This window comes from Mesoplodon bidens (assembly GCF_964165515.1).
Source record: "Mesoplodon bidens genome assembly, chromosome: 7".
Classification (NCBI taxonomy): Eukaryota; Metazoa; Chordata; class Mammalia; order Artiodactyla; family Ziphiidae; genus Mesoplodon; species Mesoplodon bidens.
This window is the reverse complement of record NC_138164.1, coordinates 47,318,766-47,582,004: the sequence shown is the minus strand read 5'-3', so window position 1 is coordinate 47,582,004 and position 263,239 is coordinate 47,318,766. Positions and strand designations below refer to the sequence as shown.

At 38.9% G+C, this 263,239-nt stretch overlaps 4 protein-coding genes across 12 annotated transcripts; 2 read left to right on the top strand and 2 right to left on the bottom strand.

Annotated features, from left to right (window-relative positions):
- Positions 1-27,698: 27,698 nt before the first annotated feature.
- RPS13 (ribosomal protein S13) lies at positions 27,699-30,712 on the bottom strand. Its single transcript, XM_081239228.1, has 6 exons — positions 30,610-30,712; positions 30,419-30,467; positions 29,938-30,016; positions 28,834-29,003; positions 28,409-28,509; positions 27,699-27,778 (listed from the first exon to the last, which is right to left on the bottom strand). The coding sequence occupies exons 1-6, from the start codon at positions 30,630-30,632 to the stop codon at positions 27,745-27,747; spliced, it is 456 nt and encodes a 151-aa protein (XP_081095354.1). The 5' UTR covers positions 30,633-30,712; the 3' UTR covers positions 27,699-27,744.
- A 6,425-nt stretch (positions 30,713-37,137) lies between these two features.
- Positions 37,138-215,071, bottom strand: PIK3C2A (phosphatidylinositol-4-phosphate 3-kinase catalytic subunit type 2 alpha). 4 transcript variants are annotated; one of them, XM_081240458.1, is made up of 34 exons: positions 214,969-215,071; positions 212,435-212,516; positions 119,078-120,217; positions 101,161-101,264; positions 95,554-95,711; positions 93,947-94,067; positions 93,183-93,294; positions 91,745-91,824; positions 91,549-91,612; positions 84,414-84,557; positions 82,756-82,804; positions 82,465-82,675; positions 80,116-80,238; positions 78,859-79,026; positions 72,818-72,929; positions 72,311-72,456; positions 70,528-70,716; positions 69,973-70,066; positions 69,398-69,492; positions 68,860-69,040; positions 65,154-65,258; positions 61,021-61,113; positions 59,621-59,750; positions 56,747-56,883; positions 55,111-55,280; positions 54,163-54,319; positions 53,370-53,479; positions 51,720-51,927; positions 50,402-50,526; positions 49,374-49,491; positions 49,206-49,278; positions 48,762-48,871; positions 48,549-48,674; positions 37,138-40,276 (listed from the first exon to the last, which is right to left on the bottom strand). In XM_081240458.1, the coding sequence occupies exons 3-34, from the start codon at positions 120,149-120,151 to the stop codon at positions 40,094-40,096; spliced, it is 5,070 nt and encodes a 1,689-aa protein (XP_081096584.1). In that variant the 5' UTR covers positions 120,152-120,217; positions 212,435-212,516; positions 214,969-215,071; the 3' UTR covers positions 37,138-40,093. The 4 variants fall into 4 exon arrangements, with proteins under 4 accessions (XP_081096584.1, XP_081096585.1, XP_081096583.1 ...); XM_081240459.1 differs by lacking the exons at positions 212,435-212,516; positions 214,969-215,071 and adding an exon at positions 149,151-149,393; XM_081240457.1 differs by lacking the exons at positions 212,435-212,516; positions 214,969-215,071 and adding an exon at positions 148,944-149,048.
- LOC308619969 (phosphatidylethanolamine-binding protein 1-like) lies at positions 101,691-102,867 on the top strand (the record flags this gene model as incomplete). Its single annotated transcript, XM_081239302.1, has 2 exons — positions 101,691-102,183; positions 102,402-102,867. 2 exons carry the CDS (start codon positions 101,691-101,693, stop codon positions 102,587-102,589), a joined length of 681 nt encoding a protein of 226 aa, XP_081095428.1. The 3' UTR covers positions 102,590-102,867.
- On the top strand, positions 148,472-260,494 carry NUCB2 (nucleobindin 2). 6 transcript variants are annotated; one of them, XM_081240462.1, is made up of 16 exons: positions 148,472-148,775; positions 190,040-190,180; positions 208,687-208,808; positions 220,208-220,360; positions 231,688-231,831; positions 232,436-232,543; positions 237,624-237,750; positions 244,348-244,451; positions 245,277-245,462; positions 245,659-245,749; positions 246,343-246,401; positions 246,499-246,591; positions 247,775-247,864; positions 258,994-259,164; positions 259,446-259,527; positions 259,953-260,065. In XM_081240462.1, the coding sequence occupies exons 5-16, from the start codon at positions 231,688-231,690 to the stop codon at positions 259,958-259,960; spliced, it is 1,263 nt and encodes a 420-aa protein (XP_081096588.1). In that variant the 5' UTR covers positions 148,472-148,775; positions 190,040-190,180; positions 208,687-208,808; positions 220,208-220,360; the 3' UTR covers positions 259,961-260,065. The 6 variants fall into 6 exon arrangements, with proteins under 6 accessions (XP_081096588.1, XP_081096589.1, XP_081096590.1 ...); XM_081240463.1 differs by lacking the exons at positions 208,687-208,808; positions 259,953-260,065 and adding an exon at positions 260,127-260,494; XM_081240464.1 differs by lacking the exon at positions 208,687-208,808 and having other exon boundaries at positions 190,113-190,180.
- Positions 260,495-263,239: the final 2,745 nt, after the last annotated feature.

Sequence of the window (263,239 nt, the reverse complement as noted above, 5' to 3'; positions counted from 1 at the left end):
ATAAAATTCATATGGGGACTTCCCTGGTGGTCCAGCAGTAAAGAATCTGCCTTCCAATGCAAGGGACATGGACTCGATCCCTGATTGGGGAATTAAGATCCCACATGCCACGGGGCAACTAAGCCCACACACCACAACTACTGAGCTCGCGCACCTCAGTGAGAGAGCCCACATGCCGCAAACTACAGAGCCCATGCTCTCTGGAGCCCGTGCACCACAACTACAGAGCCCGTGCACCCTGGAGCCCGCACGCCACAACTAGAGAGAGAAAACCCACACGCCACAACTAGAGAGAAGCCCAAGTGCTGCAACGAAGAGACTGGGCGTGCCGCAACAAAAGATCCTGCATGATGCAACTAAGACCCGATGCAGCCAAAAAAAATAATAATAATAAAATAAAATTCATATGGTGCCAAAAAAGACCCTGACTAGCCGAAGTCATCCTGAGAAAGAAGAACAAAGCTAGAGGCATCACACTTTCTGATTTCAAACTATACTACAAAGCTACAGTAATCAAAACAGTATGGTACTGGCATAAAAATAGATATGTAAACCAGTGGAACAGAATAGAGAGCCCAGAAATAAACCCTCACATAAGCTATCAACTGATAGTTGACAAGGGAGCCAAGAATACTCAATGGGGAAAGGATAGTCTCTTCAATAAATGGGAAAACTGGATGGTCACACCCAGAAAAATGTAATTGGACCCCTATCTTACACCACTCACAAAAATTAACTCAAATGGATTAAAGACTTAAACATAAGACCTGAAAACATAAAACTAGAAGAGAACATAGGAAAAAAGCTCCTTGACACTGGTCTTGGCAATGATTTTTTAGATATGACACCAAATCCTTAAGCAACAGAAGCAAAAATAAATGAGACTACATTAAACTAAAAGCTTCTGCAAAGAAACAGTCAACAGAGTGAAAAGGCAACCTACAGAATGGAAGAAAATATTTGCAAATCATACATCTGGTAAAGGGTTAATATCCAAAATATGTAAGGAACTCCTACAACTCGGTAACTAAAAACAATCCAATTAAAAATGGGCAGAGGGGGGCTTCCCTGGTGGTGCAGCGGTTAAGAATCCGCCTGCCAATGCAGGGGACATGGGTTTGAGCCCTGGGCTGGGAAGATCCCACATACTGCGGAGCAGCTCAGCCCGTGTGCCACAACAACTGAGCCTGCGCTCTAGAGCCCACGAGCCACAACTACTGAGCCCGCATGCCACAACTACTGAAGCCTGTGTGCCTAGAGCCCATGCTCCGCAACAAGAAGCCACCGCAATGAGAAGCCTGTGCACCACAACAAAGTGTAGCCCCCACTTGCCCCAACTAGAGAAAGCCCGTGTGCAGCAACGAAGACCCAATGCAGCCAAAAATTAAAAAAAAAAAATGGGCAGAGTGGGACTTCCCTGGTGGTCCAGTGATTAAGACTCCCCGCTTCCACTGCAGGAGGCACGGGTTTGATCCCTGGTCAGGGAACTAAGATCCCACATGCTGCGGGGCAACGAAGCCCACGCGCCACAACTATAGAAGGCTGCACACCTCAATGAAAGATCCTGCATGCCGCAATGAAGATACCATGTGCCGCAATGTTTTTAAATATTTAAAAAACAAAAAAAAAGCCCCTAGAGCTCAGTTGGGATTTCAAATCTCAGTAGGAAGGGCCTGCCAGCAAGGTATCTTCATCTCCAAGGTGATTTCTGACTCTGATGTACACTGAGCAGGACTTCAGAAAGGGGACCAAGTCCTAGATGTGAACAATGTAGATTTCCAAGATATCAAGCACAGCAAGGCTATTGAGATCCTGAAGACAGCTGGCGAAATCATGCATGTCTGCTTTTTTTCTGTACAATTATCAACATCAAAAAGAGATGACCGTGAATTAGAGCACTGCAGCCCACAGCCCTCCACATGAATCCGCTAGGACAAGCTGGCGAGTCCCCTGCACAGCCACTGGGGAAACTGTACTCTTAGCCCCTCCCTGGCCCAGTAGAGTGGAGAGGATGGGGAGACAGACCACACACTGAGCCAGCCAGCCAACTGCATTACCCAAACTGTGCTGTGCTTTTAATTGCCTAGTTTTCTAGGTGACCTTCATTACCTGAAAGGAAAAAGATGATGGTGTCTAGGTACAACCTAGCCTGTAGAGAACCCTGCTAGAAAAGGCAACTGACATTTATTGAATACCATGTGCTAGGCAATTACATATGTCATATTTTCATTAGATTACAGAAATCAGTAGAAAAAAGAATCTTGGGGGCCTTCTATCTAATCTGCCTGGCCATCTCATCCCATTCTTATACTACTAGTTTCATACACTTTGGAGACTCCAGTGGGACCTTGCTTTCTTCCCCTTACTCCTCCTATCCTCTCCCCCCAAAATTAAAATGCAACGTTGAGAGGAAAATATATACGTATATTTATGGATAATATAGTTCATCAAGAGATCCAATAAGAGATACCATGAAATTATCTCAATAAATGCCAAAAGATGTATTTGAGAAAACCATCACTCATTTTAAAAATTATGTTAGAATCTAAAATGAAAAATAGTGACAATATCAAATGCTGGTGAGTGTGCAGAGAAGTTGTCTCTCTCACACATTGCTAGTGGGAATGTGAAATGGTACAGCCATTCTGGAAAACAGTTTGGCAGTTTCTTAAAAAAGTTAACATTCACTTACTGTATTTCCCAGCATTCCCACTCCTGGACATTCCAGAGAAATGAAACATGTTCACATAAAAACTTATACATGATTGTTCATAGCAGCTTTTTGTAATAGCCCCAAACTGGAAACAAACAAAATGTCCTATAGTAGCTGAATGGTTTTAAAAACTGTGGCACATCTATACCATGGAATACACTTGGTAATAAAAAGGAACAGACTGTTGATATATACAACAACTTGAGTGGATCTCAAGGAATTATGCTGAGTGAAAAAAGCCAATCTGAAAAGGTCACATTATATGATTCTGTAACATTCTCAAATTTTAAAAATTACAGAGATGGAGAACTCATCAGTGGTTGCAAGGGGTGAGGGATGATGATGGGAAGGGGAAAGATGGCTAAAAGAGTGGCATGAAGGAGATCTTTGTAGTGATGAAATAGATCTGTATCTTGATTGCAATGGTGGTTACACAAATCAGTAAAATGACTACAGAATGATATAGTCTGTATTCTGTAAACTATAGAATGATGTACACATACATTATACCAATGCTAATTTTCTTTTTTTTTTTGGCCGCGCCATGTGGGCATGCAGGATCTTAGTTCCCCGACCAGGGATCGAGCCCACACCCCCTGCAGTGGAAGAGGGGAGTCTTAACCACCAGACCGCCAGGGAAGTCCCTGTACCAATGCTAATTTTCTAATTTTGATATGATATTGTCCTGTAGTTATGTAAGATGTAACCATTGGTGAAATGGGTGGAGGGTAAATAGGGACCTCTTTACTGTCTTTGCAAACTTCTGTTTGCAATCTATAATTATCTCAAAATAAAAAGTTTAAGAAATGTATTAGAAAATTAAAAATAACCAGATGTTTCTTTTGAGAGTATATCTCTCAGACATACATTCTTTAACAATGAAACATTTAAAAATATTCTCATTAAAATAAACATTTTTTAAAAAAAGAACAAGCATATCTATAGTGATGCTATTATTTAAGGTTGTTTTAGAAGTTCTTGCCAATACAATCAGACCTGAAACCGAAATAAAGGACTTAAGTATTGGGAAGGAAATAAAATTATCTTCATTTGCAGACAATAAAAATATGGCATAATGCCTTAAAATATGGAGAACAACCCTAAACTCTTAGAATTAATAAGGAAACTCAGGACCAAGATAATATCACAAAATTAATAGTTTAATAATCAGTTGAACTCTTTCCCCCATAATAATAGCAGCAAAAATATAAACAATTTAGGAATAACCCTGATGAAAAAATATATACAAAACATATGTGTAAAACCTATATGATGAAAACCACAAAGCTTTACTGAGAGATAGTCAATGTCATAACAACTTGGTTTCAAATTTAAACCTGCAAATGTAAAAACAATAATAAAAGCAATGCATGCATTCTAATCATTTTTGTAAGATTTAGAAATTCTTGCAATTACTAGTAATATTATCCAATGAATTACTAGCAAAAATGTTTATATTATCTAGCTCTGCATCACCCCAAACAGCCAGTGGCCATGGGAATTATGGCTAGCCTACATTGTCTGAATTGATATGTACTCTAAATATAAAATATAGAGCAGATTTTGAAGATTTAGTATAAAAAATGTAAAATACCTCATTCATAATTGTTTATAACGATTACATGTTAATATAATATTTTAGATACATTAAGTTATGTAAAATATATTATTAAAATAGTGGTTACTACCAAATTCAAAGCTACATATATTGGCTCACCTTTGCGGCTTGCATTATATTTCAATTGGACAGCTACTGCTGTTCGAGCATTTTCCTTTTTTTTCTTCCAGCTTTATTGAAATATAATTGACATACAGCACTGTATAAGTTTAAGGTGTACAGCATAATGATTTGACTTACATACATCATGAAGTAACTATCACAATAAGTTTAGTGAACATCCATCATCTCATAGATACACAAAATAAAATAGAAAAAAGTATTTCCCTTTGTGATGAGAACTCTTAGGTTTTACTCCCAACTTTCATATATAACATACAGCAGTGTTTATTATCTTTATCATGTTGTACATTACATCCCTAGTACTTATTTACCTTATAACTGGAAGTTTGTACCTTTTTTTTTTCTGGCTGTGCCACGTGGCTTACAGGATCCTAGTTCCCAGACCAGCAAGCCAACTCGGGCCCTCGGCAGTGAAAGCATGGAGTGCTAACCACTGGAAATCTGTACCTTTTTTTTTTTCGGTACGCGGGCCTCTCACTGTTGTGGCCTCTCTCGTTGCGGAGCACAGGCTCCGTACGTGCAAGCTCAGCAGCCATGGCTCACGGGCCCAGCCGCTCTGCGGCATATGGGATCCTCCCGGACCGGGGCACGAACTCGTGTCCCCTGCATCAGCAGGCGGACTCTCAACCACTGCGCCACCAGGGAAGCCCTGGAAGTCTGTTCCTTTTGATCACCTTCATCCAGTTCCCCTTTGTGCCTCTGGTAAACACAAATCTGATCTCTTTTCTATGAGGCTGTTTCTAAAGTATAATTGACCTACAACACTATGTTAGTTCCTGTTATACAGTATAGTGATTCAGTATTTCTATACATTTCAAAATGAATATCACAATAAGTCTAGTTACGGTCTGTCACCATACAAAGATATTACGTAATTATTCACTAGATTCCCCACAATGTACATTTCATACTTGTGACCCATTTATTTTGCAACTGGAAATTTCTACCTGTTTATCTCCCTTATTTCTCTCCTCCCTTGCTCCCCTTCCCTCTGGCAGCCACCTGTTTGTTCTCTGTATTTGTAACTGTTTCTGTTTTGTTATATTTGTTCATTTGTTTTTTAGATTCCACATATAAATGAAATCATATAGGATTTGTCTTTCCCTGTCTGACTTATTTCATTTAACTTAATACCCTAAAGGTCCATCCATTTTGACAATAATGGCAAGATTTCATTCCTTTTTATGACTGAGTAGCATTCCATTGTGTGTGTGTATATATATATGTATGTATCATATATACATATATATATCACATCTTCTTTATCCATTCATCTATTGATGGGGACTTAGGTTGCTTCTCGGCTATTGTAAGTAATGCTACAATGAACATAGGGGTTCATATATCTTTTCTAATTAGTGTTTTCATTGGATAAATGCCCAGGAGTGGTATGTACTTACTGCCATTTTGTTAATTTTGGGGTTGTTTTTGTAGTTCTTTTTTGTTCCTTTTTTCTTCTTTTGCTCCCTTCCCTTGTGATTTGATGACTATCTTTAGTGTTATGTTTGGATTCCTTTCTCTTGTGTTTGTGCATATATCTGTTACAGATTTTTGGTTTGTGGTTACCATGAGGTTTATATATAGCAATCTTTATATATACGTGATTATTTTAAGTTGCTGATCTCTTAAGTTTTAATGCATTTTTACAACTCTGCATTTTTACTCCATTCCCCCTCCATTACCGTTTCTAACATCACATTTTACATCTTTTCGTTTTGTGGATCCCTTAACTACTTATTGCAGACATAGATGAGTCTACTACTTTTGTCTTTTAACCTTCCTCTAGCTTTATACATGGTTGATTACTATCTTTACTGTATATTTGCCTTTACCAATGAGATTTTTCCTTTCATACGTTTCATATTTTTAGTTGTGGCCTTTTCTTTTCTGCTTAGAGAGGTCCCTTTAACATTTCTCATAGAGCTGGTTTCATGGTGCTACACTCTTAGCTTTTGCTTGTCTGTCAAACTTTGTGTGATTTTGTGTGCACCCTTTAAGAGTGGAGTCTCTTTCCAAAGACAGCCTCTTCAATAAGTGGTGCTGGGAAAACTGGACAGCTACATGTAAAAGAATGAAATTAGAACACTCCCTAACACCATATACAAAAAAAAAACTCAAAATGGATTAAAGGCCTAAATTTAAGGCCAGACACTATCAAACTCTTAGAGGAAAACATAGGCAGAACACTCCATGACATAAATCACAGCAAGATCCTTTTTTTTTTTTTTTTTTTTGCGGTATGCTGGCCTCTCACTATTGTGGCCTCTCCCCTTGCGGAGCACAGGCTCCGGATGTGCAGGCCCAGCGGCCATGGCTCACGGGTCCAGCCGCTCCACGGCATGTGGGATCCTCCCGGACCGGGGCACGAACCCGCGTCCCCTGCATCGGCAGGCGGACCCTCAACCACTGCGCCACCAGGGAAGCCCGCAAAATCCTTTTTGACCCACCTCTTAGAGAAATGGAAATAAAAACAAAGATAAACAAATGGGACCTAATGAAACTTCAAAGCTTTTTCACAGCAAAGGAAACCATAAACAAGACGAAAAGACAACCCTCGGAATGGGAGAAAATATTTGCAAATGAAGCAACTGACAAAGAATTAATCTCCAAAATTTACAAGCAGCTCATGCAGCTCAATATCAAAAAAAAAAAAAAAAAAAACCCAATCCAAAAATGGGCAGAAGACCTAAACAGACATTTCTCCGAAGAAGATATACAGATTGCCAACAAACACATGAAGGAATGCTCAACATCATTAATCATTAGAGAAATGCAAATCAAAACCACAATGAGGCATCACCTCACACTGGTCAGAATGGCCATCATCAAAATATCTAGAAACAATAAATGCTGGAGAGGGTGTAGAGAAAAGGGAGCACCCCTTCACCGTTGGTGGAAATGTAAATTGATACAGCCACTATGGAGAACAGTATGGAGGTTCCTTAAAAAACTAAAAATAGAACTACCATATGACCCAGCAATCCACTACTGGGCATATACCCTGAGAAAACCATAATTCAAAAAGAGTCATGTACCACAATGTTCATTGCAGCTCTATTTACAATAGCCAGGACATGGAAGCACCCTAAGTGTCCATCAACAGATGAATGGATAAAGAAGATGTGGCACATATATACAGTGGAATATTAGCCATAAAAAGAAACGAAATTGAGTTATTTGTAGTGAGGTGGATGGACCTAGAGTCTGTCATACAGAGTGAAGTAAGTCAGAAAGAGAAAAACAAATACCGTATGCTAACACATATATATGGAATCTAAAAAAAAAAAAAAGGGTTCTGAATAACCTAGAGTCAGGACGTGAATAAAGACACAGACATAGAGAATGGACTTGAGGACACAGGAGGAATAGTAAGCTGGGACGAAGTGAGAGAGTGGCATGGACATATATACACTACCAAATGTAAAATAGATAGCTAGTGGGAAGCAGCCGCATAGCACAGGGAGTTCAGCTCGGTGCTTTGTGACCACCTAGAGGGATGGGATAGGGAGGCTGGGAGGGAGATGCAAGAGGGAGGAGATATGGGAACATATGTATATGTATAACTGATTCACTTTGTTATAAAGCAGAAACTAACACACCATTGTAAAGCAATTATACTCCAATAAAGATGTTAAAAAAAAAAAAGAGTGGAGTCTCTTTCCTACAGCCCTCTGGCTCTTCTGAAAGCAAGCCCTGCTGGCTTTCAAAGCCAAATGTTCTGGTGTCTTGTCTTCCTGGTGCAAGACCCCCGGTCTGGGGATCCTCATGAGGGGCTCAGACCCCTCACTCCTTAAGGAGAACACGTGCAATTGTAATTATCCTCCTGTTTGGGCGTCGCCCACCTGGGGGTCTTGTCTGTACTGTGTCGCCACCCCTCCTACCCATCTTGTTATGGTTCCTTCTTTATATCTTTGGTTGTAGAAGATCTTTTCTGCTAGACTTCGGGCCTTTCTCATCAATAGTTGCTCTGTAAACAGCTGTAATTTTGCTGTGCACGAGGGAGGAGGTGAGCTCAGGGTCTTCCTACGCTGCCATCTTGGCCACTCCCCCATTTTACCTTTTCCATGTCACGCTTTCATGTACCTATAGACCTTACTACCCATTAGAATTACTTGGAAGCTTTAACAAAATGCCTGTGCCCTATCCCAAGTAATACAATTGGTGTTGGTGGCATTGGTATGACCTTAAATCTCCCCAGGTGATTCTAATATACACCCAAAATAAATAAGCACCACTACTGACCCCAAGCTATCAGGCCCCAGAGAATTCTTTTTCGCATTTTTCATTTTATATAATTAAGAAAAGGCACTCTGCAGGCTAAGAAGTAACATTTGAATGTGAGTGCAAATATGTGGTGCCAGTTCCATTCTGGGTCGATACCTCCTGTGATTGATCAAAACAAGATGTGAATTTTTCCCAATCATTACCTAGTCACGGCAAATGTTTCAGTTTATAAAAACAAAGTAATGAATTTTTTTTAAGTTCTACATGATCCTCGGCTGAGTACAATTACAAATATTTGTGTTGGATGGAATTTAAAACACAGAAGGTTTGTGTGCTTTCTCCCCTTTTCTGATCATAGCATCTCTAGGAGGTGAGCAGAGCAGGAGTTTTTATCCCCATTTCTAAAGGAGGACACAGAGGCCCACAGAGGGCAAGTGGGTCTCCTAAGGTTGTGTGGCTAGTAATGTAAGGTAGCCTAGACTCCAACACACCTCTCTGTATCTGTCCAAGGCCCTTTCCAACCTAATTATCAGGACAAATCACCACCACCCGTGACAAAAGGAGATTTGTCCAGAGGATCTTGCCCTTGATTGGCCCTCGGGAAGGACTTTAGTTTATACTAGACAGTCCTGCTGAAGTACATGGCACTAAGCCATCAACTTAAATGCAAAATAGTTCATGTTCAAAGATGAGTCAAAATATGATTCACTCAACGAAACATGTGCCCAAGAATTTTCAGCTTCCAAGAAACCAATAATGCATTATTCTCCAGTAAAAAGTCTGCTTTACTATCAAGGAGACAGTATGTAGGAGCATGAACTTTGGGGTCTAACAGATCTGCATTTGCCTCCGGGTGGTGCCCCTCACTAAGCTGTGTGAACCTGGGCATCCCACTTCTCTTATTATTGAATGTAATAACTTTCTATTGGCAGTAGACACTGCAAAGTCCTTGAGCTTCTATAGAACATACATCATGGTCCCTCCCCTCAAGAATTCTCAGTATTTCGGAGAAGTGGGTCTTTAAATACCAGAAAACCAGAGCTGCTCTGAAGCTGCTGGGAGAGCACTGCAGGAGCCTGAAGACCCTGGTTCAGGAAAAAATTATATAGATTTATAGAGAAAGATAAAGCAAATGTGGCAAAAGTTTAACAACTGGTGAATCTAGGTATATGGGTATTCATTGTATATTTTGCAACTTTTCTATAGGTTGGAAAATTTTCCAGATAAAAAGGTGACGGTGTAAAAGTTAAAAAAATTAAATATTAAAATATTTAGTAATAAACTAGTGAGAAATATGAAAGTTTATTATGAAGAAAACTCCTAAATATTACTGAGGTTTATAAAGCATGACTTGAATAAATAGGAGAGACACGCCTTGGGTAGGAAGACTCTAAATTGGGGGTGGGGACAGGAATAAGAAGTATTATGGATTGAATTGTGTCTCTGTGCCCCAAAATTCATATGTAGGAGCCCTAATCCCCAATGTGACTGTATTTGGAGATAGGGCCTTTAAAGAAGTAATTAAGGTTAAATGAGGTCATAAGGGTGGGGTCCTAATCCATTAGGACTGGTGTCCTTGTGAGAAGAGGGAGACCAGAGCTCATTCTCTTTACACCCACAGAGGAAAGACATATGAAGACTCATCAAGAAGACAGCTGTCTGCAAGTAAGGAAGAGAGGCCTCACCAGAAACTAACCCTGTTTGCACTTGGATCTGGGACTTACAGCCTCCAGACTTCAGGAAATAAATTTCTGTTGTTTAAGCCACCCAAGCCTGTGGCACTTTGTTAAGGCAGCCCAAGCCCACTAAGAAGTAAAGTGCTTCACCCAGGGCTAAGGTCCCACAGTGAGGAAATAGTGGAGCCTAGATTTGTACCCAGAGCTATCTGGGCCCTCTCTCCATGAAGTGATTGTGTGAGTCAGGTCAGTGCTTCTCAAATGTTAGTGGATATCAAAATTGCCTGGGGCGGAAAATCAGGGATTTTTCCTTACCCTGATTCTAGGGGGTCTAGGTGAAGCCCGAAATTCTGCATTTTAATAAGCGATGTCCCCACCAGGTGATTCTGCTGAAGGTGGTCCCAGACCACATTTTGAGAAATGCTGCTCTAATCTGAGCCTGGAGGTGCAGAAAGATGCAGGAGGGAGCAGATGACCCTCAAGGGACATGCATGTAATATTTCTACAAAGATATGCAAAAAATATTGTTAGCCTCTGAGAAGAAGGCTTATGGGTCTGATATGAGAGTGAAACTTACTTTAAAATTCTTGTTTTGTTTCATATTTTTTAACCTTAAGCATGTGTTGTTTTTCAGTCAGAAAACTAACTTGAGGGACTTCCCTGGTGGCGCAATGGTTGAGAAACCGCCTGCCAATGCAGGGGACATGGGTTCGATCCCTGGTCTGGGAAGATCCCACATGCTGCAGAGCAACTAAGCCCGTGTGCCACAACTACTGAGCCTGCACTCTAGAGCCCACAAGCCACAACTACTGAGCCCACAAGCCACAACTACTGAAGCCCACGCTCCTAGAGCCCGTGCTCTGCAACAAGAGAAGCCACCGCAATGAGAAGCCTGTATACCGCCAACAAAGAGTAGCCGCCCCTGCTCGCTGCAACTAGAGAAAGCCCGCATGCAGTAAAGAAGATCCACCACAGCTAAAAATAAAAAATAAAAAAACAATGGGCTTCCCTGGTGGTGCAGTGGTTGAGAATCCACCTGCCAATGCGGCGGAAATGGGTTCGAGCCCTGGTCCGGGAGGATCCCACATGCCGCAGAGCGACTAAGCCTGTGCGCCACAACTACTGAGCCTGTGCTAAGAGCCCGCGAGCAACAACTACAGAGCCCGTGCGCCACAGCTACTGAAGCCCGCGCACCTGGAGACCGTGCTCCGCAACGAGAAGCCACCGCGATAAGCCCACGCACCACAACGAGGAGTGGCCCCTGCTCACCGCAACTAGAGAAAGCCCGCACACAGCAACGAAGACCCAACGCAGCCAAAAATAAATAAATAAAATAAATTAATTTTTTAAAAACCCCAAAAACTAACTTGAAAAAAGAGATCATGAATTTAAAGAGCTTATTATTAGGGTACTGCCCAACATATAGTAGGTGCTCAATAAGTAAAAATTCCTTTCTTTTTTGTCTTCCACTCAAAACATTTGCTGTTCCTTCACTTCCCTCCCTTGTCCCTTCCAACAGTATCTCCATTTGTGCATTTGATCAATATATATTAATTTAATGCATACTATATGCCAGACATGGGTCTAAGAGTATAGGTGGTTGCATAAAACAGACACAGTCCCTTCCTGCCTGAAAGGAGCATCTAGTCCCCATCCTCACCTCTGGCAATTTTTTTTTTTTTTTTTTTTTTTTGCGGTACGCAGGCCTCTCACTGTTGTGGCCTCTCCCATTTTGGAGCACAGGCTCCGGACGCGCAGGCTCAGCGGCCACGGCTCACGGGCCCAGCCGCTCCGCGGCATGTGGGATCTTCCCGGACCGGGGCACGAACCCGCGTCCCCTGCATCGGCAGGCGGACTCTCAACCACTGCGCCACCAGGGAAGCCCACCTCTGGCAATTTTGACTCCTTAACTCCTGCCTACCTAGCTCTATACAGGCCATCCCTCCACACAAGCCTAAAGTAGCTTTCCCACTCTCTTCCTTCAGAATCTGACCTAAATTCTTCTCCATGGCGCCTCTGGACCCCCAGTGACATTCTCAGCAGAGGGACTCACTGGAGCCTAGGGCCAGCTTCCTGCTGCCCTCTGGTGGGGCTCCCTGGGGCTCACAGTACCTCTAAATTTCTAGGACCCAGGGACTTCCCTGGTGGTGCAGTGTTAAGAATGCCCCTGCCAATGCAGGGGACATGGGTTCGAGCCCTGGTCTGGGAAGATCCCACATGCCGCGGAGCAACTAAGTCTGTGCGCCACAAGCCACAACTACCGAGCTTGCGCTCTAGAGCCCACGAGCCACAACTACTGAAGCCCGCGCACCTAGAGCCCGTGCTCTGCAACAAGAGAAGCCACTGCAATGAGAAGCCCACGCACTGCAATGAAGAGTAGCCCCAGCTCAACGCAACTAAAGAAAGCCCGCATGCAGCAACGAAGACCCAATGCAGCCATAAATAAATAAATTCATTGAAAAATTAAAATTAAAAATATAGTAAATCTCTAGGACCTGCTGTTTCCTAGAACCCATGCTCCGCAAGAAGAGAAGCCACAATGAGAAGCCCGCACACCGCAACGAAGAATAGCCCCCACTCGCCGCAACCAGAGAAAGCCCATGTGCAGCAATGAAGACCCAACGCAGCCAAAAATAAATAGATAAAAAAAATTATTAAAAAATAAATCTCTAGGACCTGCCATCACCCACTGGCATCTGCTTCCCCTTAGGTGGTCAGGCCCCAAGGGATCTGTGTACCCATGACATACTGGCTTTCCCTGGATCCTGTGGCTCAAAGCTGGGATCTGTGTGACCCCAAGTTCGAGCCAGAATGTCCCAAAGGCCACTGTCTTTGGAGCGGCAGTGCTATATGCGAGGGCAGTAGTACTACCCTGCGTGTGTGTGTGTGTGTGTGTGTGTGTGTGTGTGTGTGTGTGTGTGTGTCAGGGTTGGGTGGGGACTTCAGGTGAAATACCTTTAATAGAACTCTTTCATTCTTTCTTTTACTGTTCGTTTTTTATCTTGTGCCACTGGCTGGTTTCCAGAGCACCCGTGCATGGCCTCTGCGTGTGGCCTCCGCTCTCTCACAGCTTGGAGGCTCAGGGTCAGCCTTCCTACCCCGAGCATGAGTGATCCAGGTAACAAGGCCTTTTCTGCCCTAGCTTCAAAAGTCCTAAAGTCACTTTTTTTGAATTCTAATATTTATAAGCAAGTCACAGGCCTGGCAGATTGATAGGGAGGACGATTAGACCCCACCTCTTGAGTGGAGGACAAAAAGAGTTTGATATAGACAATCTCCCACACCCAGGGTGGATCCAGGCACTCCACTTACTGCCCAGCACAGGACAGTGGGCCTGAGCAGAGCCCAGCTAGAAATGGGGTGGAGGTAAGATGGGAGAGAAGGTGGACTCATCTCTCCTCGGACAATTTCACTTGACCATGGCTTCAGGTTCTACTCCTCCCTGAAGATGCTACATCTCCTGCCTAGAGCTTTTTTCTCTGAGCTTCAGACCAGTCTGTCCAACTGCCTGCCTGCTTTCCCTTTCTGTGCCTTGTATCCTTCGGAAAATGGAGATGCTGATGCTCTCTACTCACAGTGACTATCAGAATTAAATGAGATAATACTGATAATGCCCTTAGTGTAATGTCTCGCACGTGTAAGTGCTCAGTGTTACTTATTATTATTTGACCTAATTGGATATCTTATAGACAGTTCAAACTCAACATCTCCAAAACTGAACTCATAATGTACGGCCCACACCTGCCCGCCTCCACCCAGTGTTCCCTGTCTTCATGAATGACTGCCACCCCTGCTTCTGCCCGTGCCAGAGACTGGCAGTCATCTTTCTTTCTTTTTTTTTGCAGTACGCGGGCCTCTCACTGTTGCGGCCTCTCCCGTTGCGGAGCACAGGCTCCGGAGGTGCAGGCTCAGCGGCCACGGCTCACGGGCCCAGCCGCTCCGCGGCATGTGGGATCTTCCCAGACCGGGGCACGAACCCGTGTCCCCTGCATCGGCAGGCGGACTCTCAACCACTGCGCCACCAGGGAAGCCCGGCAGTCATCTTTCATACCTCTCTTTCACTCCCCACATCCAACCCAACGCCAAGTCTTGACAGGTTTATCGTCTAGATGTTTCTCTAACTTCTCCACTCTTCTCCACCTCTACCCTGACACCTTAGTCCGAGCTGCAGTCATCTCTCCTTTGGACTCTGGCCTCCTCTCTGGTCTCCCAAATTCACTAGATCCAGTTCATCTTCCACTCACCCTCATCCATTCTTCACCCAGCGGGCAGCCAGAATATTTAAAAAATGTAAAGCTTATCATGTCACTCGCCCTAATTAAAACCCTTCATCCCTATTGCTCTAAAGAAAAGACCGTCCCTTTCAAAGGCCTACAAAGTCCTGTGGGTCTGGCCCCTGCCTCCCTCCCCCACTCACTGGGCTCCTTCTGCCACAAGGCCTTTGTACGGGCCATTTCCTGTGCCTGGAATGCCCACTGCATCTCCCCACTTCACTCCCCCTTACGTCAGACAACAGCTCAAGAGTCACATCCTCAGAGAAGCCTTCTCTACCCACCTTGGTGAGATTCCTCCACCAGACCACCCGACCACCCATAGGCTCTTGTAGCACCAGACCCATCTCCTTTGTAGAACTTGTTACCATTGCCATCTGCATTTGTATGGTGATCATTTAATTAGTATCTCTCCCCTCCAAAACCCTGTAGGCTCCATGAGGGCAGGGACCGTGTCTAGTTTTGCTCACTACTGTATCTCAAAGCCTAAAATAGCAGCTGACACACAGTTCAATAAACATTTGTTGATTGGATGGATGGATGGATGAGAGAGGAGAGGAGAGGGGCCAGGGCCATTGTAAGCATCTAGAGAATGTTGCTGAATGAAGAAATAAATGGACAGGTTGGGCAGAGTCCAGGAAATGACTCACAGCCGATTTTCCATCCTTCAGGCACGCGCACAGCCAGAAAGGAATGTTATGATGTAAGAAAAAGTGATTTAGTCAGGACTGGAAACACATCTTCCCTGCCCCAGGGCCTCTCTTCTGGAGGTGCTGGAGACTTGAATAGTTTCACCTGCTTCCAGAACTTAGCATGGCATTGCCTGGGCGGGGGGCGGGGGTGGGGGTGGCTTCCAGTCTATCTGGTCCAATCTCCTTCTTTTCTAGTAAGGATCAGCCAGGCAGTGAGACTTGCCAAAGTTCACACAGCACCTCTGGGGGCCAGTGCAGGGATGGAGAAAACAGGGCTCAGGCACCGACAGCCTGGGTTCCATTCTGGCTGTGCTATTCACAGACGCCCTGTCCCAGGCTCTTTCCCCAGTGGTAGAGGGGGACCTAAGTCTTATCACCTGAATGGCTAACTGACCACACCCCCAAATCCCAGTTCAGCTTCCTCTGTGACCCTCCTGCGATACATTCTGGGTGGCATCCCACACCCACCCAAATGACTACTTGACTTTCCTTTCCAGCCCTACCCAATCTTTATCTTGCTTTCAAACGTCAGAGACCTAACCCAGTCAGACAATAATCCTTGCACATGTAGAGCGTGTCACACCCCAAGCTGCTTTGAAAAAATAGGAAGAAATAAGACCTTGTTTCTAAAATCTAGTGTCCAGTCTCTGTGGCCTCATATTGGTCATGTGACCTTGGGCAAGGGATTTTACTTCCATTTTACAAGAGGAAGCTGAGGCAAAAAGAAGTTTAATACTTTCTGTGGTACAGGGTTGCTGTAAAGGTCCAGTGAGATTACAGAGACAAAAGTGTTTGTGATCCATAAGTTCCTGATCCTGAGTTAGAGGTGGTTAGAGCTCGGGGTGACTTGCATGAATAATAGCACTTTAGTTAGTGTAGGGCTTTACAGTTACAAAAGGCAATCAGGCCCTTCGAATCTTTGTGAATTTGTTAATAGATAACTGTGTTCGAGTAGGTTCTCAAGTAATATGCCAGACCCTCTAGGAAATGTATGTGTCCAATGATGAGATTTCAGACACTGCAGTTAAGTTAGCTGGAGAGATTTAGGGCAAGTGGGGGTGGGGGGTGTCTAATGACCCTCAGAGGGTAGGGTACCAAATCAGTCTTCCAAGAAGACCAGTCTGGCCCCAATCTTTGAGCCAAAAGCCATGCTGGAGGGGTGTGAGGGCCAGTGCTGATGGCCCATGCTGAGAGACTCCCAGATCAGTCGAAAGCCCTTTCCCTGGACTAGAAGAGTGGATGCTGGCAGAGCAGGACCCCCAGTGACACAGGACCATCCCATACCTCCAGCACTAGATGGTCTCTGTCCCAAGTCCCCCTTGCATTCCAGACCCAGTACCATGGCATCCCCACAGAGGCACCACAAAGGCAACCCAGAACCTCCAACCTCCAGCCTGTTGGTCAGTCAGTGCCTGAGTGGAGAAGAGCACAGCCTCAAAGCAGCCCTTCTGCCCTTGGATCCCCCAGCCCGGCTCCTCCTCACGCACTGACTGCCAGAAGCAAAGAGGACAGTGCCCTCACAGAGAGAGCATGCTTTGTGCTTTTCCAAGTTCTTCCTCCTCTTCCATCTCCTCCCCCCTCACCACGGCCCTGTGAAGTAGAGCTCCATGTGAGACCCAGAAAGACACATGGGGAACTGCTACCCAGCAGTCAAAACCATACTCCTTTTGAGTGATGAGCTTCCCATCCCTGGAGGAGTTCAAGCAGAAACTGAACAGCCACCTGTAATGATTCCAACCCAAAGGAAAAGTAGGTCCTGTGGACTCTCCTGTTGTGATCTCCCACCTGCTCCTGCCTCTCCAGGTCCTGTCTGTGACCACCCAAGCTCTATGAGCAAACTGCCACTCCCCTGCCCTCCTGGCCTTACAGCAAATAGCTCTATGTCTCCTACGGAATAGTCCAGCAGCTTGGCCTGGACCTGGGCCCTCTGGGAGTTGACCTAACTTCTTTCCTAGACTTTTCAGTCCCTACCACTCAGTTCATCAGCCGAACTAGAATACTCACTGGACCCTCACACTGCACACGCTCCTACCTCATACTTTGCTCGTGCCGTCTCCTCTGCAAAGGAGGCCCTTTGCCTGGACTGCATCCCTCCCCTTTCCCAGAATGGCTTTCAAAATGCAGCTCATCTGCCATCTCCTCTGTGAAGCCCTCCCAAATTCTCTGTGATTTTTCCTTACCACTTTATCTGCACCTCTCTTCTGAAGTTAACTTCAACCTTGTGAGATTTGTATGCTTAATGACTAATGTGCCCTACCTCACACTAGTCTAAAACTTTTTTAAGGTGCAGGATCAGGTGTGAGTCATCTTATTAACATCTGGCATAGCACATGCATGTTGAATGAATTAGTGATGAATCCAGACCCTAAATTTGCTGTTCACCGCTGTCTAGAATGCTTGTCACAAAAGTGCTCAATAAATATTTGTGGAGTGAATGAATTGCGTTTATAACTCAGACCCTGTAGAGACTTTTAAAATGAATTACGTTGGGCATACAAAAAGAATATAACAAAACCCCTTGTACCTATCACCTAGCTTATGAAATAAAACCTGACACAGTTGAAACTCTCCGTGTAGCCCTGCCCAATCTTGCCCACCTCCTTCCCCCAGAGGAATCACTATCTTGATTTGGAGATTTATCATTCCCAAGCTGCTGCTACACGTCACAGCAACAGGTAACAGTGTATGAAGCAGTCTGACTGCAGGTGAGACTGGGAGCTGGGAACAGCACTAGCTTAGACCTGAAAGACAACTCTTATCCTTAGCTTAAGAGAACTCTAATTTCTATTCATAGGGAAGAAAACAAGACAGAGGGAATTCCCTGGCGGTCAGTGATTAGGACTCCGTGCTTTCACTGCAGAGGTTGTGGGTTCACTCCCCGGTCGGGGAATTAAGATCCCGCAAGCCTTGTGGCGCGGCCAAAAAAAAGAAAAAAAGAAAAGAAAATGAGAGAGAAATAATAGTAAAAACTGCTTATACTCACTGAGACTTCTGAAGATTTAAATTTTTGATTTCTCTAATGGATATATTGTCATATATTAGGCATTAGCTAAAATATTACTCAATTTTTTAATTGGTTTGTCTAGAACACAGGTCTTTATTATTTGCACTTCTCTTTAAAAAAAAAAAAAAAAAGAACAAAACCTGACAAAATGGATAAGAGGCATCAGTTGTAGTGATAGGAACACCAGGCATCTGAATGGCCTTAGTTTGAGTTACCTTTTCTGAGCCTCAATTTCCCCATCTTTAAAATGGGGGTAATTTTCTCACATAAATGAATTTATGCCAAACCTCCTTCCAAAAAAATCCAGAATCAACTTTTTGGGAAGTTGTGAAAATCAAAGAAATAACAAATGACAGAGTACTTTTAAATAAGAAGCTGCAGGTATAGGGTACTGTTAACACACACACACGCGCGCACACACACACGCACACACACACCACCCCCACCCCCGGTGGTAGAAAGAGTAATTCTATCTGGACACAATTCCATACTGTCTATATACTATACTGTATAGTGAGCATCCCAATTCAGATCCTTACAAGGATTACTGGACATTTGAGGAAAGCCTTTAACATAAAAGACAAACAAACAAAAAAGGATCTCAAAGAAAACGACAATGTAGAGGCAGAAAAAGTTTATCTGTGAAACAACAGGTTTCTATGAAAAGCAAGTTCAGGGAACAAAGATGAGCTCTGAGCAGTGATGAGCTGGATCTGGCTCATAAGGGCTAACAATACCCAACTGTTACTTTCTGAGGAATTCTGAAAGCTAGCTATGCACAGGGCATCACTCAAAATTAAATTATATAAACTCAAAGGTAAATAAATTATTTTTAAAACAATGTAAGAAATAAAGCTCATCACTTCCTAATTATTTTACATCATTTTATTATCATCTATGGTCTTAAAGTCATTTATGTTTATTGTTTCTGTACAGGCAAAATACTATATAGTTGGTCTACTGCCAAGTATCTCTTCCCAGCTCCATCCCACTGGTAGCTTGAAATTGGCTATCATGGGATTTTTTACATCACAGAATAGGTAAACACTACAAATCAGTGCCCACCCCCCCCAGAGATTTAAACATTCACCAACATACATATATGTAAATATTATATATATATATACACACACGCCCTCCAGCATACATATAACATATACCACTGGCTCTGGGAAATTAAAAATATAAAGGTAGAAATGGAAAAACTTAGTAAGACTGGAAGATAAAGTTGAAACCTCTCATGAAGGAAAAGCGATGGACAATAGTTGGTAAAAGATGAAAAAAATTAGAGCATCAGTCCAGAAATCTAATGTGCAAATGAGTTCCAGAAAAAGAACATAGAAAACAGTGTGGAAGAAATATTAAAGGAGTAATTCCAGAAAATTTCCCAGAACAGCAAGACAATTTTGAAACTGAAATAGCTGAGTACCTTGCAGAACAAATGAAAAAAGATAAAACCAAGGCATTATTGCACATCTCAGAACACTAAGCAATAAAGAGACAATCCTAAAAGCACCAGGTCAAGAAAAGAAAAAAAAAACCCAAAAGAAAAAAAAAAGGTTATAAACAAAGCAGTGGGATACAGAATGACATCTGACTTCTCAACAACAGTTTTTGTTCGTTTTTAGTTTAAAACAATAAGCAGTGCTAAAACTCTTTAGGAAAAATTATTTCCAATCTAGAGTCTACTCCCAGTCAAATTCTATCAGTCAACAATGAGAGTTGAAAAGACTTTTTCCAAGATCTCAAGTTTTTTCATCTCTGGTGTGCATTTATTTAACCAATATTTGAGAACCTACTATGTGCCAGACACTATTTTAAATTCTAGGGATATAGCAGTGAACAAACAAGGTCCTTGCTCTATGGGGCTTTCTTATAATCTGAAAAGATCAACACAGCATGTCAGGTAGTAATCAGTACTCTGAAGAACAGCAGGACTAGGGGGATGGAGTGCTGGGTAGGAGGGAGCTCTTTTAGACAGGGCCTCTGGTTGAGGTTACAGTGAACAGAGACCTCAATGAAGGAGCAAGCCATGCAGATGTCTGGGGGAAGAACCTTCCAGGCAGAGGAATGAACAAGGGCAATGGCCCAGGGAGGAGTGTTTGTGAAACCAGGCCAGTGTGACTGGGAAGGGAGGCAGATGAACACAGAGGCCACACCACAGGGGCCCTTTGAGTTGGATACTTCCCTTTTGTCCCCCCACACCCACGTGCCACCCTGTTCTGCCGCCTGGGAAGCTGATGTTTATGGCCCATATCAACAAGCTCCCTTGACCTCTGGCTTCCTATGAGATTTGGCCAATGGGAGGGACCTGCAAGAAATCAGAGGGCAGGAGTCATCTTTACCCAGATGACCTTCAGCAGCTTGGAGTTTGCCTGTGCACTTCAGCTTGGGGGTGGGTGTCCCTAATGCCTCTCCAGGGTTGCCAGCTCCAGGAAACCGCAGATAGCATGCCTTGTGGCTTCCCTAAACCCCACTGGCACCTCTGTAGAGTTCCTTTAGTACACACTCTCCAAATTCCTCAATTTCAGTGTGACATCCACCCGTTTTCCTGCCAGGATCCTAATACTCCCTTGTAAGGCAAGATAAGGATTTTATTCTTAAGGAGATGGGAAACCACTGGAGGTTTTTAAGCATGCGGGACACCGTGTGACTTAGATTTTAAAAGATCACTCTAGATGGATGCAGTAAACTTCGGTGGGGAGTCACAGGTGGTAAAGAATAGTTAGGAGGAGGCTTTTACAATATTAAGAGAAGGTGACTCAGACTAGGGTGTTTGTAGTAGAGGTGATAAGTGGTCAAATTTGGGGATACGTTGTTAAGATCAAGCCAAGAGGATATGGTGACCAAGTGGATATATGGGTGTAAGAGAAAAAAAGGCAAGGCTGATTCAGGTTTTTGGTCCAAGGATGAAATCAAGTTGCCATTTATTAAGACATAAATGTCTTGGGAGAGAGCAGGTTTGGGCTACAAAAGAGTTCAGTTTGGGAATAAATAAAGTCCACATACGTATTAGAGATCCAAGTGGGGATGCTGAATTAGTGGTTGCATATCTAAGACAGCTGGAGTTCAGAGAAGGTCTGCGCTGGAGATAGGAATTTTCGTGTACTTAACATCAAAGAGAGCATTTAAAGCCAGAAACTCGATGAAATTACCTCGGAGTTGGTATAAACAGGGAAGAAATGAGGTTCAAGGATTGAGCTCTTTCTTCAGGAGCTACCAGAGGATGTTTCACCAAAAGGAAGGCGTAAACCAAGAGGAAGATATATGATATGGAAATAGGGACTCTGACACTGGAGGCAGAAAGAATCCCATATTGATGGCAAAAGGAGACCCCAGAACTATAGGTCTGAAGAGTAATTTACCTGAGTTGGAGCTAGCGGGTGAGTGCCCTGGGAGGGATATCACCAAAAAACGAGAACAAAAGTAAACTTGATTGAACATGTTGAGATTTAAACTATGGTTCAACATTTGGGGATGAATTAGAGATAGGAACACAGAACACTAAGCAGATGGAAGAACAAGTTAATTACTAACATTTTCTGTAAATATATGTATTTACGGGAAATGTTAAGTATAGAATTATACATATTCTATATAAACATTATATGAGACATCCAGATGAAGAGGTATAAACTAAAAATCAAGAAATCATAGTAGGGAGTTCCCTGGTGGCCTAGTGGTTAGGATTCTGGGTTTTCACTACCATGGCCTGGTTCAATCCCTGGTCAGGGAACTGAGATCCTGCAAACCATGCAGCACTGCCACCAAAAAAAAAAAAAAAGAAATCACAGTATAAGAATGGTGCTTACAGCAATCAGAGAAGAAAAGGAAATAAAAGGAATCCAAATTGGAAAAGAAGAAGTAAAGCTGTCACTGTTTGCAGATGACATGATACTATACATAGAGAATCCTAAAGATGCTACCGAAAAACTACTAGAGCTAATCAATGAATTTGGTAAAGTAGCAGGATATAAAATTAATGTACAGAAATCTCTGGCATTCCTGTACACTAATGATGAAAAATCTGAAAATGAAATCAAGAAAACACTCCCATTTACCATTGCAACAAAAAGAATAAAATATCTAGGAATAAACCTACCTAAGGAGACAAAAGACCTGTATGCAGAAAACTATAAGACACTGATGAAAGAAATTAAAGATGATACAAATAGATGGAGAGATATACCATGCTCCTGGATTGGAAGAATCAATATTGTGAAAATGACTCTACTACCCAAAGCAATCTACAGATTCAATGCAATCCCTATCAAACTACCAATGGCATTTTTCACAGAACTAGAACAAAAAATTTCAAAATTTGTTTGGAAAAACAAAAGGCCCCGAATAGCTAAAGCAATCTTGAGAACGAAAAACGGAGCTGGAGGAATCAGGCTCCCTGACTTCAGACTATACTACAAAGCTACAGTAATTAAGACAGTCTGGTACTGGCATAAAAACAGAAAGATAGATCAGTGGATCAGGATAGAAAGCCCAGAGATAAACCCACGCACATATGGCCAACTTATCTTTGATAAAGGAGCCAGGAATGTACAGTGGAGAAAGGACAGCCTCTTCAATAAGTGGTGCTGGGAAAACTGGACAGGGACATGTAAAAGTTTGAGATTAGATCATTCCCTAGCACCATACACAAAAATAAGCTCAAAATGGATTAAAGACTTAAATGTAAGGCCAGAAACTATCAAACTCTTAGAGGAAAACATAGGTAGAACACTCTATGACATAAATCACAGCAAGATCCTTTTGGACCCACCTCCTAGAGAAATGGAAATAAAAACAAAGATAAACAAATGGGACCTAATGAAACTCCAAAGCTTTTGCACAGCAAAGGAAACCATAAACAAGACCAAAAGACAACCCTCAGAATGGGAGAAAATATTTGCAAATGAAGCAACTGACAAAGGATTAATCTCCAAAATTTATAAACAGCTCATGCAGCTCAACAGCAAAAAAACAGACAACCCAATCCAAAAATGGGCAGAAGACTTAAATAGGCATTTCTCCAAAGAAGATATACAGACTGCCAACAAACACATGAAAGAATGCTCAACATCATTAATCATTAGAGAAATGCAAATCAAAACTACAATGAGATATCATCTCACACCAGTCAGAATGGCCATCATCAAGAAATCTAGAAACAATAAATGCTGGAGAGGGTGTGGAGAAAAGGGAACACTCTTGCACTGCTGGTGGGAATGTGAATTGGTACAGCCACTATGGAGAACGGTATGGAGGTTCCTTAAAAAACTAAAAATAGAACTACCATATGACCCAGCAATCCCACTACTGGGCATATACCCTGAGAAAACCATAATTCAAAAAGAGACATGTACCAAAATGTTCATTGCAGCTCTATTCACAATAGCCCGGAGCTGGAAACAACCTAAGTGTCCATCATCGGATGAATGGATAAAGAAGATGTGGCACATATATACAATGGAATATTACTCAGCCATAAAAAGAAACGAAACTGAGCTATTTGTAATGAGGTGGATAGACCTAGAGTCTGTCATACAGAGTGAAGTTAGTCAGAAAGAGAAAGACAAATACCGTATGCTAACACATATATACGGAATTTAAAAAAAAAATGTCATGAAGAACCTAGGGGCAAAACGGGAATAAAGACACAGACCTACTTGAGAATGGACTTGAGGATATGGGGAGGGGGAAGGGTAAGCTGTGACAAAGCGAAAGAGAGGCATGGACATATATACACTACCAAACGTAAGGTAGATAGATAGTGGGAAGCAGCCGCAGAGCACAGGGAGATCAGCTCGGTGCTTTGTGACCGCCTGGAGGGGTGGGATGGGGAGGGTGGGAGGGAGGGAGATGCATGAGGGAAGGGATGTGGGAACAGATGTATATGTATGACTGATTCACTTTGTTATAAAGCAGAAACTAATTAAAAAAAAATGTAAAAAAAAAAAAAAAAATTAAAAAAAAAAAAATGGTGCTTAGAACAATTCCATATACATCCAAAAGAACTGAAAACAAGTACATGCACATAAATGTTCATAACATCACTATTCAAAACAGCCAAAAGTGGAAGCAATCCGAATATCCATCAACTGATGAATGCATAAACGAATTATGGTATATACATACAGTGGGATATTATTCAGCCATAAAAATGAATAACATAGATAAAGGCTACAATGTGAACGAGCTCCCAAAACATCATGCCGAGTGAAAACCAGACATTAAAGGCCATACATAGTATGATTCCATTTATATGAAATATCCAGAATAGGTAAACCCTTAGGAACAGAAAGCAGATTGGTGGTTGCCAGGGGCTGGGGGGAGGGGACAATGAGGCATAACTGCTTTATGAGTACAGTGTTTTATTTTGGGGTGATGAAAATGTTTTGGAACTAGGTAAGGATGGTGGTTGCACAATGTACTAGATGCCACCAAATTGTTCACTTTTAAATGATGAGTTTTATGTAAATTTCACCTCAATTTTTTAAAAAAAACATGTTATTTAAAAATAAGAAGGCATATTACATGTCAAAAAAACAGCTGAGTTGCAGGTGGTTGCCCTAGATTTAGGCTGCAAAACAGAAGGCACTGTTTTTAGTTATAAGCCTCATAAAATAATCACGACTTTTAAAACCAGATATATGCATAACTTCCAGTTAAAAAATAATAAGATGAACACGTGTCACTTGAAGAAAAGATGATTTTTAAATGAAAAGAACAGTTGTTGAAGGAAACCTTCAGATACTAAGAGCTCACATATGGGTAGATCCGGACAAATTATATGCATATGCTGCTTCCAACTCAATCAATATAGATGTTACAAAGAAAAAGCATATGGGAACTTTTCTTTGAAAAGAAAGAATAAATGTCTAAGTCTGGAAGACAGATGAAGACAGACCATACTATATTTAACAAAAGGGAGAAACAGAAAATTTTTTTTTAAATTTAAACAGACTAATCCATTTAAAAAAGAAAAAGATGATGAGGGAAAAACATAAGGGATAGTATCAATAAAGTTCTTAAAACTTCTATAGCAAAAGTACCATAAACAAGATCAAAAGACAGAATAAACTGGGGAAAATATTTGTAACACATGATAAAGGGTTAATAACAATGTCCCAAAGAGAAACTGGAACAGAGCATAAATAGGCAATTCACAAAAAGTAAACATAAGATACTCATTAGTCATCAAAGAGGTAAAGCAGAATATCAGTCTCTCTTAACAAAGATTTATAAACAAAGACAATTTTCAAAGGACGTAAAGAAATGATATTCTCATACGCCTTTTGGGTACTTATCAGTACACTTTTGAAAGGCAGTTTGGGGACTTCGCTGGCAGTCCAGTGGTTACAACTCCGGGCTCCCAATGCAGGGGGCACGGGTTCAATCCTTGGTTGGGGAACTAAGATCCTGCATAAGACTTTAGCAGTCCCAAGCCCTGAAAAAAATGAGTGGAAAACACACACACACACCCCACACCCCTTGCCCATGTGTAATCCAAAATAAAATGTTATTTTAAAAATAGGCAGTTTTACAAAATATAAAATACACACACCGAGAGATCCTATTTCTGGGAATTTATCTCAAGATAACTACTAGGCAAATTAGAGTACAGTCTATGGAATACTAAGTTCCCACAACCCGTAACAAGTAAAAAGATTATGGGATGATATATGCAGTATATCATCATATATGCAGCATGATACGATGATGCCCACGTCCAAAGTGTCGGCGATTATAGTGACCTGGAGAGACTTCTACTGCCACATATGAAGAACATCATGTGATCCTCACAGTAATTTAGAGATTCTTGAGATTTGGCCCCCAAACCACACGGCCTTTGAGTAGCAGGGCTGTTTCTGAAAGCCAGGTTTGAACCCTCTGCCTAAAGGACTGCAGATGGCTTTTACATTAATATATTATTTTTTAAGGTATAAAAAAACCTCCCAGTATGTAGTCCGATTTCGTATGTGCAGTAATTCTGTTGGCTTGATGGCAAAATTATAAATAGGTAAATACTTCTCCTAGTTAAAATAAACCTAGAGATGTTTGGAAACATCAAATGTTCCATGTACTACTGACTAGCTTTTGGTCCAGAACCATCAATACCCAACATTTGCCTAGCTTACCTGGGGTTTGCACAGGATCTTGCTGTTACCTTGTTTTACTTGTTCATCACTCTTGGAGATGTTTGCCTTATTACAGTAAATTTATTTCTTGGTTTATGAGTTACCCACTTTTAAGACCTGAACACAAAAGCACAGGGATTAGAAACTTACATCTAACACTATGTAAGAATTGGGTAAAATGTCCACACCTGTTTCCCATGTTTGTGAGCCCATTAGGATGTGGGGCTGAGTCAGTCTGCACACCCAGCAGAGCAGAGAGAGCTGCATACCCAGCAGAGCTGGGGAGGCAAATATACGCAGTGTCCTGAAGAACAAGGGAAGTGAAGGGGGTGTCTGTGCCCCCAGAGCAGCATCCCACAGGGACATCAATGCTACTTACGTACTGGTCTCTTGAAAACAAGGGACTTTGCCTGAGTGTGATTTCCACCACAACCTTGATTACTGCTTGGGGAAAGCTTACTGCATGGGGAAAGCTTAAGTAAAAAGATTAAACATTTACTCAAATGATAAACACTTAGAAAAAAGGTGGTGCATACACATGGCTTGCTTGAATTTTCTGAGTTCTGAAGGAGTAAACCAGCCAGATGTGCAGCTTCTCATTTACTGGTTTTACAGCCTTGAACACCTCACTCCAGCTGTTCAAGACTTGCCTCTTTCAAACAGGGTTACCCATGTACCTCATTAGGTTTTAAGAATTAATTAAATGAATATTCTGACAACACCAGCTAAGTAAATTTTGTCCTAACCTATCCAAAAGTTGCAAGGCTCAGGGAGCTAAGCTCATCTCATAGTTCTTCCTGTTCCCTGAAGCCCTTCTTCATCTTTAAGCCTCACCCACAGGATTGGGATCAAATATTGCTTCCAAAGTCCCTCCATACTAAAGATGCCCTCCTCTCCAGACGCTTTCATGTGTATTTCTGATATTTCAATGTACATAACATCACAGATCTACCTCAAATACATCAAATGTATCAAAATTACTTAGAAACATTTTTGCCATGACATCAAAACAGTAAGTCACCACCTCCTAGTCTCTTCCAATACCTACCCACTTTGTACACAGAAATCACCATGAAGTTATAAACTGCTCAACTAGTTTGAGCAGTGAAGGGATGTAATGGATAGATGCTATCTTATTTCTCCCTGTGGAATCACCCAGTTCTAATTCTGCTAACACACATCCACATCAAAAACATAAACACATAAACCACTGAATTTTTTTTACGGAAAGAAATACAAAACATGTTTCTAGTTAAACAATGATTTTATTGCTTGAGTACAACAGACAAATTTATGCAACCAGGGCAGAGGCTGTGGATGACTCGCTGAAAAGGAAAAAAAAAAGGAGGGGGCGGGGATGAGAAGAGCTAGATTAATGAAAGTCCTCCATATCCATTCCAAGAATCTCCAAAAACTGAGAGCTATTTCCTAACAGCTAAAATAAACCCCGAATATATAAATACACCAAACAGCTCAGTTCCTGAATCAGTTCATTATGATCAAGCATAATATGAAGATGATCACTTAAACATCCAAAGAACTGGCCAACATAAGGAAAAACCTTTCTGGTGGAAACTCCAAATGTCTGGAAATTAGTCATTATTAGTGAGCAATCTAAGCAAAAATTAAGACAACATAAGCACCCGGGAGCAGAAGTAAGAACTGAAACTTTACCCACAATCTAAAAGCTATTTCAAAGGGCTTGCTTGTGTTCTAAATCAGTGGTCTACAGAATCATGGCCCTTTGTCTTTGTAAATAGTTTCAATGGAGCACAGCCATGTCCACCTGTTTATGTATTGTCTATGGCTGGTTTCTTGCTATAATCAGAGTTGAAAGAGTAGTTAACCATAGGTCCACACTCTAACACATTTACTGTCAGGCCTTTTACTATAATTATTACTATTTAATATCTGGCCAACTCCTGTTCTTGTTAACAAAAGGGGTCAATACTTACTATTTCCAATTGGGGGGGAGGACTCGTTTGGTCTTGTAATATCGAGCCAACCGGTGAATACGGCTCTCAATCAGAATCAGACGGAATTTGGCATCTTTATCCTAAAAATAAAAATTGACAGAATTCAGTAAAACCATTCAAAGCTAAACATTATTTTAACAGTAGAATGTATAGACACCACGTACTTTAATGAGAAGTTACCCAGTGTCCCTTAACAGAACCACAGGCTAGGGTTCATGTGGCTAGATTAAGTCCTTAAGGGAATTTAGGGAGCCAAAGCTCCCCCTGCAAATCTCTTCCGGTGGAACTCTTATTTCAAAGCAAACAGTGTGACTTGTTTGTGCCCTAACCCACCTTGGATAATTCAAATCACATGCATTATATTTTACTGAAATGAATTAGTACAAATAGTCCTCTTCTCTTACCTTTCTGTTTCTCTCGAGATGCTTTCGAACAGCAACAGCTTTCTTAATTAAATGATAGAGATCCTCAGGAAGATCAGGAGCAAGTCCTTTGGACTTAAGAATTCTCAAGATTTTATTGCCTGTCACAAAACGTACTTGTGCAACACCATGTGAGTCTCTCAGGATTACACCTGAAAAGGGAATAATATAAATTCCCACACCAAACATACAAATTGGAGCATGTGACGTCAAGGCTCTGAGATCAAGTCATTTTCCAAGTTTCCCATCTGTAAAACAAGGCTTACTTTTATACATCAGACACCGACGTTAGACTGCGTGCAAAACTCACTCAGACAGCTAAGGAAGGTTTACCCAACACTAAGGAAAACCCTTCTGGTGGAAACTGCGAATGCTGTAAGACCATCATCATAGGGAGCTGTTGGATTACAGGCCACCAAAGGAATCAAGGAGATTCTTCAAAACAGCACCATCTGACTACTTGACAGTCTATTATGTATCTCCTATTGTGTGCAATACCTCCACTAGTCTGTAAACTCCAGAAGACTAAGTTGCCCTTTTTATGATTACTTTATTCTCAGGATCCAGAATCACACAGCAGGCAAACATTCACTGAATGAAGCCATTTGCACAAAGTCACACACAGCTGAGGTTCAAACCACCTCTAACTGTGAGAAAGTGATGAGCTCTCTGAGTAGCCAATCCCAACTCTTCCATTAACACCTGTGTGATTTGGGGCGTGTTACACAGCTGCAATGTGCCTCAGTTTCCTCAGCTTAAAGAAAACTAGTATTTATTTGAAAGTATGGCTGTCAGAATTACACAACGTCAGCATATGTAAAGTGCTTAGAACCATGCACCTAGGAGAGTGCCTAGCCCAAAGAAAACACTCATCAAATTTTGGAGCACATTTTACTCACTTTACCGTCTTCCAAGTAAGAACCTGAGAGTTCAGCAAATGAAGACTAGGCCTCGGTCATCAACAGTAAAGCAAGGAAAACGAGCAAAAGATTTTCAAGCCAGGTGTGAGACATTTACCCCCCGAGTCTTCTTCAGCAGGTTACACGAGGGCAAGCGGAAGGGGCTGCATTAAACAAAAACACTCACCTATTTGCGAGGGAGTCAGGCCCTTCTTGGCCAGTTTGTAGATCTGCTCCTTCACGTCGTCAGACGTCAGCTTCAGCCACTGTTAATGGTAAAGAAAGCGGCTTTAAGACGAGAAACCAGGGATGGAACCGAAACACAGCGGTCCCCTCCAGCTTCAAAACCGCGCTCCTGGGCTTCCCCGGTGGCGCAGTGGTTGGGAGTCCGCCTGCCGATGCAGGGGACACGGGTTCGTGCCCCGGTCCGGGAGGATTCCACATGCCGCGGAGCGGCTAGGCCCTTGAGCCATGGCCGCTGAGCCTGCTCGTCCGGAGCCTGTGCTCCGCAACGGGAGAAGCCGCAACAGTGAGGCCCCCTTACCGCAAACAAACAAACAAAAAAACCGCGCTCCTCATGCACACGTGGTCCCCATCCCCGCGCCGCTTTCCCCAAGCAACGAATGGCACCCCCTCCCGGCCCCTCCCCGATCCCGCGCGCTACTTACGGTGGGGACGCTGCGGCGGTAGGGTAGAGCCGACTGGGACAGGCCCTTCCTGGGGAGAGAAGCAGTCTCGGGGTTAGGATGGCTGCCATAGCAGCCCAGAAGCTAACCCCCTCGACCCGCTGCCCACACTCCCTCTTTCCCCCCCATCCCCGGGCTCAGCCCTAGCAACCCGTTCACAAACCCAAGCTCACCCGGGAGCATGCATGCGACCCATGATGGCGGCGGTGTGGTAGCGAAAAGGAGTGAGAGGGTCGGAGCGCCGTAGGAAGCCGCCCTGCACGCCGGAAGTGACCTCACACGTCCTCGCTTCCTCGCCGGCAGGAGGCGGAGCTGCGCGGCGTGTTTCCCGGCGACCGCCTGACTACATATCCCGAAAAGCACTTCAACGTGGACTACACGTCCCGGCATGCATCGGTGTTTGAGGCGGTGCTAGGCTAGAGAGGGGGAAAAAGAGTCCGCCTCCAGCCTGGGCTGTGGGCTCGTTAGAAGTGCTTTTGCGCCGAGGTGTTTCAGGTTCGGAAGCCGGACTGGGAGTGCGAATGGAACAGATACGGCTGCAGAGGTTGGTAGACTTGGTCCCTGCCCTTAAAGAAGGCCGTTATCTGCGCCCCCACCGCCCAGCGAATTTGGGCGTCAGAAGTTCAGCCCTACACAATTGTTCATCCACTCACCAGTGCCAGGCTTTGCCTTGGCACTGGATACCTCAAAGTCTGTCCCTGCCCTTAAAACATTCACATGGGGGAATTCCCTGGTGGTCCAGTGGTTAGGACACCGCCCCCTCACTGCCAAGGGCCTGGGTTTAGTACCTGGTCGTGGAGCTAAGATCTCACAAGCTGCGCCGCGGAGCCAGAAAAATACATACATACAAAAAATTCGCAGGTACAATACCATGGTGATAAGTGCTACATTGGAAGTAATGGTAGTGGCTGCCTCCTAGCCAAGAGTAACATTTCTTATTTCTAATGCTAATCTTTCAGGGGAGGGGTCACTGACTACAGAGAAGTCAGATCCTGGCCTCTGTGTCATCTCAGTGAGGCCCTCCCTGAGGAAAACCGTTCCCTTTAAAGTAGTTCTTTTCCCTCCCAACACAGTAGCCTATTGATTATCCTCATAACACATAGTCTCTTGTCATTTTCCTTTATTTATTTATTTTTAAAATCCCATACTCCTTCCCTCTGCCTTCGCTATTGGTAACCATGTTTGTTTTCTATGTCTGTGTTTCTGTTTTGTAAATAAGTTCATTTGTACTATTTTTTAGATTCCACATAAAAGTGATACCATGTAATATTTGTCTTTCTGTCTGACTTAGTATGATAATCTCTGGGTCCATCCATGTTGCTGAAATGGCATTTCATTCTTTTTTATGGCTAACATTCGATTGCATATATAGAGATATATAGAGATATAAAAACATCTTTATCCATTCATCTGTTGATGGACACTTAGGTTGCTTCCATGTCTTGGCTACTGTAAATAGTGCCACTATGAACATTAGGATGCATGTATCTTTTCAAATTAGAGCTTTTGTCTTTTCCGGATATATACCCGGGAGTGGGATTGCTGATCATATGGTAACTCTATTTTTAATTTTTTAAGGAACCTCCATCCTGTTTTCCACAGTGGCTGCACCAATTTACATTCCTATCAACAGTGTGGGAGGAATCCCTTTTCTCCGCACCCTCTCCAGCATGTTTTATTTGTAGACTTTTTGATGATGGCTATTCTAACCGATGTGAAGTGATACTTAATAGTTTTAATATGCATTTCTTTAATAATTAGTGGTGTTGAGCATCTTTTCATGTGCCTGTTGGCCATCTGCATGTCTTCTTTGGAGAAATGTCTGTTTAGGTCTTCTGCCCATTTTTTGATTGGACTGTTTGTTTTCGTTAGAGTTGTATGAGCTGTTTGTATATTTTGGAAATTAAGCCCGTGTTGGCTGCATCATTTGCAAATATTTTCTCCCATAGGTTGTCTTTTGATTTGGTTTATGGTTTCCTTTGCTATGCAAGAGCTTATGTTTGATTAGGTCCCATTTGTTTATTTCTATTGCCTTGGGAGACTGACCTAAGAAAACACTGCTATGATTTATGTCAGAGAATGTTTTGCCTATGTTCTCTTCTAGGAGTTTTATGGTGTCATGTCTGATATGTAAGTCTTTAAGCCATTTTGAGTTTTTGTGTACAGTGTGAGGGTGTATTCTAACTTCACTGATTTACATGCAGCTGTCCAGCTTTCCCAACACCACTTGATGAAGAGACTCTTCTCCATTGTATATTCTTCCTCCTTTGTCGAAGATTAATTGACTCTAGGTGTGTGGGTTTATTTCTGGGCTCTCTGTTCTGTTCCATTGATCTGTATGTTTGTTTTTGTGCTTTCATTTTTCCTTTCTAGTTGCTTGTTTGGTTGCCTGCCTCCAATAAATTTGAACTCTTAGATTGTTCATTGCTTTCATCTCCAGCACCAAGAACAGTGCCTAACTATGCAGTCAAAAATATTTTGAAAGAATGAATCTAAAGAAGTAATTTTTTCCTCATGAAGATGTGTAGACTACAAACTTTATTTCAGGAGGCACAGTGGGAAGAGTAAGATTTGGCAATATGAATCTAAAGAAGTAATTTTTTCCTCATGAAGATGTGTAGACTACAAACTTTATTTCAGGAGGCACAGTGGGAAGAGTAAGATTTGGCAATCTAGACCTGGATTACCATACACATCTGTGTGTGATTTGGATCAAATCACTTTCTTAGTTATACATGAGGTTTTTGAGTACTCAAGCACTGCCAGAATGATTTGCCCTCAGCCTGCTAACTTATCACACTTATGTCTTGTAGTAGAATGATTTGAAGGATATCTGTGATACAACCAATACTAGGACTGGATTGTTTTGAGAATACCACTCTGGTTTTAAAAAAAAATCATTAAAAAAAACCAGTTGTTAAAAAGACCATACAACTTTTCTAATAAGGATATAGGAATGTTGACTCAAATATTTATTCATGGTATAGGAATTATAACTATTATTTCAGGGTTTTTTGTTTTAGTCATGTTTAAGCCCTCCACTAGTTTTCAATTCTTGATCTGGCCATGTTTGCATATTCAGTAATAATAAAGATAAAATATGATGTGTATAAATTTTAATTAAATGATATTTACCTTCTATTGCCTTTAAATGTGGCATGCTTTTTGGAGAACTTTTTGTTAATTAAAACCTTCTGATTTTTCAAAGACAAAAAAGGGGAAATTATAATTTCACTATCTAAAAAAAGTCAGTGGTAACACATTTATTAAAGGCAGAGGTTCCATGATCAAATGGTTTCTAAAAATTGATTGTATGAGCTTCTAAACATTTTATTGAGGTAACATTCACACACCATAAAATCCACTATAGTAACCATTTTAAAGTGTATAATCCAGTACCTTTTAGCACATTTACAGTGTTGTGCAACCATCACCACTAATTCCAGGAATTTTCATTAAAAAGCTTTCTGGGCTTCCCTGGTGGCACAGTGGTTAAGAATCCGCCTGCCAATGCAGGGGACGCCAGTTCGAGCCCTGGTCCGGGAAGATCCCACATGCCGCAGAGCAACTAAGCCTGTGCGCCACAACTACTGAGCCTGCACTCTAGAGCCTGCGTGCTACAGCTACTGAAGCCTGCGCACCTACAGCCTGTGCTCTGTAACAAGAGAAGCCACCACAATGAGAAGCCCGCACACCCCAACGAAGAGTAGACCCGGCTTGCTGCAACCAGAGGAGAGCCCGCGCGCAGCAACGAAGACCCAACGCAGCCAAAAAAATAAATTTTTTTAAAAAAGCTTTATATTCTAGACAAATACCATATGATATCGCTTATATGTGGAATCTAAAATATGACACAAATTAACCTATCCATGAAACAGAATCAGGGACACAGAGAATAGACTGGTGGCTGCCAAGGGGGAGGATAGGAGTGGGAGTTTGGGATTAACAGATGCAAACTGGTATATATAAAATGGATAAACAACAAGGTCCTACTGTATAGCACAGGGAACTATAGTCAATATCCTGTGATAAACTATAATGGAAAAGAATATGAAAAAGAATGTATATATATATGTATATGTATAACTGAGTCACTTTGCTGTACAATAATTAACATTGTAATTCAACTATACTTCAATAAAAAATAAATCTAAAAAAAAGCTTTCTGTTCTTTAAGCAATCACTCTTCAGTATCCCGTCCCCCACAGTCCCTGGCAACCACTAATCTGCTTTCTGTCTCCTTGGATTTGCCTATTCTGGACTTTTCATATAAATTAAATCATACAATATTTGGCTTTTTATATGTTGTTCCTTCCATTAGCATGTTTTTAAGGTTCATCCATGTTGTAGTATGTATCAATGCTCCATATCTTTTAATGGCTGAATAATATTTCATCGTAGGGATATACCACATTTTGTTTTATCCATTCATCAGCTGATGGATATTTGGCTTGTTTCTACTATTTGACCACTATGAATAATGCTGCTATGGACATTTGTGCACAAGTATTTGAGTACCTGTTTTCAGTTCTCTTGGAGATTACATACCATATGAATTGCTGGGTCATAGGGGTAACTATGTTTGTATGTATGTATGTAGGTATGTTATTTTTGGCTGCGTTGGGTTTTCGTTGCTGCGCGCGGGCCTTCTCTAGTTGCGGCGAGTGGGGGCTACTCTTCCTTGCAGTGCGTGGGCTTCTCATTGCAGTGACTTCTCTTGTGGCAGAGCACGGGCTCTACACGCACAGGCTTCAGTAATTGTGGCACGTAGGCTCCAGTAGTTGTGGCTCACGGGCTTAGTTGCTCCGCGGCATGTGGGATCTTCCCGGACCAGGGGTCGAACCCCTGTCCCCTGCATGGGCAGGCGGATTCTTAACCACTGCACCACCAGGGAAGCTATGTTTAACTTTTTGAGAACTGCCAGTGTTTTCCACAGCAGCTGGCACCATTTTATATTCCTACCAGCAGTGTATGAGGGCACCAATTTCTCCATATCCTCACACTTAACTTTATAAATTCTAGCTATCCTAGTGGGTGTGAATTGGTATCTCAATGTAGTTTTGTATTTCCCTAATGACTGAGATATTGAGCATCTTTTCATGTGATTGTCGGCCATTCTGGAATAACGTCTGTTCAAAAGTCCTTTGCCCATTTAAAATTTGAGTTTGCTTTCTCTTGAATTTTAAGAGTGCTTTATGTATTCCAGATACCAGGTCCTTATCAGGTATATGTGAATATTCTCTCCCATTCTGTGAGTTGTCTTTTTACTTTATTAATAGTGTCCTTGATGCACAGAAGTTTTTAATTTTGATGAAAACCAATCTATTTTTCTGTTGTTGCTTCTGCTTTTTGTGACATAAGAAAAGAAACCCTGTCTAATTCTAGGTTACAAAGATGTACACCTATGTTTTCTTCTAAGAGTTTTATAATTTTAGTTATGTTTAGGTCTTTGATCCATTTTGAATTAATTTTTGTATATGTTGTAAGAGTCCTACTTCACTTTTTTGCATGTGGTTATCTAATTGTCTCAGCCCCATTTGTTGAAAAAGAACTATTCTTTCCACATTGATCCTGGCAGTCTTGTGTCTTTGCTGGATCATGATTCAAATAAACAGAAAAAAACCCCAAATAGAAGTGAAAAATACAATAACCCAAATTAAAAACTCAATGAATGGGTTAAACAGTTGAAGAGAGAAGTAGTGAATTGGAAAAGAAGTCATAAAAAATTATTCAGAACTGAAGAAAGTTACTGATCCATAGATTTAAGAATCCTAAATAGAAAAAAAAATAAAGATATCTACACCTAGCCTAGGCACATCATCATTAATATAGATCAAACAAGATTAGCCCTAAGGTAATAACTGTTGAAGGTGTGTGACAGGATTCATTCATGGAGTTCATTATACTGTTGTCTAACTTTGTCTAAAATTTGCGTGATAAAGTGTTTCAAAACAGTAAGGGTAAAATACAGTTGTTTTGTTTCTGACACAAACTGAGTTTATCAACCAAAGAAACTGGCTCTAATTAAGTTATTGCTCTTTCATGGTCTCTGGCCCTTTTACATGTTATCTCTAGGATCAGAGAACCACAACCTCACTGGTATCATTCCAGGATGGAGGTATGGTATTAAGAATCTACATTCTCTGTTCTGAAGACAGTATAGTAATAGCCATGCTATAAACATACTTAATATTTAAATAAATTACCAAAGACCAGGGACCATACTCACAGAAGCATTTCACTTCTATGAAATGGTGATGGGGCTCTAACAAAGTGGCAATCCAGACCTTCCAAGAACCACACTTAGAAGTCAGACACTCTATTTGGACATTTTTAGGGGCAGATCACAGGCCAGTTCTGAAATTCAGGATTATCTGAATCTAATAAACTCCTGGGTTGGATGCAAAGAACAGCAACAGTGAGCTCATATCAATGTTTGGAACCAAAAATGTTAATATGTGGATGAGGAAAGAAATCATAGCATGGGGACTTCCCTGGTGGTCCAGTGGTTAAGACTTTACCTTCCAATGTAGGGGGTGTGGGTTTGATCCCTGGTCAGGGAGCCAAGATCCCACATGCCTCGTGGCCAAAAAACCAAAACATAAAACAGAAGCAGTAATGTAACAAATTCCATAAAGACTTTAAAAATGGTCCACATCAAAAAAAAAATCTTAAAAAAAAAGAAATGATAGCAGAGTTCCTTTGTTCCAGAAATATTTTAATACAATTGTAGTACAGTTATGAAGTCACATTCAATCCACTGAATATATTCAAGGTATTAATAAAAATATTATACATCTTTATTAACTACCTTAACATAATTAAAGTATTTGGTTCTTACAGATGAGACTAACTGCCACATTTATTCATATTTGCATTGCTAGTCAAACAGCATGTAAGTAAATCCATGGATTATGGTAGTGGGGCTTGATTCCTTTTTGATCTGAAGTCTAAGTATCAAATTTAATGTTTTCTTTTTTAAATGCCACATGAATCCTAGAAAGAACAGTCAACCAATTTAAGGCAAGATATTGAAACTTTTACACAACATTAATTTGAAAAGATAAAAGAATACTTTATCAAAGATCATACATGCCTTAACATTTAGATACCTACAGATTCTTATAAAGGCAGTAATAAAAACATCAGTGCAAGTTCTACATTGGGTTCCTCAGTAGAGAAAATAATAGATTCTTTGAGTAAACCATTATTTTCAAATCCCAAAACACTGCAAGGGGAAAAAATTCTTTTGGTGTACGACTTAAGCATAACTATTTTTACTCAGTAAAGATAGGTATAAAACACTGTGATTATACATAAAAATTAGTGTCTTGGCTAGTTTGTTTAAACTTTTGTTTCAGATTTACTTTAATGCAAGCTTTAAAAAAATGTTTAAAAAAACATTCAAAATTTTATTGATAGTAAGTAGTGCAAGAGGCGCCTCTGTCATTTTTTGTTTGTTTTTGGTAAGGGCTGAAGATTAGCGTTCACAAAGAAATAACTTATATTTAAAATATACTTAACGTATGTGTGTTTTTTTAATGACCAAAGAAGGCACATAATGAGTTAAATTAAGAGAAAGATTACCACTTGTTTTGAACTCTGGTTAACTATACAGAGTGTATAATATATATTTTTGGATTAAAAATCCATATTTCTTGTAATTGAAAAGTGACATCACATTTTCTAGCTCTACTATTTGTATAAAAGACACTGCTATAACAGATTGCAAACAGGCAGTATACACTGAGTCCAGGTAACAGTGACCTTTTACCAAGACAGTACTTTTTTTTCTTTTCTTTTCTTTCTTTCTTTTTCTTTTAATAGTGGCTAAGTGACAATTCATGGAATGGAATTAGGTCTTAAAAACAAGTGAAAATGTCTACTACTTCTTCACATTTGCAAAGCTACTTACACACTTTAAGGAAATGTTAACTGTATGTGGAAAAAGCAAATAAACAGCGGTGTTTTGATCTGCCTTTTAATTAACTTATTAAATAGACAACACATTTTAATATAAAAAAAGACATTCATATATCATATGGGGTTTCCTACAAGTGGACCATTAGTGTTAGGCACCAAAAATTTCAAGTTTTTTTTTTAACCTGTCCCACTGATACATTCTCAACGCTTCTTTGTCTGCTCTGCAGGTATCACCATTTACATTAAACATTTGCACAGTTTATAAAAATTCTGTTCTGGGCAACTGAATCGGAGATTGTCCTTCCTTTCTTGGTATTTTTCATTGAATGTTTTGTCAGTTATCCCACAGCAACTTGATTGCTACAGTCTCTTACCACTTAAAAGTGAATTCCTATTCTAGCCATGAGAATTAATATTATATATACCTATTTATCCAAACTAAACACAAAATTATGTGTGAAGTTGAATAACTAATAAAAGTGAACCCTGTTCTTAATGGTTACTATAGAATGATTTCAATCATGTCCCTTATGATTCTAAATCTCATTATATTAAGGAAAGTAATTCATGCAAATGTAAAATGTTTACAAAGGTAAGTAAGACAGTGTACAAGACGAACTGTGCCATAAAGGTCTACATTAAAATTTAGTCTGGACCCTAGAGTTCTTGTCCTGGGCCTCTTGTGAAGAGTCTGCCCTACTCATGGAGTTCTTCTACCGAACAGGAATGGACACTTGAGGGAATATTTTCTCTCGTTTAATGAGGGGGTGGAGTATAGATATATGGAGGTAAAATTACCAAACTTCAGTTCACCCTCCTGGGAATAAATGTAGAATTATAATGGAATGATGGAATATAGTGTACATCTACGTTGATGAATCTCATTCAGTTACTGGGCAACGAAAACATAAAACAAATGGCTGATGTTTAAATAACTAATAAGTCACACATCTGAAGTACAGAAAATGATCTATCTGTGGGAAAAGCATTAGTAAATTTACATAATTTCTTGTCTTTAGTAAAAAGGGAGTGAAAACTACTTACTATTAAGTCAGGAAAAAACTCAGAATGAAGTGCCAGAGAAGCATATGAAGTTAAGGCACCATTATTTACAACTTCAGTGATTGGCACTTATTCTGAAAAAGGTTTTAAAGACATGAATAATAAAAAGCAATGTTATTTTCCCCTACTTCTATAAACTACTTAGTAGTTCTTAACATAACTATTTATTATTTGTGCTTTGCTTTTCAGCCCTGTGAATAGCAGCTGCATTTTATGGTAACATCCTGCACCTTTCCTCTCCTTTGGTGTTTGTGAACATACACAGTGGTAAAGGCTGTAAAAGGTGCAAAACAGGAAAACAAACATGCTATGTCTGTGTAAGAAACAATGCAAAATAGATGGTTGAACTGACAATACTATCAGACCACACTAAACCTATTACTCTGAATTACTCAAGAAAGGATTAACTCCTTCACCAGCTCAAAGTCTTTTTCAGGACTTATTATATATTAAGTTTAGGATTTACAGCATTCTATACAATGACTTTAAAACAGCAATGGAGTCAACAAATTCATAAAAGTTAAGTAACTGTTGGTCCAACAGATGTGTTGAAATGCAGCAAGTACATTTACTTTATAATTTCTGTCCAGTATAAAAATATTATACAAAGTTCACGTGTGTCTGCACATGTTTATAACTATTCTTGCTTCCAAAGCTCAGAAATTCACTAGTTTACAAATAGGTTGCTGCAGTCAGCTGGTACCACTTAACTGTCTCTTTGCTCAAGTTGAAATCTTTCAAAGGCAGGGTTATTCCACCCAAGAAAAAATTCTCCCGCAGAGATTCTGCACTGAGTACACTTAGCTGAAGTTCTCTCTGTCTTAGGGTTTCTTTGCTATATCCATTGTACACAAGCTATAGCAAAGGCAAAAAGAAACAGCAGATTACAAATTATTTATTTGTCCGGTTTCTAGGATTATTTTACGTAAAAACATAAGTGAGATTATTAGTCAAAGAGTGACTACAACTAATGACATTGATTATGACATATCTGGTAGAATATGTCTCATACTTTAGATGCACATTTTGTATTTCAGGAGTCTTGGATTGTATTATCATTCCTCTGAGTGTCTGACAGGAATGCACAAAGCAGAAAATTATTATTAGCTAAAAACTAAAAACATGGTTTTTCTGAAATGGAGGTATGGGGAAGGGAAATTACATGGCAGCCTGCCTTAAGATAATTTAATAGATCATCTTTAAAAGAGAAATGGAAGGAAGAGAATGGAAGTAAAAGAGAGTAGAAGGAAGCAAGTTGGGATAGTATAATTGTAACTATTTTACAAAAAGTGAGGGATTAAAATTTCCTTTTGTTGTCTTTATTCTGTTGGATTTTATATACCATGAAGTGATAATTTCTGATTATCCATAATTCAGTGCAAAATCACCAATTACAAATGTACTTTGTAGCAAATCTGGACTGTTGTAAGGTTATTCTCTTTCAAACTCTGCATGCAACACCATTTTTTTCTTTTCAAGAAAGCCTCACCATAACTTCTGAGCAACATCTCCTTAATCTAGTTCTTACTGTTTGACTAAAAGAACTAAAAAAATGACCACATTTCAGTTTCTTGAAAGTATAACACTAACTAGAAGAAAAGCCTATACTACTTTTTTTTTTAAAATTAAATCAGTTATACATATACATATGTTCCCATATCCCCTCCCTTTTGCGTCTCCCTCCCACCCTCCCTATCCCACCCCTCCAGGCGGTCACAAAGCACCAAGCTGATCTCCCAGTGCTATGCGGCTGCTTCCCACTAGCTATCTACCTTACGTTTGGTAGTGTATATATGTCCATGCCGCTCTTTCACTTTGTCACAGCTTACCCTTCCCCCTCCCCATATCCTCAAGTCCATTCTTTAGTAGGTCTGTGTCTTTATTCCTGTCTTACCCCTATGTTCTTCATGACATTTTTTTTTCTTAAATTCCATATATATGTGTCAGCATCCAGTATTTGTCTTTCTCTTTCTGACTTACTTCACTCTGTATGACAGACTCTAGGTCCATCCACCTCATTACAAATAGCTCAATTTCGTTTCTTTTTATGGCTGAGTAATATTCCATTGTATATATGTGCCACATCTTCTTTACCCATTCATCCGATGATGGACACTTAGGTTGTTTCCATCTCCGGGCTACTGTAAATAGGGCTGCTATGAACATTTTGGTACATGTCTCTTTTTGAATTATGGTTTTCTCAGGGTATATGCCTAGTAGTGGGATTGCTGGGTCATATGGTAGTTCTATTTGTAGTTTTTTAAGGAACCTCCATACCGTTCTCCATAGTGGCTGTACCAATTCACATTCCCACCAGCAGTGCAAGAGTGTTCCCTTTTTTCCACACCCTCTCCAGCATTTATTGTTTCTAGATTTTTTGATGATGGCCATTCTGACTGGTGTGAGATGATATCTCATTGTAGTTTTGATTTGCATTTCTCTAATGAATAAAGATGTTGAGCATCCTTTCATATGTTTGTTGGCAGTCTGTATATCTTCTGTGGAGAAATGTCTATTTAGGTCTTCTGCCCATTTTTGGATTGGGTTGTTTGTTTTTTTGTTATTGAGCTGCCTGAGCTGCTTATAAATTTTGGAGATTAATCCTTTGTCAGTTGCTTCATTTGCAAATATTTTCTCCCATTCTGAGGGTTGTCTTTTGGTCTTATTTATGGTTTCCTTTGCTGTGCAAAAGCTTTTAAGTTTCATTAGGTCCCATGTGTTTATTTTTGTCTTTCTTTCCATTTCTCTAGGAGGTGGGTCAAAAAGGAACTTGCTGTGATTTATGTCATAGAGTGTTCTGCCTATGTTTTCCTCTAAGAGTTTGATAGTGTCTGGCCTTACATTTAGGTCTTTAATCCATTTTGAGCTTATTTTTGTGTATGGTGTTAGGGAGTGATCTAATCTCATACTTTTACATGTCCCTATCCAGTTTTCCCAGCACCACTTATTGAAGAGACTGTCCTTTCTCCACTGTACATTCCTGCCTCCTTTATCAAAGATAAGGTGACCATATGTCCGTGGGTTTATCTCTGGGCTTTCTATCCTGTTCCATTGATCTATCTTTCTGTTTTTGTGCCAGTACCATACTGTCTTGATTACTGTAGCTTTGTAGTATAGTCTGAAGTCAGGGAGCCTGATTCCTCCAGCTCCGTTTTTCGTTCTCAAGATTGCTTTGGCTATTCGGGGTCTTTTGTGTTTCCATACAAATTGTGAAATTTTTTGCTCTAGTTCTGTGAAAAATGCCAGTGGTAGTTTGATAGGGATTGCATTGAATCTGTAGATTGCTTTGGGTAGTAGAGTCATTTTCACAATGTTGATTCTTCCAATCCAAGAACATGGTACATCTCTCCATCTATTTGTATCATCTTTAATTTCTTTCATCAGTGTCTTATAATTTTCTGCATACAGGTCTTTTGTCTCCTTAGGTAGATTTATTCCTAGATATTTTATTCTTTTTGTTGCAATAGTAAATGGGAGTGTTTCCTTGATTTCACTTTCAGATTTTTCATCATTAGTATATAGGAATGCCAGAGATTTCTGTGCATTAATTTTGTATCCTGCAACTTTACCAAATTCATTGATTAGCTCTATTAGCTTTCTGGTAGCATCTTTAGGATTCTCTATGTATAGTATTATGTCATCTGCAAAGAGTGACAGCTTTACTTCTTCTTTTCCGATTTGGATTCCTTTTATTTCCTTTTCTTCTCTGATTGCTGTGGCTAAAACTTCCAAAACTATGTTGAATAAGAGTGGTGATAGTGGGCAACCTTGTCTTGTTCCTGATCTTAGTGGAAATGGTTTCAGCTTTTCACCATTGAGGACGATGCTGGCTGTGGGTTTGTCATATATGGCCTTTATTATGTTGAGGAAAGTTCCCTCTATGCCTACTTTCTGCAGGGTTTTTATCATAAATGGGTGTTGAATTTTGTCGAAAGCTTTCTCTGCATCTATTGAGATGATCATATGGTTTTTCTCCTTCAATTTGTTAATATGGTGTATCACGTTGATTGATTTGCGTATATTGAAGAATCCTTGCATTCCTGGAATAAACCCCACTTGATCATGGTGTATGATCCTTTTAATGTGCTGTTGGATTCTGTTTGCTAGTATTTTGTTGAGGATCTTTGCATCTATGTTCATCAGTGATATTGGCCTGTAGTTTTCCTTCTTTCTGACATCCTTGTCTGGTTTTGGTATCAAGGTGATGGTGGCCTCGTAGAATGAGTTTGGGAGTGTTCCCCCCTCTGCTATATTTTGGAAGAGTTTGAGAAGGATAGGTGTTAGCTCTTCTCTAAATGCTTGATAGAATTCACCTGTGAAGCCATCTGGTCCTGGGCTTTTGTTTGTTGGAAGATTTTTTATCACAGTTTCAATTTCAGTGCTTGTGATTGGTCTGTTCATATTTTCTATTTCTTCCTGATTCAGTCTTGGCAGGTTGTGCATTTCTAAGAATTGGTCCATTTCTTCCAGGTTGTCCATTTTATTGGCATAGAGTTGCTTGTAGTAATCTCTCATGATCTTTTGTATTTCTGCAGTGTCAGTTGTTACTTCTCCTTTTTCATTTCTAATTCTATTGATTTGAGTCTTCTCCCTTTTTTTCTTGATGAGTCTGGCTAATGGTTTATCAATTTTGTTTATCTTCTCAAAGAACCAGCTTTTAGTTTTATTGATCTTTGCTATCATTTCCTTCATTTCTTTTTCATTTATTTCTGATCTGATTTTTATGATTTCTTTCCTTCTGCTAACTTTGGGATGTTTTTGTTCTTCTTTCTCTAATTGCTTTAGGTGCAAGGTTAGCTTGTTTATTCGAGATGTTTCCTGTTTCTTAAGGTAGGATTGTATTGCTATAAACTTCCCTCTTAGAACTGCTTTTGCTGCATCCCATAGGGTTTGGGTCGTCTTGTCTCCATTGTCATTTGTTTCTAGGTATTTTTTAATGTCCTTTTTGATTTCTTCAGTGATCACTTCGTTATTAAGTAGTGTATTGTTTAGCCTCCATGTGTTTGTATTTTTTACAGCTCTTTTCCTGTAATTGATATCTAGTCTCATAGCATTGTGGTCAGAAAAGATACTTGATAGAATTTCAATTTTCTTAAATTTACCAAGGCTTGATTTGTGACCCAAGATATGATCTATCCTGGAGAATGTTCCATGAGCACTTGAGAAAAATGTGTATTCTGTTGTTTTTGGATGGAATGTCCTATAAATATCAATTAAGTCCATCTTGTTTAATGTATCATTTAAAGCTTGTGTTTCCTTATTTATTTTAATTTTGGATGATCTGTCCATTGGTGAAAGTGGGGTGTTAAAGTCCCCTACTATGATTGTGTTACTGTCGATTTCTCCTTTTATGGCTGTTAGTATTTGCCTTATGTATTGAGGTGCTCCTATGTTTGGTGCATAAATATTTACAATTGTTATATCTTCTTCTTGGATCGATCCCTTGATCATTATGTAGGGTCCTTCTTTGTCTCTTCTAGTAGTCTTTATTTTAAAGTCTATTTTGTCTGATATGAGAATTGCTACTCCAGCTTTCTTTTGGTTTCCATTTGCATGGAATATCTTTTTCCATCCCCTTACTTTCAGTCTGTATGTGTCTCTAGGTCTGAAGTGGGTCTCTTGTAGACAGCATATATATGGGTCTTGTTTTTGTATCCATTCAGCCAATCTGTGTCTTTTGGTGGGAGCATTTAGTCCATTTACATTTAAGGTAATTATCGATATGTATGTTCCTATTCCCATTTTCTTAATTGTTTTGGGTTCGTTATTGTAGGTCTTTTCCTTCTGTTGTGTTTCTTGCCTAGAGAAGTTCCTTTAGCATTTGTTGTAAAGCTGGTTTGGTGGTGCTGAACTCTCTCAGCTTTTGCTTGTCTGTAAACGTTTTAATTTCTCCATCAAATCTGAATGAGATCCTTGCTGGGTAGAGTAATCTTGGTTGCAGGTTTTTCTCCTTCATCACTTTAATTATGTCCTGCCACTCCCTTCTGGCTTGTAGAGTTTCTGCTGAGAGATCAGCTGTTAACCTGATGGGGATTCCCTTGTGTGTTATTTGTTGTTTTTCCCTTGCTGCTTTTAATATGATTTCTTTGTGTTTAATTTTTGACAGTTTGATTAATATGTGTCTTGGCGTATTTCTCCTTGGATTTATTCTGTATGGGACTCTCTGTGCCTCCTGGACTTGATTAACTATTTCCTTTCCCATATTAGGGAAGTTTTCAACTATAATCTCTTCAAATATTTTCTCAGTCCCTTTCTTTTTCTCTTCTTCTTCTGGAACCCCTATAATTCGAATGTTGGTGCGTTTAATGTTGTCCCAGAGGTCTCTGAGACTGTCCTCTGTTCTTTTCATTCTTTTTTCTTTATTTTGCTCTGCAGCAGTTATTTCCACTATTTTATCTTCCACCTCACTTATCCGTTCTTCTGCCTCAGTTATTCTGCTATTGATCCCATCTAGAGTATTTTTCATTTCATTTGTTGTGTTTTTAATCGATGCTTGATTCATCTTTAGTTTTTCTAGGTCCTTGTTAACTGTTTCTTGCATTTTGTCTATTCTATTTCCAAGATTTTGGATCTGGGAAATAGAATCTTGGATCATCTTTACCATCATTATTCTGAATTCTTTTTCAGGTAGACTGCCTATTATGTCTTCATTTGTTAGGTCTGGTAGGTTTTTATCTTGCTCCTTCTCCTGCTGTGTGTTTTTCTGTCTTCTCATTTTGCTTATGTTACTGTGTTTGGGGTCTCCTTTTTGCAGGCTGCAGGTTCGTAGTTCCCATTGTTTTTGGTGTCTGTCCCCAGTGGCTAAGGTTGGTTTAGTGGGTTGTGTAGGCTTCCTGGTGCAGGGGACTAGTGCCTGTGTTCTGGTGGATGAGGCTGGATCTTGTCTTTCTGGTGGGCAGGTCCACGTCTGGTGGTGTGTTTTGGGGTGTCTGTGGACTTTTTATGATTTTAGGCCACCTCTCTGCTAATGGGTGGCGTTGTGTTCCTGTCTTGCTAGTTGTTTGGCATAGGGTGTCCAGCACTGTAGCTTGCTGGTCGTTGAGTGAAGCTGGTTGCTGGTGTTGAGATGGAGATCTCTGGAAGATTTTCGCCGTTTGATATTATGTGGAGCTGGGAGGTCTCTTGTGGACCAGTGTCCTGAAGTTGGCTCTCCCACCTCAGAGGCACAGCACTGACTCCTGGCTCCTCAATTTGCGATGATGTGTTGTCTATTCATGTATTCCACAGATGCAGGGTACATCAAGTTGATTGTGGAGCTTTAATCCGCTGCTTCTGAGGCTGCTGGGAGAGGTTTTCCTTTCTCTTCTTTGTTCTCACAGCTCCTGGATCTCAGCTTTGGATTTGGCCCCGCCTCTGCATGTAGGTCGCTGGAGGGCGTCTGTTCTTCGCTCAGACAGGACAGGGCTAAAGGAGCAGCCTCTTCAGGGACTCCGGCTCACTCAGGCCGGGCAGGAGGGAGGGGCACGGAGTGCGGGGCGAGCCCGCAGCGGCAGAGGTCGGTGTGACGCCGCACCAGCCTGAGGCGCGCCGCGCGCTCTCCCAGGGAAGCCGCCCCTGGATCCCGGGACCCCGGCAGTGGCGGGCCGCACAGGATCCCGGAAGGGCGGCGTGGACAGCGACCCGTGCTCGCACACAGGCCTCCCGGCGGCGGCGGCAGCAGCCCCAGCGTCCCACGCCCGTCACTGGGCTCCGCGCCCCCAGTCGTGACTCGCGCCCGTCTGTGGAGCCCCTCCAAGCAGCGCTCTCAATCCCCTCCCCTCGCGCACCAGGAAACCAAGAGGGAAGAAAAAGTCTCTTGCCTCTTCGGCAGCTCCAGAGTTTTCCCGGACTCCCTGCCGGCTAGCTGTGGCACACCAGCCCCCTTCAGGCTGAGTTCTCGCCGCCAGCCCCAGTCCTCTCCCTGCGCTCCGATCGAAGCCCGAGCCTCAGCTTCCAGTGCCGCCTGCCCCGGTGGGCGAGCAGACAAGCCTCTCGGGCTGGTGAGTGCCGCTCGGCACCGATCCTCTGTGCGGGAATCTCTCCGCTTTGCCCTACCCAGGTATGTGGGGAGTTTCTTGCCTTTTGGGAGGTCTGGGGTCTTCTGCCAGCATTCAGTAGGTGTTCTGTAGGAGTTGTTCCACGTGTAGCTGTATTTCTGGTGTATCCGTGGGGAGGAAGGTGATCTCCGCGTCTTACTCTTCCGCCATCTTACCCGGAAGTCCTCTATACTACTTTTTGAGAATAATACCAATTGGTCTTCTCCAAACATTTTATATGCTTTGAAAAAGGGCTGAAAGGGTATTCTGTAGTTTTAAAAAATTTATAACCTTGATGAAACTTCAGAATTATTTGCTTCCAAATCTCTATCCAGACATTTTTGTGTGGATATAATGTTAATGTACACAAATAATGTGGTTATTATCCCAAACTAGTAGTTGACTAAGGGTTAGCGCATTTTAATAGATTAGTAAATTTATAAGTTGACCATGAGTGGCTCAGCAAAGTCCCAGTTCTGCTCCCCACTGTTCAGCTGATGTTTGCTTACTGCTTTCAGTTCAGATCACTCTATTTTACGAGGGTTGTTGACAGACTAAGACAAATTAGAAGGAGGATGATTTTGAAACTACCTCCTATCAAACCAAGGTAAAGGTCCACAAGATGTTTCAACAGAATAAAGAGGAAGGGCATTTGAACTTCAGTTATCTCAAGGGCTGCCACGTAGAAGGAAGAACAGAGCATTTCTGTGTGGTGCCAAGAGGTACAACTGAGACATACAGGTGCAAACTAGAGGGAGTGAAGATCTCAGCTCAGTAAAGAAAATGATCTAAGAGTTGGAGCTGCCCAAAACAAACTGGATGGCCTGGAAGTATTTCAGCACAGATTAGACATCCACTTTTTGAAAGGGTTTCAGCACTAGAAGGGTAGTTGAATAATGGCCCCTAAGATCTTTTTAAAGCCTAAGGATCTATGACCAAAGGTTCAATTCTGCATCATTTTGTTAAATACCATTGGACTGCTAGTGGTTTGCCTTACTAGTACAATAAACAGTTCAGCTACTGATAGCTAAAAAGTTTTAATTTAAAGTGTTTAAAATTAAAAATCTTAAAACAACAAATCTAGGACATTTTTAGAAATGGTTTTAACTTACCATTTCATTGAATGTTGGATTCCTAGTTTTTCGTGAAATTTTGGTTTTACGTTTGGATGTTTTGTGGGTATCTGGAAGTAGGTATGTCTTGACATATGGATTTGGGTCAGCCCCATCTTCAGTAACCTATAAAGAAAAGCATTCCCTTAACAGTAATGTTTCCTACCAAGGTATAGGTTTCCTCTACAATCATCATTATTTGTAATCACTCACAAGATCTTTGATGTGCATCACCATGATGAAAAGAGTGCCATTTCGGTAAGAGACGGATAATTTCACTGCTCCTCCTATTTGGCCTGGAGTAGGACTGAAGGAACCTGCATCTGAAAATATAAATATGTTCATCTTTATTTTATGTTGCTTACAGTGGTTCAAGCTGCAACAAAAGTTTTTGCTCTAATTACAGGACCATCACATGTTGGAGGAAAAAAGGTAAGAACCTGGTAGACCACTGATACACACTTCTTTAGTAATCACACTCCATTAGGAAAATTATGTTTATCCAGAAATCAACTGGCTTAGAAAGAATACCCTCCTCTCATTCGCACTGTTTACAGACAGTAACCCCACTGTCACTCTACCACATCCATCAAGAAGTTACAGACTCGCAGGTCATAGGGAGTCATGAATTATCAATAAAGAGAAAAATATTCTCACCGGCAGACCTAGCTACTCCTTCAGCTTTCTCATCACGAAGTAAAGGGTGGAAAAAGGTACAAACAAGATCACACTAAGGTGGAAGAGGAAAAAAAAAAAGACTCATTAATTTAAATACTATGCAGCACAGAAAAAAATACGTTATTATTTTTCAGTTAGGATAGTCACCTCTGCTACATCCATTGAAGCACTCATCAAACTCTGTAAATAACTGTTTAACTCAATTTTTCTTTTGGCTGCTACATCTTTTATGTGTGTTCTCCCTAGAACCATCCTATTAGGAAAGCTACAAAAGAAAAGAAGGAGTGGAATTTAAATTATTTCATCTGGGAGTATTTATAGAATCAAGTATAATACTTAGAAATATTCTTTTATACACTTAAATACAAAGTGAAGTCTTAATTCACTATAAAGTAATTTTTGGATTTCTTTTCCAAGTACTAGAGATGAAACAGTTCAAGTATATATTATCCTTTTATGATCTTGGTACAAAACGTACATTGCTTTGCTAATATGCATATTTATTACTTATTTCCTACTTATTTCTACTCAAGATTAATCATTCACAAATTTGCAGATCTTATCCTCCAAAATAATCATTATTCAATCAGCCGTAGCTATTATTGATACCAGTAAAATCCACAAATGCCATAGGGTTCAAATCAAGTTCATCTTAACTCTGCTTATTTTGGTGGCAGTGGAAAAATGAGACTGCACATGGAAATAAACTCTGATACCCACTTTGCTGCCTCCTTATTTTCAAAATCTAGTCTTGAGAAGAATGGGAGCAATTCAACACAGGACATCTACTGGTCATTAGCTACCTTAAAAATTGAAGGTTTCCAAAGGGTATCAAATACAGACCTAAACACTAACATTTTGATTAGTGATCAGTGCCTCAGTTTATTGTTTTTCAGAGGAGCTCAATATGGCTGTAACAGATTATTCCTGCAGTGATTTAGAAAGCTAGAAAATCCCATATTTTAAGTTTAAGATCATAATCATTCAAGAAAAACTTAGTTCCTTGTTTATGTCTAGTACTGTGTCAGGCTCTTGTGATACAAAGGAAAATTAGCTACACACGGTCCATAGTACAGTATCTTACACTAACTTAACACAAAGCTTTTGACCTATACGTGATAATAAAGAAATTGTTTCCTATAAAACAAGATTAATGTACAAGGATGAGAACATACCCTGGTAACTTCCAAAGTGGAAAAATAATACTGAGCTTATTGTGAAGTTCCTGAAACTCGTCAAATGTCCGGAACACAAATGATGGCTCAAGCTGTCCTTCCCTCAAAATTCGGACTACGTAAATCTGAAAAGAAATCACACCCCTAACACATTAGATTTATAATATAACCTTTCTTGATAGAAAATTTTCAGCTTGACCATTATATGTACCAAGTGCTTTTCACTTTGCAATATATATGTCACCAATAGGAAACAGCAAATATAAAGTCAAGGTATTTATAGCATATCTAACTACATTCTAAGAGTAAGCTTAACTATTGTCTAAATAAATAAGAACTAGAATGTGAAAGTCATTCTATTTCTAGGGTTAAATATAAATGTCCTTCCAAATTTATAAGTGTAGTGCATTTTCAGTGAAAATATTAGCAAGTTAATTCATTTAGGAGAGCAAATGAGAAGGCAAAACTTAGGGCGACTGGGAGATGGGGGAAAACCTGTCTTACTGGATATTTAAACTATCAATATATTATAAAGTACTTTAAAGAGTAAAATGCTGGTGCACAGAGAGTCAGATATATCTGCAGAAGACCAGAAATAAATTCAGGGATATAAACTTACTATATTTAAAGGTGGCATTATAAATCATTGGGGGTAAAGAATGGACTATTCAGTTAAGTGGTATCCTAAAATACTCAGTAAACATAAAAATTTACTAAGAATAGGTAATCAAAATAGTGAAGTCACTTTTAAAATCTAGCAATTTGTCAAAAATTTAAAGGCTGACGGTGCTGTAAAGTTATACAACAAAAATATTAGCACAAAAATAACAGCAAAAAAGATGATAATGCTATACTATTGGGGGGGAAGCACACTAAAGATCCTATTTTTGTTCAAAAAACCCAACTTTATGTGCATGTTTTATAATCACCCCTGAAGAGTGGAATGAGAACTTAGATTTTTACTTTACATGCTTCTATATTGGTTGAGTTTGTTACACTGAGCAAGGTTTACCTTTGAAATTAAAAACAAATTGAAGATAAGGAAGGAGAAAAGCAAAATAGCACCACCCTTTCAGTCTTCTCTCTGAAAAGAAGAGTATCATTTGTCCTTCATGCTTCTGGAGCAAATTTACCATGAAATAAACACCAAAAAACAATTAGGGATGCTCCAAGTATACTTATTAATTTTTGGACCATCCATGGAAGAAAGAAGTATGAAAAGAACAAATGCTTGAATTTTAGCAGAGTCAGTGAAGGAAGTAGGAAAGGACAAAAATAATGCACGCATGAGTGTCTACAGATACAGAACCAAACTTACGTAATGTTTATCTGGGTTGTACTTCTTATGGTAAGTGAAAACAGAGACTTCTTTGATTCGACCATCTTGTCTAAAGGAGTATGTTTTGGGTGAAAATGAAAGGATGGGCTCATCATTGGAAGGAAGACCAGAAAAACGCAACTGAGCAAGGTTGTGAATGAAGAAGTTAAACTTTGTGGCAATGCTTCCCAAACTTGATTCAATCAGCCTACGAGATAATCAGACAATGTGTTAACATTAAAGTTCATAGAAAACATTCTCAATTATTTTAACAATAAAAGATGAAAAACACTTTTATTCATTTAAAAATATTGAGTAGATTCTCACTCTGTCAAGGAGTGAGAATCAAAAAGAGAGTCAAAAAGTAAAGGTCAGGGAACCTCACATAAAGCTTTTTGCCTTGCTATGGGACTGAATGTTTGTGTCCCTCAAAATTCAAATGTTAAAGCCCCAACCCCACAGGGCCTTTATGGAGTTAGTGTCCTTATAAGAATGACCTTCTTCCTCCTTTTTCTTCTCCTCCCTCCTTCATCTTCAAGCTTGAACCCTCACCAGGAAGCAAATAGGCTGGCACCTTGATCTTGGACTTCCCAGCCTCCAGAACAATGAGAAGACTAATTTCCTTTGTTTAAGTCACCTTGTTTATAGTGTATTGTTATGGCAGGTCAAGCCGACTAATACTTACATGCCTGCTTTATAGTTTTGCCCAGGGGAGCCAACAAATCTCGAAAAACAAAAACAAAACCCATCAATACCTAAATTATCAGGATTAGTTTGGAAGGCTATATAAAACTCAGCTTCCTTCAATTCAATTCAGCCCAGACTCTTGAGACTAGGGAAGTCCAGTCTAGTGTTTTCTGCCTCTTCTCCACTGAGAGGAAGAAGGCAAGAAAAAAAGGAAAGAAAAGAATATGAGCTCATGTGCTCCTCCCTGCTGTGGCGTTTAATGAGGAGGTACCACTAGTCTGTGACCAACCTGGTCACCAGACCTTTAGAACATATTTGCCAGGAAGATCTGCTTCTAAAGTAATAATCACAAGTTCAAACGCCACTCATTGGTACATGTGTTTCAAGTACTACATCATATAACAATTTACTACAGCAGTGATCCAGAGTTCACTGTTTTAAACACTTATGGTATCCATGAAAATTGTTATGACAGAATCCTGAAAAACACATTAGTAGAGAGATCATTTTAGAAAAAAACCTTGTATGTAATACTGTAGAAAATATGTTTTGCAGAAATGATTCATAAATGGGATGTTTAGAATTGAAATCATATACTAAATAAAACTTGAGATCATATTTTGAGAGAAGTAAATTTTTTTTTTTTTTGGCCGTGCCACACGGCTTGCTGGATCTTAGTTCCCCAACCAGGGATTGAACCCAGGCCATGGCAGTGAAAGCGCCGAGTCCTAACCACTGGACTTCCAGGGAATTCCTGAAATAAATGTATTTTTTAAAGTGCCATTGCCGATGCTTCACATTTATTCAGTAAATAAACTTTTGATAAACCTATTTGCTAGTACTGTGAATCACAATTTTTTCCTATAAATCAGAATTTTGATATATAGCATTTGTTTAAACTAAGGAAAACAAATCAAGGTTAAACAGTGTGTGCCTTCTCTAATATACTTAAATATACCTTACCTAGTGAAGAAAATTGTAGCTTCTGCATCTGTAGTTTGGGGTTGAAGTGCATCTCTAACATATTTCAAATCTTGAATACTTGTAAGTTCTGGTAACCCTGAAGGAATCATCTTTAGAAAGGATAAAAGGTTTGTGAGTTAAATTTTTTTAAAGTCTGTTCCTCACCCCTCCCTAAAAGCTGGCCAAGTAATCAGAAATAAAGCAAACAAACCAAAACAATCACAGTTTTAAAGAGTTTGTTAGTGTTTTAGGGACTAAGTGATTCTCTCATAAATAAGAAAAATCTTGGCCAAGGAGATCAACTGTTGCAAGTCATAGCCAGTTTATGGAATAAACGCTGTGAAATCCAGGTCTTTTGTGTAGTCCTCTGTTTCTACATCAACTTCAGTCACAATAATCATAGGGTTTTTTTTGGTTTGTTTTTACTTAATATACAACCAGAAAAGCAAGGAAATCTTAAAAGCACAGCTTAATGAATGTCCAAAATTTGAACACATCCAGATTAAGAGATAAAACATTTACCAGCATCCCAGATGATACTCTCAGGGTCCCTTCCAGTTACTATTACTGCTCACCCCCAGGGTACCCACTCTATCTAGTGACTTATTTTTTTATTTTATATAAATGGTGTCTGGCATATTTCACATGGCAGCAATTTTAAAATATTTTGGTAATAATATGACACTTGAAACTACAATAAATTATATTCCAAAAATCACAAAATATTTTTAGATACTGAAACACAGAAGCATTAATATAAAATTAATTAAATGCTTGTAAAGAACAGAGTTACCAGTGAAAGAAGGTTAAGAAAGAGGTTTGTTTGCTTTCTTATCAAGTTGTAGGCTTGACAGCACAGGTCCACAAACAACTGGAAACGAATGGTGGGCTTTTCACCCCCATTAATGACATACGCCATATCAGAGGTCAGCACAAAAGGAGCCCGATCCCTATTTAAAAAGAAAGTACAAACAAAATATTATTTACAGAAGATATTCAAATAAGTGCTATTGCTATTACATGGCTATTGAACTAAAGCAATCTGAGCCATAGCAGTTTCTAAGTGGGTAACTTAGTGTCAGGCAGTTCTGAATTTGCATAATTCTTAAAAACTCACATTTCCCCAGGAAAGCCATCATATAATCTCATTATTTAGGTAGAATTTATATATATTTCCAAGGTGATATTTATCAATCCACCCACAGCCAGAGATCAAATATTAGTTACAAACAAATATAGAGAAAAAATTTGTACTCGTTGCCATTATATAAATGGGAACATTTCTAATAGGTACCACTAACTAGATAAAATAAAATACACCTCAACTCATTTCAAAGGTTACACACACATACTCATTCTTTCTGCTACATGGTAAAGTCATCTTTTAGAGGCTTTTTCATCCCTAGTTACGCTCAAAGGGAGCTACAAGGCAAAGAACAGCAAGAAAAAAAGCAAAGTTTGGGGCATTAACTTGGTTTTTTTTGAAGTCGATTTTTTAAAATTGTTGATACACAATATTATATGTTACACGTATAATATAGTGATTCACAATTTTTAAAGATTATACTCCATTTATAGTTATAAAACTGGCTATATTCCCTGTGTTGTATATGCTTGTAGCTTATTTTATATGTGTACAAGTATATCCTTGTAGCTTATTTTATATGTAATAGTTGGGGACATTAACTTGTGAAATAGGAAGTGCCTCTATTTTCTTTAGCAATAATAACAATATTAATACCTTTTGAAGCTACCAAACATCTGTGCGTGGCCCAAGAACTTTCCAAAGTCAATGTGAAACATGTGTCCTGTGCTTCGAAGCATTATATTGTCATTGTGTCGATCACAGATACCTAAAACATAGGTGGCTACACAGCATCCAGCACAAGAATAGATAAAATTCTCAGAAGCCTATAATAAAGATACAAAATTATCTTAGGAAAAAGATTATTTTTAAAGGAGGCAGGGTAACAAAGATTAAAGTAATTTATCACTCGTTGAAAACACTATTATAATCCACTTTCTCAATAGCTTGTAAACTGGGTTATGGTAGCAGAAGCCAGTTTTTCAAAAGCAAACACCCTTCTAAAGGTGGTTATTGCCCCTTCTCTCTAGCTTTTGTCTTTCAACAAACAGGTAGAGATCCTGTCAGTCCCTACTTAGGGTACACTCTGCCTTTGAACGTCTTTTAAGCATCATGTTTGTGGAACCCTGCTCTTCACAGGCTCTGCTGCTTACCACAAGTGGAACATTGGGACAAAGATTAATCTAAATAAAGGAATATTTTCCCCCTTTTTTGGCTTGTAGGAATGGCATGTGTAAAGAAAGTAAGCTTATATCTTTAAACATCCAATAATATAATGAATGTGTCTTGTTTTCCATTTAGTGACTCCTTATGTGTCATCTCCAAGTTTCTCAAAGCTGGAAGACCTTCTTTCACTTTAGTCCTGCCTGTCCTGGGGATTAAATTAATAATATAATATCACTAAGAAGGATACTAGTTGCATACAATGACTATTTGTAAAGCAAATACTAAAGCACATGCATCTAGTTTATTCTCAAGATACTACATTTCTGAACGGAACAGTCATATGGCTCTACAGGTCCATGTGATTAATTTTATTCCATAACCCCCTAGAAATCTTTAGTGGTGATGATGATGGTGACGATAACAGCATATGTTTACACAGCACTTATCACAAAACCAGGCATTGCACTAGTCTCTCTCTACACACACACCAGAGTATATGTGTGTGGGTATGTACATATTAAACTCATTTAAAATACCACAACAAAACAATGATGTAAATACTATTATTACTGCTATTTTATGTATGAGAGAAACAAAAACAGAGAGATTATTTGCCCAAGATCACATCATTGTTAAGTGGCAGAGCCAAGATTCAAACCCAGGCAATGAGATTCCACTATGTTATATTTCCTCTTACTTAGCAAAGCACACAGAAGAGCCAAGTGCATGAAAGCCATTCAAAGTATGTTACTTGACAATTATTTTGGGTCAAATAACTTATTCAGAATCACAGAGCCAATATTACTGTAAACAAATATTAGTTTCCTTCCCCAAACCACAAAGAATTAAGAAAAGAGAGAGCTCTTAAATAGTGTAAAAGACCAACAAAGAACAAAATTCCTCTACTTTACTTTCATAGGTCAACAGATAGCATTTGTACGTATCTATCTGTAAATATGATACATTAATGACTTGACATAAACTAGGATCTCATTAAAACTGAGAAAAATACTGTCTTCACAACTTAAACTAAATGACTAGTCACCAGAGCTGGAAAATGAAAGCACTTAAGACCTATGTAACACATTTTTGACAGTAATTTAGAATACAGAGGCTAGCTAATCACCTTTTCATATTCCTCTTCAGAGGGATTGTATTTCCTCAGCCACTCTGCAAGTGGTTTATCTTTAAAGGATCCAGTCACACCATATTCCACTTGGATTTTCCTGAGGGTATCTGAAGCAGGAACTAGCTCCACCATGCCTTTAACAACAAAACATTAGGATATGTGAAAATGTCTCCCCCCCAAATTTATAGCTTTTGATGTTTGACATAAGATACCAGCTAACAATCATCATTTAAAAAAAAAATCAACACTGGCAGCCCATGCTAGAAAATGTGAGAAATCAAAATTATTTTTTATTTTCATAAGTAACCAAGATGTAGGGCTTCCCTGGTGGCGCAGTGGTTGAGAGTCCGCCTGCCGATGCAGGGGACACGGGTTCGTGCCCCGGTCCGGGAAGATCCCACATGCCATGGAGCGGCTAGGCCTGTGAGCCATGGTCGCTGAGCCTGCGCGTCCGGAGCCTGTGCTCCGCAACGGGAGAGGCCACAACAGTGAGAGGCCCGCATACCGCAAAAAAAAAAAAAAAAAAAAAAAAAAAAAAGTACCCAAGATATAAAACTGAATTTGACTATTTCAGACTTTGTACATCCATGTGCTACACACACAAAGAATAAGAATAACCATTTTAATTGCAAACTAGATAATACTGACCTCATCAATAAAGTTACTTACAAGATATATGCTGTCCCATTTTGCACAAAAAACTTTCTGTAGTCATATATTTGGGCAATATAAGAGTATTTCAGAGTACATTAAGCCCTTTCAAAGGGAAGAACAGATGAAGATTGTCTTTGGGATATGTTTGAGTCTCAAGTACATGTTTTGTCTTCCTTACTGAAATGTAAATGCTGTGCTTATGTAGAAAAATCTCAAAAATATGTTTTTAAAGACAAAATCCACATAGAGAACTGTACCTTTTGTTTAAAAGAAAGTATTATGCATGTTGGAATATATACAAAATAGTCTCAGAAAGGGAATTCCCTGGTGGTCCAGTGGTTAGGACTCTGCATTTCCACTGCAGGGGGCACGGGTTCGATCGCTGGTTGGGGAACGAAGATCCCGTGTGCCGTGTGGTGTGGCCAAAAAATTTTTTAAAAAACAAACAAAAAAATAGTCTCAGAAAGCTATGTAAGCAGTTATATTTTGGGAGCAGGCTGCCTAGGAGGTGTGGGAGAAAACTAAGATTTACATTCCAATTTATTCTATTACATGCTATATGGATATTTTACTATGTGCATATATTTTTTATATATTTTAAAAATTAGTTTTATATATTTTAACAAATCAAGGAGATGCACTGTTTTCAAAATAAAAGATACAGACACAGAGACCTGCTTTGAAGAAAGGACTGGAAATAACCAAGAAGGCCAAGTCCTCCAGGCCATCCCAAAAGAAAGCATGCAGGATCAGGCTGTAATCCTAGTAGACTGGTCACACATGGCAGAGCGAACTCATTTGGATCCTTTATGTTGTTTTGGTTACATTATCTGGTTTATAGTTCACAGTGACATCCTTTTTCAGTGAATACCTGCATCTTGATTCTATGAGTATGTTTAATCAAATTTTTAATACACATACAAATTTCTAATTTCATTATCAAACATACACATGTAGAAATTACTGTGTACAAAACAGTGGATAAATGTTCATAAATATACAAAGAACTACTATCCCCTGAGGGAACTTAAAATCAATCCAGAAGAGAAGACGTAATGTCTGGTAAGTATTAAAGACAACTGCTGAGTCTGGAGAAGGGAGGATTACTATAGACTAAGGTGCTTGTTAAAAACTTCACAGAGGGGGCTTCCCTGGTGGCGCAGTGGTTGGGAGTCCGCCTGCCGATGCAGGGGACACGGGTTCGTGCCCCGGTCCGGGAAGATCCCACGTGCCGCGGAGCGGCTGGGCCCGTGAGCCATGGCCGCTGAGTCTGCGCGTCCGGAGCCTGTGCTCCGCGACGGGAGAGGCCACAACAGTGAGAGGCCCGCAAAAAAAAAAACAAAAACCCAACTTCACAGAGGGGCTTCCCTGGTGGCGCAGCGGTTGGGAGTCCGATGCAGGGGACGCGGGTTTGTGCCCTGGTCCGGGAGGATCCCACATGCCGCGGAGCGGCTGGGCCCGTGGGCCGTGGCCGCTGGGCCTGCACATCTGGAGCCTGCGCTCCGTGACGGGAGAGGCCACAGCAGTGAGAGGCCCGCGTACCGGAAAAAAGAAAAAAACAAAAAAAACTTCACAGAGGATGTGATTTTTCCTTTGAAAAGTAAGGACACAGTGAGATAACACGAGTGAAAAGCTTTAGCACAGGGCAAATCACAAAGTAAGCACTCAACCATTAGAAACAACATAAAAAAAGAGGGAGTTGACTGCCTACAAAGTTACATAGGATTCCATAAGAAGAAAGAAGAGTTCAACTATATGAAATAAGTATAGTGACAGAAAAACTAATCCAGTGAAATAGTAGGCTCTTGTTGATGAATGAGGAATCTTGCTTGATAAAGTGACTTTCATCTTATAAAACTTATTGTCATGCAAGCATTTATTAGGGCCACTCATTGAGTTACTATATAAAATCAGCAAGAATTCTTAAACTGATTTGATTTCCCTTTTTTTGGCCATACCACCGCAGCACGCGGAACTTCCCCGATGAGGGACGCATCCTATGCCCCCTGCAGTGGAAGCCTGGAATCTTAACCACTGCACCACCAGGGAAGTTCCTGACTTGATTTCATTTTGACAAGATAAAGTCTGCACATCCTTACCTACGAAAGGAAAAGTGATAAGGCTGAGATCATAGTGTACCAGCACCAGGACCCTTAGAGCAGGTACACTCTGAGCTAAATTCAAGGGAAAAAAATAAGACATAGCTAACATATTTACCTCGATCTCTGCCAGTTGAGAGACATTTGAAAATTACCATCCTCAGATCTAGCCCTTCTTTAAGCCAGATCTTGTCCATAATCTTTATCATTTGTAAAGCTAACATATCTTGCCGAAGATCTTCACCAACCTTGAAATCAAGGAAACAAAATGAAACTTGTACATTTCCAAAAGACTTAATAGATTACATACAATAAAAGGGGGGGTGTGTGGGGAGGAGGGAATAGTGAAAAGAGTAAAGAATAAGATGAACAGAACCACATTTTTATTCTTCTGCAGCATTCTAGAGAAAGTTACTTAACCTCTTCATGTCTCAGTTTCCTGATCTGTACACTTTAAAAGGTTGGGTTTTATGGTATGTGAATTATGTTCAATTTTTTAAAAGGGCAATATGGAAGATCTTTGTGTTGATCGAAATATTTCATATCTTGACTGTATCAATGTCAACATCCTAACTGCAATGCTGTAGAACAGTTTTGCAAGATGTTACCATTGGGGGAAACTGAGTAAAGGGTATACAGGATTTCTGTGTAATTTCTTAAAATGAACTACAGTGAACTGCAAACTTCAATCTACAATGATCTCAAATTAAAAGTTTACTTAAAAAAAAGTTAGCTCTCCCCAAATGAATTCTAACTGGATCACATCAAGTTTTCATTTTCTTTTTAAATTGGATAAAATAAGTTTAAAACACATAATGATGAATACATTTTTGAGACTGGCCAAGAAAATTATGGAAAAAAAGAGGTGATTTACCTTAACAAATATTACAACATCTAAAATTACTGTATTCAAACAGATGATACTGTTTTAGGAAAAGGCAAATACATCAACACAATAAAATGGAATCTAAAACCAGATGTGAGTATATGGGAACTTGCTATATACATATGAAAGGTGGTTCAAGAGAAGCTATCTTGATGAACCTCCACTAAATGAACTCACTGAACTGACACTCTCCATTCTTTCTTAAAAATAATACTAATTGTGATCACAACACACAAAACTTTGACTGGTAATAGATTACTCTAAAGTACTCTACTCCTGCTGCTTCCCACAGGTAAGTTATACGTTTCCAAAAAGAGTGTCCCTCTCATAGTTTTGCAATATTGCCCTGCACGTCTCTAGGGCATACCATTTCACCTCCAGGTGAAAGGCATTACCTAGAGCTATGATGTACTAACACTTAACTAGCATGGCCATATACGGCAGCTCTAGCCCAGAGTTGCATTTATTACCAAATCCATTTGGGAACAGTTTATCTCAGTAATAATTTTTCACATAGTTATTCAATTTAATTAAATTCTAAGTAAACAAAATTACTGTTGCAATTTTGAAAAAGGAATTTGAGAAAAGAATTTTTAAATTACCAAAAAACAAAATCACCTTTCTCTGCTCACCTTAAACATGACGTTAATTTCTTCCCCCATTGGATCAGCATTCACCATTGTGACTTTCAAGGGCACGGCATTAGAACTGAAGAAGGAACATGACTACAAATACAATATGTTAAGCATTAGAATGATAACACTGAAATAAAAACTTAAAAAAAAATTTTTTTTTTGTCCAAGGCATTTCTCCTTTCACTTTTTCCTTTGAATTAGGGCAAATGAAATAACGCACGTGAACTGCTTCTTAGATTATCTGGCAGATAAGAGGTATATAAAGATACTTTTTGAAACTTAAACATAACACACTGTCTAAGCAGAGAAGCGATACCTTAAAAACTTGAGACAAAAACCATTAAAAGTTTGAAATATTATGACACTTCAAAAGTGTTATAATCCTTCAACAAAGCACAAAATTTTGTATACGCTTATCTTTCCTCTAAATGAGTAAGATTTGGAATGAGATCTCTACTTCTATTCATGGTACTAGTATAATAATTAGCCATGGGATCAAATAGTGACACTAAATTGAACAATTTCATTAGCAAAGATCAAGTCTAATATTAAAATTAAACTGGCTAAAAAACTAATTTAAGAGAGCGAGAGCAATTTAAAGGAAACAGCAAACAAAATCCAAGGGGTAAATGTAACCCCCCCACCCCACCTCCAGTGACATAATTATACAGCTCAAGCACCCACTCTTATATTGAGTTGGCCAAAAAGTTCCTTCGGTTTTTAAATGAGGATGAGCTACTTGCTGATCCTTTAATTTTTTTTTTAATTACTTTATTTATTTTGGGCTGTGTTGGGTCTTCGTTTCTGTGCAAGGGCCCCCCTCTAGTTGTGGTAAGCGGGGGCCACTCTTCATCGCGATGCGCGGGCCTCTCACTATCGCGGCCTCTCTTGTTGCGGAGCACAGGCTCCAGATGCGCAGGCTCAGTAGTTGTGGCTCACGGGCCCAGCTGCTCCGCGGCATGTGGGATCTTCCCAGACCAGGGCTCGAACCCGTGTCCCCTGCATTAGCAGGCAGACTCTCAACCACTGCGCCACCAGGGAAGCCCTTCTTCGGTTTTTAAGTAAAGATAAAAGACACATTTTTCATTTTCACCAAGAACTTTTTGAACAACACATTCACCATTTTGTTCCACTACCTTCTGCCATTTTTCAGGCAACTATATAATTCCATCTTCCCAAAACTTTTTATCTTCTTGAGCAAAGAACTGTTCCAGGTGCCTTTTTTTATACAATATTTCTTAATATAAATTTATTTATTTTATTTATTTTATCTTTGGCTGCGTTGGGTCTTCGTTGCTGTGCGCAGGCTTTCTCTACTTGTGGTGAGTGGGGGCTACTCTTTGTTGCAGTGCGCGGGCTTCTCACTGCGGTGGCTTCTCTTGTTGCAGAGCACAGGCTCTAGGCACCGGCTTCAGTAGCTGTGGCACTCGGGCTCAGTAGTTGTGGATTGCGGGCTCTAGAGCACAGGCTCAGTAGTTGTAGCACATGGACTTAGTTGCTCTGTGGCATGTGGGATATTCCCAGACCAGGGCTCGAACCTGTGTCCCCTGTATTGGCAGGCGGATTCTAAACCACTGTGCCACCAGGGAAGCCCCCAGGTGCCTTTTACAGTCTTCCAGGGAATTTAAATTTTTCCCACTCAGAGAATTTTGTAAAGACTGAAATAAATGGAAATCCGAAGGTGCAATGTCTGGTGAATAAGGCGGATGAATCAGAACTTCCCAGCCAAGCTGTAACAGTTTTTGCCTGGTCATCAAAGAAACATGTGGTCTTGCATAATCCTGATGGAAGATTACGCATTTTCTGTTGACTAATTCCGGATGCTTTTCATCGAGTACCACTTTCAGCTGGTCTAATTGGGAGTAGTACTTGTTGGAATTAATCACTTGGTTTTCCAGAAGGAGCTCATAATAGAGGACTCCCTTCCAATCCCACCATATATACAACATCACCTTCTTTGGATGAAGACTGGCCCTTGGTGTGGTTTGTGGTGGTTCATTTTGCTTACCCCACAATCTCTTCCATTCCACATTATTGTACAGTATCCACTTTTCATCTCCTGTCACAATTTGTTTTAAAAAAACAAATTGGGAAATGGGGATTGACATATATACACTAATATGTATAAAACAGATAACTAATAAGAACCTACTGGGCTTCCCTGGTGGCGCAGTGGTTGAGAGTCCGCCTGCCGATGCAGGGAACGCGGGTTCGTGCCCCGGTCTGGGAAGATCCCACATGCCGCGGAGCGGCTGGGCCCGCGAGCCATGGCCGTTGAGCCTGCGCGTCCGGAGCCTGTGCTCCGCAACGGGAGAGGCCACAACAGTGAGAGGCCCACATACTGCAAAAAAAAAAAAAAAAAAAAAAAAAGAACCTACTGTATAAAAATTAATTAATTAATTTAATTAAATTTTTAAAATAGTTCATATAGTAAGGGCTTATTTTTATAAAAACATAGTTCATGTAACTAGAAAAAGCCTGAAAGCGTATAAACCAAAGTGTATCCAGTCATTTTATGTGCATGGTGAGATTATAAATGATTTTTTTGTTAGAAAAAAAAAATGGAACATTTTCATTACGTTTAAGCAGAGAATTGCATGCGGAAATACAGTCAGGGATTTTTTTCGGACTTCCCTGGTGGCACAGTGGTTAAGAATCTGCCTGCCAATGCAGGGAACACAGGTTCGAACCCTGGTCCAGGAAGATCCCACATGCTGCGGAGCAACTAAGCCCGTGCGCCACAACTACTGAGCCTGTGCTCTAGAGCCCACAAGACACAACTACTGAGCCCGTGTGCCACAACTACTGAAGCCCACGTGCCTAGAGCCCGTGCTCCGCAACAAGAGAAGCCACTGCAACGAGAAGCCTGCACACCACAATGAAGAGCAGCCCCTGCTCGCCACAACTAGAGAAAGCCCACGTGCAGCAACGAAGACCCAATGCAGCCAAAAATAAGTAAATAAATAAATGCATCTATTAAAAAAAAGATTTTTTTCGCTTAACTTAGGTGGAATCCAAACATCAAAGCGATGAACATAACCAGGCTGGTGCAAATGATTTTCAACGCTTGATTTGGATATTTTGAGTATGTCGGCTATATCCCACGTGGTATAACGTTGATTGTTCTCAATTAATGTCTTGATTTGATCGCTATCGACTTCAACTGGTCTACCCGACCATGTAGCATCGTCCAGCGAGAATCTCTAGCATGAAACGTTGCAAACCACTTTTGACACATTCTATCAGTCACAGCACCTTCTCCATACACCATATAAATCTTTTTGCATTTCAGTTGTGTTTTTACCTTTCTTGAAATAATAAACCATAATATGCCGAAAATGTTGCTTTTTTCTTCCATCTTCAATATTAAAATGGCTACACAAAACTTCACCAATTTTGATGTTTTTTTTAAATGCTCACTGATATGACAGCTGTCACAATACAATCTAACAAAATTGTTTCACATGAAGTTAAAGACAACTAAGCGCTACTAGAGCCATCGTACGGAAGAAAACCAAATGAACTTTTTGGCCAACCCAGTATTTCAATGAAGAATAGCCGTATGTCAACTTAAAAAAATTAAATGTGAGACTCCTTTATGGATAGTTGTAACCTAGACTTTCAAAATCACAGACACTAATGGATGAATTAATTGGCTGCTTTTGCTGAACTCATGTTAGAGAAAAATCCACTATTTGTATTACTATTAGCCCAATTAAAAATATAGTTACTCAATTTTGATGATTACAACTACTTTTTGATGACTCTAAGGAGTGTAATAAACCTTGGAAGACTCCACCTGGCCATTCACAAGAGAGGAAAAAAACTGCCTACCTGTGACTGGGTACTTTTACCACTGGAATTACAACACATGCAGCTATTACACCATAGCAAAAGATAATTTATTTCAAGTCAGTAAATAATAGTACACTGTTTTTTCTTTCAGGAATGGTGATTAGATAAGAATATACTGAGATAAATATGGATCTTACACAAACATACATCCATAAGTACTTATAACCAACCTATGCAGATTTTATCTGCATTTGCCTTAAGCATACCTGCCCATCTGCCTTCTTCCTACACATTATTTGAAAATGTAATATGAATTTATAAGCATTGTATTTCACCTTAATATTTAATTCTTTTGCCACAAGACTTGGATTGAGAGGGAGACGGCATTTATTTCTTAGAAAAAAGGACTGTACTCGTTCCATACTCCTTTGGAGGACGACCTATGAAAAGAAACCGATACTGTAAGTACATAATGAAAATGAAGACCTATTTATAAGACAACAAAAATATGATATGGACCCAATTTTTTAAATGCCCAATTGTCAAATGGTTAAAAAAGTTGTTGCTAAAGAGAGTTAATTTTTACTATAAAAATAAAAATTATAGCAAAGGCTATAAACATAGGGGGGAATTACATATGGTCATATTTAACATATTAGTTAATACTCACTAACAAATAGAAATTAAGCAATAACGAGACACCAATTTTTATCTAACAGACAAAAAATTTAAGATAACATCCAGTGCTGGCAACAAGGTGGGAAACAGATACTTTCATAATCTACTGGTGGGGAGGGAGGTGTATACAGGTAAGTTTTGTTTTGTCATTGCAATCTAATATAAAATTATTATAACTAAAAATATACATAGCTCTTGATTCAATTATTTCATCTGTGGGAATATCCTACGAAGAAATGCTAGCACTAGTGGGAAGCAGCCGCGTAGCACAGGGAGATCAGCTCGGTGCTTTGTGACCACCTAGAGGGGTGGGATAGGGAGGGTGGGAGGGAGACGCAAGAGGGAGGGGATATGGGGATATATGTATATGTATAGCAGATTCACTTTGTTATACAGCAGAAACTAACACAACAATGTAAAGCAATTATACTCCGATAAAGATGTTTAAAAAAAAAGAAATACTAGCAAAGGGGCAAACACTTATATATTAAAATTCATCACAGAACTGTTTGGGAAAAGAAAAATGTATAAACAACCTACATAGAGGTAATAGTTCATAATTTATGCTAAGATACCTTGTAATACCATGTACTCATTAAGAAACATGAAGTGTAACTATATGTACTTACATGAATTCTCCAACATAAAGTAAAAAAAAAAAAAAGCAATTTACAAAAAAAAATCATTGCTGAAAGAAATTAAAGATCTAAATAAATGGAAAGATATCCCATGTTCATGAACTGTAAGACTTAATATTATTAAGACTGCAACATTTCCCAAATCGATCTACAGATTCAACACAATCTTTATCAAAACTCCAACTGCCATTATTGCAGAAATGGGCAGGCTGATACTAAAATTCACATAGAATTGTAAGGGACTTCCAAACAGCCAAAACAATCTTGAAAAAGTAAAAGTTGGAGGACTCATATTCCTGATTTCAAAACCTACTACAAAGCTATAGTAATGAAAGCAGTATAGCATAAGGAGGGACATACAGATCAATGGAATAGAATTCAGAGTCCAGAAATAAACCCATGTAACTATGGTCAACTGATTTTCAACTAGAGTGCCAAGATCATTCAATAGGAAAGAATAGTCTCTTCAGCAAATGGTGCAGCAACAACTGGATAACCACATGTAAAAGAATGAAGTTGGACCCTTAGCTCATAGAATATTAAAAAAAAAAAAAAAAACTCAAAATGGATCAAAGACTTTTTAAGAGTGAACCTATAAAACTCCTAGAAGAGGGCTTCCCTGGTGGCGCAGTGGTTGAGAGTCCGCCTGCCGATGCAGGGGACACGGGTTCGTGCCCCAGTCCGGGAAGATCCCACATGCCGTGGAGCGGCTGGGCCCAGAGAGCCATGGCAGCTGAGCCTGCGCGTCCGGAACCTGTGCTCCGCAACGGGAGAGGCCACAAGGGTGAGAGGCCCGCGTACCGCAAAACAAAACAAAACAAAAAAACAACAAAAAACTCCTAGAAGAAAACATAGGTGTACCTCATTGTGACCTTCGATTTGACAACAAATTCTTGGATACGCTAGTAAAAGCACAAGCAACAACAACAACAAAATAAGTTAGACCATAAAATGTAAAATTTCTGTGCATCAAAGGACATTATGAAGCAAACAGAAAGATGATACACAGAAATGGAGAAAATATTTGCAAACAGTACATCTGATAGGGGTCTAGTATCTAGAATACATAAAGAACTCTAACAATTCAACAACAAAAAGACAAACCAATTAAAAAGGACTTAGAAATTTCTCCAAAGAAGATATACAAATGGCCAAAAAACACATGAAAATGTGCCCCAAATCATTAGTCATTAGGGAAATGCAAATCAAAACCACCATGAGATACCACTTCACATCCACTAGGATGACTATAGTTTAAAAAAAATGGAAAATAACAAATTTTGGTGGCAATATAGAGAAACTGGAATCCTCATACATTACAAGTATTATACTGGAATTATAAAATGGTGCAGCTACTTTGGGTAATAGTTTCAAAAAACACAGAATTACTATATGATACACTAATTCTACTCCTAGGTAGAGTGAAAACAGATGTTCAAACAAAAACTTATACACAAATATTTATAGCAGCACTATTCATAATGGTCAAATAATAGAAACAAGCCCAATGTCCATCAACTGATGAATGGATAAACAAAATGTGGTATTATCTATACAATGGGACATTGTTCAGCCATAAATACACATGCTAGAATATGGATGACCCTTGAAAGTATTAGGTTAAGTGAAAGAAATCAGACACAAAAGGCCACATGTTGCATGATTCCATTTACATGAAATGTCCAGAATAGGTAAGTCCATAGAGATAGAAAGCAGATTAGTTCTCACCAGGTCCTGGGAGGAGAGGGGAATAAGAAGTAAAGGGTTAGTGGGTGCAGGCTTGCTTTCTGTTGTGATGAAAATGTTCTGGAATTAGACAGTGATGGTGGTTGCACAACACTGTGAATGTACTATCAATAAAAGCCAATGGACTATACACCTTAAAGTGGTTAAAATAATGAAGTCTAGTTAAAAAATAACATACATTTCTATGAAAAATTTTTAACTACAAACATTTGTATATATACGTGTGTTTATGTGTAAAGTCATATAAAATGACCAAGCAGGACATAAAACAAACTGTGAACAAGATACCTACAGGGAGAAAATGAAACTGGAAAAGTCCTAATTTTTTAATCCATAAACTTATTCATTTGGACTTCTTAAACATTAGCATCAATTCATACTTCTATTACCTTTACAATTACAAAAATGTTAAAAAGCAAAATAATGAAAAAGAAACTTAAGAGAACAATTTTGATCAGAAAGGAATTAATAAGCATGGAAATGAAAGGGAACTGAGTTAGGACATAAAATCTTTTCCGACAGGTTTTAAGCAACTTTTGAATTCAATCTGACCAAAACAGCATAAGTGTGTTAGAGTTCTACTGGATGTCTATTGAAAAAGAATTACAACCGGGACTTCCCTGGTGGCGCACAGTGGTTAAGACTCCAGGCTCCCAACGCAGGGGGCCTGGGTTCGATCCCTGCTCAGGGAACTAGATCCCACACCCATGCCGCAACTAAAAGTTCACATACCGCAACTAAGGAGCCCATGTGCTGCAACTAAGGAGCTGGTGAGCTGCAACTAAGAAGCCAGCTTGCCATAACTAAGGAGCCCACGTGCTGCAACTAAGGAGCCCACAAGCCACAACTAAGACCCGGCACAACCAACCAGCCAAATAAATAAATAAATATTAAAAAAAAAAAAAAAAAGAGTAACAACTTGTCAGATGTAAAGATCCTTTAACATCTAAATATTTATGTTCTCTCTATGGGTACATACCTGTCTGGCTGATCCACTAGCCTGCCTTACTTTTTCTGCTACTCCTCCTAAAAGCTGTACAAGTTTTGCCTGCTTCAGCAGTTCTTCTCTGAGTCCTTTTCCTCCTACTGAGAGGAGAGCACCCAAAACATGTTCATATCGGGCACCAAACTGTGCATCATGCAGAGCATCCTTGAGGAGCCTAATACAGCAAAATATTTATGTCAGCCACTTCTGAGAAATAGATTAATGTCTCTCAAAATCAATTTAACAAGTTTAATTTTTGGTATCCAGGAATTAATTTTAAGCTATATAAGCAAGTAAAAACTCAGTCATTATTATAGAGCTCTAACATGCCAAATAATTTTGCAATAGAGGGTTTTGTTATTTTCTGGTTTTATTTCTAAAGATATAAAAATTTAGCTTCTTTATAATAATGACTTCAGTGAAACAGCTGGTATCAACAGCAAATAGTCCGAGCATACAGTTTAGACTTTGAGTGTCATCTGTGTAAATAACAGAGACAGAAATAAAGTACTTAAGAAAATTTAAATCTTACCAATATAAATTGTGTGCTATCTGTATATTTCCCAATGCCCTGGACAGAAGGAAGCGCACTAATGAACTGTTCAAGTAAATTTCATATTTCAAAGCCTACATGCAAAGAAAAATAAGAATCACTAGTGGTCAAACCCATACTACGTTGTTAGGATAAAATTATCAAAAGATAAACTATATAAATCAAGGAAAGATGATACTGATAAAAATGAAACAGATGAATTAACTTAGGTGAAATTAATGAAATCAAGCAGAAAAGTATAGACCTGGGAATAACATTCATTAGCTATGTTTAAAAGGCCAATTAAAAAAAAATCAAAGAAAAGTTCAAGTCTGGTTTGTTCTGAGAATTATAACCCGAGAATTAAAAATCCAGGTACATATATATATAGTTAGTATTCAAGTAGGGCAGCTGATAATAGTGGAAAAAAATTCACACTAAATCCAAATGCAGTACACCTCCCACACAACAAAAGTACTTTTAATCAAAACAGAAAGGGGATCCCTTAGCAAAGTCCCTACTCATACAAACTGGGGAGAGGGTAAGGAGGGTAGGTAACCTTGTAAAAAACTCACCTGCACAAACTGTGGAAGAAGATCTGTTAGCTCATCATCACTAATAGCCTCAATCCAGGTCACAGCTAGGGACCTCACTTCCTGATCAGCAAATCTAGAAGAACACCACAAAATCAAGATTTGACAGCGATTCCTTTCTAATGAAGCTGTTTTTCCTGAAAACACAATCTCAATCTATTCCTGAAAAAGAATACTCAAATAGCTATTCAAAAGCAATGTGTTTCTTCTTTTTTTCTAGGAAGAAAATCTTATTGTCCTATACACAAATCCAATTTTGTGACTGTTTAAAAACCTTATGAAAATTAATTCTGGCCTACATCATAAAAAATATAACAAAGTATTCAAAATTTACAACCTCTCTAGATTAGTTTTAAATATGATATCCCTCTTTAATAACCTCAACACAAAAGATGTGTTTATAGAAATATGCATTTACACATTTATATTGAATCGAACTGCTTTCATGTTAAAACAAAGGGAACTAATCCTGCAACATAATATCTTACTGGAAAAACAATAAAACAGAGCAAATAAATTCAGCCACAGTTAACTTACTTTGAATCAAGAAGCTCCAACGCAGTCAGTGGGTGCAATGGAGGCCACTGCCGAAGCAATGAGTAAGTTTTGGCAAGATTAACCCATTTCCAGTTTGGGGCACTCGCTAGTACTTTAGGAAGACAATTTGGGTGTTTGAGGCAATAATAACGTTTCTCCCACAGAAAGGCTTTATCTTCTTTAGAAAGTCTGAATATGTAACAGAATTAAATCACTTCTCAGTGATATCGTAATGACAGTTATAATCTCGATTAAAAATACAAAGAAGAAATTTATTCCTTTTAGGACAGCCACTTCTTGGTAGAATCATTAATACTAATTTGGAATAGAAAAACGCAATGTACAGCAAACACCACTAATTTACCCTAATTTGGGGGATGGAAAGAAATCATTCTGCCTTGATAAAAGAATCTTAGTTAAGAAAAAGAAGGATAATTCAGCACAATAAAACTTATTGAGCTCTAACCAGATGCCAGGCACTGGAAATCAGAGTTGGATATGCAGAACCTACCCTAAGAGACAGCAAGGATTTCATCATTTTATAAAAGTAAAATCAAATGCCATGCCAAAAACAAATGCTATTACAAAATTTTAGAAGATGAATATACAGCTCATTTGAGGAATATTCAAAATAAAAAGAACTTGTCTTGGAAATTCTAATTTACTGTTAATGACAGATGTTTATGTGAATGAAATATTTCACTATTTCACTACTCATCTATCTACCCTTGTGCATATAATCCATGCACTGAATTGAAATGTATTTATTTCACATGGAATACTAAAAAAAAAATCAAGTATTGCAAAAAGGTACACAATTAAGTTTCTCCTTCCAATTCCCCTCCCAGTGGCAACTGCCTAACCTCGTATATTCTTCCAGAGGTAGTCTATTCATATAGAAGCATACACAAAGGTGTATGTAGATTCTCTTTTTTTCCTATATGTTAATGGTAACACACTATACACACTATCCTGCTACTTATTTTCTTCATTTAATATCTTACATATTAGTACATATAGCTATAACTTCTTTCTTAATAGTTACATAGTACTGTTGGATAAATGTACTGTAATTTAACCCATTAATGAACATTCCCTATCAGTTTTACAATAACCCAAATAAACACTGCAATGAATATTCTTGTCTCCACAAGCAAATATAAAAGGGTTTTCTCTAAAATACACTATAACTAACTGGAAGTGGAATTGTTAGGTCACAGACTATGGACACTGTGACCTTTATAGATTTTGCCAAATTGCTCTCCAAAAGCTTTTAGAGTTCTGCAAACAGTATAATTCCCATTTTCTGTATCCCATCAATACCTTATATAATGAGACATTTTAATTTTCAACAATCTGATGTGTGAAATGATATCTTGTATTAATTTACAATTCCTTGATTATTGAGAGGTTGAACATCTTTTTTCAGATGTTTAAAAGGTACTGTATTTCTTTTCCAAAGAATTACCTATTCATATTCTTGTCTACCACTGTGTTGTCCGTTTTTCTACTTATATGAAAAGGTCCTTCATATATTAAGGATATAGATTATAGTTTCCAATCTATTGTTTGCCTTTTGATTATGTAAAAAAATTGACCTGTACAAATTTCTAAATTGTATGTAGTCATATAGTCTTTTTATACAATTAAAAACAGAAAAAAAAAACTTTCCACATCAGGAACATTGCTAAATCATGCACTAAATTAGGGCATTTAATAAACCATTAACTTGAACTTTACATTGTAAGAGATACCCAGGCAAAACAGAATCAAAGGAGTATACCCAAGTGATGAGTCTCTGTGAAGAATATCAAGAAGTTTCCCTTTTACATCATTTTCCAGTGTTTCTAAGTTGTGTTGCTCTATAATGCTTCTGTCAACTTGAGGAGTGGTATAAATGATATCAAATGTAGGAGAAGGAAAATCAACCTTAAAAATTAACAGAAGTTGATTAAATTATAGCTGAAAAGTCCACATATTTGCTACATTAACTTGTTTTTGATTTTTCTTAGCCATCAGGGTGATCATACCAAATATTAAATTAATGCTTCTGTCCTAGTGATTACCATTACTGGTAATTCTCAATAGCACATGTACTACTTGGGATTGGTATAAGTGCATACTGTTTCTCAGAAATAGGAAATGGTTTATTGACATTTAAATTAAATATAGATCTTAAGATCGAAACAAGATCAATTAGGCTTCTTTAGTAACAACCCAGATCATAGTACACATATACTTTTCATAAAGAATTCAAATTTGAACCTTTCCACGTGTCAGGAAGTATTACCTGTAACACTATTCTTTCCATCACATATCCTTTTTTGGGGACTGTTCCAGGAACAGGATTTGTATGTGATGAAGTCCAAAGATACAGAAGTTTAGTTCCACATGTTAAAAACCTTCATGAATGTAAACAGAAGAATACTGTGGATTTCATTTTAAAAATTACTTCAAAACTCACAACACATGGTAAAGAATTTGAAATGTTAATAATCAAATATTTATTAAGCATCCTCTATATAAAAAGAACATATCAGAAGGAGTCACTCTCCATAGTGTACTTTCACTTCAGTATTTAGGTACTGAAGTATGGGAGTTAGAACAAAACGAGGGAGGATGAAGCAACATTATCTTGGGAGAATCGGGGCTCAGGATAGAAGACAAGATGGGTGAAGTCTCAGAGTCACCTGTCCCCAAAACAACTTCTATAAATAGAAAGGTGAAGGACAGTCTTTGAAGATCATCTACAGAGCAACACATCTCAAGATGGAGGTTTGGATTTCATAACTGCTCCTTGACTTTTACCATAAGAACAAAAACACATGCCAAGAAAACCAGTATCTACTTTGTGTCAAAGCACTAGTTAGTCATTTGAGATGAGAAGTTTCATCTGTTTGTGACCAGGGGTCAGCAAATTTTTCTGTAAACGGCCAGACAGCAAATATTTGGGGCTTTCTGGCTATACAATCTCTGTCAGACTCAACTCTGCTAGTATAGTGCCAAAGCAGCCATGAACAATACATTTCAAAAAATGTGTGCTGTGTTCTAACAAAACTGTACTTACAAAAAACAGGCAGTGGTCCGGAGTATGCTGACCCTTGCCCTAGACTACCAATTTATTGTCTACTGAAATTAAAAACATTTACCAATAAAGATACTGATATATCTGTACACAGAAGAAATTTCTGAAAAATAACATGAGACATAAAAGCAGGAAACTATAAACTTCATCAAACTTTGCTCATTTTATTCAAACAGTAAATATCCTTTCCAAAACTAGACTCCAGTCTTAATGTTTTCTCTAGCAGGTTAACAGCCTTTGAATCTTTGGCACAGGAATTCCCTGGCAGTCCAGTGGTTAGGACTCCACGCTTCCACTGCAGGGGTCTGGGTTCAATTTCGGGGAACTGAGATCCTGCAAGCTGCGCGAGGTGGCCAAAAAAAAAAAAAAAATCTTTGACACATATATTCTATTTTAGAACCACCCTCACCCTCAACTAGATTTTTTGAAGGCAAATTCTGACATTATTTTATCTGCAAATACTTTTATGTATCTCTAAATGATAAACACTTTAATTTAAACATAATTGCAAAAGGAACTTCCCTGGTGGCCCAGTGGCTAAGACTCCGCACTCCCAATGCAGGGGGCCCGGGTTCAATCCCTGGTTAGGGAACTAGATCCCACATGCTGCAACTAAGAGTTCGCATGCTGCAACTAAAGATCCTACATGCCGCAACCAAAAGATACTGCGTGCCGCAACTAAGACCCGGCGCAGCCAAATAAATATTTAAACATAATTACAACAAAATAATTTAAAATAATTACTCAAAGTTATTAGCTATCTAGTCAGCACTCAGATTGCTCTGATTGTCTCTAAAAACATTTTTTTTAACAGTTGGTTTGTTTGAATAAGGATACAAGCAAGATCCAACATGTGCATTGGTTGATATGTCTTTTAAAGTATCTTTTAAATCAAGGGTCAACAAACTCCAGACTGTCACCTTGTTTTGTAAATAAACTTTTATTAAAATAAAGCCACACTCATTCATTTACATATTGCCTATCTATCACTGCTTTTGCCTTTGCTTTTACATCTGTGACAGAGACTACTTGACCTACAAAGCCTCAACTACTTCTATCTGGTCCTCTTAACAGAAAGTTTGCCAACTCTTGTTTTAATCCATACATTCTTCTTTTTTATCCCCCATTATTTGTTGAAGAATCCAGGTCTTCTGTTCTGAGAATTTTCTACATCCTGGATTTTACTGAGTGCATTCCTCTGGTATCATTTAGCATGTCCCTTTATCTCCTATATTTTCTGTAATAGACCTAAAGGTTTGATCTGATTCAGGGTTAGTTATGTGGCAAGAATACTTAATACTTTGTAGGTGGTATTGTATACCACTAGTTCCTGATGCATCAAATAAAGAAGCACACATTGGTATATCTCTCCTTCCGTGATGTGAAGATAATTGGTTTGTTCAAGTGCTATCAGTCTAAATCATCCATTATAAGTTCCAGAAAACTTAATCACAATGGTTTTAAACAAGCATTAATAAATCACTGCTTAAATCAATGTCAACCAAGAATGCTTTTGACCCCAGTGGATATTTGGCAATGTCTGGAGACTTTTTTGTTGGCAACTAGGGGGTACGACTGGCATTTAGTGGGCAGAAGCCAAGGATGCTGCCAAACATCCCACAGGGTACAGGACAGTCTCCCACAGCAAAGAATTACCTGGCCCAAAATGTCAACAGTGCCAAGACTGAGATTTCCTGGACTAAATCTACTATTTCAGGAGGGGCTGCAAAACTGTGATATTCTGTCATTCCTTCTGCATCTATTAGCTGGAATTTTTCTGTAAAAAACTTTCTCACATCAATTGTTTGGTAATCCTGAGACACAACTATAAAGGAACAGCAGCTTAAATGCTTGATTCAGTTTATTTAAAAATAAGTTAAGAACTCATTTATCATTGAGGTTGACTGAAATGCCTATAAATCATTTGGCTTTCATGATAGTAACTTCATCAGGCTGTATGCAGGTTATACCTTAAACATAAATTAATTTTAAAAGAATTTCAAGACCAGGATCTCTGATCACTATACTACAGTACGTTAACAGACTAAATAAATCATTAACACTTTCTCTATATGTATTAATATAAAATCATCTTCCCTCTTAATTTCTGAGCATTTTTTGAATGTTAAATCCTAACATTACCTAGATTGACTACACTACTTGGCAAAGTCTCAAGATTAATGGCATCAGCTCACTGTTTTAAACAGTAGAGTGCTGGATGCAACTATTTAATTGTCTAACAAAAGTCAGGGCTTCCCTGGTGGCACAGTGGTTGGGAGTCCGCCTGCAGATGCAGGGGGGCGCGGGTTCGTGCCCCTGTCCGGGAGGATCCCGCGTGCCGCGGAGCGGCTGGTCTCGTGGGCCGTGGCCGCTGGGCCTGTGCGTCTGGAGCCTGTGCTCTGCGGCGGGAGGGGCCGCAGCAGTGGGAGGCCAGCGTACCGCATAAAAAAAAAAAAGTCAACTGCCCTTCCCCTTACTCTTCGGAATTTTGAAAGAATGTCATTCATCCAACAAAAAACATTTATTAATTGTCAAAAAAAGTGGCAAAAAATGATAGTACTTCTCAAATGAAGTAAAGACTCCTGGTGCTTTCAAGAGCACGAAGGTTTTCAAAACTGACTCATTTATAAAAATTAATGATAATGTAATTACATTTAATTTTCTCACATAACTATTCTCTGACACTAATTTATCAAAGACAATTGAGGACTTCCCTGGTGGAGCCCTGGTTAAGAATCCACCTTCCAACGCAGGGGACACAGGTTCGACCCCTGGTCTGGGAAGATCCCACATGCCACGGAGCAACTAAGCTCGTGTGCCACAACTTCTGAGCCTGTGCTCTAGAGCCCACAAGCCACAACTACTGAGCCCGAGTGCCACAAATACTGAAGCCCACGCTCCTAGAGCCCGTGCTCCGCAACAAGAGAAGCCACCGCAATGAGAAGCCCGTGCACCGTAACGAAGAGCAGCTCCCACTCATCACAACTAGAGAAAGCCTACGCACAGCAACGAAGACCCAATGCAGCCATAAATAAATACATAAATAAATTTATGGGGGGGAAGACAATTGAGAACACAATTCTCCTCCTTTATGTGGCCAATATTCTGTTTTAGAGTAGTCATGGATTATATTTAGCAAAGGGTTCTAAATATACATCATTAATAGCAATTTCTTTTTTTTTAATTTTTTAATTTTTTTTTTTTGCGGTATGTGGGCCTCTCACTGTTGTGGCCTCTCCCGTTGTGGAGCACAGGCTCCGGACGCGCAGGCTCAGCGGCCATGGCCCACGGGCCCAGCCACTCCGCGGCATGTGGGATCTTCCCAGAACGGGGCACGAACCCGTGTCCCCTGCATCGGCAGGCGGACTCTCAACCACTGCGCCACCAGGGAAGCCCTTTTTTTTAAAATTTTTTAATTTTTTGGCTGTGTTGGGTCTTGGTTGCAGTGTGCGGGCTTTCTCTAGTTGTGGCGAGCAGGGGCTACTCTTCGTTGCGGTGCGTGGACTTCTCACTGCAGTGGCTTCTCTTGTGAAACACGGGCTCTAGGCGCACGGGTTTCAGTAGTTGTGGCATGTGGGCTCAGCAGTTGTGGCTTGTGGGCTCTAGAGCGCAGGCTCAGTAGTTGTAACGCATGGGCTTAGCTGCTCTGTGGCATGTGGGATCTTCCTGGACTAGGGCTCAAACCCAGGTCCCCTGCATTGGCAGGTGGATTCTTAACCATTGCGCCACCAGGGAAGTCCTAATAGCAATTTCTTCAACTGCTTTTATCTAGCCTTTGGCAGTTCAGAATTATGTCAGGTGTCAAATAAAATTTGAGCCCAACAAAAGTTATAGAATAAAAAATTCTTAAACTGCCTCCTCACATATAGGGGGAGTGACTATAAGAAAAGAAAAATGTGTGAATAAATGCTGTATTTAAGTACACAAGAAAAGAATATTTCAAAAACAAAACTTATGAAGTCAGTGTTTCAAACACCACATGATTTTTAAAATGATTACTGGAAATTCAAACTGTGTTTGTCATTTAAGAGGAAAAAGGAAGTAGAACTAGATTAGCAGAATTTTTTAACTCTTATTTTTTAATTGTTTTATTGTAGGTTAAATAGATCAGTTATTAAGGCATTTCCCCAAAACTGTCCCGTGGGACACAATGTTTTAAAAGATGTATTCTAGAACAAAAAAAGTACCATGGTATCAAATAAGTCTGAGAATGGTAATATAGGATAATGTTAAGAACATAGATCCTGGGGCCAAACTGCCTATATTCAAATCGCACTTCTGCCACTTACTAGCTAAGTGCCCAAGGGCAAGGCACTTTGATTCTCCCCTCTGTAAAAAGGGATAATAATAATACCTACCTTCATAGGGTTGTTGTGAGGTATATAAGGCTATGTATACAGCACTCAGACTAATACCCAGCATACAGTAAATGCTATGTATTTGTAATTACAGTAATATTATTATTAAACACAGTAGGCTTCTTGACTGCAGAACTTTAGAGATACTTTAATATGCTAATGTCCATTATCATGCTCCAAAATGTTATCACGTGCTATATCAAACATTCCAAACTTATTCAATTAAGTTTTTTTTCATTTAGGAAAACGCTTGATGGTCTCATGGAACATATTATTACTTAAAACATAAATCAAAATAGTCAGCTGAAAGGCCAGCTACATTATCCCAATGGCTATTAGTAGACACAAAGCTCAAAAGGAATTCCTTTAACCCTAAGGATCAATAAATTTTGCATACATGTGGGACTTTTGAAGATTAAAGGCCAGGGGTCCATAGCAGTAAGGGTAGATCAGTCAGGTAAAAGGAATAATATGCAGTTGTAGACTCCCTTAAACTGGAGAAGGATGGGGAAGAGATGCGAAGAGGGAAAGTGGAGTTTGTGGGGTTTTTTAAATATATCAAAGGAACTTGTAAGACCACGAGTATTATGTCATAACATAATGCTTTCCATAAATTACAATTAAAGAATGAAATGGCTGCTGCTTTTCTTCTGGAATAGTGAGTGGCAAACAATTCTTTGAATACCCATGTAGATATGTTCAAACTATAGCAGTACAACTTTGGTTTCCTCTGTGTCTCTGAAATGACCTCCTTTAATCACATCAGAAAAAATGAGGCAACTCATTATCTCATCACGTACGTCATTGTTCCCCACTCCACTCTCTAGCCAATTCTGATGCTGCAGGTGTGTCCACAGTAACTCACCATTACAACTCAGTAACACTTACCGTTTAAAGTCAAAAAGAGGTAAAGAAACTTTGCCCAAAGCTTCTGGCCCCTTTCTCTGCTTATTAGAATCAGGGGAACTTCCACTGCTCTGATTTAAAATTCCAAAAAGAGTAAGGTGAAGAAGTGATTCTAATGGCAATTGTGATATCTGGATGGGAAAAATGATTCTATGGGGGGAAAATGTATTAATAGAAAAAACAAATTAGATTGAATATGAAGTTTAAGGCTTTAACGAGACTGACAATCTTAGGTATTTTATTTGACTCATCAAATAATCTTTAATCCTGAGTAACCTTTACTTAAGCAGTAAGCTTCGATAACAAATACTATAAAAATCTTAAATAAATTTCATTAAAATTTCAAACACATAACATTTCTCTCTTCAAAAATTTGTTAATGCTTTTACTTAAGACTGACAATGTCAATTTCTAGGCAAAATAATAATCTTTTTTATTTCCTTTAGGAAAAGCTAGATGAATGTTTGAGTATTTCTGATTCGAGATTTATGTGTGCACATCATACACAGACAGACATATATGTTTACCAGTGTTTTGTTTTTGTTTTTGTTTTTTTTAAATCTGAAAGGACACATAAGGCCAACAGTGGTCACTCTGAGGAGCGATGAGATGGTTAAGAGTTGAAAATAAAGTGACACTTTTCACCTCACATGCATTTTTGTATTATTTGATTGCTTTGACAGATGTGTGCTATTTTTATAATTAAAAAAATAAAAATAGGAAACCATTAAATAAATGCAGAATAAAAAGTAAAAAGTTCTGCAATTGCCTACTTGTCTAAATAATGAAAGCATTCCCTTAGCTTGAAGACAATATTTTAAAAATATTAACAGTGCAAAATATCATCTTGTACATGGATTTAAGATAATTTAAAAAATCCGTTAACCAAGAACTAGGCTTCCTATATACAGTGTTACAGAATAAATACTGAACTAAAGCAATGTTATAAAAAACCATTTTGTAGAATTATACGTAACTTTAACTTGACAAAGCCTAGGAAGAATTGATGGCACCTTCTGCAATTTAACAATATGAAGATTTAAAAGAATATTTCAGATTTTTAAATGAGAATTTCAGTCCATTCTACAGAATTGTATCTAGAAGAGACTTTAAGATATCAGTAAGAATTTAATGAATTTTAATGGAACTTGTAATTAAAAATGAAAGCTGTGTGCATAAATGGATAAAAGTAAAGAACAGGGCATACTGAAAGAATAAAAAGCCAGAAATTTCACTTACAGTTCATCCCATTTAATAAGATAGAAGAAATTCTTATAAGTGCCAACCTTCTTTGATTGAATAGGTTTAAAAAGATCCTTTCCATTGTAAGTCAGGGAACATATCAAGAAGTATTTTTCATAACTGAGAAAAGAAAAGAGATTAATTTAATTTTTATTTGATAATACAAATTAGTTAACTAATCAAATATGTATCATTAGCCATTCTTACCTAAAAGTGACTATTATCTGAAATAATTTGGTTACCATTCACTTGAATTTATGGAAAAACATCTAAAATTTAACTACTGCAAATCCTACAAAAATAGAGGCATAGCAAAGGGAATACCGAAGGGAACATATATCACTAGGTGCCAGTCTAAAGGAGCCATATTGATACCAGCTGGAGAATTTATCTCAATTTTGCACTCAGTTAGTTATTAGCTTTAGATTTTAGTTAAATGACACTGAATAATTCTTCATTTCTAGGTAAATTCTAGGAAGTAATAGTACAAACATTTATCTCCCCTAGGTGCTATTTTCCTTTGCTAAGGCACTAAAATAGAGTCAGTTTAGCATATTAATGGTGCATGGGCCTGACTTGCACTGAGTCAGTCTTCCTAATCTATTAGGAGTCTTCCATCCAAGGGGACAGATGCTATTGTATTCTTTCACTGGACAGCAATGATTTAGCCCCTAACTGCTACAAGTACAGAGCCGGGTAATATAGTCAGGCAATCTTTTAGGGCAGGAGTTTTAGGTTCAATAAAACTGTATTCTACTAGTACTCTAACTTACTGCTAGGCTTACCCATTAACCATTTTGCTCATACAATCTGTTAATCATTCTAAATATACTGCAAATCTAATCTCACTGGTTCACATAGCTAACTCTTTAATTACTTTTCTCAACCTTCTCCTTTTTTTTTTTGGCCACGCCGCTCAGCTTGCATGATCTTATTTCCCCAACAAGGAATTGAACCCATGCCCTGGGCAATGCAAGCACGGAATCCTAACCACTGTAACCACCAGGGAATTCCCTCAACCTCTTTTTAAATCAGCATTGTATTGGGAGTTCCCTGGTGGGCTAGTGGTTAGGATTCCAAGCTTTCATTGCTGTGGCCCAGGTTCAATCCCTGGTGAGGGAACTGAGATCCCGCAAGCTGTGCGGGGTGGCCAAAAAAAAAAAAAAAAAAAATCAGCATTGTATTAACTTTCTTTCCATCTTAATTATCACTGTGTTGTTTTCTACTGAATATTTGTTCTCTTCATTAGTGTCCCTAAATTTATTTGTGTGTATACATGTTTTTGTATGGAGGATGTGGAGGGTATTATACCTGTAACTATTTAAAAGAATGAAATACGTTTAGAAACCAATAGTATCCATTTAAATGCAAGTTCCAAGAGGGCAAAGATTTTTTGCTGCCTTGTTTACTGCTGAATCCCTAGTACTAAGAACACTGACCACAGATGGTGCTCAGTAAATATTTACTGAATGAATTAATATACCACTTTCAAGTCATTATATTATATATTATCTAATGCTCAGTTTATGTTCTAAAGCAGAATTTATGTTTGGTATCTATAACTAGGCTTTATTTTATAGCTATTATATATATATAGCTATTATAAAACAATTTCATTAAAAATATTCAATTTGGGGGCTTCCCTGGTGGCACAGTGGTTGAGAGTCTGCCTGCCGATGCAGGGGACACGGGTTCGTGCCCCGGTCCAGGAAGTTCCCACATGCCATGGAGCGGCTGGGCCCGTGAGCCATGGCCGCTGAGCCTGCGCGTCCGGAGCCTGTGCTCTGCAACGGGAGAGGCCACAGCAGTGAGAGGCCCGCGTACCGCAAAAAAAAAAAAAAAAAAATTCAATTTGGGCTTTTCAGTTTATACTAGTCTTTTCCAAATAAGTTGAAGGTGGCAAATTTTTGGCACTGACAAAAAAATCAAAAAGGAAAAACCCATATTAAAAATTCAATAGAAGAAATATGCTCTTGCATACTTCAAAGTCTAGCAAAGAGTAAACTTTAAACTACTAAAGAGGGGACAAAAGTGTGCTATAGTCCCATTACCCTGGTTCTAAAGGAAAGGCAGAAATAGGAGTCATAAATTGACTAATTTATTAACTAGCATTTGCCCTTGTAAGTTTAAACATATTTTCCTGCCTTTTCTGTATGTAGTGGGGGTGATACTTTTTATTGGAACAGCATCAAACATCTCTATAATGTTTAGGAAAACCACAAAGGTATCTGGTGGATCACGTATCATCCATTTAAATGCCAAGGTAACAGTGGATGCAGACATTTTTCAAGATTAGATTAGCTTCTAGGTGAAGCTATACATATCTTCTTTTAAATAGTTACTTACTTTGATACCCAGTTACTCGAAATTCCATGTGCAGCAAAAATTGTAAACTGGAGCTGTTCCACTGTGGTCCATGCTTCCTTGATGTTCCTGTTACTGTGGGCACAGTCTACAGAACCCCTACCAGAATTTGCATGGAGTCTGAGAAGATCATAAATTGCTGCAGTTAACTGGTCCATGCTTACTTGAACAGGATTTTCAGGATTCAGTGAGCCTAGGTTTAAAGAAATTGTTAATATAATTCTCTGAAAAAGCAACAATTACTCCTAAAATTTAAGGAACTTCAATACATACCTCTAGTTGAACTCTTGCTAGTGACTCCTCCTCCAGACAGTGAAGTCACCTGCTTACATACATACAAATTAGTGAGAAAATCGCCCATGATGTAATATAAAATGTTTACCTTTTATTTCAATACATTTATTAAATTCTATATCAAAGAAATCCTTCATAGGAGAAATTTCCCAAGTGTCCACAGAATAAAACAATTAAAAAAAGACTGCAAAAAGAAAATGAATATCCCAAATCAAATAAAGAGATGATTTTTAATATGAAGAAAATGCATTTCCATTACTTGCTCTACTATTAGCATGATAAGCATATCCTTAAAGAAACTAAACTCTACTTATTACCATTTAGTGTCTCAAAAAAAGCTCTTATAATTATTTGAATTGAGCTCTCCTTCTACTCTCTGCTCCTTTATCCAGCAAATGAATATAATGAATAGAAGCCTCAGACAACATTAGGACCATGGCAGTTTATCACCTCCAAGAGATTTCAGACATATTTTTTAATTTATAAAAACAAGTACATAATAAGAAAGGAAAAAACAAACAAACAAAACACAAGAGACCCAAATTTCTATATACCATAAGAATAGGCTCTCTGTGAGAATGAATGGATTAAGCTAGCTCCTGAACACTTGTTGAGGAACATGCCATCAGTATAACTTTCCCTTTCTTTAAATTTATCATGTCTTGTGATCCTTCTCTCATTCTTCCAATCAAAGCTATGAACATCCCTCTGAAAACAGTTAATTAAATCCCCGTGGAAACATCATGGGGAGAACTTTTACTAAATGCAACAGTATGATGTCAAGTGAGGGCTCCTAACCTGGTTGCCTCTGAGGCAATTTAAGTCACTATTACTGAGGCTTCTGGGTCTTTCCAATAGGAAGGAGGTATAGTCCAAAGTACTTCCCCGTTGACAATCATGAACACTTCCATCCAGAGGGAGGGAAATGTTAGGTATTACCATCCAGGTCCTTCAAGCGTAGTATTACCTTAAAACCCCAAACCAACTCATTTTTGCCAGAGTTACTCCTCCACACACAAAAAGTTCAGTTGGGCATCCACCTATTCAGTGTCAACTCTCACAAAGTTCTTCAAGGCAGTCCATCTCCTCTTAGGAATTACCCACCTTACCAAGTAAGTGACCAAATCAGCTCAAAAGTAAAAGCCAAAGTTAAAACGGTAACACTTGGGCTTCCCTGATGGTGCAGTGGTTAAGAATCCCCCTGCCAATGCAGGAGACAAGGGTTCAAGCCCTGGTCCGGTTAGATCCCACATGCCACAGAGCAACTAAGCCCGTGCGCCACAACTACTGAGCCTGCGCTCTAGAGCCCACGAGCCACTACTACTGAAGCCTGCGTGCCTAGGGCCCATGCTCTGCAACAAGAGAAACCACCTCAATGAGAAGCCTGCGCACTACAACGAAGAGTAGCCCCCGCTCGCCGCAACTAGAGAAAGCCCGCGCGCAGCAAGGAAGACCTGACGCAGCCAATACGTACATACATATATATACATAAATAAATAAAATTTATTTAAAAAAAACAAAAAAAAACGGTTAACACTTTGTCTAGCAGTAGCAAAAATCTCCCAGTTTAAGTGATAGATGCTCACTTAGGTACATATTTGCGCGTGATAAAATGCTAATTACTAAAAAATACTCACTTCAGCACTTTTACTCCTTGGAAGATTAACTGCTCTCTTCAGCTTCTTTACCGATTCTGTAATGGCAAGAGTCTCCACACCATCTAAAGCACTGCAGATTTTTCTTACAGCTTTAATTACTTGATCTACCACTCTATGCTGGTTCTTTAAAAATAAAAAGTAAAATAAACATAAGCATGTGAAATTTAAAGGATCTATTTCAGAGATGAAGTAAAAAACCAGACATTTTAGATGTGCCTAAGAACAGATATCCTTTACTCTTTTGTGATGAAAAAGAAAAGAAACAAGATAGCTTTTCAATTACATAAGTTACTTTGAAACAGGAAAAAAGCAGGCCTGGTTAATTTTCACTTTGCCTGTACAATTATTCATATGCAAATGCCTTTAATTTCTTATTAGAACCAGAAGCAAAGGCAATAAATCACTAACAAATTATGAAATCACTTTAAAAAGCTAGAGGTCTTTTTAATTTTCATTTGGGAATAATTTCCACATTAAAAACATCAACACTTCTCGCTCTCCTGAAAAAATGTGGTATCAAAAACCAGGTTGTAAAGCAGAAACTAATTTAAAAAAATGCAAACAAAAAAACAAAACCAGGTTGTTCAGAGACTGGTCACAAATTAATAACACTGGGCAACAGTTACTAAAAGTGAGTCAAATTTCAGCATCATGTGCATCTATACAACCATCACTTTCTAAGTCTTGTCTGATGAAAAAACTTCCATGAGGACAATCCCTCCTTACTATTCAACTACAGCTCATTTCACCATGATTCATGAGTATACATGTACAAATATATTATAAAATAATTTACCTGATGAGGATGATTCAAAAATCCTTCTCCACTCCCCCATCATTTTAAAGTACATATCTCATTAAGAAACAAAAACATTCTTATATAATGAATTAATTCATCAAATATTTACACCAAACTTAAATGCCAAGTACTGTTAGAATGGGCTGAAACTCAGTACTGTACCATCCCTTAAACATTTAAAATTTTCCACCTTTGAGGCTTGGCTACCATAAACCAAATGTTCTCTTCATCTTCACATGTAAATGAAACCACCTCATTTTCTCAAATACCCAATTACCTTGCAGTCTTCAGATCCCGAAGGTCCCAATTTTTGCTTACTTGACTTGTATATTTTTGCTCTTCCACCTTCATGCAAAAACCTTTCCAGTTTTGAGGCTCATGCCATTCTCCTATACTATTCTCCATCATTTTTTATGTGCCAGTTATCAATTTATTGTCTATCAGTTCCAAATCCACCCTTCTTTGCTCTACTTTGTGATACTAGAAGTTGACCTTACAAACATTTCTCCTTTGCCAGCTAGCACAATGTTAGGTTTTGTCAATAGAGGGCACTGAAAGGACACTCAAAGGCAATAACAGCAGGAAGGTACTTCTCATCAGGGTTCCAGTCCTCTATTTTTAAATTCAGTATGGAAGCCCAGTGGTCCTCAACAACCCGCTCCAGCTGTACCCTCAAGCCATGCTCCTCCAATCTGACAGCTCTCCCAAATTTCTTTACCATAGGCAACTTGTGTGTTCCTGTGATAGCCATACCCTCTTCAAAGAGGCCAAATTTCAGCCTGGGGCTGAGGGAGAGGCTCTATCATAAGTCCTCAAAGTTCCTTCACTATCCACATTGCTCCTCTACGTAGAATTGATAATTGCGTTTCTTTGCACCTGTTACTTCTAGACCCCTCAGAGCAAGGCTGGCACTTTTTTAAGGCCTGACAGCAAATGTTTTAGGCTCTGTGGGTCAAACAGTGTGTCACAATTCAACTCTGCATGAAAACAGACACAGATAACATAAATGAATGAGTAAGGCTGTGTTCCAATAAAACTTCATTTACAAAAACGGGCCAGATTTGTCATGTGAGCCATAATGTGCCAACTCCTGCTTTAGTCCTCTTTTACCCCTTATGGTAATTACCTTTTACTAATTAACAATTCTTTAAATTTCCCTGTTCAAAAAACTACTATAGTTTCTGTTGCCTGACTTGGCCCCTGACTAACTGATCTGCCTTGCCACTGACATGTGGTCACTTCCCCTACTACATGCCTTATTTTTGCTCTGGACGTTTATCTCTATATTCTATAAGAAGCCTCAGTTACATAAATGTCCATGTTGGGCTTCCGTGGTGGTGCAGTGGTTGGGAGTCCTCCTGCCAATGCAGGGGACATGGGTTCGGGCCCTGGTCTGGGAAGATCCCACATGCCACGGAGCAATTAAGCCGTGAGCCACAACTACTGAGCCCTCGTGCCACAACTACTGAAGCCCGTGCGCCTGGAGCCCGTGCTCTGCAACAGGAGAGGCCACCGCCGTGAGAGGCCCGTGCACGGCAACGAAGAGTGGCCCCCCGCTCGCCGCAACTACAGAGGGCCCACGCGCAGCAACGAAGACCCAACACAGCCAAAAAAAACTGTCCATGTGGAAAATTCACAGCATCTTCAACCCCATAATTGTACCCTATCAGAATCTTAACCACAATACCATATTCTGATCACAATCTCCTTTGCTTCCAGCCCTCACACCCTCATTCTGACCAAACCTGTTCTCTGAGCTCAGAGACTTCCCTGCTTCTTCTACCAGGCAGCTAATTCTTCTAAAGAAAATCTCACAGCCATAAAGATCCAACAGTCTTCAATTTCAGCAGGCATCTGCATGCCATTTAACATTCCTTTTACAAGCCCTTGGTCAGCTCTCTTTCCCATTCCCCTTAGAAGATGAAGCCAACCATTATTCCTTGCCTCAAAACCCCTACTTGCCACCCTAACTTCATTTTAGTGAAATAAATTAACATCTTATCCCTAGAAAACTAAGACCAGGAGGAATCAAAACTTTGCAACTTCCTGACCTCTCCCATAAACCTACCTAAGAGAAATCAAGACATACATCCACACAAAGACTTATACATGAATGTTTATAACAGCATTATTCATAATAATCAAAAACTACAAACATTCAAAATGTCAGTTATTGGGTAACTGGATAAATAAAATGTGGTATATCCATAAAATGGAAGTATTCAGCAATAAAAAAAAAATTGTGGATACATACTACATGGACAGAGCTTAAGAACAGTATGCTATGTAAAAGAAATCACATGTAAAAGATTACATAAGGTATGATTCCATTTATAGGAAATCTCCATTAAAGGCAAATCTACTGAGAGAGGAACCAGATCAGTAGTGGTTTGGGGCTGAGGATGGGAATGGGGAATGACTGGAAAGTAGTACACGGAAACTTTTGGGAGTGATGAAAATATCCTAAAAGTGGACTGTAGTGACAATTATACAACTCTATGCGTTTGCTAAAAGAATCATTGAATTGTACACATCCAATGGGTAAATTTTATAGTATATAAATTATACCTCAATAAAGCTATATAAAATATGGGGAATAAATATGATAGAGAGTCACTACTATTTCTGATAAGATGGTCAGTGAAGAGCTCTCTGATGAGACAACATTTGAGCACAGACGTTAATAAACTGAAAGGGTAAGTCATGCAAGTATCTGGGGAAAGAGCATTAAAAGGAGGGATAAGCCCAAGGGTCCCAGCTGGGAAGCATACCTGCAGATCAGCTAGAACAAAGGAAGAAAGGGGTAGGAAGCCAGATCAGAGAGGTAGTGGGTCAGAATGTGTAGGGCCTTGAAGCAACAATTAGGGATTTGAATTTTACCGACTGAGATGGTAAACAGTATTTTGAACAAAAGAGTGGCATGATTTAATATTTTTAAGGGTTTATAAATTTTATTAATCTTTTCAAAGAACCATCTTTTGGCTTTGATTTTCTCTTATTTTACATTTGCTTTCTGTAATTATATTCATTTTTTAAAATAATTTTTTAATTTTGGAACAATTTTAGATTTACAGAAAAGTTGCAAGAATAGTAAAGAGAGTTCTCACTCAACATTAAAGGAAACTGGGTTAAGTAACTTCTTACATAACCATGTTAAATTTGTCAAAACTAAAACATTAACACTCATTAAATTACTATTACCTAAACTGCAGGCTTTCTTCAGATTTCACCAGTTTTTCCACTAATGTATTTTTCCTCTTCTAAGATACAATCCAGGATACCACGTTGCATTTAGTGATTTATTTTTAAAAGATAATTTCGGTTGCCTATTGAAGACAGGCTATAGAAGGACAGGTAGAAGCTGGAAGACCAGTAAGCAACTGCTGTTAACTACTATAGCTGACTAGGAGTATAGTTTTGGTAGTGATGAAGGGTGGTCACATTCTCAATGTATTTTCGAGGCAGAGCTGACAGGAATGAGACTGCATATGGGATGTGAAATATCTTTTTCTTGAGAAATAAAATATGACTACAAGATTTTGGCCTGAGCAAATGGAAGGACAGAGTTGCCATTTCTTAAGAAGGGGAAGACTGATGAATAGATATGAAGGGTAGCATAAAAATTCAGGTTCATATATCTTAAATTTGAGATGTCAGACGTTCATATAAAAAATATCAAGTAACAGACATTTGAATCTGAAGTGATGATCAACATATGTAGGGTATTTAAGGACATGAGATTAAATGAGATCACCTATAATGTGAATAGAGAGAGAAGAAAAGAGGTCCTAGAACTGAGCACCCTGAGCATTCTAATGTTACAGAGGTCAGGAAGATAAGGCGATCATAAGGAGCTCCAAAGCCACAAGTAACAGTGAAAACAGAGCAGACACTGGAAGTAGGAGAACCAAGAATGTGGTATCCCAGAAGCCATGTGAGTGTTTCAAGAAGGAAGAAACGATCAACTCTATCAAACACAATAGAACAGTTGAGAAAAAGAAAGACTAAGAACTTATTACTGGAATCATGATCATTGAAGTCCTTGATGATCTTAAGTGCAGTTTCAGAGACCCATTGAGAATGGAAGCCTGGTTGGAGTGGGTTCATAAGAGAATGAGAAGAGAGGAAGTGTAAGCAGAAAAAATAGATTAACTTTCAAGTTTTGCTATAAGGAGAATAGAGAAGTAGGATGATTGCTGCAGGGGGATGTGGATTTTTTGTTTTATTTTAAGATGGGAGTATACCCATGTCTCCATCCTTGAACTTTTTTTTTTCTCTACCTGCAGTGGTTTTCTTGGTGATCTCATCCAGTTTTATGGCTGCAAAGTATTTATATTCTGATGATTCCCCAGTTTATTATCTCCAGCCTAGATCTCCTCCATTAAATTCCAGACTCATATCCAACTGCCTACTCAATATCACTACTTGGATGAATAATAGTCATCTCAAACATAATGTTCAAAACTGAGCTCAGATCTTCCCCACAAACCTGTTCTTCTCTCAGTTTTCTACATCTCACTAAAAGCAACTCCAAATTTCCAAATGCTCAGGTAGAAAACCTTGGAATTATGCTTCTCTCTCTCTCTCATGCTCCACATCCAATCTATTGGTAAATCCTCCTAGCATTAACTTCAAAATTATCACAGAATTCAACCCCGTCTCATCACTTCTGGTCCAAGCCATCATTCTCTCTCCTTTGACTAGCAAAAAATCTTCCTCATTGATTTGTTTCCACTCTTGCCCCCTTCCTCACTCTATTCTAGCCTAGCAGACCTTATATATACCAGGCACACTTCTCCCCCAGATAACCAGGTAGCTTCTTCCTCTCCTTCTCCAGTTCTTTACTCAAGTTCATTTTCTCAATGAGGCCTTCTCTGATTACCTTATTTGAAATTGCAACATTACCCTCCTCTATGTTTCTCTAATAGCACTTACCACCTGATATAACATATACCTTGCTAGTTTATTTTATTGTCTGTTTCCTCTAACTAGAATGTAAATTCTCTAAAGGGCAAGGATTACAGTTTCTTTTGTCCCCTGCCACATCCTCAGCACCTACAACAGTGCCTTGAGAGGAGATACTCAGTAATATTTATTGGATAAATCAACATAATTATATATTGATAAAAAGTATAACAGTAGCTAGAAATCTGGAAGTCATCCTACACTATTTCTTCTCCTCTTACATCTCATTACTTATCAAAATCTAACCAATTTTATCTACTAAATATTGTTAATCAGTCCCTCCTCTTTACCTGTACCACACTCACTGTCTTTTACCTGGACTACTATCAAAAACTTTCCAAATAGTGTCCCTGAAACCAATCCTGCCAAGCCTAAATTTAACTTCCACAGTTTGGCCAGAGTGACTTCAGAGCTCAAGACTAAACAAGTCACCCACCCCACCCCACTCCACTTCCTACCCTCTGCTTAAAACACCTTGAATGGCTACAGGAGGGGTCAAGAAACTTTTCCCGTAAAATGAAAATAGTAAATAGTTCAGGCTTTGCAGGACATATGGTCTCTGTCCCAAATACTCAACTTTAGTATTAGAGCACAATTGCAGTCATAGAAAATATGCAAACAAATGGATGTGGCTGTGTCCCCCAAATTTTTCTTTACAAGAATGTAGAGTGGACTGGATATGGCCCCCGATCTGGAGAATAAAGTAAAACTCCTTCACATGAATTATATGCTGGTAATTTATATCTGGCTATCTCCAATTTCATCTTTCAACCTTCACTTCACACTTTGTATTAGAGAAGTGTTTACACTTCCACATATGTATCGCACCTATGTACTTTTGTTCACATGCCCTTCCCAACTAGCTTCTAGCTAACTCATACTGTTTAAGACCTGGCTCTGGCAACATCCCTTCTTAGAGGCCTTCCTTGAACCTTCAAGTTGGGAGAAGTGCCCCTCATCAATCTCTCAAAGGATGCCAACACACACCTCTATTCTACATTTACTATATTGAAATTCTGTTTAAATCTTTCTTCGCTAGTTTTAAGTTCCTGGTAGGTGGGGATTAGGTCATTCATTTTCATAACTCCAGCATTTAGCATATAGCAAGCATTCAATAAATGCTTTTTGAATTGAAGGTTCCTCTTAGTTATAAAGCTCAGGTAACTCAAGCATTACTGAGAATTTTTGTTAATATGTTGGGTCAGAAAACAAGTTATCAAATGTCAACTCCAAGAATATAGTTTAAATAGTCCTTCTAAAATATTTAATCCAATTCCAACATTAGTATTTAAGAGTGTACAGAGAAAAGAATCTTTAAATCATCAAGCCAAAATGTGAATTAAGACTTACTTCAATTTGAAGAGCCAGTTCCACTTGGTTGTGATAAGAATCTAAAAGTTCTTCAACAGGATGTCTGAAATAAAGAACAGTTATTGTGGCTGAAAGATACCATATGCAAAAATGATCATTTTATTCACCAAAATAAGTGCATTCACAACCAAAAGTAATGTTTGAAAACCTGAAATTAATGTTTTAGATGCCACACCTTGTCATGACTTCTTTATAAGGTTTTTCTATTTGATGCAGGTGTTTGTTTAAATCCACAGGTGTTTCATCATCTTCTGCCTAAATAAACATACAGACAAATGTTTACCAAATAATGAAATCCATTCTTTGGTCTTTCTATTGCCAAATTAAATAAGGTTAAGCGTATGATAAATTCTTGAAGTGAAAGTGACTTTTGAGAACCGAGGCCTGTGCTATAGAGAGAGAATGGAGAGCTAAAAGCACTTTTTGTTTGTTTGTTTGTTTTGCAGTACGCAGGCCTCTCACTGTTGTGGCCTCTCCCATTGTGGAGCACAGGCTCCGGACGCGCAGGCTCAGCGGCCATGGCTCACAGGCCTAACTGCTCCGCGGCATGTGGGATCCTCCCGGACCGGGGCACGAACCCATGTCCCCTGCATCAGCAGGCGGACTCTCAACCACTGAGCCACCAGGGAAGCCCTAAAAGCACTTTTAAAGATGGCTGACAGCCAAATGAAGGTGGGGTGGGAACCAGATGAGAAGAGATCACCTGAATTTCTGCATTTTTTATAATGATAATCAAATTTCCTTCTACCTTACCTTCAATAAATAAGGCACTGGTCTCTTCAACCATAACCCTTACTATTCAAAATACTCAAAAAAACATCATGCCTTAAGAAACTGAAAAGAGAAGTTACTAATGATTGCTAAAATGTACTGAGTTTTGTGAAATAGTTTCCACCCAAGTGAAATAAATTCTACCTAACATAGGAGCAAAACCTAGGAAAATAAAGAAAAGAGAAAGTAGAAAACATTGGTATTTTTCCTCCTAAAATTCTACCAAATGAATGATTATCTTTAGAGGTTAATCATCAAGTGTTTATACAGTAATAAAATGGCCTAATTTCTTGCATTCTATTTTGCTTTAACCTCAAAAGAAAGTACTATAGTTTTCATTTTGTGAAAAATAATGTATTTTTCTCAGTTTGGTGCAAAGGTCAACGTGGATCTTTTTCTCCCCAAAACCATATTTAGAATTCAAAATCTTTCTTCTTCCTCATTTCTCCTTGACTGACCCTGATGTTTTCATTGTGTAACTTGTGTAAAACTATTACAAGCCAAACTTTTATAATTCCTCCACTTTGATTTTCAAACATGCCTCCAACTCTGAGTAGTATGCTACCTAAACCAACATGATTGAAAGTCTCCCCCACATCTGCTAAAACTCTCCCCACATCTGCTTTATCCTGTAGGGGATAAAGAGTGCCTCACTCCCAGTCAAACCCAAAACTCTCAGAGCACGTACAAATTGCAAATTGGCTGATTAGCAATTATTTAGAATTATATATTAATCTAAACTAATATTAATCTAAAATTAATATTTAATAATTAATATCTAAATTAATCTAAAATTATTTAGATTCAACCAAATGCAATTCAGTTATAGGGTACACACTTACTGTTCGGGCCAGATTTTGGCACATTGCGCTGAAGGTCAAAAGTTGTAGTTTAATCTCTGTGTCCCATTTTCGACAGTTTTGAATATGTTCATGACTTCCAAGACAATGATTACTGTTAAAATATATCAATTATTCATCAATGTTATTCTCCTCAAACTAGAAATTATACAGGTGAGAGTAAAATGTAAATTGTATCTGCATCAGGAATTGAAGAGAATGGTAAAATACAGAGATTTTTTTAACCAAGTGTGAGCATTTAAATAGAGAAATAATTCTACATGAGAAGAGTTAAAGCAAAAAAGAAAGAAGATGAAGACAAACACGGAAAAAAAACAGGGCCAGAGCATTTCTAGTAGGTTCAGAAAAAGATTCATATAATGATTATTTCAGGCAACTAAAAGGAAATCACAGCTAAACACTGTGTATAAAGTAATACTGCATGCTACAAAAGGAAAATGGAGTCCATAATGATGTAACTATTGCCTCTCTGCAGAAAGAAAAACAACTTTAAATTCACTTGTCAACCAATTGCCCACCATTCTTCCCATCTAAGACTATCAGCTTCTTAAGGGCAAGATGCTCTACTGTCTTAGACAGGATGTCTTAGACAACGTATATCTTAATATAAGTTAACTGATCCAATAAACCAATTCACTAGGACCCAATGTGGTTTTAGATTATAAATTTAACTTGAAAATTTTCTAATTTAATCCATTAAAATGAAATTTCCAAAAATGTTGCTCAATAATTAAATGAACACTTACTTCTGTAGCACTTCCTCTTGACCACAAACTTTAAGAACATAGCTGCCAACATCTACTTGATTCAAGTCATCATGTACCCAGCAAAGGGCTTGCATTATTATGATTTCTACAGTAGAACTCACTGTAAAAGAGTTAGCCATCATTTTCATTTTACACATTCAACTCTAAGTATATACCTATTCAGACTGTATTTCTTATAATCTAAAACAGCACTATATAAGAGAACTATAAGGCAGGTCACATATATAATTTAAAATTTTCTAGTAGCCATGTTGAAGAAAGTAAAAAGAAACAGATGAATCTAATTTCAATAATATATTTTATTTAACCTAATATATCCAAAATATCATTTCAATATATAATTGGTATTTCAAAATTACTAATGGGATATCTTACATTCTCTTTTCAAAGTAAGTCTTTGAAATCCAGTGTGTATTTTACACTTATAGCACATCTCAATCTATATTAGTCATATTTCAAGTAATCAATAGCCACATGTAGCTAGTGGTTATCGTATTAGACAGGACAGATCTAAGCTAAGAAAGCCACCTCTGTTTTACAGACTCCTCCAAAAAGGATGGCACTTAGCAGTGTCTAGCAAGCAATTATTTAAACCAAATCATAAGGAAAAAGAATCACCATTTTAAACATTTGACATTTGCCTGGTAAATTATCCAATGAAGAATAAAAATATAGAAAGTAGGAAGTATTATTCAATTATCATTCTTCACAATAGCTGGATACTAAGATTACAAACCATTAAAAACTAAAGTAACCTATTTCTATACTTAGAGCTTTTATGTTCAACTTAGAAGACAGTGACTACATTCAGAATTCATGAAAATTAACAGCTTGGCAGAAAAGGCCATAAAACCTCTATCTAATACAATAGCTACATTTCTGAACACATTTATATGTATTGTAACAGTTATTATTTAAACACACAAAGCACTTCTACTATAATATGGTTACATTTCTTAAAAGAGATGTACACTATAAATGTGCACATTTATGAAGCACCAAACAACAGGCATTTGATATATTTTTAAATGAATCAGATCTTGATATATCAAGTCAAAATTTGATACAAATCAAAACATTTGCTATCAATGCTTATCCATGCTTATTTCAATCAAGAAGCTTATTGACCTTACTTTCCTTCAATTTTAGTATTAATTCTTACTGCATACGATTCCCCAAACCAAAATTTAAGGTATGTTTAAAAAGAATAAGTCTTCCTTTAGAATATAAAGAATAGGACTATAATTAGCCTTGCTAGCTAATGCTTTTGGGCTTTGGCCAAGAGCCACTGATTAACCAAATTACTTAGCATCTTTCAGAGAAATATGCAGTTATTATAAAAGTAAACTGGTTTTTCTCTAACCAAACCAGAAAACTATCCATATGAACACCAATTTCTGGAAAAGGATAACTAATGCATGTTAAGTATTTTAACACACACACACACACACACACACACACACAGATTTTTAAAGGATACCTAATGATAACAGAGTCAGTTTATTAAAAGAATGATAACATTAACATTTTAAACATTTTCTCCCTAATCAGAGCAAAACAAGATCGTTGGGGAACTATGAACCTACCATCGCATGTAAAGGTAACTGGTAGCTGAAATCCTTCAATTTCAATGGAGACCTTCACGCTAGCATTTTCTCCACATATGTTTCTTTGCACTGTGACTGGACTTAACAAATAGCCTGGATTTGTGCAGTGATTGGTATATGGAAAGCTGGCCTTCAATCTATTCACAAAAAACAAGAAATTAAATTCTTTTTTTGAAAGCTGCATTTGAGAGCCCTGAACAAGGCTTTGCATGCTTATAGCCATTCAATTCTGTGTTATTGTCCAATTCTAGAGCAGCTCAGGAGAAATACAATGAATGGACCCCTGTCAAAACTCCAAAACACCACCATTTGCCTTTTAAATAAACAGAATCCAAGGAAAGAGATTAAGTACTGCCAGGGCAGCTCTGGTAACACTATCAACATCAACAAAACATACACTGGATACACAGCATTAAATGAGGTTCTCTGCTTCAGATTTTTGGCTAAACAGTATAATTTCACTAAATGTACATTTTTAATGAACCATTGACAATACAGGTGATAGCCCTAAATTGTAACTGCCAGAGGGATGAAAAGTTTGTTGTCTTTTTAAAATCTTTTTTTCTGACATCCTTTTTCCTACACACTGTTTTTGGTTGTCAGCATGACAGAAAAACATAGACAATGGGTTTTTACAGTGCTATGAGGCCTTTATTCCCTCAAAGTGATTTCTAAGACTTAGGGAATGGCAAAAAAATTGCCTGTGAAGTATTCTTGGTATTCATAGTAGCAAAATACTTTAAATTTAAATATATAAGCCAGGTGTATGGCTAATCTCCAGATAGCACTTCTATTATCTGAAGACAAAGGAGGATTTGATGCCTTCTTTAAACCTGTGGGCTTCCTTTAACTGACTTTCTTCTGGAAGTTAGAAGACAAATTCCACTTCTCCCATCTGCTTTTCACAGGGCTATAAAGGGAATGAATGCTGGAAGTTTTATCTATTCGCTTCTATAGAGATTAAAATAATCAAGTTATAGGAACAGAATAAAATAGTTTGAGTTGACAATAAGAAAGCTTCTGGAGAGGCAGGCAGCAAGTGTAACTATTTGTGCACTACCACTAGAGTCAGACTTCCCAAGTTTAAATCCTGATTGTACTACTGACTAGCTGTGTAATCTTAGGCAAGTTATTGAATCTCCTTGTTGCTTCAGTTTCCTCTTCTATAAACTGGGGATAATATTACTACTAACCTCATGGGGTTGTGAGAATTATGTGAATTAAGTTTATAAGGACACTCAGAACAGTGTCCAGTACATGGTAAGCTTTATAAGCATCTCGTCAAATAAATGAATAAATGAATAAATCTGGTTTCTGCCCTGTGATCTTAAGTGCCACAAAGGATCCAATATTAAAAAGAAATGTAATTGAAAAAAAAGGTAATATAAAGTAATAAACTTAAATTGATGTTGGAAATGCACCTTTAGATATGGACACATTATCTTCAAATATTTGACTGTTGCCAAGCTTACCCCTCTATAACACAATGACAAGACCTTCACAGGACCCAGCCTAAGATTTTTTATTGTTTCTCACATGCTTGGTATTCTTGTTTCCTATGAAACAAGAAATACCATATGAAATAAGATACTTACAGCAAATCACATAGATAACTAATATATAAAACACTAAAGAACTTTATCTATATCCAAGGAAGCCTTCAATTTTCAGAAATCCTTAAGGATGGTAAAAGGAAAATCAGAAATTCCTGATGACAGTTCAGAAAACAAGAATTTACTGGACAAAAATTCTAGTGATAAAAAGTTACATATAAAAATGAGGGTTTGGGGCTTCCCTGGTGGCACAGTGGTTAAGAATCCACCTGCCAATGCAGGGGACACGGGTTCGAGCCCTGGCCCGGGAAGATCCCACATGCCATGGAGCAACTAAGCCCGTGCGCCACAACTACTGAGCCCGCGTGCCACACAACTACTGAGCCCGCATGCCACACAACTACTGAAGCCCATGCACCCAGAGCCCATGCTCCGCAACAAGAGAAGCCACGGCAATGAGAAGACTGCGCACCACAACAAAGAGTAGCCCCCGCTCACCACAACTAGAGAAAGCCTGCACACAGCAACAAAGACCCAACGCAGCCAAAAATAAATAAAAAATAAAAATAAATAAATTTATTTTTAAAAATGAGGGTTTTTAATTGAATTGACACTACTTTATAAGAAACTTGAGTCAGCGTCGTTTAGAATAAAATTAACTAAATGCAGAGGTGAAAACCTATAGGGAATCCTTGGGATCAAGAAACTTTTGTAGAATATAAATATTAGATTGGAACCATATATGAGGAAAGGAAATTAAAGGCTATTCAGAATGACAAGTGTAAAGTGTAGTTTTTCATCTTACCCTAGGAGACCACAAATGAAGCAGCAAAAATTTCCACTGGTATCTAACATTCCTCTGAGAACTTTCTCTGGACCTATGTAACTAGTAGATACAGCAAGTTTTGTCAATTATGATGAGTGTGAAAGGAAAGAAAAAAAAAGAAATAAAAACAAAAAAAAATGCAGTAATAATTAAATGTCCTAATTCAAAGTATTTTACAGAACTTTAAACTGAAAGTGACCCTTGAGATCACTAGTCCAACTCCCTGATTTCACAGAAGCAAAAAAAACAAGGCCTAGAAGTAGGCTTATCTGTAAACAAATATCGTCCTGACAATCTTACACTAATGTCATAGCTGAATTTAAATAATTAAATTAATCATTTTAGGAGATTTCAAAAAATGAAGCATTGACTAAGAGTATAAATACTTGTTTTTAAAATCTGCACACTGGAAAAAATAGAAAGTGACATTAATTTCTTCAAGACATCAAGACTTCTCCTGACTCCAATCTCCAAGGTCAGAGGGGAATGAAAGAATTTTCTAGAACATGGCTTCAAAAACACCTCTGCCTCTTACTTCTCTGAAACATTTGTTGCAATCCCACTCTAACAGAAATAAATTACAAAAAGAATTCATTCTCTCTAGTTCATCCGAGGTTTTAATTTTACATAAGCCATTTTTGTGTGTGTGTGCGTGCACGCGTGCACACATAAATAAAATGATCATTTTAGCTTAGTGGCAGAGTTTGTGTAAATAACACTAAGATTCAAATGCAGAAAAAAAGGCAGATCACAGAGAGCCTAATTTCTCAACATGCAAAGCTTAAATGCAATAGTCACTCAACACAGTCTAATAGACAAGGCTTGTTTGGAAAGAAAATTTTAAAAACTCGATGAACACATATCAGATTAATACCAAACCATTAAGATAAAATACATATCAGATTAATACCAAACCATTAAGATAAAAGATTATTTCCGAACTGTTAACCACACATACATAATGGTATAATGGAACAAAGGCACAGGTAATTTCTAATACATGCAATTTGCATTCTCAGTCACCTAAATGCCTCTTCTATTTTAAACGTCTACTGAAAAATATGAGTTTTAAAAACACAGTTAAGGGTAACCTTTTCAGGAAAGAAAAAGTGACTCTACTGATATTTTTCTTCTTTTTTTTCCCCTAAGGTATCCTGAAGAAAAGGAATGCTGGTTAAAAGGTGACACACAGGAAGATAGAATTTTAATGAAATGTTACCAATAGTCTAGAAAGTCTAGTTAAATATTAATAAGTCCCATATCATAAAAATGATGAATATACTCGAAAATGATCTGGGAACCCCAAACTCTGCTTTGCTTAAAGCACACTGGGGAAAATACTGGATTCAGAATAAATCTCCCAGTAGTGATCTACTTCTCCTTCTTTTTTAAAAAAATAAATTTGTTTGTTTATTTATTTGTTTGTTTTTGGCTGCGTTGGGTCTTTGTTGTTGCACACGGGCTCTCTCTAGTTGCCGTGAGCGGGGGCTACTCTTCGTTGCGGTGGGTAGGCTTCTCATTGCGGTGGCTTCTCTTGTTGTGGAGCATGGGCTCTAGGTGTGTGGGCTTCAGTAGTTGTGGCATGCAGGCTCAGCAGTTGTGGCTCACAGCTTAGTTGCTCCGTGGCATGTGGGATCTTCCCGGACTAGGGATCGAACCTGTGTTCCCTGCATTGGCAGGCAGATTCTTAACCACTGTGCCACCAAGGAAGTCCCTACTTTTCCTTCTTTTGATAACAGATCTCATCCAGTTGGCCACAATGTTTGTTGTTCCACTCCCTCCTTCCGTGGGATTTTTCTATCTGGTGCTGACTGAAAGGACTCTTTCCTTTCTGCTAACAAGACCATTAGAATATCAAAGTCTAAGCCATCAGTGGCTATATTCCCTGACTTCAAAACTCCATCTGTAGTAGAAGCCAACATGCATGGTGAAAGGGCCCAGGGAGAAAAGGGAGGAAGAAGAGTCCAAAGGGAGTAGGGATCAATTACAGTGTGTGAATTCCTGGATCTTGCTGTCACTGAGCTCTGCCCCATCCTCCCTCTTTCTGCTATACGGGTTTGTGAATCAATACATAACCTTCCTTGATTTATGCTAGTTTAAGATGGGTTTCTTGCACTGAGAACAGAAGTCCTCACTAATACAGTGATATGATGGAAAGAAAACACACCGAACCAGAGGTAATGGAGACCTGGCTCTGTTACAGACTAGCTGAGTAAACTTTGGTAGGTAACTTCTCTGAGTCTCAGTTTCTTCGTGTATGAAGAACACTGGACACATTTAGGATTAAAAGAACATTTTAGAAATGCATTTTTCTAACCTTCAGAAAATATATTTGCTCCTCTAATCTTGCTTGTTATATCATCTCTTAATTCTAAGTAGGACAATATTTTGAATGCTAGAAAGCTTATGGCAAAACTAAGTTTCCCTATAAAGGAAAAAAAGGCAGGGACTTCCCTGGTGGTCCAGTGGTTAAGAATCCACCTGCCAACGCAGGGGATACGGGTTTGATCCCTGGTCCAGGAAGATCTCACATGCCGTGGAGCAACTAAGCCCGCACGCCACAACTACTGAGCCTGTGCGCCTAGAACCCGTGCTCCGCAATAAGAGAAGCCACTGCAGTGAGAAACCCACGCACCTCAACGTGTGCAGCAATGAAGACCCAACACAGCCAAAAAAAAAAAAAAAAAAAAAAAAAAGGCATTTTCTGGGCTTCCCTGGTGGCGCAGTGGTTGAGAGTCCGCCTGCCGATGCAGGGGACATGGGTTCGTGCCCCGGTCCGGGAAGATTCCACATGCCATGGAGCGGCTGGGCCCGTGAGCCATGGCCGCTGAGCCTGTGCATCCGGAGCCTGTGCTCCGCAACAGGAGAGGCCACAACAGTGAGAGGCCCGCGTACCGCAAAAAAAAAAAAAAGGCATTTCCTAATTCTAATGAAACTTCTATGTTTAAGCCATATTCTCCCTCAGTAATAGAGTATCAGAAATCTACTGTCCGACCTCAATTTTTTCTTCTAAATACTCAGAACACTAACAGGTTCAACTGTAGTTTGTGTTAATGTACCAATTAACTGATTGTTTTGACATTTTAGCCACAGGGAGAAAATAGTTAAAACTTAAAAAATTTTAGAATTAGTAGCACTAATCTGGTTAAGATAGATTTTTTTAAATTACTTAATAAAAAATAATCTTTATAAAGAAAAATTCCTTACTTTGTAATGGATTGACAAAAAGCTGCCACTTCCTCATTCTGTACTTCAATTTCTTGTAGAAGAGAACTTTCAGCTGGCAAAGTACTGGTCCCATTTGGGCCTTTCTGTAATGAAAAAGAGTGTTTTTATTTTAAAAGTAAACGATCCCCAAAACACTAAATAGCAATATAGCACAAATACATTTTTATGAAAATATGTACAAAAATATGGAGGTAAAATAAATCATATCAGTAACAAAGTTTTAAAGTATGGATTTCTATCTTTATAAAAGTAATACCAACTAAGCCTTTTAATTTTGGCCAGGCTGCATGTCATGTGGGATCTTACTTCCCTGACCAGGGATTACCCCGCACCCCCTGCATTGGAAGCGCAATCTTTAACCACTGGACCGCCAGGGAAGTCCCAAGCCTTATTTTAAAGTTCAGTGGTTTTACTTGCTCAGAAGTAGAAATAGGGCTGGGAGTCTGGACTACTACCCTGCGCAAGTCCTCCCGCTGCTTTCCCTGCTGTCCACCCCTCTTGGCTCCGTGATGCCCGTGGACCTCAACAAGCGGTCCAGGCCTTTGAGCCTGCAGGAAGTGGATGAGAGGCCGCAGCACCCACTGCAGGTCAAATATGGCGAGGCGGAGGCTGATGAGCTGGGCAAAGTGCTGACACCCACCCAGGTGAAGAACCGGCCCACCAGCATTGCATGGGATGGCCTTCATCCAGGTAAATTGTATACCTTGGTCTTGACAGACCCGGATGCTCCCAGCAGGAAGGACCCCAAATACAGGAAATGGCACCATTTCCTAGTGGTCACCATGAAGGGCAACGACATCAGGAGTGGCACGGTCCTCTCCGATTATGTGGGCTCTGGGCCTCCCAAGGGCACAGGCCTTCACCACTACATCTGGCTGGTTTATGAGCAGGACAGGCCACTAAAGTGTGATGAGCCCATTCTCAGCAACCGATCTGGAGACCACGGTGGCAGATTCAAGGTGGCGAATTTCTGCAAAAAGTATGAGCTCACAGGCTTCCCTGGTGGCGCAGTGGTTGGGAGTCCGCCTGCCAATGCAGGGGACACGGGTTCGTGCCCCGGTCCGGGAAGATCCCACATGCCGTGGAGCAGCTGGGCCCATGAGCCATGGCCGCTGAGCCTGCGCGTCCGGAGCCTGTGCTCCGCAACGGGAGAGGCCACAACAGTGAGAGGCCCACATACAGCAAAAAAAAAAAAAAAAAGTATGAGCTCGGGGCTCCAGGGGCCGGCACGTGTTACCAGGCCGAATGGGATGTCTATGTGCCCAAACTCTACGAGCAGCTGTCTGGGAAGCAGAGGAAAGCCAGGAGATGGACATCGTCCCAGAGTCCCCAAGCAGTGTTTCAGTTTAGTGGTGCATGTAGATTTCTTCCCTTCCCCCTGCCCCGAGGCCTGAGCAGTAAGATTTAGGTTTAGGTTGTCTTTTCCTTCTGCCTGTCCTCTATAATTCTAGGGGGTTTATGTTTTGATCAAATTTTTTTTTTTTTTTTTTTTTTTCTGATACGCGGGCCTCTCACTGCTGTGGCCTCTCCCGCTGTGGAGCACAGGCTCCGGACGCGCAGGCTCAGCGGCCATGGCTCACGGGCCCAGCCGCTCCGCGGCATGTGGGATCCTCCCGGACCGGGGCACGAACCCCCGTCCCCTGCATCAGCAGGCGGACCCCCAACCACTGCGCCACCAGGGAAGCCCTGTTTTGATCAAATTTGAACTCCGTTTTGGTGGGGGATACTTTGGTACTAGGATGGGGTCATCAAAATGTTAATATAGGAATAACAACCCAGACGTTAAAGAGGAAAAAAATTCTGGTAAAAAGACCAGGTCTGCAGTATTAGAACAGAGCATCAAAGAAACTTTAAGGGAGGTTGAAAAAAAGAAAAGATTGATTGCCTCTGCCTTTGTGAGCCCAAGCCCAGGGCTGTGTGTGACGGCATCTTCTGGCATTTGTTTTCAGGGCCCTGTCTCTCACTAAGACAACCAGGGGCCACTAGCCCCCAACGTGATACATCTCAGGCTGGTTATTGGCTGTCAGTGTCCCGCTCTGGCTCCTTTAAAGAGCAATACTGGAAAAAGCAATAAGGAAAGAGTCACTTTGCTGTTAAAGCTTGGCCATCTAGATGAGCTGCGGGGCTGAGTGAGAGGTCATCAGAAATCCGAAAGTCTGTGCGTGTTAAATTGATCACTCGTCGGTGTAAGAAAAGCTGGTCTGGAGTTGCTGAATGTTGTGTTAATTCTGCTATTTGCTTATAGTTGAATAAAAATAAAAACATGTGTAGATGGAAAAAAAAAAGTGGAAATAGGCTGTAGTTTGTATCAGTCAATAAGAATGGAACGCTAAAGACATTTCCATTCAAAATCTTCCAGAAATGAACACTTCAGAAAGTTAACAGCTGAATGAAATTAAAGAACTAGGCTTTGTTTTAAGAAAATGAAGATATCAAGCCCATTTGGGACTCCTCTAATAAACCAGGAATTCTATATATTCAACTTAGGTCTCAAATTCCAAGACAGCATCTGGTTCTTTATGTAAGAGAATGAGTTTTAGGAGTTAGTGGGCATTTTCTATGTTAATAAACTTGTACAAACACCCTGACAGTCCTTCAAAAGTTAAGTTTATGTCTGATCAAAATCTGTGTGCAACATTTAGGAAGATAAATTCACTACCCAAGCACAGCCAAGCAGCAGAGTTCATTTAGAGGTGTTTTGACTTACTACATAAAAATACTTGATTTAGCACAAATTTCAAATGTAAATTTCCTTTAAAATTAAAATGGGAACATTCTCAATTAAAACTTGAGTGAATGAGAACACAGCGTATAAATTTCAAGAGTTGTAATGGATTTCCATAACCATGGCAAACAAGAAGATTTTGTCAGAAAATTTAACTGAAAATTCAGGACAACAATTCCTTTATTAATTTACTGCTTTTATAATGTAGCAGAGCCCTTTCTGCTAGAATGTGATATGTACATGGGGAAGTGGCCAGCCTTGAGTTCTAGAAAAATCGCTACTACAAATAACAGAGCTCATGGGAAAAAGAGAGTTAAGGCAGACTACTCAAAAATCAGTGTAATCGGGCTTCCCTGGTGGCACAGTGGTTGAGAGTCCACCTGCCGATGCAGGGGACACGGGTTCGTGCCCCGGTCTGGGAAGATCCCACATGCCGCAGAGCGGCTGGGCCCGTGAGCCATGGCCGCTGAGCCTGCGCATCTGGAGCCTGCACTCTGCAACGGGAGAGGCCACAACAGTGAGAGGCCTGCGTACCACACACACACAAAAAAAATCAGTGTAATCAAAGCCCTAACTAAAACAATAAGAAGTCTTTACAGAAACACTAGTGCAGTTAAATCTCCACGTGAATTTGCACCTTGAATTATGGTCTTCGATCCTCTGAAGCCTCCTTAAACCCTGGAGCTGCTGCTTCCTAATTTGTTATATGGATTCTGAAGGGCATTTGCTTCTAGCGAAGACCAATTTCAATGAAGTTAAAAATATACCCCAGGATGTAGACTTCTTCACCAAAGTTCTTAATGCAAACAGAAATGTCTTCACAGCTTCTCTCTCTGCACTCACTGCTTCATCAGAATGCTTAACCCTGTGGAATGTGGAACTGTTCTTGTAGCCACCATTTTCACTTCTGCAGGACTTTCAGTGTTTTCCTAATATCTTCTTGTATTACTAAGACATTCCCTTTAATTATGAGTTTGTTCTAGATTGCTTTGAAATGCTAATATGCTGGGAAAGATTATTTTTGAACGAATGCTACCTTCCCATTATACTGACATCAATCCCATATTTACCAATTACAGAAGTTAATGTGTTACAGAAACAAGTATTGTAGCAAATAGACCATACTACCTGAAAAATGGATTTTTATATTTCTAAAGAAATCCTCTGGTTTGCCACTCCAAGTTTGCCACAATCTAATCCAGTAGTATTTCCCAGAACTTCCCAAGTGAATATTATGTCCAAGTTAGCTTGAATCATATCCTGTTCCTATGAAACACAAACTGAGCTATCTTGCCTCTGAATCTTTGTCTTCAATGTCTTCCTCCTAACCTTCCCTCACAACACAAGTCAAACAAAGATCTATTAATTTTTTAAGGCCCAGTGGAATGCCACTTCATCTACAATGTCTTTTATGAATATTCACTATGAAGCATTTCTTCCCTCCTAGCATTTCTAAGTACTTAGTCTGAACCAAACACCATTATCATTACATCCTGTTTTATATTTGTTCTAATGTGAAAGCTCCTTAAAGACAAGAATCAAATTTAACTGAATTTCATATTTTTGTAAAACTTTATATCCAGTTCATAAGGAACCCAACCATTGGTTCAATTTGTTAAATGTTCTGCTCCCTCTAAAAACAAGTTAAAGTTTACTTCCATATAACCAATGAATTTGCCATAGCAATCATAAAACAATGAAAAAATATAAGGCACTATGTAGTTCCTTCAATTGTCTCCTAAAAAGAACAGCAGTAATTTTCATAATTAATATCTGATTCTATAAAATCTTTTTTCTAATTATTATTATTATTAAAAATAATATCTAAATTACAGTGAGATACCACCTCACACTTACTAGGATGGCTACTATTAAAAACAAAAAACAGAAAACAAATGTTGGCAAGGATGTGGAGACACTGGAACCCTTGGGCACTGTTGGTAGTAATGTAAAATGGTGCAGCCACTGTGTAAAATGATGTGGTGGTTTCTCAAACAATTAAAAGTAGAATTACCATATGATCCAGCAATTCTACTTCTGGGTCTATACCCAAAAGAATTGAAAGCAGGTATCAAAGAGATATTTGTACATCCATGTTCATAGCAGCATTATTCACAATAGCTAAAACATGGAAGCGATCCAAGTATAAACCAACAGATGAATGGAAAAGCAAGCAAAATGAGGTATACAGTGGAATATTATTCAGCCTTAAAAAGAAAGAAAATTTTGCAATATGCTACAATATGGATGAATCTTGAGGACATTATGATAAGTGAAATAAGACTGTCACAAAATGACAAATATTATATGATTCCACTTATATGAGGTACTTAGAGTATTCAAAATCATAAAGACAGAAAGTAGAATGGTGGTTTCCAGGAGCCAGGGGGAGGGGAGAATGGAGAGTTACTACTTAATGGGTATAGAGTTTCAGTTTTACAAGATGAAAAGAGTTATGGGGATGGTTGGTGGTGATGGTTGCACAACAATGTGAATATATTTAATACCACTGAACTGTACACCTTAAAATGGTCAATCTGGTAATTTTGTTATATGTATTTTACCACACAAAAATATATCTAGCAATTACTGAGCATTTCTTAAATGTCAGGTTCTGCTGTAAGAAATTTACAGTCATGTATGTGTGTGTGTGTGTGTGTATATATATATATGTATGTATATATTATTTATTTCTCACAAAGCTCTAGTAGGTGGTAACATTACTATTATCCCCATTTTACAGATTAAAAAAATGAGGCACAGAGAAGTTAATGAGGCACACGAGGTCACATGACTAATATAATCAGAGTTAGGATTTCAACCCAGGCAACCTAGCTTACTCACTATGCCATTCTAGTACCTCACAACAAAGTTTCCTGAAAAAAAAACCTTTAAAACACAAGAGAAAAACAGCATTGTGACCTTTGCAGGAGGAATGCTATAAAAAATCCGTATTTTTGTTGACCTAGTAACCATCTTTCCTTCTTTAACTGTTTGTTTTTCATGTTCCACTTATTAATAGATTTTGAATCTCCTTAGTGGCATTTCTAGATGCTTTTTTTTTAATCAAAAAAGTATTTTTTTACAGTGCCTTTCATGTATTAGGTCCTTCCTTTCAAGCAAGTTGTAAGTTTCAATTGATGGTGACAGAAATAGATTATAATAACTAATTATCTAGTCATACATCAAGGTAATAATAGAATCTGGAAAATTAACACAAATGTTCTGCTCACAAAGTAAAAAACAGCTGGGCTGCCAATGATTTCATCTTTACATTAACATTAGCATTTTTTTGTTTTTCTCCACTCTTTCTGGAACCAAAAACAATTTTTTTTAAATTTCACACCTACTCCCTCAACTCTTGCTCCTGATCCCTTCCTCCAACTCCAAACAACTTAAGCATCAAAATTATCTCTTTCCTCCACTGATCTTGCACAAACTTTTATGCAGCACTCACAGCTTTCTATTACATACTGCAGTTATATGCACATATATCATGTCTCCCCCTTCTAACCCGAGTTCTTTTTTTGTTTGTTTGTTTGTTTGTTTTGTTTTGTTTTGCGGTACGCGGGCCTCTCACTGTTGTGGTCTCTCCCATTGCGGAGCACAGGCTCCAGACGCACAGGCCCAGCGGCCATGGCTCACGGGCCCAGCCGCTCCGCGGCATGTGGGATCTTCCCGGACCGGGGCACGAACCCGCGTCCCCTGCATTGGCAGGCGGACTCCCAACCACTGCACCACCAGGGAAGCCCCTAACCCGAGTTCTTTAAGGATGAGGTCTGTGAATGGTTAATATTTGTAGCCCACACATTTTGTCCTCAAATATATTTAAAAAATTTTTTAATAAGAGCCTTTTTAAAAAAAAAATTTAAATATTTATTTATTATTTATTTAAGACTCAGCAAAGCCGGGTCTTAGTTGCAGCATGCAGGATCTTCATTATAGCATGCGGGATCTCTTAGTAGCAGCATGTGGGCTTCTTAGTTGTGGCATGCGGACTTCTTAGTTGCGGCATACAAACTCTTAGTTGTGGCATATATTCAGGATCTAGTTCCCCAACCAGGGCCCCCTGCATTGAAAGTGCAGAGTCTTACCCACTGGACCACCAGGGAAGTCCCCTCAAATATTTTTCAATGAATGAAAGAGGCAAATGATAATAAGAAAAAATCACTAATGTCATTATCCAATATATGAAACAAAGAGGTTTGTGGGGGAAGATACTGAGTTCTCTAGTAAATATTTTGGGTTTGGAAATCCATGTAGATGTTTGGTCATCATCTAGAAATACTCTATTACAAGACTCTATTCCAGAGCTAAAGACAAAGAACTGGGAATCATCCAATTTCTGCACTTTTCTACAGGGAAATTTCTCACTGCTAATTGTTGTCAGCATCCATCAGGATCACTGACAGAGCAATATCCCAACCAAACGGACTTTGGGTCCAAGTTCCATCAACAGGAGACAGTCTCTTTAGGAGGCTGAGGGATACATAAGGGACTGCACCTACTGGACATCAAGCTGGGACATCTCTTTATACACATATGAATGGAGAGAGAGAGATTTATTATAAGAAATTGGCTCATGTGATTATAAAGGATGCCAAGTCTCAAGACCTGCAGTCAACAAACTGGAGACCCAAGAGAGCTGATGGTATAGTTCTAAGTCTGAGTATGGCAGGCTCAAGACCCAGGAAAAGCCAATGTTTCAGTCTGAGTCCAAAGTCAGGGAAAAAACCCCAATGTTCCAACTCAAAGGCAGTCAAGTTGAAGGAATTCTCCTTTTTTGGTGGTAGGGTCAGCCCTTTTGTTCTATTCAAGACTTCAACTGTTAGGGTGAGGCCCACCACTTTAGGGAGAGCAATCTGCCTTTACTCAGTCTACAAATTCAAATATTAATCTCATCCAGAAGCATCATTACAGACATACCCAGAATAACGTTTGACCAAATGTCAGAGCACCCCAGAGCCCAGTCAAACTGACACATAAAATTAATCATCACTGCATCTCAACCATAGACAGCCAAGGAGTCTAGATCAGTAGCTTTCAAACTCTATCTCAGAGCCTCAAGAATAAAGCACTGACCAAGAGAGAACAGATAAGATATACTAAAAACAACCAAAAACAAAACCTTGGGGGAATGCCTATGTTTAGAAACTAGACAAGGAAAACGATTCAAAGATTACAGGAGGAAAACTAGGAAGTAGATTTAACTAGGGCAACAGAAGAGAAGTTTCAAGAAAGGAACGTGGTCAATTGTTGCAAATGAAGCAATAAGGATGGACAGTGAGTATGGTTACTAGGCTGGCAATTAGTATTCATACTACCAGAAACAAGTTTCTGCAATATGATAGGATGTTGAGGGACTGGAAAAGCAGTAAGTACAAATTCCACTTTGAAGAATAATCGTAAAAAATACTTTGGGGAGACAGGAACAAGAAAAGAGGTGAAAGAGTTAAGTTTGGGAAAAGAGAAGGAATATCTCTTCCCTCCAAACCAGAACGAAGAGGCAAATAAATCTGAGGTGGGCAAGTACATACAAAGAATAACCTTGACTTCACTATTTAAAAAAAAAAAAAAAAAAAGGTAATTGGAAGTCCTAGCCAGAGCAATTAGACGAGAAAAAGAAAAGGAATCCAAACTGGAAAAGAAGAAGTAAAATTGTCACTGTTTGCATATGACATATGATACAGAGAAAATCCTAAAGATGCCACCAAAAAACTGTTAGACCTAATAAATGAATTCAGTAGGATACAAAATTAATATATAGAAATCTGTTGTATTTCTATACACTAACAAGAACTGGCAGAAGGAGAAATTAAGAAAACAATCCCATTTACAGTTGTGTCAAAAGTATTATAATAAAATACCTAGGAATAAATCTAACCAATACAGATAAAAGACCTGTACTCAGGAAACTATAAGATACCGATGAAAGAAAGTGAAGATGACACAAGTGGAAATATATACTGTATTCATGGATTGGAAGAATTAATATTGTTAAAATAGCCATAATACCCAAAGCAATCTACAGATTCAATACAATCCTTAACAAAATACCAATGGCAGGACTTCCCTGGCAGTCCAGTGGTTAAGACTCTGAGCTTCCACTGCAGGTGGCACAGATTCGATCCCTGCTCAGGGAACTAAGATCCTGCATGCTGTGCAGCGCAGTCAAAAAAAAAAAAAAAAAAAAAGGCATTCTTCACAGAACTAGAACAAACAATTCTAAAATGTGTATGGAAACACAAAAGACCCCCCCAACAGTCAAAACAATCCTGAGAAAGAAGAACAAAACTGGAGGTATCATGCTCCCAGATTTCAAACTACCCTACAAAGCTACAGTAATCAAAACAGTATGGTACCAGCACAAAAACAGAAACATCAATTAATGGACCAGAACAGACACCCCAGAAATAAACCCACACTTACATGGTGAATTAATCTATGACAAAGGAGGCAAGAATATATAATGGGGAAAAGGATAGCCTCTTCAATAAATGGTGCTGGGAAAACTGCACAGCTACATGAAAAAGGATCAAACTGGACTTTCTGTCACCATATACACAATTAATTTCAAAATGAATTAAAGAATTAAATATAAGACCTGAAACCATAAAACTTCTGGAAGAAATCAGGCAGTATGCTCTTTGACATCAATCTTAGCAATATTTTTTTGAATATGTCTCCTTAGGCAAGGGAAACAAAAGCAAAAATAAATAAATGGTACTACACTAAACTAATAAGCTTTTGTACAGCAAAGGAAACATCAACAAAATGAACAGGTGGTCTACTGAACGGGAGAAGATATTTGTAAAGCATATAGCTGATAAGGGGTTAATATTCAAAATATACAAAGAACTGATACAACTCAATATCAAAATAACAATTTGACTTTAAAAATGGCATTTTTCAAAAGAAGGTATAGTGGCCAACAGACACATGAAAAGATGCTCAACATCACTAATCATCAGGGAAATGCAAATCAAAACCACAATGAAGTATCACCTCACACCTGTCAGAATGGCTATTGTCAAAGAGACAACAAATAACAAGTGCTGGTGAGGATATGGAGAAAAGGGTACCCTAGTGCACGGCTGGCAGGCTGTAAATTGATACAGCCACTATGGAAAACAGTATGGAGGTTACTCAAAAAATTAAAACTAGAACTACCATATGATCCAACAATTCCACTTCTGGGTGTTTTTCTGAAGAAAACAGAAACAGTAATTTGACAAGATACATGCACCCCTATGTTCACTGCAGCATTATTTACAATAGCCAAGATATGGAAGCAACCTAAGTGTCTACTGACAGATGAATGGATAAAGAAGATGTGGTATATATATACAATGGAATATCACTCAACCATTAAAAAAAAGAAAAGAGGGACTTCCCTGGTGGCACAGTGGTTGAGAGTCCGCCTGCCGATGCAGGGGACACGGGTTTGTGCCCTGGTCTGGGAAGATCCCACATGCCGCGGAGCAGCTAGGCCCGTGAGCCATGGCCGTTGAGCCTGCACATCCGGAGCCTGTGCTCCGCAACGGGAGAGGCCACAACAGTGAGAGGCCCGCGTACCACCAAAAAAAAAAAAAAAGGAAAGAAAAGACATCTCACCATTTGGGACAACATGGATGGACCTACAGGTTATAAGTGAAATAAGTCAGACAGAGAAATACCATATGATTTCACTTATATGTGAAACCTAAGAAGCAATACAAACAAATAAATATAACAAAACAGAGACAGGTTCATAGATATAAAGAACAGAGGGGAGGAACTTCCCTGGTGGTCCAGTGGGTAAGACTCCATGCTCCCAGTGCAGGGGGCCCAGGTTCAATCCCTGGTCGGGGAACTAGATCCTGCATGCATGCTGCAACTAACGGTTCATATGCCACAACTAAGAAGTCCACATGCCACAGCTAAGTCCCAGCACAACCTAAATACATAAATATTTTTTTTAAAAAAAGAAGAAGAAAAAGAACAGAGGGGAGGTCAGGGGCGGGGGGTGGGAGTGGGGGAATGAAATAGGTGAAGGAAATTAAGTGGTACAAACTTGCAGTTACTAAATAAATGAGTCATGGGGATAAATGTAAAGCATGAGGAATACTGTCAATAATATTGTAATAACTTTGCATAGTGACAAATGGTAACTAAACTTATCATGGTGATCATTTTGTAATGTACAGAAATGCCAAATCACTAAATTATGTTGTGCACCTGGAACTAACAGTGTTGTAGGTCAATTATAATTCAATTTTTTAAAAAGGTAGTGAGGTCAAGGAGAGGTGGAAAGGGTAAATTAAGGGTTTAAGGAAAGTGATGCAGGTTTGCAATAATTCACAAAAACTTATCAGTGCATACTCTATAAAGCAGTTATAAGAATATGGGAGGGGCTTCCCTGGTGGCGCAGTGGTTGAGAATCTGCCTGCTAATGCAGGGGACACGGGTTCGAGCCCTGGTCTGGGAGGATCCCACATGCTGCGGAGCAATTAGGCCCGTGAGCCACAACTACTGAGCCTGCGCGTCTGGAGCTTGTGCTCCGCAACTAGAGAGGCCGCGATAGAGAGAGGCCCGCACACCACGATGAAGAGTGGCCCCCGCTTGCCGCAACTAGAGAAAGCTCTGGCACAGAAACGAAGACCCAACACAGCCAAAAATAAATAAATAAATAAATTAATTAATTAATTTAAAAAAGAATATGGGAAAGCTTTACACCTAAACAAGTCCCAGGTTCATGCCATCTTACCCCAGAAATTAGATGAAACACCAAGTTTTCAATAAATGTATTTTAAGCATTAAATATAAACACATCAGTTGCTTTTCAGAACAAAGTTGGTTACTTCGTTACCAAAATTTTATAGAGACTTCAGTAATCTACTCAACTAACGTACTATATTCAGCTAGACAATGAAAAAACACATTTTATTCAACTTTACCTCTTCTTTAAAATTAACGTTAGACATTGTGCTAATGGGGATATACATGTTTATAGTGTTAATATAATCAACTTTTAGAAAGAGTCAGTAGCCACAGAACTTTGAAAAACCATTTCTATGAAAATAATTTCATTCATTACTAAAATCTTTGGGATCTATTCAAAGTAGCTAAATTATAGCTATTAACTAAAAGTGTGATTTAAACTTAAATGGCCAGAAGACAGTTTTAAGTACTATGCCTTTTCCTGGTTTTGGAAACAAAAATTTGAACTAAAGTATTTAGATTATTATGAACAAAAGACACTAGAAGGAAATAGGAAGTAAGACTGCTGAGTGAGAAGAAAAATACCCTTCAGAGTTTCTACCACAAAGCATAAAATTCTTACAGGAAATGAATACTTAAGTATGTAAAGTAATTATAAAGAATAGGTGCTGCAATCTTATTTCCCAACAAAAAATATGAACCTCAGGGAAAAGTTTTTAAATAGAGATGAATGGTGTGTGAAAAATTAAAAGTTCCATGCCAATGTTTGTGCCACAGACTTCTTAAATCAGCCTATTATTAGTGTTCTGTTTACCTCCCCCTTTTGGTCTAAATCAAACCAAACTTTATCTTCTTGTACACAAACAAAATGATGAAATTTTAGTGTTAATAAAAGGGCTTAGAACTTTTCTTTGAAAATAAAAATCCTTTTATAGCATTTGTAACAAGTGCACACTAAACCTCTGATTAAAGACCTCCAATAACTATGCATTGACCACCTGAGAGGAACCATTACCAAATGGCTATTTATAAGTTCCTTTATTGATATTTAACTGTATACCTGCCTCTTTGAGTTTTATTCCCCATTAGTCCTTGTTCTACTTTTTGGGACAATGAATTTTAAACCTAAGTTACTAAACTGAATTTCTCAATTCATAAAGAAAAATATAAACAAATAGGATTTGTGTAATTTTAAGCTTTCTATGAAAGGTTATTTTAACTTGTACACCTGTTACCACTTGTCTATTAAAATCTAGCACAACGTACTACTTAATTTGCACAAAGCAACGCACTTAATGTGTTGGAAAACTTAGAACATAACTATTTCACCTTTTTTTTTTTTTACAAGAATACCATGATTTTCAGGTATTCTACTTCCTGAACTGCTTTGAGAACCTATGTCCCAAACAAAACTTTAATAGAAAAAAAGTCAACTTCCTCTTTTACAGGGCAACTTTCCAAACTTTAAATATTATTTCTGGAAGGATCTCAGAAATTATCTAGTCCAACGAACTTTATATCATAGATGAAGAAACTCAGATTCAGAGTGTGAATTAGCTCCAATTAATATTCTCTTCTTCAGGCAAAATATCTCCAATCTTTTCAACAGTTCCTTAAATAGCATAGCTTCTAGATCCTGAACACTGTAGTCTTCTCAAGACACACTCTAGCCTACCACTGGTCCCTTTTAGAATATGGTGCTCAAACATAATTATTACATGGGGTTTTAAAAGAGCAGAGGGGACTTCCCTGGTGGCGCAGTGGTTAAGAATCCGCCTGCCAATGCAGGGGACAAGGGTTCGAGCCCTGGTCTGGGAAGATCCCACATGCCACGGAGCAACTAAGCCCATGTGCCACAACTACTGAAGCCCACATGCCACAACTACTGAGCCTGCGTGCCTAGAGCCCATGCTCTGCAACAAAAGAAACCACCGCAATGAGAAGCCCGTGCACCACAACGAAGAGTAGCCCCCGCTCGCCGCAACTAGAGAAAGCCCGCGCACAGCAACGAAGACCCAACGCAGCCAAAAATAAATAAATTTATTAAAAAATAAAAAATAAATAAAAGAGCAGAGTATAACAGAATGATCAATAACTACATACCTCCTCAGCCATGCCACAGTTAGACTCCTTTAAGGAGCCTAAGCCACCTCAATTCAGACACTGTGCCATTTAGTAAAGCTACTGATGTACACTGTAGTAATCTAGCTCCCATCTCTGATTGATCAGCTGATCAAGTCATGTTATTTTTGCTTACCTGGCTTTGACTCATGTCTCTCGCAACCAATTTGATTACTCCTTGATCCTTCCCCCTGTACTTTAAACAAAATCTAAGAACATGTTTCTTCTAAAACTTGCCTAGAAGCCTGATTCCTAGAGTCTGAGCAAGCAGTAATTCTCTGCAACTCCTATGTGATCTGATTTCCCAGATCTTGTTAGGGGAATTTTTTTCTATCTTTAGGAAACTACCTATCCTCATCAGTCCTGCAAGATGATTTCACCCCAAAGATGAAAGCACCCCAAATAGGGAAAATATCAAGATGATACTGTGACAAATATTAAAAATGAGTAGGAAAAGATGTATGCAGAGAGACAATGAAAGGGATATAAATGAGTATCACAGCCCTGCCCCCACCAAAGGAAAGGGTGGAGAAAACATCAGTTGAACCAGAAGTGACCAGTCTAAACTACAGAGGGCAACAGGGAAAGGAAGCAAGTGTTTTGCAGCAAAAGCACTGGCAATCTATTCTACAGGTTTTAAGTTACAAAGAAATTGAAGAAGAAAATATTAATTAGAGATAAGTCACCCTCTGGATCTAAGTTTCTTCATTCATGAAATAAAGTTGGTTAGACTAGATAACTGTGGTTATCATCTTAAATATCTCTAAAATATGAGTTCATTTAACTAATTACAATACAATTATTACATGAAAAAATTAATAATTCCTTAACTTCTTCACATTTCAGTTTCTTCAACTGTGAAATAGGTATGGGTCACTCTGATCTCATAGGATTCTTAGGAACTCTCTACTACTGTCTCAGTGATTATAAAAAAAAAAAAAAGAGTTGAGTTTGAACATTTACAGCACAGATAAAAAGCATGTAGCTCTTAGGTTCTGAGTCCAGTCTTGGACCATTGATAGCAAGTAATTCTGATCGACCCAGAAACCTCAACTTGTTTAAGATGATAACCAGAGTTCATCTGGAATGGTAATTTCAGCTCATCAGGAATAATCTATTTCCCTTAGTGAATAAATGAATTTCCACTGCTGGGAAAGTCAGAATTAGAGATACAGAGATAATGAAATAAACCAAAGTCATTTATAAATATTTTATTAAATTCAAGATAATCTATGTATTGTGGCTACAATGCATATATTGTAGAGGTGCAAATGCATACCCATGAAGGTGTGATGCAAGGAGCAGGAGGATTATTTGAAAGTGACCTGGATGCTCACTCTGGGTTGCCTGGACAATCAGGGGCTCTGCCTTCTACCAATGGGAGGGCTGAGCCTAAACTCAGCTCCCTTTAGGACCAGGGGCTTCTTTTTCCCTGATAGCAGAGACTGCAATTTTCCCTAGCTCCTAAGATCTCCAGTTACTGGCAGCTGCCCTTCCCAAACTATTTCTGATGCCCCTAATCCAGACTACCTGGTGTCAAAACACCATGCCCTCATGCTAAATCCATAAAAAGGAGATCCACAGTTAGAGAGGGATCTCTCTGTTGGAACAATGACCCAAATGTGAATCCAGCAGTAACCCGGCCTGAACAGGATGGGAGGATCAGAGGGACCAGTGTCTTTCTTTTAAAAAATAAAAATAAATAAGGTAAAGTTCATAGAACATAAAAACTGCCATATTAACCATTTAAAAATGTACAATTTGTTGGCTCACAGTATGTTGATAATGGTATGTGACCGTCACCACTATGGTAAGAACACTGAAATGTTCTAATTCCAGAACACTTTCATCCCCCGCCCCCAAAAAGATCCCTGTACCCATTAAGCAATCATTCCCCATTCCCTCTTTCCTCCAACCTCCTAGCAAACACTAATCTGTTTTCTTTCTCTATGGATTTGCCTTTTCTAGACATATCATATAAATTGAATCATACATGTTTTTTCGTGTCTGGCTTCTTCCACTTACAAGGTTTTCAAGGTTCATCCATGTTGCAGCATATATCAGGGCTTCATTCCTTTGTATGGACGAATAATATTCCATTGTACAGACATACCACTTTTGCTTTTACCCATTCATCAGCCGATGGACATTTTGGGTTGTTTCACTTTTTGGCTATTATGAATAAAGCTGCTATGAACAACCCAATTTTCAAAATGGGCAAATGACAAATAGACATTTCTTCGAAAAAGATACAGAAGTGGCCAATAATCATATGAAAAGATACTCAACACCACTAGTCAACAGAGAAATCCAAATCAAAATCACAATGAGATATCACTTCACATCCATCAGGATGGCTATAATCCAAAAAAATGTCAAATAACAAGTGTTGGCAAGCATGTGAAGAAACTGGAACTCTCTCATACACTGCTGGGGGGAATGTAAAATGATGCAGCCACTATGGAAAAGAGTTTGCTGGTTCCTCAAAAAGCTAAGCATAGAATAACCAGCAGCTCCACTACTAGGTATAAGCCCCCCGCCCACACTTCCTGATTTGGCTTAAAGTTTTCCCTTCTCCTTTCAAATACTTTAGGAAATGACTGTTATTTGTAAATACAAAGACAAAAGCCATGACAAGATGACACAGAATATTAAGAGTAAATAATCTGACATTAGAATAAATATTTATGATTCCAATTTAAACTGTGAAATTAACCTGTGACTTTTAAATTGAAAGGTGTTAAGAAATTCTGTTACTAAATTTGTAAACAGTACTGAAAAGCTTAAGAGACCTTAATAACAGGTATTTCTTAGTGGGGAGCTGTAGTCAAAATACATTTGGAAAACACTGCACTGGTTAAGATTTTTCTGGGTTCTGATCGTGTTATCCAAAGAAATCCTCATCCTTTTTTCTTAACCTTCTCAATATCTGCTTTTTTCTCCCAAGACATCTAAAATGGCTTTTAAGAATCAACAATTCAACATAAATCCATCTAAATCATGCAAAATTTGCTTATCCTCCCCTAAAGGCTAGTTGAATCTCAGTGCCTAAACAGTAGCCAAATGCTGATCTAATTAGCTGAATGATATGATTCACATTAAGGTAAGAATGAGGCTTAAACATTCCTAGAATCCACAGATACCATAAGAGCAAAATACAAACCTTCAGTGGTATACTATACATGGAAAGGAAAAGTCTAAACCCTGCTGCCTCTCTTCTAAGAGAAGACATCCTGTCCCAGCCACCCTTAACTAATTTTTCCAGACAGTAAGACTATATGAACTCAGCAACTATGCTATATAGACTACAGTTCTTTTCTTCACTTATATCAATACAGGTGTTTAAAGAGAGTCCTTTAAATGGCTTTTCTCCCATCTCTCTGGGGCCTTTCTTCCTTCCTTCCTCCCTCCCTCCCTCACTTCCTTCCTTCCCTCCTGCCTCCCTCCCTCCCTTTCTTCTACTCATTCATTCATTCATGGTTAAAAACAACAAAACAATATACATGAGAATTTCTATAATGGGGTTAAAAACCAAAATTCCTTATTTATCCTGAAAAATAAAGGCAATACGGAAAAGAAAGTAGGACCACATGTAATGAATGGACAAGGAGAGACAGATAAAAATTATTTTTAATGCCTATCAGTGAAAGCCAGATCCTTGATTACAGGTTTTCAAAATTCACAATCCTAGAAAAGATAATATTAATAGTAAGCAATTTTTCAATCTGCCTGGGACTTCCCTGGTGGTGCAGTGGTTAAGAATCTGCCTGCCAATGCAGGGGACACGGGTTCGATCCCAGGTCTGGGAAGACCCCACATGCTGCAGAGCAACTACGCCCACAAGCCATAACTACTGAACCCTCGCACCGCAACTACTGAAGCCCGCACGCCCTACAGCCTGCGCGCCACAACTACTGAGCCCATGCGCCAAAATTACTGAAGCCCGTGCACTCTAGGGCCCACGTGCCGCAACTACTGAGCCCATACATTGCAACTACTGAAGCCTGCGTGCCTAGAGCCCATGCTCTGCAACAAGAGAAGCCACCGCAATGAGAAGCCTGTGCACTGTGACAAAGAGTAGTCCCTGCTCACCGCAACTAGAGAAAGCCCACATGCAGCAACGAAGACCCACCACAGCCAAAAAATGGTTGTTTTTAATTTTTAATTAAAAATTTTTTTTTCAATTTGCCTAAACACATTTAATCCTTTACCACACAATCTAACATTCACAGTATACTTAAGAAAACAAGGTTCAACATAAAAAATATTTCTTTTACCAAATAAATTATGTACACAAATATGAATTTTCTGTTACACTAAGTTTGAGAAGTTAGTAAGAAAAGACTGTACCTGAGATATTTGGCCCTGGACTTTTGTAGGCTGAGTTGTTCGAATATTTAAAGACTGGCTTCTTGTTACTGTTGCCCCAGAAAGAGATTTTCCATTCACCTTTCTTTCAAGGTGACAACTTGCTGGTGATCTCTCTTCAAGAAGAACAGCATCCCAAGGATCGTCTGCTAGCAAACCTGGTATATTTTTCTCTTCTTCATGGTCCAATACCTCTACATTGTCCACCTTAGGCTTACTTAGAGGATCCAAGTCTAACCAGTCAAACTTACTGATATCTTCAGACTTTGGAGATACCTGTAGATTGCTGATAGTAGCTTTTGAATTTGTTATCTCCAAATCAGTCCTTGCTTTTCCATTTTTTAAAAATTCTGATGTACTAGCTATTTTGTCAAACAGCTTTGCCATGTCAGGACTGACTACTGGACGATAGATAGGTAAGCTTCCTTGTGGATGAAAGGGTGTGGTGGGTGTCAAAGGATATGAAAAATATGGAGACTGTCCTGGAAGTCTTAAATATATAGGTTCTGTGGATGGAAAACTAGGCATTCTTGGATTGAAGCCATTTTGGAATACAGTCTGTTTACTACTGTAAGTTGACTGGTAAACAGAAGGTAAAGAGTAACTGGAAGGCCCAGATAATCCAGGTGGCCACTGTCCTCTCTGAATAGCAGGTCTAAGATAGAGCTGTGCTGAAAATGAAGGGCTCAGAACAGGAGTAACTGGCAATACAGGTGTTTTTCTAGTCTCGAAACTGTCATCCAGCAATAGTTTCTCAAGTTCAGCTTGGGTAAGCTTTTCTACATCAATATCTACTGCTCTTTTTTGGGTATCTGATTCAGGAAACACCATGAGATCATAATCCTGTTTGCTATAAACTTGTGCTTTTTGTCTGGTGCTGCTTGACCACTCATAGCCTCTCTGGTTATCGGTCACCCGTCTATCCTTTTGCAGTTTTGCTAAAGCCTCTGCTTCCATCTGTAATGCTTCTTCTTTGCCCACATCTTTTGTTCTTGTTGGTTCCAGATGTGAAGATGAACATTGCTTAAACCCATTGTTGTTGGATATCTGAGCCATGTCCACTTAAAAGACCAAACCTCCTCCAATCTATTTTCTTTCTTGTAGCTTCCAAAATAGCAAGACCTGCATGTAAAAATAAATATAACACTCGATTAGATTTTTAAAACACGAATTTGTTTTGTTTGTAACCTACCACATATGATTTAGGATTTAACGCTACCTACAAACATACCACAAAATGAAATGAAATAGGGAAAATCTTGGTGAAGGAACACTTTTTTTTTTTTTTTTTTTTTGTGGTACGCGGGCCTCTCACTGTTGTGGCCTCTCCCGCCGCGGAGCACACGCTCCGGATGCGCAGGCTCAGCGGCCATGGCCCGCGGGCCCAGCCGCTCCGCGGCATATGGGATCCTCCTGGACCGGGGCACGAACCCGTATCCCCTGCATCGGCAGGTGGACTCTCAACCACTGCGCCACCAGGGAGGCCCGAAGGAACACTTTTAAAACACCTTATACACTGTTGGGTTAAGAGAGATGTTTAGACATACATGACTTTATCCCATTCCCTGACCTAACAGGAAAGCTAACACAGTAAATGAACTCAAGAAGCTGTCACTTCAGTTGTCACACCGGCTGCCATTAACCAGTTGCACTTCTGGCAGAATTCTTGGCACAAAATGGCTTAAGTGCTAGTCACAAATTTTCAAGAGTTCAGACACGGTTTACTGTCATGCAAATAGCAAGTCAAAATGGTTTCAATCTCTTACTATTTGTAAAATTGCTCAAAAGCCAATTAGCAATAAAGGTATTCAACACCTAGTAAATAAAATCAAGTAACTATTATTTTATCAAATCATCATATGAAAAATTAAGGGCTTATAATATTCTAGAAATTTTTAAAATGTATACTGTAACATAGATTAGAATAATATGATAAGTGTTAAGGCTATAAGAAACTGTAATACTCCACTCAAAGGTTAAATTATGGCTGAATTTGTCACATAGTTCTGATCACACTTCTATTCTGATTATCTGCAGTTAAATCAATAGTTATGATACTAAAATTTCTCCTTTTCCAATTGCTAAAGTATCTATTCATAAACTAGAAGATAGTTTATTAAACTTTCTCATGATCAGTTAATAAACACTTATACTCCTCTATTTAAAATAAACACTTAATTCAGATCAAGATTACCCTATGAAGCAAAATGACCAATTAAAGGGTTAGTTATCTACTGTGCAACAGAGGGCATATTTCCTGCTTCTAATCAATATGATACAGGGATTAAATGTGGGTTCTGGAGTCACATCACCTTTATTTATGATGCTGTAAGACCCTGGGCAAGTGATAACTTTTCCACATGCCTAGTTTCCTAACTTTTAAAATATGAAAAAGTATCTATTTCATAAATTACAAAGGATTAAAAATGAAACAATGCAACTAAAAGTGTCTATCATTGGCCTTAAGCATAAGCATTAAATAAATGGCATCTACTGTTAATCTCTGATTTGAGATATACCTAGTTTGAATATAAAGCAAGAGAGCTCCTGTTTACATCCTTTTTCTAGTACAGTGCTTATCTACAGTATGTGCTCAATAAATGCTTAATGAAAGTATGTAGGGAAATGTCCAAAGTGAATTCAAATTAACGTAACACAAATGAAAATTCTAAGTGTTGAGGTATACTAAATGAAAAAATTATTAGTGATGAGGACATGAAGAAAAGTAGTCAAGAAAGACATCATCTGCAATTCTTTTATACAACTACAGTTGAATTTCTGAGGCATTTCACTGAAAAGCTATTCCAAATTTTTCCCTTCCCTGGCAGGCTGCAAAACTAGGCATGATGTACACTTAAAGTTTGTACACGTCACTGTATGTAAATGTTTTATGAAAAGAAAAAACTGAATACTGACTTGCTAAATATGCATGAAGTACTTAGAGAAAAGTACTAACGTCTACAATTTATTTTGAAATGCATCAAAAATAAGATAAATTGATAGAGGGATGATACATGGATAAATAATGATAAAGCAGGTATAGGAAAATGTTAATAGTAGAATCTAGGTGGTAGATATGTGGGCATTCGCTTTGAAATTCTTTCAGCTTGGCCTCATGACTGAAAGTTTTCACAATAAAATGTTGGGTGGGGGGGAATGGGTACAAATTCTTCCCATTCCTGTATATACGGCAGCTCTGCAATGCAACTTTGTTGTTCCTCCCATAAAGAGGTGGGGTCTATTTCTCTACTTGATCTCAGCCGGCCTTGTGACCTGCTTTGACCAACAGAATGTGAAAGAATTGACATTGTGAGAGTTCTAAGCCTATCATAAGAGGCCCAACTGCTTCAGCTCTTCCTTCCCTGAGTGCAGCCACTGCCATGTAAATGCTCACATAGGATGAGAGAGCACAAAGAGAAAGAGATCCAGCCAAGAGCCAGCATCAACCACCAAGCATGTGAGTGCAGACACCATCTTAGACCATCTGTCCACAGTTGAGATGACCACAGCCACCTGAGTGACCCAAGGCAAGACCAGCAGAAGAAACCACCCAGCTTGAGTTCAAGACAAACTGCTAACCCACAAAATCATTTTGGAATGGTCTGTTACATAGGAATAGATAACTGATAAACCTTTTCTTCTTACTTTTAGAAAATAAAACTGAAGCCACTTACATATTTAATAGAAATTTTCTGTTTTAACCTCCACAGTTACCACTACTACCTTCCTTCACACATCCTCAGAGAATGAACAGCCTCTTTTCCTTTCTAAGAATGCCCCCTCCACTTATATCCTTAATCCTACTGAATTCCCCTTCTTTATCAATGACTGCCTCCTTTGTATTATCAATTTCTCCTTTATTTGCTTCTGCTCCTCTACCATAAAAATGCTCAAGTTTTCTCCATACTGAGGGTAAAAAATCTGAACACTCCCCTTTAGACTCCAGTAGCTTTCATTTTAATTTTCTCCTTTCACTGCCAAACTTCTTGAATGAGTGACCTAGAAAGTCCTTTCTTTACTTACTCTGCCTTAGAAAAATTCTACTTGTCCTTCAGGGCCCAATTCAAAATACAGTCTCCTGTCTGAGGCTTTACTTAAGCAGCTCCTACCAGAATTTATCTTTTTAGCTCAACTAAAAATTTTTATCTTTACTTTGTATGCTGTTTTTGCATGCTCAGCATCCTTTCTTCTGGTAGTTGAATCTATAACTTTTGGACACCACTTGTCTTTCTTTTGTTTCATCTACTTTGAATTGAGCTGGACCATCCTTACTCTCGCTTGGCCCTACACCAACTCCAGAAAATCCAAGTCTGGCCAGAGTTAACTACAGAATTTCTGGAACTATTTGGAAAAGAAGCTTATCATTGAGGTTGCTAAACTGATAGGATGTAAGCCTGGAGCTGTTTTGGCCATCTTTGCCACCGCTTGAGGAGATATTACCTGAGAATGAACCCAAGCCAGAAGAAAGCAGAGATAAGATAAATTAGATAAATTCTAGATGTTACATTAAACATCTGGATCTAACCCATGTCCAAGGCCAGTCTTTTCATTTATGTAAGCCAATAAATCCCTCTCCTTGCGTAAGCCGGTTTAAAATTACTTTTTTCCGTGATAACCAAAAGTATTTTGATTAACACAGAATCTGTAACCTGTATGTCTACCCAAACAGACTAGAATAAGCTTCTTAAGCAGGGAAGCCTAGTTTCTTCATTTTTCTCTTCCCCACTACATCTAAAAGCACCTTGCTTAATAAATATGGAACTTAATTTAATTAACATGTGTTTTAACAGGAGGGAATGAAGGCTATTGGAGTCTTGGAGAAGGGATTTCAGATGGCACAAGAGTATGGATATATGACGAGAGAAATGAGTCATTTCATTTGTGGTGTTTTTATACATATTGGTGATGTTTTTATACATCACCAATACATTTGCTTGCTCTATCCCTAGTTCCAACTCAAAGTAGTATATGCTAAAGTAAATACAACTCTAAGTAGCCAGTAACAGCTGTCTGTTAGCAGCTAAATACCATATTTTAAAGTTTGGAGCCTTAAAAAAATACCGTATTTTAGTTTCCCAAAAGATTATCATGCATGTATACTCAGATAATAATAAAGGACTTAAACGGTTGTCCAAAAGTAACCCTGTGCCTCAGCTATTTTTCTAAGGCTGCTGCACTGACATGCTCCACTAATTTTTGAAAATAAAACTTCACTTGATGACAAACATTTAGCAGGAAATAACATCCAACATGCTCATTCAAAATGAAATGTTCCATGCTAATGTTCCCCCAATTCAAGCAGGGAAAGACAATATAACTTGTTTTTGAATGATGATTGTATACCATCTGCCAAAAATTTCCCGACATAAAGGAACTCAGTGCAGATCACAAGGCTGTAGCTGCTTTAAAATTCTTCAAAAGAGGTCAATTAAACTATTCAGTTAAACTTTTGGATACCATTTGCAGACCCAAGTGAATTAATTTAAAAGCTCTTGGCTTCTTCTAACATTCATTTACAATTTAAATTTAAATCTCAGACAAAAATAAAACAAGTCAGTCCTGCTACCCATCTAAATGCTTTCTGATCTTAAAATTCAAGAACCTAAGAAAATGGAAAAACAATTATCTGAGTTCAACAATATAAATATTCTCCTTTAAAATGAAAATGAATCTCAAAGAAAAATAAATTATGGTGGTGCCTCCATGGATTGAATATTATGCCACTACTAAAAATAAAATTATGAAGACTGCAGTTAAATGTTTGTTAAAGCTCTAGAAAATATCTACATCTCTCTATCTATACATAGACCTGTGTTTGGAGATATATAGATACTATATGCCAAAAATTGCTTTAAGCAATATTTTAACTAATTTAATCCTCACGAATTCTATTAAGTAGCTACTATTATTATCCCTAGTATACAAACATATAATCTGCCCAAGCTCATAGCAGCTAGCAAGTGGTGAAATTAGGACCCAAATCCAGGCAGTGCTAATTCACTACAATATATTTTTATGTTAACAGTAATGTGGAATCAATAAGTGAATAGACATATCTTATCCTTTATAAATACCAACTTTCTTCCTCAATCCTAGGGTTATTTCTGTCTGCATTAATAAATTTTCTTTTAATTCTATCATGAAGTAGTTAATACTGCTATTTAGCTATAATATGTATCAATTTATCAGTTAATTATCACCAGATGACTAGCAAATTTATAATTTCATTGCAGGCATGAATTCTTATTTTATTTACCCTCTACTCTCAAACTTATACTACAGTTGTTGAATGAATGCATAATGCATCAATGAATAGAGAACTTAAGACACCATTTCTTTTATCAGAGAAACTAAACTCTGAAACAGACTGAAAGAACTCATTTATTAATAATTCAACTAAAACTGAAAAATTGTTTCAGTTTAGAATAAACAAGTTGTTGTTTAGAATAAACACGTGGTGGGACTTCCCTGGTGGTCCAGTGGTTAAGAATCCACCTTCCAGTCCAGGGGACGAGGGTTCGATACCTGGTCCAGGAACTAAGATCCCACATGACACGGAGCAACTAAGCCTGCGTGCTCTAAAGCCCGCTCGCCACAGCTAGAGAGCCCACATGCCGCAACTACTGAGCCCATGCACCACAACTAGAGAGCCCGTGCGCTGCAACTACTGAGCCCACATGCCGCAATGAAAGATCCTGAATGCCGCAACGAAGATCCCATGTGCTGCAACTAAGACCCGACACAGCCAAATAAATAAATAAATAGCAAAAAAAAAAAAAACAAAAAAACAAGTAGTGGGAGAAAATTATCTTGAAAACTAGCAGGGAGAGAGGTGGCAACAGAAAAGTAAAAATAGGAGAGAGGGGTTCCATCTGTGCTTAAAAACAAACAGACAGACAAACTGCGTTAGAAAAGCATATTCTATCTCTAATTGATTCATGGAGGGGGAAAAGAACTCATATGACCAAAAAAATAATAATAATCAAGTACTTTGTTATTAGGCAATATACAAATCTGTCAAAAAGACAAAAAAGAAGAATGTCCAGGTTTTGGATGAGATTAGGTTAGAGTAGCATTGTTCAACAGAAATAGAATGCAAGTCACATATGCAATTTAAAATTTTTTATAGCTACATTAATAGAAACAGATGAAATTAATTTTAATAATAAACTTTGTTTAATCCAATATATCCAAAATATTATAAAGAGGTAATCAATGTAAAAAAATGAATGGGATACTGTACTTTCATTTTTTTATACTAAGTCTTCAAAATCTGGTATATATTTTGCACTAACCACATTTCAACTTAGACTAGCCACACACCAAGCCACAAAGGTGGCTAGTGGACAACACAAGGTTAGACTTTATGAGGAAAGAAACAAAAAGCACGGTGAACAAGCATCATTACTTTCTGGATGCTAAGGAAAAATTTATTTTACCAAAAGTTACCCCTTCCCTCAAGTCAATAACATATCTCAATTGTCCATTAGTTATCTTTCAGGAGAAGAAAATTTTTATTTTTTTATGCCCCATAGATAACATACGACCTTTTAACTAAGGCCTTATCGTCCCTTGTAACTTTTGTATTTTTAAAGTACATAATTTCCAATTAATCTTTTTTAAATATTTATTTATTTGGCTGTGCCAGGTCTTAGCTGCACCATGCAGGATCTTTGTTGCAGTAGGCAGGATCTTCAGTTGTGGCATGCGGGATCTTTTAGTTGTTGCACACGGGACCTTTAGTTGTGGCATGCAAACTCTTAGTTGTGGCATGCGGGATCTAGTTCCCTGACCAGGGATTGAACTTGGGGCCCCTTGCATTGGGAGTGCAGAGTCTTAGCCACTGTACCACCAGGGAAATCCCTCCAATTAATCTTTTTACAATTAGAAAATTGTGAACATTTCATAGAGAAATGTGTTCACAATTGACCACACAGGATAAATTACAAAGAGATTAAATATTAACTGTTAAAAAAAGAATCATAAAACCAAAGAAACAGAGAATTCCTACGTAACACCAGCATAAAAAAGGCTGCTGTAATGTGATTCAAAAACCTAGAAGCCATAAGAGAATTCAAGTACATAAACATTTTAAAAAATAACTTTTGTTTGGCAAACAAGCACCAATGAATTTATTCATTTCCTCAGTAAATATTCATTGGGTGTATATTATGAATCAGGCACTGTTCTAGGTGCTGAAAAGTAAAATGAAAATAACTTGACCATTAAAAATGTCAATGAAAAAACAAACTGGGGAAAGATATTTGCTACTCATATCACAGAGAAAGAACTAATTTTAGTAATATATAACATAAAGCCCATAAAGGAAAACAACCCTATGGAAAGATGGACGAAGAGTTTGAATAAGCAGTTCACAAAAAAGTAAAGACACTTACCTTTACTCATGTTGAGGCAATAGCAATTTAAAAGTTATACTAAACCTAATTTTATACTAAACTGATAATAAACACACAGATAAAGGAAAAAAATATTCATCATACCAAAATTTGCTGGATACATGCAACAGTAGATAAAGGAAAATTTAGAGTTTTAAATGATGCTAGAAAACTGGAAAGGTTGAAAACTTAATGAACTCAGCATCCATCTCATGAAAGTAGAAAAGTAACAGCAACATAAAAGTAGAAGAAAGGGAATAAAGACCACAGAAGAAATTAAGTGGCATAAAAAATATACAACAGGGCTTCCCTGGTGGCGCAGTGGTTGAGAGTCCGCCTGCCGATGCAGGGGACACGGGTTCGTGCCCCAGTCTGGGAAGATCCCACGTGCCGCGGAGCGGCTGAGCCCGTGAGCCATGGCCGTTGAGCCTGCACGTCCAGAGCCTGTGCTCCGCAACGGGAGAGGCCACAACAGTGAGAGGCCCACATACCGCCAAAAAAAAAAAAAATATATATATATATATATATATACATATATATATATATATATATATATATATATATATATATATATACAACAGAGGGATTCCCTGGCAGTCCAGTGGTTAGGACTCCAAGCTTCCACTGCAGGAGGCCCCGAGTTCGGGGAACTAAGATTCTGTAAGCCACGTGGTGCAGCAAAAGAAAACAAACAAACAAACAAACAAACAACAACCCCAAAGCAAAGCAAAAGAAAACAAACCAAAACACCAAAGATATCAAACAGAGATCAACAAAACTGAAAGTTGGTTCTTTTGAAGACACTAAGAAGATATCTTGTGATGCTGATCAAGAAGAAAATAAGACAGGAATAAACAGTATCAAGGGACTTCCCTGGTGGCACAGTGGTTAAGAATCTGCCTGCCAATGCACGGGACACAGGTTCGAGCCCTGGTCCAGGAAGATCCCACATGCCACAGAGCAACTAAGCCCCTGTGCCACAACCTCTGAGCCCGTGTGCCACAACTACTGAAGCTTGTGCGCCTAGAGCACGTGCTCTGCAACAAGAGAAGCCACTGCAATGAGAAGCCTGCACACCACAAAGAAGAGTACTCGCTGCAACTAGAGAAAGCCCACACGCAGCAACAAAGACCCAATGCAGCCGAAAAATAAATAAATAAATAAATAAATATTTTTAAAAAACAATTATCAAGAATAAAAAAGGGGGCCTCCCTGGTGGCGCAGTGGTTGAGAGTCCGCCTGCCGATGCAGGGGATACGGGTTCGTGCCCCGGTCTGGGAGGATCCCATATGCCGCGGAGCGGCTGGGCCCGTGAGCCATGGCCGCTGGCCCTGCGCGTCCGGAGCCTGTGCTCCGCAACGGGAGAGGCCACAACAGTGAGAGGCCCGCATACCGCAAAAAGAAAAAAAAAAAAAAAAAAAAAAAGAATAAAAAAGGGACATCCAACACATGCAGCAGACATTAGAAAGATAACGAGGGTACTATTAAGTTTAAGCAAATAAATTTTAAAATGTAGACAAATTCCTAGAGGATAGTAACTTACTGAAACTGACTCAAATAGAAAATCGAAAGTTGAATAATCTTATAACCATTAAAGAAATTGAATTAGTTGCCAAAAATTTTTTCATCAAAGAAAACTGCAAGGCCAGATGTCTTCACTGGCTTCATACAATAAACAATAACAACCTTTCACAAACCCTTCCAGAGAACAGACAAGAAGGTATGTTCCCCAAACATTTTATAAAATTACTCTAACTTTGGTAACAAAACCAGGCAAGGATGAGACATAATTAAAGAATTAAATTAGGAAAAGCATATATTCACCTCAACAGATATTCTTAGCCAACTATGAACAGAAGGGAAGTTCCTTATTTGATAAGTATCAACAAAAATCACAATTAATTGTAAAACCTGTAAAGCTTTCCCTCTGTCTATGAACAAAAACCAGGATGCCCACCACCATTTTTATTCAACGTTTTATAGACTCCTAGACAGCACAGAAATGCAAGAAAAAGAAATAAGATCTAGGATCACGTAGGAAGAAACAACATTACATACAGATAAAGTAAAAACTCCAAAGGATATGCAGATAATTAACAGAATTACACGCCAGAGTTTAGCAAGATTGCTGGATATGATACAGTAATCAATTGTATTTCCATACACACGCAAGGAATAGTTAGAAAAAGCAGTCTTCAAAAAAGCAATATTTACACTAACACATTCAAACACATGAAATCCACCAACTAATAATACATGTAATAAAAAATTCTGGGGCTTCCCTGGTGGCGCAGTGGTTAGGAGTCCGCCTGCCAATGCAGGAGACACAGGTTCAAGCCCTGGTCCAGGAAGATCCCACATGCCACAGAGCAACTAAGCCCGTGTGCCACAACTACTGAGCCTGTGCTCTAGAGCCTGCGAGCCACAACTACTGAGGCCGCGTGCCACAACTACTGAGCCCGCACTCCTACAGCCCGTGCTCCACAGCAAGAAAAGCCACCGCAATGAGAAGCCCGCACACTGCAACGAAGAGTGGCCCCCGCTCGCCGCAACTAGAGAAAGCCCACGTGCAGCAACGAAGACCCAACGCAGCCAAAAATAAAAATAAACAAAATAAATTTAAAAAAAAAACCACAGTAAGATACCACAACACACATATAACCCTGGGGAAAAAAATTAAATCTTATAATACTAAGTGATAAGAATATGAAACAATGGGAAAATTTAAGTTGGTACAACTGTTTCAGAAAACACAGATCAGGGACTTCCCTGGTTGTCCAGTGATTAAGAATCCGCCTTCCAATTCAGGGGATGCAGGTTTGATCCCTGGTATGGGAACTAAGATTCCCACGTGCCGCGGTGCAATTAAGCATGCTTGTTGCAACTACTGAACCCGTGCGTTCTGGAGCCAGCTTGCCACAACTAGAGAGAATCCCGCATGCCGCGACGAAGAGCCCACATACCACAACTAAGACTTGACACAGCCAAAAATAATAAATAAATAAATATTTTTAAAAAAGAAAGAAAACACGGATCATATATAGAAAAACTGAAGATACCCTTACTTTATGGCCCAGCAATTACATTCCATTTTATATACCCTAGAGAAATTCATGCATATGTGCACAAAATATGTACATAAGAACCTTCAAATAACATTGCACATATTACCCCAAATAGGAAATAACCCTAATCTTCACCTGTCCAAACACGGATGAAGGAGAATACATTGATGGTCTGTTTCTACACACATCACTTCTGACACCAAATGTACGGGTTTTTCCACACTAACAACCAGTTCTCCAACTCTCCCAGACACCAAATGGATGTTCACAATTCAATTCAATTCAGACACTACCCAGAGTTAATGTCAGACTCCACAGGTTTACAGGTGCAGTCCCGCAAGACTGCTCTCACTGCAGATGCCAGTCTCAAGTACTGGATACCCAGGTTACCCACACTTCTGTCCAACTTGGGTTCAAACCAGGGGCTCCCAGGATCCCACCTCAGGTTTGATAATTTGCTAGTAAGGTTTACAGAACACATGAAAACAGCTTACTTACCATTACCAGTTATTATAGAGTAAACAAGTCAGGAACAACCAATGGAAGAAATGTATAGGGCAAAGTTGGGGGTGGGAAACCGCAGTGTGTTCACTAACCTGGAAGCTCCCTGAACCCCATCATTTAAGAGTTTTTACAGAGATTTTATTATATAGGCACGGTTGATTAAAACACTAGTCATTGATTAAAAAGAATGAAATAATGCCATTTGCAGTAACATGGATGGACCTAGAAATGGTCATACTGAGTGAAGTCAGAGAGAGAAAGAGAAATATCACATGATATCCTTATATGTGGAATCTAAAAAGAAATGATACAAATGAACTTATTTGCAAAACAGAAACAGTCTCACTGACCTAGAGAACAAACTTATGGCTACTGGGGGGAAGGGTGGAGGGAAAGTTAGGGAGTTTGGGATCAACTGTATACTCTCCTGTATTTAAAATGGATAACCAACAAGGACCTACTGTATAGCACAGGGAACTCTGCTCAATGTTATGTGGCAGCCTGGATGGGAGAGCAGTTTGGGAGAGAATGGATATATGTATACGTATGGCTGAGTCGCTTTGCTGTGCACTGAAACTATCATAACGTTGTTAATCGGCTATATTCCAAGGACTTCCCTGGTGGTCCAGTGGTTAAGACTCCACGCTCCCAATGCAGGGAGCCCGGGTTCAATCCCCGGTCAGGGAACTAGGATCCCACATGAGGCAACTAAGAGTTCACATACCACAACTATAGATCCTGCATGCCACAACTAAGACAGGGCGCAGCCAAATAAATACTTTTTTAAAATCAGCTATATTCAAATATAAAATAACAAGTTTTTTTAAAAAGAGTTTTTATGGAGATTTTATTACATAGGTATGGCTGATTAAATCACTGGTCATTGATTAGCTCAATCTCTAGCTCCTCTCCCTTCCCCAGAGGTCAGGGGGTAGGGTTTAAAGTTCCAAACCTGCAGTCACACCTTGGTCTTTCTGGCAACCAGCCTTCATCCAGAAACCATCTAGGGATCCCAGACAACAGTCATCTTATTAGCATACAAAAAGACAATGGTCTGGAGATTCCAAAAGTTTTAGGAGTTGCATGACAGGAACCAGGGACAAAGACCAAATGTTTATTTATTATATTGTAGTTCATTCAATGGAATTCTGTACATCAATGCCAATGAACGAATTAGAACCATAAAAAATGGATAAAACTTAGAAACATAATGTTAAGCAAATGGAGAGACAAAAATACATACAACGATTCCATTCACATAAAGTTCAAAAACATGAAAAACTAAACTACATTGTTTAAGAATGCTTACATAACGGTATAACTTCAAAGAAAAGGAAAGTATTATCAAAAGTTAGGATAGTGGTTACTCATGGAGGGAGGAGAGATTTATGACAAGGGAGAAGTACACTGGGGACTTCTGGAATACCAGCAACGTTCTAGTTTCTAACGTTGCGACTGGTTACACAAGTGTTGGTTTTACAATTATTTGTTAAACAATCATATACGATTTATGCACTTTTTTCTGTGTTATTTCACAATAAAAAAGAATCCACTCCCCACATATTTTAAATACATTTTCGTATCTATATTATACATGGTATGTGAAAAATAAAGAACACCTGCATTATGAACAGTATGTGGGGTTTTTTCTTACCCACACGTGGCAAATTATGTGAACACAAGAAGTTCAACTTTTTAGTGATGCCATAAAAAAATACAAGAGCTATACTGTCCTTTGTCATTTGCCAATCTATAGGCTAACTTAAGGCCACTGCTCTAACTCATTAAGGGATATGGGGAAAGCATTAAGACTGTAAAAGAAAACAACAAACTATAAAATACGGTTTTTCAAATTTTCACCATCTGTGAATCACTTAATGGGCACTGCACATAACATGATCAATTTATGTAAAAAAATATACATTGCATTTAAAAACACAAGTAAAACATTTAAAAATGAATAGTAAGATATTCCTATCACTGAGATAGATGACTGCATACTCTCACCATTGTAAGTATACCCAGTTTATTTATTTTGCTTCTTATTTGAATTAAATTAGAAAATCTTAATTCAGTTATAGCTTGTCAGGAAGGCAGCAATGTTTGGTAATGGCTCTATGACAGTGGTCCCCAACCTTTTTGGCACCAGGGACCACTTTCCCGGAAGACAATTTTTCCACGGATGGGGTGGGGCGATGGCGGGGTAGGGAATGGTTCAGGTGGTAATGCGAGTGATGGGGAGCAATGCGGAGCGGCAGATGAAGCTGCCCCCTTACCCACTGCTCACCTCCTGCTGTGCAGCCCAGTTCTTAACAGGCCACGGACCGGTACTAGTCCACGGCCTGGGGGTTGGGGACCCCTGCTCTATGAGATAGTTACGGATATGTACATAAAATCTTAGAGGCATTACCTTCAAATATTTCTGAATTTGAGCATTTCTTCATTGTATTCCTGCTACCATCCTAGACCAACCACCATCTCTTGCCTGGATTAGTGAAATAGCCTCCCAACCTGTCTCCAGCACCCCTCCATCCTGCCCCTTCACACTATTCTCAACACAGCAGCCAGAGTGATACTGAAAAAGATCATCTCACCCCTATGCTCAGAACTTGCAACAGCTCCTATCTCAGAGAAAAGATAAAATCTGTACAATAGTCCACGAGGCACTCTAATATCTGGTCCCCTATTTCTTCTCTCCTATAACTCTCCTCTCTGCTACCTTCACACGAGCCTCCTTGTTCCTCAAATACATCATGTTTCTCACTCAGAGGCTTTGCTCTTCTGTTTTCTCTGACTGGACTGTTCTTCCCCTGGATAGCTGAATGACTCGCTTTCTTGCCTCCTTCAAGTCTTCATTGAGAAGGTAACATAGGAATAAAGTCCTCCCTGATAACCTAGTTATTCACAACTTTCTCTGACTCAATTGCCTATGCACTTTACTTATTTTCTTCTTAGCATGCAGTACCATCCAAAATACTGTGTATTTTACTGATTTATTTTATTGTCTATGTTTCCCCACTAGACTATAAAATTCATGAAGCTGGGATTTATCTGTTGGGTTCACCCTTGTATCCCCAAGCACCTAGAACAGTCCTGGAACAAGGAGGAAGCAGTTCTTCACTGTGAAGTGTCTTCGGTATTCTGTAACATACTCAAGAGTACACAAAAATAGACTCAAAATTAATATTTTAACCTAAGAGATACAACAGATTTTTAATCCACTCTTGTTGCATTCATTTTCATTTAAAGTACTTAGAAATCATCTTAAAATGTGCCAAATAATAAACCATTAATTTCTTTCTCTGAGGGAAGAAAATCATGTGCATATATTTTCAGAACGGTTCTTCAGAGCCACATGTTTTTTATTTTTTATTTATTTACTTTTTTTTTTTTTTTTTTTGCGGTACACGGGCCTCTCACTGTTGTGGCCTCTCCCGTTGCGGAGCACAGGCTCCAGACGCGCAGGCTCAGCAGCCATGGCTCACGGGCCCAGCTGCTCCGAGTCATGTGGGATCTTCCTGGACCGGGGCACGAACCCGTGTCCCCTGCATCGGCAGGCGGACTCTCAACCACTGCGCCACCAGGGAAGCCCCGCATGTTTTTTAGACAGACTGAAACACATTACTATTTTAAGTACTTGTGGGAAATACAGTTCATCTCTACTTGCTAATTTAAAATACTGGCCTTGGGCTCAACAGAGCGAGCGATTTGGCTAGAGATGAACCTTCTTATCTACGCAAAACTAAAGAACTGAATGAAGTCATAAAAGTAGAGACTGAACTGGGATAATGCATAGAGCAAAGAGAGAAAAAAAGAAATCATGAGGGCCACAAATACTTAAACAGGAAACAAAAGGTCAAAGGAAAACAACAGATAAGTATAAAGACTGGTAACAGAAATAAGGAAATAGGATGTCCTAAAATGGAGATGTCACTATTGTCAGAAACTACAGAGATGACACAGGATGAGGACTGAAAAAACTCTAGATTTAAGACCTCACTTGTGATTATTTTAATAACTTTACTGAGATCTAATTAACTTACTATAAATTCATCCACTTAAAGTTTACCATTTAGTTGTTTTTGGTATATTCAGAATTGTGTGACCATCACCACTACCAGATTTCAGAACATTCTCATCACCCACCACAGTAAGTCCACCCATTAGCAGTCACTCCTCATTCCCCACCCCCAGACCCTCATTAGTGATTTAGATAAGTATGGAAAACTGAAAAAGTAAGGAATTAGAAGTAAAAAGGGCATATTCTTTGACAGTAAAAGGAACTAGGTCGACAGGAGGAGGTGTCAGGAATGGCTGTTTAAAATGGGAAAGGATTTCAACATGTGGTAGGTTGAAGAGAAGGATTCAGGGCACAAAGACTGAAAGGCACAAGAGACAGGAGATAAATACTAGCTCATATACTGGGTAGAGTTGAAAAAGAGAATCAGAAGCATAATTGGAAGGGTCTGACTTGGAAAGGAAGAGAAACCTTAGGAGACTAAGGTGATAGAGGTAAGAAACTACTAAGTCAATAACTAAAAATGGAGGACTGGGACGAGCCAATGATGGAAAGCAGATTTACCTTTTTTTTTTTTAATGTAAATTTATTTATTTATTTATTTTTGGCTGTGTTGGGTCTTTGTTGTTGTGCGCGGGCTTTCTCTAGTTGCGGTGAGCGGGGGCTACTCTTCGTTGTGGTGCGTGGGCTCTAGGCATGCAGGCTTCAGTAGTTGTGGCACGTGGGCTCAGTTGTTGTGGCCTGTGGGCTCTAGAGAGCAGGCTCAGTAGTTGTGGCGCACGGGCTTAGTTGCTCCACGACATGTGGGATCTTGCTGGACCAGGGCTCGAACCCGTGTCCCCTGTATTGGCAGGCGGATTCTTTACCATTGCACCACCAGGGAAGCCCAGATTTACTTTTCACTATCTAAACTTTGGTAGTTTTAAATATTTCATCATTTGCAGGCTATTTTAAAACAAAGGTGATAAATATGTAATAGAGGGATTTTCTCTTACTAGGATATACAAAGTGGCAAGAGACTGTCACTCTGATGCCAACAATGAAAAACAAGCTAAATAAGCTAAAATTAAAAAAAAATGGTTTTAAGATATCAGAGAGTAGAGGACATAAAAAAAATAAATTAATTAAATTCCAGAAAGTGATAAACCCTTCACAGGAGAAGCAGTCCCATCACTACTCTCAACCCTGATACAGCAGGAGGAGGAGGAATGCACTGTAGACAGGAATAAGGAGAAATAAGCCAGACTTTTAACAGTCACATGTAGGCTAGCATGACAGATTACAATTCTGAGAAGTGATAGAGGCAAGTCTGAGTGGTCTAAAACACTAGATTAAGAATTACAAGGACCCCCAGACACAGAACAAGTCTGTACCCACCCACCAAATCTTTTCCATGGGTCTTCACTGAAGGCACAGCTAGCACAGTGAAAGCTGGGGACATGGCAGAAGAGCTGAAAGAGATCCCCTGGGAGGTTCGTGGGCCTCCCTGAAGTACAAGGCAGGCACCCCCCGCTAAAAAAGACCGGGGAGGTAAGCAGGGAGAAATCCATCAGAGCACTCCAAGCTTTCAGCTACCAATGGCTCAGGACATAGCAGGAGAGCTGAGAAAAAGCGCTCAAGGCATTCCAGGCCTTTACAGACTGTAAGACAGCTGCCCTCCAGAGGCTGTGGTAATGGAAGCAAGACAGAGATCTCATGAGACACAGAAAGCAGGACTAGAGAACAAAGAAACTTCCCAGCAACCTAAAAAGCTGGCAGCTAGGCTGCAAGACAAATCTCTGGAATCAAGTCAATGCTCAGATCCCAAATCCTGCTAAAGAGAAAGTTATATAGTTCTGCCCCAAAGTATTTCAATGTAGTGGTGAATCAAATCAAATTAAAGCTGCAACAAAGCACAGACCCATTTTACTTATAAATCAAACTTTCTCAATTTAACGGCCTGACAGAATAAAGGGCATTTTGGAGGCAAATATTAAGTAAATAATAAGTAAACTTCAGTATCTACTCTTGTTTTATATAAGTTGTCTGGCATATAATCAAAGATTATAAGACAAACAAGAAAATGTGGCCCATGGTAGAAGAAACAGTCAAAATAAGCAGACACAGAGATGGCACAAATGTTGAAATTGTCAAATAGGAATTTTAAAGTAATTAGCATGAAAATGCTAAATTTAGCACAAAAGGTAGATGATACACATGAAGCAGAGGAGGATTACAGCAGAGTAGTACAAATTATTAAAAAAAGAACCAAAAAGAAACATTAGAAAGGAAAAATATATCAGAAATGAAGAATTAATTAGATGGACTTAACAACAAAGAAAAGACTGGTAAACTCAGAAACAAATCAAAAGAAAAGATTCAAACTAAAAGAGAAAAAAAGAGGGGGAGAGGTAAAATAGCATGCCTGAGTTCTATGGGACAATTTCAAATGGTGTAACATACATGTATTTGGAGTCCCAGGAGAGGATACAGAGACTGAACAGAAGAAATATTTGAAGAGAAAATGGCCACAAACTTTCTATAAGTGAAGAAAGACATCACCAAACAAATCTTAAGTTGCGCGAAGACAAAATGAGATAAAAATATACCAGAGAATTAACCTAGTGGGGTTGCAGAGTAATACAGATTAAACAACTACCTGAAAGAAACGGCTTCAGGTTTTACTAACATTGGTGGAGTTAAGGTCAAATCAATATAATATCTAGGGACTTCCCTGGTGGCACACTGGTTAAGAATCCATCTGCTAATGTGGAGGACACGGGTTGGAGCCCTGGTCCGGGAAGATCCCACATGCCGTGGAGCAACTAAGCCCATGTGCCACAACTAGTGAGCCTGCGCTATAGAGCCCACAAGCCACAACTACTGAAGCCCGTGCGCCTAGAGCCCCTGCTCCACAACGAGAAGCCCACACACTGCAACGAAGAGTAGACCCCACTAGCTACAACTAGAGAAAGCCTGCGCGCAACAATGAAGACCCAACGCAGCCAAAATAAATAAATAAAAATTTTTTAATATACATATAATATCTAGAGAGTCTGTTCCTAAAGAACCAGGGAGGTTTCTATAATAATTTCACTTGTACAATTTAATCATTTTTCTCCAAATTTAGATACGTTAAATGTGCAGAGTTATATTTCTAGGTTTAGGGTTATGCCGCGATAAAACTTCCTTATTTCAACCTAACGTAACTTTACTGTGTGGATTTTTAGTGAAATGTTTTTTGACAAGAATTAAGAATAAGTTAAACCACCAAGCTCAATTATCCAAAATCAAAAATCTTCTCTCAAAAAAATAATAATCCTAAAACCTCCATCTATCAATATGAACTTTTATAATTAAACTTAATATACCTCCAAGGAGGGGAAAACTAGTATATTCAATTATTAGGCGTAATAGGAAGCCAAAGTTGTGTTTTATGCAAAGACATTTACGTGATTTGCATTGTTCAAAGATCTCTATTTGCTCTATGGAAAACACATGTAAGAAAAACAAAAATGGAAACCAGGAGACCAGTTAACAAATAACTGAAATGGTACAGGAAAGAACCAGTAGTCACTTGAATTAGTATGACAGCACTGGAAATGTTAAGTGGCTTGATTTAAACAAGCAAACAAAAAAGATAAGTTTAGACAGTAAATAAAATGTGGGGAAAAAAGTAATGTAATAGAGAATGATTTAGATTGGGGGTAATATTTTTAATAGTAGAATGAGGGAAAAGATGAAATTGGAACCATACCTGGACATAAGAAAAGAGTGAAGTCATGGGAAAAGCTAAGAAAAGAGCCTTCGCAAGGTTCTTTACAAGTTTAAGGATGTATGAGCCGAGCCTGGCTCTTGCATTCTTTAACCTCTATACCACACTTATAATTATGCTTTGCCCAATACTATAAGCAATTAATAAAGGGCTTAATTCTCCCATTTTGACAAAAATCAACAGCTACGCTGTAGTCTAATAAGCACTAGCAGTCATTATACCACCTTCAGCTCGTATGAGCAGCATTCTACACATAAGGGGTTCACAACCAGAGCATTCATCCAGAACCACTTTCTATATCCGCTTATACGTATCACTGTATGTGTCTGGGAATGGGACAAAGGGGGGGATACTGTCACAGCAAGAGGTTCCTGTTCAAAGACATTTTACTGACAAAGCAGTTTTCAATCTAACCCAGAATCCCAACAGTAGCACTGCTTTGTGAAGATAATTACTGAACTTTGGACTACTTTATTGTTCATTCGTTTAACATGAATCATTAAATATACTCTGACCTTACCCCAATTCCAACATGGCAAATAACAGTAAGCTTCTGTGCTGTTATGGTATATGCCTCCATTTCCAACATGGCTTAAGGTAGGAAAAAATAAAACTGGACTGCAACTCAGAATCACCAAATAGGGAATAATAATGAAAAACTGACATGAATACTGCTGGAATTTTTCTCCTAAACTCCATCAATTTCTATGGCTAACAAAATTCTATTTTCACATGACATAAAATGAATGAAATTACTAGTTTTATAGAACAGTGATAACAAAGAGAAGAAAATGAAGTAGCAGCAAGACCCAAGCTCAAATATCAGACCTTCCTCTTATTAACTGTGTATTCCTAAACAATTTACTTAACCTGCCTTTGTCTTAGTTTTCTCATCTGTAAAACACAGATATCTTACAGTGTAGTCAGGGTTAAATAAAATAATATACATATATTCTTAGTATATAACAGGCATAAAAAAATACATGTATTACGGGACTTCTCTGGTGGTGCAGTGGATAAGACTCTGCGCTCCCAATGCAGAGGGCCTGGGTTCGATCCCTGGTAAGGTAACTAGACCCCACACGCATGCCGCAACTAAGAGTTTGCATGCCAAAACTAAGGAGCCCGCATGCCACAACTAAGGAGCTGGCAAACCGCACTAAGGAACCCTGGGGTCGCAACTAAGGACCTCACCTGACACAACTAAGGAGCCCATGTGCTGCAACTAAGGAGCCTGCCTGCTGCAACTAAGACCCCATGCAACCAAATAAATATTAAAAAAGACATGCATTACACCTGTTCAACTATTGGAACAACCATCAGTACGTTCCTACTTGTTTTTTTTGGGGGGGGCTACATTGGGTCTTCATTGTTGCGCGTGGGCTTTCTCTAGTTGCAGCGAGAGGGGGCTACTCTTCCTACGGTGCATGGGCTTCTCACTGTGGTGCCTTCTCTTGTTGCAGAGCACAGGCTCTAGGTGCGCAGGCTTTAGTAGTTGTGGCTCACAGGCTCTAGAGCACAGGCTCAGTAGTTGTGGCGCACGGGCTTAGTTGCTCTGCTGCATGTGGGATCTTCCCAGACCAGGGCTCAAACCTGTGTCCCCTGCAGTGGCAGGCAGATTCTTAACCACTGCGCCACCAGGGAAGTCCCATTTTTTAAAAAATATTTATTTAGTTATTTTTGGCTGTGTGGGATCTTAGTTTCAGCATGCGGGATCTTTCAGTGCGGTGTGCAGGTTCCAGAGTGTGTGGGCTCAGCAGTTGCAGTGCGTGGGCTCAGTTGCCCTGCGGCATGTTGGATCTTAGTTCCCCAACCAGGGATCGAACCCGCATCCCCTGCATTGGAAGGCGGATTCTTAACCATTGGACCACCAGGGAAGTTCCTATTCCTACCAATTAAAAAGGCAGCTTAGGGACTTCCCTGGCAGTCCAGTGGTTAAGACTCTGCGCTTCCACTGCAGGGGGTGCAGGTTAGATCCCTGGTTGGGGAACTAAGATCCCACAAGCCGCATGGCATGGCCATAAAAAAACAGGCAGCTTACTGCCAATAAGCACATAAAAAGATGCTTAACATTATTATTCATTAGGGAAACGCAAATCAAAACCACAATGAGATACCACTTCACGCCTACTAGAATGACTATAATTTTAAAAAAGGGTAGGGACTTCCCTGGTGGCGCAGTGGTTAAGAATCTGCCTGCCAATGCAGTGGACAGGGGTTTGAGCCCTGGTCTGGGAAGATCCCACATGCCGCGGACCAACTAAGCCCGTGCACCACAACTACTGAGCCTGCCACAACTACTGAAGCCCACATGCCTAGAGCCAGTGCTCTGCAACAAGAGAAGCCACCACAGTGAGAAACCCACACACCGCAACAAAGAGTAACCCCCACTTGCCACAACTAGAGGAAGCCTGCGCGCAGCAACGAAGACCCAATGCAGCCAAAAATAAATAAATTGGTTTAATCTTAAATAAATTAATAAATTAAATAATTTTTGGCCATGCCACACAGCTTGTAGGATCTTAGTTCCCCGACCAGGGATTGAACCCGGCCCCTCAGCAGTGAGAGCATGGAGTCCCAACCACTGGACCACCAGGGAATTCCCCACAATTTTTAAAGGTTACATTCCATTTATAGTTATTATAGACTATTGACTATATTCCCTGTATTGTATAATATATCCTTGTAGCTTATTTTATACATAATAGTTTGTACCTCTTAATCCCCTACCCCTATATTGCCCCTCTCCACTTCCCTCTCCCCACTGGTAACCACTAATTTGTTCTCTATATCTGTGAGTCTGTTTCTTTTTTTGTTATATTCATTAGTTTATTGTATTCTTAGATTCCACATTTAAGTGATATCATATAATATTTGTCTTTCTCTGTCTGACTTATTTCACCTAGCATAATATCCTCCAAGTCCACCCATATTTTTGCAAATGGCAAAATGTCCTTTTTTATGGCTGAGTAGTATTCCACTGTGTGTGTGTGTGTGTGTGTGTGTGTGTGTGTGTGTATACACTACATTTCTACCAATTCATCTGTTGATGGACCCTTAGCTTGCTTCCATATCTTGGCAATTAAGTAGAGTTATACAGACAGAAAGTAGATTAGCAATTACCAGGAGCTAGGATGAAGGGGAATGGGTAGTTACTGCTTAATGGGTACAGAGTTTCTGTTTGGAATGATGAAAACTTTTGGAAATAGTGGTGATGGTTGCATAACATTGTACATATAATGTCACTGAATTGTACACTTAAAATTGGTTAAATGACAAATTTTGTTATAAATAATTTACAATAAGTCATTAGAAAGTCATCATGACAGAAACCGTCATACAATTTCCACACAAAAAACTTAATTCTAGAATCTTGTGTTTTTCACAATTAGCAAATATACTTTACACACATAAAAAAAATAATAAGGGAAGCCAGGTCCAGAGTTTATGGGAATTCTCTGTACTATCTTAACAATTTTTTCTGTAGTCTAAAACTGTTCTAAAAATTAGTTTGGTTTCTTTCTTTTAAAGGGTTTATTGAATCTCAAAACATTATGCTAAGTGAAAGAAGCCAGACTTAGAAGCCTATAGGTACCGTACGATGCCAATTTACATGACATTCTTGGAAGGCAAAACTATAGAAATGAAAAAGAAAAATCAGTTGTTGCCAGAGACTGGAGGGTGAGTGGGAGGGAACAATTACAAGGGGCAAAAGGACACTTTCTAAAGAGATTGAATTATTCCATATCTTAATTGTGGTGGTGGCAGTTACACACTGTCACTATTTCTCAAAATTTATAGAGCTGTACACCTAAAACAGATACATTTTACTATAAGTAAATTATATATCAATAAATCTGATTTAAACAAAACAAACAAACAAAAACATGACATGACGCTGTAACTGTTAAGGTTTTTTTTTTTTTTTTGGCTGCGTTGGGTCTTCGTTGTTGTGTGCAGGCTTTCTATAGTTGCAGCGAGCACGGGCTACTCTTCGTTGCAGTGCGTGGGCTTCTCACTGCCGTGGCTTCTCTTGTTGTGGAGCACAGGCTCTAGGCACGTGGGCTTCAATAGTTGCGGCACACTGGCTCAGCAGCTGTGGTGCACGGGCTTAGCTGCTCTGCGGCATATGGGATCTTCCCAGACCAGGGCTCGAACCCGTGTCCCCTGCATTGGCAGGCGGATTCTCAACCACTGTGCCACCAGGGAAGCCCCCATGTCATGTACTTTAATACAGGCAGAATTCCAGTCTGATAAATGTCATCATGAGATCCAGTCAGATGAAACCAGGCTATAGTCTCGAGACAAAGAGCACATTTCCCAACTCAGCGCTATAGTCTAAAAAACTTACAAACTAAACTAAAAAGAAGGGACTTCCCTGGTGGTACAGTGGCTAAGAATCCTCCTGCCAATGCAGGGGACACGGGTTCAAGCCCTGGTCTGGGAAGATCCCACGTGCCACGGAGCAACTAAGCTCGTGCACCACAACTACTGAGCCTGCGTGCCACAACTTGCCACAACTCCTGAAGCCCGCATGCCTAGAGCCCGAGCTCCACAACAAACAGAAGCCACCACAATGAGAAGCTGGAGCACCGCAACCAAGAGTAGTCCCTGCTGGCCGCAACTAGAGAAAGCCCACGCTCAGCAATGAAGACCCAACGCAGCCAAAAATAAATTAAAAAAGAAAAAAAAAAACTAAAAAGAAGAGACAGAACAGTTATAAATTACATTATGAACACATACAAAGTGACTTAATAAATCAATCTGGTTATGGCTACTCATAGCACTATGGTTTTGTTTACAGGTAATTAGGTCTCCTTCAGAGTTTATGGGGGGTGGGGGATACCTGTTTTGCATAATTTCCAAAACTGCAAATAAAACATTTGAAAAAGTGTTTTCCTGTTCCCTAATTAGGCAGGTATTTAAGTGCACATATCTCTCCCATCAACATCCATGTTCTTTTCCCACCTCACCAGAAGGTAAGTACCTCTTACCTTTGATTTCCTTCTATTGTCTCCTCTCATATTCCCCACCCCTTTATCTAGGACTGCCTTTGCTTTTTCCTCATTCCACAGTAGAACTTTAACAATACTTAACGTCTTCCTGCTTCTACTAGTATTTTCCGAAAGTAAACTGCCAATTTCAGTTTTTATAGGAAAATACTTTTAAAAGATGACCTGTTTCAACTAGAATTACCCATATTGCAAATTTTTTAACCAATTTTCCTTTATGAACACTGCCTATTCTTTTCTCATAGTAAAATTCTTACCAAATCCCTACTCATTTCACAACAGGAACTCACATTACTCTACTGCTCATTATAGTCAACAACCTCTCTTTCCGTACTCTTAGCCACGTCTTCCACACTACTCAAGCCACAAGTTCACAGCATGTGCTAAGATTTCCTGAATCATCCAAATAATATAAAAGTTCTGACCACTGGCCTCTAAATTTATATTGCAGATGTCTATTTATTCTCATTTCCTACTTCACCTCTGTCTTGCCTTTCTTTTAAAATAAGCTTTGCAAATCCTTCCTTAAAGCTATACTTTCTCTCTTATCTAAGTTTTTCCCCAAGTTGTTCCCTGTACACTGAAATAATTCTGTCCTTGACACTTCATCACCTTCTTCCTACAGTAACAGTTTAAGATCTAAACCCTCTACTCAAAAATCAAACATCTTGCCTAGTTAACTCATCTATTTTAAATGTAACTATACTATCCCTTACATTTTTTCTTTCCCATTAATAAGTTTTTAATAACTAAACTACTTTCTGCTATAGGTATTGTAGTTGGTCTCTCCAATTTGGAATATAAATTCCTTAAAGGCAGGAAGTACTCATTAATACACACTCCAAAATCTGTTAAGTGCTATGTATCTAAACACTGAAGTACCATAGAAGAGATGCAATGAAAAGAACTCTAGGCTTAGCATTGTAAGACACTGTAAATTCAAGCAATACCTCTAATGTATTATCCTAAACAAGTCACAACTTCACAGGGTCTCATTTTCCTCTTCAAGAAAATGAGAAAAATACCTGCCCCATTTATTTCAGAGAATAAGGTTTGGGGGCGAGGGGAGCATTACTTACTCTATAATCATCAATCAATACAAATGTAAGGATATAATTTATCATTTTTTAAATGTTTTTATTTTATTTTATTTATTTATTTTTGGCTGCATTGGGTCTCTGTTGCTGTGCGCAGGCTTTCTCTAGCTGCGGCGAGTGGGGGCTACTCTTGGTTGCGGTGCTTGGGCTTCTCATTGCGGTGGCTTCTCTTGTTGCAGAGTACGGGCTCTAGGTATGCGGGCTTCAGTAGCTGGGCTTCAGTAGTTGTGGCTCGCGGGCTCTAGAGCACAGGCTCAGTAGTTGTGGTTTATGGGCTTAGCTGCTCCACAGTATATGGGATCTTCCTGGACCAGGGCTTGAACCCGTGTCCCCTGCATTGCCAGGCGGATTCTTAACCACTGTGACCAGGGAAGCTCACTTTATCATTGTCAGTCATAGTTATCATGACTAAAATAAGCCTCTGTTTTTTTTTTTAAACCAAACTCAATGCACAACAAATTAAGTGAATCAGCACTGTACATCATTTATCAATAATGTAACTTTTGTACTATAAGACTAACAGAAAGCCATATGTTTAACAGTAGCGATGTTCATTTTATAGTATCTTAATTCATTCTCAAGGTTAAAAGATAAATACGCTGCTAAACCAATAATAACTGCCTTCTAATCTAATAAAATCAAGAGTGTTTAAAAACCCCATTCACTTTTTTTTTTTTTTTGCGGTACACGGGCTTCTCACTGTTGTGGCCTCTTCCGTTGCGAAGCACAGGCTCCAGACGCGCAGGCTCAGCAGCCATGGCTCACGGGCCCAGCCGCTCCGCGGCATGTGGGATCTTCCCAGACCGGGGCACGAACCCGTGTCCCCTGCATCGGCAGGCGGACTCTCAACCACTGCACCACCAGGGAAGCCCCCCTTTCACTTTTGTACCCAAATAGCTGAATTAAAAATTTTAAGAAATCCAAAATGTAGTTTAAAATTGTACAAATCTCCATTTTTAACTGACTAAAATGTCCGTGTGCACTATCTCACTGTATTTTGAATCCATCACATGTTATAAATAACAGACTGCAGAGACAAGGAGAGATACAAAGTATATATAAAAACACAAAATAAAGATATTTCATAATGTGACTGCACCAGACACAGGGAAAACAAAGTTTCTTCTAGTCCCAACCAAAACCCTATGAACAACCTAAAAGATCTCCTACAGCAACATCATTTTCAGGTATGACTATAATTCCAATCAAAAGAACATCATGTATGACTACTATCAAAATGACTAGAAATTATAAATTACTACATTTATACATTTCTCATAGGAGTTGCTTTTCCTTTTCAAGCAGGAATCCAATACAGAAAAGCAGAATTTTCCTATGCTAGATCTGCATTGTCTAATATGGTATGTACTAACCACAAACACCTATTGAGTGCTTGACAAGTAGCTAGTCCAAAGTAAAATATGTTGTAAGTGTAAAATGTTCACCAGATTTCAAGATTTACCAAGAAAATGTACAGTATCTTACATACGTGGCTCTCACTTAATATTCTACTGGACATCATTGATTTAGATGCAGTCCAACTCTCAAATGAAAAAAACAAGATACCAGAGGTATTAAACAGCTTGGTAGTATCACAGCAGGGTCTGGAAGCCGATAACCTCTATCCTGCCCTCATTAATAAAAGGAATTCACCCTTTGAGACTCAATTTGAGCATCTCTGTCCTCATGAGATGCACTCATTCCCTCTCCATCTCTCAGCCCAGGTGATCACATTCTTTTTAATGTTTTGGATCCACAACCCTTATATGCCCTTATAACCATACTGTTATAATTTGTGTTTGTCTCCCCCAGATGGACTAGAGAACTTACTGGGGACAAGCACTATCTCATTCATTTTTCTATTACTAGAACCACTGCTGTACCAGGCACCTCCATAGGCCCTCTGAAAACAAGATCTTCCATACGGTCAATTCTTAGCCTTACTCAGGTACAACTAACAAATCACATCATGTACTGTGTGAATGAACTGCACTAAAACATTCATCTTTATCATTTACCTGTCTTAAATTATTTTTGGAATACGGCAAGTACAATAAAAACGGATAATTTATATTATCAAAGAAACACAAGTTACAAAGCATTAAAAAAAAAAGTGCTTCACCCTGCTGCTCTGAAAAGTTTGCTCTGATGCTCTGATAAGAACTCTGAACTCTTGGGAAATTCAATACTCTTGGTTAGGTATAAGTTCATTTATTGAATGTGCTTACTAAGTGCAAAAACATTGGGCTAGATAAAGAAGGATTCCTGGACATGGAAACTGATGCAGCAATCTCCAATTAATTGACAATTTTAGAACCATTTACAGAAGAGAAAAACAAAGAATCATATGCTTAACATACAACTAATTACATAAAGTTATAGTTTCTAGAATGCAAGCATGCCAACTTTTACATTCCATGAAATAGAAAAAGTTGTGAAACCTATGGACAAAAACACTATATTGCTTGCCAAGAAAAACTGCAAGCAACATGCATACAAATCACAACAGAGATTTTCATAAGAAAAAATTGTTTTAGAATCTATTAATTTAGGCAAAATTACTTGAAGCAGCTCTATATGTGCTTTGTACCTATGTAAAATCACTCATGAATTAGGTTTGAGTTAAGTAATTCAGTTAAAATGCTTTTCAGTACTCAAAGGCTGTGGTAATATTCAACAAGCAGTTATCTTCGATGGTACAGACCTCAACCAAGGCACTTCGGTCTAATTTGCTACTATGAATAAGAGCATCAGCCCCAGCCCTGGCAGAGTTGCTGAGAGGTGTCTTATGTGGAAACTTAACCACAAGCCAAGGAGGCAAAGGTACAAAGTCTCTCCTGGAATCAGTGTTCCTGGAGCCCCCTACAGCCGTCCCTCTTTTTATACTACGTCTTCACCACTCTTCTAAGAATAGTTTTCTTTTTTCTGCATCTCTTCTAATCTGTGGCTTTGCTGCTCCAGTATGTTACACAATTTTCCCAACAGAACTTTTCTGCCTGACACCCACCTGGAAAGATTTTAGGGTACCTCTTTAACAAGTAATCTTGTTCACAGAGAAAGTCCTCCTTCCTTACAGCCAATTCAACACCCACTGTTCAAAATAAAAATATAATTACAACCTGAACTTCCATCAGGCTAATATAGGGAAAGAACTACCACAGGCTCTCTCTTCCACGTTCTTTATCTCCAGACTTTATTCCTCACTTACTTTTCTCCTTCCTCATTTCCCTCCTCAATCCCTGTTCCCCCCAGAAAAAAATTCCACAGCTGGAGAACCTCGTTCTTAAAGCCAAACCATTTAGTGAGGAAAATAAGCATGCGCTTTTTTCCCTTCAATTATTTATTGTTCCTCCGTCATTCAGGAAGAGTTAAGCAAATATTTTTAATCTGACCGCCCTCCCAGAAAGATGATGCGCTAAATACACACTGAAATAATACTGTCTTCCCCGAAGCAAGTGGATTCGCGACAAAAAAAAAAAAAAAAAAAGGAACCGGGGTGGGGGTGGGGGTGGAGAAAAAGGATCGTTCGCCCCCAAAGCCGGAGATGGGACAAGGAGGAGAAAAGCAGCGGGGGTGGGGGGGTGCGGGTCACAGCTGAGAAGTGCAGCACACACAGTCGCCAGAATCCAACAATTCGACCAGAGGGTAGGACCGGCCATCGCGGCTCCGGCTGGGTCCCGAGAACCAGGGGGTGGCTTCTCCTCCCCCCTTGGGACAAAACTAACTCCCAGGAGCGCCCCCCCTCCGTCCCCGACGACAGGGTCCTGGTGGGACGCAGGCACCTTCGGAGGAGCAGCTGGCAACGGCCTGGATGGAAGCAAGGCCCGGAGGGAGGTAAGTCGATTAGGTCAGCGCCGAGAGTACGGGATGGAGGGTCAGAAGCGGGCACCCGGGGGACTGGGGGCCGCGGCAAGAGACCCTTCCAAGACCCCCGGGGCCCTTCGCCACCTTTGCACAGCAGGGTCGCAGGTTCCGGCCCCCGCCGCACCTACCGCTCCTCACCTCACGCTGCCTGAGCCTCTGCCTCCACCGCAACCCAAGCCTGCACAGCCGCCACGGTCCGAGCCATTTTCCACTCAGCCGCCTCAGCCGCTGCCGAAAGCATCGGCGGACTCTGCGGCCAGCCAAGCAGAGACGTCACTTCCGGCCGGTTAAGCACCGCCTTCCGTGCCCAGGCTTCTTGTGGATTGGCTGGTGTGGACGGCCTACCTGAGGAGTGGGCGGGGCTTGGGCGCGTCGCTTGAGGCTCTAGCTGGGGGAGCGTGGGGGGTGACTCCGGCTCCCCGGCAGGAGTGCCCTGCGGGTTCAGGACGTCTCTCTGTGCAGCTCCAGACCAGTGGAGGGGGTCTCCGGGGACCCCAGTCGGCCCCTCTCAGGCCCGGCGTCCAAAGTCCCCCCCACTCCAACCACCGAACTGTTCTATTGTTCCCGTGCCCTCTCCTGGGACTCTGCACTCGCCTGCATCCGGGCTGCAGCTCCCAGATTCGTGGTTTTGGCCCCAGGCCCGAGGAGATTAGTTTGTGATTGGAGGACTGAAGGGAACAGGCAAGATATAAAATCGTTCACTCCAACCAGCGTTTACCGAGTCCTCACAGTGGATCAGGTGCTGCGGGGTGTGTAATTAGTAGTCCGCCCATCACGTGGATCGTTTAAAGCGCTTTCACATCAGTGTCTCATCTAATTCTCAGGTGAAGGAGATGGCCCAATAACATAGCCAGACGGCTCTTTTCTACATTACAAAATATCTTCACATACAGTCTCCATAATAATACCTTCCTCATGAGAACTGAATGAGATTATGCTTGTAAAGTATTTAGCCCTCAAATGTTAGATTAAAAAAATTACATGACCATGTTAAGCAGATAGGAAAATTAAACCCATTTACAGATGGTGAAGCTGGGGGCATGATTCAAACTCAGTTCTAATTCTAATCCATAGTATTTTTGTCCCTTAAGCAGTAAGAGAACAGCTCCTTCCAGAGGTTCCCAGTCTAATGTGACAGACTAGTATGGGCTGCAATTCTCCGACAGAAAAAAAAAAAAAAAGTGAGAAAGCTGTAAGAGAAGTAAAAACTCACTTCCAACAAATAGTGGAATATAAATCCGATTCTTCTTTCGTCTTTTTTTTTTTTTTTGGAGGGAGGATTTGAAGTGGATGAAGCCCTCTAATCACTGTAATAAACATGCCTATGCCTCCCAGGAAATGAGACTGGCTGGAGTTGCTACTCTATAAAGTCTAGAAGCAACTATATGATTATTCCTTGTGGCTGTGGCTACCAACTCTTGTTCCACCCACCCTTCCTACTCCTAGTTTTCCACCAACTCCCCTCCTCCCCCCATGTACACACACTTCCAGGCAGGCTTTACACACCCTCGAAGAATGTCCCTTAGGAATCTGCTTGGTGCATTGTTCTGCTTTATCTTCTGATCAAAGGAGGAATTTCTAGAATTGGCAGCTCTTTCAGGGGATTAAAAAGGGAGGGGAAAACCAATTGTCTCGGGCTGGTTTCCTAGCTTCTGCCCCAGAATTGAGTGTGCCTTCCTTCAGAAAAGAAGGACCGGGACTTGAGAGAACACTGTGTCTTGAGGGAAGATTATCTGTTTGACTTTTTTGTATCCTTCTTACATTTTTCTTAGGAGAAATATTTTCTCTGGGTCCCAGCAGCAGAGGGCCCTTGCTTGAGTGATTTCCTTGTTGCAGTTCAGACTTCATTATTCTATTACTGTTTTATTATGGCTCTTGAATGGCCAATACTTCATAGGCTCTGATCAATCGGAAGGGTCCCAATAAGAAGAGGAAGAAAGGGAGCTTGATGGTTCTCTGGATTCCAAAAAAGCAGCATTCACAAACTACCAGGTGTCAAGAATCTGAAATGGTAGCTCTTGCTTAGCTTATCTCATCTTTCTGGCAATAGGCATATGAAGATGCACGTGTGAACAATAGAAACAGAAACTTCTAGGAGAAAGTGCAAACTGGTGCTGCTTTCATTTGGAACCAAAAAGAACATAGCTGGCAGCTGTTTCTTCTCTTTCCCTTCTCCCACTGGCTTCAATATTAAGATTTAAAGGTAGAGAAAAGAATTGAGGAGGAGGCATTATACTTTTAATCCTAACCTCCCACAGGGAACTTCACAGCACCACAGATATTCCCAAACTTCTTCCAGTACCAAATGAGAAATGGGCAACCTTGTTTTACCACAGGTAAAAATAGTAGCTGACATTTATTGAGCATTTCCTAAGGCCAGTCCCTGTTCTTAGTGCTTTACAAGTCATGGAGAGGAATTTACAAGAATCCCTCCAACAACCTCATGAAACGGTACCATTATGATATCCTCATTTTATAGCTGAGGAATTTGAGGAACAGAGAACATGAGTAATTTGCCCAGTCACACAGCTACTAAGTACTGTAGCTGGGATCCAAAGCTGGGTGGGACTGCTTGCCTCATGCTCCTTTAACTTCACACTGCCCCCAACAGGCCAAAGAGATATTAACAGCAATAAAGTAGCTACAAAAGGCCGTTAATAAGTAATCCTATTCTCTTTCCTTTCCCAAAGCTGTATCCCCACCTCAGTAGGAGAACTCTGCTGGGTCCTATATGATACAACTTAAAAGCTGTGATCTCTACCTCTCAGAAGTCATTACCTAAGGTAGATAACACTGTCATAGAGGAATGACCCTCAGAAGGTTAAATGTGTAGATGATGAAAAGATTTGAAGAAGGAATAGGAAATGTTTGTCCTGTGTTTCATTTAGCAAAAAAGAAAAAGAAAAAAAAAGTATTGAGCCCTTATTTTCAATATGTCAGGCACTACGGTCTGTGCTGGGGATACAATAGTGAACAAGACAATGTGTCCCCTCCCTAACAGATCTTAGAGTCCACCAGGGGAGACAAATATTAAACACCTAATTAAACAATCACTTAATCTCAATTGTGATAAGTGGTATGAAAGAAAACTATAGGGTTCTTTGATTTAGAATGGAAAGCAGAAAGGCATTCCCTGCGGAAATGACATTGAGCTGAGATCTAAAGGATGAGTAGAAATTGAGTGAGGAGGAGGGGAAAAACATCCCAGGCAGAGGGAACAGTGTGAGCAAAGACAGTGAGGGAGGAAGGGGCATGGTTCAGCTGAGGAAATGAAAAACCAGTGTTGCTGTTGTGCTGGGAACAAAGCGGAAGTGGCTTTATATGTGATGATGGGGCAAGCAGACCATGCCAGGCCTGGGAGGCTGTATTAAAATTTTAGGTCTTTATCCTAAGAATGAGGAGAAGGATTTTAAGCTCTCAAATAACCCAAGTTGCATTTTAAAAAGATTTCTTAGGGCTGGGTAGAGAATGGATCAGAGAGAGGCTAGAGGGGATTTGAGCAGCCCAGTTTGGAGGTTATTGCAAAAATCTAGGGAAGTGATGATGTTCTAGCTTGAACTTTGTGTAAGACACAGTAAATATAAAGCTAACTGGGCCAGGATTCCTGTCCTTGGAGATAGTCAAGTAGGGGAAAGAGACAGAAACAAGTATGATGTAGTGTTCTAAAAGCATTACTAGAGATATCTCTAAGAAACTTGGGAAGCTCAGGAAAAAGAGGAGAGGATGAAGGTATATTAGTTATCTATTGGTGCATATCAAATTATCCCAAAGCTTAACGGTTTACAGCAACAAAAATTTGCTATCTCACAGTTTCTTTGGTCAGGAATCAGGAATGGCTTAGGTGGGTACTTTCCCCTCAAGGCTTTTCTCATGAGGTTACAGTCAAGCTATCTGTTAAAGGAAAAAGCCAGGCTGCAAATAATCTGTGGAATGCTAGTATTTATGTTTTAAAAAACAGAGTGTGTGAGGGCTTCCCTGGTGGCACATTGGTTAAGAATCTGCCTGCCACTGCAGGGGACACAGGTTCGAGCCCTGGTCTGGGAAGATCCCTCATGCCGCAGAGCAACTAAGCCCATGCACTACAACTACTGAGCCTGTGCTCTAGAGACCGTGAGCCATAACTACTGAGCCCTTGTGCCACAACTACTGAAGCCCACGTGCCTAGAGCCCGTGCACTGCAACACAAGAAGCCACCACAATGAGAAGCCTACGCACCACAATGAAGAGTAGCCCCTACTTGCCGCAACTAGAGAAAGCCCTCACACAGCAACGAAGACCAAATGCAGCCAAAAATAAAAATAAGTAAAATAAATTTATTAAAATAAAAAACAGCGGAGTGTGTTGCAATAGCATAGGATACCTCTGGAAGGATACAAAAGAAGTTGGTAGTAGTGACTGTGTCTACAAAGAGGACGTGGGAGGCTGGGAGTCAGCAACAGAATGGAGCCTCCCTTTTAACTACATATTCCTTTTATACAGATTGGCTTTGTTACCATGAGTGTGTATTCCTTTCAACTTAGAAGAGAAAAATATGAGAGCTTAATAATTTTGGCATGAAGTATAGTTAGACTGCACTGGATGCTAATACATTTTGATTAGAAGCTGAATGATCAAAAAAAAAGATTTTTTAAAAAGTTTATTGGGAAGTGTTGTAAAACAGCTCAGGAAGTATGTGGAATCGTGCAGACTCGGAGGGAGTGAGGAAGGATGGGGTCTTGAGTAGTTCTCATGTTATAAACCTGTTATAAGATTACGGTGGGGCGTTTAAGCTAGGTATCCGTCATTCAAGGACTTGTGTCCAGGATATTCCAGCATAGTCCTAGTATTAGATTCAGTTGGGTTCAATAGACATTGATTGAGATTGGCCAGAAGCTGGGCTGAGTGCAAGGGAAAAAACAGTGAATACAATCTTGACACTGCCTTTGGAAAGCCTGCAGTCTAGTAAACCCCAAAACAACAGAAAAAAACGCAAAAGGTACACAAATACAAAATGTCAATACAGTGTGGTAAAAGCTATGGTAAAATTGTGCACAAGGTCCCAACACAGGAGCTCCCAGCCCCGCTGGAGGGGAGGGCAGGGCAAGGGAGGCTTCCCAGAGGAAGTAGCCCTGAAGAATGAGTAGGAGTTAGTCATGTAAAGGTGGGGAATGGTGTTTCAGGCAGAGGGAAAAGCAAGAGCACAGGTACAGAGGCCTCAAAATGGCTCAGGGTATTTGGGGATACATGGAACTTAAGTATCTCCAATATAGGCAATTGTTTAAGTAGATGGCTGAAAGTTTTTTTAAATCTTAGACCTTTGCAAATTTGTTCACATAAATACATTGACAGATTTTTTTTTAACCCACTGTCATATGATGGGTCCTGAGTTTTATCTGGGAAGTATGGTCGCTGTGGCTGACAGTAATCTCTCCATTTTCTAAAATCCTAACATTTAATTACTTACTCAGTTTAGTCCTTAATTACTGCCTATCTTAGAGTGCTTTCAAATTGTTTTGTAATTATAACTTCCATTTATTGAGTTCTTACTGTTAGGCATCGTGCTAAGCATTACAGATACTGCTTTATTTAATCCAAAGCCTAAATTTTTTGCTACTGCTATCCTCAACTTCTCCCAGATAAGATCATAAACTCCCTGAGGGCAGAAACCAAAGTTTAGACCTATATTTTCCTTTCTCACAACTTCCCTACCCAGCCCTCCTCATTTAACCCCCTTACACACATAACTTCCCTCTCTCCCTTAATCTTACACCACCTCCAGCTTCTGCCTGATTTTGGTGCCTCAAAAGAACTGTCTCATATTTGCCAACTCTACCTTCTCATCCCCCTGGACTTTCATCCCCCTCCACATACTGAAACATCTCCTATCAAGTCACTATTGACCCACATCTTGCCAAAGACAGGTCAATTCTCTGTCCTCATCCTTCTGCACCACTCAGCATTTTCTGACATTAGTTATCACTCCCTCTTGGAACACTTTGTTCTCAAAGCTTCCATGATGCCAGGTTCATCTTGTTTTCCTTCTATCTTCCTGCTTACTTCTTAGTTTCTTATCAGCTCCTTCCCCTTTATCAGAGCTCCAAAGTTAGGAGTGCCCCCAAGACCTAGTCTTCAACTCTTTTTTCTTTGTTTATACTGTCTAACTAGGTGAGCTCATCTAGTCCCGTGGTTTTAAATACCATTCCTAGGCCAATGATTCTTAAACTTATATTTCCAGCCCCTGCCTTCTCCCCTGAACTTAAAACTTGTGTAACTGTATATCTGATATCTCCATTTGGATGTTTGATAGGCAACTCAAAATTAAGATGAGCACTAAATGAGAAATTGCAACTCATTATCTCACATCTGTTCCCACTTCCTCATCCCCTCATTCCCCCAGGATTTATCCATCTCTATAATTGGCACCATCAGCCCAGTTACATAGGCCAAAAGGTCAGGAGTTATCCTTGATTCCTCTCACTTCTTCATGTCCCAATCAGTATTACTGGCTTTACCTCCAAAATATACTCTAACGCATAAACTGACCATCTTTGCCATCTCTCTGCTGTAATCCTGGTCTAAGCCACCATCCAACCAGTCTTCCCATATCTAGTCTTGCCCCAATAAATTCATTCCCCATGAGTAGGTGGACTTTATTTATTTTCAACTCTCCTTCCCTATCTCGGAGTGCTTTTAAATGGTATATCAGATCACCTCGCCTCTGACTAAAACTCTGTAGTAGCTTCCCATTGCACTGAAAATAAACCTTGCCTTTACTTGCAAAACCTCACAATATCTCATCCCTGTTTACCTCTCCTGAATGGCTCCACCCTTTGCACACTATGTGCCAGCAACAGCAGCCTTCTTTTCATTCCTAAAGAGATAAGAACAGGTAAGCTCAGTCCTGCTCTAATGAATTTGCACTAGCTCTTCCCTTTGCGTGGAATGTTGTCTCCTTATTGGCTAGCTCTGTTTTGTTATCCAGATCTCTGCTTAAATGTCACCTCTTTGGGGAGAACTTCCCTGACTACCCAATATAAAATAACTACCTAGTCCTTATGTATATAACATCACTTTATTTTAATGCTCTGTGAAGCATTGATCACCTCCTGATACTTTTAGTTCATTGTCCACACTAGAAAGTAAGCTCAGTGACAGCGGGGACTTTGTGTTGTTCATCACTAAGTCCTCAGCATTTAGAGCAGTGCCTGGAACAGAGCAGGAGTGTAATAATTGTTAAATGAATGAATGAATGAATCTACTTTCATTTATTTTTAATATTTTCTCCCCTTCAGTTAAAATGACATAGCCAAGATTCACCTCTTAAAGGGCTTAGAAAGGAGCATGAATTATGAAAGACTAATATTATTTAAATGGAAGCCCTGCTTTGTAAACCAAGGGCAGGGAGCATTTGTACAGCTATAGAAGCATTAAAAAAGATTCAGTTGGGACTTATTATGTAAAACATAAAATTAAATTGGAAACTTTTCAAGGAAGAACTATGCGTGCTTTAAAAAAGGATATCAATTTTGTGCATCATAAAAGTAATATGTGTAGGCTATGACTCATAAGAGGAAAGTCTAGCCTACTTTTTTCTCTCTTCCTCTCCCTTCCCTATAAATATCATAAAGAAACGCTGTGACAGGCACTTGAAAGGGCAGCTAACATTTTCTGAGAGCTTACTAAGTGCTAGACTCTAAGAGACTTAATGGATTAACTTGTTTATTCTTCACAATAACCCTATGAGGAAGGAAAAATTATAATTCCCATTTTACAGACATGAGGCACAGAGAGGTTAAGTAACTTGCCCTGGGTCACACAGTTACTAAGTGGTGGAGCAGGACAAGTTGACTCCAGTGCTCAGGCTCTTAATCACCTACCATGCTGTCCTAGGGGATGACATTTCAACGTGTCTGAGTGTTTGTCACCACTATAGTGCTCTTCAAGACTACAGAGGAGGGTGAGTAAGGAAAAGTACATGGGGGTGTGTAGTTAATGTCAAACCCAATAACCCAAAGATTTTTCTTTTTTGTACCATGGACCCTTTTGGCAGTCAGGTAAAGTCTATAGATTCCTTTCTCAGAACAATGTTTCTACATACAAACATTTGGAAGCCAATTATATTAAAATATAGTTCTCAGAATATTAAATCAGCATTTGCTATAGTAATATACATCCTTATTAATGTATGAAATAAGACAAAAGGGAGGACAATGGCAGATCTAGTGACTACCGTAATTTCATAGTAGTGTGAGCATAAATGCTATTTCAAAATATTTTAACTGCTATAATGTGACATAGAAATATCTATTGGTATATCTGTTGGTGACAGTCACAGGTACAGCTAATACTACTATAACTTGTTGCCTACATTAGTAATGAAGGAATTGCTAAATTTCTATTAGAGATTAGTAAAAAAAAGAAAATTATATATATATATATATATATATATATATATATATATATATATATATATATAATTTTTTTTCCCCATCCAAGATCACAGGCCTCCTGAGTTCTGTCCATGGATATCCTGGGGATTATTTCAGCTGGGTAGGGAGGTCTGTGGGCCTCAGGTTAAAACTCCCTGTGAGCCAAACCTAGGAGCAGTTTTGGGGTAAACTGTGGTGACCCACTGTATGGACAAGAAGTGGGTTAAGAAGAGGCTCAGGCACCTCACTGAGAATTCCTGGATTCAGTGGTGTGGACTGTTTGCCCCTTCCCATAAGCCTGTTGATGGACAATGGAAAATTAAATGAATTAAAACTCGTTCTGTGATATCTGAGAATAATTCCTTAAATGTGTTTCTAATATTTTCTGAAACGCAGTATATTATTACACAAAGTTTAAAAATTAAAGCAAATTTGAGAAAAAACAGATACAGATGGATGGGAGTCTATTTTGGCGCTTTGAGGGTTTCTAGCTTTGGGACAGATGAGAGGCAGTACACCCTGACGGCAAGCCGTCCTCATTCTGCCACCCCCTACTTCCCAGTAACTTCAAAAGTGGTTAGCAGGGCTTCCCTGGTGGCGCAGTGGTTGAGAGTCTGCCTGCCGATGCAGGGGACACAGGTTCGTGCCCCGGTCCGGGAAGATCCCACATATCGCGAAGTGGCTAGGCTCGTGAGCCATGGCCGCTGAGCCTGCGCGTCCAGAGCCTGTGCTCCGCAACAGGAGAGGCCACAACAGTGAGAGGCCCGCATACCGAAAAAAAAAAAAAAAAAAAAAGTGGTTAGCAGACAACAAAATGGAGATCAGAGAATAATTTCAGAGCATGTATGGGACAACCCAAGGTGACCAGAAAATGTACTGGAATCCTGCAGTGATTGGGGCACAGATCAGCACAGAGCAGATAATAACATGGATGTGACATCACTTGTTACTACAGTCTGAATAGTCAGAGGAAATTTGAGTTATATGGAACTTAATTCTACTAGGAAGATTTGTACTATTGTAATAACCATAATAGTTAACATGAATTGAATGTCTACTATGTGTTAGGCACTGTTGGAAGCATTAACATGAATTAACACATTTAATTCTTAGAGCAAATTTAGGAGGTAAGTGCTATTAAAATCTACATTTACGGTTAAGGAAACTGAGGTACAGAGAGGTAGAGGCATATTCTTGACTTGATTTAAATGTTGTATTGACTGTACACTAGCTGCTGTAACAACAAACTTTGATATCTCAGTGGCTTAATGCAATATAAAGTTATTTCTCTCACACATATGCCCAATAAGAGCTTGGGTGTTGAGTGACCCAGACTGATGGAAAGGTCTATCGTCTTCAGTACACTACACCCAAAGTCACTCTGAGGTTTCTTGCACCATCCTGAAGGTGAAATACATCCAATTCAACTGGCCAGAATTCTCTTGCCTACACCTAACTGCAAGGGAGGCTGGGAAATTTAGTTGAACTGTGGGCCCAGAGGGAAACAAAACCAGTTTGGCAACCAGCTAGCCAGTCTCGGTCAAACTAACAGATCAGATAACTCTAGTGGTTCAAGCAGAAAGCTTCCCCTTTTTCTTTCAAAATGTGCTCCTTAAAGAACTAAAACCACTTTTTTCCCCCCCGGCCATGTCGCAGGGCATGTGGGATCTTAGTTCCCCAGCCAGGGATGGAGCCCGTGCCCCATGCAGTGGAAGCACGAGGTCTTAACCACTGGACCACCAGAGAAGCCCCTTAAAGGCACTTTTAGATGAGCTTAGTGCATGGCTTTTTTTTTTTTTTTTTAAAGAAGGGAAAGATAATTATTTGCCTCTATGCTGAGGATATTACACTAAGCAGGCTCTGAATCTTTCTACATAATTATCGTCAGAGAGCATGGCTTGAGATCAACTCTTTTTATATTCAAATATTGTTTTAGGTCGCTGTCCTCCAACATTTAATTGATTTATTGACAAAAAATTTATACAGCACACGCACTATGCAGTTACCTGGAAAGTAAAAATTTTTAACTAATTTTATTGAGTTCTCTTGACTAATAGAGGCTAGAATGATCTTGACCACATGTGTGTGGAAGAACTTTGGGGCCTGAGGCATTATCTGTCCACGTGATTATGTGGGTTAAGATCTATTTTTTGAGGAAAGTTTTAAGTCCACTTCCAAATGGCAGTAGGATAGCCTTTTTTCAAGCTATCATACTGTTAGACCCCTTACTTCTCTAAAAGATTGTTAGTCCTATCTTCAGTGCTGTTGATTTTCAAAACAATTATTAATTAGCAGCAAGATCATTTCCACTCTAGTTTCTTGCCAGAGAAATGACTTCAGTCCTCTACTACACATTATTCATCAAAAGCTCATCTGAAAGAAGTAATATTCATTGAGGATTACCTGAAGGATAAGTAATCCATCCATTTCTCTAGACATTCTAAATGTTATCCCTGATTCACAGCTGCTAGTATAAGCTCTGTAGCTGGATTGCCTCTGGCCCCTTATAGAACTGCTTTTACGGAGCTGCGCTTTGGTTTTATGCACTGAAGCTAGTTCTGAGAGATGGCCCTGGGAATCCTGCTGTTGTGTTTACTGCAGGGATATTGTTGAGGACTTTGACCATTATGTCACAGAGTGACTCATGATGAAGGAGTATTTCTCTCAGATCTTAATACCAGGAAGCTATATTTCTCTTAAGAACTACTTCATTTTTTTTATTATGGGCACACTGAATTTCATAATTGTTCGTATTTCCCTATTGCTCTGTTCCTGGAAGCTCAGAATCAAATATACAGCCCAGATCTAGTTACTGTTTAGAACTGTATAATATGCACTTTTGTATGTCAGTCCTAACTATTGACTTCATTTTCCTTCCTCTGTTTGTCTTTACTTTTCTTTTTTTTTTTTTTTAACATCTTTATTGGAGTATAATTGCTTTACATTGTTGTGTTAGTTGCTGCTGTATAACAAAGTGAATAAGCTATACGTATAAATATATCCCCATATCCCCTCCCTCTTGCATCTCCCTCCCACTCTCCCTATCCCACCCCTCTAGGTGGACACAAAGCACCGAGCTGATCTCTCTGTGATTTGCGGCTGCTTAAAAATATGGAACGCTTCACAAATTTGCGTGTCATCCTTGCACAGGGGCCATGCTAATCTTCTCAGTATCGTTCCAATTTTAGTATATGTGCTGCCGAAGGGAGCACTGTCTACTTTTCACCTTCATCCCAATTTCTGAATTATTTCCTGTTATATTTCTATAAGTTGCTTCAAATCCTTTTGGGAACATATAAACTATTTACATGTTTCAGAACGTATTTGCATGTGTATGTTTTTATATGAAGTAATGCTCAAATATTTGGAATAACAAAAGATTTTGAGCTAGATATTTGCTTAAACACAAGTTTTACCTTGGAGTTCATGTTTGTTTCTTTCCTTGTACTTCACTGATTCTAACATCTGTCCTCCAGTTCATGCTTTAAACCCCTCCCACCCTTACTTTTTCTCAAGCTCCTTCTTGATGGCTCCTCAGAGAGGCTTTCTGACCCCCGTTCTCTCTAAAGCTGATGTTTGTCCCTTACCTACCTCACCTCATTATTCTCCCTCCCAGCACCCTGCCTTTTTCTTCATAGCACCATCTTTTAAGTTCACTTTATTAATTCACTTGATAGTTACCTGTCTCCTCCACTAGAGAGTGAACATGTGAGAGGAAGTACTGTGTTGTTTGCTTCATCTAGGTCTTAAAATGAATGAATCAACGTTTCAGCCCCAAAACTGCAGAAAATCTCTTCTCACTCTTTTATACCCTAAGGATAGCTCCCTTTTCTGAACTCCTGAATTTACTCCTGTCTGACCACAATCACCCACCACATTTAAAGGCTTTGATTCCTCTTTGTTTCTTGTTTCAGGATGGATTTCCTCAATTACATTGTGAGTTTTTAATTATTTGGCTAATGGATTAGAGGAACACTGGAGGTACAGTCAGTAGTATCTAGATTTCAGCAAGGGATTTAAATAGTCTCTTGTGATATTCATGAGGGCGATGATGCCAGAAGGGCATGAAGGGGAGGTAGAAGAAGAGCTTACATTTATTGAGAACTATTTAGATTAGGGAAGAGAAGAATCAGTGAATGCAAGTGACAGGGAGGTAGGTTTCAGCTCACTTCTTTAACAATGAGGCTAAGCCAAAAACAGAATGAATTTCCTTGGAAGATCATTCACTCAACAAAATGTACTGAGCACATTTCATGTGCCAGGCATGGTCCTGGTTACTGGGGATGGAGCATGACTAAGACCTGGTCCCTATTCTCATGGCACTGACAATCTAGGCAATCTAGACAATCTAGATGGGAAGAACCCATCTCAGAAAATGCTCCATCAGGCCTGGAATCAGGGATTCTAGCCCTGGGCAGAAGCCAGATTCAAAGGTGGAAGAAGGAAGTCAATGTATGTTTTTTGAAGACTTAAAACTATATCAGACACCATTCGAAGCACCATACACAGCCTCCACGTTCCCTTAAGACACACAGATCCCTGAGGGGAGGAACATTATACTGCTCTTGGGTTCCTCAGGGCCCTGAGTGTTGCACAGAGGACACATTTGGTATTCAGTTGACAACTGATATCATTCAAGTGCTTCAATGGCAATGAGATGCTAGTGGCATTCTCGTGCCCGTCACACAGACAGAAAAATAAAAATTAACATAAAAAACAAGTTAAATTATTTGCCAGAGACTCATTTTTGCAGTTCCTGTCAAAGTTGGATATACACTCAGGACTTCCTGGCCTGCAGTCCTGGGCTTAGATTTCAAAGCCACACCTCTCCCTCCAAATACATGAGGTAACCGTAATTGTTATGTAGCCAGTCATTATGGGGATGCTGGAATGCCATAGCTGCAACTATGCCATCTGTAATAAGAGCCTTGATGAAAGCTCTAGATACTGTTTTAAATATGCTATGAGTTTTGTTTCCTCTGCCTTTACAGAAATGAATTGATTTTTTAAATTTAAGTATGGTTGATGTACAATATTATACAAGTTTCAGGTATACAACATAGTGATTCACAAGTTTTAAATGTTATATACTTCATTTATAGCTATTATAAAATATTGGCTATATTCTCTGTGCTCTACAATATATTCTTTTTTGTTGTTGTTGTTAAAGGAGAAAGGTCCCAAGTCAGTTTTTTTAAAATAAATTTTTAATTTTTTTCTTTTTTTTTGGCTGCCTTGGGTCTTCATTGCTGCGCACAGGCTTTCTCTAGTTGCGGCGAGCGGGGGCTACTCTTCACTGCGGTGCACAAGCTTCTCATTGCGGTGGCTTCTCTTGTTGCAGAGCACAGGCTGTAGGCGTACGGGCTTCAGCAGTTGTGGCTCATGGGCTCTAGAGCGCAGGCTCAGTAGGGTGGCGCACGGGTTTAGTTGCTCCACAGCATGTGGGATCTTCCTGGACTAGGGCTTGAACCCGTGTCCCCTGCACTTGCAGGCGTATTCTTAACCACTGCACCACCAGGGAAGTCTACCAGGGAAGTCCCTGTACAATATATTCTTGTAGCTTATTTTTTAGGCTCCGGACGCGCAGGCTCAGCGGCCATGGCTCACGGGCCTAGCCACTTCACGGCATGTGGGATCTTCCCGGACCGGGGCACGAACACGTGTCCCCTGCATCGGCAGGCGGACTCAACCACTGCGCCACCAGGGAAGCCCTGTAGCTTACTTTGTTTTAAGTATTTATTTATTTATTTAGGCTGTGCTGGTCTTAGTTGTGGCATGTGGGATCTTTAGTTGCGGCATGCAGGATCTTTTAGCTGCGGCATGCATGGCGGATCTAGTTCCCCGAACAGGGATCAAACCCGGGCCTCCTGCATTGGGAGCGTGGAGTCTTATGCACTGAACCACCAGGTAAGTCCCTGTAGCTTATTTATTTTATACATAGTAGTTTGTATCTCTTAATCCCCTACCCCTATCTTGCCCCTCCCCGCTTCCCGCTCCCTGACAGTAATCATGTTTGTTCTCTATATCTGTGAGTCTATTTCCTTTTTGCTATATGCACTAGTTTGTTTTATTTTTTAGATTCCACATATAAGTGATATCATATAGTATTTGTCTTTGACATTTCACTAAGTATAATACTCTCCAAGTCCACCCATGTTTTACTCTAGATCCAGCAGGGGGAGCCAGGTCCATGTTGATTAAAGGCAAAAACCAAACCAAAACAACACCCCCCCCCCAAAAAAAACACTAAAAAAAAAAACCCTTCTAATTTCCAAAGTATTCTATTTCCACCTTCCATTAAGTGTCCGTGAACAGCTCTTTCTTTCCTCTCTGTCTGAGAATTTAGGGCATAAAAATGAACTTGATACATGTCACAACAGAAAACTTACACTTTTTTGAATTCCCTTGAAAACGTCAGTATTCCATTTACCCATTTATTCCCACAAGCACGAATTGTAGCCTGCTCTGCCTGCTGGTCTGAGGCAGGACAAGAGGCAGTGAAAGTAGGGAAGGGTCAGACTAGAGATCTGTGATGGGGCAGCTAATAGGAGAGAGCAGCCACCTTCAGGGAGGAAGAGATCATTGAATTGTATCTTGAAGGACAGTTAAGCATTCTTCAGTCAGTCATGGTTGGAATTGGCATTCCAGACTGAGAGAATAATATGAGCAAATAACAGATGCAGTGTATTTGTAGAATTACAGATAGGAGAGGATCAAGGTTGAGGGTAGGTAAGATAATTCTGAAAAGTAACCTAAGTAGAGTTTATTTCAACAGTGTTGGATTATAGCTAACCATAATAACTAATATTTGTGTTAAATAAATATCTAATATTCAGCAAATACTTATATAGCACTTAATATATTCCAAATACAGTTGTAACTAATTTAATCTTCACACAATCTGACTATTCTCCCGATTTCCAAATGAAGAAACTGAGGAAAAGTGAGGCTGAATAATTTGCCCAAGGTCACACAACCTAGGAGGGGTGGAGCTGTCATTTGAGACCTGAAAGTCTTGCTCCAGTCTCTGCCACTGATCTAAATATTTGACCCTTGGGCTTTCCTGGTGGTGCAGTGGTTAAGAATCCGCCTGCCAATGCAGGGGACACGGGTTCAAGCCCTGGTCCGGGAAGATCCCACCTGCCGCGGAGGAACTAAGCCCGTGTGCCACAACTACTGAGCCTGCACTCTAGAGCCCGCGAGCCACAACTACTGAAGCCCACCCTCCTAGAGCCCATGCTTCACAACAAGAGAAGACACAGCAATGAGAAGCCTGCGCACTGCAACAAACAGTGGCCCCCCTTCGCCACAACTAGAGAAAGTCCGCGCACAGCAACAAAGATCCAATGCAACCAAAAATAAAAATACTAAATAAATAAATTTAAATAAATAAATATTTGACTTGCGTGATCTCCTTTAATTCTCACAACAACTCTCTGAAATCAGTGCTATCATTATATCCATTTTGTTGATGTAGAAAGAAACATAAAGTTAAGTAATTTGCCTGAGGTCACACAACCAGTAACTGATGGAGAAAGGTTTAAACCCAGGCAGCCTGATACCAGAGCCCATGTTTCTGTGGCTGGTTTGTTTGCTTGTTGTTGTTGTTTAAATTTTGATTTACATTCAAAATGATTCCAAAGGTGTAAAATAGTATACAATGAAATGTCTCTTTCCATTACTGTTACCAGCTACCTAGTTCTCTCCTTAAAAACCAATGCTATTAGCTTCTTATGTATCCTTCTATATACAAACAAAAAATATATATGTTATTTCCCCATATTATCTCACCAACTGTGTATACAGTACATATTTTTCCACATTTACTTTATTTTTTATTTTATTTTTTATTTTTGGCTGTGTTAGGTCTTCGTTGCTGCATGTGGGCTTTCTCTAGTTGGGGTGAGCGGGGGCTACTCTTTGTTGCAGTGCGCAGGCTTCTCATTGTGGTGGCTTCGCTTGTTGTAGAGCACGGGCTCTAGGCACACGGGTTTCAGTAGTTGTGGCGCATGGGCTTCAGTAGTTGTGGCACACAAGCGTAGCTGCTCCACGGCATGTGGGATCTTCCAGGACCAGGACTCGAACCCATATCCCCTGCATTGGCAGGCAGATTCTTAACCACTGCACCACCAGGGAAGCCCCACGTTTGCTTTTAAAACACAATGATATATCTTCTGAATGGCTGCACAGTATTTCTGTGTATGGATGTATTGTATTTTTGTTTTACCAGTCCATAACTGTTAGATGGTTTCCAATCTTTTGCTATTATAAGCAATGAATGGGGGACTTCGCTGGTGGTCCAGTGGCTAAGGCTCTGCACTCCCAATGCAGGGGGCCCAGGTTCGATCCCTGGTCAAGGGACTAGATCCCACATGCCACAACTAAGAGTTCACGTCACAACTAAAGATCCTGCATGCCGCAACTGAGACCGAGCACAGTCAGATAAATAAATATTTAAAAATTAAGAAAAAAAACTGGGCCTCCCTGGTGGCGCAGTGGTTGGGAGTCCGCCTGCCGATGCAGGGGATACGGGTTCGTGCCCCGGTCTGGGAGGATCCCATATGCCGCGGAGCGGCTGGGCCCGTGAGCCGTGGCCGCTGGGCCTGCGCGTCCGGAGCCTGTGCTCCGCAACGGGAGAGGCCACAACAGTGAGAGGCCCGCATACCACAAAAAGAAAAAAAAAAAAAAAAAAAAAAAAAAAATTAAGAAAAAAAACCAATGAATGGCAAGGAATAAAGACTTGTGTATCTGTCATTTCGCACAGGTGTGGGCCTATATGCAGGATAAATTCCTAGAATGTATTTATTGGTCAAAGATATCTGAATCTGTAATTTTTTTTTTAATTTGGCTGTGCCGGATCTTAGTTGCAGCACTCAGGATCTTCGCTGCCGCGTGCAGGATCTTTCAGTTGCAGCACGCAGGATCTAGTTCCCTGACCAGGGATCAAACCCAGGCCTCCTGCATTGGGAGCACGGAGTCTTAACCACTGGACAACCAGGGAAGTCCCTGAATCTGTAATTTTGATTGAAGTTGTGAAATTGCTCTCTGTAGAGGCAGTACCAGTATATATGCCCTCCTACAATAGGAGTATCTGTTTCCCCATTCCTTTAGGATCACAGTGTGTTAAGTGAAAAATTGTTATCTTCGTGCAGGTTTAATTTGCATTTCTCTTATAAGTGAGATTGAACATCATTCCATGTATTTAAGAATCATTTAACATTGCTTCTTCTGTGTGGACCATTTGATCATAATCGTTGTCCATTTCTCTATTGGGTTGTAGAGGAAGAGAGATACATTCCAGCTCCTGGCCAAAAACCCACGTGTAATTTTTTCAGGCCCAGGTGTAGGCAATTACAAAGGCTTTACTTGGCAAGTCTCACAGGTGAATACTGCCCCCACTAGAATTGCACAGGCAGTACGCTGCAGCCTCTGAAGGGAGTTTTACTCAAGGACTCAGGACCCCCGACCTCCCATGGTCTTACATATCTGCATTTCTAGACCAGGAGCCTTCACTTGGAGGTCTCTTTCATTAGGACTTTCCTCGGGGCCTCTGCTTAGGCTTCCTTATTGGTGGGAGAGGAGGGAGGGAGAGGCCATGAAGACACTTTCTCCCTTCTCACTCAGTACTAGTACTTTTCCACTCTGACTCAGTACTCAGTACTTTACCACTCCTAGCCCTCCTATAAACCCCCTTACCCCCCCACCCCGACCCCATATCTGTGCTGATCCACCTGACCTGCAATGTTCCATGAGGGAAAATGCAAGGAGATGGAGTCAAAACTTTCTCTGTTTTAGCCTCTTGCTTATACTGTCACAGTAAGTGATGAAAGGCTTGACTCTTACTTTCATTTTAGCCTGTTGCTTTAATCGAGCACTCTGAACATCTGGCAGCTCAGCTCTCTCCCGCTCTGCTGAGCCCTTGACTTTATATAAATATATCAACACAAGATCAAGATAGACAATGAGAAGAGAAAGCTGAGAGTTAGGATGACCCCAACCTCAGGACCAAGGGGGTTCCCAGAACATGGAACTTAAACTGCTAAAAGTGAGTTTGCCAAGTACTTTCTCGGTTTTAAAACGGAATCATATAATGATTTGACAGCTGTTCCAATAGCCACATCTCTGGAAGAAGATTCCACATGGGAGTTTCTCAGACTGATTCTTTCTTCCTTCCTTTCTTTCTTTCTTTATGGCTGCATTGGGTCTTCGTTGCTGTGCGTGGGCTTTCTCTAGTTACAGCGAGCGGGGGCTACTCTTTGCTGCTGTGTACGGGCTTCTCACTGCAGTGGCTTCTCTTGTTGCGGATCACGGGCTCTAGGTGCTCGGGCTTCAGTAATTGTGGCTCCTGGGCTCTAGAGCGCAGGCTCAGTAGCTGTGGCGCATGGGCTTAGTTGTTCTGTGGCACGTGAGATCCTCCAGGACCAGGGCTCGAACCCGTGTGCCCTGCATTGGCAGGCGGATCCTTAACCACTGCGCCACGAGGGAAGGCCCATCTCAGATTGATTCCTGACCTCTCAGTGAAAGTGTTGAAACAGGATGGGAAATATTTTACACAGGGGAACTGTTTCAATTTGACGGAAGCCCTGTCACTCTATGAAGAACAGCTGGGGTGTCTGTATTGTTCTGTGGAATTCTCAAAGGAGATTGTCTATGTCCCTTCATACTTGGAGTTGTGGGTATTTTACACTGTTTGGAAGAAACCTAAACCTTGAAAATCAATTTCCCCTAACCATGTGCGCTGCAAATAGCCTTCCTGACCTTCGTAGGCTGTACATGACATCGAAACGAGTCAGGCAATTGATTGTGTGAATCCCTTCAAGTTTTCTTTTTTTTAATTATTTTTTTAATTTAAAAATCAAATGGAAGATGTACATTTTGATGAGCTAGGCTGTTATTTTTTTGAAAGTCCGCTGAAGGATGATTAGACAGTACAGTGGAGGCTGCTAAATGCGCTGAACCCCTAGAATGTGGTTTTTGTTTTTGTTTTTGTTTTTCTGTGTGGGCTTCGTTTGTTTGTTTGTTTCTGTTTTGGTAGACTTTGAATTTGGTTGTTTGGAGGAATGAACACCATTGTCTTCTTCTGGAGAGAAGTTCTTGATGGAGTTTCCCCCCAAAATTGACATAGATATTAAAATTTGGTGCTTATAAGGAAAGTCTTTTAAAAATGAATAGCAATGCTTCGATTAAAATTACAAATGAGAAAAAAAACCCAAAAAAACTGAATCACAACCCGAGAATCTGTTCAGTCCTGGGGCAAACTGGAACAGTTAGTTGGTCTGTGTGAGATTAGACACTTGTAGTGAACACATCAACCCCGACCCCTGCAATCCAGTGGGAATATGAAAAGGAGACTCAAAACTATAGAGCAGAAAATTGTGAAAAATAATGTGTAAACATTGGGCTATGGGAATTCAGGAGGAGCTGGGGTGGGAATTGCAAAGAAAAGTTATTAAAGCAGAAGTTGTCAACTAGAAAGGGTTTAAAGTAAATGTGATTTGAAAGATGGGGTATACTTACATATGTATTCTTCAATAATACACAAATCCATTCTATGTTGACTGGAAAAAATATCATAGACATTCAGGATGCTTATTTCATAAAAGTGATTGGCTTACAGTTTGACAGCTAATAAAAAACACACCATGGTGTGCAGCTTAGTGGAGATAATGTGTATAAAGATGGCATAGGGACTTCCCTGGTGGTCCAGTGGTAAAGAATCCGCCATGCAATGCAGGGGACGGGGTTCGATCCCTGGTCAGGGAACTAAGATCCCGCATGCCGCAGGGGAACTAAGCCCGTGCACCTCAGCTAGAGAGAGAAACCCGCAGGCCACAACTTCTGAGCTTGCGTGCCTCAACTAGAGAGAGAAAAACCCACATGCCACAACTAGAGAGAAGCCCGTGCACCAAAATGAAGATCCCATATGCCTCAACAAAGATCCCATGTGCTGCAACTAAGACCCAATGCAGCCAAAAATAAAATAAAATAAATAATAAATAAGTCTTAAAAAAAAAATAAAGCTGGCATAGTGCTTGGTACCCAGTAGGGGCTCAGACTCTGCTCTTCCTGACTTAATCCCTTTCTCTTTCTGAAGTTGGCTCATGAATTACAAGGTAGTTTCATTGTCCAGTACAGTGCCTGGCACATAGTCAGTGCTCAATTAACACTTGCTGAATAAATATGGAATGTATACATCAATTAATTTGACAATGATTTTGGCTGGATGTCAAGCCAGTTTCTAGGCAGTAGTTAGGATGACCAAAACTACCTCCTTTTATATTCTAAATTTAGTCAGGTGTTGTAAGCTGTACTCATCACTTAATCTTAAAAGGAAAAATATATTATGTTCTCCTGGGCTATGTTTATCATTTCTTGATATCTTAAGATGTGCAGTTGCATTGCAGAGCTCAGCTAAAGATTATTACACTCCACAAGAGAGTATAATAGCAGAGCACATACCATAGTCATATGTAGTCTGAATTCCAACTACTTTGGTTAATTTATAATTTTTTTAAATTGTAGTAAAATACACAGAACATGAAATTTACCATCTTAACCATTTTTTAAATAAATTTATCTATTTATTTATTTATGGCTGCGTTGGGTCTTCGTTGCTGTGCACAGGCTTTCTCTAGTTGAGGCGAGTGGGGGCTACTCTGCGTTGCCGTGCACGGGCTTCTCATTGTCTTGGCTGCATTGGCAGGTGGATTCTTAACCACTGCACCACCAGGGAAGTCCCCATCTTAACCATTTTTAAGTATATAGGTCAGTGGCATTAAGTATATTCACACTGTTGTGCAACCAACCTCCAGAACTCTTTTCACCTTGCAAAACTGAAACTCTATATTCATTAAACAACAACTTCCCATTCCTCTTCCTTCCAGCTCCTATCAACCACCTTTCTGCTTTCCATCTCTATGAATTTGATTACTCTAGGAACCTCATATAAGTGTAATCATACAGAAGTGTTTATCGTTTTGTGACTGGCTTATTTCACTTAGTATAATGTCATCGAGATTCATCCATGTTGTAGCATGTGTCAGAATTCCTTTGCTTTTTAAGGCTGAATAACATACAATTGTATGTATGTAGCACATTTTGTTTATCCCTTCATCTATTCATGGACACATGGGTTGCTTCCCTCATTTGGCTATTGTGAATACTGCTGCTATGAACATGTATATACAAATATCTCTTTGAGACCATGCTTTAAATTCTTTCGGGTATATACCCAGAAGTAGAATTGCTGGATCATATGGTAGTTCTATTTTTAATTTTTTGGAGGAACTGTCATACTGTTTTCCATAGTGCTGCACTATTTTACATTCCTACCAACAGTGCACAAGGATTCCAATTTCTCCACATCCTCATCAACACTTGTTATTTTATTTATTTATTTATTTGGTTGTGTCAGGTCTCAGTTGTGGCTCCCAGGCTCCTTAGTTGTGGCATGTGAACTCTTAGTTTCAGCATGCATGTGGGATCTAGTTCCCTGACCAGGGACTGAATCCAGGCCCCCTGCATTGGGAGCATGGAGTCTTAACCACTGCACCACCAGGAAAGTCCCAACACTTGTTATTTTCTGATTTTGTTTTTGTTCATTTTACAGTAGCCATCATAATGAGTATGAGGTAATATCTCATCATGGTTTTGTGGTTAATTAAAAAATCAAAATAAAACCTTTTTAATAATGGCTGCATGAGGTTAAAAAGTCAAATAATGAAATTCTAAAAGGGTTATAATGTCCTCATTCCTATCCCGTCCCTCTTTGCTCCCCAATCCTGCTCCTCAGAGCAGCTTTTTTTCCCAACTATTTTAGTTGTTCTTCTGGTCCTCCACTTCATAGTCCTAAATAATATGCTAAGATTGTTATTTCTCGATTTATCTGTTTCAGTCATTATTATTTTGTAATTATGGCAGACAGAGATTCAGCATTCTTCAACCATTCTCTTCTTCCACTCCTCCCATCCTTTCAATATAGTTACGTAAGCAAGTTTAGTTAATTCAATATGACTAAGCATAATTTACTATTGAATCATATATCATACATAAATTATGTTTCCTTTCTTACATATATTTCTGTTTCTTCCAGATTTAATAATTGTCTCATCTTTTAATTTGCTCAATTTTCTATATATCTATTGCTAATTCTTCCCATATACTCCAACAGCTTCTTAGTATAGGCTTCTATAGAGTCAAACATATCAGACAATGCACGGTCTCCATGCTTTCCTAGAGATACCCCTTCTGGAGCCCTCTGTTCTCATACACCTCCAATCTAGTTGTGTTGTTTTATAAGCCTGCTACATAGTTGTTGTCTAGGGACTTCCCTTCCAACTTCCATCTGGAAGTTGGAGTTACAGTAACTTTAAAAAATTCTAAGCAAATTAAAATTTCACACGAAAAACAATGTCCGACATTAGTTAGCTTTGGATGCATCCTGCTTGAGTTCTTAGGATGGTGAGTTCTAGTCTCTATTTCTTTAGTATTGTACTCGCTTCTCCACAGCACAGCTCCTTAAGGATGCTATTGCTCAGGGCTCTAAGAATTATGTAAGGATAATAAGAACAGATGAAGAAACATCAAGAGGAAAATATAGTGTGCTCGTTACAAAAAAGTTGCAAAAATACCAACATGTGGAAAGAATGAGGGACAGTAATCTCAGCCCTCTCATACTCCCACAACCAAAAACAACCCCTATTAACATTTTTGTCTATTTCCTTCTCATCTTTTTTTTAAAGCCTAGATTTGGTTGTTGTTGTTGTTGGACTGTATTGTATATCCTATTTTATTTTCTGCATTTTATTATTTTTTAAAATTTTTAAATAATTAATTAATTGATTAATTTTTTTTTTGCCACGTTGGGTCTTTGTTGCTGTACGCGGACTTTCTCTAGTTGCGGCAAGCAGGGGCTACTCTTCGTTGCAGTGCGCGGGCTTCTCATTGCAGTGGCTTCTCTTGTTGTGGAGCACAGGGTCTAGGTGCACAGGCTTCAGTAGTTGTGGCACGTGGGCTCAGTAGTTGTGGCTCGCGGGCTCTAGAGCACAGGCTCAGTAGTTGTGGCGCACGGGCTTAGTTGCTCCACGGCATGTAGGATCTTCATAGACCAGGGCTCGAACCCGTGTCCCCTGCATTGGCAGGTGGATTCTTAACCACTGTGCCACCAGGAAGACTTATTTTCTGCATTTTAAACAAAAATTTTATGTAAACACTTTTCTAGGGGCTTATAAATTATTCAGAAATATCATTTTAAAAAATGACTGCATAGTAGCCCATCCAGTTGAAGTACCGTAATTAATAGATCTTCTACTGTTGTGTCTTTAGATTGTTACCAATTTTCCAGCATTATAAATAATGTTTTGGTAAATATTTCGTCATAAAAGCTTTTGCATAATTGGAATTCTTTCCTTCAGATAGATTCTTATTAAGTCAAAGGATATGACATTTTTAAGGCTGAAAGAAGATTTTTTTTTTCTTGACAAGCTTTCTTCAAGGATGTATATTCAGAGACTGACACTCATACTTAAATGGTCATGATGTATTTTGTACTCTTCACTGGCTACATTTGAATGCAGCTAGGATTAGAGGATTAGATGGCCAGACATCCAGATTTAATTATGTACAGTTCAGGACAGAAAGAAAAAGATCAAAAGTCTTAGAAGATGCCCAAGATAAAGTAGTTCAGAAATGCTACAGGTAGGATCAAATAAATGTTTATCAGTCCTTACAGCTCAGAAGTGCTTTGTCCTCTGGCACATCATGAAGAAAATCCATCTCTGGGCTTGTGTTTATAGTCTCCCTCCCTCCTTTCTCCTCCTTCCCTCCCTCCCTTCCTCCCTCCCTCCTTCTCTCTCTCTTTCTTTCAACAACACATCATTACAACTTACAACAGCACATCATGTAAGTTCTAGTAGCTATTGGACCTCAAGGGTATGCTAAACTGTTGTTAATCAGAATACTGATGTTTATGTTGTACACTTAAAATGAATACAATGTTATATGTCAATTATGTCTCAGTAAAACTGGAATAAAAAGAATCCTGCATCCATAATTTCCCTGAATCTTAAACTCTTCACCTTTCAGGCTGCATTGCTGGCTCTAAAAAAACGCTGAACTCCTCCTTGTGTTATAAAGCTTCTCTCCTGATTGCCCCCAACAGTATAGGCACTCAATAAATGGAGTATCATACAACAGGATGAAATCTAACAGACCCTCGTAAGACAGGATTTCGTTTTATTTCCTAGACCAGGAGAAACAACTTATCTGACCCAGAAAGTCTATCTCTATGGTGACAGATGATTTTTTTTTGAGTATGCACTATATCCGTGTAACATGTTGGACTCTTTACAAACATTATCTCATTTAAATATTAACCCTATATAGTAGGTATCCCCAGTTTACAGGGGAGGTAACTGAAGTATAAGAGGTCAAGCTACTTGGGTGAAAGTACATAGTAAGAGGAACAGATGGAATCTGAGGAAGTAGAAGTCTGTCCTGCCATTCACCAAGCTGGCAGGCAAGTTGAGGGTTGGGGGGACAGACACAGATAAAGCTAGCTGCAAAGTTGGCAAGAACTATTGTTTCTCCTAAGGATACATGGTAACCACAAAGTGTTACAAATGATCCCCTTTTGGAGGGACCACTGCTTTCGTACTCACTGAAAAACCTTGTTTTCTAAAATCACAGAGTATCAAAAAGGTCGTTGTTTGAAATTATACCAGTAAAAAAGAAACACCCTACTTTTGCCTAGAGGTTCTTAGTCGCTTTGATACAGAGAGACTGCCTTGATTTTCAACCTAGGTGAGAGTTTCAGATGAGTTCTGGACACAACATACCATATCTACCTTAACTTTGTAATATCCAAGGAAACAGGACCCTTGGTCCATTAGCAGTCCTAAACTGATGTTAACCCATTTATAAATAGCCCTGTTTCACTCTAAGCCTAATCAGAACAATGCTTCCCTCAGTTACACCTAAAATTCTGCCCTTTCCTCAAATCCTACAATAATTCTATATTTTCCTGCCCCATAGCTCCTTTGGTGTGCAGTCTCCCTCATAGTAAGGAGTCATTTTACCTGACTTTGTCACCTGCATGCTTGTCCCTGGTGGTTTGGGGTTGACTGGGCTAGTGACAGGTTTGAATCCACGTTTGCCTGTAGTAGAGTCTCATGTGTAAATGCCAGGCTAAACTGGAGATTATTTAATCTTTATTCATATATTTTGTCAAATGCTCTTCAGCCAAATACCATCAAGAACACTCCTGTAGTTGAACAAGTTTGGTTTATAACTCGTTGCAGCAGGAGAGAACATATACCATGGGGAACTGCAGGGCATCTCAGTAAGAGGGTGTTAGAAAGGACTCATTTAGGACCTGAGCTTTGGTTGGATGATTTTGAGGAGGGTACAAAGAAGACAGGGTTCACCCAGGCTGTTAGAAAGTGGGGACAATTCTGTCACTGAGTATCTCAGTAAATCTTATTTATTAGAAGGACAGATTACAGCAAAGCTAAAGCAGCATCATTCACATTAGTCGGGATAGGCGGATGTGTGGCATTTTATGGCTTGCATACTGTTAACGTTTTGTCTGTGTTCAGACATGATTATGAAGTGCTCTTGTTTTTGTGTTGATGTATCATGGTCACAGAGTGGCCTCGTCTGATGTTGATGGTCTGTGAAATAGTTCATGTCCAACAGGAGAACATTAAGACCTAGCTGTCAGGCCAGCTCATAGCAGTAGTACCAGTAGTAGTAGTACCAATAGTACTACCAGCTGGTAGTACCAGGTCAGTTCCTGGATGTCAAAGGATGCTTTTTTTCCTTCTCAGTACCTACATATATATATGCATGTGTGTGTGCTCATGTGTGCATATGCATACATGCATAACTCTATTAAAATCATCTAAAATTCCAACTATAAAATTCAAACAAAAACTGACATTTGAGATGTTTTCCATTTTATTAGGGGTGGCATATATATTTATGACTTAGGCATGGGTTATATATTTTTTTCTGGGAGTGTGCTTATATATTTACTTTATTGAATATGTAATACATTCACATGATTTGAAAAATTTTTTGAAGTCCAGAAAAAATCTTCTTTCTGTCCCTCCCTTATCTGTTCAACTTCCACACTCTCCCAATAGGTAACTACTATTATTAGCTAATTGTATATACTTCCAGAGATAGTCTTTATGTTGATAATACATAGGAATGTGAAATATCTCCTGGTGTTTCTTTTTTAAACTTAAAACAGATAACCATGCAGTTTTGCCTCTTCCTTTTCTATTAATCCATCTAGGAAATACTTCTGTTTTAGTACATAAAAGCTTCCGCATTCCTAGGGAATTTTTGTTTGAATTTTATATAATGATGTACATTTTATCTGTTTTCAATCTTTGCTAGCACAAAAATCATTGCAATGAATACCTTTGTCCATCGTCATTTCACACATTGAGGAGTACAGCCTTACAATAAGTTCCCCAAAATGAAATTATTGTCTCAAAGGGTGCACTCACTTGTAATTTTTTTTGTTTGAATTTTTAAATTAAATTAATTTATTTTTATACAGCAGGTACTTATTAGTCATCCATTTTATACACATCAGTGTATACATGTCAATCCCAATCTCCCAATTCATCCCACCATCACCCCCACCCGCTGCCGCTTTCCTCCATTGGTGTCCATATGTTTCTTCTCTACATCTGTGTCTCAATTTCTGCCCTGCAAACCGGTTCATCTGTACAATTTTTCTAGGTTCCACATATATGTGTTAATATACGATATTTGTTTTTCTCTTTTGACTTACTTCACTGTGTATGACAGTCTCTAGATTCATCCATGTCTCTACAAATAACCCAGTTTCATTCCTTTTTATGGCTGAGTAATATTCCATTGTATATATGTACCACAACTTCTTTATTCATTTGTCTGTCGATGGGCATTTAGGTTGCTTCCATGACCTGGCTATTGTAAACAGTGCTGCAATGAACATTGGGGTGCATGTGTCTTTTGGAATTATGGTTTTCTCCGGGTATATGCCCAGTAGTGGGATTGCTGGGTCATATGGTAATTCCATTTTTAGTTTTTTAAGGAACCTCCATACAGTTCTCCATAGTGGCTGTATCAATTTACATTCCCACCAACAGTACAAGAGGGTTCCCTTTTCTCCACACCCTCTCCAGCATTTGTCGTTTGTAGATTTTCTGATGATGCCCATTCTAACTGGTGTGAGGTGATACCTCATTGTGGTTTTGATTTGCATTTCTCTAATAATTAGTGATGTTGAGCAGCTTTTTATGTGCTTCCTGGCCATCTGTATGTCTTCTTTGGAGAAATGTCTATTTAGGTGTTCTGCCCATTTTTGGATTGGGTTGTTTGTTTTTTTAATATTGAGCTGCATGAGCTGTTTATATACTTTGGAGATTAATCCTTTGTCTGTTGATTCATTTGCAAATATTTTCTCCCATTCTGAGGGTTGTCTTTCATCTTGTTTGTAGTTTCCTTTGCTTTGTAAAAGCTTCTAAATTTCCTTAGGTCCCATTTGTTTATTTTTGTTTTTCTTTCCATTACTCTAGGAGGTGGATCAAAAAAGATCTTGCTGTGATTTATGTCAAAGAGTGTTCTTCCGATATTTTCGTCTAAGAGCTTTAGAGTGTCCGGTCTTACATTTAGGTCTCTACTCCATTTTGAGGTTTAATTTATTTTATTTTATTTTATTTTATTTTGCGGTACGCGGGCTTCTCACTGTTGTGGCCTCTCCCGTTGCGGAGCACAGGCTCCGGACACGCAGGCTCAGCGGCCATGGATCACGGGCCCAGCCGCTCCGTGGCATGTGGAATCTTCCCAGACTGGGGCACGAACCCGTGTCCCCTGCATCGGCAGGCGGACTCTCAACCACTGCGCCACCAGGGAAGCCCCTTGAGTTTATTTTTGTGTATGGTGTTAGGGAATGTTCTAATTTCATTCTTTTACATGTAACTGTCCAGTTTTCCCAGCACCACTTATTGAACAGACTGTCTTTTCTCCATTGTATATCCTTGCCTCCTTTGTCATAGATTAGTTGGCCATAAGTGCATGGGTTTATCTCTGGGCTTTCTATCCTGTTCCATTGATCTACATTTCTGTTTTTGTGTCAGTACCATATTGTCTTGATTACTGTAGCTTTGTAGTATAGTCTGAATTCAGGGAGTCTGATTCCTCCAGCTCCGGCTTTTTCCCTCAAGACTGCTTTGGCTATTCGGGGTCTTTTGTGTCTCCATACAAATTTTAAGATTTTTTGTTCTAGTTCTGTAAAAACTGCTATTGGTAATTTGATAAGGATTACATTGAATCTGTAGATTGCTTTGGGTAGTATAGTCATTTTCACAATATTGATTCTTCCAATCCAAGAACATGGTATATCTCTCCATCTGTTCATATCATCTTTAATTTCTTTCATCAGTGTCTTATAGTTTTCTGCATACAGGTCTTTTGTCTGCTTAGGTAGGTTTATTCCTAGGTATTTCATTCTTTTTGTTGCAGTGGTAAATGGGAGTGTTTCCTTAATTTCTCTTTCAGATTTTTCATCATTAGTGTATAGGAATGCAAGAGAAGTCTGGGAAGTCCTGCCTCAGTTTATTAATTTAGAGAAAATGCAACTGAAACTGAAGGAAATTCCTTTATTCAAAACTGACTTTGGGGGCTTCCCTGGTGGCGCAGTGGTTGGGAATCCGCCTGCCAGTGCAGGGGACACGGGTTCGAGCCCTGGTCTGGGAGGATCCCACATGCCGCGGAGCACCTGGGCCCGTGCGCCACAACTACGGAGCCTGTGCTCTAGAGCCCGCGAGCCACAACTGCTGAGGTCCGCGCGCCTGGAGCCCGTGCTCCACAGCAGGGGAGGCCACCGCAATGAGAAGCCCGTGCACTGCAGCCAGGGGTAGTCCCCGCTCGCCGCAACTAGAGAAGGCCTGCGTGCAGTAACGAAGACCCAACGCAGCCAAATATAAATAAATAAATAAATTAAAAAAAAAAAAAAAAAAAAAAAAAAAAAAAACTGACTTTGGGGGACTTCCCTGGTGGTGCAGTGATTAAGAACCCACCTGCCAATGCAGGGGACACAGGTTCGAGCCCTAGTCCGGGAAGATCCCATGTGCCATGGAGCAACTAAGCCCATGCACCACAACTACTGAGCCTGCTCTCTAGAGCCCACGAGCCACAACTACTGAGCCCACACACCTAGACCCAATGCTCCACAACAAGAGAAGCCACCGCGATGAGAAGCCCACGCACCACAACGAAGAGTAGCCCCCACTCACCACACTTGAGAAAGCCCACGCGCAGCAACAAAGACCCAATGCAGCCAGAAATAAATAAATAAATTTATATATTAAAAAAAAATCGGGGGCTTCCCTGGTGGTGCAGTGGTTAAGAATCTGCCTGCCAGTGCAGTGGCCACAGGTTTGAGCCCTGGCCCAGGAAAATCCAACATGCCACAGAGCAACTAAGCCCATGTGCCACAACTACTGAGCCTGCGTGCCACAACTACTGAAGCCTGCACGCCTAGAGCCCGTGCTCCGCAACAAGAGGAGCCACTGCAATGAGAAGCCTGTGCACTGCAATGAAGAGTAGCCCCTGCTCTCCACAACCAGAGAAAGCTGGCGCACAGCAACAAAGACCCAATGCAGCCAAAAATAAAAATTAAAAAAAAATAATTAAAAAAAAATTTTACTTTCATCCTGGTGCATTCCTGTTTGATTAATTTAGGATTTCATATTTTATATACCAGTGAGGTCAAGCCTTCTTTTGATTTTTTCTTTTGTGTTGAAAAAACAAAATAATATTTGAGATGATTTTATTTTCATTACTATTTTTTAAAATATTTATTTAGGGCTTCCCTGGTAGCGCAGTGGTTGGGAGTCCGCCTGCCGATGCAGGGGACACGGGTTCGTGCCCCGGTCCGGGAAGATCCCACATGCTGTGGAGCGGCTGGGCCTGTGAGCCATGGCCTCTGAGCCTGCGTGTCTGGAGCCTGTGCTCCGCAACGGGAGAGGCCACAGCAGTGAGAGGCCCGCCTACCGCAAAAAAAAAAAAAAAAAAAAAATATTTTATTTACTTATTTTCTTTATCTTTTTTGGCTGTGTCAGGTCTTAGTTGCAGCATACGGGATCTTCATTGAGGCACGCGGGATCTTTCATTGCAGCGCGGGCTCTTCGTTGTGGCGCACGGACTTCTCTCTAGTTGTGGCACGCAGGTTTTCTCTTCTTTAGTTGTGGCGCGGGCTCCAGGGTGCGTGGCCTCTGTAGTTTGTGGCATGCAGTTGAGGTGTGTGAGCTTAGTGGTTGCCACGCACAGGCTTAGTTGCCCCGCAGCATGTGGGATCTTAGTTCCCCGACCAGGGGTCAAACCCGCGTCCCCTGCATTGCGAGGTCAATTCTTTACCACTGGACCACCAGGGAAGTCCCTTGAGGTGATTTTAAAGAAAAAAAAAAGAATGAATGAAAATAAAGAAGAGCCCCAGATTTTAAACTCCACTCTCACACAGCTGTTATATTCTTAGACATTTCTTTTACTCCCTTTCTATCTCTGCCAGTATTTGTCTGTAGGCATAGTATTATTTCTGTGTTTGAAATAATGGTATATATTCATTTTCATAGTCTGCTCTTTTTATGTGATTTTACATCATAAGACTTTTCCTTGGGTTAAAGTATAATTTTCAGACTTAAAAGCATGACTTTTGTGCAAATGTGTTGTGGTGCAGCCTCTAAAATGGCCCCAATGATTTCTGCCTCCTACTTGTCATGACCTTGTGTAGTCCCCTCACGTTGAGCAGGGCTGCTCTTATTGACTGGCTTCTAAGTGTCAGGAAGGAAAAACTTTTCCTCCACTCTCTTAGGTTTACTAATTGGGAGCCTATGACTTAAACTGATAAAAAAACTGATATTAACAGGAGAAAAGACAAATTTTAAATCCACGTATGTTTGCAGGGGCACACAGAAAAATGTGACTCAAGGGGGCAGTTAGAATTTGGAGCTTATATACCATCTTAATAGGGAAAGGGGAGATGGAGAAAGAGCACTTACGGGAAAACAAATGACTTTTAGAAAAGATAAATGGCCCTTAGGGGAATAGGTGGGAGATAGACTAGTTTTGTTTAGGTAATGTCTTATCCTGGTGCTGACAGCCCTTTCTGGTGATAGGGTCAATCTTCCCTGGTTAAGAAACTCCTTGGAAGAAGATGTATGACAGTTGAGCTTCTTTTGGGAGGCTCTGCTTTTAGGCAGATAAAGGGAGTTCGGGGTGGGGAAAAACCTCTTCTTGCATCTGTCTGTTATCAAATGCCTTCAGCTCAAAATAATTTTTAGCTGGACCCTTTATAAGGAATAGAATATGGCAGAAATGATGATGTCATATCTGATACTAGGTTATAAAAAGACTGTTGCTTCCACATGGCTATTCTCTCTCTGTCTTGGATTGCTCAGTTCTGGGAGAAGCCAGTTGCCATGTCATGAGACAGCCCTGTGAAGATGCCCACGTGAGTGAGTTTAGAAGCAGATCTTCTGGGACCTGTCAACAAGCACATGAGTGAGCTTGGAAGAAAATCCTTTTTCAGTCGAGCCTTGAGAAGACTGCAGTCTCATGAGAGACCCTGACCCAGACCCAGCTAAGCTACTTGCAGATTCCTAGCTCACAGAAATTGTGACATAATAAGTGTCTGCTGTTTTAGCCACTAAGTTTGGGGGTTATTTGGTAAGAAGCAATGAGTAACTAATGCAGGTGCTAAGGATTTTTCACCTAGTTAATTAATATGGGAATCAGTAAGATATTAAGACCAATTCAAAGGAGAATTTGAAGAATAGATAAATAGAGGCAATTAGGAATGATGAAATAAATTTGCTAAGAGATGCAAATCTGATTAATATCTTATAGGACAATATAATGTAATATTTTGGGTCATCTTTTTACAGAGTAGAAATTAATTATATTTCTATCAGACAAAATTCACATGTATTTTTGTGGACAAAGATCTTTTGCATTACTATCAGTTTTCTACAATTTAACTTCCTGAAGAATTGTAAAATAGCCTAGTTAGAAGAAAGAAAATCTGAAGTGCACATCCGTATAGAATCAGTTTATCCTCAGCTGGTCCGCTAGATAACGTCTAGCATTCCACAGAAAGGACACCAGTAATCTCTTCTGCCTATTTTAAAATCTTTGACAATTTTTCTAGACACTTGTTTATACAAAGGCTTTACAATTACTGTGTTTAATGGTTGTATAGTATTCTAGCAATTTAAAGCACCCTAATTTTTAATATTTTTCTATTATTGAAATTTCAATTGTTTCCAGTTTTTTCTTAGTTACAATATTAGATAGTATTGTATTATTTTATGTAGATATTTTAGTGTTGTAAATAATGATTATATTAATCTTTCCTTAAGATAAATTTCTAGGGGTGGGATCCAAGTGTAAGAACAGTGGGCAGTGTGCTCCATAGACTAGTTACCACTCTGCCTCTCTGGTCTGATTCCCTGTTTCCTTACAAGCACTAGGCCATCCAGCAGATGGTTCCGCTCACCTTTCTGCGACTAGTAGTACTGTGACCTCTGCCGGGAATATTCTCCCCCCTCTTAGCTAGGCCAGGGATTCTCAGATGACTTTCAGGGAATTCACAAGCCTCTTGAAATCAAATGCAAAATTTTGTGTGTGTATGTATATGTGTGCTTTTTCTGGGGAAGAAAGTCCAGAGATTTATCACCTTCTCAAAGGATGCTGAAGCTCCAGGTCCAAAAGGGTTTTTCTTACTCCTTCAAGGCTTACTGATCTCTTCCTCTCTGAGAAATATAATATTCCTGATCAATACTCCTTAATTGTTAACTAATGACTTCAAGGAAATTATTTTGTTTCTCCAACTTTTAGGACAGATTTTTTTTTTTTTTTTTTTGCAGTACGCAGGCCTCTCACTGCTGTGGCCTCTCCCGTTGCGGAGCACAGGCTCCGGACGTGCAGGCTCAGTGGCCATGGCTCACGGGCCCAGCCGCTCCACGGCATGTGGGATCTTCCCGGACCGGGGCACGAACCCGTGGCCCCTGTATCGGCAGGCGGACTCTCAACCACTGCGCCACCAGGGAAGCCCTAGGACAGATACTTTTAAACAGTAGGCATAAGGAGTAAAAGGAAAAAAATGAACAGATCAGAGATAAAGTAGAGCAGACATTTAGGATGATGCCTAGTATGTTTGGAACACAAAAATGGCAGCTATTATTGGCTATTACTCAAATGCTTATCAAATGAGAGGCAATGTAGCATGGGCTCTGGAGGTCAACTAAGGTTTGAATCTGATTTTGGTACTTATTAGCTGCGTGACCTCAGATGAGTTGCTTAAATTCTGTGTCTCTTTTTCCTCATCCCTAAAATGCAGATAATAACAATTACCTAATTCATGCAAGTGTTGTGATAATTAAATGAAATAATGTATGTAAAGTGTTCTGAATGGCATATAGCACACAGTAAACGCTTGAAAAGTGGTTGCTATTATTCCAGACTAAAGCACTTTCACATATATTTTCTAATATTCACAAAGACCTATGAGGATTTTTTTTCATTCTTTTAATTGAAATTTTTCAAACATATACAAAAGTAGAGAGAATAGTATAATGAATCCCTAGGTACCCATCACCCTGTGTCAACAATTAACATATTAGCTAGTTTTGTTTCAACTATACACCCACCCAACTTTCCCCCTACATTTGGATTATTTTGAAGCAAATCCCATCCATCACATCATTTCATTCAGTATGTATCTCTAAAAGATAAGAACTCTTAAGAGTTTATTCACCTCTTTCAGGAATTCCCTGGTGGTCCAATGGTTAGGAATCCCTGCTTTCACTGCTGAGGGTCCAGGTTCAATCCCCGGTTGGAGAACTAAAATCCCGCAGTGGTGTAGTGAGGCCAAAAAAAAGAAAAAAAAATTATTAACCTCTTTCAATAGGTTGATTAACTGAGGCTCAGCAAAGTGAAGTAACATTCCCAAAGGGACCGAGCTGGTAAGTATATTAACGAAAATTCAAATATAAGCCTGACTTCCTTTACATTGCCATTTACTGACTGATATAAATATTCACAGTCTGAAGGTTAGGCATTAAAACTCTAAGCTTCAATAGTAAATCTTAGCATTTTAAAATTTAAAAAGAGAATAGACTTGTGGTTGCCAAGGGGGAGTGGAGGAGGGAGAAGGATGGACTGGGAGTTTGGGGTTAGTAGATGCAAACTATTACATTTAGATGGATAAACAACAAGGTCCTACTCTCTGGCACACAGAACTGTATTCAGTCTCCTGGGATAAACCATGATGGAAAAGAATATAAAAAAAGAATGTATATATGTGTGTAACTGAGTCATTTTGCTGTACAGCAGAAATTAGCACAACATTGTAAATCAACTATACTTCAATAAAAAAATAGAGAATAAAAATAAGATAAAATGTCTTGGGAAAAAAATAAAATAAAATTTAAGAAGAAATCATATAGCACAGGGAACTCTACTTAATGTTTTGTAATGGCCTACATGGGAAAAGAATCTTAAAAAGAGTGGATATATGTACATGTATAACTAATTCACTTTGCTGTATACCTGAAACCAACACAACATTGTAAATCAACTCCAATAAAAATTTAAAAAAAATAAAAAGAAATCAGAATAGAATAAAAGCATAGGTGTTCAACACTGAGCAGTGACAGACCACAGATTAAGCTCTTATGGATTTATTTTTCCTCTGGTTGAAAGAATTTTTCTTGATCTTTGAAGCCATCAAGCATGAAGTGTGAAAGCAGACATCAATTGTTCAGATTTTGTACATAGTGAATAACTGAGCAAATTTTTTCTCCAGCTTTCAGCACTAAAACAAATGCCTGCGGAAACTACAAGCACCTGCTTGTAGTTTTCACACTTTCAAAAGAAAATATTCCTAGCAATATGATTATTTAAAAGGAAGAGTATACAGGCAGAAACTACATGCAGGGAATTAAAATTATAGTGCCCAGCACCATGACAGCTTTCAACAAATGTTAATGGATGATGATAAAAATGATAGTAATCATAGTGAGGTTGGCACATGACACATGACCACACGAACAAGCAGGAAGACAAGTCATATGTCTGTAAATAACAGCTTGCAAGCATCTTTGGAGCTTGTCTGAGGAAAAGGCCAAAGAGGTGGTTGTGTATGTTCCAGGTGCTAAAACCACCGGCTTTGGGGCCAGCAAGAATTCTGATCCCCTACTATTACATGTATGACCTTGAACATGTTACTTAACATCTCTGAGCCTCAGTTTCTGCATTTGTAAAATGGGGATACTAGTACCTACTGCATAGTTGTTATGAGGATTAGATGAGGTTGTGTGACTGACTTATGATTATCAAAATTGTTTGGGAGGGCTTCCCTGGTGGCGCAGTGGTTGAGAGTCCACCTGCCGATGCAGGGGACACGGGTTCGTGCCCCGGTCCGGGAAGATCCCACATGCCGTGGAGTGGCTGGGCCCGTGAGCCATGGCCCCTGAGCCTGCGCGTCCGGAGCGTGTGCTCCGCAACGGGAGAGGCTGCAACAGTGAGAGGCCCATGTACTGCAAAAAAAAAAAAAAAAAAAAAAAATTGTCTGGGAGTTACTAGGAGATGTCCCCCAAGCTTGAGAAAATGAGGCAAGTAAAATTGCTTTTCAGAACTGGAAGAAGGAGACTGAAGTGTGCTTAGGCTGGCAATAATGTATTTGGAGAAACACTGAATTATTTAGAAGGGGAGAGTAAATATCCCAGGTTCTCCTGGTAACCTGATGAGGATCTAGCCTCCTGGGTTAAGGTTGCCGATAGGGAAGGAAATGAGCAGGCATTCAGCCTTCAAGTATGTAAACCCTGTGGCAGTGAGTCTCTCTGTGGATGACTAGGTTAGCATTTGGCTCCTGTGAATTTTGGGGTGCCCAAGTCTGTCTCTCAGGCCCTGGACACTCTGGGGCCTTTCACAGGAAAGGACAGATCAAGCCAGACTCACCTTAGACAGTGTGCACACAAATCACCTACAGGTCTTACTAAATAAAATGCATATTCAGATTTGGTAGATCTGGGGTGGGGCCTGAGATGCTCCCAGGTGATGCTGAGTCTGCTGGTCCCTAGGTCACACTTTGAATAACAGAGCTGCAGACAATGCATGCACCCCCACTTTCAGTTACCCCTCTACTTTCCACAAGGATTCACCAATAGTATTTATCGTCCTCTCTTTCTTCTGGGGGTCATAAGTGTCCAACTAAGAACCTAATGCTTGCTGCCCAAGCACTCTACATCCGAGGACTAGAGCAAGTCTTTGACTTGCTTCCTTTGTTTTGTTCATTCATACTTAGAGGTCAGCATGGGGCAATAATGGGTGTCTAAATCTTCCTCTCTCTAATCCAGGGCAGGTCCAGCAAGGGTACTGGCTAAGGCTGCTTAGCTGTATCCTGCCTGAGGTGGACTGAAGCTGAGAGAGAGAAAAGACTGATTGAACACAGGTCCTACAGGAAGTCCAAAGGCAAACCAGGGGAAGCTGAAGCAAAATTAGCTGGGTGAATGGGAAGAGCACCCGAGAGTGGAGTGAAGAGATGGTGGTGGATGATTGTTTTGGGGCCAGCAGATCTCAGCTTATCTGGCAAACCCTGAACTTGAGGCTTGCATGATGGAATCCCTGTAACAGGCAAAGCTAAATTTGAATCAAGCCATATCCAGACTTGAGTTGTTAAAATAAGAAACAGGCATTGCAAGGCTTTTGAGAGTATCTTATTTTTGAAAATTTTGATTTGCTCATCTGAAAACTGAGAGAAATAAATTAAAATAAATGGGTTATAGATAAACCATAATGGAAAAGAATATAAAAAAAGAATATGTATGTGTGCATAACTGAGTCACTTTGCTGTACAGCAGAAATTAGCACAACATTGCAAATCAGCTATACTTCAATAAAAAATAAAAAATATATAAATGGGTTATATAAAACTTAAGTATAGACATGATTAAAACTCATCTATAATCTTTATTTTTTTAATATTTATTTATTTATTGGCTGCGTTGGGTCTTCATTGCTGCACGCAGGCTTTCTCTAGTTGCGGCGAGCTGGGGCTACTCTTCGTTGACGTAGGCGGGCTTCTCATTGCGGTGGCTTCTCTTGTTGCGGAGCACGGGCTCTAGGTGCACGGGCTTCAGTAGCTGTGGCACACGGGCTCAGTAGTTGTGGCTCATGGGCTCTAGAGCACAGGCTCAGTAGTTGTGTTGCATGAGCTTTGTTGCTCTGCGGCATGTGGGATCTTCCTGGACCAGGGCTCGAACCTGTGTCCCCTGCATTGGCAGGCGGATTCCTAACCACTGCTCCACCAGGGAAGTCCAAAACTCATCTATAATCTTTAGATGAATGGTGTTACACAGGAATAAAGTGCAAGATGTCAGAGGAAAATTAATTACCGCTGCATTAACTATCAAAAAACCTTCAAGTCTTTCAAACTTGTCCCTTTGTTTTTTTCTCACAAGGGAAATCCTGTTATAATTCTTCTGTCCAAATAAAGGCACTTTAATATCCCATTTTTTTCTGCATGCTGTCTTGCTGAATTACAAAATTAGACATTTTTCATCTTTCAGAAACTTTTACTTAATTTTTTTGTATCCTATGATTAATGTTTTAAAGCTATTCAAAGTTTTAATTATTACAACCAAAAACATAAGATAAAAGCTTGTCATCCTTCAAAGTACATCACAACGAATGCAAGAACTTTATTTCCTTCAAAGGGAACTGTCTAAATAAAGGAAGAAAACTGTGTTTTAAGCTAAGCATAATATTGTTTGCTGCTACATAATAACCAACAGGCACACTGTGGCTTGGGGTCTAGCAAATAACAGAGAACAATTCTTCATCACACAGTCTTGACTTTGATCTCAATTAGATTTCTGACCTTGGTAAGCCACTTTATCAGTATTAGCCTCATTTTATCCTCTGTAAAATGAGAGATTAGACTAGTTGGTATCCAGTCCCAGTGCTCCACTGATTCCCCAGAAGCTTGCTTTTGATTGTGAGAGCATCAAAAAGCATTTGCTGTTTCCTTTACTACTGAATGTTTTAGTAAGTGGGGACCCAGAGAGGTGAAGCAACTCACCCCCAGTGCTAAAAGGGAAGAGCTAGGATTAAACTCCAAAATGCCTGACTTCTAGCTCAGGATACTTTATATAATGTCAAGCAACTTAAAATCTTTTTCAGAGATGAACTTCCCTGCTATTAAAATAAAAATGCACCAGGAAAAAAAAAACACAGAAGACGTTGGTCTAACATAATTTCCTCTAAGGAAGTGGTTATTTTTCTGGGTGGCTTAATATAAGACATAACTGACTGATTACGGTCGGACGTGTGGATGTAAATCATGCTAGAGAACCACATGAAAGCAGGTCAAGTTCTCATATACAGCCAAAATGGCTAGTTTCAAGATTACACAGTACTGATCCTCTTGGTCTGTGAGTGACCTGAAGGCAGAGGCCATGTCTGGTCCATCTGTGTGGTTAGCAAGGGAGGCATTCTGCATCTAGGAGATTCTCCCACTAGTTCAGGGCTGTGGGGGCAGGACTGGGGCAAAGGAGCAGATCTGCAGCATTAGGGAGAGGAACTGAAAGGAACGGTTCTTTCAGGAGGACAAAGCATGCTACGGAAGGAGATCTTGCAATGGAACCGAACAAGAGTCTGTCCTCTGCACAAATACGCGAGTAGGGATGTCAAGTGTCTTCGAAGAAAGTTCCTCACAAACAGGGAATATAGAAGGGATGATGGTGAAAGAAGAATAAACCACATCTGTTTTTTTGTAGATTTAACTTGTCCCTCCCCACTCCTTTTCCTCTGAGAAAGTTTTAACATTATCATGTACATAGCATTAGAGTACCTGAACATATTACTTGAAAATAGATAAACGAGATAGCAAATTATTCACATATCTTTATGTAATATTTATATAACACTGAATATGTGCTAGGCACTGTTATAAGTACTTTCCAAATAAATATTAGGTCATTTAATCCTTGTAACAACTCTATGAAATAACACTATTGAAATCCTCATTTTACAAATGAGGAAACTGGAGCACAGAGAAGATGAGTAACTTGCCCAAGGTCACAGAGCTAGTAAGTGGTAGAGCCCAGGTAGTCTTCTCCCAAGTCCACGCTTTACTTTATCTTTAAGAAAGGATTACAAGCAAGCAGTGAGAGTGTGAAACCGTGCAACTCTGATTGGGACTTGAACCCACATGTGTTGAAGCAGGAGGGAAGGGGGCAGGGCACAATCTTTAAAAGAATGACATAGTCCAAGGACACGACATAAACTGATTAGAACCAAACAGGTCCAAGATGGTGGAGTCACCTTCCACTAGACCTTGAGCCTCAGTATATGCTCATTGTAACACATCAGCAAGCTAAATGACACACCCACAGGTGCCGTGACAGTTCCAAGGCCGACCATAGAGGTCAAAAAGTGGGCAGTGGCACAATTCCTGGAAATCCCCATCCCTTCCCCAAAATAGCTGGAATACTCCTCCCACTCATTAGCCTATGAAATTACCCACCTCTCTAAAAACTGACAACCCCATACCCTGGTGTCTCTCTCACCTTCTGAGATGGCCCAGACTCTTGTCTGTGGAGTGTGTTTCTCCCAAGGCTGCTCTCGCCTTCTGAGCGGCCCACGCTGTCTGTGGAGTGTATTTCTCTCTAAATAAATCCACTTCTTAGGTATCCTTTTGTCACTTCACTGAATTCTTTCTGTGATGAGACATCAAGAACTTGAGTTTCATTAAGTCCTGAAACCAGGTGTGTGATCTCAGTTGCAAGACTGTGGGTTTTGGCTGGGTTGGAGTCCCAGCCACGTGGGTTCAAGTTCCAATCAGGGTTTTGGCCAGGTTCGAGTCCCAGCCGTGTGGGTTCAAGTCCCAATCTGGGTTTAGGCTGGGTTCGAGTCCTGGCACGTGGGTTCAAGTCCCAATCTGAGGTGCATGGTTTCAAAAGGGCCAGGTATGTTACATTGCTGGAGAAGGAACCTCATGGGTGTCTTAAACCCAGCCACTTATTTTTTGGCTCCTACAGGTGAATGCTAAGTGGCAATAGAACTTTGCTGACACTATGTGAAACTGAGCAGGACCCTGTGGGGCCCTCCTCAGTAGAAATCCTTTTGGATACAAATCCTTTGTGTGTCCCCCATTCTTGTTTGTAGGAAAGAAGCTTCAGCCTCCTAGACCTTCCCTGAGTACCAACGGGTAGATTCAAACAGTTGCTTATCAGGGAAGAGAGGGAATGCAGAAACAAAGGAGAAGCAGTCAGGAAACCGTAGTGCAATAATAAAGCAGGGTCCTGGTTCTTCCTCAAGGAATATACATAACAGTATCTTTGAGTTCTTCTGTAGGAACTAAGGCCCCCACCCAGGTGGAGTATGCTAACTTCAGGCTGGGTATGATTCCTGGAGCATCACCCTGTTACCTCACCATCAACCAGTCAGAAGAAAATCTGCACACAGTGGAAATTAAAGACTCTGACCCCCTCCCCAAATGATTAACTGTGATTAACTTCCCTTTTCTCCCTCTAAAAAACTTTCATCGTCAAGCAGAATCTTGGGAGTTGGTTCTTGGCTACAAGTCCTATTTCTCCCCATGTTGCTGGCCTCCTGAATAAAGCAATCTTTCCTTTCCAGTCAACACTTGTCTCTTGAGTATTGGCTTGAGTGGCAAACAACCAAATCTGAGTTAGGTAATATATGTTTCTCTAGTTTCTTGTCATGACTACTAATTCGGTGCTTTTTTTTTTTGGTTTGTTTCAGGATTGCTTATGGCTGATAAGTTATTCCCCAAGTTTTGTTAGTCATATTTGTTTCTCTATTTGTCCATCTTAAGACCGTGCAAACCAGGAAGGAGAACAGACTGTTACTTGGACGGGAAACAGCTCTTTGATATGCAAACTAGTAAGTTTTTGTGTTTCTGTTTTTACTCTTGACTTGCAGCTGAAATTGTAGATTTAAAGCTATAAATCTATATCTCTGTGTAATTTAGAAAGGCCTTTACCTCTCCGTGTATGAGTGTGAAATTGTAACTGAGCAAAGGGCTCATGGGCCAGCAGTACAGAAAGCCAAACTCTAGCAGTGGGAATTTGCAGCAAAGTAAGGATTTATTGCCGGGCACCAAGCAAGGGAGTGGGAGACAAGTCTCCACTCCAACTTGGTCTCTGAGTTAGGAGTTTTTTCAAGGGGGAGAACAAAGAGGCTGGGGTTAATCATCTTCTTGTGACATTTCTTAATTGTAGTTTTGGGAATCAGGATGTCTCTGGTTTGTGATTCTCTGGCCAAGTGGTCCATGGCTCAGAGGCCTATTAGCTCATCTTGCCCTGGAGAAACCACCTGAGTTTGTTTAAGTTAATAATGATATCTACAACAGCAATTTTAGTACATTAATGATGTTATAAACAACATCAGTTTTAGTCATCTGACTCTGGTTGATTAGTGTTTAGTTAGCACAGGATTGAGGTCAGAGAAGAAAGAAAGGAAATAAAGTTTGGGATAGAAAGAAAATCGAAAATTGGGTAAGGGAACTCGGCTTTAGGGGGACTCAGTTGCAGAATGTCTACCTATCTCCAGATGATATTAATAAATTAGATTATAGGGACTTCCCTAGTGGTGCAGTGGTTAAGAATTCGCCTGCCAATGTAGGGGGACACAGGTTTGATCCTTGGTTCAGGAAGATCCCACATGCCACAGAGCAACTAAGCCCTTGTGCCACAACTACTGAGCCTGCACTCTAGAACCGCGTGCCACAACTACTGAAGCCCGCATACCTAAAGCCCATGCTCTTCAACAAGAGAAGCCACAGCAATGAGAAGCCCACGCACTGCAATGAAGAGTAGCCCCTGTTCGCCACAACTAGAGAAAGCCCACACGCAGCAACGAAGGCCCAATGCAGCCATAAATAAATAAATAAATATCAATTTTAAAAATAAATAAATAAATAAATTAGATTATAATGACTTCTAAATTAAAGGAGCTCTGCTCTGATTGGCTTATAGAGATAACTAAGCACACACGTAAATCAAATATTCCTAAAATTCTCTTAAAATAAGGAAACCAAGCATCTAATACTTTAAATGTGCTAAACTAAAAAAATTCTAACAGAATATATGGGGAGGCTCAAGGAAAATAGGGTTCTTCTAACAAGGTACAGATTCTTTGTGGCCTCCATTCCCTGTCTCTGGTGATAAGGATGTCCTTTTCTTCCAGGGGCAAAGAGGACATCTTTCACATGGGAGTTTTACCTCTTGCTTTCAAGAAGAAAGGGGAGGTCACAGTGCCCTTCTTGCATCTGCTGTTTTACAAGTGCCTTTAGCTCAAAATAATCAGTAGGCCAAATCAGCATATTTTGAGGTGGCATGTTCTGAACCCCTTCAAGACTCATTTAACAATTTTGGTTTTAAGAAATAGCTCTCTCTTCTCTGATTTATCAGTGTTAAGTATAATACAAATCTACATTTTGTTCTATTTGTATTTGTTTTTCCTAAACGTATGGAGGTTTACTGACCAAATAAGCTAACATTACTTCTACATAATGTTAATACAGAAAAAAAGCAGACCCTGACATCCAGGAGCTGGCCTGGTGCTATCTACTGCTGGGCCTTGGTGTTGCTATGAGCTGGCTTGTCACTCACAGCTAGGTCTTAATGTTCTTCTGTTGGACATGAACTATTTCACAGAACATCAACATTAGACAAGGCCACTCTGTGACCATGACAGATTAATACGAAAACAAGCTCACTCCAATAATCATGTCTGAACATAGACAAAACAAGAACATTGTCCAAGCCATAAAATACCAAATATCTCTCTAGACCAGCTAGTATGTGACTCATACTGCTTTACCAATTATAGCTCTATGCTTGCATTAGTGTGCCCTCCCTATGAATAAGATGTATTGAGATAATCATAGATTGTCCCCGCTTTCACCTAGAGTAAACCCTCTCTTCCTGTACCTTCTCCAAAATCACCCAACCAAATCCCTAGTTGTATAAGTCCTTTCTAACATCCTATTACTGAGCCGCCCCACAGTTCCCTGTGGTGTACGTTCTCTCCTGCTACAAAACCAAACTTGTTCAACTACAGGAGTGTTCCTGGTGGTCTTTGGCTGAAGGGCATTAACAATATTTAAGATTATGAAATGTAAATTTGTGCTCAACTAAATTGAATCATTATACTGACAACATTTTAATTTCAATAATAATTATATTTTGTAGTATGTATGTTTTGTAGTAACCTGAAGTTAATTTTCAAGTTCTTTAACTTAAAACATTGGACTGGGAATTCTCTGACAGTCCAGTGGTTAGGACTCTGTGCTTCCACTGCAGGGCAGCATGGGTTCAATCCCTGGTCAGGGAACTAAGAGCCCGCAAGCTGAGTGGCTTGGCCAAAAACAAAAAACAAAAAAACCCAACACTGGACTGATATTAGGTTAATTACTAGATAATCACTGAATACCTAGATAACTTCTAAGTAATGCAGAATACTGTATTGTTGATTATTACTAAGCATAGTTTTAAGTATACATAGTTTTGCTTCTTACTTTTATGTGTTATAGAGAGGCTATAACTTGGGTCATGGTAATAAACATGTTCTCTTTGCCACTTTAAGAAGCTGAAAGAGATGTATGTGGCTGTAGAGAGGTGTAGTATATGTGTTCATGAGCTTTGCTAGTCTGCTAAAATGCTCCTGTACAACAAGCAATTCTCATTTATCCATCTGCCAGTTTTCTCTGTACAATAGAAGTTAGTTGCTTTGGTTAAAGGTAGTCCAACATAAATGGCTGAGACTATTCCAGGAGCAATGGTAATAGAGAAATAAAACTATGTATGTCTTTTTTTTTTCCAAAGGAAAAAAAAAAAGCTTTTGTCCTAAAGCAGAAATCCTCTGGTTTTCTCATCTCCAGATTTCTTAACACTTACATTGGAAATGGAACCAAAGGAAATTTAAAGACTTTTTTATTGATTTATTTAAAGTTAGCAATGATGACTCCATTGATGTTAACATAAATAACATCTTAGTATTATTATGAAATAGCTGTGATCTCATGGATCCAAGAGAGAACCACTGTCCTAAACATCAGTAGAGTGTCAGTTTGTTCCAGAATATTAAAGAGCATAATTCCGGGCAAAACTTAAAAGTTAATTTTATTTGCCTGTGCGTTTGGCTGTTATAACAAAATACCACAGACTGGGTAGCTTACAAACAACAGAAATTTATTGCTCACAGCTCTAGAGGCTAGAAAGTCCAAGATCAATGTGCCAGCATGGTCACTTTCTGGTGATGGCCCTCTTTCTGGTTCATTAGCAGGCACCTTCTCCCTGTGTCCTCACATGGTGGAAGGGGCCAGGGATCTCTGTGGAGTCTCTTTTATAAGGCACTCATCCCATTCTAAGCAACTCCCAAAGTTCCCATCTCTTAATATATTATCATCTTTGGGGGTTAGGTTTTTAACATATGAATTTTTGGAGGGGGGAGTGATCATTTAGACCATAGCACCTCGATTTATACTACCTGAGTTTGAAAAGAAGCTATGAAATTGGTGAGTGCTTTAGTGAAGTTCACTCTGTCTTGAACAGCTTGCTTTTAGGACATTATTCCCCCAAGAGAGCAGTCAGCCACTTTGTGGCAAGTTGAGTACGTCAGGCCTCTTCTATCCACTTGAGCACCTCCTGGAATTCTTTTGATCCATTATAACTATGAATGTTTACATGTAGCAAACCTGGACTGAGAAGGGTATGATTATCAATGGGTTCAGACTCCTCAGAGATAAAAGTTTGAGTTGCACTATCAGGTAAGCCATGCAGATCTGCTGGGGTAGTAGCTGAGGGTGAGGGGAATTTAGAATGCATAGTGGAAACCATAAGCAAGACGAAAAGACAATCCTCAGAATGGGAGAAAATATTTGCAAACGAAACAATGGACAAAGGATTAATCTCCAAATTATACAAAGAGCTCATGGAGCTCAATATCAAAAAAACCAAACAATTCAATTAAAAAATAGGCGGAAGACCTAAATAGACATTTCACCAAAGAAGACATACAGATGGCCAAGAGGCACATGAAAAGACGCTCAACATCACTAATTATTAGAGAAATGCAAATCAAAACTACAATGAGGTATCACCTCACACCGGTCAGAATGGCCATTATCAAAAAATCTAGAAACAATAAATGTTGGAAAGGGTGTGGTGAAAAGGGAACCCTCTTGCACTGGTGGTGGGAATGTAAACTGATACAGCCACTATGGAGAACAGTATGGAGGTTCCTTAAAAAACTAAAAATAGAACTACCATATGACCCAGCAATCCCACTACTGGGCATATACCCTGAGAAAACCATAATTCAAAAGGATACACATACCCCAGTATTCATTGCAGCACTATTTACAATAGCCAGGACATGGAACCAACCTAAATGTCCATCAACCGATGAATGGATAAAGATGTGGCATATATACAATGGAATATTACTCAGCCATAAAAAGAAACAAAATTGAGTTATCTGTAGTGAGGTGGATGGAACTAGAGATGGTCATATAGAGTGAAGTAAGTCAGAAAGAGAAAAATAAATACCGTATGCTAACACATATATATGGAATCTAAAAAAAAAAAATGGTACTGATGAACCTAGTGGCAGAGCAGGAATAAAGACGTAGACGAAGAGAATGGACTTGAGGACATGGTTAGGAGAGGGGGAAGCTGGGGCAAAGTGAGACTAGCATCGACATATATACACGACTGAATGTAAAATAGCTAGTGGGAAGCAGCAGCGTAGCACAGGGAGATCAGTTCGGTGCTTTGCAATGACCTAAAGAGGGGGGATAGGGAGGATGTGAGGGAGGCTCAAGAGGAAGGGGATATGGGGACATATGTATGCATATGGCTGATTCACTTTGGTGTACAACAGAAACTAACACAGTATTGTGAAGCAATTATACTACAATAAAGATTTTTTTTAAAAAAAAAGAATGTATGTGGGCTTCCCTGGTGGCGCAGTGGTTGAGAGTCCGCCTGCCGATGCAGGGGACACAGGTTCGTGTCGCAGCCCGGGAAGATCCCACGTGCCGCGGAGCGGCTGGGCCCGTGAGCCATGGCCCCTGAGCCTGCGTGTCCGGAGCCTATGCTCCGCAATGGGAGAGGCCACAACAGTGAGAGGTCCATGTACGGCAAAAAAAAAGAATGCATACTGGAGGAAGGAGAGGATGAGTACTAAATGAAGCCTTCAGATCAAACGCAGCAATAGATGCTGTAGTTCTTCCAACACACCTCCCTCAGGAAGCAAGTTTCCCCTCAGAAAGAGAGGCCCATGAGCAGCATGGAGGAGGTGCTCCCTGAACCTGTACAGTACAGAGAAGTAGGTCTGCATGGCAAGAAAGGTGGACTATGGCAGCTATGAGAAAGTGCCTCTCAGGTCTCTGACTCCAGGGACCATAACTGACTGTAGGCCTCTGCTGCTGTGCTTGGAAATTCATCCTTATGTTTGTGCCAAGGCCATGCTTCCCTAGCCAGTGACTGAGCACAGCAAGGATACTAAGGTAGGCCCCTTCCTGGGAGACTTGTTGCTCTTCTTATGGAGACTTCAGCTGTAAGGCTACCTGATAGCCTGGAAAAGTTTTCTTAGAACTGCATGGCTGTCTAAGCATTCCCCCCCTTCCTCCCTTCCTCCCTTTCTCCCTCCCTCCCATCCTTCCTTCCTCCCTCCCTCCCTCCCTCTCTCCTTTCCTTCTTTCCTTCCTTCTTCCCTTCTTTCCTTCCTTCTCTCCTTCACTCAGGGTCAGAGTTGTACTGCAGTCTGACGGGTCTCCCAGCCTTCGCTGGCTCCCTACCCATTTTCTCTCTCAAAGACATTTCCCTTAATAAATTCCTTGCACATTTAATCCTGTCTTGATGTCTGCTTTTCAGAGGACCCAGGAAATGAACTAACTACCAATCAGCCATCCATTCATCTATGTGTATAGAACCATGAGTTTATACTGATTCCCTCAATTTCACTCTATTACCATAGGGTTCATTCTAGCCTTCTTCCTTTCCATATTTGAACTCATTTCTGACAGTGAGAAATCTAGAAATTATTCACGTATGTTTACTAAGTTTCTCTGTCTTAGAATGCACAAAAGGTAGTTTCAGAATTACTAACTAGCTCCATGGCAAAAAGCAAAACAACAAACTAAAGTTTAAAACTTGCTTACAGATATTTTGGATTTAACACCAAATGCAAAGGCATTAAGCACAAAAGTAAACAAGTGGGACTACATCAAACTAAAAAGCTTCTGCACAGAAAATGAAACCATCAACAAAATGAAAAGGCAACCTATGGAGTAGGAGAAAATATTTGCAAATCATATATCTGACAAGGGGTTAATATTGAAAAAATATAAGGAACTCATCAAACTCAATAGCAAAAAAACAAATAACCCAAATTAAAAAATGGGCAAAGGGGCAAACTATTATATATAGAATGGATAAACAACAAGGTCCTACTGTACACATACGGAACTGTATTTAATATCCTGTGATAAACCATAATGGAAAAGAATGTATATATATGTATAACTGTCACTTTGCTGTACAGCAGAAATTAATACAACATTGTAATCAACCATACTTCAATAAAAAAATGGGCAAAGGTTCTGAATAGATATTTCTCCAAAGAAAACATACAAATGACCAACAAGTACTTGAAAAGGTGCTCAACATTATTAATAATCAGAGAAATGCAAATCAAAACCACAATGAGATATCAACTCATACCTGTTATTTAGTTCATGATTTCAGTTATGGGCTAATTCCATTGCCAAGGAAAGTGCCAGACTGATCCATAGCCTAAACTGGAACCCATATCCAAGGTTAGACCTGCTGACCAATCCTATTTCAGTATATGTGCTGCCAAAGCAAGCACTGACCAATCCTAGCATATCAGTTCAGAAACCAGTTTACAATCCAGCTAGAATCCCAGCCAGTACCATCTCAGTATAATGTTGTACCCAGAGTTGTGTTGACACAGATAGACAAACATGTCCTCAGCTAAGAGATCAGCCCAACTCAAAACATAGTTATGTGCCAGTCCACCTTGACATAGAAACCAAACAACTCCTGACTAACCCAGATTAGGGCCAAGGCCTCTTTTCTGATGGCCCAGAACCCAAAATATGCTAGCTCATTCCCAGACCCATTCACTCATCAATTTATTCAACAAGCCTTTAGTGCAGGCCTACTAGGCTTCAGGAACTGTGTGTTCACACTTATCTGGGCCTGGGAGGATTCCAGAGAGGCTTGCATCAATCACCCTAGTGGTGTAAATGCAGGGTCCAGCTCCTCTTCCTGTTGTGGTCAACACTTCCAGACTAGTGTCATCAGATAAATTCTCACAGATTTTTCTCATGACATCATATTCTGCTTAATCCCCTTATGGCAATTTTTAAGACACGATTTTTTATTTATTTGGTTGCACTAGGTCTTAGTCGAGGCAGGCAGTCTTCTTAGTTGCGGCAGGCAGGCTTCTTAGTTGCGGCTCGCTGGCTCCTTAGTTGTGGCATGAGAACTCTTAGTTGCAGCATACATGTGGGATCTAGTTCCCTGACCAGGGATCGAACCCGGGCCCCCTGCATTGGGCATACAGAGTCTTAACCACTGAGCCACCAGGAAAGTCCCCCCCATAACCTTTTGACCTAGTAGATTTCTATACTTGCTTATGACCATTCATTCAACACATTTATTAAATGTCTTTAGATTGCTAGGCCCTGGAGACATGAAAATACTGCCTTTAAGTAACTCACAGTCTTTAATTCTACCCAAGGAGATTAATAAATTAAAAAAAAAACTACTGCCGTTCTAAAATAAAGGTATAAGTTCTTTAATAAAGGTATCTTCAAAATTCTATGAGAGCCCAATAGATGAGTTGTTTCTTTTCTTTTCTTTCTTTTTTTTTTTTTTTGGCCATGCAACGTGGCATGTGGGATCTCAATTCCCCGACCAGGGATTGAACCCATGATCCCCCTTCATTGGAAGCATGGAATCTTAACTGCTGCACCACCAGAGAAGTCCCAGAGTTTTTTTTTAATGCTAGGAAGGTGTAGTTAGAGAAAGTGATTTCTCTACTGTTCTTTGAAAACTGACTAGGAGTTTAGTGAGAGAGAAAAACGTTACAAGAAAAGAAGCAGTCTGTGCCAAGGCATGCAGGGAGTAAGAAGAATAGGATGCCCCAAGGACAAATAGTTGGTGATGTTATGGAATGTCTTATTCTTTGGAGACATAATGGTTTGTACCACTTAGGGATAATGAGATTTGTTCTAAACTTGACCCATGGATGTTTGACACAAAGGACACTCGACAATATACAAACATATAATAAAAATTATGTCAACATTAGTGAATTTGGGAGGAAAGTATCTTATGAATTAAATTCCATCGATCCAGTTTAATTCCTTGATTAATACATAGACTGCATAATGGAGGCAAAATCCTCTGAGGTCAGAGTGGCAGAATCAGAAAGAATATTATTGGGATTAAAATGGCAGGATATAAACATCCTGCTGCTTCTACTCTTGTTACAATGAATTTTCCAAGGTCTCTATACCTTATGTCACAGATTACCTTCCCCTCCTACAACATTGACTCACCTCTTTGTTATATGGAATTCCCCAAACTAGTGTCACAAACTTAAATGCCTACAAGTTCGAGGTGGATAATATGAGTAAAGCTGGCTAAGTGGGATTGTAAACTAATAAGTATCTGCCTTGTCCAAAGAGGGAAGCTGTTACTTTGCTCCAGCCAGTTGTTGCCATGTAGGAATACAGGCTAAGGACTGTCAGAACTCCAATATTTTCAAGAGAGAAGCCGGAAGTCATGATTTTTATTATGGGAACTTGTGATTTGGTAACTAGTTGGAAAAAAACCCAACCCTATAAGCAGGTCAAACAACATGTCTATGGGTCTGATTCTACCCCTGGGCACCAGTTGGTTAACTTTTCTAGTTTTCTATGATATCATACTTAAAGGAATGAAGGACTGTTCCATCTCCTAACATTACTGGCTTCCCAAATAAGGACTCAACCTCTTCCTCTTGTGAAGAACTATTTTGTACCACCCTCTCGTAATTGCAGTTTGCCCATTCCTTTAAGCATCAAGTTTTATGCTTAAAACCTCTCTTGTGATAACATGAACTATACCAACAATCTTCCCCTCCATTCTTGAATTTCCCTGGCCACACCCTACCATTTATGACCTCACGAATTGCCCTACCACCTTGGAATGACAACCCATGCCTCCATACCACTGCAATCATTTGCCTCTTTCTTTGTATCATGCCCCATGATATCATGTATTAACCTCATTCAGGACTGCAACATAGGATGGGAAGTGGGAAGATAAAATCTGTATGGCATCACAAAAGCATGAGGTTGCTTGGGAAACTTCATGATGTCATAAGAAAAGTTCTACATTAAAAGGATCATGGGGGGCTTCCCTGCTGGCGCAGTGGTTGAGAGTATGCCTGCCAATGCAGGGGACATGGGTTCGAGCCCTGGTTTGGGAGGATCCCACATGCCGTGGAGCAACTAAGCCTGTGTGCCACAACTACTGAGCCTGCGCTCTAGAGCCCGTGAGCCACAACTACTGAGCCCGTGTGCCACAACTACTGAAGCCTGTGTGCCTAGAGCCCGTGCTCCGCAACAAGAGAAGCCACAACAACGAGAAGCCCACACACCGCAATGAAGAGTAGCCCCCGCTCTCCACAACTAGAGAAAGCCCGTGTGCAGCAACAAAGACCCAACAGAGCCATAAATAAATAAATAAATTTATTTTAAAATAAAATAAAATGGGCAAAGGCCTTGAATAAACGTCTCTCTAAAAAAAAAACAAGGATCATAAAAGTTAGAGAAGGATGTGTAAATACTGTGATTTAGATCTCTTTAGAGTGAGTAAAAAGTATAAACTCAGTTTTCTAAGTATTTCAGGCAAACATCTATCACAGTGAAGTTTTATAGGAGATCTCTAAAGAGATTCTGCTTTCTGGATATACTGTCTATTCCTTAGGGGGAGTGAGAGGTTATCTCTTTTTTAACTTCATAAAATGAAAATCTAGTGATTGGGAATAAGATTTATATAACTACAGTCATTGCACATTATAAGGTTTTTTGCTGAACAGAAACAAAAATTATGAATGTAGCACACAATATTTATTTGATAATATTCCTTACGGCAGCATGACTGAATTTTTTTCTCACTAAATTCTTGTAATCTATGGAAAAAATACTTCATACTACTTTGTTTCTAGTTTCTTCTTTTTTTTTTTTTAGGATTCCTAAGTGGGAGTAAAATTATCATTCTTAGGATGCTATAAATTTTTGGGTAGAGATAGTCTAATTTTTAAAGTATGGGACTCTTTAAATTATTGTCATCGTAACATGCATCTAGATATTGTTTTTACCGTCTATTGATTTACTCTTATTAATATTTGTCTCCTATGCGATGATCACTAATATCAACAGGCAGAGGACACAATTTCCATTCTCCTTCTAAAGGAAAAAAAGATAAAAACAAGAATCAAATCCCTTTGTCAAAATACTGAGAAAAAACATCCCCAACAACATGAATACCTAAGATAATTAGGTGATTGTCCTTTCATTCACTCATTCATTCAACAAATATGTATTGATTGCCTACTATATGTATCAGACACTGTGCTAGGCTCTGGGTAAATGGTGAAAAACAAATCAAATATGGTTTATACTCTCATGGATCTTCTGGTCTAGTGAAAGAGACAGACAAAAAACAATTAAGGAAAGAAGTACATATATATGTATACCTATATATGTAAATGAATTTCACATATATGTAAATGTATATACACATATTATTATGGAGAATAACGGGAAGGAGGAGAGGAAAATTACTTTAGGTTGAGTAGTCAGAGTGGGTTTTTCTGAGGCAATGGCAAGCTGAGTACAAGTGAAGAAGGATCTAGCCATGTAAAATGTAGGGGAAATAGTGGTCTACTGAAGGGGGTGTACTTGAGCAAAGGCCTTAGCTGGGAAGGGTTTCTAAGAACAACAATAAAAAATCAACATGGCTAGAGCAGAAGCAAAAAGAACTACAAGTCAGCAACCTGTGGAACGAAAACTGCATCCACAGAAAGATAGACAAAATGAAAAGGCAGAGGACTATGTACCAGAGGAAGGAACAAGACAAAACCCCAGAAAAAAAACTAAATGAAGCGGAGATAGGCAACCACCCAGAAAAAGAATTCAGAATAATGATAGTGAAGATGATCCACATCCTTGGAAAAAGAATGGAGGCAAAGATTGAGAAGATGCAAGAAATGTTTAACAAAGACCTAGAAGAATTAAAGAACAAACACCTAGAAGAATTAAAGAACAAACAGAGATGAACAATACAATAATTGAAATGAAAAATACACTGGAAGGAATCAATAGCAGAATAACTGCGGCAGAAGAAAGGATAAGTGACCTGGAAGACAGAATGGTGGAATTCACTGCTGTGGAACAGAATGAAGAAAAAAGGATGAAAAGAATTGAAGACAGTCTAAGAGACCTCTGGGACAACATTCAACGCACCAGTATTCGCATTATAGGGTCCTAGAAGGAGGAGAGAGAGAGAAAGGACTGATAAAATATTTGAAGAGATGACAGTCAAAAACTTCCCTAACATGGGAAAGGAAATAGCCACCCAAGTTCAGGAAGCACAGAGAGTCCCAGGCAGGATAAGCCCAAGGAGAAACACGCCGAGACACATAGTAATCAAATTGACAAAAATTAAGGACAAAGAAAATTATTGAAAGCAACAAGGGAAATATGACAAATAACATACAAGGGAACTTCCATAAGGTTAACAGCTGATTTCTCAGCAGAAACTCTACAAGCCAGAAGGGACTGGCATGATATACTTAAAGTGATGAGAGGGAAGAACCTACAACCAAGATTACTCTACCTGGCAAGGATCTCATTCAGATTTGATGGAGAAATCAAAAGCTTTAAGACAAGCAAAAGCTAAGAGAATTCAGGACCACCAAACCACCTCTGCAACAAATGCTAAAGGAACTTCTCTAAGTGGGAACACAAGAGAAGAAAAGGACCTACAAAAACAAACCCAAAACAATTAAGAAAATGGTAATAGGAACATACATATTGATAATCACCTTAAATGTGAATGGATTAAATGCTCCAACCAAAAGACACATGCTTGCTGAATGGATACAAAAACAGGACCCATATATGTGCTGTCTACAAGAGACCCACTTCAGAACTAGGGACACATACAGACTGAAAGTGAGGGGATGGAAAATGATATTCCATGCAAATGGAAATCACAAGAAAGCTGGAGTAGCAATTCTCGTATCAGACAAAATAGACTTTAAAATAAAGACTATAATAAGAGAAAAAGAAGGACACTACATAATGATCAAAGGATCAATCCAAGAAGAAGATATAAAATTATAAATATATATGCACCCAACATAGGAGCACCTCAATACATAAGGCAACTGCTAACAGCTATAAAAGAGGAAATTGACAGTAACACAATAAGAGTGGGGGACTTTAACACCTCACTTACACCAATGGAGGTATCATCCAGACTGAAAATTAATAAGGAAAAACAAGCTTTAAATGACACAATAGATAGATTTAATGGATATTTATAGGACATTCCATCCAAAAACAGCAGATTACATTTTCTTCTCAAGTGCACATGGAACATTCTCCAGGATAGATCACATCTTGGGTCACAAATCAAGCTTCAGTAAATTTAAGAAAATTGAAATCATATCAAGCATCTCTTCTGACCAGAGCGCTATGAGATTAGAAATAAACTACAGGGAAAACAATGTAAAAAACACAAACATAGGGAGGCTAAAAAATACGTTACTAAATAACCAAGAGATCACTGAAGAAATCAGAGAGGAAATCATCAACACCTAGAGACAAATGACAACAAAAACACGATGATCCAAAACCTATGGGATGCAGCAAAAGCAGTTCTAAGAGGGAAGTTTATAGCAATACAAGCCTACTTCAAGAAATAAGAAAAATCTCAAATAAACAATCTAACCTTACACCTAAAGGAACTAGAGAAAGAAGAACAAACAAAACCCAAAGTTAGTAGAAGGAAAGAAATCATAAAGATCAGAGCAGAAATAAATGAAATAGAAACAAAGAAAACAATAGCAAAGATCAATAAAACTAAAAGCTGGTTCTTTGAGAAGATAAATAAAACTGATAACCCTTTAGCCAGACTCATAAAGAAAAAGAGGGAGAGGACTCAAATCAATAAGATTAGAAATGAAAAAGAAGTTACAATGGACACCACAGAAATACAAAGCATCCTAAGAGACTACTACAAGCAACTCTGCACCAATAAAATGGACAACCAGGAAGAAATGGACAAATTTTTAGAAAGGTATAACCTTCCAAGACTGAACCAGGAAGAAACAGAAAATATGAACAGACCAATCACAAGTAATGAAATTGAAACTGTGATTAAAATTCATCCAACAAACAAAAGTCCAGGCCTGGTGGCTTCATAGGTGAATTCTATCAAACATTTAGAGAGGAGCTAACACCCATCCTTTCAAACTCTTCCAAAAAGTTGCAGAGGAAGGAACACTCCCAAACTCATTCTACAAGGCCACCATCACCTTGATACCAAAACCAGACAAAGATACTACAAAAAAAGAAAATTACAGATCAATATCGCTGATTAATATAGATGCAAAAATCCTCAGCAAAATACTAGCAAACAGAATCCAACAACACATTAAAAGGATCATACACCATGATCAAGTGGGATTTATCCCAGGGATGCAAGGATTCTTCACTATATGCAAGTCAATCAATGTGATACACCATATAAGCATATTGAAGAATAAAAACCATATGATCATCTCAATAGATGTAGAAAAAGCTTTTGACAAAATTCAACACCCATTCATGATAAAAACTCTCCAGAAAGTGGGCACAGAGGGAACCTACCTCAACATAATAAAGGCCATATATGACAAACCCACAGCAAACATCATTCTCAATGGTGAAAATCTGAAAGCATTTGCTCTAAGATCAGGAACAAGACAAGGACGTCCACTCTCACCACTATTATTCAACATAGTTTTGCAAGTCCTAGCCACGGCAATCAGAGAAGAAAAAGAAATAAAAAGAATACAAATTGGAAAAGAAGAAGTAAAACTGTCATTGTTTGCAGATGACATGATACTATACACAGAAAATCCTAAAAATGCCACCAGAAAACTACTAGAGCTAATCAATGAATTTGGTAAAGTTGCAGGATACAAAATTAATGCACAGAAGTCTCTTGCATTCCTATACACTAAGAATGAAAGATCAGAAAGAGAAATTAAGGAAACACTCCCATTTACCATTGCAACAAAAAGAATGAAATACCTAGGAATAAACCTACCTAAGCAGACAAAAGACCTGTACTCAGTAAACTATAAGACACTGATGAAAGAAATCAAAGATGACACAAACAGATTGAGAGATACACCATGTTCTTGGATTGGAAGAATCAATACTGTGAAAATGACTATACTACCCAAAGCAATCTACAGATTCAATGCAATCCATATCAAATTACCAATGGCAATTTTTATAGAACTAGAACAAAAAATCTTAAAATTTGTATGGAGACACAAAAAACCCCTAATAGCCAAAGCAATCTTGAGGGAAAAAAGTGCAGCTGGAGGAATCAGGCTCCCTGACTTCAAACTATGCTACAAAGTTACAGTAATGAAGACAATATGGTACTGACACAAAAACAGAAATATAGATGAATGGAACAGGATAGAAAGCCCAGAGATAAACCCACACACCTATGGTCAACTAATCTATGACAAAGGAGGCAAGGATATACAATGGAGAAATGACAGTCTCTTAATAAGTAGTACCGGGAAAACTGGATAGCTACATGTAAAAGAATGAAATTAGAACATTCCCTAACACCATACACAAAAATAAACTCAAAATGGATTAAAGACCTAAATGTAAGATCGGACACTATAAAACTCTTAAAGGAAAGCATAGGAAGAACACTCTTTGACATAAATCACAGCAAGATCTTTTCTGACCCACCTCCTAGTAATGGAAATAAAAACAAAAGTAAACTAATGAAACTTAAAAGCTTTTTCACAGCAAAGAAAACTATAAACAAGATGAAAAGACAACCCTCAGAATGGGAGAAAATATTTGCAAATGAATCGACGGACAAAGGATTAATCTCGAAAATATATAAACAGCTCGTTTAGCTCAATATTAAAAAAACAAACAACCCAATCCGAAAATGGGCAGAAGACCTAAATAGACAGTTCTCCAAAGACGACATCCAGATGGCCAAGAAGCACATGAGAAGCTGCTCGACATCACTAATTATTAGAGAAATGCAAATCAAAACTACAATGAGGTATCACCTCACACCAGTTAGAATGGGCATCATCAGAAAATCTACAAACAACAAATGCTGGAGAGGGTGTGGAGAAAAGGCAACCCTCTTGTACTGTTGGTGGGAATGTAAACTGATACAGCCACTATGGAGAACAGTATGGAGGTTCCTTAGAAAACTAAAAATAGAATTATAGTATGACCCAGCAATCCCACTACTGGGCATATACCCAGAGAAAACCATAACTCAAAAAGACACATGCACCTCAATGTTCATTGCAGCACTATTTACAATAGCCAGGTCATGGAAGCAACCTAAATGCCCATCGACAGATGAATGGATAAAGAAGTTTGGTATATATATACAATGGAATATTACTCAGCCATAAAAAGGAATGAAATTGGGTTATTTGTAGAGACATGGATGAATCTAGAGACTGTCATACACAGTGAAGTAAGTCAAAAGAGAAAAACAAATATCGTATATTAACACATATATGTGGAACCTAGAAAAATGGTACAGATGACCAGTTTGCAAGGCAGAAATAATAGACACAGATGTAGAGAACAAACATATGGACACCAAGGAGGGAAAGTGGGGTGGGGGTGTGGTGGTGGGATGAATTGGGAGATTGGGATTGACATATATATACTAATATGTATAAAATAGATAAGTTATAGGAGCCTGCTGTATAAAAAATAAATAAAATTCAAAAATCAAACAAAAAAATCAACATGGCTAGAGTACAGTGATTGAGAAGGATGGTAGTGAGAAATAAGGTTGAATGGAGAGCTAGGAGACCTCATGAAGAAGCTTGATAGATACAGCAAGGAGTTTGGAATAGAAGCCATTGTTTTCAAGTAGAGCAGTGCTATGTTTTAAAGATCACCCCAACTGCTGTGTGGAGAATGGAATATAGGGGATCGGCGTGGGTGTAGGACACTACTTTAGAGGCTATCTGCAGTATTCCAGTGAGAAATGATGACTTGGACTGGGTTGGTAGCAGGAGAGAGAGAAGTAGATTATGTATTTCGGAGTAGAGTCAACAGAACTTGCTGATGAATTAGATACGTAATATGAAGGAACATTAAGAACCAGGAATGACTCATAGGGTTTGGCTTGAACAACAGGTGCATTCCATTTACTGAAATGAAAAAGATAGAGTGCTAATAGGTTCTCTGGGAAGCAGATGCTGACACAGAGTTAGGTGTGCAAAACGTTTCTCAGGGAATAACACTTGTAAAAGGAAAAGAGGCAGAAGCATAGTTGTATAGAGAGAGGTCGCAAGCATGATGCAAACCTGACAAAGTCTCTGCCAGCCCAGTGGGGAGTACCAGAGCACAGACTGCTAGTTAGTAGAGTTCTGTGTTGGACTAGGTCCTTGTACTACCACCTTGCTCATTCATTGGCTGGGAGCCTCCCCAAGAACAGTATGCCATTAGTTATACCCCAAGAAGAGTGTAACTTTGGCTCTAAAGGTGAGGTGGACCCTGAAGCAGGTAAGAGCTGGAAGCTGTCAGTTAACCACATTCCTCACAGCTGGGCAGGCAGTCCTTCCTTGAAGGGGAATGTAAGTAAGCACATCTCCATGTCCACCACAGGGAACAACAGGTAGGAAAAGATGAAGAATTTAGTTTTCGATAGGAGCGGGGCTAAGACAGTTAATTGGATCATTCATTCATCACATATTTATTGAGCTTCTATAATAGACCATTCAAATGGAAATGTCAGGCACATAGTTGGAAGTAGTAGCGAGTTCACAAGAGATGTTTGGGCCAGAGATATTTGAGAATTAGCATATATATGATATTTAAGGTCACAGATTGGTTGGCATCACCTACTAAGAGACAAAATGGTTTTTAACCCTGAGAAACATCACTTCTCTAGGGACTGTTTGGAGGCAATTTGGGTCATCACACTGACTAAGGGGACAAGGGGGACACTACTGGCATTTAGTGGGTAGGGTCTAGGAGTGTAAAACATCCTGAAGTACATGGGAAATTCTACTCAATGAAGAAGTGTCCAACATAAAATGCCAATAGTGCCTGTGTGGAAAAACTGGCTGTAGACAGAGAAGTGGTCCCAGAACCAACCCTTGGGACATTCTAACTCTTAGAAGTTGGGTAATGGAGAAGAAGCTGGCAAAGGAGACCAAAAAAGGAGTACCTAGAAAGGTAGAAAGAAAACTAGAAGTGAGTGGTGTCAGATGCCAAGAGTGCAGAGTGTTTCAAGGAGAGAGGCAGGTCAGCAGCAAAGAATGTTGCTGAGCAGTTGAATATGATGAGGACAGAAAAGTGTCCACTCAAAGGAGAGCTTAATACTGTAAGAGCCATCTCAGAGGAGTGGTGGAGATGGAAGCCAGATGGGCACAAGCTGAGAGTAAAGGGAGGGGAGCAAGCAGAGAAAGGAAGTTTTTAAAGGAATTTGAATAAATAATAAGCAGAGAAAAAAGTTGGAGGATGATTTGGGGTCAAGGGAAGGATTTTATTTCAAATATTTTATTATCAAAGTTTTATTAAACATGCAGGAAGTTGAAAGAATATTGCAGTAAATCTCACTTTCTATCATTAACATTTTACTATGCTTGCTTTATCATATATATATATTTTTTATGTGGACTATTTTTAAAGTCTTTATTGAATTTGTTGCAATATTGCTTCTGTTTTATGTTTGGTGTTTTGGCCGTGAAGCATATGGGATCTTAGCTCCCTGACCAGGGATCGAACCCACACCGCCTGCGTTGGAAGGCGAGGTCTTAACCACTGGACTGCCAGGGACGTCCCTATCATATCTTTCCATATCTATCCATAAGGAAGGAATTTCTAAAGATGAAAAACACTCCTAGAGCATGTTTGTATGCCTACAGTGTGATTCAACAGGTACAGAAGATTAATGAAAAAAGAAAGAAAGGGAATAACCAAGTGAGAAATGAAGCCCTTGAGAACTGAGGGAGGGGAACAGGATTCAGAGTACAGGTAAAGGGATTGCCTTTTGTTGTTACAGAGGGAAAAAAGAGCAAATGGTTACAGAATCATGTAGGTTTGTGGATTTAACTCAAAATGGATTAAAGACATGAACATAAGACCTGAAACCATAAAACTCCTAGAAGAACTTCAACATAGGTGGTAAGTTCCTGAACATCAATCTTATTGATGATTTTTTGGATTTGACAACAAAAGCAAAGGTAATAAAAGCAAAAATAAACAAGTGGGACTACATCAAATTAAAAAGCTTTTGCATTGCAAAGTAAAACATCAACAGAATGAAAAGGCAACCTACGGAATGGGGGAAAATATTTGCCAATCCTATATCTGATAAGGGGTTAAAATCCAAAAATATAAAGAACTCATACAACTCAATAACAAAAAATCAAATAATCCAATTTAAAAATGGGCAAAGGATCGGAATAAACATTTTTCCAAAGAAGGTATTCAAATGGCCAACAGGTACATGAAAAGGTGCTCAACGTCACTAATCTTCAGGGAAATGCAAATCAAAACCATAATGAGGTATCACCTCACACCTGTTAGAATGGCTGTTATCAAAAAGACAAGAAATAAGTGTTGGTTCAGTATCCTATGATAAACCATAATGGAAAATGATATATATATATACATAAAAGAATGTATATGTATGGGTAACTGAATCACTTTGCTGTACAGCAGAAATTAACACATTATAAATCAACTGTACTTCAATAAAAAATAAAAAAGAAATGTGTTGATATGGATGTGGAAAAAAGGGAACCCTAGTGCACTGTTGGTGGGAATGTAAGTTCATACAGCCACTACGGAAAACGGTATGGAGTTTCCTCAAAAAATTAAAAATAGAATTACCATATGATCCAGCAATTCCACTTCTGGATATTTATCCAAAGGAAATGAAAATCCTAACTTGAAAAGATACCTGCAGCATTGTTTACAATAACTATGACATAGAAGCAACCTAAGTGTCCATCAGTGAATGAATGGATAATGAAAATGTGATATATATCTATATATCTACAGCACATTTTCATAATATATATATAATTATGATATATATATAATATATGATATATTATATCATATATGTTATATCACATTTGCATTATATATATATATATATATGCATATGCAAGATGGAAGCCATCTGGCTTCCATCTCTACCACTCCTCTGAGATGGCTCTTACAGTATTAAGCTCTCCTTTGAGTGGACACTTTTCTGTCCTCATCTTATTCAACTGCTAAGCAGCATTCTTTGCTGCTGACCTGTCTCTCTCCTTGAAAGACTTTGCACTCTTGGCATATATATATGAATATTATTTAGCCATTAGAAAAAGAAGAAAATCCTGCCATTTGTGACAACACTGATGAACGCTGATGGCATTATGCTAAGTGAAATAAGTCAGAAAAAGACAAATACCATGTGATCTCACTATATATGGTATCTAAAAAACAAAAATAAAAACATGAACTCATAGATACAGAGAACAGATTGGTGGTTGCCAGAGGCAGTGGGTGGACAGTGGGTGAAATGGGTAAAGGTGGTCAAAAGGTACAAACTTCGAATTATAAAATAAATAAGTCCTAGGGATGTAAAGTACAGCATGGTGACTATATGGTTTATTATATTTTAGTTTAATTAAAATTTTTAAAAATCGTGGTATAGTTGATTTACAATGTTGTGTTAGTTTCAGATGTACAGCAAAGTGAATCTGTTATACATATACATACATCCAGTCTTTTTCAGATTTTTTCCCATGTAGGCCATTACAGAGTATTGAGTAGGGTTCCCTGTGCTATACAGTAGGTTCTTATTAGTTATCTGTTTTATATATAGTAGTGTGTATATGTCAATCCCAATCTTCCAATTTATCCCTTCCCCCCCTTACACCCTGGTAACCGTATGTTTATTTTCTACATCTGTAACTCTATTTGTTTTGTAGATAAGTTCATTTGTACCCTTTTTTTAGATTCCACATATAAGTGATATCATATGATATCTTTGTCTTTCTCCATCTGCCTTACTTCACTTAGTATGACAATCTCTAGGTCCATCCGTGTTGCTGCAAGTGGCATTATTTCGTTCTTTTTTATAGCTGAGTAATATTCCATTGTATATTTGTACCACATCTTCTTTATCCATTCCTCTGTTGACGGACATTTAGGTTGCTTCCATGTCCTGGCTATTGTAAATAGTGCTGCAATGAACACTGGGGTGCATGTATCTTTTCGAATTATGGTTTTCTCTGGATATATGCCCAGGAGTGGGATTGCTGGATCATATGGTAGCTCTACTTTTAGTTTTTTAAGGAACCTCCATACTATTCTCCATAGTGGCTGTACTGGTTTACATTCCCACCAGCAGTATAGGAGGGTTCCCTTTTCTCCACACCCTCTCCAGCATTTATCGATTGTAGATTTTTTGGATGGTGGCCATTCTGACCGCTGTGAGTGATACCTCATTGTAGTTCTGATTTGCATTTCTCTAATAACTTGTGATGTTGAAGCATCTTTTCACGTGCTTTTTAACCATTTGTATGTTTTCTTTGGAGAAACGTCTATTTAGATCTTCTGCCCATTTTTTTGATTGGGTTGTTTGTTTTTTTGATATTGAGCTGCATTTGATGTTTGTATATTTTGGAGATTCATCCCTTGTAGGTTGCTTTGCTTGCAAATATTTTCTCCTATTCTAATGGTTGTCTTTTGGTCTTGTTTATGGTTTCCTTTGCTGTGCAAAAGCTTTTAAGTTTAATTAGGTTTTTTTAAAAATTTTTATTGGAGTATAGTTGATTTACAATGTTGTGTTAGTTTTACGTGTACAGCAAAGTGAATCAGTTATACATATACATATATCCATCTTTTTTAGATTCTTTTCCCATATAGGTCATTACAGAGTATTGAGTAGAGTTCCCTGTGCTATACAGCTGGTCCTTTATGTAGTTTGAAATACTGTATTTCACATTTGAAAGTTGCTAAAGAGAGTAAATCTTAAGCCTCAGCACAAGAAAAAAAAATTGTATCTATGTGTGGTGATGGACGTTAACTAGACATATTGTGGTGATCATTTTGCAATATATACATATTAAATATGTAATATTGAAACATTATGTTGTATACTTGAAACTAATCTAATGATATATGTCAATTATATCTCAATAAAATAAAGAAAAAAAAGGCTGATGGGATGAAGTTTGATCTAGGGACTAGCAATACTGCTAGTATTGCTAGTACTGCTAGTATTGCAACACTAGGGTATCACCCTAGTGTTTGGTAGAAATGCAGAATCTCAGGCCTCATTGTAGATCTACTGAATCAGAATCTGCATTTTAATAAGACCCCCCAAGTAATTTGTATGCACATTAAAGTTTGAGAAGCAATGGATTAGGGGATTTGACGAAGGTGAACATTTTTGCAGTCGGGATATTGACAAATGATTCTGGGTGAATTATCAAGATCAAAGGTTAGCAATTTTTTTTCTGTAAAGAGTCAGGTAGTAAATATATTTGGCTTTGAGGGCCATAGATTCTCCATTACAACCACTCAACCTTGCCCTTGTAATTCAAAAGCAATCAGAGACAATACATAGGCAAATAAGTGTGGCTGTTGAGAATGGCTGTGGTCCAATAAAACTATTTACAGAAACAGGCAGTTGGGTGATTTGGCCCAAGGGCCTAGTTTGCTGACCACTGACCTAGATCGTAATAAAACTGTTAAGTCTTGGTGCCCATGTACAGCGTACTGTTGTTTTCCTCTTTCTGATTACTTACTGTCTCTTGTAAGTACTCCTGCCTCCCTCTCCCCCATTCTGAACACAGTGAAGAACTTGGCCAGGTGATGTCCTGTGGGATCCTAGAAGTGAGAAGGGGAAAATTGAAGTGTTAAAAAGCTAGAATCTCCCTGACACCTTTTTTTTTTTTCCTGGAAGACCAAGGTATGGGGCAGGCTTCAAAACAGCTGGGTCTCTGGAGTTGTTTCCCTTTTATTTTCTCCTGGCCTTCAGTAAATTCATTTTGAACTTTTCATCTGAGCCAAGAAAAATCAAGCAAAGATATTTTATCCTTGCTTAGACCAGGTTGAGCAATAGCCCCTTGATGGCAGTGGCAGTGTTAATCAGAAAGGAGTTCAGAGGTAACAGGCTGGGGTCTTGCAGGGGTGGAGGGGGCAGAGAAATAATATTTACTGAGCATCTCTTCTCTAACAGTTTACATACACCCTTTAAACGCTTACAGTAAGTTCAATATTATGCTCCCAGGTTACAGATGGAGAAACTGAGACCAATATTGTATCAGACATTAATATAGCACTTACTATGTGCCAGGCACTGCTCTGCTTTACAAATATTAACACAGTGAATCCTCACAAGTCTATGAGGTGGGAACTATTATTGCCTCCATGTTATAGGTGAGGAGGCTATGCTATGGAGAGAGGTTAAGTAACTTGCCAGAAGATACTCTACTAATAAAGATAGAACTGAGTTTTTAATCCAGGCAGGGCTGGGACCCAGGTCTGACTCCAAAGTCTTGTTTTTTCCCTCTCCAAGTTTGGGGTTTTACCTATTAAGTAATAACATTTCCTTATAAGTCCCTCACATGAGCTCATAGTTTCAGGGCTATCAACATTCCTATTTTTCTCTACCACAAAATAGTCTTTACTAGTATAAGAGATGCTGTTGCCTGCTTTACAGGCACACGACATTCTGAAATACCTTCCTCAGTGATCTCTCCTAATCCTGAGTCTTGCTGTTTCATCTTTGTTTTCCTATCTTTCTTGTTTTCTTCTTCTTTCACCCCAGAATATTGCTGAGAATACTGCCAGCATCTCAGTCACCAAGCTAGTGTTATCTTTTTCTTTTCATTGTGTTGTTGGACTAATCCAATTTCTCATTTTCCATTCTTCTTCTCCATTGGATTACTAGATAATAGTAATAAATAATATTTATCTAGATAAATAATCTAGATAGATTATTACAAGATCTTTCAGGGTCTCCCCTTAAAGGGTTTATCCCAATTTTTAGGGCCTAGATCAGGCACAGTGTGCTTGGCCCTTTGGTAGATAATGGGTAATAAAAATGTGGAAGATAGCTCCTGCCTTTGATGTATTTACAGTTTAGTGTTTTCCACAGTGATGGGATGTGGTATTGTCTCCTGACCTAACAGTAACATTGCTTATTAATGGTACATAACCAATATCCCCGTATTAGTATTTCTCATGTTTTTCAAATAGAAATTTAGTCCTCCTATACCCTAACCTCTTGAATATACTTTCTTTCTCTAGTGTTTTCACTTTTCAATCTCTCCATCAGAACCGAATATGATTACTTTCCTCACATTTGTCTCTGCTATTAAACCCTCAGTGAAGGCAGTCATAACATTCTAGGACTTTCATGATGATAAGGGAGATAGTTTGAGATTTTAAGAAAATGGACAAGTGTTTCCTCCTGAACCTTCAAAAAAGCTTAACCTCCAGGCACTGTTGTAAGTATACAGATGAGAGGTGTGTAAGAGTAAAGATTGCTGGTCTTGGAATCCAGAGACCTGAATTATAGTCGTAGCTCAGCCACTAAAGTGAGAAGGGCTAACATTTACTGAGCACTTACTATGTGCCTGTCACTTTTCTATTAACTTATGCTGTAAGGAGGAGGGTACTATTATTCTCATTTTACAGACAAAGTGAGGCACAGAGCACTTAAGTAACGCTGAGAGTCAAGGAATTGGTTTGACATAGGCCGTCTGGCTCCAAATTTGTGACTTAGCTACTATTCTCTATTACTTCCTGATAAAAAGAAGCTACCATTACTAACATATATGCAACAGGTTCTATACTGGTTTTCTGGAATCTTATCTAATCTTCACTAACAACTCGGAGGTATATACTATTTTTCACAAGGGAGAAAACTAAGGCTCGGAGAAAGTGGCAGACTTAAGTTTCGAAACCAGCCTTGAGGCTCCAAAAGCTTCTCTAACCCTCGAGCCACTAATATCTTTGAAGCTGAGTTTTCCTATCTTTAAAATGCGGGTTGTGGAGTAGATGTCTCAGTTCCATGAGAAGGGTGTGAAGAAAAGACAGATGCCCGCAGATGGGTGTGAGACAAGGTGAAATAAAAGCAATCAAGCCATAGTGGCCCAGGGCCCAGCGAAACGGGGGTGGGTGAGGTTACAAATATGAGTAAGATTCCCGCCATGGAGGAGGCCCGGGGTGTTAGACCCAAGCGAGGCCTGTGGGCGAAAACGAGCCTAACAGCCTGTCTCTGACCAGTCCGGGAGCTGCCGGCGCGGACCAGCGGCCGAAAGGGAGGAGATACCTGGGTTTTTGTCCGCGTCCCGGGTAAGCACCTCACCCACCCAAATCCTGCTCCACAGGACTCTCCATGAAAGCCAGAGAAGGAAGGGGCGCGGCTTCTCGGCCCGCGCCGCAGAGCGCCACGTCCCTCCTGGCTCACCCTCCCCGGGGCTCCTACGCGTTAGCTCTTCACACCGCCCGCCTCCAAGCCCTCCGGCGCGGCCTGGTCTCCGCCCTTGCCAATCGGCGCCTTCCACTCTCCGGGTAGGACCAATTAGCGGCTGCTGGGGCCCGGGGAGGTCGCCATGGCAGCAAGGAGGCGGGAGCGCGCGGTGGGTAGAAGTACAGAGCAGAGCTGCCGGCTGGGGGCTGGAGAGGCAGGTCTGTGCGCTGCAAGCTCTCAGCAGGCGGAGCTTCGCGTGCGGAGACGCGGCTTCGTAAGGCCGGCGGTCTCGAGGTGGGTGAGGATCTGCACCGCGGGAGACTGGGGTGGGTCCTGAGATAAAGCTCAGGGCTTCGCCTACCCTGCCCCAGCAGTAAGGATGGTGGGAGCTCCACGGTTGGGCGGGCACGGTGGAGAGTGGCTTCCAGCTCGAGCTTGAGAAGCGGGGTCTCTTTCTCCGTTCCACTCGCTGCCGGGCACCCATGCTTTCTTTGCGGTCGATGAAAGTGACAGGCTCTTGGCGAGGAGCAGGCGGGGGGTGAGTGCAGGACCAAGTCCCAGGCTGGGCTCCAGCCCGGCCTTGGCAGGTTGATGGGCGAGGGAGGTGCCCCCTGGTGAGACTGATGCTCACCACCGGCTGAGGCGCAGAGCTAAGATAGGCCGGTGAATCCTGCTCTTCTGCTGGTTCTGTTCAGCCGGCAACCAATGACATTAGGGGAGGAGAAAGTTTGTGCCAGGTGTGGTATTGTTTTCCCTAAGTGACAAATCGTTAGGTGTGAGATGATGGTACAGGGTTTGAGAAGGATGGTACTTCCTTGTTGCACCTGCTAAATAGTGACTGAGTGAGTAAATGTGGTTATTGTTGTGGTTGGTGCTGGCAGTGGTTTTGGGTGGCAATTATTTTATAATGTCAAGTAAGAAAATATGAACATAAACCATTGAACCATTACTCTCATTTCTGGGAGACAGAACCTCTTGAAAGTCTCAAAGTGTCCACTAAACTCCTAAATTGGATAATGTCCATTTACACAATTGAATAAGTAAGTGCTGCCGTCTAAGCCTTTTATTAAGGCTATTAAATTCATGAGTGAATATGAACACCAAACTATATATTACCTGGGTTAAAGAAGGGGGGAGGAGGGAGAAGGGAGGTTAAATGCAATTATATCTGATAGTCAATGTTGTCTGAAGGAGATTGTGGAGTTTCCTTATAAGAACTGAGAATTGATGAGATATTTGCTTTAAGGAATTCATTAAAAGTAGTATGACTAGTGGTATAATAGATTTGGATCCGTTAACTTATAGCTTCTTTTACAGCCTACTTAAATTACTTGTTTCTTAAGACCTTCCCTGGTAAATTCTGTTGAATAGTGTCAGCCAATATCCAGATTCTCGCATCTTGTTCCTCATAGATATTGCCTCGGGACTCATTCTGATTTAAGCCGAGTGTTAGTTCTTGTTTTACAAAACTTGAAAACCAAGTTCAACAAACGTTGAACAAACAGATGTTTCAACAATTCTTCCTCAGTTAGTAGAGTCAAAATTTTAAGAAAAAACATGGAAATTAGAATTAGAAATAAAATCTCAAATAATATCCCTCTTGTTATTAGGGTAAACATAGGAACTTCTGTTTCTCATCTTGGTCTTTAAATTCTCCATGATCTGGTCCAGCTTTTCAAGATAAGTGAAAAATTCATTTGTCTCCTTGTGGTTACCTATGTTGTTCTCCTTCTATTCTAGTTTTACCCATTTTGCAAGGGTGAAGTCCATGTTGTGTTTACCTTTCTCTGATCTCCCGAGGTACTTATTGTTCATACCACACATTTTGTATATACCCTTTCAGTATGCTTTTTGCCAAGTTGGTTTGTGCTCTGTAAATACCAGTTAAAATGAAATGCACAATTAAGGCAATAAGGGTACCTTTCAAAACACTAGTTATTGATTATGGGCACTAATATAGAGTATCATAACATGATCAATACCAGTGTCTTTTTATTTTGGGATATGTTATGTATCTCTATAGACATACCAAACTAATTTTGTGTTATTTAGAATAATATTTAAATTGCTTTCCACTTTCTAAGGAGCCTTTAGATGACTGAAGTGTGCAAAATACCCTTTTAAGTATTGGGTAGCTGGAGGAATCAAGTGTAGGATTTCAAAATGTACTGAAAATAATTCTTAAAGTCAATAATCTTTTAGGTATTGTAATTGAGTTGACTATATTTGGCATGATAGATGATTAACTTTTTCTAAATAATTGAAGGTCTAGAAAGGGGAAATTGTTATTTTTATGTTTAATACATGCAATTAGTTTATAGACTTTAAAAAACAGGCTCCTAACAATTTAAAATAATTTATTCAAGGAAAAATGTTGATCACTTTAATGATTTTCAATCTAAAAATTTTAAAAACCACCACAATATGGTAAAAAGTACATTTAATTAGAATTAAATGGCCAGATTCCAATCCTGGCTCTGCCAAATGATCTTGGCCAACTCAGTTAACCTCCCTGTGCCTTATAACCTTTTATAAAAGTAGGGTCTGAACCGAACAACCTCTAAGATCATTTCTGGTCCCAGCATTCTCTGATTTTAAAAATTTAAAGCAGCCTAATGGAAAATGAGATAGCAGTTGCATGCTTTTACTTTTGGCAGAGTTTTTTATTTGTTTGTTTTTTCTTTTTTTTTTTTTGGCAGAGCTTCTTGTCATACTGTATTTTAGTTATTGATGTACAGTATGTGTAAATAATGAAGACATTGTAATTTTAATAAATTTAAAATTCTTACTGTTGCTCATATGTTTATTGAGTATACATATGAGCAACAGTGTCTGCTTTTCAGAAGCTTATCATCAAGGATACTGTAGGGGAGAGGGAGAGATAAATTAGGAGTTTGAGATTAACATATACACACTACTATATATAAAATAAACAACAAGGACCTACTGTATCGCATAGGAAACTATATTCAATATCCTGTAATAACCTATAGTGGAGAAGAATCTGAAAAAGAATAAATATAAATATATATATAACTGAATCACTTTGCTGTACACCTGCAAGTAACACAACATTGTAAATTAACTATACTTCAATTAAAAGAATGGTTAATTTAAAAAAAAGAATACTGTAACTCTCTTTTAAGGTTGGAAAAAAAAGGCAATATACTGGTTTTCTTGATTGGTGTCCTTTTCTACAGATATGAGCAGCAGAGAGACTAAGATCTATGCTGATATCCTGATACAAAAAAGGGTTGGAGTCCAGCTCAGCTGGTCATACATCTGATGTTTTATTAAAAAAATTTTTTTTATTTTAGAAAGTTTCTTTTTTTCATATATATATTTTATTTTTAATTGTATTTATTTAGTTATTTATTTTGGCTGCGTTGGGTCTTTGCTGCTGCTCGCGGGCTTTTCTCTCGTTGCGGCGAGCAGGGGCTACTGTTCGTTGAGGTGCGCGGGCTTCTCATTGCGGTGGCTTCTCTTGTTGCGGAGCACGGGCTCTAGTTGTGTGGGCTTCAGTACTTGCGGCATGCTGCACTCAGTAGTTGTGGCTCGTGAGCTCTAGAGCGTAGGCTTAGTAGTTGTGGCGCGTGGGCTTAGTTGCTGCACGGCATGTGGGATCTTCCTGGACTAGGGCTCGAACCTATGTCCCCTGCACTGGCAGGCGGAGTCTTAACCACCACGCCACCAGGGAAGCCCAGAAGCTCTGTTTTAATTCCAGGGAAGAAGAGATTGTGTTCTTCTTTTGTTGGATGTATTCTTTTCATTGGCCTGCAGCTGCATCAGGACTTTGGCTATGGCAATGCTCAGAGGAGAGCTCTAACATGGCCTTTCAAAAAATGACATTTAAGGTTGTATGTCAAACTGGTTTATTGCTTTTTAAGTTCAGTGCTTTGGGTGTTTACAGCACAGATTTAAATTATTTAAATATATAGATACTAAATTTTCAAGACAGGAAGGGCATTACTGTTTATGGAGCATTTACTATTGCCAGTACTGTGCTAATTACATTGTATTCATTCTTATTTTCATCCAGTCAAAAACTTATAGAGAAGTATTAGTTCAATTTTATAGATAGGAAAATCGAGACTCAGAGAGTCAAATAGCTTGCCAGTAAATGGGAGTGTTTAGGATTAAATCTGCTGTTTATTTTTATTTTTATTTTTTTTGCGGTACGCGGGCCTCTCACTGTTGTGGCCTCTCCCGTTGCAGAGCACAGGCTCCGGACGCGCAGGCTCAGCGGCCATGGCTCACGGGCCTAGCCGCTCCGCGGCATGTGGGATCTTCCCGGACCGGGGCACGAACCCGTGTCCTCTGCATCGGCAGGCGGACTCTAAACCACTGTGCCACCAGGGAAGCCCTGCTGTTTATTTTTGACCATGCTGTGTTAATAAAAGTCATGTGCCTTTCCGACATATTACATGCATATGATTACTCTCCTGCTTAGATAATTTTATGTTAAATATAGTACCATGAAAAGAATTAAGTCTGTGTTCTTAAAACTTGAAGATATTTTATTTCCTTATTTTCTTTACATACTGCTTAGAAATAATTATGTTCACTGGTGAGTTTGCACATGAGCTAACTGCCTTGTATTTTACAGTTAGGTGGTGGATTTCAAAAAAGACTTTGAGATGTTTTGCTTTATTACTGATCACTATGTCTGAGGCTGGGGCCAAGGTTAATTTTTAAAAATGGTGGTAAGAGTAAAAAAAGATTCCAGATAAGGATTTTAAGAAAAATTCCAGTTAAGGATTTAATGGGGAAACTTACCCTATATATTGAAGTCTCGTTGCAGAGGAAAATAAGCTTTTAATTTGAACTTTTCTTAGTTATTTAAAAGAGGAGCAACATGGTAAAACCTGGGTACAATAAATGAGTATCTTTGCTTATTCTGGTCTTTGATTCTGTTTAGTTAATATATTTCTTTCCCTTCCCCCACTGGAATATGATACAGTCTCATTCCACTTTATAGAAATTTGGCACCTTTTCTTATCACAGGATTTGACAAATGTTTACACTGTCATGTGCCATTACCACTGTAATAAGGCTAAATTTATGTTTATTTTTAATTTTTTTTTTTACACATATTTAGAACCTGTTAAGAGTCAGTTCTTGGCAGAAAAGCATTGAGCCAGGAGCCAGACCCACCTCTTCACTAACTGATCTTGCACAAGTCATCTTACCTCTCTGGATCTCAGTTGCCTGATCTGTAAAAAGGAGATAAAAATTCTTTACCTGTTTGAAGGTAAGTGATCAGTTAAGAAAGCAAAAATGAAAACAGACTTAGTGGTGGCTTCAACATAAAATATTTATTTTCTCATGTAAAGTAATTCTTGAAGTAAGCAGCCTAGGATAGGTGTAGTAGCTTCATAAAGTCACCAGGGACCTAAACTTTTTCCAGTTCTTTGATCTGCTGTTCCTGAGATGTGGCCCTGGTCCTCGTAGTCCAAAATAGTTGCCAGAGCTCTAACTGTCAAAGCAGAGTTCCAGGCAGCAAGGCAAAGACAAAGAAGGATGCATCCTCTCCCTTTAAGGAGATTATCCTGAACCAAAGCTCAGGCTACCAGGGAAGCAGGGAAATGTAGCTGGATACATGGCTGCCCTGAATAAAATTGGGCTTTTGTTATTGAAGAGGAAGGGAAGATTTGGATATTGGCTGGGAAATAGAAGTATTTGCCACAATATGGATCTTTTTCTCTTTCAGCTCTGATATCTGTAAGCTGTGTTAACCACTCAAAGAAGCTTCAGTAATTTGCCATGGCAGAGCTCTAAGTCTGACCGTTGTGTCTAGAAGGAAATAACTTTCATCTAATACATTGTTTTTCTTTTGTTATGTTTATCCCATGATTCATTATAGAAGGCTTTCTGTATTGATTGGGTATTTGTTCTGGTTATTAAAAAAAAATTACCCATAGATATTCAATAGTAGATGTTGATTGTGTAGCTAACATTTATTGAGCCACTTGCTTTATGCAAAGTACTAAAAAGACAGAGATAAGTTATCCTAAGAGTATCACATAATAAGTCATCAGGAAGTAAATTTATGTTGAAAAGTGTAATCCACCTTAAGATACATTTAAATTCAATGTTGTCACGCAATGAACATTTTTACCTTTCTTTTTGGTTAAAAGTTGTGGTTTTTTTAAAACAACTTAACTGTTAACCGTCTTGAAATTTCCTCTTACTTAACTACTAGCCCTTGCTTAACTTACTTAGGTATACCAATATTTTATTTCCTTCCAGACTTTTTTGGGTAAATATTATGTAAATATACCCTATACTTGTCACATGAAATGATTCAATTGCTGTTATATCTGTAAAGAAAGTGAATTGAAATAAAGTTTTGAGAAAAGGAAACTGAAATTTAGGAAATGGAAATTGGATGGGGGAAGAACCTAAAGATTCAGTCAATATTTTAGGGATATTAGAAGGAATATAAGGAGCAAATTAAGACATTTAGCATTGTAAGTCACCTGACTGAAAATGTCTTATTTGCTGAATACTATTTTAATGCCTTAATTTTTTTTCAATTAACAGAAAGGATCATGCTACATGTTGCTTTGTAAGCAGCTTTTTTCAAATTGCAATTGTTTACTTAATAGGCTGCCTTCCACAGTAGATTGAAAACTCTGTGAGGGTAGGGACCATGTCTATCTCACTTACCTTTGTATCCAGCATAATGGCTGGAATATAGTGAGTACTTAGTAAATATTTGTTAAATTAATAAATAGCACACAACAGATTAAAGAAAACATACTTCAATTCAGTCTTAAATTTAAAAGGAATAGGAGTAAAAGATGAGGGTTGAGGGAGGGAGAAAGATGGATAAGGGAGGAAGAAGAGAAACAAAAGGAAAGAAAGACAAACTAGTTTCATTTTTTTGTACTCTTCACACTTCTCACCCATGACCATGCTTTTTAATCACTTCCAGGGTTTTTCTCCTTACAGACAAGCAAAACAGGAAACTCTTGAGAAACACACACACACATACACACCCCAAGTAAACTTAATCTGGATAATTACTGGTACGAATCAGTAGTTGAGAAATGTGCCTCTGTTTATGAATGGAAATTTTGATTTGGTGGAGACAAGGAAGGAGAGTTAAACTTACTTTTAGGACTTGGACATTTAGGGAAATTATTTTGTATCTACTGCATGTTAGGAGAGGCTTAAGAACTCTGCTTTTTTTTTTTTTTTAATTTTGGCTGTGCTGGGTCTTCACTGTGGTGCATGGGCTTCTCTCTCCTTGCGGTGCACAGGGTTAGTTGCCCCATGGCATGTGGGATCTTAGTTCCCCAACCAGGAATTGAATCTGTGTCCCCTGCATTGGAAGGCGGATTCTTAACCACTGGACCACCAGGGAAGTCCCAAGAACTCTGCTTATTTTGTAATTTTTCTTGAGGCTCTAATGCCTTTGGGATCAGTGCTTTCCATGCTGTCTTTCTTTTTTTTTTAATTTATTTTTTGGCTGTGTTGTGTCTTTGCTGTGCGCGTGCTTTCTTTAGTTGCGGTGAGTGGGGGCTACTCTTCCTTGTGTTGCACAGGCTTCTCATTGTGGTGGCTTTTCTTGTTGTGGAGCACAGGCTATAGGCATGCGTGCTTCAGTAGTTGTGGTGCATGAGCTCAGTAGTTGTGGCTCGCAGCCTCTAGAGCGCAGGCTCAGTAGTCATGCGGCAGGGGCTTAGTTGCTCTGCGGCATGTGGGATCTTCCCGGACCAGGGATCAAACCCATGTCCCCTGCATTGGCAGGTGGATTCTTAACCACTGCGCCACCAGGGAAATCCCTCCATGCTGTCTTGAGATAACTGCCTGATTTAGAATTTCACATTATCCTACTTCAGAGCGTTAATTTTCAGTCTATCCTGGTTTGGATCAATCTGCTGTGTCAGCCAGCTAGTTTGGCCCAGTATTTCCTCTTTAGGACTCTGTTCTTATGGAAGAAGAGAGTGATAAAAGAAAGGAGAAGGCCATTCTTACTAACCTGATAGTGGAAGAGAAGTAAATTAGTCTCCCTTTCTTTCCATTGCCTCTCCTTATCGTTCAGCTCTCCTTCTTTTGTATGGACATTTGTATATTATTGGGTTAATGAAAATCTGTAAACCTATCTCTGACACATTTGACATTATCTTGGTATTTAAAGACATCTTTGTATCGTTACTTTTCTACCTAATGAGCTAGAAAAATTTTCATTTCTTTTATTATAACAGTTAACATTTATTGAGCTCTTATTAAGGAGTAAACGTTTTAATTAGCTTTAGACTTCAGTAAGTTAATTGTCCTAATTATTTCTAGAATAAACAGTAAAAGATTAGAAACTAATAGAAGGGAAAAATGTATTTTAAAAATTCCTCATCAATCAAAAACAAAATTAAAGAAAAACAAGCAAGAAAGGAGAGGAGATAAATATTAAAGAGGCAGGATAAATAGAAAGCCCAAAAGAATATGGTGTTTCATCAACTCTAAGACTCCATTGATATTAAGACACCAGTTTATACTATATAGAACACATACTGCCAGTTAAACTATTACACTGTGCTTTATCACTTATAATTTCATTTTGTGTTTACCGAAAGTGCTTTTTAAGATTCATTTAAACATATAGATTTTTCTCACATCACTTTTGCAGATACATAAAGAAATTACAAGTTAAACAAATTGGTTAAGGTATTCCTAAGACTTTTTCACATTCATAGTCTGAGTCTTTTGAAATGCTTTCTTGATTCAGAATTGTGAATGTTTGTGTTTTCCCACACAACATTGTTCTCTCTACTATGAAGAGTGAGGGTAATTTTATTCTGGGAATTTCTTTAATACCATTTGCCTGGAATTTTCTTCCAAGCCTCTGACATTCATTTTGCAAGCTTTGATGCCAGTGCTTTCCTAAAGATGATACTCATTTTGCAAGTTTTGGTGCTAGTGCTTTTCAAAAGATGACAATGGAAAGTTGTCAGATTCATCTTCTTTCCTCAACCTCTCCTTCAGTGGTTTATTGACTAAAATGTTGAGGGGTTATAGTTTGTCTGGACATGGCATCAGGAATAACATCAAGTTGTGATAACTTTCCAGCAACCTATTCTTTAAATATGCAGGTACGCAGCCTCAGAATGCATCAAGAACTAAACTCATACCCCTGGCAGACCATGAAAGGCTCTTGGACATTCAAACCAGATTTAGCTAGCCTTCCTTTAACTCAGCCATAATCCTTCTTTTACATATATAGTAACGTTTTTGGGAAATGCTTTTGTATTTTAAAATTTAATATGGCAGCAACTTTTGGCCATACGTGCTTATGCTAGTGTTTCAGTGATATGCTATTCCCTATGTAACCCATTCTCAGGATATCAATTTCTTTAGTACCTTTAGCATTAGTATATCATTTTGAGGCCTGTAAAGAACATCAGGATTTTTTCAGCATTTCCTATTGACTAAATTCAGCTTTGTTTCTTCGTCAGATTACATGGAAATTATGCAGCTTCTGTCCAGTCTTGATAGGAAGTCTCTGACAAATTAACGTTTGCCTTAACGATTCATGAATCCATCAAATCAGCCTCATGTTCTATAATTTTTTTTTAATTGGAGACATTGTCAGTTTCTACTGCCTTCATTTGCATTGTTTGGCTGCTCATAGATAATCTTGTTGTGTCTCAAAATGTAAGGCAGCTTTGTCTATTTGTTGGTATCTTCCTGTCTAAAGTCAGGTGAAGCACTTAAATGTTCCTTTACAAGAAAATGTAAAGTTACTGTTATTCCTTTAACATCAAATATTTGCTTCACTAATAGCAGCTGCTTCATTTCTATGTTTACAAAATATTTTTTTTTTTTGGCGCGACTCATTCCCCGACCAGGGATTGAACCTGGGCCACGGCACTGAAAGCCCAGAATCCTAACCACTAGGCCACCAGGGAATTCCCAGAATAGCTTTTCATTTCAATGCCAAATCACAATTTAATCCTTTTGAAGATATTTTAAATGGCAATTAACTTCAATTTGGGAAGTACCCAAAATGCAAAAGCTCAGTCTGAAGTGATGGCAGTAGGAATAGCTATAATAAAAGTTCATGCATGTGCAGGCAGTAAAGATTATGTTGCTATTGCCACTTAGTCAACCACATTTTAATATTCCATTAACTGAAAAACACTCTGATTTCTGAGACGTTAAAGTGGGGAATTAAGTACAATGTCAGTAATTTGATTAAATATAAAGAGAAAATACTCTAGTTGGAAAGATTATTAGGCTGAATTAAAAAAAAAACAAAAAACGTGTGAACTGCTATGTTTAAAATGGATAACCAACAAGGAACTACTGTATAGCACAGGGAACTCTGCTCAATGTTATGTGGCTGCCTGGATGGAAGGGGAGTTTGGGGGAGAATGGATATACATGCATATGTATGGCTGAGTCCCTTTGCTGTGCACCTGAAACTATCACATTGTTAATCGGCTATACTCCAATATAAAATAAAAAGTTAAAAAAATAAAAATATGAGCTAGGAAGATTTTATCCTTACCAAGTATACTTCAAAATAACCAAAAAACCCAAAATATGACACTTATTTTTTATACATAACTGGTCTTTATCATACAAATAAAAGAAAATTTATTAGAGAATGTAAAAAATAAATAAAATAAAGTAAGTGTGTGAGAATGTGTGTGTTTGTGTGTATCTACACACTAATCAAAAGAGAACTGGTTTACCTATATTACTGTCAGAATAGACCTTAAGGCAAATTGGGGTATAAAGGTCACTCAAATGTGGAAAAGATTAAATCCACCAGAAACCTAGAAAATCTTAAATTTGTGTACATTTTATAACATAGCCTCAAAATATTTAAAGGGAAATGGACAGAATTATAAGGAAAAACAGATAAATCCAAAATTAAAGTGCAAGATTTTCACTTTTCTAGTATGATAGGACAAGCAGACAAAAATCATTAAGAATGTAAAAATTGGATAATTATGAAAAGTTATAGAGCATGGCTAGTTCTAAAACCTCTATACTTTTGTAGGTAAATATTTGTAAATTGTATTTGTTCCTTTTTTAATGTTCGCATTTTATTTTATAAGCTCAGATTTTTTGCTCTATTTTTCATTACTCTAAAAAAAGTTGAAATATGATTCACATATCATAAAATTCACTCTTTTTAAAGTGTACAGTGTCTCACACTCTGTATCGAAAGTGTGAAACATTCCTGGCTTTACTTCATTCTTATTTTATCTAGATAGAAACTTTCTTTGGTAGTTGATTTTTGTATTCTTTGTATCCCAGCACCCAGATCTTCTATTTGATCTACCAAGGTAATTTTCAGCTGGCTGAATAAGCAATGTTTGGTTTAAAGACATTTATAAATCATATAATTTAATTTCTTACAATTGGTGTGAGTACAAACAATTTTAGTAGTATTTCTGATAATGTAACAGAAAAGATGTACACATTATTCAAAAGAATAAACTGATAATAGAATCTAAGAGCTTAAAGAATACTGAGGTCTAGTTAAAGTCTCTTTAAAAAAATTCGTTATTTTAAAAAATGAGGAAACAAGCAGGGAAAGTTAATTGACTGACCTATGATCACATAGCAAGTGAAAGGTACAGCTGGAACTAGAATATAGACCTAAATTTAGTTTTGCCTTACCCTTCTTAGATGTAACACCTGATTTTCGTTTCCTTGAGGATCCAAATTTACTTTTCAGATACGCATTCTCTTTGTCTCTCATAGTAGAAGAGGTTTGTGAATAACAGAGCTAAGGAGAGGCAGTATGTCCTCAAATGTTAGCATGCCTCAGAATCACCTATAGGGCTTGTTAAAACAGATTTTGACCCCCCTCTTCTCTTCCTCACCCCCCTCAAAGATTCTTTGATTTAGAAGATCTGGAGTAAGCCCTGATAATTTGCATTTCTAACAAATTCCCAGGTGGTGCTGATGCTGCTCGTTCAGGGACCACACTTTGAGAACCAGTGCTTAAAAGCAGACATACTCTTTGAAGTCAGTCACTCCCAGGTCCAAACTCTGGATCTACGATTTACTGCTGTGTGACCCAGATCAAGTTTTTTAACTGATATGTTTCAGATTCCTGTACTATAAAGTGGGAATAATAATATTTATTTCACAGGGCCATTATAAGAAATAGATTAGTTAATATAATAAAAAAGTTTGGCATATTGCTTGCTACATAATAGACACTCAATAGATGGTTTCTATTGTTATTTATAATAAGCCTGGGACGCAGTGAAATGTTTATGAACCATAAATTCAGTCAGTGTTTTAGAGTAGATGCCCAGAGACTTTCTGTCACTTTGAGATGCTGTCAGGACACAGACACATAAACACATTCGTATATACAAACACATTCTTGCTTGACTCTCTTCGTATTTATGGTAGACTTGAAAGAAGAGTGAGAGAGCAGAAGTGACAAATTGGTAAAGAGATTCCACTTCCAAGATTGGATTTATCTATAGTTTATTTTTATTACTCTCAGCTTCTATTGTGTATTGAAGTAAAGGTGGACACTATAAAAAAAAAAGAGTATATTCCAAGGTATGTGACATAGCTGCCAATTGCAAAGACAGAACTGCTTATTAATGTGTACGTGTGTTGTATGGTGGGAAAAGGAGAGCCTAAGAGACATCGGAGATGACACAGGTGGAGGGGAGAAGTCTGTATGAAAGATTCTTTTAATGTATTTTATTTTATTTTATTTATTTTTTGGCTGTGTTGTGTCTTCATTGCTGCACAAGGGCTTTCTCTAGTGGCGGCGAGCAGGGGCTACTCTTCGTAGTAGTGTGCAGCCTTCTCATTGTGGTGGCTTCTCTTGTTGCTCTAGGCATGCTGGCTTCAGTAGTTGCGGCACACAGGCTCAGTAGTTGTGTCCCGTGGGCTCTAGAGCACAGGCTCAGTAGTTGTGGTGCACAGGCTCAGCTGCTCCGTGGCACGTGGGATCTTCCCAGATCAGGGATTGAACCTGTGTCCCCTGCATTGGCAGGCGGATTCTTAACCACTGCGCCACCAGGGAAGTCCTGAAAGATTCTTTTGAACTCTGGATTGACCACATCAAGGGTTAGTCACAGTTCCTGATGGGGTCTGCAAAATGAAGTTATGGAGGTATATCCCTGAGCTGACTTTCTCTGTGTACATTATAGAGAGACTATTCAAACCATTTTAGCAATTATTCATTTTCTAACTGTACAGGTACCATGTTAGGGGCTGCGGAGACTTAATTAAGCTCCAGAAGTGTGTGTAGAAGACATCAAAATTGACTTGAGCAGTTAAGTCATAACTTGGGCCTTTCAACCATGATTACACTTAAAACTTTTACATTGTTTAATGGTCATTTGGTCAGCCTGTTTACAGTGGCATATGGGACTTGCAAAGGTAAACAAAAGTTTCAATTCAGAGTTTTTAAAAAAACAACTAACTTAATATTTTTAAATTAATTTTTTAAAAGGTAAAAGGTATAGCTAATAAATACTTGAAAAGATGCTCAACATCATTAGCTAGTGAAATGCAAATCAAAATCACAGTGAGATACCGCTTCACACCCAGTAGGGTGGCTATAATAAAAAAGATAGACAATAGCACGTGTTGGTTAGGATGTGGAAAATTAGAATCCTCATATATTGCTGGTGGTAGTAGAAAAAGGTGCAGCTGCTATGGAAAACAGTTTGGCAGTTCCTCAAAAAATTAAATATGGAGTTATGGAATTGACCTAGCAATTCTACTCCTAGGTATACAACCTAAAGAATTCAAAATATGCTAACACAATAACCTGAACACAAATGTTCATAGTAGCATTATTCATACTAGCCAAAAAAGTAGAAATAACCCAAATGTCCATCAACTGATGAATTGATAAACAAAATGTGGAATATCCATATAATGGCAAATCTATTCAGCTGTAAAAAAGTATGAAGTGCTGGGACTTCCCTGGTGGCACAGTGATTAAGAATCTGCCTGCCAATGCAGGGACACGGGTTCGATCCCTGGTCCAGGAAGGTCCCACATGCCTCAGAGCAACTAAGCCTGTGTGCCACAACTACTGAGCCCACGCTCTAGAGCCCGCAAGCCACAACTACTGAGCTCACGCGCCACAACTACTGAAGCTTGCACACCCTAGGGCCCGCGTGCCTCAACTACTGAGCCCACGTGCTACAGTTACTGAAGCCCGCGCGCCTAGAGCCTGTGCTCTGCAACAAGAGAAGCCACTGCAATGAGAAGCCTGCACACCCCAATGAAGAGTAGCCCTCGTTCCCTGCAACTAGAGAAAGCCTGTGCGCAGCAACGAGACCCAGTGCAGCCAAAAAAAAAGAATGAAGTGCTGATTCGTGTTACAACATGGTTATACCTTGAAAACAATGCTAAATGAAAAAAGCCAGATATAAAAGGCCACATGTTTTATGATTTCATTTATATGAAATGTCCAGAATAGGCAAATCTATATAGACTGAAAGTAGATTCATGGTTGCCAGAGACCGAGAGAATAGGGGGAGTGGGGAGTGACTACTAATGGGTATGGGGTTTCTTTTTAGAGTGATGAAAATGTTCTAAAATTGGATAATGGTGATAATTGCACAGCCTTGTGAATATACTAAAACCCACTGAATTGTACAATTGAAAAGGATAATTTTTATAACATGTAAATTGTATCTCAAAAGAGCAAAAACAAAACATGTACCTACAGTGGGCATGAAGCATGAATGAGAAGTAAACTTTGTTGTCATAAAAAATAATTGTGGGAAGAGGAGGTAATTCATGGTTAGGAAAAGATTCTGTGGAGAAACAAACCATCCTTCTATTAGGGATTCATAATGCAGAGTAGCCGATCTGAAGTTCTGAAAGTCTTACGAAGATGGAAACTTATTTAGCTTCATTGAGCCAGTACCTCCCAAACATTTCATTATAAAAAACATTTATTCACGGCAATCATGTTGAACTAGTGTCCTAGAGAAGAGTGAATCTTGGTCTTGAGCATACATATATAGGGGGATCAAATGGATTGTTTGTTAAAACAGATTCTGGGTTCCCACCCCAGAGATTCTGATTTCAGAGGTCTTGGGTGCAGGCTGAGAATCTGCATTTCTGACAAGCTCCCAGATGATTTTATCCTTCAGGTTTGAGAACTAAACTTTGAGTAGCATCTTTATAGAATAGTCAAATCCTGTACCTTAAATGGGTGAATTTTATGGCATGTGAATAATATCTCAATAAAGATGCTAAAAAATTTGATATACTAGAAATAGCACTAAAATGTGGATTCTAGTGATTTTGTTAATGCAAGACAATGCTCTATGAGTGATTTGTTTCCATTAAAAATTTCTTCATCTATAAAATGAGTCACTGTTCTATGTATTACGTAGGGTTGTGGTGAAAATGAGGCAATGTACTCTTCTAGATTGTGTTCTGTAGATAAAAACACGTTACTTAAAAAAAAAAGGTCCATGGCCAGCTAAGTTTGGGAGTCTCTAAATTAATAATGCATGTTCCAGATTGTTGGTCAGACCATTATTTTTGACTTGGATCCTAATATCACTCTCTCTATATAAAATCAATTAAGTATGAGCTTCTTATTCATTCTAATTCTTGTAGTAGATACTCTGGAGCTACAAAGATCCTTATGAAGTAGAAACTGAATAAGCAAGGCTTGAATAATACTGGGGGACCAGCAATAGTTGTTCCTCTTTTGCTTCAACGCTGTTACATCCTGCTTGATATTTTATTGACCTATTTATCTGAAAAATTATTGGCCAAACAGAATTTTAACATAAGACTATTGGCTATGATAAAATAATGTCTAGGAAGGTTAAGAGAATACTTGTAGCCAGTTATTTGTCTCTTTTAATCAATTTATGTTCATAGAGCAACTTATTTTCAAAATTCGATTGAAGCTAATTTAAGTATTATATCCAGAAATAATTTTGGCTCTTTAGTATTTTAATAGAGAAAAAAATAAATAGTTTTCCCTTCTCCCTTTTTCTTTTTTAAAATATTTATTTATTTATTTGGTTGTGCCAGGTCTTAGTTGTGGCAGGCGGGCTCCTAGTTACAGCTCACCAGCTCCTTAGTTGTGACATGTGGACTCCTTAGTTGCAGCATGCGAACTTTTAGTTGCGGCATGCATGTGGGATCTAGTTCCTTGACCAGGGATCAAACCCGGGCCCCCTGCATTGGGAGTGTGGAGTCTTAACCACTGTGCTACCAGGGAAGTTCCCCTTCTCCCTTTCTTAAACTTGGACTATTTATTTTAAAAAAAAATGAGTCCCTCATTACCGTCTTTATTTGAAGCTTTTATAATTAACCAAATGGTTTCTTATATTATATAAGCAGTTTAAGCTTTAAAATTTTGTTTACTTGTCATTTTAATTTTAGCTGAAAAACATTTCTTTCCTGATTTTCTTTAGTGATCTATTTTAAGCATTATTTTTGATGTTATAATCTATTTTTAACCCCTTTCCTAGAATTCTTTTGTTGAATTAAACTTCCTGAAATTAAATATATTATTAATGTGGCATTGGGAATGCATGTATATATAGTTTGAAAACATCTTTTTAGAACCTTAATATAAATGTACCTTTATTTCAGATGAAGTGGAGGACCATCCTATTACAATATTGTTTTCTCTTGGTTACATGTATACTTACTGCTCTTGAAGCTGTGCCTATAGACATAGACAAGACAAAAGTAGAAAATGCTCAACCTGTGGACAGTGCAAAGATAGAACCACCAGTAAGTGAATGCTAAAGATAACCTTGTGGGAAGAATTTTAACTAAAATATTGCTAAGAATTTATTACTTATAAAATTGGACATTTAGGAACTATTTCTGAAATAGCAGTAAAAAGAATATTGGATAAGCATATGTTCTTTAATATCAGACAAAGTTTTTTTAGTGTAGTTATATTAGATATATATATCTAATTAGTATATTAGATAGTGTATAGAAGAAGTAATCATAATACATTTCCAATGTAGAGATAACCAACCAAGAAAACGTATTATATTCAGAGAAGAGACAGATAACAATGAGGAGAGACAGGTGACAAGGGGGTAAAACCAATTAGTATATTGGTTAAGTATTCATTGTCTAAGCCATATAGAAAATCTACCTTTATGTAAGAGTAAAACATGACATTGGTTCTGATACAGCTCTCTTCATTTGAGAAATACAACTTTTAACTTTGACTGCCCAAACTATCAAAGTAGGTATGTCTCAATGCCATTTTGCTAGACGGTTTTTTTGTTTTTGTTTTTGTTTTTTTTAGGATTGAAATCTTTAGATACAGGAAAGGAAAAACTTTCAGAAGAGTTACTGTTTGTTTCTTAATTTGAAGGATACTGGGCTTTATTATGATGAATACCTCAAGCAAGTGATTGATGTGCTGGAAACAGATAATCATTTCAGAGAAAAGCTCCAGAAAGCAGACATAGAGGAAATAAAGGTAAATGTAATTAAATAATTATTTAACAAACACTTGAGCATGCCAGACACTGAGCTAAGTATTGGGATTACAAAGATAAGATTCGGGACTTCCCTGGTGGCACAGTGGTTAAGAATCCACCTGCCAATGCAAGGGACACGGGTTCGAGCCCTGGTCTTGGAAGATCCCACATGCCATGGAGCAACTAAGCCTGTTTGCCACAACTACTGAGCCTGTGCTCTAGAGCCCGTGAGCCACAACTACTGAGCCCGCATGCCACAACTACTGAAGCCCACGCACCTAGAGCCCGTCCTCCGCAGCAAGAGAAGCCACTGCAATGAGAAGCCCGCGCACTGCAAGGAAGAGTAGCCCCCGCTTGCTGCAACTAGAGAAAGCCCGCGCGTAGCAATGAAGACCCAACGCAACCAAAAATAAAAAAATAAATAATTAAAACAAACAAACAAACAAAAAACAAAGACTCATTCTTAGCCCTTACAGAACCCTCAAGGGACACTAATATCCAGAAAAAGATTACTAAGATAAATATACGCTGAGTGTATAATACATTTTGGAGATACAGAGGATGGACACCTAATTCAGTAGGAAGCAGTGGGGGAAGGTGGGAAGTCTTTCTTCCTGGTAGAGATTATGCCTGTGCTTAAATATGTGGCTGAGAAAAGGAGAAAGACTGGGAGACATGCTAGGCCAAGGTACAAGGGAACAGAGACAGGAATATATAGGAACCTGGAAGGAGTAACTGTTGCTGGAACTTGGCCTGGGAAGTGGAGGCCATGACTGGCCAAAAGATGAGGTTGGAAAGAGTCATGGGCTAGATGACAGAGGGCCTTGTACATCATGGTAAGGGGCTTGAATCATGATGTGGGGACAGCAGGAAGCTATTCAAAGGTTTAGCACAGGTTTAGTTCTGGTGTTTTAATCAGGTCCAGATTAATAGAAGATGTAACAGGCCATATCTTATCTCAATAGGGTAGGTTTAATTATTTGTCTCTGTCCTAAGAACCCTATTTATTTGACATTATCCTAGCCCTAGACATCTCCTTAGTATTCACAATAAAGAAAGAAGGTTGTAAAAACCAAGATCTGACATGAGAGATTCTTTTAAAGCCCACCCTTGAAGGGTAATGAATCCACTTAGTTGGGTTTATCTAATGAATCCACTTAGGTTGGGTTTATCTTAGAGTCAGCAGTAAAAAAATTTATCTTAGAGTCAGCAGTAAAAAAAAAAAATTCCAATGATTTAATTTTAAACTTTCAGTTATATCTCTCAAGATAGTTTTATTGGTTTGCTTATGTTATTTTTGTTTATCTGTTTTTAACTTTCGTAAAAAGTTATCTTACCTGGAGCTTTGTTTGAAGGAAACTTTCTGAATCAAACATCCTTATTTTAGTCTCTGTCCCTGGCCTGGGCCCCTGTGAAAGTCTGACCCGCATTAGGTTGTGGCCACTATCAGAACCTGTGTGTGGCTTTTATTTATTTTATTTTATTATTATTTTTTAAAATAAATTTATTTATTTTTTATTTTTGGCTGTGTTGGGTCTTCGTTGCTGCACGTGGGCTTTCTCTAGTTGCCGTGAGTGGGGGCTACTCTTTGTTGCGATGTGTGGGCTTTATATTGCGGTGGCTTCTCTTGCTGCAGAGCATAGGCTCTAGGCGCTCGGGCTTCAGTAGTTGTGGCACTCAGGCTCAATAGTTGTGGCTCACGGGCTTTAGAGCGCAGGCTCAGTAGCTGTGGCGCATGGCCTTAGTTGCTCCATGGCATGTGGGATCTTCCCAGACCAGGGCTCAAACCCGTGTCCCCTGCATTGGCAGGTGGATTCTTAACCACTGCACCACCAGGGAAATCTCTGTGTGTGGCTTTTAGTTCACAGCTGTCCTCTTGGAGGCTGTGTATTTTTCTGGGAGAATGGTAACAGCCTTATGCCAATAATTCCCTTGAATTATCTTTATTTTATTTTATTTTTTTTGAATTATCTTTTTTTAATTGAAGTATATTTGACATACAGTATTATATTAGTTTCATATGTACAACATAGTGATTTGACATTTGTATACATTGTGAAATGATCACCACACTAAGTCTAGTAACCATCTGTCACCATACAAAGTTAATACAATATTATTGATTTCATTCCTCATGCTGTACATTATATCCCCATGACTTATTTATTTTATACCTGGAAGTTTGTACCTCTTGATCCCCTTCACCCATTTCACTCCTCCCCCAACCTCCCTCCACTCTGGCAACCACCAATTTGTTCTCCGTATCTATGAGTCTGTTTTTTGTTTGGTTTAGTTGGTTTGTTTGTTCTGTTTTTTTAGATTCCACATATGTCATGCAGTATTTGTCTTTCTCTGTCTGACTTATTTCACTTAGCATAATATCTACAGTCCCCTGAATTGTTTTGAGAATAATCTCGTGTTTCCTTGAAAAATTCATTTGAGCTGTGGAACTAATTTCCTGGGATGAATGATATTTAATGTAGAACTTCCAATGTCTCTTATTTACTTCAGTTAGGACTAAGAGTGTTATTTGGGGGCTAACAGACAATGTGGTTAATGGGAGTTACTATATAGAGATAATCAGGGAAAAGAATACAACAAGCTTGCCTTCTTTGGTATAGGAGAATACTTTTATAAGTGTCTTCCTTTCACAGTCAATTCCTATTCCCTATGGGGTTGCGTGGGGGGAGACAAAATGAAGTAAAACAGTTGTTTAACGAAAAAGAAATTGGGTAAAAATAGACAATAAAAATCAAGCCAACAGAATCATTACAAACAGCTGAGTGAAGACTCCTGTCTCAGGAAAAACTGGAAAAAAAAAGTTAGAAGTTGTTCTTTGTTGTCAGCTAAGCATTTTGAAAGGAGAATCATACTATGTTTCTTCACTTACCAAACATTGCTAACTGGGAAGACTATGGCTTCACCCACACCACTTCCATGAATGTACTTTTGTGAAGGATGTCAGTTGACTTCCTTATTTTTTTTTAATTAAAAAAATATGTATAGTTATTTATTTATCTGACTGCACCGGGTCTTAGTTGCGGCAAGTGGGATCTTTAATTGCGACATGCGGGATCTTTAGTTGCAGCATGCAGGATCTTTAGTTGCAGCATGCAGGATCTTTAGTTGCAGCATGCGGGACCTAGTTCCCTGACTAGGGATCAAACCCAGGTCCCATGCACTGGGAGCGTGGAGTCTTAACCACTGGACCACTAGGGAAGTACCTGTCAGTGATTTCTTAATTGCCAGATCTAGTGAGCACCTTTTATTCCTCTTCTTACTGGACTCCTTTATTTTATCTCAGTGGTTCTCAGATTTTAAATTGTTAAAACAGATTTCTGGGCCCCACCTCCTGACTTTCTGATTCAGTAAGTCTAGGGCCTCCATCTAAAGTTCCCAGGTGATGCTGATGCTTCCACTTTGGGACCACACTTGAGAACTATTGTTTTATCTAATAATAATGACCATTCTCTCCTTGAAATGTACTACTCTTTTTGCTTCTGTAACAGCATATTCTCTTAGCTCTCCTTCTCCTTCTCTGAACATTCTTTCTTGGTCTTGCTTGAGGCGTTTCTTTTCCTTCCCTTCCTCCCCCTTGACTCAGTCCTGAAGGGTCTGTGTGCCTGATTGCTAGTTAGACTTGCAGTTTCTGATTGAAAATGCATTTTTAAACAAGAGAAGGTAAACCACTAGCTATTTTGTCTCTTAAATTTTGGAACACGTATAGAATTACTCATCTATGAAAAAAAAGTAATCAAAGGAGACAACCTAAAAAAGATGAATTTTGAAAAGTTATTTATATATAGAATGACTAAAGCTTAAGGAGGCCACATTACTTTAAAAACCTTTATTGAAATATAATTCATATACCATAAAATTTGCCCCTTTAATGTATACAATTCAGTGGTTTTATTATATGTACAGAGTCATGTAACCATCACCACTATCTAATTTTAGAACAATTTTATTTCCCCTGAGAAGGAACCCTGTACCCATTAAGCAATCACTCCCACTTTCCTTTCTCTCCTCAGTTCCTGGAAACCATTAATCTACTTTCTATATCTGTGGATTTGCCTATTCTGGACATTTCATATAAATGGAATCATACAAAATTTGGCCTTTTGTGCCTGGCTTCTTTGACTTAGCATAATGTTTTCAATGTTCATCACGTTGTAGCATGTATCGGTGTATTCATTCCTTTTAATGGCTGAATAATATCCCACTGTATGGATATTCCATATTTTATCAATTCATCAGTTGATGGACATTTGGGTTATTTCTACTTTTTTGGCTTGTATGAATAATGCTGCTATGAATATTCATATTTAAGAGTTTATGTGAGGACTTCCCTGGTGGCGCAGTGGTTAAGAATTCTCCTGCTAATGCAGGGGACACGGGTTCAAGCCCTGGTCCGGGAAGATCCCACATGCTGCGGAGCACCTAAGCCCGTGCACCACAACTACTGAGCCTGTGCTCTGGAGCCAGTGAGCCACAACTACTGAGCCTGGGTGCCACAACTACTGAAGCCCACGCGCCTAGAGCCCGTGCTCCACAACAAGAAAAGCCACCGCAATGAGAAGCTTGCGCACTGCAACAAAGAGTAACCCCCGCTCACCGCAACTAGAGAAAGCCTGAGTGCAGCAACGAAGACCCAATGCAGCCAAAAATAAAACATAAATTAATTAATTAAAAAAATACTTTATGTGAACATATGTTTCAACTCTTTAGGTATATACCTAGGAATGGAATTGTGGGGTCATATGGTAACTGTGGGTTTAACTTTTTGAGGAACTGTCAAAATTGTTTTCCAAAGTGGCTGCACCATTTTACAATTTAAGTTACTTTTTGAATTTCTTCTTTGTGCTTTAATTATGCTTTTCTAAATTATATGGTTTTTAGACATCTTGATTTTAGAGTTACAAACTGAATATCTTCTGAAAGAAATGCTGTTTGTAATGTCAAATTTATCTAAATTAGTCAAAATATCACTACTTTATTATAACCCTATTTTTAATATATTGTGTCTTATCTAAAAATGCAATGGAATAGATAAAATTAATTTATTATTTTTGTTAACAGAGTGGTAGGCTAAGCAAAGAACTGGATTTAGTAAGTCACCATGTGAGGACAAAACTTGATGAACTGAAAAGGCAAGAAGTGGCAAGGTTAAGAATGCTGATTAAAGCTAAATTGGATTCCCTTCAAGGTAAGTGCTAAAGAAAAGGCAGGAAAATTCCAATATTTGATTGTTAAGGTCAGTTTACAGACCATGTTCCTATAGTCAAAATTTAATGTTAGTATTTATTTGTCTTCTCTTATTTTTTTTTTAATTTAGTTATTTATTATTTATTTATTTATTTAGGCTGTGCCAGGTCTTAGTTGCGGCACTCGGGATCTTCACTGTGGCATGCAGACTTCTTAGTTGCTGCATGTATGTGGGATCTAGTTCCCTGACCAGGGATCAAACCCAGGCCCCCTGCATTGGGAGCATGGAGTCTTACCCATTGGACCACCAGGGAAGTCCCACCTTCTCTTAATTTTTAAAATTTAATTTTTTGAATAGGTTATATATTCATGTCATTCAAAAATCAAAATGATTAGCCTGAAATAATTATATCAGTAAAAAGGAAGAATGAAAAATAATGAATTAAGCCACTGATTTAAAAGAGGAAAAATAACATCAAAGCGCAAACCAAAAGAAAGTAGAGAGAGAAAATCTAATTAGAACAATTTCCATAGATGAAGTAGAACAATTGTCAGAGCTAGCTCCACGGAAACACCAGGTTCAGAGAGTGCCAAAGGGAATTCCACCAAACCATTAAAGATCAGATTGTCAGTGCTATTCCAGAGCATAGATTAAGAAGGAAACTTCCACACTCTTATTATGTGTTGATGCCAAAACCAAAATTATTGGACGTTAAAAGAATATTCTATCATAGCAAGTGGATTTATTTCAGGAATGCAAGATTAACTTAATTTTAGGAAATCTAATACTGTAAATTATCATATGAATAGATATAAGAAGAAAGAAATTTTTGGTGTGACAAAAGAAATTGTAAAGTCAAAGGACAAATAATGAATCAGAATAAATCTTTGAAATTTGTATTTTTTTAAAATTAAGACAATTTTTTTAGTGCAATATAAGGTTCACAGCAAGATTGAGGGTAAGGTACAGAGATTTCCTATACACCCCTGTCCCCAAACGTTCATAGCCTCCCCCAATACCAACATCTTCCAACAGTGTGGTACATTTGTTACAATTGATGAACCTACACTGACACATCATAATTACCCCAAATCCATAGTTTATATTAGAGTTCACTCTTGGTGTTGTACATTCTATGGGTTTAGGCAAATTTATAATGACATGTATCAACTGTTATAGTATCATACAGAGTAGTTTCACTGCCCTAAAAATCCTCTGTGCTCTGCCTATTCATCTTTCTATATTCTTTTAATTTTAGACTATGAGAAGATTAAATAGCTATGAAGCAGAGTTTTTGAAATGTGAAGATATCTTAAAGTAATCTCATTGTTCATATGATCACCTCCATATATTCAGAAAAGGCATTTGACAAAAATTAACACCCCTTCTTAATTTTAAAAAAGTAATAAAATAGTAATCAATAGATACTTCTGTAACATGATCAGATATGTCCAACTCAGCTACACATTGGGGAGATACAAATATATCTTCTCACTACAATCAGAAGCAAAACAATGATGCTCACTCTCACCATGACTATTTAATATTGTTTTGGAGGTACTAGCCAAAGCAATTACACAAATGAAAAAATTGGAGGTAAAATAATTGGAAAGTAGGGGATAAAACCATCTCTATTTGCAGGTAATATAATTATTCACTTGGAAAACCCAAAGAACTTGTCTGAAAAACTTAGTATATACAAAAGGAAAATTCAGCAAGGTAAACAATATACAGAAATCAGTGTTTTTCATATGTACAAACAACAGCCAGTTAGGAGATATAATGGAAGAAAAGATTCCATTTATGATACCAACAAAGATAAAACACCCAGAATAAACCTATTAAGAAATGTGCAAAACTTACAGATAAGAACTTTAAAATGCTCCTGAAGAACACAAAAGTAAACTTGAAAAAAGGGGAAGACATTACATCATTTTGATACAAAGACTCAACATTATGAACATGTCAGTTCTTCTTAGGTTAATTTACAAATTTAACATGATCCAAATAAAAAGATGTACTTTTTTCCCCTGGTACTAGCCAAGTTAATTTTAAAGTTCATATGAGAAGGGAAATGAGCAAGAAAAGCAATGTGCCTCTGAAGAAGAACAAAGAAGGACTAGATATATTAGATATTAAAATATATCACTAGGGCTTCCCTGGTGGCGCAGTGGTTGAGAGTCCGCCTGCCGATGCAGGGGACGCGGGTTCGTGCCCCGGTCTGGGAAGATCCCACATGCTGCGGAGCAGCTGGGCCCGTGAGCCATGGCCGCTGAGCCTGCGCATCCGGAGCCTGTGCTCCGCAACGGGAGAGGCCACAACAGTGAGAGGCCCGCGTACCGCAAAAAAAAAAAATAAATAAAAAAAAAATAAAATATATCACTAAGCCTCTGACATTAGAACTCTATGGTTTTGTCATGTAAGTAGAAAGATCAGTGGAACAAAATAGAAATTCCAGAAATAAAATTAAATACATATGGAATTTAGTTTGAATTAAAGGTGGTATCTCAGTGAGATAAAAATTTTTTAAAAAGTAGTCTTAATAGAGTTGGATAGCCATTTGGAAAAAGGTACAGTTAGATTTATATCTAATATACATCAGAATAAGTGCTTATATAAATCAAAGATTTAAGTGTAGAAAATAAAACCATAAAAGCAACAGTTGACAACATAAGTGAATTCCTTTATTGTCTTGGAATGGCCTTTCTAATTATGAATCAAAATCCAAGGGCCAGCTTTAGCAACTGGGAGACCCTTCAAGCTGGCTCCTGTGTCCTTGTAACGTGCCCCCATAGATTGGTTATCTGGGTGGTTCATTGTCATCAATAAATATCTGAATACTTACTAAGGGCGGAATAGCAGTTCTTAAACTTCAGATTGCATAAAAATCACCTTAGGGAGCTAGTTAAAAATGCAGATTACTGGATCTCACCTCCAGATACTCTGATTCTAGGGATGAGTAATCTGCATTTTATCTTTTTTTTTTTAAACATAGTTATTTATTATTTATTTATTTATTTATTTTTATTTTGGCTGTGCTGGGTCTTAGTTGCGGCATGCAGGCTTCTTAGTTGCTGCATGTGAACTCTTAGTTGTAGCATACATGCAGGATCTAGCTCCCCGACCGGGAATCAAACCTGGGCCCCCGCATTGGGAGCATGGAGTCTTACCCACTGGACCACCAGGGAAGTTCCTGCATTTTAAACATGTACCTCTGGTCAATGGATCATATTGGAGAAATTGTGTAGAGCTGTAAACTCTCTGCTGGTGAATAGACTTAGAAAACAAGTACCAAATACTCTTTATCCTGAAACTAAGGATATCAATGAGAGGTAAATTAACTCATACCATCCTACTTCAGACACACAAGGTAATTCCATCCTTGAAGCCAGGCCTAAGGTGGTTTGAGATTTCTTTGCCCTTAGACAACTTCCATCCCCTTAATCTTGGCAACATTTTCTTTATTCCAAGACAGGGGCTGAATTTCATTATCTAAAGTAAACTGTTTTATATGCTTAGAAAAGTTATGAGTATTTTCTCATTGATTCAAAATTTATGAATTAAAATTTCTGATAATTTGAAGAAGGGCTTAAAGCGTCTTAATTTTGTGGGGGGTGTGTGTGTAATTTTTAAAGTAGGCAATACATTCACATGGTTTGAAAAAAGAAAGTATAAGGGGCTTCCCTGGTGGCACAGTGGTTGAGAGTCCGCCTGCCAATGCAGGGAACACAGGTTCGTGTCCCGGTCTGGGAAGATCCCACATGCCGCGGCGCGGCTAGGCCCATGAGCCATGGCCACTGAGCCTGCGCGTCCGGAGCCTGTACTCCGCAACGGGCGAGGCCACAACAGTGAGAGGCCCGCGTAATGCAAAAAAAAAAAAAAAAGTGTAAGAAAGTATATAGCAAAAAGTTCCCTGATATTTTTGTACTTTATCAGTTCCCACTGCCCCCTAATACCATCCTTCCTGAGTTTCTTTACTCATATATAAACAAATACAAATAAAAGTTCTTATTTTTCCTCTCTTTTATACAAAAGATACATGCAATACACGTTTGTAGCTTGTATTTTTCCTTTACTAATATATTTTGGAGATCTTTCTGTATTAGTACATAGAGACCATCATTTTTGTTAAGCAACTGTGCAGATTTCCATTATATAAGTATACCATAATTTATTTACCAGACCCCTGTTGATGGATATTTGGGTTATTTCTAGTGAACACTCTTGTACACATACCACTATGTATCCATGTAAGATTATCTGTAGGATAAGTTCCCCACAATGAAACTGTTAAACCAAAGGATATATGTATTTGTAATTTTGGTAGATACTGCCACCTCCACAGAAGGTGATCAATACCCATTCCCACCAGCAATAATTTCTCACAGCCTTGCTAATTATAAGTATCATCAAACTTTAGGAATTTTGCCACTCTGTTAGATGGTATAATTGTGCAGGTTTAATATGTATTTCTCTTATTTTGAGTGAGACTAAGTGTCTTTTCATGTATTTCAGTGACGGGTCGTATCCTTTAGGGCTAGGTTTTGTAACAGATCTTTTCTTCATAAGCAAAACTTCTAGTACAGGGCCATACTGAGAATTCAGTGAAAGCTTAGTTGAACTAAATTTAGCTGTTTCTTACTTTTTGGCATAACAATATGTTCCAGGCTCATCTTGTACTTTATACCCTGCCCTAGCCCTGGAATTAGCCATTTCTCTGAGGATTCCTGGTTCTTAATTTTAGTGCGAAATGATGTTACAGACCAAGAGATGGCACTAGGTGTGCTCAGTACTCCTGGGATGTATTTTCTTCTTGACACTTCCATAGGACAGAGATAGGAAATACATACTTGTCTATACACATATGCATGCACACACACATATATAAATATATATTCATACACATGCATATATGTGTAAAACATACATGCATATATGTGTACACATTATATATGTATGTTTTAGAAATAATAAGTTCACAGAGTTAGTACTAACTCCCCTCCCTTTCCCCAAGTTTCTTTCTTGCCTTCCATCATTTTCATGTTTGTATGTTCTTTTTTCCTAAGTGAGAACCCTGACTTCTAACAAATCAACACATGTACACATTTTGCTCAGTTCTATATACAACTGAAATCGTCCAGAATTGCTTCACTCATTCAACTACAATACACTGTAGCTTTTTTTTTTTTAAGTTCTTTATAAAGAAAACAGTTGATGTTTCTTTAAAAATCAGTCATAATCAGGGACTTCCCTGGTGGTCCAGTGGTTAAGACTCTGTGCTTCCAGTGTAGGGGGTGAGGGTTCGATCCCTGGTGGGGGAACTAAGATCCCACATGCTGTGCTGTACAGCCAAAAAAAAAAAGTCACAATCAATTGAATTTACTGAATTAGATTTTTATTGTTCCAAAAAGGATTAATTGGAGCAGCATACAAATAGTTCCTTCATATAAATTTTAGAACAATTCTTTTTTAGAAATTCTTCTTAGGACTTCCCTGGTGGTCCAGTGGGTAAGACTCTGTGCTCCCAATGCAGGGGGCCCGGGTTCGATCCCTGGTCGGAAACTAGATCCTGCATGCATGCCACAGCTAAGAAGTCTTCATGCCTCAACTAAGTAGTCCGCATGCCACAACTAAGAAGCCCACATGCTGCAAGTAAGCATCCGCATGCCGCAACTAAGAAGTCCACATGCTGCAAATAAAAGATCCCACATGCTGCAGTTAAGACCCAGTGCAGCCAAAAAAAAAAAAAAAAAATTCTTATAAAAAAAAAAAGAGGGCTTCCCTGGTGGCGCAGTGGTTGAGAGTCCGCCTGCCGACGCAGGGCACGTGGGTTCGTGCCCTGGTCCAGGAAGATCCCACATGCCGCGGAGTGGCTAGGCCCGCGACCCATGGCTGCTGAGCCTGCATGTCCAGAGCCTGTGCTCTGCAACGGGAGAGAGGCCACAACAGTGAGAGGCCCGCATACAGCCAAAAAAAAAAAAAAAAAAAAGAAAAAAATTCTTCTTAGACCTTTGGTGAGGGTAGTATATTAGAGTTTAATTAAAAGTAGGAAATGTGGGGCTCCCCTGGTGGCGCAGTGGTTGAGAGTCCCCCTGCCGATGCAGGGGACATGGGTTCGTGCCCCGGTCTGGGAAGATCCCACATGCTGCGGAGCATCTGGGCCCGTGAGCCATGGCTGCTGAGCCTGCGCGTCCAGAGCCTGTGCTCCACAACAGGAGAGGCCACAACAGCGAGAGGCCCGCGTACAGCAAAAAAAAAAAAAAAAAAAAAAAAAGTAGGAAATGTGGTACTTTTACAATAATGAAAAAGTTTTTACTGTAAATCATACTGTGAAAGATAGCTAACTAGTCTTTCTTGAAATAACATTAAAATGTACACATTAAATTGTATTCCATTCTAGATTCAAAGGCATTACCTTTGCCTAGAATAGTATGTACAATATTCTAAAAGAAAATATGAACTTTTAAATCTAAAACTTTGAATTTTCTTATAAAATCCTATAGGAATTAATATGAATGCTTATTCTTATATATTATTTATATTAATGTTTCTAGCTTCTAATAATTTATTGTTTACAGTTTTCTCATTTTCTTTCAGATACAGGCATAGACCACCATGCTCTTCTAAAACAATTTGATCATCTAAATCACCTGAATCCTGAGAAGTTTGAATCTACAGATTTAGATATGCTAATCAAAGCGGTGAGACTCATTTCAAAATGTGTTGTCTTTGTTGTGCCTTTGAGGTTTTGTAATTTGACAAGTAAATTCCATGAAGTGGTAGTATAACTTTTACATACTCTCTAGAATATCTTTAAAGGGAGATAGCTTAACCCTTATTAGTATAGATAATAATGTGGACATACAGGTCTGTAATCCCTTGCCAACAATTCCAAAATCCAAAATACTATAAAAATGGAAACCTGGCTTGAATTATAGTAAGGCTATTTATAGGTTTTATTTAGCTTACTTAGTGTATTTATAGATTTTGATAAGGAAGTACTAATCTGTTTGATTACAAACTCTTCAGGGGTGTTAAATGATATGGCATATATGCCATATGTCTTTTCTAAAATCTAGAAAATTCTTAAACACATCCTGCCTCAGGGATTTTAGATTATAACTTATAGACCTCTCGTGTTGTACTGTATGAAGTTAGCAAATTAGATGTTCTAGCCTGGGTGTTACTAGATTTAGTTAAGTCGTTAGGAACTGTTCTAGTTCTCTATACTGTACAGATTTGATACAGTCCCTTCCTTTTTCTTCTTTTAAAAATAAATTTATATATTACTTGCTTCTAAGGAACTTCCTAAAGTTGAAGCTAGCTTTGAACTTTTCGTTTTTTTGAATGCCTACATCTCTGAGAATAATAATGACTAAAATAGAAGGGTAAAATTTAAAACAGAAGTCAAATATGTTTTGGCTCTCCTATGCTACCTTCTGTTAGAGAGTATGCTATATGCAAGAAAGACTTTATTTATATTTTTCAAGCACATCTTCTTATTTAATTTAAAAATTGCATTATAGGCTACAAGTGATCTGGAACACTATGATAAGGCTCGACATGAAGAATTTAAAAAATATGAAATGATGAAGGAACATGAAAGGAGAGAATATTTAAAAACACTGAATGAAGAAAAGAAAAAAGAAGAGGAATCTAAATTTGAAGAAATGAAGAGAAAGCATGAACATCATCCCAAAGTTAATCATCCAGTAAGGATTATGACTTTGTAAAACCATAGTTAGATCAAGATACTTCTTTGTGCCAGATAGTAGAATTTTATAAGTTATTAGTACTTAAAATCTTGATTCTTAATTCTGCAAAGTTTTTCAATTTTATATTTTATTTTGAGCCTATATACATAGATTATAGTTTGTTTTGAGTGGCTTTTTTAAAATTGATTCACAGGGAAGCAAAGATCAACTAAAAGAAGTGTGGGAAGAGACTGATGGATTGGATCCTAATGACTTTGACCCCAAGACATTTTTCAAATTACATGGTAACAGATTTGATACAATATTAATATTTATATCTTTTGTTTGAAAAATTATAGATGCTTTACTCTTAATTGATTTCTGCCAAGGTTTGCTAATCGAGTCCTATTGATAGTAAACATTTAGAGTTTTCCTCTAGGGTAGTATAGTAGTCTTTATTGCTGGTCTGCAGTATAAAGTATTTTAGGTCAGTAGCTATGTCTTTATACTTGCTTTTACTTTGGAGTCATTTTATGACTTATTACAAGTTTCTCTGTAAAATGAAGGCATTTCTGTGACTAGCTAGGTTATATCTAATGGACTTTATGCTGTAATATTAAAATTTACTTTTAGTCTTATAGCATATTGCTTCACTTTATATTTTGGTTAATATATATATTTTTCTAAATAACTATGAAGAATTATGAATAAGTAGTGAATTGTTACCAGTTGGACTGATCTGAGGCTTCATAAAAAAGAAAGACACCTTTTTCTGTAGCATGTTGATGCTTCATGTTAAGTAATACTTTTGCAAACCATTTGTAATTAGTTGTATTTTAACTATCAATTTTCTAAGGCATTAAAATCAGTTTTTGCATTTGTAACTTTTAAACTTTAGATGTCAATAGTGATGGCTTCCTAGATGAACAAGAATTAGAAGCCCTATTTACTAAAGAGGTAAATGAGTTCATTAAGTATTCAGTGGTTTTGCTCTGTCTTTTTTCCTTCTATTATCTTCCTTCCTTTTATGTTGGTTTAAAATTTTTCTTTTTAGTTGGAGAAAGTATATGACCCCAAAAATGAAGAGGATGATATGATAGAAATGGAGGAAGAAAGGCTTAGAATGAGGGAACATGTAATGAATGAGGTATGTTTGAAAAGTTTATCTTTTCAAAAAATCCACAGAAGTATTTCTGTGGATTTTTCAAGTTCTTGCAATAAATCTTATTGTAAAATGGAAAATAAATATACATAATAGATATTTAATTGGATTTTGCATTTTTGATCCAGAACAGTCAGTAGGTTCCCCTAGTGTAAATAAAATTATTTTGTAACTGCTTTAAAATATTAAGATGCTGCTGCATATAAAAGAATGCTGTAAAACATTCTTGTAGAAGTAAAAAATAATGTAGTCCATTATTTGATATTTTAAATGCTGTATTAGTTTTTGCTAAGAAATTAAAAAACTCAATACCTTAATGGTTTATAACAACAAGTATTTATTTCTTGTTCACATTACTAAGCTGAAAACTCTGAAATAGCTATCATAGGCAGGGTAACTTAAGCCCACTTTTTTGTTGTTTTGTTTTGTTTTATTTGTTTATTTGTTTTTGGCTGCACCACATGCAGGGATCAAACCAGGGTCCTTGGCAGTGAAAGCATAGAGTCCTAACCACTGGAACACCAGGGAATTCCCCAAGCCCACTGTTTTGCTTCAGTGATTTTCACCTGATATTTGAGCTATTTATGGTAAATTGGGATTTTTGTTGAGTGCTGGCTTCCAAGTAACAAATGAATTTCTTTGGCCATCATAGAGTTCACTTTTGTAACTGAATTTGCCATAGTCTATAAGAGCCATTAAACAGGGTTTGGAAAAGTTGTCAACTTTAGCTTTGATTTAGTTAGTTGTTTGTTTTTAGGAAAACAATGTTGAGAGCATTTTAACTCAAACTCCTTTACTCTTGGCTAAAACAGTCTTCTTTCTGGAAAGGTTGTTTTTCTTGCCCAAGCACTTGGCTTTGAAAGGAGGTGTGGTGAGTAAGGAAAACAATACTAGTCTACCCAGTCATATCAGCAGACTCAAACTTGGTGATCTTTGGGGGTATCAGTTATTTTCAAATTTGAATTATGTAGAAGAGAAAGTTATCTATTTTCTGATTCTAGGATAATGTGGAGTGTCCTGTTTTGATTTTTTTCCCTCAGTTTCTCTGGATGTTAGGCTAGCCCTGATTGCTGTATGTTTATGTAGTAGCATCTATTAGAAGAATTTCTAGTATCTAAATAATGTGAAAGAGTTATTTTATTTTACATGTACCTTTTCCTTTAATCAGGTTGATACTAACAAAGACCGATTGGTGACTCTAGAAGAGTTTTTGAAAGCTACAGAAAAAAAGGAATTCTTGGAGCCAGATAGCTGGGAGGTAATAGAACCTACATGAAATGGGATGTATGGTTCAAGAAATTCTACATCAGTCTATTCTGCTTTTAACTTTTATTCACCATTATGTTTGCATGTATAGTTTTACCATCTTGGCTTTTCATATAAAATGTCACTATAAAATAATGAACTTGATTTCTTGCAAAGCTGGGACAATTGATCTCTATTGGTAATCACATTGCATGTAATTATGTCTTTCTAAAATCGTACTTTTTTTTTTTTTTTTGCGGTACACGGGCCTCTCACTGTTGTGGCCTCTCCCATTGTGGAGCACAGGCTCCGGATGTGCAGGCTCAGTGGCCATAGCTCATGGGCCCAGCCACTCTGCAGCATGTGGGATCTTCCCGGACTAGAGCACGAACCCATGTCCCCTGCATTGGCAGGCAGACTCTCAACCACTGGGGCACCAGGGAAGCCCTAAAATTGTACTGTTTTTATGTGTAAAATAATGTTCATTCTTGAAAATTAAAAATATGGATACAGTTAAAGTATGAATTAGAGGTTACATGTAATTCTGCCATCCAGAGGTAGACACTTAAATTATGCATTGTGTTATGCCAGTTTGGAAATTTTTTGTATATTTAGTATATGCATATATAGCATACAGTGAATAAATAGTGTACTGTCCCATTTTTAGCTTACATATACACATAAATTCATATCTATATATTTTTTTAATGGCTTCATATATTCACTATATAAATGGCTTTGTATGTTTGTGAAATTATGTTTTTTTTAAATATAACAGTATTTCATGAACATTTTCCAATGCCATGTCTCAAAATCTCGATTTAAAAAATGACCACTTAGCATGCAGTTGTGTGGTTGTAGCATAATTTATATAGCCATTCTTCCAGATTCAGACATTATGGGTCAATTCTAATTTTTTTTACTGTGATAAATAACATTGTGATGACTATCCATTTGTTCATGCATTTGGGGGCATCTGTGATGACTTCCCTGGGATTAATTCCTAGGAATAGAACTATTCTCAAGTTTTATGAACATTTTTTAGTTTCTAAATATATCTGTCAAATTGCTCCTGAAAAGTATTTTAATTTATACCATGGTTTACTGTGTATAAGTGAGTGAATACACATCTTGAACAGAATGGTTGAGAGGTACCAAACAAAATAGATTGAAAACAGAACATTGTCAACAGGCGCAAGCCGCGGCTATCAGCGCGACACCAGCAACAGGCACAAAACGCTAAGGCTGCTACTGCAGCCACCAAGAAGCCTGTGTGCAAGCACAGGTCACTATCCACACCACCCCAGGAGCCTGTGCAGCCCGCCACTGCCAGGGTCCAGTGATCCAGAGACAACTTTCCCAGGAGAACACACAACATGCCTCAGGCTATTGCAAAGTCATGTCAGCCTCTGCCGCCACAGACTCACCCCGCATTCCGTACCTTCCCTCCCCACCGGCCTGAGTGAGCCAGAGCCCCCTAATCAGCTGCTACTTTAACCCCATCCTGACTGGGCAAAGAACAGACGCCCTCAGGCGACCGGTATGCAGAGGCGGGGCCAAATCCAAAGATGAACCCCAGGAGCTGTGCGAACAAAGAAGAGAAAGGGAAATTTCTCCCAGCAGCCTCAGGAGCAGCGGATTAAATCTCCACAATCAACTTGATGTACCCTGCATCTGTGTAATACCTGAATAGGTATTACATCCCAAAATTGAGCTGGTGGATTTTGGGAGTAATTGTAGACTTGGGGTTTGCTTTCTGCATCTAATTTATTTCTGGTTTTATATTTATCTTAGTTTAGTAATTAGAGTTTATTATCATTGGTAGATTTGTTTATTGATTTGGTTGCTCTCTTCCTTTTTTTTATATAGATATATATATTTTTTTCCTTCTTCTCTTTTTGTGAGTGTGTATGTGTATGCTTCTTTGTGTGATTTTCTCTGTATAGCTTTGCTTTTACCATTTGTCCTAGGTAATCTGTCTGTCCGATTTTTGGTGTTGTTTTTAGTATAGTTTTTATTGCTTGTTATCATTGATGGATTTGTTTTTTGGTTTGGTTGCTCTCTTCTTTGTTTCTTTCTTTTTTAATTACTTTTTAATTTATTTTATTTTTAATAATTTAAAAATTTTTTTTATTTTAATTATTTCCTTCCTTCCTTCCTCCCTCCCTCCCTTCCTTCCTTCCTACAGATGTCAGGCCTGTGCCTCTGAGATGGGAGAGCTGAGTTCAGGACAATTGGTCCACCAGAGATCTCCCATCTTCACATAATATCAAACAGTGAAAGCTCTCCCAGAGATCTCCATCTCAACACTAAGACCCAGCTCCACTAAACGACCAGCAAGCTACAGTGCTGGACACCGTATGCCAAACAACTAGCAAGACAGGAACACAACCCCACCCATTAGCAGAGAGGCTGCCTAAAATCATAATAAGGTCACAGACACCCCAAAACACACCACCAGACGTCGTCCTGCCCACCAGAAAGACAAGATCCAGCCTCATCCACCAGAACACAGGCACCAGTCCCCTTGACCAGAATGGCTACACAACCCACTGAATCAACCTTAGCCACTGGGGGCAGACACCAAAAACAACAGGAACTACGAACCTGCAACCTGCAAAAAGAAGACCCCAAACACAGTAAGTTAAGCAAAATGAGAAGACAGAGAAACACACAGCAGATGAAGGAGCAAGGTAAAAACCCACCAGACCAAACAAATGAAGAGGAAATAGGCAGTCCACCTGAAAAAGAATTCAGAGTAATGATAGTAAAGATGATCCAAAATCTTGGAAATAGAATGGAGAAAATACAAGAAACGTTTAACAAGGACCTAGAAGAACTAAAGAGCAAACAAACAATGATGAACAACAAAATAAATTAAATTAAAAATTCTCTAGAAGGGGGCTTCCCTGGTGGCGCAGTGGTTGAGGGTCCGCCTGCCAATGCAGGGGAGGCAGGTTCGTGCCCCAGTCCGGGAAGATCCCACATGCTGCGGAGCGGCTGGGCCCGTGAGCCATGGCCGCTGAGCCAGCGCGTCCGGAGCCTGTGCTCCACAACGGGAGAGGCCACAACAGTGAGAGGCCCGTGTAGTGCAAAAAAAAAAGAAAAAAAAAAATTCTCTAGAAGGAATAAATAGCAGAATAACTGAGGCAGAAGAACGGATAAGTGACCTGGAAGATAAAATAGTGGAAATAACTACCGCAGAGCGGAATAAAGAAAAGAGAATGAAAACAATTGAGGACAGTCTCAGAAACCTCTGGGACAACATTAAATGCACTAACATTCAAATTATAGGAGTCCCAGAAGAAGAAGAGAAAAAGAAAGGGACTGAGAAAATATTTGAAGAGATTATAGTTGAAAACTTCCCTAATATGGGAAAGGAAATAGTCAGTCAAGTCCAGGAAGCACAGAGAGTCCAATACAGGATAAATCCAAGGAGGAACATGCCAACACACATATTAATCAAATGATCAAAATTTAAATACAAAGAAAAATATTAAAAACAGTGGGAAAGCAACAAATAACATACAAGGGAATCCCCATAAAGTTAACAGCTGATCGTTCAGGAGGAACTCTGCAAGCCAGAAGGGAGTGGCAGGACATATTTAAAGTGATGAAAGGGAAAAACCTACAACCAACATTACGCCACCCAGCAAGGAACTCATTCAGATTCGACGGAGAAATTAAAACCTTTATAGACAAGCAAAAGCTAAGAGAATTCAGCACCACCAAATCAGCTTTACAACAAATGCTAAAGGAACTTCTCTAGGCTGGAAACACAAGAGAAGGAAAAGACCTACAATAACAAACCCAAAACAATTAAGAAAATGGTAATAAGAACATACATATTGAAAACTACCATAAATGTAAATGGATAAATGCTCCAACCAAAAGACATAGACTGGCTGAATGGATACAAAAACAAGACCTGTATATATGCTGTCTACAAGAGACCTACTTCAGACCTAGGGACACATACAGACTGAAAGTGAAGGGATGGAAAAAGATATTCCATGCAAATGGAAATCAAAACAAAGCTGGAGTAACAATTCTCATATCATAAAACAGACTTTAAAATAAAGACTATTACAAGAGACAAAGAGGGACACTACATAATGATCAAGGGATCAATCCAAGAAGAAGATATAACAATTGTAAATATTTATGCACCCAATATAGGAGCACCTCAACACATAAGGCAAATGCTAACAGCCATAAAAGGGGAAATCAACAGTAACACAATCATAGTAGGGGGCTTTAACACCCCACTTTCACCAATGGACAGATCATCCAAAATGAAAATAAATAAGGAAACAGAAACTTGAAATGATACATTAAACATGATGGACTTAATCAATATTTATAGGACATTACATCCAAAACCAACAGAATATACTTTCTTCTCCAGTGCTCATAGAACATTCTCCAGGATATATCCTATCTTGGGTCACAAATCAAGCCTTGGTAAATTTAAGAAAATTGAAATTGTATCAGGTATCTTTTCTGACCACAATGCTATGAGACTAGATATCAATTACAGGAAAAAATCTGTAAAAAGTACAAACACATGGAGGCTAAACAATACACTACTAAAGAACCAAGATATCACTGAAGAAATCAAAGAGGAAATCAAGCAATACCTAGAGACAAATGACAATGAAAACGCGACCACCCAAAACCTATGGGATGCAGCAAAAGCAGTTCTAAGGGGAAGTTTATAGCAATACAATCCTACTTCAAGAAACAAGAAACATCTCAAATAAAGCAACCTAACCTTACACCTAAAGCAGTTAGAGAAAGAATGACAAAAAAACCCAAAGTTAGCAGAAGGAAAGAAATCATAAACATCAGATCAGAAATAAATGAAAAAGAAGTGAAAGAAACAGTAGCAAAGATCAAGAAAACTAAAAGCTGATTCTTTGAAAAGATAAACAAAATTGACAAACCATTAGGCAGACTCATCAAGAAAAAAAGGGAGAAAGCTCAAATCAATAGAATTAGAAATGAAAAAGAAGTAACAACTGACACTGCAGAAATAGAAAGTATCGTGAGAGATTACTATAAGCAACTATATGCCAATAAAATGGACAACCTGGAAGAAATGGACAAATTCTTAGAACAGCAAACCTTCTGAGACTGAACCAGGAAGATAGAAAATATAAACAGGCCAATCACAAGCACTGAAATTGAGGCTGTGGTTTAAAATCTTCCAACAAACAAAAGCCCAGGACCAGATGGCTTCACAGGCAAATTCTATCAAACATTTAGAGAAGAGCTAACACCTATCCTTCTCAAACTCTTCCAAGATATAGCAGAGGGAGGAAAACTCCCAAACTCATTCTATGAGGCCACCATCACCCTGATACCAAAACCAGACAAAGATGTCAAAAAGAAAGAAAACTACAGGCCAATATCACTGATGAACATAGATGCAAAAGTCCTCAACAAAATACTAACAAACAGAATGCAACAGCACATTAAAAGGATCATACACCATGATCAAGTGGGGTTTATCCCAGGAATACAAGGATTCTTCAATATTCGCAAATTAATGTGATAAAATATATTAACAACTTGAAGGAGATAAACCATATGATCATCTCAATAGTTGCAGAAAAAGCTTTTGACAAAATTCAACACCCATTTATGATAAAAACCCTCCAGAAAGTAAGCACAGAGGGAACTTACCTCAACTTAATAATGGCCATATATTACAAACCCACAGCCAACATCGTTCTCAATGGTGAAAAACTGAAACCATTTCCTCTAAGATCAGGAACAAGACAAGGTTGTCCACTCTCACCTCTATTATTCAACATAGTTTTGGAAGTTTTAGCCACAGCAATCAGAGAAGAAAAAGAAATAAAAGGAATCCAAATCGGAAAAGAAGTAAAACTGTCACTGTTTGCAGATGACATGGTACTATACACAGAAAATCCTAAAGATGCTACCAGAAAACTACTAAAGCTAATCAATGAATTTGGTAAAGTATCAGGATACAAAATTAATGCACAGCAATCTCTTGCATTCTTATACACTAATGATGAAAAATCTGAAAGAGAAATTAAGGAAACACTCCCATTTACCATTGCAACAAGAAGAATGAAATACCTAGGAATAAACCTACCTAAGCAGACAAAAGACCTGTCTGCAGGAAACTATAAGACACTGATGAAAAAAATTAAAGATGATACAAACAGACAGAGATATACCATGTCCTTGGATTGGAAGAATCAACATTGTGAAAATGACTATACTATCCAAAGAAATCTATAGATTCAGTGCAATCCCTATCAAACTACCAATGGCATTTTTCACAGAACTAGAACAAAAATTTCACAATTTGTATGGAAACACAAAATACCCCGAATAGCCAAAGCAATCTTGAGAAAGAAAAACAGAGCTGGAGGAATCAGGCTCCTGGACTTCAGACTATACTACAAAGCTACAGTAATCAACACAGTATGGTACTGGCACAAAAACAGAAATATAGATCAATGGAACAGGACAGAAGCTCAGAGATAAACCCACGCACATATGGCCACCTTATTTTTGATAAAGGAGGCAAGAATATACACTGGAGAAAAGACAGCCTCTTCAATAAGTGGTGCTGGGAAAATTGGACAACTACATATAAAAGAATGAAATTAGAGGGGCTTCCCTGGTAGCACAGTGGTTGGAGTCCGCCTGCCGATGCAGGGGACGCAGGTTCGTGCCCCGGTCCGGGAGGATCCTGCATGCCATGGAGCGGCTGGGCCCGTGAACCGTGGCTGCCGAGACTGCGCGTCCGGGGCCTGTGCTCCTCAACGGGAGAGGCCACAGTGGTGAGAGGCCCGTGTACCGTAAAAAAAAAGAAAAAAAAGAATAAAAGAATGAAATTAGAATACTCCCTAACACCATACACAAAAATAAACTCAAAATGGATTAAAGACCTAAGTGTAACGCCAGACACTATAAAATTTTTAGAGGAAAACATAGGCAGAACACTCTATGACATAAATCAGAGCAAGATCCTTTTTGACCCACCTCCTAGAGAAATTGAAATAAAAACAAAAATAAATGGGACCTAATGAAAATTAAAAGCTTTTGCACAGCAAAGGAAACCATAAACAAGACGAAAGACAACCCTCAGAATGGGAGAAAATATTTGCAAATGAAGCAACTGGCAAAGGATTAATCTCCAAAATTTACATGCAGCTCAATATCAAAAAAACAAACACCCCAGTCCAAACATGGCCAGAAGACCTAAATAGACATTTCTCCAAAGAAGATATACAGATTGCCAACAAACACATGAAAGGATGCTCAACATCACTAATCATTAGAGAAATGCAAATCAAAACTACAATGAGGTATCACCTCACACCAGTCAGAATGACCATCATCAAAAAATTTACAAACAGTAAATGCTGGAGTGGGTGTGGAGAAAAGGGAACCTTCTTGCACTGTTGGTGGGAATGTAAATTGATACAGCCACTTTGGAGAACAGTATGGAGGTCCCTTAAAAAACTAAAAATAGAAATACCATAAGACCCAGCAATCCCACTACTAGACATATATCCTGAGAAAACCATAATTCAAAAAGAGTCATGTACCCCAATATTCATTGCAGCTCTATTTACAACAGCCAGGACATGGAAGCAACCTAAGTGTCTATCGACAGATGAATGGATAAATAAGATGTGGCACATATATACAATGGAATATTACTCAGCCATAAAAGGAAACGAAATTGAGTTATTTGTAGTGAGGTGGATGGACCTAGCGTCTGTCATACAGAGTGAACTAAGAAAGAGAAAAACATATACCGTATGCTAACACACATATATGGAATCTAAAAATATATATATATGGTTCTGAAGAACCTAGGGGCAGGACAGGAATAGAGACACAGATGTAGAGAATGGACTTGAGGACATGGGGGTGGGGGGAGGGTAAGCTGGGACGAAGTGAAAGAGTGACGTGGACATATATACACTACCAAACGTAAAATAGATAGCTAGTGGGAAGCAGCTGCATAGCACAGGGAGATCAGCTAGGTGCTTTTTGACCACCTAGAGGGCTGGGATAGGCAGGGTGGGAGGGAGACACAAGAGGGAGGAGATATGGGAATATATGTATATGTATAGCTGATTCACTTTGTTATAAAGCAGAAACTAACACCATTGTAAAGCAATTATGCTCCAATAATGATGTTAAAAAAAAGAGAACATTGTCTTTTCCTATATAAAATAAAAAGATTACCTTTTTAATTAGTTTGAGATAGGGTGGCCAACTATCCTGGTTTACCCGGACTGTGGAGTTTCCCAGGATGCAGAACTTTTCAGTGTTACAACCTGGACAGTCCTGGACAAATTGGGACGATTGGTCATCTTAGTTTGAGGTTAAAGAAATCAGCTTCTTTTTTGTTGTAAGTTTTTGTCTAATATTTGAACTATTTCTGGACATTGGTGAAGAAAAAGAATGCTAAGATGATTTGAACATGAATTCCTTTGAGTGCTTCTGGTGAACTGGATCAATAGATAATTATATACCTTTTTCACTTTGGCATAATTTCAGATTTACAAAAAAGTTGCAAGAATGAACAAGGAATTCCTGAATACCTTTCACCCAGATTTCCCATTTTACTACATTTGCTTTCTCCCTCTCCTTTTCTCTCTTTCTCTATTTTTAATCTGTGTGTGTGTATATTTATATATAACATATATAATTACTTTTGAGAGTAAGTTGCACACAATGCTGCTTTAACCTTAAATACTTGAGTGTGTATTTTTTGCAAACAAAGATTTATCTTACATAATCACAATAAGATTATCAATGCTGCACACACAATACTATTCTCTAATCTCTAGATTTTATTGAGAATTTTGTCAATTTTTCCTGTATTGGTCTTTATAGCAAAAGAAAATCCAAGATCATGCATTGGATTTAGTTGTAATGTCTTTCTAGTCTACTTTAATCTGAAACAGTTCCTGAGTCTTTGTATCTCATAGCATTGATATTTCTAAAAATTACAGATAATTTATTTTGTAGAATGTCCCTCATTTTGAATTTGTCTGCTGTTTCCTTATGATCCCTACTTTTGATAGGAATATCACTGAAGTGATGCTAAGTGCATCATATCAAGAATCATATGCTGCTGATTATTTCCGTAACTGGCAATGTTAACTTTGATTATTTGGTTAAGGCAGTGTCTACCAGGTTTTTCCACTGTAAAATTACTATTTTACCTTTTGTAATTTGAAAAGTATCTTGTCTATCCCACCATACTGCCAGAATCAGGTCAGCTTAAAAAAAAATCACTCAACATCATATCAAAAGTATTTCCGAATACTATTTGTAAGCATTGTTTTAATAACTATGGAGGTGCTTAACTGTTTTCTGAGGGTTAGACATTTAGGTTATTTCCAGTCTTTTGTTGTTATTTAAAAAGATAGTGCTGCTATAAACACATTTTTATATAAAGTTTTTATGTGTTCAAGGTTATTTTCTAAGATAAATTCTCAATGTAGCAATACCGGGACCAAGGGAATATTTTTAAGGTTGTTGATATACTTTGTAAAAGTGCTTTTCAAAAGAATTGTACCAATTTACATTTCCACCAATAAAAAATGAGATTGCTGTACTTTTTAAAAAGGTATTGTCTTTGGGGATATACTTTGAGACTCATTATCTACAGGGTTTATCATTCATTGATGAATTTAGCTAGAATAAATTGTTACTGTGACTGTTGACAAATGGTGATTTTCTCATCATCATTCCTTAGTTGGCTTTCCGCTGTAGGTGGAAAAAGCCAATATTCCCTTGGCTTTCCACTGTAGCTGTTCCTTCTCCCTTCTCTAGTTGTTTATATCAACGTAGACTCTTGGCTTCTTATTTTATTCAGTAAACTTGAATTCTTACTATCATTTGTTTTCAATGCTCAAATTGTCCCTGATTCAGCTAGTAGGAGTTTCCTCAGACTGGCTTTTGTGTCCTTCAGGCATGTCCCTATCATTCTTTGAGGACTTCCTTACTTTTTAGCGTAATAAGATGTCCAAGGCTCATCTTGTTCTTTCTCTGCCTTACCTCTGGAATCAGACATTTTTCTGAGGAGCACTGGTTCCTTTTAGTGGAGATCGATATTACAATCCAGGATCTGGACACTGGATTTGCACCTTGCTACTGGAGTGCCATTGCTTCTAGGCCTTATCAAGTAACAGAGCTGAGGAATTAAAAAAAATATATATATATATATATATATATATATATATATATATATAAAATATATATTTATAGTATGTGTATGTGTGTATATATATACACGCATGCATGCACATATGTATATAGACACATCTACACATTTATATTCATTTTTATATATTTAGCTATCAAGATGTATTAAAACTCATGAGTTCACACTGATATCTCCTTAAATTTCAATCTAACGCTTCTATTTGCAATACAACATTCTTTTTCTCTTTCCATATTTCATACAAAGCCTGGCTCTCATTTTCCACAATAATATTGTATTTATTTGTTCAATCCTAAGATGTACAAAGAGTTTCAGAATTGCTAATCGATGCCTTTGCAAAGCCAGAGTTTAATATTTGTTTATAGTTTTTGTTGTTGTTTTAGCCTAAGGGCATATAGTCCAAATGCTGTGATCAAAAGTTTCTTGGGTTAGTTCTTTTTTCCTTCCCCCTTCTGTGGATTATTTTATTCACTTAAAAAAAAGTATTATTTGTTTCTATTTGTATTCAATTTGCAGAGATTTTCTGTCCTTGTGGATTTTTATTTATTTTCTTTTTTTCTTTGAGTATGTGAAACATTGATATGTTTCCAACAATCAAATCTGTGCAAAAAAAGGCATATTCAAAGGAGTGTGATTTTTTTTCCCACGTTGTCTTTGTCCTTTCCACCCAGTTCTCCCCTTATTCTGTAGGTAACCAATCTCATTAGTTTCTGGATTTTCCTTCCTGTTATATCTTTTGCCCAAATAAGTACAAGTGTATATATTCTTATTTCCCCTTCTTTCTTACCCAAAAGATGTAATACTATAGATATTCTTTTGTACTTTGCTAAGCATAGAATTTTAAAGCTGAATCAGACCTTTTTGTTTTCTTTCTAAGGTTATTCTTTTCTCATTTTTTTGTCTTTTAGACATTGGATCAACAACAGTTCTTCACAGAGGAAGAACTGAAGGAATATGAAAATCTTATCTCCCTACAAGAAACTGAACTTAAGAAAAAGGCAGATGAGCTTCAGAAACAAAAAGAAGAGCTACAACGTCAGCATGACCAACTTGAGGCTCAGAAACTGGAATACCATCAGGTGATATTTTGTAAAAAGGCTTGTGGCATTAAAAAGGATTTTAGGGGCTTTGCTACAAGCTTGTGTTTTTGTAATATATTTCAATTAGCTGTCGTATTTTAATATTTTTTAAACTGCATTTTTTAAACTTCCTTGTTGAATATTAATCTAAATTATAGAACGTGAATATCCCATTTTGGAAAACAATTTTCAGTTAGTTTGTTGTGCATTGTCAAAGGTCATACATATCAGAGAAAATCAAATAATGCTTACTTTTAAGGCATTCTTTTTCCATTCACTAGGTTTTACAGCAGATGGAACAAAAAAAATTACAACAAGAAATTTCCCCATCAGTGCCTGGTGGAGAATCAAAGATCCAGCCACGTATGTAATTTTGTTTATTTGTTTGTTTGTTTGAGGAAATTAAAAAATTGAATAAATAGAAATTCACATTTATTAGAAATATAATTTCAAATCATTAATATCTGTGCTATTTTCTGTTTATTTGTGGAAATAGAGCAATTTGTGTTACAGAAAAATGAAAAAGCCTCTAAAATTTTTATACATCAGTACATTTCAAAAGCTATATAATTTGATAGCCATATGCATGGTGAAATGATTTTTTTCAGTATTATTCATAATTCTTCCTAATCAATTATTGATATTATCAGAGAACATGTTTTTAATTGTAATCGATGATTAACTAAACATAGTTAAAAAGCAAATACTCAATATATCTAAGTATAAAAGAATATTCAAAATAAAGGAAGATACCTTTAAAATGAGGGCATATCTTTTTTTTTGAACAGGTATTTAAAGTCCAAAGTCCACCAGAACTTAGAATAAAATCGTTACATCATCATGTGTGTCATCTTTTTACCTCCCTTCCTTTTCCTCTGCTCAATAAATATTTTAAACCATATATGGAATAAAGGAAGATCCTTTTTAAATGAGAACGTATTTTTTTTTTTTTTTGGACACAGATGTTTAAGGATTGAAGTCTACCAGAACCAGGAAGGAAACAAACTCAATACCTGCTCTCATTTTCATACCTCTTTTCTTTTTCCTTTGTTCTCCTTTAGTGATTTAATTAAGTGGCTTTATGCCATAATTTAATGAAACTATTAGTAACTATTTAAGTGAGAAAGTGCCACCCACTGCTTTTAAAATAAATTGTTTTCTCTTATTCATAAAGGTAAATACTCTTTTATGGGTGCTTATCATCCCCTCTCTCAATAAAAGCTCTTTGATATTAATAATTCTTCTCCTGAGAAGACCATAGTATTCCCTAGTGTGTGTTGGTAACTTTTTCCTACTTTCAGCAATCTTAACTGCTAGAAAGTCTTCTACCAAACAGCTCTTGCTACCACTTAAGATCATTTTTCATTTACATTTTTGCTTTATACTCTATCATTCAAGATCAGGTTTTGCTACATATAACAGAAAACCCAAAGATAATGGTGGTTTAAACTGAATAAGAACTTTTGCCTTTTACATAGAAGAAATCTGGAAGTAGGTGGTGTACAGGTTCCTATCTTTCTCCTCTGCTCTCCCCAGTGCATAGTTTTTTTTCTCGAGTTATTTCATTCTCAGGGTCCAAGATGGCTCTTGGAGGCAGTGGGGAAGGGCAACAAAAGGAACGTCCCCCAGTTGAATCAGCTTCCTTGATGCAATTTTCCCAGAGAACCACATAGCATTCGAATTTACATCTCATTGGCCAGAGCTGTGTCACATGGCCATCTAGCTGCTAGGGAAGCTGAGAAATCCATGTGGCAATGGGACCAGCTAAAAGTTAGGATTCTTTTAGGAAGGATTCCCTTTAAGAAGGGAAGAGGGAATGTTTGGTAGGCAACTTACAGCTTTAATTTAAACAGCCTTTTGGTTACCTAAATATCTATGTACATTATTCCGAAACAGAAAACGCTCACTTCCCCCACCTCAAAAGGAAACCACCAAAACCCAATCTATTATTGCATGTAGTTCAAAGCCCATGACATCTGAGTATAGTCCCCTCCGTCAGGTTAGGATGTGGTTTTTTAATGTTCTGGTCATCTGCAAACTAAAAAGCAACATGTCTGCCCCCTGAGCACCATATGCATAATGGGATAGATACAGGATAACTGCAATAAAATCAACCTTTTAGAAAAGGGGAAAACAGGAAACATAGCAGTCATCTTTCCATAACAATTAAAAAAATACTGCTTGGCAAAAATAGCAAGGTCTCTCTGCTCTGTCCATAAATATATTCTTTGGTTTTTCTATTAGGCAACCCCTGCTTCACCTTTCTGGGAGGAACTCCCTTGTCTAATGTCCTCAGGGGCCTTTGGCATTGCCCTCTAGGATGTTTTTATTGCCCATTAACCTTCAAGGACGCAAGTGGGCATTGGAAAGTGTCCTCTTCTTGAAGGCTGGACAGTCTTCGCACTTCATTTCCTGTTATTGTGGGTTTGGGGCCTCGGGATTGTTTCAGATAGTTACAGGCTGTTTCAGGCCAGGTTTAGGGTTTTATTTGTTTTTGTTTTGTTTTGCTTTTTGGCAAAACAGTTCCCTAAAAAGTTGTAAGTTTCTGGTCTGTTTTCTTCAATTATTACCACGAGAAACCACAAAGATCTTGTCAAGACATATTTAACAAAGAACCTCATCTTTTACTTGCTGGCCTCTGTGTTCTTTTCTCCCCTTGGGTCTTAAATGACTGGTACCCACTTGGGATTGTTTTAAACTATAGGCTTGGATGGGATAACAACAGTCTTAATCTGATCTTTTTCCTTAGGATGGCTCCTATTATTCGGCAGAAAATTCTTAAGGGAAGTTTCTTGGAAAGGTTGTGAAAGCTTTAGCAGCTTCCTCAGAACCTTTACTTATAACTGTTTCAGTTTGGAATACTGTAGTACAGTAGTTGACTTTTTCAGTTCCTCAGGGCTCCAGATTTGGGACTTTATCAATTAATTTGGTAGATAGAGAGCAGTTCTCTCGGCAAAGCTATATTGCCTTCCATCTCTGCAGACTTGCTCACCTTAGCCCGAGCCACATCTCTCCTGTAGGACTTTTCTGAAGGAGGCAAGGCGCAGCCCACACATGCTAGCATTCTGAAATTCTACCACCATTTTCTCTGATACCTTAAACTCAGTTGGCATGAAGTATCACTGCCCCAAACCCTACCTTCTTAACTAAGCCAGTGCCATTTTTCAGATCCTTTTACTTGCTGCACTTTACTTCTAGCTACCAAATTCTGTATAGGTTAAGATTCTTCATTGTAAGTAATAGAATCATCTTCAGCTACTAAACAGAATGGGATTGATGGGTGGGGGGCAGTGTATAGATAGCTCACAGAATCTTTGGGAGGGCTGAAAGAACAGAACTTAGGCTGAGCTTCTAGGAACTGCATCATGAGACTGGGCTGCCAAAGAAGCTGCTGCTTTTGGAACAATCAAGAAGCTGCCTGCTAAATCAGGAAGCCACCTGCCAGATTAGGAAGTCACGAAGTTGCCAGCTCCAGAACCATACCACCTCTGCCTTGCTTTGTGTCAGCAAAAATGGATATTTCATGTCCTGCTTCTGTCCCCATGTAACTCAGTTCTGAGTAAAAGTTTCAAGTGAGTACATCTGATTGTTTGGACCAATCATATCTGGAACCCTAGCTGCAAGGGAGGTTGGGAAATAATATTTAATTTCCTAGCCCTGTAGTACAGGAATGCATGTTTAAAGCTGTTGAGTGAACAAATCTACTGTAATACCTCAAAATTTTACATTGTTTCTTTTAACATTAATAATTTTTAAAACTCTTAGTTCTCATTTTACAAATTTTAAAGTAATCATTGTATACTCCTCCAAACACTTCAGATTTTTTCCCTTAAATCATGGATCCCAAAATTAAATATAGCAATCTAGAAAAGTTCTGCTTATATGTAGCTTAAAAAAACCCACAGAAATCACTCAGCAGAGTAATGCTATGTTTCTTTAGAGATAGAGAAGAATTCCTATCTCTGTTGTTTAAATTGTAGGAAATATTTTAAAATGATCTGGGATATCCTTTTGTTGATGACTCTATCTGTAAGTGGTATTGTGATAAGACAGGGATTCACCTAGGATAAATTTT

Coding starts and splice junctions, on each gene's coding strand:
- RPS13 (XM_081239228.1), bottom strand. CDS start 30,632: ATGGGTCGCATGCATGCTCCCGG. Junction 28,510..28,833: donor ATCTCGAGAGAAACAGAAAG/GTAAGAGAAGAG, acceptor TTTTATTTTTAG/GATAAAGATGCCAAATTCCG. Junction 27,779..28,408: donor CTCCCCCCCAATTGGAAATA/GTAAGTATTGAC, acceptor TTTCCTTTTCAG/CGAGTCATCCACAGCCTCTG.
- PIK3C2A (XM_081240458.1), bottom strand. CDS start 120,151: ATGGCTCAGATATCCAACAACAATGGGTTTAAGCAATGTTCATCTTCA. Junction 56,884..59,620: donor CTCAACTGGCAGAGATCGAG/GTAAATATGTTA, acceptor TTGTTGTTAAAG/GCATGGTGGAGCTAGTTCCT. Junction 49,279..49,373: donor CTTCAATGGATGTAGCAGAG/GTGACTATCCTA, acceptor CTTCCACCTTAG/TGTGATCTTGTTTGTACCTT.
- NUCB2 (XM_081240463.1), top strand. CDS start 231,688: ATGAAGTGGAGGACCATCCTATTACAATATTGTTTTCTCTTGGTTACA. Junction 232,544..237,623: donor CAGACATAGAGGAAATAAAG/GTAAATGTAATT, acceptor TTTTGTTAACAG/AGTGGTAGGCTAAGCAAAGA. Junction 245,463..245,658: donor ATCCCAAAGTTAATCATCCA/GTAAGGATTATG, acceptor ATTGATTCACAG/GGAAGCAAAGATCAACTAAA.